The sequence below is a fragment of the Aythya ferina genome (genome assembly GCF_964211825.1).
Source record: "Aythya ferina genome assembly, chromosome: 10".
In the NCBI taxonomy this organism is placed as follows: Eukaryota; Metazoa; Chordata; class Aves; order Anseriformes; family Anatidae; genus Aythya; species Aythya ferina.
This window is the reverse complement of record NC_140306.1, coordinates 23,027,003-23,315,360: the sequence shown is the minus strand read 5'-3', so window position 1 is coordinate 23,315,360 and position 288,358 is coordinate 23,027,003. Positions and strand designations below refer to the sequence as shown.

Below are 288,358 nucleotides of genomic sequence, written 5' to 3'. Positions count from 1 at the left end.
TAATACTTACGCATACATTTTCCTGACTTTAACCCTAAAACTAACCCTAACCATTACCCTAACACTTAACCTTACCCTAACCATAACCCTTACTCTTACCATTACCCTGACCCTTACCCTTACACTTACCCTAATTCTTACCCATACCATAACTCATACCCTAACACATATTTGTACCCTTAACCTTACCGTTACCCTTAACCTTACCCTTACCCTTACTCTATCCCTTACCCTTACGCTTACCCTTAACATAAACCTTACCCTTGAGGGTAAGCGTAAGGGTAACGGATAGAGTAAGGGTAAGGGTAACGGTAAGGTTAAGGGTACAAATATGTGTTAGGGTATGGGTTATGGTATGGGTAAGAGTTAGGGTAATGTAAGGGTAAGGGTGAGTGTAAGGGTATGGGTGAGGGTAAGGGTTAGAATAATGGTTAGGGTTAATTTTAGGGTTAGGGTGAGGGAAACGTAAGGGTAAGTATTCAGTTCAAGTAAGGGTAAGTGTAAGATTTAGATTTAGGCTAATGGTAAGTGTAGCAGAAAGGGTAAGGTTTACGATAAGGGTAAGTGTTAGGGTAAGGGTAAGGTTTAGGGTAAGAGTAAGTGTAAGTGTATGTGTAAGGGTATGGGTCATTGTAAGGGTTAGAGTAAGGGTTAGGGTAAGGGTGTTAGGGTAATGGTTAGGGTAAATTTTAGGCTTATGGTGAGGGAAACGTAAGGGTAAGGATTAGGTTAAGGTTACGGGTAAGGTTAAGGTTAAGAGTAAGGTTTAGGATAAGGGTTAGGGTTAATGTAAGGGTCAGGGTAAGGTTTCAGGTAAGGTTTAGGTGTAGAGTTAGGTTAAGGGTAAGTGTTAGGGTAAGGGTAAGTTGTATGGACAAGGATAATTGTAAGGGATAGGGTAAGGTTAAGGTTAATGATAACGGTAAAAGGAAGAGTAAGGATATGGGTAATGGTAAGGGTGAGGGAAAGGGTAAGGGTAAGTGTAAGGTTTAGATTTAGGCTAAGGGTAAGTGTAGCAGAAAGGTGTAGGATTAGGGTAAGGGTGTTAGGATAAGGGTTAGGTTAATGGTAATGGTAAGGGTAAGGGTAAGGGTAAGGGTATCGGTAATGGTAAGGGAAAGGGTTAGGGTAAGTGTAAGGGTAAGGGTAAGTGTAAGGGTACAGGTCAGGGTAAGGGTTAGAGTAAGGGTTAGGGTTAGGTAAGGATAAGTGTTAGGGTAATGGGTACTGTTAAAATTAGGGTTATGGTGAGGGAAATGTACGGGTATGTATTAGTTTAAGGGTAAGGTTAAGGTTAAGAGTAAGTGTAAGGTTTAGGTTAAGGGTTAGGGTTAATGTAAGGGTTAGGGTAAGGGTTGGGGTAAGGTTTAGGGTAAGGAGAAGAGTAAGGGTATGGTTAATGGTAAGGGTGAGGGTTAGGGTAAGGATAAGGGTAAGTGTAAGGTTTAGGGTAAGGGTAATGGTATGGAGAAGGGTAAGGGTAAGGGTAAGTGTAAGGGTAAGGGTAGGAGTCATTGAACGAGTAATTCCTAGGGTAACTGTAAGCGTAAGTGTACATTTAAGTGTTGTTGTATGGCTTATTGTAAGGGTAAGGTTAAGTGTTAGCGTAATGGTTATGGCTAATTATAGGGTTAGGGTGAGAAAAACGTAAGGTTAAGTATTAGCTAAAGGTTAAGGGTAAGGTTAATGTTAAGAGTAAGTGTAAGGTTTAGGGTAAGGGTTAGGGTTAATGTAAGGGTTGGGGTAAGGTTTAGGGTAAGGGTTAGGTTCAGGATAAGTGTTAGGGTAAGTGTAAGGTTAATGGTAACAGTCAGTGTAAAGGTAAGGGTTAGGGTAAGGATAAGGGTATGGGTAATGGTAAGGGTGAGGGTAACAGTAAGGGTAAGTGTAAGGTTTAGATTTAGGCTAAGGGTAAGTGTAGCAGAAAGGGTAAGGTTTACGGTAAGGTTTGAGGTTTAGGCTTAGGTTAAGGGTAAAGGTAAGGGTAAGGTTTAGGTTTAGGAAAAGGGTAAGTGTAGCAGAAAGGTTAAGGGTTAGGGTAAGTGTTAGGGTAAGGGTAAGGTTAAGGGTAAGGGTAATGGTATGAATAAGGGTAAGGGTAAGGGAAATGGTACGGGTCAGGGTAAGGGTTAGAGTAAGGGTTTGAGTAAGGGTAAGGGTTAGGATAAGTGTAAGGGTGCAAGCAAGGATTAGGGCAAGAGTAAGTGTAAGGGTAATAGAAAGGGTTAGGGTAAGTGTAAGGGTAAGGGAAAGTGTTAGGATATGTTTTAGGGGAAGCAGAAGGGTAAGGGTTAGGTTAAGTGTAAGGGGAAGGGGAAGGTAAGGGGAAGGGTTGGAGTAAGGTATAGGGTAAGGGTAAGGTTATGGTTAAAGGAAAGAGTAAGGGTAAGGAAAAAGTAAAGGTAAGGATTTGGGTAATGGTAAGGGTGAGAAGGGTTAGGGTAAGGGTTACGGTAAGGGTTAGGTAACGCAGTGTACAACCTGGGACGTCACATGCAGAGCTGCCTCTGGCAAGGTGAGTGAGGAACAGATGTAGCAGTTGTGTTGTAGGTCTCACTGTTCCTCTAAGCATCCCCTCTTTGTCTTTTAGAGGTGTTGTAGCTGTTTGAAGAGGGTAGATTGAAGCATCTGCCTCGGGGGCTGGTAAGCGGCAGAGGTAAGGGAGCAGATGAGAGTAACTTACCTAGTTGTGCTGTGTCTTTGGATGCTGCATCGGCCTATGCGTTTCTTTTTCTTTCACAGGTGTCTCGCACAGGCTCCAAGGAGCAAACTGCACTCTGAAGAGCTGTGTAAGAAGAGGGGCTGGTCATGAGCTGGGTTGGAGCAGAACGACCAAGTAGCACAAGGTGACTATGAAAGGTGTCCGTCTTGCTTTGCAGGTGCCGTGGCAGGCTCTCCACAGAAGTGGATAAGGATATGAGATAAGGCCAGAGAGCGACAAGGAGCGGCATGTGCAGGGATGGTTTTGAAGCGCTGCGGTGGCTTACTCTTCTGTTCATCAGGTGCCACAGGCAAGGTGGGTTGTAACATCAGTCGTTATATTTGCATGAAAGCAGTTCACTTGAATGCCACAGTGCATCTGAGTAGGGTGTTCTAGCAAAACAAGCTTGTCTGGCACAGCGGTGCCTGATGGCAGTGTGTTTCCTCAGGTGAAGAGGTGCCTGAAGCCCCATCCTATCTAGCCTTGATTCAAAGATCGAAGCCGAAATTCCTTTAAGTGGTATATTCTTTATTGCAGCGCTGGATGCACGGGGGATCTCTCCACCTATCGTGCATACCCAAAGCAGAAAGCAGTCTTGAATTTATACAATCAATCTATCAATTTTCTACAAGCACCTATACATATGCATTACCTATCCCCGCCTTCCCTCGCTTCTCATGCTAATTAGCCTTTTGGCACCTTGCGCCTGCGCAGAGCCTTCCAAGAATTGTGGGCAGGGGTCTTCGGGACGTGGGGTCTTTGGGAGGAAGACCCCGAGTCTTCCTCACAGTGTACTTTTCACCTTTGGTCAGGAATCTGCTGAATTGGCATGTTTCTTAATTGCAAGAGCTGGTTGTTGCCAATTCTCCCGTTTGTTGTATCTTTATAATGAATTCCAATGTCCAGTTTCGAGAGTTATAGTCCTTACATTCGTTTCTCTGTCCGCCTGCCGCTTCCTTATCATGAGTTCCAGTGTCTTGTTTCGAGATATACAGTCCTTGTCTGGGGATTGTCCTTGCCTCCCCAATACCTCCTTAATCAATCCCCCCTTTTCTTTTCCCATGCAAATTCTTTTGCATCAGATACTTTCTTTATTTACAGTAACACAACAAAGCAGGCATCTAAACAACATGCACACAAATATTCCTAACACTACTAATACGATTAGAGCAATGAATACTTGTTTCAACCATTGGAAATTGGGCAACCAGGAGGTTAACTTATTCCATAGTTCACTAAAACTCCATGAAAGATCATCTTTACTGATCTCATGTAGGATCCTGGTCTGCTTCCATATTTCTTCCAGGTCGGTAGAGATCCTTCCACTCTGATCTACATACATACAACAACTTGTGTTTATTACTGTACAGACTCCCCCTTGAGTGGCCAGTAACAAGTCTAGGGCCATCCGATTTTGTAACACTACCTGTGATAAACTAGATATCTCTTCTTGTTGAGCCTTTATAGCATCCAGAATTTTGTTTTCTAACTTCTCTATAATTGCAGAAATATTAACTATTGCCTTTTCCAATTCACTCACTCCTAACCATGGGATAAACCATCGCACAAAACTATGAAAAGGGGTGTGTCTCTCTACCAACGGATTGTTAATTTTTCATCTGATTCTCCGGATATGATTTCTCAAGTAACCTCGAGGCACTACATCATGTACTGTCATATTGGGGACTACCACTCCAAGAGTGCAAGTTCCCTTCCAATTCTCAGGCAAGACCTTACGGGCTGTATCATTGCATAGCCAATACCACCCTTTTCCTTCTGGAACCGTCCAGCTGGTTGAATTTGCCCAGCCGCTAGTCGTACTAATATCAATTGTTCAATTACAAGATGTCTGATTTCCCACATAAGTAGTATCCGTATTTATACAATGCTGTTTTCCTATACCCTTAGGCGGGTTACACCTTTGTACACATACATAATAGGATTCTAACGGCATGAAGCTACTCGCTTCTAGTTCCAAAACTGCTTAATATTTTCGACCCCAAGACGTGTTTTCCCACAAATTAGTCCAAGATAAGTTTGCAGGCAAGGGAATCCCAATTAACGATACACCCTTATTCCCATGCTGTGGCAGATGGGTGCATACCCAACAGTTCGTCTTATTAGTTACTTGAGAAATTGTTTGTATTAAGGTCAGGTGTAAGTTCTCATCCCAAGTTGCCCACCCCAAATCCGAGAACCGCACCCCTGCAATCATTAGGATCTGGAAAACCGTAATTTTGTTGGTCCAATTGGAGTGGTGGTCCATATCCTCGCCGGGGCCTTCTTCACCCTTGAATTGTGGATCCAAGCTGCTTGCTTCTTAATCTTAATGGCGGTGTGTGTTGTCAGTAATACTTGGTATGCTCCCATCCACTTTCCTTCCATTTTTCCTGCACGGGTTGTCCTGAAAAAGTCTTTATATATATATAATCCCCGAGCTTAAAGGGGTGGATTGGTTGATCCAACCCTCTAGCCCTGGTCCCTAAAACAAATGTATGTACTTTATTTAATTGTTTCTGAAGTTCAGTTATATAAGCATATAAATATTCTGATCCTAACTGCGTTAGGTCCTCTCCACTAAATAGAAATTGCTATGGCCTTCCATATAAGATTTTGAAGGGACTCAAATTTCCTCAAATTTCCTCAAATTTCCTAGGTTTAACTCTAATTCCAAGTAATGCTAAAGGGAGGGATTGAGGCCATGACAAATTAGTTTCTTATCCAATTTTAGCTATTTATTGTTTAATTAAATGGTTCATTTTTTCTACCTGTCCACTTGCCTGTGGTCTATAAGGAGTATGCAGTTGCCAATCTATCTTTAGAATCTTACTTATCTGTTCTACCACTTGTGCACAAAAATGTGAAACTCTATCAGAAGACATTGCTACTAGAATCCCAAAGCATGGTATTATTTCATTTAACAAGACTTTAACCACTTCTCTTGCTTTGTTTGTTCGACAGGGAAAGGCTTCAGGCCTTCCTGAAAACGTGTCAGTCAGAACCAGTAAATAATGATACCCCCCTTTTCTAGGGAGTTCTGAAAAATCAATTTGCCACTGTTGCCCCGAATAATTTCCTTTACCGATTATTCCAAATTTTATTCTATCCTTGGTATTGGGGTTATTGTGTAAGCAAATGCTACATTGTTGAGTTACTTGTTTTATCATATCGTCCCACTAATGTCTGACTCAGGCTCTTATGCAGTGTGCCAGCTCCCCAATGCGTTTTATTGTGTTCTGTAAGAACTATGGGCCATGTCAAACTAGAGGGTATTACTGTGGGGTTATCTTTTAAATATACTCATCCATCTGGTTTCATTTTACCTTTCAAATCTTCAATTAATTTTAAGTCTTCTTTTGTATAATTTGGATATAGTTTGGATTTTACCGTCTGGTATCAAAGACAATGCCTTCACCTCAGTTATTTCAGCTGCCTGCTTAGCCTCTGCCAATCGATTTTCCAATTTCAAAATCGCTGTTCCCCTTTTGGTGTCCCTGACAATGCATGATAGCTACCTTTTCTGGTTGTTTTACAGCCTCTAACAATTTTAAAATTTCTTCAGCATACTTTGTGTTTTCACTGAGCGGTCAGCAATCCATGTTCTTTCCAAATTGCTCCATGAGCATGTACCACGCCGAATGTATATTTAGAATCTGTCCAAATATTTACCCTTTTTCCCGCTGCCAGTTCCAATGCTCTCGTGAGAGCAACTATCTCCGCCTTTTGAGCTGATGTTCCAGGGGGTAAAGGCTTAGACTCGATTACCTGCTGAGTAGTTGTTATAGCATATCCAGCTTTACGTTGTCTTTGCGTAACAAAACTGCTCCCATCCGTGAACCAAGTGTCTTCCGCATCTTCCATGGGCTCCTCCTTAAGGTCTGGTCGGCTGGAATACACAGTCTCTAGAGTTTCTAAACAATCGTGAATCACAGCTTGTGCCGGAGCATCACTAAGAAAAGAGGCTAGATTCACAATATGAATTATCACAATTTCCACGTCGTCCTGTTCTACCAATATTGCTTGATATTTCAAAATCATCAATTCTTGTTTAAGTTGTTTAAAGACTTTTTGTGCTTCTCCAGTCCAGACTAACTTTGACTGGTTAATCTTTATCAATTCACATAGAGGCTTTACCAATAGTCCATAATTATAAATCCAAAGGCAACACCAACCTGTCATTCCTAAAAAGGTTTGTAGCTCCTTTACCATTTGAGGTTCTGGAGTCCGGCAAATGACTTCCTTATGTTCAGTTCCTAGTTCTCGTTGTCCTTCCGAAATGTCAAATCCCAGATAGGTCACACTTTGTTGAGCCAGCTGGACTTTCTGTCAAGAGACTTGATATCCATTTAAACCCAGAAAATTAAGACGACTTATAGTCCATTGAATACAACTCCCTTTAGTCTCGGTAGCTATTAAGAGATCATCTACATATTGTAACAAAGCACCTTCAGTGTCCGGAGGTATCCATGTTTCGAGTTCCCTTGCTAATTGGTTTCCAAAAATAGTGGGGCTATTCTTGAATCCTTGAGGTAGTAATGTCCACGTAAGCTGCGTCTTTCTGCCTGAATCGGGATTTTCCCATTCAAAGGCGAATAGGTTTTGGCTTTCTGTGGCTAAGCCTAGGCAGAAGAAGGCATCTTTTAAATCCAGTACGGTAAAGCAGACTTGACTATTCTTTAATTTAGTCAGCAAAGTATAAGGGTTTGCCACTACTGGATGTATATCCTCAGTGATTTTATTTATGGCCCTCAAATCCTGAACTAGCCTATAGCTTTTTCATCTGCCTTTTTAATTGGCAATATGGGTGCATTGGATTCTGATTCGCATTCAATCAATAATCCATACTGTAAAAATTGATCAATTATCTCTTTAATTCCTTTCCTATCTTCTATCCTCAAAGGATATTACTTAACCTTAACGGGTTTCTCTCCTGGCTTTAATTTAATAATTAGTAAGGTCACATTTTTAGCTCTTCCAGGGACTTCGGTAGCCCAAACTCCTGGACATACTTGATCTGTGATCTCTAAAGGTATTTCACTTTTAGGGTCAGTTTGTATTAGTGCCAAGCTTAACACATTTATTAGTTGTTCTTCTCCTGTTCTTAATTCCATTTTCCCTTTTTCAAAGACAATTTCTGCTCCTACTTGCTCTAATAAATCTCTACCTAAGAGTGCCCATGAGGAGCTAGGCATAGATAAAAATCTGTGTATGCCCCATTGTTTCCCTAACTTGTACTTCAAAGGTTCACAAAAATAAGCCTTTTCGGTTACACCTTGTCCTGGTTTCAGTTAGAACAGAGTTAATTTTCTTCCTAGTAGCTGGGAGAATGCTATGTTTTGGCTTAGGGTGAGAAGAGTGCTGGTAACACCCCAATGTTTTAATTGTTGCAGAGCAATGCTTATAGCAAGCCAAGGACATCTCAGCTTCTTGCTCTGTCCTGCCAACAGGCAGGCTGGGGGTGCAGTAAGAGCTGGGAGGGGACAGACCCAGGACAGGTGACCCAAACTAGCCAAAGGGGTATTCCATAGCATCTGACGTCAGGCTAAACAATACATAGGAGTGGCTAGCCAGGGGGAGGGGGCCGGACTGCTCGGGGTTAGGCTGGGCATCGGTCAGCGGGTGGTGAGCAATTGCATTGTGCATCACTTGTTTGTACACATTATTAGTAGTGGTACTATTATCATCATTGTATTATTATTATTATTATTATTATTATTATTATTATTATTATTATTATTATTATTATTATTTTGTCTTATTAAACTGTCTTTATCTCAACTCACAGGCTTCACTTTCCATTTCTCTCCCCCGTCCCAGAGAGGGAGGGGGAGGGGGAGCGAACAGCTGCGTGGTGTTTAGCTGCCGGCCGGGTTAAACCACGACACACCTTTTACCCTAACATAATAATTCTGTGAAGGCATTAATGCTTGATTTAGAACTGAATACGTTGCCCCATAGCAATAAGAAATTTCACTTCCATTCCTCCCCTAGCTTCATTATAACCAGTGGAGGATCCGCTAGGGTAGATTCCCCAGGTCCCCGTTATTCCTGTTGAAATCAGGGGTTGATTACCCTAGGAAAAGGCTAGTCAATTTGTCCTCCAAAGCCAGGTCCAAACCGTTTTGTTTTATTTATTTATGTATTTATTTATTTTCATTACATTTCAGAGTTGGTCCAAAAATTCCATAGGGCTTTCTTTTAGACCTTGTTGGAAGCATATTCTCAATTCCCAATTCATCCAGGTTTTAGTATTTACTTAACCGCTCATAATTTTCAGGATGATTCGGGTCTTAGTGGGGGTCGGTCAGGGGAATGCAATTGTCCACAGTTCCCTGAACGGTCCCATCAGCAATCTGAGCTCGCACATGAACTCAGGTTGTTTTAGAGTTGACTGCTTTTCTGTTTCTGTGACAACTCTCTCGGACCGATCATGGTCCCTTTGCCCTAAAGGGCTAACACCCATGATTTTAAGATCTCTGCCTCGGGCAGAGGCAGAACTATTAACATTCCTACATCCTCTTTCCCTGCTCATTCAACTTCAAACACCTTTAACACTTTCAACAACCCTTTTAACACTTCCTTTATCTTTCTCCAGCCTGTACTTCTCTAATGCCAACATCAAAGGTTCAGTCAGGGGCCAACTTAATTCCCTACCTTTTCCCACCAAGATGCTGAAACATCAGTATACAACATTTCATCCTGTTCTGCTTCTCAAAAAACAACATTAACTGTAGCAAAATATTATAGTTTAAAGTTCCATTTAGGGGCCACTTTTCTCCACATTCCAGCTTATAAAGCGGCCACCACTGATTACGATATTTTATCAATGTTTTCCTGTTCACACTTCCACCGGCAGATCCTCCAATATCCTTCCAGTGACTTAAAACACATCCTAACACACTTTTCTTTAAAATTTCACTGCTTGTTTGCCCCCCCAGTTTCCAGTTTACACTTTCAGAATACACACGTTACTTACAAAAGCGTATCACAAAACGTATCACTCACAAAAATACGAGCACGCAATATCTTTCAGTAGCGATGCCACAAAACTACTATTACCAGCAATATTGCCAAAATCACAGTAACAATAGTCAGAGTCAAATTCCACATGCGATAAGTCAGAAAACCGAACTGTGTAACACCGTAACGATATCTTTCTTATAACAATGCCACGAACCTACTATTACCACCAGGAAAATAGCCAAAATCGCAGTAACAATAACCAGAGTTAAATACCATACTCCATGAGTCAGAAAACCGAAATAGACAACACAATTCCAGATGGACCTTAAAGCGAGCTCCTTCCTTAAGGTCCCCAAACATGTACTTATGGTGCTAACCACAAAGTATATACCAAACACTGCCTCGCAGAAGATCACCTTCTGACTTACAGACAGTTCCAGATGACCGGTCTACCAGAAAAACAAACCAGAAAAAAGAATATACTCACTTACAATGATGGGGTCCTTGTCTGCCTCCGCAGTGATCCGGTGAGTCGAGGAGTCCCTCCGGGAAATCCCAGGGGTACCCTAGGGAGTCCTGTTCCCAGCGGGTCCTGCAGTCCGGCAGAGAGGTTGTCCCATCTGGGTCGCCAAATTGATTCAAAGATCGAAGCCGAAATTCCTTTAAGTGGTATATTCTTTATTGCAGCGCTGGATGCACGGGGGATCTCTCCACCTATCGTGCATACCCAAAGCAGAAAGCAGTCTTGAATTTATACAAACAATCTATCAATATTCTACAAGCACCTATACATATGCATTACCTATCCCCGCCTTCCCTCGCTTCTCATGCTAATTAGCCTTTTGGCACCTTGCGCCTGCGCAGAGCCTTCCAAGAATTGTGGGCAGGGGTCTTCGGGACGTGGGCAGGGGTCTTTGGGAGGAAGACCCCGAGTCTTCCTCACAGTGTACTTTTCACCTTTGGTCAGGAATCTGCTGAATTGGCATGTTTCTTAATTGCAAGAGCTGGTTGTTGCCAATTCTCCCGTTTGTTGTATCTTTATAATGAATTCCAATGTCCAGTTTCGAGAGTTATAGTCCTTACATTCGTTTCTCTGTCCGCCTGCCGCTTCCTTATCATGAGTTCCAGTGTCTTGTTTCGAGATATACAGTCCTTGTCTGGGGATTGTCCTTGCCTCCCCAATACCTCCTTAATCAATCCCCCCTTTTCTTTTCCCATGCAAATTCTTTTGCATCAGATACTTTCTTTATTTACAGTAACACAACAAAGCAGGCATCTAAACAACATGCACACAAATATTCCTAACACTACTAATACGATTAGAGCAATGAATACTTGTTTCAACCATTGGAAATTGGGCAACCAGGAGGTTAACTTATTCCATAGTTCACTAAAACTCCATGAAAGATCATCTTTACTGATCTCATGTAGGATCCTGGTCTGCTTCCATATTTCTTCCAGGTCGGTAGAGATCCTTCCACTCTGATCTACATACATACAACAACTTGTGTTTATTACTGTACAGACTCCCCCTTGAGTGGCCAGTAACAAGTCTAGGGCCATCCGATTTTGTAACACTACCTGTGATAAACTAGATATCTCTTCTTGTTGAGCCTTTATAGCATCCAGAATTTTGTTTTCTAACTTCTCTATAATTGCAGAAATATTAACTATTGCCTTTTCCAATTCACTCACTCCTAACCATGGGATAAACCATCGCACAAAACTATGAAAAGGGGTGTGTCTCTCTACCAACGGATTGTTAATTTTTCATCTGATTCTCCGGATATGATTTCTCAAGTAACCTCGAGGCACTACATCATGTACTGTCATATTGGGGACTACCGCTCCAAGAGTGCAAGTTCCCTTCCAATTCTCAGGCAAGACCTTACGGGCTGTATCATTGCATAGCCAATACCACCCTTTTCCTTCTGGAACCGTCCAGCTGGTTGAATTTGCCCAGCCGCTAGTCGTACTAATATCAATTGTTCAATTACAAGATGTCTGATTTCCCACATAAGTAGTATCCGTATTTATACAATGCTGTTTTCCTATACCCTTAGGCGGGTTACACCTTTGTACACATACATAATAGGATTCTAACGGCATGAAGCTACTCGCTTCTAGTTCCAAAACTGCTTAATATTTTTGACCCCAAGACGTGTTTTCCCACAAATTAGTCCAAGATAAGTTTGCAGGCAAGGGAATCCCAATTAACGATACACCCTTATTCCCATGCTGTGGCAGATGGGTGCATACCCAACAGTTCGTCTTATTAGTTACTTGAGAAATTGTTTGTATTAAGGTCAGGTGTAAGTTCTCATCCCAAGTTGCCCACCCCAAATCCGAGAACCGCACCCCTGCAATCATTAGGATCTGGAAAACCGTAATTTTGTTGGTCCAATTGGAGTGGTGGTCCATATCCTCGCCGGGGCCTTCTTCACCCTTGAATTGTGGATCCAAGCTGCTTGCTTCTTAATCTTAATGGCGGTGTGTGTTGTCAGTAATACTTGGTATGCTCCCATCCACTTTCCTTCCATTTTTCCTGCACGGGTTGTCCTGAAAAAGTCTTTATATATATATAATCCCCGAGCTTAAAGGGGTGGATTGGTTGATCCAACCCTCTAGCCCTGGTCCCTAAAACAAATGTATGTACTTTATTTAATTGTTTCTGAAGTTCAGTTATATAAGCATATAAATATTCTGATCCTAACTGCGTTAGGTCCTCTCCACTAAATAGAAATTGCTATGGCCTTCCATATAAGATTTTGAAGGGACTCAAATTTCCTTTTATTCTAGGTTTAACTCTAATTCCAAGTAATGCTAAAGGGAGGGATTGAGGCCATGACAAATTAGTTTCTTATCCAATTTTAGCTATTTATTGTTTAATTAAATGGTTCATTTTTTCTACCTGTCCACTTGCCTGTGGTCTATAAGGAGTATGCAGTTGCCAATCTATCTTTAGAATCTTACTTATCTGTTCTACCACTTGTGCACAAAAATGTGAAACTCTATCAGAAGACATTGCTACTAGAATCCCAAAGCATGGTATTATTTCATTTAACAAGACTTTAACCACTTCTCTTGCTTTGTTTGTTCGACAGGGAAAGGCTTCAGGCCTTCCTGAAAACGTGTCAGTCAGAACCAGTAAATAATGATACCCCCCTTTTCTAGGGAGTTCTGAAAAATCAATTTGCCACTGTTGCCCCGAATAATTTCCTTTACCGATTATTCCAAATTTTATTCTATCCTTGGTATTGGGGTTATTGTGTAAGCAAATGCTACATTGTTGAGTTACTTGTTTTATCATATCGTCCCACTAATGTCTGACTCAGGCTCTTATGCAGTGTGCCAGCTCCCCAATGCGTTTTATTGTGTTCTGTAAGAACTATGGGCCATGTCAAACTAGAGGGTATTACTGTGGGGTTATCTTTTAAATATACTCATCCATCTGGTTTCATTTTACCTTTCAAATCTTCAATTAATTTTAAGTCTTCTTTTGTATAATTTGGATATAGTTTGGATTTTACCGTCTGGTATCAAAGACAATGCCTTCACCTCAGTTATTTCAGCTGCCTGCTTAGCCTCTGCCAATCGATTTTCCAATTTCAAAATCGCTGTTCCCCTTTTGGTGTCCCTGACAATGCATGATAGCTACCTTTTCTGGTTGTTTTACAGCCTCTAACAATTTTAAAATTTCTTCAGCATACTTTGTGTTTTCACTGAGCGGTCAGCAATCCATGTTCTTTCCAAATTGCTCCATGAGCATGTACCACGCCGAATGTATATTTAGAATCTGTCCAAATATTTACCCTTTTTCCCGCTGCCAGTTCCAATGCTCTCGTGAGAGCAACTATCTCCGCCTTTTGAGCTGATGTTCCAGGGGGTAAAGGCTTAGACTCGATTACCTGCTGAGTAGTTGTTATAGCATATCCAGCTTTACGTTGTCTTTGCGTAACAAAACTGCTCCCATCCGTGAACCAAGTGTCTTCCGCATCTTCCATGGGCTCCTCCTTAAGGTCTGGTCGGCTGGAATACACAGTCTCTAGAGTTTCTAAACAATCGTGAATCACAGCTTGTGCCGGAGCATCACTAAGAAAAGAGGCTAGATTCACAATATGAATTATCACAATTTCCACGTCGTCCTGTTCTACCAATATTGCTTGATATTTCAAAATCATCAATTCTTGTTTAAGTTGTTTAAAGACTTTTTGTGCTTCTCCAGTCCAGACTAACTTTGACTGGTTAATCTTTATCAATTCACATAGAGGCTTTACCAATAGTCCATAATTATAAATCCAAAGGCAACACCAACCTGTCATTCCTAAAAAGGTTTGTAGCTCCTTTACCATTTGAGGTTCTGGAGTCCGGCAAATGACTTCCTTATGTTCAGTTCCTAGTTCTCGTTGTCCTTCCGAAATGTCAAATCCCAGATAGGTCACACTTTGTTGAGCCAGCTGGACTTTCTGTCAAGAGACTTGATATCCATTTAAACCCAGAAAATTAAGACGACTTATAGTCCATTGAATACAACTCCCTTTAGTCTCGGTAGCTATTAAGAGATCATCTACATATTGTAACAAAGCACCTTCAGTGTCTGGAGGTATCCATGTTTCGAGTTCCCTTGCTAATTGGTTTCCAAAAATAGTGGGGCTATTCTTGAATCCTTGAGGTAGTAATGTCCACGTAAGCTGCGTCTTTCTGCCTGAATCGGGATTTTCCCATTCAAAGGCGAATAGGTTTTGGCTTTCTGTGGCTAAGCCTAGGCAGAAGAAGGCATCTTTTAAATCCAGTACGGTAAAGCAGACTTGACTATTCTTTAATTTAGTCAGCAAAGTATAAGGGTTTGCCACTACTGGATGTATATCCTCAGTGATTTTATTTATGGCCCTCAAATCCTGAACTAGCCTATAGCTTTTTCATCTGCCTTTTTAATTGGCAATATGGGTGCATTGGATTCTGATTCGCATTCAATCAATAATCCATACTGTAAAAATTGATCAATTATCTCTTTAATTCCTTTCCTATCTTCTATCCTCAAAGGATATTACTTAACCTTAACGGGTTTCTCTCCTGGCTTTAATTTAATAATTAGTAAGGTCACATTTTTAGCTCTTCCAGGGACTTCGGTAGCCCAAACTCCTGGACATACTTGATCTGTGATCTCTAAAGGTATTTCACTTTTAGGGTCAGTTTGTATTAGTGCCAAGCTTAACACATTTATTAGTTGTTCTTCTCCTGTTCTTAATTCCATTTTCCCTTTTTCAAAGACAATTTCTGCTCCTACTTGCTCTAATAAATCTCTACCTAAGAGTGCCCATGAGGAGCTAGGCATAGATAAAAATCTGTGTATGCCCCATTGTTTCCCTAACTTGTACTTCAAAGGTTCACAAAAATAAGCCTTTTCGGTTACACCTTGTCCTGGTTTCAGTTAGAACAGAGTTAATTTTCTTCCTAGTAGCTGGGAGAATGCTATGTTTTGGCTTAGGGTGAGAAGAGTGCTGGTAACACCCCAATGTTTTAATTGTTGCAGAGCAATGCTTATAGCAAGCCAAGGACATCTCAGCTTCTTGCTCTGTCCTGCCAACAGGCAGGCTGGGGGTGCAGTAAGAGCTGGGAGGGGACAGACCCAGGACAGGTGACCCAAACTAGCCAAAGGGGTATTCCATAGCATCTGACGTCAGGCTAAACAATACATAGGGGTGGCTAGCCAGGGGGAGGGGGCCGGACTGCTCGGGGTTAGGCTGGGCATCGGTCAGCGGGTGGTGAGCAATTGCATTGTGCATCACTTGTTTGTACACATTATTAGTAGTGGTACTATTATCATCATTGTATTATTATTATTATTATTGTTATTATTATTATTTTGTCTTATTAAACTGTCTTTATCTCAACTCACAGGCTTCACTTTCCATTTCTCTCCCCCGTCCCAGAGAGGGAGGGGGAGGGTGAGCGAACAGCTGCGTGGTGTTTAGCTGCCGGCCGGGTTAAACCACGACACACCTTTTACCCTAACATAATAATTCTGTGAAGGCATTAATGCTTGATTTAGAACTGAATACGTTGCCCCATAGCAATAAGAAATTTCACTTCCATTCCTCCCCTAGCTTCATTATAACCAGTGGAGGATCCGCTAGGGTAGATTCCCCAGGTCCCCGTTATTCCTGTTGAAATCAGGGGTTGATTACCCTAGGAAAAGGCTAGTCAATTTGTCCTCCAAAGCCAGGTCCAAACCGTTTTGTTTTATTTATTTATGTATTTATTTATTTTCATTACATTTCAGAGTTGGTCCAAAAATTCCATAGGGCTTTCTTTTAGACCTTGTTGGAAGCATATTCTCAATTCCCAATTCATCCAGGTTTTAGTATTTACTTAACCGCTCATAATTTTCAGGATGATTCGGGTCTTAGTGGGGGTCGGTCAGGGGAATGCAATTGTCCACAGTTCCCTGAACGGTCCCATCAGCAATCTGAGCTTGCACATGAACTCAGGTTGTTTTAGAGTTGACTGCTTTTCTGTTTCTGTGACAACTCTCTCGGACCGATCATGGTCCCTTTGCCCTAAAGGGCTAACACCCATGATTTTAAGATCTCTGCCTCGGGCAGAGGCAGAACTATTAACATTCCTACATCCTCTTTCCCTGCTCATTCAACTTCAAACACCTTTAACACTTTCAACAACCCTTTTAACACTTCCTTTATCTTTCTCCAGCCTGTACTTCTCTAATGCCAACATCAAAGGTTCAGTCAGGGGCCAACTTAATTCCCTACCTTTTCCCACCAAGATGCTGAAACATCAGTATACAACATTTCATCCTGTTCTGCTTCTCAAAAAACAACATTAACTGTAGCAAAATATTATAGTTTAAAGTTCCATTTAGGGGCCACTTTTCTCCACATTCCAGCTTATAAAGCGGCCACCACTGATTACGATATTTTATCAATGTTTTCCTGTTCACACTTCCACCGGCAGATCCTCCAATATCCTTCCAGTGACTTAAAACACATCCTAACACACTTTTCTTTAAAATTTCACTGCTTGTTTGCCCCCCCAGTTTCCAGTTTACACTTTCAGAATACACACGTTACTTACAAAAGCGTATCACAAAACGTATCACTCACAAAAATACGGGCACGCAATATCTTTCAGTAGCGATGCCACAAAACTACTATTACCAGCAATATTGCCAAAATCACAGTAACAATAGTCAGAGTCAAATTCCACATGCGATAAGTCAGAAAACCGAACTGTGTAACACCGTAACGATATCTTTCTTATAACAATGCCACGAACCTACTATTACCACCAGGAAAATAGCCAAAATCGCAGTAACAATAACCAGAGTTAAATACCATACTCCATGAGTCAGAAAACCGAAATAGACAACACAATTCCAGATGGACCTTAAAGCGAGCTCCTTCCTTAAGGTCCCCAAACATGTACTTATGGTGCTAACCACAAAGTATATACCAAACACTGCCTCGCAGAAGATCACCTTCTGACTTACAGACAGTTCCAGATGACCGGTCTACCAGAAAAACAAACCAGAAAAAAGAATATACTCACTTACAATGATGGGGTCCTTGTCTGCCTCCGCAGTGATCCGGTGAGTCGAGGAGTCCCTCCGGGAAATCCCAGGGGTACCCTAGGGAGTCCTGTTCCCAGCGGGTCCTGCAGTCCGGCAGAGAGGTTGTCCCATCTGGGTCGCCAAATTGATTCAAAGATCGAAGCCGAAATTCCTTTAAGTGGTATATTCTTTATTGCAGCGCTGGATGCACGGGGGATCTCTCCACCTATCGTGCATACCCAAAGCAGAAAGCAGTCTTGAATTTATACAAACAATCTATCAATATTCTACAAGCACCTATACATATGCATTACCTATCCCCGCCTTCCCTCGCTTCTCATGCTAATTAGCCTTTTGGCACCTTGCGCCTGCGCAGAGCCTTCCAAGAATTGTGGGCAGGGGTCTTTGGGACGTGGGCAGGGGTCTTTGGGAGGAAGACCCCGAGTCTTCCTCACAGTGTACTTTTCACCTTTGGTCAGGAATCTGCTGAATTGGCATGTTTCTTAATTGCAAGAGCTGGTTGTTGCCAATTCTCCCGTTTGTTGTATCTTTATAATGAATTCCAATGTCCAGTTTCGAGAGTTATAGTCCTTACATTCGTTTCTCTGTCCGCCTGCCGCTTCCTTATCATGAGTTCCAGTGTCTTGTTTCGAGATATACAGTCCTTGTCTGGGGATTGTCCTTGCCTCCCCAATACCTCCTTAATCAATCCCCCCTTTTCTTTTCCCATGCAAATTCTTTTGCATCAGATACTTTCTTTATTTACAGTAACACAACAAAGCAGGCATCTAAACAACATGCACACAAATATTCCTAACACTACTAATACGATTAGAGCAATGAATACTTGTTTCAACCATTGGAAATTGGGCAACCAGGAGGTTAACTTATTCCATAGTTCACTAAAACTCCATGAAAGATCATCTTTACTGATCTCATGTAGGATCCTGGTCTGCTTCCATATTTCTTCCAGGTCGGTAGAGATCCTTCCACTCTGATCTACATACATACAACAACTTGTGTTTATTACTGTACAGACTCCCCCTTGAGTGGCCAGTAACAAGTCTAGGGCCATCCGATTTTGTAACACTACCTGTGATAAACTAGATATCTCTTCTTGTTGAGCCTTTATAGCATCCAGAATTTTGTTTTCTAACTTCTCTATAATTGCAGAAATATTAACTATTGCCTTTTCCAATTCACTCACTCCTAACCATGGGATAAACCATCGCACAAAACTATGAAAAGGGGTGTGTCTCTCTACCAACGGATTGTTAATTTTTCATCTGATTCTCCGGATATGATTTCTCAAGTAACCTCGAGGCACTACATCATGTACTGTCATATTGGGGACTACCGCTCCAAGAGTGCAAGTTCCCTTCCAATTCTCAGGCAAGACCTTACGGGCTGTATCATTGCATAGCCAATACCACCCTTTTCCTTCTGGAACCGTCCAGCTGGTTGAATTTGCCCAGCCGCTAGTCGTACTAATATCAATTGTTCAATTACAAGATGTCTGATTTCCCACATAAGTAGTATCCGTATTTATACAATGCTGTTTTCCTATACCCTTAGGCGGGTTACACCTTTGTACACATACATAATAGGATTCTAACGGCATGAAGCTACTCGCTTCTAGTTCCAAAACTGCTTAATATTTTCGACCCCAAGACGTGTTTTCCCACAAATTAGTCCAAGATAAGTTTGCAGGCAAGGGAATCCCAATTAACGATACACCCTTATTCCCATGCTGTGGCAGATGGGTGCATACCCAACAGTTCGTCTTATTAGTTACTTGAGAAATTGTTTGTATTAAGGTCAGGTGTAAGTTCTCATCCCAAGTTGCCCACCCCAAATCCGAGAACCGCACCCCTGCAATCATTAGGATCTGGAAAACCGTAATTTTGTTGGTCCAATTGGAGTGGTGGTCCATATCCTCGCCGGGGCCTTCTTCACCCTTGAATTGTGGATCCAAGCTGCTTGCTTCTTAATCTTAATGGCGGTGTGTGTTGTCAGTAATACTTGGTATGCTCCCATCCACTTTCCTTCCATTTTTCCTGCACGGGTTGTCCTGAAAAAGTCTTTATATATATATAATCCCCGAGCTTAAAGGGGTGGATTGGTTGATCCAACCCTCTAGCCCTGGTCCCTAAAACAAATGTATGTACTTTATTTAATTGTTTCTGAAGTTCAGTTATATAAGCATATAAATATTCTGATCCTAACTGCGTTAGGTCCTCTCCACTAAATAGAAATTGCTATGGCCTTCCATATAAGATTTTGAAGGGACTCAAATTTCCTTTTATTCTAGGTTTAACTCTAATTCCAAGTAATGCTAAAGGGAGGGATTGAGGCCATGACAAATTAGTTTCTTATCCAATTTTAGCTATTTATTGTTTAATTAAATGGTTCATTTTTTCTACCTGTCCACTTGCCTGTGGTCTATAAGGAGTATGCAGTTGCCAATCTATCTTTAGAATCTTACTTATCTGTTCTACCACTTGTGCACAAAAATGTGAACCTCTATCAGAAGACATTGCTACTAGAATCCCAAAGCATGGTATTATTTCATTTAACAAGACTTTAACCACTTCTCTTGCTTTGTTTGTTCGACAGGGAAAGGCTTCAGGCCTTCCTGAAAACGTGTCAGTCAGAACCAGTAAATAATGATACCCCCCTTTTCTAGGGAGTTCTGAAAAATCAATTTGCCACTGTTGCCCCGAATAATTTCCTTTACCGATTATTCCAAATTTTATTCTATCCTTGGTATTGGGGTTATTGTGTAAGCAAATGCTACATTGTTGAGTTACTTGTTTTATCATATCGTCCCACTAATGTCTGACTCAGGCTCTTATGCAGTGTGCCAGCTCCCCAGTGCGTTTTATTGTGTTCTGTAAGAACTATGGGCCATGTCAAACTAGAGGGTATTACTATGGGGTTATCTTTTAAATATACTCATCCATCTGGTTTCATTTTACCTTTCAAATCTTCAATTAATTTTAAGTCTTCTTTTGTATAATTTGGATATAGTTTGGATTTTACCGTCTGGTATCAAAGACAATGCCTTCACCTCAGTTATTTCAGCTGCCTGCTTAGCCTCTGCCAATCGATTTTCCAATTTCAAAATCGCTGTTCCCCTTTTGGTGTCCCTGACAATGCATGATAGCTACCTTTTCTGGTTGTTTTACAGCCTCTAACAATTTTAAAATTTCTTCAGCATACTTTGTGTTTTCACTGAGCGGTCAGCAATCCATGTTCTTTCCAAATTGCTCCATGAGCATGTACCACGCCGAATGTATATTTAGAATCTGTCCAAATATTTACCCTTTTTCCCGCTGCCAGTTCCAATGCTCTCGTGAGAGCAACTATCTCCGCCTTTTGAGCTGATGTTCCAGGGGGTAAAGACTTAGACTCGATTACCTGCTGAGTAGTTGTTATAGCATATCCAGCTTTACGTTGTCTTTGCGTAACAAAACTGCTCCCATCCGTGAACCAAGTGTCTTCTGCATCTTCCATGGGCTCCTCCTTAAGGTCTGGTCGGCTGGAATACACAGTCTCTAGAGTTTCTAAACAATCGTGAATCACAGCTTGTGCCGGAGCATCACTAAGAAAAGAGGCTAGATTCACAATATGAATTATCACAATTTCCACGTCGTCCTGTTCTACCAATATTGCTTGATATTTCAAAATCATCAATTCTTGTTTAAGTTGTTTAAAGACTTTTTGTGCTTCTCCAGTCCAGACTAACTTTGACTGGTTAATCTTTATCAATTCACATAGAGGCTTTACCAATAGTCCATAATTATAAATCCAAAGGCAACACCAACCTGTCATTCCTAAAAAGGTTTGTAGCTCCTTTACCATTTGAGGTTCTGGAGTCCGGCAAATGACTTCCTTATGTTCAGTTCCTAGTTCTCGTTGTCCTTCCGAAATGTCAAATCCCAGATAGGTCACACTTTGTTGAGCCAGCTGGACTTTCTGTCAAGAGACTTGATATCCATTTAAACCCAGAAAATTAAGACGACTTATAGTCCATTGAATACAACCCCCTTTAGTCTCGGTAGCTATTAAGAGATCATCTACATATTGTAACAAAGCACCTTCAGTGTCCGGAGGTATCCATGTTTCGAGTTCCCTTGCTAATTGGTTTCCAAAAATAGTGGGGCTATTCTTGAATCCTTGAGGTAGTAATGTCCACGTAAGCTGCGTCTTTCTGCCTGAATCGGGATTTTCCCATTCAAAGGCGAATAGGTTTTGGCTTTCTGTGGCTAAGCCTAGGCAGAAGAAGGCATCTTTTAAATCCAGTACGGTAAAGCAGACTTGACTATTCTTTAATTTAGTCAGCAAAGTATAAGGGTTTGCCACTACTGGATGTATATCCTCAGTGATTTTATTTATGGCCCTCAAATCCTGAACTAGCCTATAGCTTTTTCATCTGCCTTTTTAATTGGCAATATGGGTGCATTGGATTCTGATTCGCATTCAATCAATAATCCATACTGTAAAAATTGATCAATTATCTCTTTAATTCCTTTCCTATCTTCTATCCTCAAAGGATATTACTTAACCTTAACGGGTTTCTCTCCTGGCTTTAATTTAATAATTAGTAAGGTCACATTTTTAGCTCTTCCAGGGACTTCGGTAGCCCAAACTCCTGGACATACTTGATCTGTGATCTCTAAAGGTATTTCACTTTTAGGGTCAGTTTGTATTAGTGCCAAGCTTAACACATTTATTAGTTGTTCTTCTCCTGTTCTTAATTCCATTTTCCCTTTTTCAAAGACAATTTCTGCTCCTACTTGCTCTAATAAATCTCTACCTAAGAGTGCCCATGAGGAGCTAGGCATAGATAAAAATCTGTGTATGCCCCATTGTTTCCCTAACTTGTACTTCAAAGGTTCACAAAAATAAGCCTTTTCGGTTACACCTTGTCCTGGTTTCAGTTAGAACAGAGTTAATTTTCTTCCTAGTAGCTGGGAGAATGCTATGTTTTGGCTTAGGATGGGAAGAGTGCTGATAACACCCCGATGTTTCAATTGTTGCAGAGCAATGCTTATACCAAGCCAAGGACATCTCAGCTTCTTGCTCTGTCCTGCCAACAGGCAGGCTGGGGGTGCAGTAAGAGCTGGGAGGGGACAGACCCAGGACAGGTGACCCAAACTAGCCAAAGGGGTATTCCATAGCATCTGACGTCAGGCTAAACAATACATAGGGGTGGCTAGCCAGGGGGAGGGGGCCGGACTGCTCGGGGTTAGGCTGGGCATCGGTCAGCGGGTGGTGAGCAATTGCATTGTGCATCACTTGTTTGTACACATTATTAGTAGTGGTACTATTATCATCATTGTATTATTATTATTATTATTATTATTATTATTATTTTGTCTTATTAAACTGTCTTTATCTCAACTCACAGGCTTCACTTTCCATTTCTCTCCCCTGTCCCAGAGAGGGAGGGGGAGGGTGAGCGAACAGCTGCGTGGTGTTTAGCTGCCGGCCGGATTAAACCACGACACACCTTTTACCCTAACATAATAATTCTGTGAAGGCATTAATGCTTGATTTAGAACTGAATACGTTGCCCCATAGCAATAAGAAATTTCACTTCCATTCCTCCCCTAGCTTCATTATAACCAGTGGAGGATCCGCTAGGGTAGATTCCCCAGGTCCCCGTTATTCCTGTTGAAATCAGGGGTTGATTACCCTAGGAAAAGGCTAGTCAATTTGTCCTCCAAAGCCAGGTCCAAACCGTTTTGTTTTATTTATTTATGTATTTATTTATTTTCATTACATTTCAGAGTTGGTCCAAAAATTCCATAGGGCTTTCTTTTAGACCTTGTTGGAAGCATATTCTCAATTCCCAATTCATCCAGGTTTTAGTATTTACTTAACCGCTCATAATTTTCAGGATGATTCGGGTCTTAGTGGGGGTCGGTCAGGGGAATGCAATTGTCCACAGTTCCCTGAACGGTCCCATCAGCAATCTGAGCTCGCACATGAACTCAGGTTGTTTTAGAGTTGACTGCTTTTCTGTTTCTGTGACAACTCTCTCGGACCGATCATGGTCCCTTTGCCCTAAAGGGCTAACACCCATGATTTTAAGATCTCTGCCTCGGGCAGAGGCAGAACTATTAACATTCCTACATCCTCTTTCCCTGCTCATTCAACTTCAAACACCTTTAACACTTTCAACAACCCTTTTAACACTTCCTTTATCTTTCTCCAGCCTGTACTTCTCTAATGCCAACATCAAAGGTTCAGTCAGGGGCCAACTTAATTCCCTACCTTTTCCCACCAAGATGCTGAAACATCAGTATACAACATTTCATCCTGTTCTGCTTCTCAAAAAACAACATTAACTGTAGCAAAATATTATAGTTTAAAGTTCCATTTAGGGGCCACTTTTCTCCACATTCCAGCTTATAAAGCGGCCACCACTGATTACGATATTTTATCAATGTTTTCCTGTTCACACTTCCACCGGCAGATCCTCCAATATCCTTCCAGTGACTTAAAACACATCCTAACACACTTTTCTTTAAAATTTCACTGCTTGTTTGCCCCCCCAGTTTCCAGTTTACACTTTCAGAATACACACGTTACTTACAAAAGCGTATCACAAAACGTATCACTCACAAAAATACGAGCACGCAATATCTTTCAGTAGCGATGCCACAAAACTATTACCAGCAATATTGCCAAAATCACAGTAACAATAGTCAGAGTCAAATTCCACATGCGATAAGTCAGAAAACCGAACTGTGTAACACCGTAACGATATCTTTCTTATAACAATGCCACGAACCTACTATTACCACCAGGAAAATAGCCAAAATCGCAGTAACAATAACCAGAGTTAAATACCATACTCCATGAGTCAGAAAACCGAAATAGACAACACAATTCCAGATGGACCTTAAAGCGAGCTCCTTCCTTAAGGTCCCCAAACATGTACTTATGGTGCTAACCACAAAGTATATACCAAACACTGCCTCGCAGAAGATCACCTTCTGACTTACAGACAGTTCCAGATGACCGGTCTACCAGAAAAACAAACCAGAAAAAAGAATATACTCACTTACAATGATGGGGTCCTTGTCTGCCTCCGCAGTGATCCGGTGAGTCGAGGAGTCCCTCCGGGAAATCCCAGGGGTACCCTAGGGAGTCCTGTTCCCAGCGGGTCCTGCAGTCCGGCAGAGAGGTTGTCCCATCTGGGTCGCCAAATTGATTCAAAGATCGAAGCCGAAATTCCTTTAAGTGGTATATTCTTTATTGCAGCGCTGGATGCACGGGGGATCTCTCCACCTATCGTGCATACCCAAAGCAGAAAGCAGTCTTGAATTTATACAAACAATCTATCAATATTCTACAAGCACCTATACATATGCATTACCTATCCCCGCCTTCCCTCGCTTCTCATGCTAATTAGCCTTTTGGCACCTTGCGCCTGCGCAGAGCCTTCCAAGAATTGTGGGAAGGGGTCTTTGGGACGTGGGCAGGGGTCTTTGGGAGGAAGACCCCGAGTCTTCCTCACAGTGTACTTTTCACCTTTGGTCAGGAATCTGCTGAATTGGCATGTTTCTTAATTGCAAGAGCTGGTTGTTGCCAATTCTCCCGTTTGTTGTATCTTTATAATGAATTCCAATGTCCAGTTTCGAGATTTATAGTCCTTACATTCGTTTCTCTGTCTGCCTGCCGCTTCCTTATCATGAGTTCCAGTGTCTTGTTTCGAGATATACAGTTCTTGTCTGGGGATTGTCCTTGCCTCCCCAATAGCTCCTTAATCAGCCTGCACACAATTATCTGAGAATTAAAGCTGCTTTCCAGTAATTCAGAAAGCCAAGTTACGTCTCAGCCTTGAGCATCTCGGGCTTTTGGGCCTGTCTGTAACATTTGGCACCAGCACTAATACTTTTTTTGGCATATGTTTAGCGTTTGGGGCCTGTGTCTAGGATTTGGGCCCTGTCTCAAACCACTGGGGCTTTGTCCTGGGTTTTGGAGCCTGCCTCTAGAATTCAGGGCCTGTGATTAGGCTTTTGGGGTCTGTGTCTGGGGGCCGGTATCTGGGGGCAAGGGGGGAGCTGCTTGTAGACCCTAGGGGCCAGCATTCAGGGGGTTGGGAGCTGACTCTACACCTTTGGGGCCTGCTTCTGGGGGCAGGGGGGGTTTGACACCTGCATCTGGGGGAGGGGTGGGAGCTCTTTGTATTCCTTTGGAGCCTGTGTCGGGGGGGGGGGAAGGGGAGGGTTGGTTGGGAGGTGCTTGTACACTGTTGGAGCCTGGGTTGAGGGAGGAGGTTTGGAGCTGCTTCTACACCTTTGGGCCTGGCATCGGGGGTAGGAGGTTGGGTGCTGGTTGTAGGGGCCTGTGTTTGGGGGGGTGGCTTGGGACCTGCGTCTGGGGGAGGGGTGGGAGCTGCTTGTACACCTTTGGGGCCTGCATGTGTGGGGGGTCAGGGCCTGTGTCTAGCGGGCTGGGAACTGCTTGTACAATGTAGGAATCTGTTTCTGCAGGGTGGCTGGGAGCTGTTTGTACAACTTTGGGGCCAGCATCTGGGGGCGGCTGGGAGCTGCCTGTACACTGTAGGGGCCTGTGTTTGTGGGGGGCTTGGGGGCCTCCCTCGGGGGGGGGGGGGAGGGTTGGGAGCTGCTTGTATAGGGTAGGGGGCGTGCCTGGCAGGGGTTGGGAGCTGCTTGTAGAATTTGGGGCCCTGTGTCTGGGGGGGGGTTGGGGCCTGTGTCTCAGGGGTGTTGGGAACTGGTTGTACACCTTTGGGTCCTGTCTCTGGGGGGGAGCTATTTGTACCCTTACCATAAGCCGTACTCTAACACATACTTCTACCAGTACCCTTACCCTTACCGTAACCCTTACCTTTACCCTTACTCTTACCCTTACCAAAGCATTACCCTTACCCTTAACGTAAGCCTAAACCTTAACCTTATCCTTACACTTACACTTACCGTAAACCTTACCCTTTCTGCTACACTTACCCTTAGCCTAAATCTAAACCTTACACTTACCCTAACCCTAACACTTACCCTTACCATTACCCATATACTTACTCTTACCCTAACCCTAAATCTTACCCAAACACTTACCCTGACCCTTACATTAACCCTAAACCGTACCCTAAAACTTACACTTACTCTTAACCTTAACCTTACGCTTAACCTTAACCTACTACTTACCCTTTCTTATCCGTCACCATACACCTAAAATTAACCCTAACCATTACCCTAACACTTACCCTTACCCTAAAACTTACACTTACTCTTAACCTTAACCTTACCCTTAACCTTAACCTAATACTTACCCTTCCATTTCCCTCACCCTAACCCTAAAATTAACCCTAACCATTACCCTAACACCTACCCTTACCCTAACCCTTACTCTAACCCTTACAATGACCCGTACCCTTACACATACACTTACACTTACTCTTACCCTAAACCTTACCCTTACCATAAGCCATATTCTAACAAATTCTACCCGTACCCTTACCCTTACCGTAATCCTTACCCTTTATGTTACCCTAAACCTTACCCTTACCCTAACACTTACCCTTATCGTAAACCTTACCCTTTCTGCTACGTTTACCATTAGCCTAAATCTAAACCTTACACTTACCCTTACCTTAACCCAATACTTACCCTTACGTTTCCCTCACCCTAACCCTAAAATTAACCCTAACCATTATTCTAACACATACCCTTACCCTAACCCTAACCCTTACTCTAACCCTTACCCTGATCCATACCCTTACACTCACCCTTACCCTTACATTACCCTAACTCTTACCCATACCATAACCCATACCCTAACACATATTTGTACCCTTAACCTTACCATTACCCTTACCCTTACTCTATCCGTTACCCTTACGCTTACCCTTAACATAAACCTTACCATTAATCTTACCCTTACGCTAACCCTTACCCTTACCCTATCCCTTACACTTATCCTTATCCATACCCTTAACCTTACCCCAACCCTTACCCTTAAGCTGAACCTAACCCTAAACCTTACCCCAAGCCTTTCCCTGAACCTTACATTAACCCTAACCCTTAACCTAAACCTTACACTTACTCTTAAACTTAACCTTACCCTTAACCTTAAGCTAGTACTTAACCTTACATTTTTCTCACCCTAATCCTAAAATTAACCCTAACCATTACCCTAACACTTAACCGTTACACTTACCCTTATTCTATCCATTACTCTTACACTTTCCCTTAACAGGGAAAGTGTAAGAGTAACGGATAGAATAAGTTCTATCCGTTATCTAACAGATAGAATAAGTTCCCTTAAGTGTTAGGATAACGTTAACCTTAAGGGTGACCCTTAAGCTTATCCTTAATGTTTATGGTTAGGTTAAGGGTAATTGTACGAGTAATTGCTAGGGTAAGTGCAAGCATAAGTGTACATGTAAGTGTTGTTGTAGGGCTTATGGTAAGGGTAAGGTCAAGGGTAAGGTTTATGTTAAGGGTAAGCGTAAGGGTAACGGATAGAGTAAGGGTAAGGGTAAGGTTAAGGGTAAGGGTAAGGTTAAGGGTACAAATATGTGTTAGGGTATGGGTTATGGTATGGGTAAGAATTAGGGTAAGTATAAGGGTAAGGGTAAGTGTAAGGGTACAGGTCAGGGTAAGGGTTAGAGTAAGGGTTAGGGTTAGGGTAAGGTTAAGTGTTAGGGTAATGGTTAGGGTTAGTTTTAGGGTTAAAGTCAGGAAAACGTATGCGTAAGTATTAGGTGAATGTTAAGGGTAAGGTTAAGGTTAAGAGTAAGGGTAAGGTTTAGGGTAAGGGTTAGGGTTAATGTAAGGGTCAGGGTAAGGGTTGGGGTAAGGTTTAGGGTAAGGGTTAGGTTCAGGATAAGTGTTAGGGTAAGGGTAAGGTTAATGGTAACCGTAAGTGTAAAGGTAAGGGTTAGGGTAAGGGTAAGAATAAGGGTATGGGTAACGGTAAGGGCGAGGGTTAGGCTAAGGGTAAGTGTAAGGTTTAGATTTAGGCTAAGGGTAAGTGTAGCAGAAAGGGTAAGGTTTACGGTAAGGGTAAGTGTTAGGATAAGGGTAAGGTTTAGGGTTAGGTTAAGGGTAATGGTAAGGGTAAGGGTAACGGTAAGGGTAAGGGTAAGGGTAACGGTAAGGGTAAGGGTAACGATAAGTGTAAGGGTAAGGGTTACGGTAAGGGTACGGGTACGGGTAGAAGTATGTGTTAGAGTATGGGTTATGGTAAGGGTAAGGGTTAGAGTAAGGGTTAGGGTAAGGGTAATGGTTAGGGTTAATTTTAGGGTTAGGGTGAGGGAAAAGTAAGGGTAAGTATTAGGTTAAGGTTAAGCGTAAGGTTAAGGTTAAGTTTTAGGGTTAGGGTTAATGTAAGGGTCAGGGTAAGGGTTCAGGTAAGGTTTAGGGTTAGGGTTAGGTTAAGGTTAAGTGTTAGGGTAAGGGTAAGGTAAATGGTAACCGTAAGTGTAAGGGTAAGGGTTAGGGTAAGGGGAAGAGTAAGGGGAAGGGGAAGGGGAAGTCTAAGGGTCCGGGTCCGGGTAAAAGTTAGAGTAAGGGTTAGGGTTAGGTAAGGATAAGTGTTCAGGTAATGGTTACGGTTAATTTTAGGGTTATGGTGAGGGAAAGGTAAGGGTATGTATTAGTTTAAGGGTAAGGTTAAAGGTAAGATTAAGTGTAAGGTTTAGGTTAAGGGTTAGGATTAGAGTTAGGGTTAGGGTAAGGGTTAGGGTTAATGTAAGGGTCAGGGTAAGGGTTGGGGTAAGGTTTAGGTCAAGGGTAAAAGTAAGTATAATGGTAAGGGTAAGGGTGAGGGTTAGGGTAAGGTTTAGAATTAGGCAAAGGGTAAGTGTAGCAAAAAGGGTAAGGTTTAGGATAAGGGTAAGTGTTAGGATAAGGGTAAGGTTTAGGGTTAGCTTAATAGTAAGGTTAAGGGTAATTGTACGAGTAATTGCTAGGGTAAGTGCAAGCGTAAGTGTACATGTAACTGTTGTTGTATGGCTTATGATAAGGGTGTGAGGAATGTTTTAACAATTCGTGTCCATAAAGAACAATTCTGTTTGAATCCTGTCTGCCTCTGGGCCCTGCACTGGCAATTTAATTCTTGATCCTCAGCTGCAGTGTGTCCCAGTCTCCCCCTCATTCTAGTCAATTTATCACTCCTTAAATTTATGAACCTGTTTGCTTTTGTTATTCCGGACTTCTATTTCTAACACTGCTATAGATGTGTCTGTGAATGGCTGGGGAAGAATGTTTTAATTACTCGTGAAGCTGTTTGTGTTTGATGTCTGGGAGTTTCAGAACAACTGATAACAACTAGTGACTGTTATGGGATACTATGCGGATCTTTGGTATCTGGTTAGGGGGGCCGAGAGATTAAGAGGAAGGAAAAAGAAGCTGAAGGACGGCTGGGAGACAAGTCTTGAAGAGAATGTTCTATAAACTTGGTATGGTGCCAAGTAAGTACAAAGGGGGAGAGGAAGACTACGAGCCTTCAGCATGAAAGACCCCTAGAGACCCCCAGAAGAGACTCCAGAGGAGACTGCGCATGCTCCAGTAGGAGAGACTGCACCCCGGAAGCTAATTTTAATAATCTATTTTTTTTAGAAGTAGTAATGAATACGTATTAGTCTAGGAGCATAAAAATCAGCTGCTTGATGTAACTGGTGTGCGTCCTGGTGGAGCGGAGACTCCCGGTGCACCCAGCGCTGTTTGCTTACCTCTATTCCTTTATATTCTTTCAATAAATCCTATTTTTTTATTTAATCCTAATTTGAATCCTGAGCCATTTATAACAAGGGTTAGGTTAACTTTAAGGTTTATGTTAAGTGTAAGTGTAAGGGTAACGGAGACAGTAAAGGTAAGGGTAAGGGGAATGGTAAAGTTAAGGCTACAAGTACGTGTTAGGATATGGGTTATGGTAAGGGTAAGTGTTAGGGTAATGGTTAGGGTTAATTTTAGGGTTAGGGTGAGGGAAACATAAGGGTAAGTGTTAGGGTAATAGTTAAGGGTAAGGTTAAGGTTAAGAGTAAGTGTAAGTTTTAGGGTAAGGGTTAGGGTTAATGTAAGGGTCAGGGTAAGGGCTGGGGTAAGGTTTAGGGTTAGGGTTAGGTTAAGGGTAAGGATTAGGGTAAGGGTAAGGGTATGGATAAGGATAAGTGTAAGTGTTAGGGTAAGGGTAATGTTAAAGGTAAAAGTAAGTGTAAGGAGAAAGGTTAGGGTAAGGGTAAGAGGTATTGGCAACAGTAACGGTGAGGGTAACAGTAAGGGTAAGTGTAAGGTTTAGATTTAGGCTAAGGGTAAGTGTAGCAGAAAGGGTAAGGTTTACTGTAAGGTTTAAGGTTTCGGCTTAGGTTAAGGGTAAGGGTAAGGGTAAGGGTAATTGTACGAGTAATTGCTAGGGTAAGTGTAAGCGTAAGTGTACATGTAAGTGTTGTTGTAGGGCTTATGGTAAGGGTAAGGTCAAGGGTAAGGTTTATGTTAAGGGTAAGCGTAAGGGTAACGGATAGAGTAAGGGTAAGGGTAAGGTTAAGGGTACAAATATGTGTTAGGGTATGGGTTATGGTATGGGTAAGAATTAGGGTAAGTATAAGGGTAAGGGTAAGTGTAAGGGTACAGGTCAGGGTAAGGGTTAGAGTAAGGGTTAGGGTTAGGGTAAGTGTAAGGGTTAGGGTAAGGGTTAGTTTTAGGGTTAAAGTCAGGAAAATGTATGCGTAAGTATTAGGTGAATGTTAAGGGTAAGGTTAAGGTTAAAAGTAAGTGTAAGGTTTAGGGTAGAGGTTAGGGTTAATGTAAGGGTCAGGGTAAGGGTTGGGGTAAGGTTTAGGGTAAGGGTTAGGTTCAGGATAAGTGTTAGGGTAAGGGTAAGGTTAATGGTAACCGTAGGGTTACGGTAAGGGTAAGAATAAAGGTATGGGTAATGGTAAGGGCGAGGGTTAGGCTAAGGGTAAGTGTAAGGTTTAGATTTAGGCTAAGGGTAAGTGTAGCAGAAAGGGTAAGGTTTACGGTAAGGGTAAGTGTTAGGATAAGGGTAAGGTTTAGGGTTAGGTTAAGGGTAAGGGATAGGGTAAGGGTAAGGGTTACGGTAACGGTAAGGGTAAGGGTTACGGTAAGGGTACGGGTACGGGTAGAAGTATGTGTTAGAGTATGGGTTATGGTAAGGGTAAGGGTTAGGGTAAGGGTAAGTGTTGGGGTAATGGTTAGGGTTAATTTTAGGGTTAGGGTGAGGGAAAAGTAAGGGTAAGTATTAGGTTAAGGTTAAGGGTAAGGTTAAGGTTAAATTTTAGGGTTAGGGTTAATGTAAGGGTCAGGGTAAGGGTTCAGGTAAGGTTTAGGGTTAGGGTTAGGTTAAGGTTAAGTGTTAGGGTAAGCGGAAGTTGTATGGATAAGGATTAGTGTAAGGGATAGGGTAAGGGTAAGTGTTCGGGTAAGGGTAAGGTTAATGGTAACCGTAAGTGTAAGGGTAAGGGTTAGGGTAAGGGGAAGAGTAAGGGTAAGGGTAGGGGAAGTCTAAGGTTATGGGTCAGGGTTAAAAGTTAGAGTAAGGGTTAGGGTTAGGGTTAGGTAAGGATAAGTGTTAGGGTAATGGTTACGGTTAATTTTAGGGTTATGTTGAGGGAACATAGCAACAGTGCGCACAGTCGCAGAATATACCAGGATGTGCTGAGTAATCCCAGAATTAGTAAGGTATAAAAAGGGACCCTGGCAGGGGTGAGGTGCGTGCCGTTGGCGGAGCTGAGACTCCCCGGCTGCCCAGTGCTGTTTTGCTTGATGTTTGCTTACTCAATAAATTCCTTTCTATGATTAATACAATGCTCTCTGAAAATTAATTAAGGGGGCAACTTATAACACTTTGGACGCTCAAAACCCAAACCCAAAAACTTTGGACGCTCAAAACCCTATCCCGAAAACAGGACGCTCAAAGCCCTAACCCAAAATCATTAGGATGCTCCAAGCCCTAACCCAAAAACATTCGGACGCTCAAAACCCAAACCCAAAACATTAAGATGCTCCAAACCCTATCCGGAAAACATTAGGAAGCTCAAAGACCTATCCCAAATACTTAGGACGCTCAAAACCCTATCCTGGAAACACTGAGATGCTCAGAACCCTATCCTCAAAATTTAGGACGCTCCAAACCCTAACCCAAAAACATTAGGACGCTCAAAGCCCCAACCCAAAACATTAGGACGCTCCAAACCCTATCCTGGAAACATTAAGATGCTCAAAACCCTATCCTGAAAACTGAGGATGCTCATTACCCAGACCCAAAATATTAAGATGCTCAAAACCCTAACCCAACTACTTAGGATGCTTGAAAGCCGATCCCAAAAAATTAGGGCACACAAAAGCCTAACCCCAAAAATTAAGATGCTCAAAATCCAAACCCCCAAAATTAGGATACTCAAAACCCTGGCCCTGGAGAAACTAACCTGAAAAAAACAAAAAAAAAAAAGATCTTAAAACCCTAACCGTAAATAACTGACCAAAAATAAAACCTTAAGACTCTAACCCTAAAAAACATATCAACACTACAACCCAAAAAACTCTAATACCCTAACACGCTAACCCTGAAACCCTTAAAACCCTAACCCCCAAATCCTTAAAACCCTAACCGTTAAAACTCCAACCCTAAAAACCTTAAAATCCTAAACATAAACCCTGAAACCCCTTACCCTGAAACCCAACCCTAGTGCCCAATCCCTGAAACCTTAAAACCCTGAATCAATCTGTAGCAAATAGCATAGGCTGAGTCGAGGATCTCAGTACAGTAGCATTATTATTCGAGATTACAATGGCGGGTGTCCCACAAGCAGGAGGGTGCCTACTAATTCCATACACAGTTTATACACTTTTTTTTTCTGCCGAGGACCGGGACCCTCCCCTGTTTCCCCTTTAACTGTGCTATTCAAGGTTCATAATCTAGCTGGTGCTTCACAGAAAATACACAGCTGCTGGCCTGTTACAAGTCACATTTCTTTTGAGGTTTTTACTCTTTGAGGTGGTAATGTTTCTTACGCCGTGATTTCTACCTAATTGCTGTAAGGATTCTGGTTGTCTGCGTTTTACAAGGTTGTCTGTTATAATAAATAAAAGTCCCAAATAGGATTACAATCAAAGTTTACAATTCACTGAATGAATAGAGGTAAGCAAACAGTGCTGGGTACGCCGGGAGTCTCTGTTCCACCAAGACGCGCACCAGTTATACACCAGTTACCTCCCTTAAGGGATATAGAGAAGCCCTCTCAGATACATCCGTCCTACTTCTCCTGCATGCGGCCGGAGGTCGGTCTAATTCTGGTGCTGTTGGTGGTGGAAGCTGGGGCAACGGTGGTACTGGTGGCGATACCACAGCCACTGGAGGGGGAGCCGCCGGGGGTGGATTGTTAGGATATGGAGGTGGTAGCTTATCCAACGGCTCACGTTTATCTTCTTTTTCTTTTTCATGTTCTTCTTGTTCTTCAAATTTCTTACCTGCTTTTAGTGTAAATATTGAGGCTGGAAAAGGACCTGAAGTCTTCCTGATCCATAATCCTGCATAATCACTTTCTTCCTGGCTAAAAGCTTCCTTTGAATTAACATGGATATTTAAGGCCTGGCAAATCCAGTCTTCGAAGGATCCAAAAACAGGCCAAAAGACATGTAGTCTTAAAGGCTCCTTTGGCCATTCTGTCACACAATACTGGACCATTTTTAATTTACTTTTTCCTTTTCTGGGGTCCCTATCATTCCAATTTCGAATCGTTATTCCTAATGGACTTTCTGGTGGTATGACTGGTAATTTGCTCCCTTTCTTCTGGTCTCTGGTCTTCGATTTTGTCTGACCCATCTAGGAATTTTACTCTGGCAATTCCCACAGCCCTTGGTTACCTTAGTAAGAGTGTCTTGCAGGGGGTCGAGGACCTATCACACACCCACAAATCCTATAGGAATCCCTTCGGTCCTTCGCCGGCCAAGTCCCTCGCAGGAGATTGGAACCGCGGTTAGAAGACCTCCACAATCGCTTCGGAACTAAGTTCCATCTCAGTCACACTCTTACACACACAGGCAACCGAACCCCACCCAACCAAACGGTATACGCTTTAAATGCTTACGACTCCGTCATCTTCGTTCGGATCTTCACACACACAATTACGGGCAAAATATAGTGCTGCAGCTGGCAAGGGAGCTGAAAAAAAGAATCAGAAACTTTGCTTACCTTTATTCAGGTTCAAGATGCCATGAGTTCCGACCTGACTCAAACAGCAGCCACCAAATGGTGGGGGTGCCTCTCCTAGATCAAACCAGAAATCAGGAACCAAAGCCCTCCCGGACGAGCGCCCACTTGTAATAAATGACTGGGTCCCAAATAGGATTGCAATTGAAATTTACAATTTATTAAATGAATAGAGGTAAGCAAGCAGCGCTGGGTGCGCCAGGAGTCTCTGCTCCACCAAGACGCACACAAGTTACATTAGGCGGCTGGTTTTTATGCTGCTAGGCTAATACATATTCATTACTACTTCTACAAAAGGCAGGGTTATTCTAATTAGTTCCCAGAATCCAAACCCTCCCACTGGTGCAGGCGTTATCAGTCTCCGGTGGTCCCTCTGGGGGCCGCTCGTACTGAAGGCTCGTAGTCTTCCTCCCAGGCTTTTCTCTTGTCCATCTCCTTTGTCCATCTTGGCTGTATGGCAGACACTTGCATAGTGTCCCATCAAGAGTTGTAAAAGTTAGCAGTTTTTCTGAAACCCCTTTGTTCTCTTATCCCCTATTGACCCGAATTGCTGGACCATTCCTTTGCAAGATACAAGAACTATATACATTAACCACTCCGGTTTTCTCAGACTTTTCATCATATCATGCGGCCCTAGCATTGTTCCATATTGACACGAATCAGATGAACTCATTTCACACTGTTAAGCTGTCTTATCACTGCAAGCATATCTCAATACCACCTTCCTTCCCTCTACAGGATGTAACTGCGCAAAAACAACATTTTTATTCCCACAACCTTGATCCCCTTACCCTGAAATCCTTATTCCCCTTAAACCTAACAACTCTAACCACAACCCTAACCCTTATTATCAACCCCCTAACGCTAATGACACTGACCTTAATCCAAACCCCAAACTGCCCCTAACCCCAGACAACCAACAACGAAACACACACACACAAAGACGGAAACTACAAAAAAGGCAAAACCCACGATACAGGCCCCAAATCACAAATACGCAACCAAAATGCTACAGAAAAGCCCCAGATGCAGGCCCCAAATGCTACTGCTAGGCCTCAAAAGCTCAAGATGCATCCCAAAGCAAAAATGCAGGCCCCAAACGTTACAGAAAAGCCCCCAAACCCAGGCTGCACAAGTCTACAAGCAGGCCCCAAACTGCCAACAGAAGCAGGCACCAACCACACCCAGATGCAGACCCCAACTGCCCACAAGCAGCTCCTACCCCACCACCCCCTCCCAAGAACTGGATTCCACCCAGACACTGGCCCAAGACCCGGACCCGACCCCCGCCAACCCCCCTACACTCCCCCCGACACAGGTGTACAAGCAGCTCACAACCCGCCCCTTCAGAGACCGGTCCCACTCCCCCCACCCCCCCCAAGACACGGGATGCGGAGGTGTACAACCAACTCCCAACTCCCTCCCCCTCAAAGGGAGGCCCCAAAGACCCCCAAATGGAGGCTCCTAGAGTGAACAAACAGCTCCCAACTTCCCCAGGCACAGGCCCACACCCCCCCCCCCCCAAACACAGGCCACAAAGGTGTATAAACAGCCCAGACCCCCCTCCAAGACCATGGCCCCTATAGTGTACAAGCAGCTCCCAACCACCCACAGATGCAGGCCCCAACCCTTCTCAAAAGGGAGGCACCTAGAATGCATGAGCAACTCCCAACCAGCCTAAACATAGGTCCAAAAGTGCACAAGCAGCTCCCAACCCCCCTCAAATACAGACCCCAAAAGTGTACAAGTAGCTCCCCCCCTGAGACAGGACCCAAAGGTGTACAACCAGTTCCCAACACCCCTGAGACACAGGCCCCAACCGCCCCCCCAGACACAGCGACCCAAATTCTACAAGCAGCTCCCAACCCCTGCCAGGCACGCCCCCTACCCTATACAAGCAGCTCCCAACCCTCCCCCCCCCCCCCCGAGGGAGGCCCCCAAGGCCCCCACAAACACAGGCCCCTACAGTGTACAGGCAGCTCCCAGCCACCCCCAGATGCTGGCCCCAAAGTTGTACAAACAGCTCCCAGCCACCCTGCAGAAACAGATTCCTACATTGTACAAGCAGTTCCCAGCCCGCTAGACACAGGCCCTGACCCCCCACACATGCAGGCCCCAAAGGTGTACAAGCAGCTCCCACCCCTCCCCCAGATGCAGGTCCCAAGCCCCCCCCCCCCAAACACAGGCCCCTACAACCAGCACCCAACCCCCTACCCCCGATGCCAGGCCCAAAGGTGTAGAAGCAGCTCCAAACCTCCTCCCTCAACCCAGGCTCCAACAGTGTACAAGCACCTCCCAACCAACCCTCCCCTTCCCCCCCCCCCCCCCCGCCCCCCGACACAGGCTCCAAAGGAATACAAAGAGCTCCCACCCCTCCCCCAGATGCTGGTCTCAACCCCACCCCGCCCCCAGAAGCAGGCCCCAAAGGTGTAGAGTCAGCTCCCAACCCCCTCAATGCCGGCCCCAAGGGTCTACAAGCAGCTCCCCCCTTGCCCCCAGATACCGGCCCCCAGACACAGACCCCAAAAGCCTAATCACAGGCCCTGAACTCTAGAGGCAGGCTCCAAAACCCAGGACAAAGCCCCACTGGTTCGAGACAGGGCCCAAATCCCAGACACAGGCCCCAAACGCTAAACATATGCCAAAAAAAGTATTAGTGCTGGTGCCAAATGTTACAGACAGGCCCCAAAGCCCGAGATGCTCAAGGCTGAGACGTAACTTGGCTTTCTGAATTACTGGAAAGCAGCTTTCATTCTCAGATAATTGTGTGCAGGCTAGATAGGATGGGGCTTCAGGCACCTCTTCACCTGAGGAAACACACTGCCATCAGGCACCGCTGTGCCAGACAAGCTTGTTCTGCTAGAACACCCTACTCAGATGCACTGTGGCATTCAAGTGAACTGCTTTCATGCAAATATAACGACTGATGTTACAACCCACCTTGCCTGTGGCACCTGATGAACAGAAGAGTAAGCCACCGCAGCGCTTCAAAACCATCCCTGCACGTGCCGCTCCTTGTCGCTCTCTGGCCTTATCTCATATCCTTATCCACTTCTGTGGAGAGCCTGCCACGGCACCTGCAAAGCAAGACGGACACCTTTCATAGTCACCTTGTGCTACTTGGTCGTTCTGCTCCAACCCAGCTCATGACCAGCCCCTCTTCTTACACAGCTCTTCAGAGTGCAGTTTGCTCCTTGGAGCCTGTGCGAGACACCTGTGAAAGAAAAAGAAACGCATAGGCCGATGCAGCATCCAAAGACACAGCACAACTAGGTAAGTTACTCTCATCTGCTCCCTTACCTCTGCCGCTTACCAGCCCCCGAGGCAGATGCTTCAATCTACCCTCTTCAAACAGCTACAACATCTCTAAAAGACAAAGAGGGGATGCTTAGAGGAACAGTGAGACCTACAACACAACAACTGCTACATCTGTTCCTCACTCACCTTGCCAGAGGCAGCTCTGCGTGTGACGTCCCAGGTTGTACACTGCGTTACCTAACCCTTACCGTAACCCTTACCCTAACCCTTCTCACCCTTACCATTACCCAAATCCTTACCTTTACTTTTTCCTTACCCTTACTCTTTCCTTTAACCATAACCTTACCCTTACCCTATACCTTACTCCAACCCTTCCCCTTACCTTCCCCTTCCCCTTACACTTAACCTAACCCTTACCCTTCTGCTTCCCCTAAAACATATCCTAACACATTCCCTTACCCTTACACTTACCCTAACCCTTTCTATTACCCTTACACTTACTCTTGCCCTAATCCTTGCTTGCACCCTTACACTTATCCTAACCCTTACCCTTACCCATACTCAAACCCTTACTCTAACCCTTACCCTGACCCGTACCCTTACCCTTACCCTTAACCTAAGCCTAAACCTTAAACCTTACTTTAAAGCTTACCCTTTCTGCTACACTTACCCTTAGCCGAAATCTAAACCTTACACATACCCTTAGCCTAACCCTCACCCTTACCATTACCCATACCCTTATTCTTACCCTTACCCTAACCCTTACCTTTACACTTACGGTTACCATTAACCTTACCCTTACCCTAACATTTATCCTTAACCTAACCCTTACCCTAAACCTTACCCCAACCCTTACCCTGACCCTTACATTAACCCTAACCCTTACCCTAAAACTTACTCTTAACCTTAACCTTACCCTTAACATTCACCTAATACTTACGCATACGTTTTCCTGACTTTAACCCTAAAACTAACCCTAACCATTACCCTAACATTTAACCTTACCCTAACCCTAACCCTTACTCTAACCCTTACCCTGACCTGTACCCTTACACTTACCCTTACCCTTACCCTTACCCTTACCCTAATTCTTACCCATACCCTAACACATATTTGTACCCTTAACCTTACCGTTACCCTTAACCTTACCCTTACCCTTACTCTATCCGTTACCCTTACGCTTACCCTTAACATAAACCTTACCCTTGACCTTACCCTTACCATAAGCCATACAACAACACTTACATGTACACTTACGCTTGCACTTACCCTAGCAATTACTCGTACAATTACCCTTAACCTTACTATTAAGCTAACCCTAAACCTTACCCTTATCCTAACACTTACCCTTATCCTAAACCTTACCCTTTCTGCTACAATTACCCTTTGCCTAATTCTAAACCTTACCCGAACCCTCACCCTTACCTAAATCTAACTAAAATCTAACCATTACCCTAACCCCTCACCCTTACAATATACATATTTTTACCCTTTACCTAAACCTTTACCCCAACCCTTACCTTGACCCTTACATTAACCCTAATCCTTACACTATAACCTTACACTTACTCTTAACCTTAACCTTAGCTGTAACCTAATACTTACTCTTACGTTTCCCTCACCCTAACCCTAAAATTAACCCTAACCATTACCCTAACACTTACCCTTACCCTAACCCTTACTCTAACCCTTACAATGACCCGTACTTTTACACATACCCTTACACTTACCCTTACTCTTAAACTTACACTAACCCTTACCCTTAACTAAATCTAACCCTTACACTAAACATCATCCTTACCCTTACCATTATCCCTTCTCTTACCCTTATCCTAAACATTTCCCAAACCCTTACCCTTACATTAAACCTAACCCTTACCATAACTCTTAACCTTATCCTTAAACTTAACCTAATACTTACCCTTCCATTTCCCTCACCCTAAACCTAAAATTAGCCTAACCATTACCCTAACACTTACCCTTACTCTAACCCTTACCATGAACTTAAGTGTAAGTGTTAGGATAACGTTAACCTTAAGGGTGACCCTTAAGCTGATCCTTAATGTTTATGGTTAGGTTAAGAGTAATTGTATGAGTAATTACTAGGATAAGTGTAAGCGTAAGTGTACATGTAAGTGTTGATGTATGGCTTATGGTAAGGGTAAGGTAAAGGGTAAGGTTTATGTTAAGGGAAAGTGTAAGAGTAACGGATAGAATAAGGGTAAGTGTAACGGTTAAGTGTTAGGGTAATGGTTAGGGTTAATTTTAGGATTAGGGTGAGAAAAATGTAAGGTTAAGTACTAGCTTAAGGTTAAGGGTAATGTTAAGGTTAAGAGTAAGTGTAAGGTTTAGGTTAAGGGTTATGGTTAATGTAAGGTTCAGGGAAAGGTTTGGGGTAAGGTTTAGGGTTAGGTTCAGCTTAAGGGTAAGGGTTGGGGTAAGGTTAAGGGTATGGATAAGGATAAGTGTAAGGGATAGGGTAAGGGTAAGGGTTAGCGTAAGGGTAAGATTAATGGTAAGGTTTATGTTAAGGGTAAGCGTAAGGGTAACGGATAGAGTAAGGGTAAGGGTAACAGTAAGGTTAAGGGTACAAATATGTGTTAGGGTATGGGTTATGGTATGGGTAAGAGTTAGGGTAATGTAAGGGTAAGGGTGAGTGTAAGGGTATGGGTCAGGGTAAGGGTTAGAGTAAGGGTTAGGGTTAGGGTAAGGGTAAGTGTTAGAATAATGGTTAGGGTTAATTTTAGGGTTAGGGTGAGGGAAACGTAAGGGTAAGTATTGGGTTAAGGTAAGGGTAAGTGTAAGGTTTAGATTTAGGCTAATGGTAAATGTAGCAGAAAGGGTAAGGTTTACGATAAGGGTAAGTGTTAGGGTAAGGGTAACATAAAGGGTAAGGATTACGGTAAGGGTAAGGGTACGGGTAGAATTTGTTAGAATATGGCTTATGGTAAGGGTAAGGTTTAGGGTAAGAGTAAGTGTAAGTGTATGTGTAAGGGTACGGGTCATTGTAAGGGTTAGAGTAAGGGTTAGGGTAAGGGTAGGTGTTAGGGTAATAGTTAGGGTTAATTTTAGGGTTAGGGTGAGGGAAACGGAAGGGTAAGTATTAGGTTAAGGTTAAGGGTAAGGTTAAGGTTAAGAGTAAGTGTAAGTTTTAGGGTAAGGGTAAGGGGTTAATGTAAGGGTCAGGGTAAGGGTTAAGGTAAGGTTTAGGGTTAGAGTTAGGTTAAGGTTAAGTTTTAGGGTAAGGGTAAGTTATATGTATAAGGATAAGTGTAAGGGTAAGTGTTAGGGTAAGTGTAAGGATAAGGATAAGTGTACAAGTCAGGGTAAGGTTTAGAGTTAGGATTAGGGTTTGGGTTAGGGTAAGGGTAAGTGTTAGGGTAATGGTTAGGGTTAATTTTAGGTGTATGGTGACGGATAAGAAAGGGTAAGTAGTAGGTTAAGGTTAAGCGTAAGGTTAAGGTTAAGAGTAAGTGTAAGTTTTAGGGTACGGTTTAGGGTTAATGTAAGGGTCAGGGTAAGTGTTTGAGTAAGATTTAGGGTTAGGGTAAGAGTAAGTATATGGGTAATGGTAAGGGTAAGTGTTAGGGTTAGGGTAAGTGTAAGGTTTAGATTTAGGCTAAGGGTAAGTGTAGCAGAAAGGGTAAGGGTTACGGTAAGTGTAAGTGTAAGGATAAGGTTAAGGTTTAGGCTTACGTTAAGGGTAAGGGTAATGCTTTGGTAAGGGTAAGAGTAAGGGTAAAGGTAAGGGTTACGGTAAGGGTAAGGGTACTGGTAGAAGTATGTGTTAGAGTACGGCTTATGGTAAGGGTACAAGTAGCTCCCCCCCCAGAGACAGGACCCAAAGGTGTACAACCAGTTCCCAACACCCCTGAGACACAGGCCCCAACCGCCCCCCCAGACACAGCGACCCAAATTCTACAAGCAGCTCCCAACCCCTGCCAGGCACGCCCCCTACCCTATACAAGCAGCTCCCAACCCTCCCCCCCCCCCCCCCGAGGGAGGCCCCCAAGGCCCCCACAAACACAGGCCCCTACAGTGTACAGGCAGCTCCCAGCCACCCTGCAGAAACAGATTCCTACATTGTACAAGCAGTTCCCAGCCCGCTAGACACAGGCCCTGACCCCCCACACATGCAGGCCCCAAAGGTGTACAAGCAGCTCCCACCCCTCCCCCAGACGCAGGTCCCAAGCCCCCCCCCCAAACACAGGCCCCAACAACCAGCACCCAACCCCCTACCCCCGATGCCAGGCCCAAAGGTGTAGAAGCAGCTCCAAACCTCCTCCCTCAACCCAGGCTCCAACAGTGTACAAGCACCTCCCAACCAACCCTCCCCTTTTCCCCCGCCCCCCGACACAGGCTCCAAAGGAATACAAAGAGCTCCCACCCCTCCCCCAGATGCAGGTCTCAACCCCCCCCCCCCCCCCCAGAAGCAGGCCCCAAAGGTGTAGAGTCAGCTCCCAACCCCCTCAATGCTGGCCCCTAGGGTCTACAAGCAGCTCCCCCCTTGCCCCCAGATACCGGCCCCCAGACACAGACCCCAAAAGCCTAATCACCGGCCCTGAACTCTAGAGGCAGGCTCCAAAACCCAGGACAAAGCCCCAGTGGTTCGAGACAGGGCCCAAATCCCAGACACAGGCCCCAAACGCTAAACATGCCAAAAAAAGTATTAGTGCTGGTGCCAAATGTTACAGACAGGCCCCAAAGCCCGAGATGCTCAAGGCTGAGACGCAACTTGGCTTTCTGAATTACTGGAAAGCAGCTTTCATTCTCAGATAATTGTGTGCAGGCTGATTAAGGAGCTATTGGGGAGGCAAGGACAATCCCCAGACAAGGACTGTATATCTCGAAACAAGACACTGGAACTCATGATAAGGAAGCGGCAGGCGGACAGAGAAACGAATGTAAGGACTATAACTCTCGAAACTGGACATTGGAATTCATTATAAAGATACAACAAATGGGAGAATTGGCAACAACCAGCTCTTGCAATTAAGAAACATGCCAATTCAGCAGATTCCTGACCAAAGGTGAAAAGTACACTGTGAGGAAGACTCGGGGTCTTCCTCCCAAAGACCCCTGCCCACGTCCCAAAGACCCCTGCCCACAATTCTTGGAAGGCTCTGCGCAGGCGCAAGGTGCCAAAAGGCTAATTAGCATGAGAAGCGAGGGAAGGTGGGGATAGGTAATGCATATGTATAGGTGCTTGTAGAATATTGATAGATTGTTTGTATAAATTCAAGACTGCTTTCTGCTTTGGGTATGCACGATAGGTGGAGAGATCCCCCGTGCATCCAGCGCTGCAATAAAGAATATACCACTTAAAGGAATTTCGGCTTCGATCTTTGAATCAATTTGGCGACCCAGATGGGACAACCTCTCTGCTGGACTGCAGGACCTGCTGGGAACAGGACTCCCTAGGGTACCCCCGGGATTTCCCGGAGGGACTCCTCGACTCACCGGATCACTGCGGAGGCAGACAAGGACCCCATCATTGTAAGTGAGTATATTCTTTATTCTGGTTTGTTTTTCTGGTAGACCGGTCATCTGGAACTGTCTGTAAGTCAGAAGGTGATCTTCTGCGAGGCAGTGTTTGGTATATACTTTGTGGTTAGCACCATAAGTACATGTTTGGGGACCTTAAGGAAGGAGCTCGCTTTAAGGTCCATCTGGAATTGTGTTGTCTATTTCGGTTTTCTGACTCATGGAGTATGGTATTTAACTCTGGTTATTGTTACTGCGATTTTGGCTATTTTCCTGGTGGTAATAGTAGGTTCGTGGCATTGTTATAAGAAAGATATCGTTACGGTGTTACACAGTTCGGTTTTCTGACTTATCGCATGTGGAATTTGACTCTGACTATTGTTACTGTGATTTTGGCAATATTGCTGGTAATAGTAGTTTTGTGGCATCGCTACTGAAAGATATTGCGTGCCCGTATTTTTGTGAGTGATACGTTTTGTGATACGCTTTTGTAAGTAACGTGTGTATTCTGAAAGTGTAAACTGGAAACTGGGGGGGCAAACAAGCAGTGAAATTTTAAAGAAAAGTGTGTTAGGATGTGTTTTAAGTCACTGGAAGGATATTGGAGGATCTGCCAGTGGAAGTGTGAACAGGAAAACATTGATAAAATATCGTAATCAGTGGTGGCCGCTTTATAAGCTGGAATGTGGAGAAAAGTGGCCCCTAAATGGAACTTTAAACTATAATATTTTGCTACAGTTAATGTTGTTTTTTGAGAAGCAGAACAGGATGAAATGTTGTATACTGATGTTTCAGCATCTTGGTGGGAAAAGGTAGGGAATTAAGTTGGCCCCTGACTGAACCTTTGATGTTGGCATTAGAGAAGTACAGGCTGGAGAAAGATAAAGGAAGTGTTAAAAGGGTTGTTGAAAGTGTTAAAGGTGTTTGAAGTTGAATGAGCAGGGAAAGAGGATGTAGGAATGTTAATAGTTCTGCCTCTGCCCGAGGCAGAGATCTTAAAATCATGGGTGTTAGCCCTTTAGGGCAAAGGGACCATGATCGGTCCGAGAGAGTTGTCACAGAAACAGAAAAGCAGTCAACTCTAAAACAACCTGAGTTCATGTGCGAGCTCAGATTGCTGATGGGACCGTTCAGGGAACTGTGGACAATTGCATTCCCCTGACCGACCCCCACTAAGACCCGAATCATCCTGAAAATTATGAGCGGTTAAGTAAATACTAAAACCTGGATGAATTGGGAATTGAGAATATGCTTCCAACAAGGTCTAAAAGAAAGCCCTATGGAATTTTTGGACCAACTCTGAAATGTAATGAAAATAAATAAATACATAAATAAATAAAACAAAACGGTTTGGACCTGGCTTTGGAGGACAAATTGACTAGCCTTTTCCTAGGGTAATCAACCCCTGATTTCAACAGGAATAACGGGGACCTGGGGAATCTACCCTAGCGGATCCTCCACTGGTTATAATGAAGCTAGGGGAGGAATGGAAGTGAAATTTCTTATTGCTATGGGGCAACGTATTCAGTTCTAAATCAAGCATTAATGCCTTCACAGAATTATTATGTTAGGGTAAAAGGTGTGTCGTGGTTTAATCCGGCCGGCAGCTAAACACCACGCAGCTGTTCGCTCACCCTCCCCCTCCCTCTCTGGGACACGGGAGAGAAATGGAAAGTGAAGCCTGTGAGTTGAGATAAAGACAGTTTAATAAGACAAAATAATAATAATAATAATAATAATAATAATAATAATAATAATAATAATAATACAATGATGATAATAGTACCACTACTAATTATGTGTACAAACAAGTGATGCACAATGCAATTGCTCACCACCCGCTGACCGATGCCCAGCCTAACCCCGAGCAGTCCGGCCCCCTCCTCCTGGCTAGCCACCCCTATGTATTGTTTAGCCTGACGTCAGATGCTATGGAATACCCCTTTGGCTAGTTTGGGTCACCTGTCCTGGGTCTGTCCCCTCCCAGCTCTTACTGCACCCCCAGCCTGCCTGTTGGCAGGACAGAGCAAGAAGCTGAGATGTCCTTGGCTTGGTATAAGCATTGCTCTGCAACAATTAAAACATCGGGGTGTTATCAGCACTCTTCTCATCCTAAGCCAAAACATAGCATTCTCCCAGCTACTAGGAAGAAAATTAACTCTGTTCTAACTGAAACCAGGACAAGGTGTAACCGAAAAGGCTTATTTTTGTGAACCTTTGAAGTACAAGTTAGGGAAACAATGGGGCATACACAGATTTTTATCTATGCCTAGCTCCTCATGGGCACTCTTAGGTAGAGATTTATTAGAGCAAGTAGGAGCAGAAATTGTCTTTGAAAAGGGGAAAATGGAATTAAGAACAGGAGAAGAACAACTAATAAATGTGTTAAGCTTGGCACTAATACAAACTGACCCTAAAAGTGAAATACCTTTAGAGATCACAGATCAAGTATGTCCAGGAGTTTGGGCTACCGAAGTCCCTGGAAGAGCTAAAAATGTGACCTTACTAATTATTAAATTAAAGCCAGGAGAGAAACCCGTTAAGGTTAAGTAATATCCTTTGAGGATAGAAGATAGGAAAGGAATTAAAGAGATAATTGATCAATTTTTACAGTATGGATTATTGATTGAATGCGAATCAGAATCCAATGCACCCATATTGCCAATTAAAAAGGCAGATGAAAAAGCTATAGGCTAGTTCAGGATTTGAGGGCCATAAATAAAATCACTGAGGATATACATCCAGTAGTGGCAAACCCTTATACTTTGCTGACTAAATTAAAGAATAGTCAAGTCTGCTTTACCGTACTGGATTTAAAAGATGCCTTCTTCTGCCTAGGCTTAGCCACAGAAAGCCAAAACCTATTCGCCTTTGAATGGGAAAATCCCGATTCAGGCAGAAAGACGCAGCTTACGTGGACATTACTACCTCAAGGATTCAAGAATAGCCCCACTATTTTTGGAAACCAATTAGCAAGGGAACTCGAAACATGGATACCTCCGGACACTGAAGGTGCTTTGTTACAATATGTAGTATGTAGATGATCTCTTAATAGCTACCGAGACTAAAGGGAGTTGTATTCAATGGACTATAAGTCGTCTTAATTTTCTGGGTTTAAATGGATATCAAGTCTCTTGACAGAAAGTCCAGCTGGCTCAACAAAGTGTGACCTATCTGGGATTTGACATTTCGGAAGGACAACGAGAACTAGGAACTGAACATAAGGAAGTCATTTGCCGGACTCCAGAACCTCAAATGGTAAAGGAGCTACAAAGCTTTTTAGGAATGACAGGTTGGTGTCGCCTTTGGATTTATAATTATGGACTATTGGTAAAGCCTCTATGTGAATTGATAAAGATTAACCAGTCAAAGTTAGTCTGGACTGGAGAAGCACAAAAAGTCTTTAAACAACTTAAACAAGAATTGATGATTTTGAAATATCAAGCAATATTGGTAGAACAGGACGACGTGGAAATTGTGATAATTCATATTGTGAATCTAGCCTCTTTTCTTAGTGATGCTCCGGCACAAGCTGTGATTCACGATTGTTTAGAAACTCTAGAGACTGTGTATTCCAGCCGACCAGACCTTAAGGAGGAGCCCATGGAAGATGCGGAAGAAACTTGGTTCACGGATGGGAGCAGTTTTGTTACGCAAAGACAACGTAAAGCTGGATATGCTATAACAACTACTCAGCAGGTAATCGAGTCTAAGCCTTTACCCCCTGGAACATCAGCTCAAAAGGCGGAGATAGTTGCTCTCACGAGAGCATTGGAACTGGCAGCGGGAAAAAGGGTAAATATTTGGACAGATTCTAAATATACATTCGGCGTGGTACATGCTCATGGAGCAATTTGGAAAGAACATGGATTGCTGACCGCTCAGTGAAAACACAAAGTATGCTGAAGAAATTTTAAAATTGTTAGAGGCTGTAAAACAACCAGAAAAGGTAGCTATCATGCATTGTCAGGGACACCAAAAGGGGAACAGCGATTTTGAAATTGGAAAATCGATTGGCAGAGGCTAAGCAGGCAGCTGAAATAACTGAGGTGAAGGCATTGTCTTTGATACCAGACGGTAAAATCCAAACTATATCCAAATTATACAAAAGAAGACTTAAAATTAATTGAAGATTTGAAAGGTAAAATGAAACCAGATGGATGAGTATATTTAAAAGATAACCCCATAGTAATACCCTCTAGTTTGACATGGCCCATAGTTCTTACAGAACACAATAAAACGCACTGGGGAGCTGGCACACTGCATAAGAGCCTGAGTCAGACATTAGTGGGACGATATGATAAAACAAGTAACTCAACAATGTAGCATTTGCTTACACAATAACCCCAATACCAAGGATAGAATAAAATTTGGAATAATCGGTAAAGGAAATTATTCGGGGCAACAGTGGCAAATTGATTTTTCAGAACTCCCTAGAAAAGGGGGGTATCATTATTTACTGGTTCTGACTGACACGTTTTCAGGAAGGCCTGAAGCCTTTCCCTGTCGAACAAACAAAGCAAGAGAAGTGGTTAAAGTCTTGTTAAATGAAATAATACCATGCTTTGGGATTCTAGTAGCAATGTCTTCTGATAGAGTTTCACATCTTTGTGCACAAGTGGTAGAACAGATAAGTAAGATTCTAAAGATAGATTGGCAACTGCATACTCCTTATAGACCACAGGCAAGTGGACAGGTAGAAAAAATGAACCATTTAATTAAACAATAAATAGCTAAAATTGGATAAGAAGCTAATTTGTCATGGCCTCAATCCCTCCCTTTAGCATTACTTGGAATTAGAGTTAAACCTAGAATAAAAGGAAATTTGAGTCCCTTCAAAATCTTATATGGAAGGACATAGCAATTTCTATTTAGTGGAGAGGACCTAACGCAGTTAGGATCAGAATATTTATATGCTTATATAACTGAACTTCAGAAACAATTAAATAAAGTACATACATTTGTTTTAGGGACCAGGGCTAGAGGGTTGGATCAACCAATCCACCCCTTTAAGCTCGGGGATTATATATATATAAAGACTTTTTCAGGACAACCCGTGCAGGAAAAATGGAAGGAAAGTGGATGGGAGCATACCAAGTATTACTGACAACACACACCGCCATTAAGATTAAGAAGCAAGCAGTTTGGATCCACAATTCAAGGGTGAAGAAGGCCCCGGCGAGGATATGGACCACCACTCCAATTGGACCAACAAAATTACGGTTTTCCAGATCCTAATGATCGCAGGGGTGCGGTTCTCGGATTTGGGGTGGGCAACTTGGGATGAGAACTTACACCTGACCTTAATACAAACAATTTCTCAAGTAACTAATAAGACAAACTGTTGGGTATGCACCCATCTGCCACAGCATGGGAATAAGGGTGTATCGTTAATTGGGATTCCCTTGCCTGCAAACTTATCTTGGACTAATTTGTGGGAAAACACGTCTTGGGGTCGAAAATATTAAGCAGTTTTGGAACTAGAAGCGAGTAGCTTCATGCCGTTAGAATCCTATTATGTATGTGTACAAAGGTGTAACCCGCCTAAGGGTATAGGAAAACAGCATTGTATAAATACGGATACTACTTATGTGGGAAATCAGACATCTTGTAATTGAACAATTGATATTAGTACGACTAGCGGCTGGGCAAATTCAACCAGCTGGACGGTTCCAGAAGGAAAAGGGTGGTATTGGCTATGCAATGATACAGCCCGTAAGGTCTTGCCTGAGAATTGGAAGGGAACTTGCACTCTTGGAGCGGTAGTCCCCAATATGACAGTACATGATGTAGTGCCTCGAGGTTACTTGAGAAATCATATCCGGAGAATCAGATGAAAAATTAACAATCCATTGGTAGAGAGACACACCCCTTTTCATAGTTTTGTGCGATGGTTTATCCCATGGTTAGGAGTGAGTGAATTGGAAAAGGCAATAGTTAATATTTCTGCAATTATAGAGAAGTTAGAAAACAAAATTCTGGATGCTATAAAGGCTCAACAAGAAGAGATATCTAGTTTATCACAGGTAGTGTTACAAAATCGGATGGCCCTAGACTTGTTACTGGCCACTCAAGGGGGAGTCTGTACAGTAATAAACACAAGTTGTTGTATGTATGTAGATCAGAGTGGAAGGATCTCTACCGACCTGGAAGAAATATGGAAGCAGACCAGGATCCTACATGAGATCAGTAAAGATGATCTTTCATGGAGTTTTAGTGAACTATGGAATAAGTTAACCTCCTGGTTGCCCAATTTCCAATGGTTGAAACAAGTATTCATTGCTCTAATCGTATTAGTAGTGTTAGGAATATTTGTGTGCATGTTGTTTAGATGCCTGCTTTGTTGTGTTACTGTAAATAAAGAAAGTATCTGATGCAAAAGAATTTGCATGGGAAAAGAAAAGGGGGGATTGATTAAGGAGGTATTGGGGAGGCAAGGACAATCCCCAGACAAGGACTGTATATCTCGAAACAAGACACTGGAACTCATGATAAGGAAGCGGCAGGCGGACAGAGAAACGAATGTAAGGACTATAAGTCTCGAAACTGGACATTGGAATTCATTATAAAGATACAACAAACGGGAGAATTGGCAACAACCAGCTCTTGCAATTAAGAAACATGCCAATTCAGCAGATTCCTGACCAAAGGTGAAAAGTACACTGTGAGGAAGACTCGGGGTCTTCCTCCCAAAGACCCCTGCCCACGTCCCAAAGACCCCTGCCCACAATTCTTGGAAGGCTCTGCGCAGGCGCAAGGTGCCAAAAGGCTAATTAGCATGAGAAGCGAGGGAAGGTGGGGATAGGTAATGCATATGTATAGGTGCTTGTAGAATATTGATAGATTGATTGTATAAATTCAAGACTGCTTTCTGCTTTGGGTATGCACGATAGGTGGAGAGATCCCCCGTGCATCCAGCGCTGCAATAAAGAATATACCACTTAAAGGAATTTTGGCTTCGATCTTTGAATCAAGGCTAGATAGGATGGGGCTTCAGGCACCTCTTCACCTGAGGAAACACACTGCCATCAGGCACCGCTGTGCCAGACAAGCTTGTTCTGCTAGAACACCCTACTCAGATGCACTGTGGCATTCAAGTGAACTGCTTTCATGCAAATATAACGACTGATGTTACAACCCACCTTGCCTGTGGCACCTGATGAACAGAAGAGTAAGCCACCGCAGCGCTTCAAAACCATCCCTGCACGTGCCGCTCCTTGTCGCTCTCTGGCCTTATCTCATATCCTTATCCACTTCTGTGGAGAGCCTGCCACGGCACCTGCAAAGCAAGACGGACACCTTTCATAGTCACCTTGTGCTACTTGGTCGTTCTGCTCCAACCCAGCTCATGACCAGCCCCTCTTCTTACACAGCTCTTCAGAGTGCAGTTTGCTCCTTGGAGCCTGTGCGAGACACCTGTGAAAGAAAAAGAAACGCATAGGCCGATGCAGCATCCAAAGACACAGCACAACTAGGTAAGTTACTCTCATCTGCTCCCTTACCTCTGCCGCTTACCAGCCCCCGAGGCAGATGCTTCAATCTACCCTCTTCAAACAGCTACAACATCTCTAAAAGACAAAGAGGGGATGCTTAGAGGAACAGTGAGACCTACAACACAACAACTGCTACATCTGTTCCTCACTCACCTTGCCAGAGGCAGCTCTGCGTGTGACGTCCCAGGTTGTACACTGCGTTACCTAACCCTTACCGTAACCCTTACCCTAACCCTTCTCACCCTTACCATTACCCAAATCCTTACCTTTACTTTTTCCTTACCCTTACTCTTTCCTTTAACCATAACCTTACCCTTACCCTATACCTTACTCCAACCCTTCCCCTTACCTTCCCCTTCCCCTTACACTTAACCTAACCCTTACCCTTCTGCTTCCCCTAAAACATATCCTAACACATTCCCTTACCCTTACACTTACCCTAACCCTTTCTATTACCCTTACACTTACTCTTGCCCTAATCCTTGCTTGCACCCTTACACTTATCCTAACCCTTACCCTTACCCTTACTCAAACCCTTACTCTAACCCTTACCCTGACCCGTACCATTTCCCTTACCCTTACCCTTATTCATACCATTACCCTTACCCTTAACCTTACCCTTACATTAACACTTACCCTAACCCTTAACCTTTCTGCTACACTTACCCTTTTCCTAAACCTAAACCTTACCCTTACCCTTACCCTTAACCTAAGCCTAAACCTCAAACCTTACCGTAAACCTTACCCTTTCTGCTACACTTACCCTTAGCCTAAATCTAAACCTTACACTTACTCTTAGCATAACCCTCACCCTTACCATTACCCATACCCTTATCCTTACCCTAACCCTTACCTTTACACTGACTGTTACCATTAACCTTACACTTACCCTAACACTTATCCTGAACCTAACCCTTACCCTAAACCTTACGCCAATCCTTACATTAACCCTAACCCTTACCCTAAACCTTACACTTACTCTTAACATTAACCTTACCCTTAACCTTTAGCTAATACTTAACCTTACGTTTTTCTCACCCTAACCCTATAATTAACCATAACCATTACGCTAACACTTAACCTTAACCTTACAATAAGCCATACAACAACACGTAAATGTACACTTATGCTTACAGTTACCCTAGGAATTACTCGTTCAATGACTCCTACCCTTACCCTTACACTTACCCTTACCCTTACCCTTCTCCATACCATTACCCTTACCCTAAACCTTACACTTACCCTTATCCTTACCCTAACCCTCACCCTTACCATTAACCATACCCTTACTCTTCTCCTTACCCTAAACCTTACCCCAACCCTTACCCTAACCCTTACATTAACCCTAACCCTTAACCTAAACCTTACACTTACTCTTAACCTTAACCTTACCCTTAAACTAATACATACCCGTACATTTCCCTCACCATAACCCTAATTTTAACAGTACCCATTACCCTAACACTTATCCTTACCTAACCCTAACCCTTACTCTAACCCTTACCCTGTCCTGTACCCTTACACTTACCCTTACCCTTACACTTACCCTAACCCTTTCCCTTACCATTACCGATACCCTTACCCTTACCCTTACCCTTACCCTTACCCTTACCCTTATCCTTACCATTACCCTTACCCTTAACCTAACCTTTATCCTAACACCCTTACCCTAATCCTACACCTTTCTGCTACACTTACCCTTAGCCTAAATCTAAACCTTACACTTACCCTTACCCTTTCCCTCACCCTTACCATTACCCATATCCTTACTCTTCCTTTTACCGTTATCATTAACCTTAACCTTACCCTATCCCTTACAATTATCCTTGTCCATACAACTTACCCTTACCCTAACACTTACCCTTAACCTAACTCTACACCTAAACCTTACCTGAAACCTTACCCTGACCCTTACATTAACCCTAACCCTTATCCTAAACCTTACTCTTAACCTTAACCTTACCCGTAACCTTAACCTAATCCTTACCCTTACGTTTCCCTCACCATAAGCCTAAAATTTACCCTAACCATTACCCTAACACCCTTACCCTAACCCTTACTCTAACCCTTACAATGACCCATACCCTTACACATACACTTACACTTACTCTTACCCTAAACCTTACCCTTACCCTAACACTTACCCTTATCGTAAACCTTACCCTTTCTGCTACACTTACCATTAGCCTAAATCTAAATCTTACACTTACCCTTACTTGAACCGAATACTTACCCTTACATTTCCCTCACCCTAACCCTAAAATTAACCCTAACCATTATTCTAACCCTTACCCTCACCCATACCCTTACACTCACCCTTACCCTTACATTACCCTAACTCTTACCCATACCATAACCCATACCCTAACACATATTTGTACCCTTAACCTTACCGTTACTCTTACCCTTACCCTTACTCTATCCGTTACCCTTACGCTTACCCTTAACATAAACATTACCATTAATCTTACCCTTACGCTAACCCTTACCCTATCCCTTACACTTTTCCTTATCCATACCCTTAACCTTACCCCAACCCTTACCCTTAAGCTGAACCTAACCCTAAACCTTACCCCAAACCTTTCCCTGAACCTTACATTAACACTAACCCTTAACCTAAACCTTACACTTACTCTTAACCTTAACCTTACCCTTAACCTTACCCTTAACCTTAAGCTAGTACTTAACCTTACATTTTTCTCACCCTAATCCTAAAATTAACCCTAACCATTACCCTAACACTTAACCGTTACACTTACCCTTATTCTATCCGTTACCCTTACGCTTTCCCTTAACATAAACCTTACCCTTGACCTTACCCTTACCATAAGCCATACAGCAACACTTACATGTACACTTACGCTTACACTTACCCTAGCAATTACTCGTACAATTACCCTTACCCTTAACCTAAGCCGAAACTTTAAACCTTACAGTAAACCTTACCCTTTCTGCTACACTTCCCCTTAGCCTAAATCTAAACCTTACACTTACCCTTACTGTAACCCTCACCCTTATCATTACCAATACCCTTACTCTTACCCTTACCCTAACCCTTACTCTAACCCTTACAATTACCCGTACTTTTACACATACCCTTACACTTACCCTTACTCTTAAACTTACACTAACCCTTACCCTTAACTAAATCTAACCCTTACACTAAACATCATCCTTACACTTACCATTATCCCTTCTCTTACCCTTATCCTAAACGTTTCCCAAACCCTTATCCTTACATTAAACCTAACCCTTACCATAACTCTTAACCTTATCCTTAAACTTAACCTAATACTTACCCTTATGTTTCCCTCACCCTAAACCTAAAATTAGCCTAACCATTACCCTAACACTTACCCTTACTCTAACGCTTACCCTGAACTGTACCCTTACACTTCCACTTACCCACTTAAGTGTAAGAGTTAGGATAACGTTAACCTTAAGGGTGACCCTTTAGCTTATCCTTAATGTTTATGGTTAGGTTAAGAAAAAGGGTAATGGTTTGGTAAGGGTAAGGTTAAGGGTAATTGTACGAGTAATTGCTAGGGTAAGTGTAAGCGTAAGTGTACATGTAAGTGTTGTTGTATGGCTTATGGTAAGGGTAAGGTCAAGGGTAAGGTTTATGTTAAGGGTAAGCGTAAGGGTAACGGATAGAGTAAGGGTAAGGGTAAGGTTAAGGGTAACGGTAAGGTTAAGGGTACAAATATGTGTTAGGGTATGGGTTATGGTATGGGTAAGAATAAGGGTAAGTGTAAGGGTAAGGGTCAGGGTAATGGTAAGAGTAAGGGTTAGGGTTAGGGTAAGGTTAAGTGTTAGGGTAATGGTTAGGGTTAGTTTTAGGGTTAAAGTCAGGAAAACGTATGCGTAAGTATTAGGTGAATGTTAAGGGTAAGGTTAAGGTTAAGAGTAAGTGTAAGGTTTAGGGTAAGGGTTAGGGTTAATGTAAGGGTCAGGGTAAGGGTTGGGGTAAGGTTTAGGGTAAGGGTTAGGTTACGAATAAGTGTTAGGGTAAGGGTAAGGTTAATGGTAACCGTAAGTGTAAGGGTAAGGGTTAGGGTAAGGGGAAGAGTAAGGGGAAGGGGAAGTCTAAGGGTCCGGGACAGGGTAAAAGTTAGAGTAAGGGTTAGGGTTAGGGTTCGGTAAGGATAAGTGTTAGGGTAATGGTTACGGTTAATTTTAGGGTTATGGTGAGGGAAACGTAAGGGTATGTATTAGTTTAAGGGTAAGGTTAAAGTTAAGATTAAGTGTAAGGTTTAGGTTAAGGGTTAGGGTTAGAGTAAGGGTTAGGGTTAGGGTTAGGTTAAGGGTTAGGGATAATGTAAGGGTCAGGGTAAGGGTTGGGGTAAGGTTTAGTTTAAGGGTAAAAGTAAGTATAATGGTAAGGGTAAGAGTGAAGGTTAGGGTAATGGTTAGATTTAGGTAAGGGTGAGGGTTCGGGTAAGGTTTAGAATTAGGCAAACGGTAAGTGCAGCAGAAAGGGTAAGGTTTAGGATAAGGGTAAGTGTTAGGATAAGGGTAAGGTTTAGGGTTAGCTTAATAGTAAGGTTAAGGGTAATTGTACGAGTAATTGCTAGGGTAAGTGCAAGCGTAAGTGTACATGTAAGTGTTGTTGTATGGCTTATGGTAAGGTTTAGGTTAAGGTTAAGGTTTATGTTAAGTGTAAGTGTAAGGGTAACGGAGACAGTAAAGGTAAGGGTAAGGGGAACGGTAAGGTTAAGGCTACAAGTACGTGTTAGGGTATGGGTTATGGTAAGGGTAAGGGTTAGGGTAAGGGTAAGTGTAAGGGTACGGGTCAGGGTAAGGGTTAGAGTAAGGGTTAGAGTTACGGTTAGGGTTAGGGTAAGGGTAAGTGTTGGGGTAATGGTTAGGGTTAATTTTAGGGTTAGGGTGAGGGAAACGTAAGGGTAAGTGTTAGTGTAATGGTTAAGGTTAAGGTTAAGAGTAAGTGTAAGTTTTAGGGTAAGGGTTAGGGTTAATGTAAGGGTCAGGGTAAGGGTTGGGGTAAGGTTTAGGGTTAGGGTTAGGTTAAGGGTAAAGATTAGGGCAAGGGTAAGGGCATGGATAAGGATAAGTGTAAGTGTTAGGGTAAGGGTAATGTTAAAGGTAACAGTAAGTGTAAGGAGAAGGGTTAGGGTAAGGGTAAGGGTAAGAGTATTGGTAATGATAAGGGTGAGGGTTACAGTAGGGGTAAATGCAAGGTTTAGATTTCGGCTAAGGGTAAGTGTAGCAGAAAGGGTAAGGTTTACTGTAAGGTTTCGGCTTAGGTTAAGGGTAAGGGTAAGGGTAATTGTACGAGTAATTTTAGGGTTAGGGTAAGGTCAAGTGTTAGGGTAATGTTTAGGGTTAATTTTAGGGTTAGGGTGAGGGAAACGTAAGGTTAAGTATTAGGTTACAGCTAAGGTTAAGGTTAAGAGTAAGTGTAAGGTTTAGGGTAAGGGTTAGGGTTAATTTAAGGGTCAGGGTAAGGGTTGGGGTAAGGTTTAGGGTAAGGGTTAGGGTTAATTTAAGGGTCAGGGTAAGGGTTGGGGTAAGGTTTAGGGTAAGGGTTAGGTTAAGGGTAAGTGTTAGGGTAAGAGTAAGGTTAATGGTAACCGTAAGTGTAAAGGTAAGGGTTAGGGTAAGGGTAAGAATAAGGGTATGGGTAATGGTAAGGGTGAGGGTAACAGTAAGGGTAAGTGTAAGGTTTAGATTTAGGCTAAGGGTAAGTGTAGCAGAAAGGGTAAGGTTTACGGTAAGGGTAAGTGTTAGGATAAGGGTAAGGTTTAGGGTTAGGTTAAGGGTAAGGGATAGGGTAAGGGATAGGGTAAGGGATAGGGATAGGGTAAGGTAAGGGTAAGGGTTAGGGTAACCGTAAGGGTAAGGGTACGGGTAGAAGTATGTGTTAGAGTAGGGGTTATGGTAAGGGTAAGGGTAAGGGTTAGGGTAAGAGTAAGTGTAAGGGTATGTGTAAGTGTACGGGTCACTGTAAGTGTTAGAGTAAGGGTTATGTTAGGGGTAACTGTTAGGGTAATGGTTAGGGTTAATTTTAGGGTTAGTGTGAGGAAAACGAAAAGGTAAGTATTAGGTTAAGGTTAAGAGCAAGTGTAAGGTTTAGGTTAAGGGTAAGGGTTAATGTAAGCGTCCTGGAAAGGGTTCAGGTAAGGTTTAGGGTTAGAGTTAGGTTAGGGTTAAGTGTTAGGAAAAGGGTAAGTTGTATGTATAAGAATAAGTGTGAGAGTAAGGGTATTGGTAATGATAAGGGTGAGGGTTAAGGATAAGGTATAAGGATAAGAGTATTTTAATTTTTTAATTCAATTAATTTTAAATTAAAATTTTTTAATTTAATTAATTAATATTTTAATTGTACGAGTAATTGTTAGGGTAAGTTTAAGCGTTGTTGTATGGCTTAAGGGTAAGGTTAAGTGTTAGCGTAATGGTTATGGTTAATTATAGGGTTAGGGTGAGAAAAACGTAAGGTTAAGTATTAGCTTAAGGTTAAGGGTAAGGTTAATGTTAAGAGTAAGTGTAAGGTTTAGGGTAAGGGTTAGGGTTAATGTAAGGGTCAGGGTAAGGGTTGGGGTAAGGTTTAGGGTAAGGGTTAGGTTCAGGATAAGTGTTAGGGTAAGTGTAAGGTTAATGGTAACCGTAAGTGTAAAGGTAAGGGTTAGGGTAAGGATAAGGGTATGGGTAATGGTAAGGGTGAGGGTTATGCTAAGAGTAAGTGTAAGGTTTAGATTTAGGCTAAGGGTAAGTGTAGCAGAAAGGGTAAGGTTTACGGTAAGGTTTGAGGTTTAGGCTTAGGTTAAGGGTAAGGGTAAGGGTAAGGGTAAGGTTTAGGTTTAGGAAAAGGGTAAGTGTAGCAGAAAGGTTAAGGGTTAGGGTAAGTGTTAGGGTAAGGGTAAGGTTAAGGGTAAGGGTAATGGTATGAATAAGGGTAAGGGTAAGGGAAATGGTACGGGTCAGGGTAAGGGTTAGAGTAAGGGTTTGAGTAAGGGTAAGGGTAAGGGTTAGGATAAGTGTAAGGGTGCAAGCAAGGATTAGGGCAAGAGTAAGTGTAAGGGTAATAGAAAGGGTTAGGGTAAGTTTAAGGGTAAGGGAAAGTGTTAGGATATGTTTTAGGGGAAGCAGAAGGGTAAGGGTTAGGTTAAGTGTAAGGGGAAGGGGAAGGTAAGGGGAAGGGTTGGAGTAAGGTATAGGGTAAGGGTAAGGTTATGGTTAAAGGAAAGAGTAAGGGTAAGGAAAAAGTAAAGGTAAGGATTTGGGTAATGGTAAGGGTGAGAAGGGTTAGGGTAAGGGTTACGGTAAGGGTTAGGTAACGCAGTGTACAACCTGGGACGTCACACGCAGAGCTGCCTCTGGCAAGGTGAGTGAGGAACAGATGTAGCAGTTGTTGTGTTGTAGGTCTCACTGTTCCTCTAAGCATCCCCTCTGTCTTTTAGAGGTGTTGTAGCTGTTTGAAGAGGGTAGATTGAAGCATCTGCCTCGGGGGCTGGTAAGCGGCAGAGGTAAGGGAGCAGATGAGAGTAACTTACCTAGTTGTGCTGTGTCTTTGGATGCTGCATCGGCCTATGCGTTTCTTTTTCTTTCACAGGTGTCTCGCACAGGCTCAAAGGAGCAAACTGCACTCTGAAGAGCTGTGTAAGAAGAGGGGCTGGTCATGAGCTGGGTTGGAGCAGAACGACCAAGTAGCACAAGGTGACTATGAAAGGTGTCCGTCTTGCTTTGCAGGTGCCGTGGCAGGCTCTCCACAGAAGTGGATAAGGATATGAGATAAGGCCAGAGAGCGACAAGGAGCGGCACGTGCAGGGATGGTTTTGAAGCGCTGCGGTGGCTTACTCTTCTGTTCATCAGGTGCCACAGGCAAGGTGGGTTGTAACATCAGTCGTTATATTTGCATGAAAGCAGTTCACTTGAATGCCACAGTGCATCTGAGTAGGGTGTTCTAGCAGAACAAGCTTGTCTGGCACAGCGGTGCCTGATGGCAGTGTGTTTCCTCAGGTGAAGAGGTGCCTGAAGCCCCATCCTATCTAGCCTGCACACAATTATCTGAGAATGAAAGCTGCTTTCCAGTAATTCAGAAAGCCAAGTTACGTCTCAGCCTTGAGCATCTCGGGCTTTGGGGCCTGTCTGTAACATTTGGCACCAGCACTAATACTTTTTTTGGCATATGTTTAGCGTTTGGTGCCTGTGTCTGGGATTTGGGCCCTGTCTCGAACCAGTGGGGCTTTGTCCTGGGTTTTGGAGCCTGCCTCTAGAGTTCAGGGCCTGTGATTAGGCTTTTGGGGTCTGTGTCTGGGGGCCGGTATCTGGGGGCAAGGGGGGAGCTGCTTGTAGACCCTTGGGGCCGGCATTGAGGGGGTTGGGAGCTGACTCTACACCTTTGGGGCCTGCTTCTGGGGGCGGGGTGGGGTTGAGACCAGCATCTGGGGGAGGGGTGGGAGCTCTTTGTATTCCTTTGGAGCCTGTGTCGGGGGGCGGGGGGGGGGGGGGGAAGGGGAGGGTTGGTTGGGAGGTGCTTGTACACTGTTGGAGCCTGGGTTGAGGGAGGAGGTTTGGAGCTGCTTCTACACCTTTGGGCCTGGCATCGGGGGTAGGGGGTTGGGTGCTGGTTGTAGGGGCCTGTGTTTGGGGGGGGGGGGCTTGGGACCTGCGTCTGGGGGAGGGGTGGGAGCTGCTTGTACACCTTTGGGGCCTGCATGTGTGGGGGGTCAGGGCCTGTGTCTAGCGGGCTGGGAACTGCTTGTACAATGTAGGAATCTGTTTCTGCAGGGTGGCTGGGAGCTGTTTGTACAACTTTGGGGCCAGCATCTGGGGGTGGCTGGGAGCTGCCTGTACACTGTAGGGGCCTGTGTTTGTGGGGGCCTTGGGGGCCTCCCTCGGGGGGGGGGGGGGGAGGGTTGGGAGCTGCTTGTATAGGGTAGGGGGCGTGCCTGGCAGGGGTTGGGAGCTGCTTGTAGAATTTGGGTCGCTGTGTCTGGGGGGTCGGTTGGGGCCTGTGTCTCAGGGGTGTTGGGAACTGGTTGTACACCTTTGGGTCCTGTCTCAGGGGGGGAGCTACTTGTACACTTTTGGGGTCTGTATTTGAGGGGGGTTGGGAGCTGCTTGTGCACTTTTGGACCTATGTTTAGGCTGGTTGGGAGTTGCTCATGCATTCTAGGTGCCTCCCTTTTGAGAAGGGTTGGGGCCTGCATCTGTGGGTGGTTGGGAGCTGCTTGTACACTATAGGGGCCATGGTCTTGGAGGGGGGTCTGGGCTGTTTATACACCTTTGTGGCCTGTGTTTGGGGGGGGGGGGGTGGGCCTGTGCCTGGGGAAGTTGGGAGCTGTTTGTTCACTCTAGGAGCCTCCATTTGGGGGTCTTTGGGGCCTCCCTTTGAGGGGGAGGGAGTTGGGAGTTGGTTGTACACCTCCGCATCCCGTGTCTTGGGGGGGGTGGGGGGAGTGGGACCGGTCTCTGAAGGGGCGGGTTGTGAGCTGCTTGTACACCTGTGTCGGGGGGAGTGTAGGGGGGTTGGCGGGGGTCGGGTCCGGGTCTTGGGCCAGTGTCTGGGTGGAGTCCAGTTCTTGGGAGGGGGTGGTGGGGTAGGAGCTGCTTGTGGGCAGTTGGGGTCTGCATCTGGGTGTGGTTGGTGCCTGCTTCTGTTGGCAGTTTGGGGCCTGCTTGTAGACTTGTGCAGCCTGGGTTTGGGGGCTTTTCTGTAACGTTTGGGGCCTGCATTTTTGCTTTGGGATGCATCTTGAGCTTTTGAGGCCTAGCAGTAGCATTTGGGGCCTGCATCTGGGGCTTTTCTGTAGCATTTTGGTTGCGTATTTGTGATTTGGGGCCTGTATCGTGGGTTTTGCCTTTTTTGTAGTTTCCATCTTTGTGTGTGTGTGTTTCGTTGTTGGTTGTCTGGGGTTAGGGGCAGTTTGGGGTTTGGATTAAGGTCAGTGTCATTAGCGTTAGGGGGTTGATAATAAGGGTTAGGGTTGTGGTTAGAGTTGTTAGGTTTAAGGGGAATAAGGATTTCAGGGTAAGGGGATCAAGGTTGTGGGAATAAAAATGTTGTTTTTGCGCAGTTACATCCTGTAGAGGGAAGGAAGGTGGTATTGAGATATGCTTGCAGTGATAAGACAGCTTAACAGTGTGAAATGAGTTCATCTGATTCGTGTCAATATGGAACAATGCTAGGGCCGCATGATATGATGAAAAGTCTGAGAAAACCGGAGTGGTTAATGTATATAGTTCTTGTATCTTGCAAAGGAATGGTCCAGCAATTCGGGTCAATAGGGGATAAGAGAACAAAGGGGTTTCAGAAAAACTGCTAACTTTTACAACTCTTGATGGGACACTATGCAAGTGTCTGCCATCCAGCCAAGATGGACAAAGGAGATGGACAAGAGAAAAGCCTGGGAGGAAGACTACGAGCCTTCAGTACGAGCGGCCCCCAGAGGGACCACCGGAGACTGATAACGCCTGCACCAGTGGGAGGGTTTGGATTCTGGGAACTAATTAGAATAACCCTGCCTTTTGTAGAAGTAGTAATGAATATGTATTAGCCTAGCAGCATAAAAACCAGCCACCTAATGTAACTTGTGTGCGTCTTGGTGGAGCAGAGACTCCTGGCGCACCCAGCGCTGCTTGCTTACCTCTATTCATTTAATAAATTGTAAATTTCAATTGCAATCCTATTTGGGACCCAGTCATTTATTACAAGTGGGCGCTCGTCCGGGAGGGCTTTGGTTCCTGATTTCTGGTTTGATCTAGGAGAGGCACCCCCACCATTTGGTGGCTGCTGTTTGAGTCAGGTCGGAACTCATGGCATCTTGAACCTGAATAAAGGTAAGCAAAGTTTCTGATTCTTTTTTTCAGCTCCCTTGCCAGCTGCAGCACTATATTTTGCCCGTAATTGTGCGTGTGAAGATCCGAACGAAGATGACGGAGTCGTAAGCATTTAAAGCGTATACCGTTTGGTTGGGTGGGGTTCGGTTGCCTGTGTGTGTAAGAGTGTGACTGAGATGGAACTTAGTTCCGAAGCGATTGTGGAGGTCTTCTAACCGCGGTTCCAATCTCCTGCGAGGGACTTGGCCGGCGAAGGACCGAAGGGATTCCTATAGGATTTGTGGGTGTGTGATAGGTCCTCGACCCCCTGCAAGACACTCTTACTAAGGTAACCAAGGGCTGTGGGAATTGCCAGAGTAAAATTCCTAGATGGGTCAGACAAAATCGAAGACCAGAGACCAGAAGAAAGGGAGCAAATTACCAGTCATACCACCAGAAAGTCCATTAGGAATAACGATTCGAAATTGGAATGATAGGGACCCCAGAAAAGGAAAAAGTAAATTAAAAATGGTCCAGTATTGTGTGACAGAATGGCCAAAGGAGCCTTTAAGACTACATGTCTTTTGGCCTGTTTTTGGATCCTTCGAAGACTGGATTTGCCAGGCCTTAAATATCCATGTTAATTCAAAGGAAGCTTTTAGCCAGGAAGAAAGTGATTATGCAGGATTATGGATCAGGAAGACTTCAGGTCCTTTTCCAGCCTCAATATTTACACTAAAAGCAGGTAAGAAATTTGAAGAACAAGAAGAACATGAAAAAGAAAAAGAAGATAAACGTGAGCCGTTGGATAAGCTACCACCTCCATATCCTAACAATCCACCCCCGGCGGCTCCCCCTCCGGTGGCTGTGGTATCGCCACCAGTACCACCGTTGCCCCAGCTTCCACCACCAACAGCACCAGAATTAGACCGACCTCCGGCCGCATGCAGGAGAAGTAGGACGGATGTATCTGAGAGGGCTTCTCTATATCCCTTAAGGGAGGTAACTGGTGTATAACTGGTGCGCGTCTTGGTGGAACAGAGACTCCCGGCGTACCCAGCACTGTTTGCTTACCTCTATTCATTCAGTGAATTGTAAACTTTGATTGTAATCCTATTTGGGACTTTTATTTATTATAACAGACAACCTTGTAAAACGCAGACAACCAGAATCCTTACAGCAATTAGGTGGAAATCACGGCGTAAGAAACATTACCACCTCAAAGAGTAAAAACCTCAAAAGAAATGTGACTTGTAACAGGCCAGCAGCTGTGTATTTTCTGTGAAGCACCAGCTAGATTATGAACCTTGAATAGCACAGTTAAAGGGGAAACAGGGGAGGGTCCCGGTCCTCGGCAGAAAAAAAAAGTGTATAAACTGTGTATGGAATTAGTAGGCACCCTCCTGCTTGTGGGACACCCGCCATTGTAATCTCGAATAATAATGCTACTGTACTGAGATCCTCGACTCAGCCTATGCTATTTGCTACAGATTGATTCAGGGTTTTAAGGTTTCAGGGATTGGGCACTAGGGTTGGGTTTCAGGGTAAGGGGTTTCAGGGTTTATGTTTAGGATTTTAAGGTTTTTAGGGTTGGAGTTTTAACGGTTAGGGTTTTAAGGATTTGGGGGTTAGGGTTTTAAGGGTTTCAGGGTTAGCGTGTTAGGGTATTAGAGTTTTTTGGGTTGTAGTGTTGATATGTTTTTTAGGGTTAGAGTCTTAAGGTTTTATTTTTGGTCAGTTATTTACGGTTAGGGTTTTAAGATCTTTTTTTTTTTTTTTTTTTTTTTCAGGTTAGTTTCTCCAGGGCCAGGGTTTTGAGTATCCTAATTTTGGGGGTTTGGATTTTGAGCATCTTAATTTTTGGGGTTAGGCTTTTGTGTGCCCTAATTTTTTGGGATCGGCTTTCAAGCATCCTAAGTAGTTGGGTTAGGGTTTTGAGCATCTTAATATTTTGGGTCTGGGTAATGAGCATCCTCAGTTTTCAGGATAGGGTTTTGAGCATCTTAATGTTTCCAGGATAGGGTTTGGAGCGTCCTAATGTTTTGGGTTGGGGCTTTGAGCGTCCTAATGTTTTTGGGTTAGGGTTTGGAGCGTCCTAAATTTTGAGGATAGGGTTCTGAGCATCTCAGTGTTTCCAGGATAGGGTTTTGAGCGTCCTAAGTATTTGGGATAGGTCTTTGAGCTTCCTAATGTTTTCCGGATAGGGTTTGGAGCATCTTAATGTTTTGGGTTTGGGTTTTGAGCGTCCGAATGTTTTTGGGTTAGGGCTTGGAGCATCCTAATGATTTTGGGTTAGGGCTTTGAGCGTCCTGTTTTCGGGATAGGGTTTTGAGCGTCCAAAGTTTTTGGGTTTGGGTTTTGAGCGTCCAAAGTGTTATAAGTTGCCCCCTTAATTAATTTTCAGAGAGCATTGTATTAATCATAGAAAGGAATTTATTGAGTAAGCAAACATCAAGCAAAACAGCACTGGGCAGCCGGGGAGTCTCAGCTCCGCCAACGGCACGCACCTCACCCCTGCCAGGGTCCCTTTTTATACCTTGCTAATTCTGGGATTACTCAGCACATCCTGGTATATTCTGCGACTGCGCGCACTGTTGCTATGTTCCCTCAACATAACCCTAAAATTAACCGTAACCATTACCCTAACACTTATCCTTACCTAACCCTAACCCTAACCCTTACTCTAACTTTTAACCCTGACCCATAACCTTAGACTTCCCCTACCCTTACCCTTACTCTTCCCCTTACCCTAACCCTTACCCTTACACTTACGGTTACCATTAACCTTACCCTTACACGAACACTTACCCTTACCCTATCCCTTACACTAATCCTTATCCATACAACTTCCGCTTACCCTAACACTTAACCTTAACCTAACCCTAACCCTAAACCTTACCTGAACCCTTACCCTGACCCTTACATTAACCCTAACCCTAAAATTTAACCTTAACCTTACCCTTAACTTTAACCTAATACTTACCCTTACTTTTCCCTCACCCTAACCCTAAAATTAACCCTAACCATTACCCCAACACTTACCCTTACCCTAACCCTTACCCTTACCATAACCCATACTCTAACACATACTTCTACCCGTACCCGTACCCTTACCGTAACCCTTACCCTTACCGTTACCATAACCCTTACCCTTACCCTATCCCTTACCCTTAACCTAACCCTAAACCTTACCCTTATCCTAACACTTACCCTTACCGTAAACCTTACCCTTTCTGCTACACTTACCCTTAGCCTAAATCTAAACCTTACACTTACCCTTAGCCTAACCCTCGCCCTTACCATTACCCATACCTTTATTCTTACCCTTACCGTAACCCTACGGTTACCATTAACCTTACCCTTACCCTAACACTTATCCTGAACCTAACCCTTACCCTAAACCTTACCCCAACCCTTACCCTGACCCTTACATTAACCCTAACCTCTACCCTAAACCTTACACTTACTTTTAACCTTAACCTTACCCTTAACATTCACCTAATACTTACGCATACATTTTCCTGACTTTAACCCTAAAACTAACCCTTACCCTAACCCTTACACTTACCCTAACCCTAACCCTTACTCTAACCCTTACCCTGACCTGTACCCTTACACTTACCCTTACCCTTATACTTACCCTAATTCTTACCCATACCATAACCCATACCCTAACACATATTTGTACCCTTAACCTTACCCTTACCCTTAACCTTACCCTTACCCTTACTCTATCCGTTACCCTTACGCTTACCCTTAACATAAACCTTACCCTTGACCTTACCCTTACCATAAGCCCTACAACAACACTTACATGTACACTTATGCTTGCACTTACCCTAGCAATTACTCGTACAATTACCCTTAACCTAACCATAAACATTAAGGATAAGCTTAAGGGTCACCCTTAAGGTTAACGTTATCCTAACACTTAAGGGAACTTATTCTATCTGTTAGATAACGGATAGAACTTATTCTATCCGTTACTCTTACACTTTCCCTGTTAAGGGAAAGTGTAAGAGTAATGGATAGAATAAGGGTAAGTGTAACGGTTAAGTGTTAGGGTAATGGTTAGGGTTAATTTTAGGATTAGGGTGAGAAAAATGTAAGGTTAAGTACTAGCTTAAGGTTAAGGGTAAGGTTAAGTTTAAGAGTAAGTGTAAGGTTTAGGTTAAGGGTTAGGGTTAATGTAAGGTTCAGGGAAAGGTTTGGGGTAAGGTTTAGGGTTAGGTTCAGCTTAAGGGTAAGGGTTGGGGTAAGGTTAAGGGTATGGATAAGGATAAGTGTAAGGGATAGGGTAAGGGTAAGGGTTAGCGTAAGGGTAAGATTAATGGTAAGGTTTATGTTAAGGGTAAGCGTAAGGGTAACGGATAGAGTAAGGGTAAGGGTAATGGTAAGGTTAAGGGTACAAATATGTGTTAGGGTATGGGTTATGGTATGGGTAAGAGTTAGGGTAATGTAAGGGTAAGGGTGAGTGTAAGGGTATGGATCAGGGTAAGGGTTAGAGTAAGGGTTAGGGTAAGGGTATGTGTTAGAATAATGGTTAGGGTTAATTTTAGGGTTAGGGTGAGGGAAACGTAAGGGTAAGTATTGGGTTAAGGTAAGGGTAAGTGTAAGGTTTAGATTTAGGCTAATGGTAAACGTAGCAGAAAGGGTAAGGTTTACGATAAGGGTAAGTGTTAGGGTAAGGGTAAGGTTTAGGGTAACATAAAGGGTAAGGATTACGGTAAGGGTAAGGGTACGGGTAGAATTTGTTAGAATATGGCTTATGGTAAGGGTAAGGTTTAGGGTAAGAGTAAGTGTAAGTGTATGTGTAAGGGTACGGGTCATTGTAAGGGTTAGAGTAAGGGTTAGGGTAAGGGTAGGTGTTAGGGTAATGGTTAGGGTTAATTTTAGGGTTAGGGTGAGGGAAATGGAAGGGTAAGTATTAGGTTAAGGTTAAGGGTAAGGTTAAGGTTAAGAGTAAGTGTAAGTTTTAGGGTAAGGGTAAGTGTTAGGGTAATGGTTAGGGTTAATTTTAGGTGTATGGTGACGGATAAGAAAGGGTAAGTAGTAGGTTAAGGTTAAGCGTAAGGTTAAGGTTAAGAGTAAGTGTAAGTTTTAGGGTACGGTTTAGGGTTAATGTAAGGGTCAGGGTAAGTGTTTGGGTAAGATTTAGGGTTAGGGTAAGAGTAAGTATATGGGTAATGGTAAGGGTAAGTGTTAGGGTTAGGGTAAGTGTAAGGTTTAGATTTAGGCTAAGGGTAAGTGTAGCAGAAAGGGTAAGGTTTACGGTAAGTGTAAGTGTAAGGATAAGGTTAAGGTTTAGGCTTACGTTAAGGGTAAGGGTAATGCTTTGGTAAGGGTAAGAGTAAGGGTAAAGGTAAGGGTTACGGTAAGGGTAAGGGTACTGGTAGAAGTATGTGTTAGAGTACGGCTTATGGTAAGGGTACAAATAGCTCCCCCCCAGAGACAGGACCCAAAGGTGTACAACCAGTTCCCAACACCCCTGAGACACAGGCCCCAACCCCCCCCCCAGACACAGGGCCCCAAATTCTACAAGCAGCTCCCAACCCCTGCCAGGCACGCCCCCTACCCTATACAAGCAGCTCCCAACCCTCCCCCCCCCCCCGAGGGAGGCCCCCAAGCCCCCCACAAACACAGGCCCCTACAGTGTACAGGCAGCTCCCAGCCGCCCCCAGATGCTGGCCCCAAAGTTGTACAAACAGCTCCCAGCCACCCTGCAGAAACAGATTCCTACATTGTACAAGCAGTTCCCAGCCCGCTAGACACAGGCCCTGACCCCCCACACATGCAGGCCCCAAAGGTGTACAAGCAGCTCCCACCCCTCCCCCAGACGCAGGTCCCAAGCCCCCCCCCCCAAACACAGGCCCCTACAACCAGCACCCAACCTCCTACCCCCGATGCCAGGCCCAAAGGTGTAGAAGCAGCTCCAAACCTCCTCCCTCAACCCAGGCTCCAACAGTGTACAAGCACCTCCCAACCAACCCTCCCCTTCCCCCCCCCCCGACACAGGCTCCAAAGGAATACAAAGAGCTCCCACCCTTCCCCCAGATGCAGGTCTCAAACCCCCCCTGCCCCCAGAAGCAGGCCCCAAAGGTGTAGAGTCAGCTCCCAACCCCCTGAATGCTGGCCCCTAGGGTCTACAAGCAGCTCCCCCCTTGCCCCCAGATACCGGCCCCCAGACACAGACCCCAAAAGCCTAATCACAGGCCCTGAACTCTAGAGGCAGGCTCCAAAACCCAGGACAAAGCCCCAGTGGTTTGAGACAGGGCCCAAATCCTAGACACAGGCCCCAAACGCTAAACATATGCCAAAAAAAGTATTAGTGCTGGTGCCAAATGTTACAGACAGGCCCAAAAGCCCGAGATGCTCAAGGCTGAGACGTAACTTGGCTTTCTGAATTACTGGAAAGCAGCTTTAATTCTCAGATAATTGTGTGCAGGCTGATTAAGGAGCTATTGGGGAGGCAAGGACAATCCCCAGACAAGAACTGTATATCTCGAAACAAGACACTGGAACTCATGATAAGGAAGCGGCAGGCAGACAGAGAAACGAATGTAAGGACTATAAATCTCGAAACTGGACATTGGAATTCATTATAAAGATACAACAAACGGGAGAATTGGCAACAACCAGCTCTTGCAATTAAGAAACATGCCAATTCAGCAGATTCCTGACCAAAGGTGAAAAGTACACTGTGAGGAAGACTCGGGGTCTTCCTCCCAAAGACCCCTGCCCACGTCCCAAAGACCCCTGCCCACAATTCTTGGAAGGCTCTGCGCAGGCGCAAGGTGCCAAAAGGCTAATTAGCATGAGAAGCGAGGGAAGGCGGGGATAGGTAATGCATATGTATAGGTGCTTGTAGAATATTGATAGACTGATTGTATAAATTCAAGACTGCTTTCTGCTTTGGGTATGCACGATAGGTGGAGAGATCCCCCGTGCATCCAGCGCTGCAATAAAGAATATACCACTTAAAGGAATTTTGGCTTCGATCTTTGAATCTAGGCTAGATAGGATGGGGCTCCAGGCACCTCTTCACCTGAGGAAACACACTGCCATCAGGCACCGCTGTGCCAGACAAGCTTGTTCTGCTAGAACACCCTACTCAGATGCACTGTGGCATTCAAGTGAACTGCTTTCATGCAAATATAACGACTGATGTTACAACCCACCTTGCCTGTGGCACCTGATGAACAGAAGAGTAAGCCACCGCAGCGCTTCAAAACCATCCCTGCACGTGCCGCTCCTTGTCGCTCTCTGGCCTTATCTCATATCCTTATCCACTTCTGTGGAGAGCCTGCCACGGCACCTGCAAAGCAAGACGGACACCTTTCATAGTCACCTTGTGCTACTTGGTCGTTCTGCTCCAACCCAGCTCATGACCAGCCCCTCTTCTTACACAGCTCTTCAGAGTGCAGTTTGCTCCTTTGAGCCTGTGCGAGACACCTGTGAAAGAAAAAGAAACGCATAGGCCGATGCAGCATCCAAAGACACAGCACAACTAGGTAAGTTACTCTCATCTGCTCCCTTACCTCTGCCGCTTACCAGCCCCCGAGGCAGATGCTTCAATCTACCCTCTTCAAACAGCTACAACACCTCTAAAAGACAAAGAGGGGATGCTTAGAGGAACAGTGAGACCTACAACACAACAACTGCTACATCTGTTCCTCACTCACCTTGCCAGAGGCAGCTCTGCGTGTGACGTCCCAGGTTGTACACTGCGTTACCTAACCCTTACCGTAACCCTTACCCTAACCCTTCTCACCCTTACCATTACCCAAATCCTTACCTTTACTTTTTCCTTACCCTTACTCTTTCCTTTAACCATAACCTTACCCTTACCCTATACCTTACTCCAACCCTTCCCCTTACCTTCCCCTTCCCCTTACACTTAACCTAACCCTTACCCTTCTGCTTCCCCTAAAACATATCCTAACACTTTCCCTTACCCTTAAACTTACCCTAACCCTTACTATTACCCGTACAATTACTCTTGCCCTAATCCTTGCTTGCACCCTTACACTTATCCTAACCCTTACCCTTACTCAAACCCTTACTCTAACCCTTACCCTGACCCGTACCATTTCCCTTACCCTTACCCTTATTCATACCATTACCCTTACCCTTAACCTTACTCTTACCCTAACACTTACCCTAACCCTTAACCTTTCTGCTACACTTACCCTTTTCCTAAACCTAAACCTTACCCTTACCCTTACCCTTAACCTAAGCCTAAACCTCAAACCTTACCGTAAACCTTACCCTTTCTGCTACACTTACCCTTAGCCTAAATCTAAACCTTACACTTACCCTTACTGTTACCCTCACCCTTACCATTACCCATACCCTTATCCTTACCCTAACCCTTACCTTTACACTGACTGTTACCATTAACCTTACACTTACCCTAACACTTATCCTGAACCTAACCCTTACCCTAAACCTTACCCCAACCCTTACATTAACCCTAACCCTTACCCTAAACCTTACACTTACTCTTAACATTAACCTTACCCTTAACCTTTAGCTAATACTTAACCTTACGTTTTTCTCACCCTAACCCTATAATTAGCCATAACCATTACGCTAACACTTAACCTTACCCTTACAATAAGCCATACAACAACACTTAAATGTACACTTACGCTTACAGTTACCCTAGGAATTACTCGTTCAATGACTCCTACCCTTACCCTTACACTTACCCTTACCCTTACCCTTCTCCATACCATTACCCTTACCCTAAACCTTACACTTACCCTTATCCTTACCCTAACCCTCACCCTTACCATTAACCATACCCTTACTCTTCTCCTTACCCTAAACCTTACCCCAACCCTTACCCTAACCCTTACATTAACCCTAACCCTTAACCTAAACCTTACACTTACTCTTAACCTTAACCTTACCCTTAAACTAATACATACCCGTACATTTCCCTCACCATAACCCTAATTTTAACAGTACCCATTACCCTAACACTTATCCTTACCTAACCCTAACCCTTACTCTAACCCTTACCCTGACCTGTACCCTTACACTTACCCTTACCCTTACACTTACCCTAACCCTTTCCCTTACCATTACCGATACCCTTACCCTTACCCTTACCCTTACCCTTACCATTACCATTAACCTAACCCTTATCCTAACACCCTTACCCTAATCCTACACCTTTCTGCTACACTTACCCTTAGCCTAAATCTAAACCTTACACTTACCCTTACCCTTTCCCTCACCCTTACCATTACCCATATCCTTACTCTTCCTTTTACCGTTATCATTAACCTTAACCTTACCCTATCCCTTACAATTATCCTTGTCCATACAACTTACCCTTACCCTAACACTTACCCTTAACCTAACTCTACACCTAAACCTTACCTGAAACCTTACCCTGACCCTTACATTAACCCTAACCCTTATCCTAAACCTTACTCTTAACCTTAACCTTACCCGTAACCTTAACCTAATCCTTACCCTTACGTTTCCCTCACCATAAGCCTAAAATTTACCCTAACCATTACCCTAACACCCTTACCCTAACCCTTACTCTAACCCTTACAATGACCCATACCCTTACACATACACTTACACTTACTCTTACCCTAAACCTTACCCTTACCCTAACACTTACCCTTATCGTAAACCTTACCCTTTCTGCTACACTTACCATTAGCCTAAATCTAAATCTTACACTTACCCTTACTTGAACCGAATACTTACCCTTACGTTTCCCTCACCCTAACCCTAAAATTAACCCTAACCATTATTCTAACCCTTACCCTCACCCATACCCTTACACTCACCCTTACCCTTACATTACCCTAACTCTTACCCATACCATAACCCATACCCTAACACATATTTGTACCCTTAACCTTACCGTTACCCTTACCCTTACTCTATCCGTTACCCTTACGCTTACCCTCAAGGGTAAGGTTTATGTTAAGGGTAAGCGTAAGGGTAAGGGATAGAGTAAGGGTAAGGGTAAGGTTAAGGGTAACGGTAAGGTTAAGGGTACAAATATGTGTTAGGGTATGAGTTATGGTATGGGTAAGAATTAGGGTAAGTGTAAGGGTAAGGGTCAGGGTAATGGTAAGAGTAAGGGTTAGGGTTAGGGTAAGGTTAAGTGTTAGGGTAATGGTTAGGGTTAGTTTTAGGGTTAAAGTCAGGAAAATGTATGCGTAAGTATTAGGTGAATGTTAAGGGTAAGGTTAAGGTTAAGAGTAAGTGTAAGGTTTAGGGTAAGGGTTAGGGTTAATGTAAGGGTCAGGGTAAGGGTTGGGGTAAGGTTTAGGGTAAGGGTTAGGTTACGAATAAGTGTTAGGGTAAGGGTAAGGTTAATGGTAACCGTAAGTGTAAGGGTAAGGTTTAGGGTAAGGGGAAGAGTAAGGGGAAGGGGAAGTCTAAGGGTCCGGGTCAGGGTAAAAGTTAGAGTAAGGGTTAGGGTTAAGGTTCGGTAAGGATAAGTGTTAGGGTAATGGTTACGGTTAATTTTAGGGTTATGGTGAGGGAAACGTAAGGGTATGTATTAGTTTAAGGGTAAGGTTAAAGTTAAGATTAAGTGTAAGGTTTAGGTTAAGGGTTAGGGTTAGAGTAAGGGTTAGGGTTAGGGATAGGGTTAGGGTTAGGGTTAATGTAAGGGTCAGGGTAAGGGTTGGGGTAAGGTTTAGTTTAAGGGTAAAAGTATAATGGTAAGGGTAAGAGTGAAGGTTAGGGTAATGGTTAGATTTAGGTAAGGGTGAGGGTTAGGGTAAGGTTTAGAATTAGGCAAAGGGTAAGTGTAGCAGAAAGGGTAAGGTTTAGGATACGAGTAAGTGTTAGGATAAGGGTAAGGTTTAGGGTTAGCTTAATAGTAAGGTTAAGAGTAATTGTACGAGTAATTGCTAGGGTAAGTGCAAGCGTAAGTGTACATGTAAGTGTTGTTGTATGGCTTATGGTAAGGGTAAGGTCAAGGGTAAGGTTTATGTTAAGGGTAACCGTAAGGGTAAGGGATAGAGTAAGGGTAAGGGTAGGGTTAAGGGTAACGGTAAGGTTAAGGGTACAAATATGTGTTAGGATATGGGTTATGGTATGGGTAAGAATTAGGGTAAGTATAAGGGTAAGGGTAAGTGTAAGGGTACAGGTCAGGGTAAGGGTTAGAGTAAGGGTTAGGGTTAGGGTTAGGGTAAGGTTAAGTGTTACGGTAATGGTTAGGGTTAGTTTTAGGGTTAAAGTCAGGAAAACGTATGCGTAAGTATTAGGTGAATGTTAAGGGTAAGGTTAAGGTTAAGAGTAAGGGTAAGGTTTAGGGTAAGGGTTAGGGTTAATGTAAGGGTCAGGGTAAGGGTTGGGGTAAGGTTTAGGGTAAGGGTTAGGTTCAGGATAAGTGTTAGGGTAAGGGTAAGGTTAATGGTAACCGTAAGTGTAAAGGTAAGGGTTACGGTAAGGGTAAGAATAAGGGTATGGGTAATGGTAAGGGTGAGGGTTAGGCTAAGGGTAAGTGTAAGGTTTAGATTTAGGCTAAGGGTAAGTGTAGCAGAAAGGGTAAGGTTTACGGTAAGGGTAAGTGTTAGGATAAGGGTAAGGTTTAGGGTTAGGTTAAGGGTATGGGATCGGGTAAGGGTAAGGGTAAGGGTAAGGGTAAGGGTAAGGGTAAGGGTAAGGGTAAGGGTAAGGGTAAGGGTTATGGTAAGGGTACGGGTACGGGTAGAAGTATGTGTTAGAGTATGGGTTATGGTAAAGGTAAGGGTTAGGGTAAGGGTAAGTGTTGGGGTAATGGTTAGGGTTAATTTTAGGGTTAGGGTGAGGGAAAAGTAAGGGCAAGTATTAGGTTAAGGTTAAGGGTAAGGTTAAGGTTAAGTGTAAGTTTTAGGGTAAGGGTTAATGTAAGGGTCAGGGTAAGGGTTCAGGTAAGGTTTAGGGTTAGGGTTAGGTTAAGGTTAAGTGTTAGAGTAAGCGTAAGTAGTATGGATAAGGATAAGTGTCAGGGATAGGGTAAGGGTAAGTGTTCGGGTAAGGGTAAGGTTAATGGTAACCGTAAGTGTAAGGGTAAGGGTTAGGGTAAGGGGAAGAGTAAGAGGAAGGGGAAGGGGAAGTCTAAGGGTCCGGGTCAGGGTAAAAGTTAGAGTAAGGGTTAGGGTTAGGGTTCGGTAAGGATAAGTGTTAGGGTAATGGTTACGGTTAATTTTAGGGTTATGGTGAGGGAAACGTAAGGGTATGTATTAGTTTAAGGGTAAGGTTAAAGTTAAGATTAAGTGTAAGGTTTAGGTTAAGGGTTAGGGTTAGAGTAAGGGTTAGGGTTAGGGTTAGGGATAGGGTTAGGGTTAGGGTTAATGTAAGGGTCAGGGTAAGGGTTGGGGTAAGGTTTAGTTTAAGGGTAAAAGTATAATGGTAAGGGTAAGAGTGAAGGTTAGGGTAATGGTTAGATTTAGGTAAGGGTGAGGGTTAGGGTAAGGTTTAGAATTAGGCAAAGGGTAAGTGTAGCAGAAAGGGTAAGGTTTAGGATAAGGGTAAGTGTTAGGATAAGGGTAAGGTTTAGGGTTAGCTTAATAGTAAGGTTAAGAGTAATTGAATGAGTAATTGCTAGGGTAAGTGCAAGCGTAAGTGTACATGTAAGTGTTGTTGTATGGTTTATGATAAGGTTTAGGTTAAGGTTAAGGTTTATGTTAAGTGTAAGTGTAAGGGTAACGGAGACAGTAAAGGTAAGGGTAAGGGGAACGGTAAGGTTAAGGCTACAAGTACGTGTTAGGGTATGGGTTATGGTAAGGGTAAGGGTTAGGGTAAGGGTAAGTGTAAGGGTACGGGTCAGGGTAAGGGTTAGAGTAAGGGTTAGAGTTACGGTTAGGGTTAGGGTAAGGGTAAGTGTTGGGGTAATGGTTAGGGTTAATTTTAGGGTTAGGGTGAGGGAAACGTAAGGGTAAGTATTAGGTTACAGCTAAGGTTAAGGTTAAGAGTAAGTGTAAGGTTTAGGGTAAGGGTTAGGGTTAATTTAAGGGTCAGGGTAAGGGTTGGGGTAAGGTTTAGGGTAAGGGTTAGGTTAAGGGTAAGTGTTAGGGTAAGAGTAAGGTTAATGGTAACCGTAAGTGTAAAGGTAAGGGTTAGGGTAAGGGTAAGAATAAGGGTATGGGTAATGGTAAGGGTGAGGGTAACAGTAAGGGTAAGTGTAAGGTTTAGATTTAGGCTAAGGGTAAGTGTAGCAGAAAGGGTAAGGTTTACGGTAAGGGTAAGTGTTAGGATAAGGGTAAGGTTTAGGGTTAGGTTAAGGGTAAGGGATAGGGTAAGGGATAGGGTAAGGGATAGGGATAGGGTAAGGTAAGGGTAAGGGTTAGGGTAACAGTAAGGGTAAGGGTACGGGTAGAAGTATGTGTTAGAGTAGGGGTTATGGTAAGGGTAAGGGTAAGGGTAAGGGTTAGGGTAAGAGTAAGTGTAAGGGTATGTGTAAGTGTACGGGTCACTGTAAGTGTTAGAGTAAGGGTTATGTTAGGGGTAACTGTTAGGGTAATGGTTAGGGTTAATTTTAGGGTTAGTGTGAGGAAAACGAAAAGGTAAGTATTAGGTTAAGGTTAAGAGCAAGTGTAAGGTTTAGGTTAAGGGTAAGGGTTAATGTAAGCGTCCTGGAAAGGGTTCAGGTAAGGTTTAGGGTTAGAGTTAGGTTAGGGTTAAGTGTTAGGAAAAGGGTAAGTTGTATGTATAAGAATAAGTGTGAGAGTAAGGGTATTGGTAATGATAAGGGTGAGGGTTAAGGATAAGGTATAAGGATAAGAGTATTTTAATTTTTTAATTCAATTAATTTTAAATTAAAATTTTTTAATTTAATTAATTAATATTTTAATTGTACGAGTAATTGTTAGGGTAAGTTTAAGCGTTGTTGTATGGCTTAAGGGTAAGGTTAAGTGTTAGCGTAATGGTTATGGTTAATTATAGGGTTAGGGTGAGAAAAACGTAAGGTTAAGTATTAGCTTAAGGTTAAGGGTAAGGTTAATGTTAAGAGTAAGTGTAAGGTTTAGGGTAAGGGTTAGGGTTAATGTAAGGGTCAGGGTAAGGGTTGGGGTAAGGTTTAGGGTAAGGGTTAGGTTCAGGATAAGTGTTAGGGTAAGTGTAAGGTTAATGGTAACCGTAAGTGTAAAGGTAAGGGTTAGGGTAAGGATAAGGGTATGGGTAATGGTAAGGGTGAGGGTTATGCTAAGAGTAAGTGTAAGGTTTAGATTTAGGCTAAGGGTAAGTGTAGCAGAAAGGGTAAGGTTTACGGTAAGGTTTGAGGTTTAGGCTTAGGTTAAGGGTAAGGGTAAGGGTAAGGGTAAGGTTTAGGTTTAGGAAAAGGGTAAGTGTAGCAGAAAGGTTAAGGGTTAGGGTAAGTGTTAGGGTAAGGGTAAGGTTAAGGGTAAGGGTAATGGTATGAATAAGGGTAAGGGTAAGGGAAATGGTACGGGTCAGGGTAAGGGTTAGAGTAAGGGTTTGAGTAAGGGTAAGGGTAAGGGTTAGGATAAGTGTAAGGGTGCAAGCAAGGATTAGGGCAAGAGTAAGTGTAAGGGTAATAGAAAGGGTTAGGGTAAGTTTAAGGGTAAGGGAAAGTGTTAGGATATGTTTTAGGGGAAGCAGAAGGGTAAGGGTTAGGTTAAGTGTAAGGGGAAGGGGAAGGTAAGGGGAAGGGTTGGAGTAAGGTATAGGGTAAGGGTAAGGTTATGGTTAAAGGAAAGAGTAAGGGTAAGGAAAAAGTAAAGGTAAGGATTTGGGTAATGGTAAGGGTGAGAAGGGTTAGGGTAAGGGTTACGGTAAGGGTTAGGTAACGCAGTGTACAACCTGGGACGTCACACGCAGAGCTGCCTCTGGCAAGGTGAGTGAGGAACAGATGTAGCAGTTGTTGTGTTGTAGGTCTCACTGTTCCTCTAAGCATCCCCTCTGTCTTTTAGAGGTGTTGTAGCTGTTTGAAGAGGGTAGATTGAAGCATCTGCCTCGGGGGCTGGTAAGCGGCAGAGGTAAGGGAGCAGATGAGAGTAACTTACCTAGTTGTGCTGTGTCTTTGGATGCTGCATCGGCCTATGCGTTTCTTTTTCTTTCACAGGTGTCTCGCACAGGCTCAAAGGAGCAAACTGCACTCTGAAGAGCTGTGTAAGAAGAGGGGCTGGTCATGAGCTGGGTTGGAGCAGAACGACCAAGTAGCACAAGGTGACTATGAAAGGTGTCCGTCTTGCTTTGCAGGTGCCGTGGCAGGCTCTCCACAGAAGTGGATAAGGATATGAGATAAGGCCAGAGAGCGACAAGGAGCGGCACGTGCAGGGATGGTTTTGAAGCGCTGCGGTGGCTTACTCTTCTGTTCATCAGGTGCCACAGGCAAGGTGGGTTGTAACATCAGTCGTTATATTTGCATGAAAGCAGTTCACTTGAATGCCACAGTGCATCTGAGTAGGGTGTTCTAGCAGAACAAGCTTGTCTGGCACAGCGGTGCCTGATGGCAGTGTGTTTCCTCAGGTGAAGAGGTGCCTGAAGCCCCATCCTATCTAGCCTGCACACAATTATCTGAGAATGAAAGCTGCTTTCCAGTAATTCAGAAAGCCAAGTTACATCTCAGCCTTGAGCATCTCGGGCTTTGGGGCCTGTCTGTAACATTTGGCACCAGCACTAATACTTTTTTTGGCATATGTTTAGCGTTTGGTGCCTGTGTCTGGGATTTGGGCCCTGTCTCGAACCAGTGGGGCTTTGTCCTGGGTTTTGGAGCCTGCCTCTAGAGTTCAGGGCCTGTGATTAGGCTTTTGGGGTCTGTGTCTGGGGGCCGGTATCTGGGGGCAAGGGGGGAGCTGCTTGTAGACCCTTGGGGCCGGCATTGAGGGGGTTGGGAGCTGACTCTACACCTTTGGGGCCTGCTTCTGGGGGCGGGGTGGGGTTGAGACCAGCATCTGGGGGAGGGGTGGGAGCTCTTTGTATTCCTTTGGAGCCTGTGTCGGGGGGCGGGGGGGGGGGGGGGAAGGGGAGGGTTGGTTGGGAGGTGCTTGTACACTGTTGGAGCCTGGGTTGAGGGAGGAGGTTTGGAGCTGCTTCTACACCTTTGGGCCTGGCATCGGGGGTAGGGGGTTGGGTGCTGGTTGTAGGGGCCTGTGTTTGGGGGGGGGGGGCTTGGGACCTGCGTCTGGGGGAGGGGTGGGAGCTGCTTGTACACCTTTGGGGCCTGCATGTGTGGGGGGTCAGGGCCTGTGTCTAGCGGGCTGGGAACTGCTTGTACAATGTAGGAATCTGTTTCTGCAGGGTGGCTGGGAGCTGTTTGTACAACTTTGGGGCCAGCATCTGGGGGTGGCTGGGAGCTGCCTGTACACTGTAGGGGCCTGTGTTTGTGGGGGCCTTGGGGGCCTCCCTCGGGGGGGGGGGGGGGAGGGTTGGGAGCTGCTTGTATAGGGTAGGGGGCGTGCCTGGCAGGGGTTGGGAGCTGCTTGTAGAATTTGGGTCGCTGTGTCTGGGGGGTCGGTTGGGGCCTGTGTCTCAGGGGTGTTGGGAACTGGTTGTACACCTTTGGGTCCTGTCTCAGGGGGGGAGCTACTTGTACACTTTTGGGGTCTGTATTTGAGGGGGGTTGGGAGCTGCTTGTGCACTTTTGGACCTATGTTTAGGCTGGTTGGGAGTTGCTCATGCATTCTAGGTGCCTCCCTTTTGAGAAGGGTTGGGGCCTGCATCTGTGGGTGGTTGGGAGCTGCTTGTACACTATAGGGGCCATGGTCTTGGAGGGGGGTCTGGGCTGTTTATACACCTTTGTGGCCTGTGTTTGGGGGGGGGGGGGTGGGCCTGTGCCTGGGGAAGTTGGGAGCTGTTTGTTCACTCTAGGAGCCTCCATTTGGGGGTCTTTGGGGCCTCCCTTTGAGGGGGAGGGAGTTGGGAGTTGGTTGTACACCTCCGCATCCCGTGTCTTGGGGGGGGTGGGGGGAGTGGGACCGGTCTCTGAAGGGGCGGGTTGTGAGCTGCTTGTACACCTGTGTCGGGGGGAGTGTAGGGGGGTTGGCGGGGGTCGGGTCCGGGTCTTGGGCCAGTGTCTGGGTGGAGTCCAGTTCTTGGGAGGGGGTGGTGGGGTAGGAGCTGCTTGTGGGCAGTTGGGGTCTGCATCTGGGTGTGGTTGGTGCCTGCTTCTGTTGGCAGTTTGGGGCCTGCTTGTAGACTTGTGCAGCCTGGGTTTGGGGGCTTTTCTGTAACGTTTGGGGCCTGCATTTTTGCTTTGGGATGCATCTTGAGCTTTTGAGGCCTAGCAGTAGCATTTGGGGCCTGCATCTGGGGCTTTTCTGTAGCATTTTGGTTGCGTATTTGTGATTTGGGGCCTGTATCGTGGGTTTTGCCTTTTTTGTAGTTTCCATCTTTGTGTGTGTGTGTTTCGTTGTTGGTTGTCTGGGGTTAGGGGCAGTTTGGGGTTTGGATTAAGGTCAGTGTCATTAGCGTTAGGGGGTTGATAATAAGGGTTAGGGTTGTGGTTAGAGTTGTTAGGTTTAAGGGGAATAAGGATTTCAGGGTAAGGGGATCAAGGTTGTGGGAATAAAAATGTTGTTTTTGCGCAGTTACATCCTGTAGAGGGAAGGAAGGTGGTATTGAGATATGCTTGCAGTGATAAGACAGCTTAACAGTGTGAAATGAGTTCATCTGATTCGTGTCAATATGGAACAATGCTAGGGCCGCATGATATGATGAAAAGTCTGAGAAAACCGGAGTGGTTAATGTATATAGTTCTTGTATCTTGCAAAGGAATGGTCCAGCAATTCGGGTCAATAGGGGATAAGAGAACAAAGGGGTTTCAGAAAAACTGCTAACTTTTACAACTCTTGATGGGACACTATGCAAGTGTCTGCCATCCAGCCAAGATGGACAAAGGAGATGGACAAGAGAAAAGCCTGGGAGGAAGACTACGAGCCTTCAGTACGAGCGGCCCCCAGAGGGACCACCGGAGACTGATAACGCCTGCACCAGTGGGAGGGTTTGGATTCTGGGAACTAATTAGAATAACCCTGCCTTTTGTAGAAGTAGTAATGAATATGTATTAGCCTAGCAGCATAAAAACCAGCCGCCTAATGTAACTTGTGTGCGTCTTGGTGGAGCAGAGACTCCTGGCACACCCAGCGCTGCTTGCTTACCTCTATTCATTTAATAAATTGTAAATTTCAATTGCAATCCTATTTGGGACCCAGTCATTTATTACAAGTGGGCGCTCGTCCGGGAGGGCTTTGGTTCCTGATTTCTGGTTTGATCTAGGAGAGGCACCCCCACCATTTGGTGGCTGCTGTTTGAGTCAGGTCGGAACTCATGGCATCTTGAACCTGAATAAAGGTAAGCAAAGTTTCTGATTCTTTTTTTCAGCTCCCTTGCCAGCTGCAGCACTATATTTTGCCCGTAATTGTGCGTGTGAAGATCCGAACGAAGATGACGGAGTCGTAAGCATTTAAAGCGTATACCGTTTGGTTGGGTGGGGTTCGGTTGCCTGTGTGTGTAAGAGTGTGACTGAGATGGAACTTAGTTCCGAAGCGATTGTGGAGGTCTTCTAACCGCGGTTCCAATCTCCTGCGAGGGACTTGGCCGGCGAAGGACCGAAGGGATTCCTATAGGATTTGTGGGTGTGTGATAGGTCCTCGACCCCCTGCAAGACACTCTTACTAAGGTAACCAAGGGCTGTGGGAATTGCCAGAGTAAAATTCCTAGATGGGTCAGACAAAATCGAAGACCAGAGACCAGAAGAAAGGGAGCAAATTACCAGTCATACCACCAGAAAGTCCATTAGGAATAACGATTCGAAATTGGAATGATAGGGACCCCAGAAAAGGAAAAAGTAAATTAAAAATGGTCCAGTATTGTGTGACAGAATGGCCAAAGGAGCCTTTAAGACTACATGTCTTTTGGCCTGTTTTTGGATCCTTCGAAGACTGGATTTGCCAGGCCTTAAATATCCATGTTAATTCAAAGGAAGCTTTTAGCCAGGAAGAAAGTGATTATGCAGGATTATGGATCAGGAAGACTTCAGGTCCTTTTCCAGCCTCAATATTTACACTAAAAGCAGGTAAGAAATTTGAAGAACAAGAAGAACATGAAAAAGAAAAAGAAGATAAACGTGAGCCGTTGGATAAGCTACCACCTCCATATCCTAACAATCCACCCCCGGCGGCTCCCCCTCCGGTGGCTGTGGTATCGCCACCAGTACCACCGTTGCCCCAGCTTCCACCACCAACAGCACCAGAATTAGACCGACCTCCGGCCGCATGCAGGAGAAGTAGGACGGATGTATCTGAGAGGGCTTCTCTATATCCCTTAAGGGAGGTAACTGGTGTATAACTGGTGCGCGTCTTGGTGGAACAGAGACTCCCGGCGTACCCAGCACTGTTTGCTTACCTCTATTCATTCAGTGAATTGTAAACTTTGATTGTAATCCTATTTGGGACTTTTATTTATTATAACAGACAACCTTGTAAAACGCAGACAACCAGAATCCTTACAGCAATTAGGTGGAAATCACGGCGTAAGAAACATTACCACCTCAAAGAGTAAAAACCTCAAAAGAAATGTGACTTGTAACAGGCCAGCAGCTGTGTATTTTCTGTGAAGCACCAGCTAGATTATGAACCTTGAATAGCACAGTTAAAGGGGAAACAGGGGAGGGTCCCGGTCCTCGGCAGAAAAAAAAAGTGTATAAACTGTGTATGGAATTAGTAGGCACCCTCCTGCTTGTGGGACACCCGCCATTGTAATCTCGAATAATAATGCTACTGTACTGAGATCCTCGACTCAGCCTATGCTATTTGCTACAGATTGATTCAGGGTTTTAAGGTTTCAGGGATTGGGCACTAGGGTTGGGTTTCAGGGTAAGGGGTTTCAGGGTTTATGTTTAGGATTTTAAGGTTTTTAGGGTTGGAGTTTTAACGGTTAGGGTTTTAAGGATTTGGGGGTTAGGGTTTTAAGGGTTTCAGGGTTAGCGTGTTAGGGTATTAGAGTTTTTTGGGTTGTAGTGTTGATATGTTTTTTAGGGTTAGAGTCTTAAGGTTTTATTTTTGGTCAGTTATTTACGGTTAGGGTTTTAAGATCTTTTTTTTTTTTGTTTTTTTCAGGTTAGTTTCTCCAGGGCCAGGGTTTTGAGTATCCTAATTTTGGGGGTTTGGATTTTGAGCATCTTAATTTTTGGGGTTAGGCTTTTGTGTGCCCTAATTTTTTGGGATCGGCTTTCAAGCATCCTAAGTAGTTGGGTTAGGGTTTTGAGCATCTTAATATTTTGGGTCTGGGTAATGAGCATCCTCAGTTTTCAGGATAGGGTTTTGAGCATCTTAATGTTTCCAGGATAGGGTTTGGAGTGTCCTAATGTTTTGGGTTGGGGCTTTGAGCGTCCTAATGTTTTTGGGTTAGGGTTTGGAGCGTCCTAAATTTTGAGGATAGGGTTCTGAGCATCTCAGTGTTTCCAGGATAGGGTTTTGAGCGTCCTAAGTATTTGGGATAGGTCTTTGAGCTTCCTAATGTTTTCCGGATAGGGTTTGGAGCATCTTAATGTTTTGGGTTTGGGTTTTGAGCGTCCGAATGTTTTTGGGTTAGGGCTTGGAGCATCCTAATGATTTTGGGTTAGGGCTTTGAGCGTCCTGTTTTCGGGATAGGGTTTTGAGCGTCCAAAGTTTTTGGGTTTGGGTTTTGAGCGTCCAAAGTGTTATAAGTTGCCCCCTTAATTAATTTTCAGAGAGCATTGTATTAATCATAGAAAGGAATTTATTGAGTAAGCAAACATCAAGCAAAACAGCACTGGGCAGCCGGGGAGTCTCAGCTCCGCCAACGGCACGCACCTCACCCCTGCCAGGGTCCCTTTTTATACCTTACTAATTCTGGGATTACTCAGCACATCCTGGTATATTCTGCGACTGCGCGCACTGTTGCTATGTTCCCTCAACATAACCCTAAAATTAACCGTAACCATTACCCTAACACTTATCCTTACCTAACCCTAACCCTAACCCTTACTCTAACTTTTAACCCTGACCCATAACCTTAGACTTCCCCTACCCTTACCCTTACTCTTCCCCTTACCCTAACCCTTACCCTTACACTTACGGTTACCATTAACCTTACCCTTACCCGAACACTTACCCTTACCCTATCCCTTACACTAATCCTTATCCATACAACTTCCGCTTACCCTAACACTTAACCTTAACCTAACCCTAACCCTAAACCTTACCTGAACCCTTACCCTGACCCTTACATTAACCCTAACCCTAAAATTTAACCTTAACCTTACCCTTAACCTTAACCTAATACTTACCCTTACTTTTCCCTCACCCTAACCCTAAAATTAACCCTAACCATTACCCCAACACTTACCCTTACCCTAACCCTTACCCTTACCATAATCCATACTCTAACACATACTTCTACCCGTACCCGTACCCTTACCGTAACCCTTACCCTTACCGTTACCGTAACCCTTACCCTTACCCTATCCCTTACCCTTAACCTAACCCTAAACCTTACCCTTATCCTAACACTTACCCTTACCGTAAACCTTACCCTTTCTGCTACACTTACCCTTAGCCTAAATCTAAACCTTACACTTACCCTTAGCCTAACCCTCGCCCTTACCATTACCCATACCCTTATTCTTACCCTTACCGTAACCCTACGGTTACCATTAACCTTACCCTTACCCTAACACTTATCCTGAACCTAACCCTTACCCTAAACCTTACCCCAACCCTTACCCTGACCCTTACATTAACCCTAACCCTTACCCTAAACCTTACACTTACTTTTAACCTTAACCTTACCCTTAACATTAACCTAATACTTACGCATACATTTTCCTGACTTTAACCCTAAAACTAACCCTTACCCTAACCCTTACACTTACCCTAACCCTAACCCTTACTCTAACCCTTACCCTGACCTGTACCCTTACACTTACCCTTACCCTTATACTTACCCTAATTCTTACCCATACCATAACCCATACCCTAACACATATTTGTACCCTTAACCTTACCCTTACCCTTACTCTATCCGTTACCCTTACGCTTACCCTTAACATAAACCTTACCCTTGACCTTACCCTTACCATAAGCCCTACAACAACACTTACATGTACACTTACGCTTACACTTACCCTAGCAATTACTCGTACAATTACCCTTACCCTTACCCTTACCCTTAACCTAAGCCGAAACCTTAAACCTTACAGTAAACCTTACCCTTTCTGCTACACTTACCCTTAGCCTAAATCTAAACCTTACACTTACCCTTACTGTTACCCTCACCGTTACTGTTGCCAATACCCTTACTCTTACCCTTACCCTAACCCTTCTCCTTACACTTACTGTTACCTTTAACATTACCCTTACCCTAACACTTACACTTATCCTTATCCATACCCTTACCCTTACCCTAATCCTTACCCTTAACCTAACCCTAACCCTAAACCTTACCCCAGCCCTTACCCTGACCCTTACATTAACCCTAACCCTTACCCTAAAACTTACACTTACTCTTAACCTTAACCTTACCCGTAACTATTACCCTAACACTTACCCTTATGTTTCCCTCACCCTAACCCTAAAATTAACCCTAACCATTACCCTAACACTTACCCTTACCATAACCCATATCCTAACACGTACTTGTAGCCTTAACTTTACCATTCCCCTTACCCTTACCTTTACTGTCTCCGTTACCCTTACACTTACACTTAACATAAACCTTAAAGTTAACCTAACCCTTGTTATAAATGGCTCAGGATTCAAATTAGGATTAAAATAAAAATAGGATTTATTGAAAGAATATAAAGGAATAGAGGTAAGCAAACAGCGCTGGGTGCACCGGGAGTCTCCGCTCCGCCAGGACGCACACCAGTTACATCAAGCAGCTGATTTTTATGCTCCTAGACTAATACATATTCATTACTACTTCTAAAAAAAATAGATTATTAAAATTAGCTTCCGGGGTGCAGTCCCTCCTACTGGAGCATGCGCAGTCTCCTCTGGGGTCTCTTCTGGGGGTCTCTAGGGGTCTTTCATGCTGAAGGCTCGTAGTCTTCCTCTCCCCCTTTGTACTTACTTGGCACCATACCAAGTTTATAGAACATTCTCTTCAAGACTTGTCTCCCAGCCGTCCTTCAGCTTCTTTTTCCTTCCTCTTAATCTCTCGGCCCCCCTAACCAGATACCAAAGATCCGCATAGTATCCCATAACAGTCACTAGTTGTTATCAGTTGTTCTGAAACTCCCAGACATCAAACACAAACAGCTTCACGAGTAATTAAAACATTCTTCCCCAGCCATTCACAGACACATCTATAGCAGTGTTAGAAATAGAAGTCCGGAATAACAAAAGCAAACAGGTTCATAAATTTAAGGAGTGATAAATTGACTAGAATGAGGGGGAGACTGGGACACACTGCAGCTGAGGTTCAAGAATTAAATTGCCAGTGCAGGGCCCAGAGGCAGACAGGATTCAAACAGAATTGTTCTTTATGGACACGAATTGTTAAAACATTCCTCACACCCTTATCATAAGCCATACAACAACACTTACATGTACACTTACGCTTGCACTTACCCTAGCAATTACTCGTACAATTACCCTTAACCTTACTATTAAGCTAACCCTAAACCTTACCCTTATCCTAACACTTACCCTTATCCTAAACCTTACCCTTTTTGCTACACTTACCCTTTGCCTAATTCTAAACCTTACCCTAACCCTCACCCTTACCCTTACCATTATACTTACTTTTACCCTTGACCTAAACCTTACCCCAACCCTTACCCTGACCCTTATATTAACCCTAACCCTTACCCTAACCCTAACTCTAATCCTAACCCTTAACCTAAACCTTACACTTAATCTTACCTTTAACCTTACCCTTAAACTAATACATACCCTTACCTTTCCCTCACCATAACCCTAAAATTAACCGTAACCATTACCTGAACACTTATCCTTACCTAACCCTAACCCTTACTCTAACTTTTACCCGAACCCGGACCCTTAGACTTCCCCTTCCCCTTCCCCTTACTCTTCCCCTTACCCTAACCCTTACCCTTACACTTACGGTTACCATTTACCTTACCCTTACCCTAACACTTAACCTTAACCTAACCCTAACCCTAAACCTTACCTGAACCCTTACCCTGACCCTTACATTAACCCTAACCCTAAAACTTAACCTTAACCTTACCCTTAACCTTAACCTAATACTTACCCTTACTTTTCCCTCACCCTAACCCTAAAATTAACCCTAACCATTACCCTTACCCTAACCCTTACTCTAACCCTTACCCTTACCATAACCCATACTCTAACACATACTTCTACCCGTAACCGTACCCTTACCGTAACCCTTACCCTTACCATTACCGTTACCCTTACCCTTACCGTTACCGTTACCCTTACCCTTACCATTACCCTTAACCTAACCCTAAACCTTACCCTTATCCTAACACTTACCCTTACCGTAAACCTTACCCTTTCTGCTACACTTACCCTTAGCCTAAATCTAAACCTTACACTTACCCTTAGCCTAACCCTCGCCCTTACCGTTACCCATACCCTTATTCTTACCCTTACCCTAACCCTTACCTTTACACTTACGGTTACCATTAACCTTACCCTTACCCTAACACTTATCCTGAACCTAACCCTTACCCTAAACCTTACCCCAACCCTTACCCTGACCCTTACATTAACCCTAACCCTTACCCTAAACCTTACCCTTACTCTTAACCTTAACCTTACCCTTAACATTCACCTAATACTTACGCATACGTTTTCCTGACTTTAACCCTAAAACTAACCCTAACCATTACCCTAACACTTAACCTTACCCTAACCCTAACCCTTACTCTAACCCTTACCCTGACCTGTACCCTTACACTTACCCTTACCCTTATAGTTACCCTAATTCTTACCCATACCATAACCCATACCCTAACACATATTTGTACCCTTAACCTTACCCTTACCCTTACTCTATCCGTTACCCTTACGCTTACCCTTAACATAAACCTTATCCTTGACCTTACCCTTACCATAAGCCCTACAACAACACTTACATGTACACTTACGCTTGCACTTACCCTAGCAATTACTCGTACAATTACCCTTAACCTAACCATAAACATTAAGGATAAGCTTAAGGGTCACCCTTAAGCTTAACGTTATCCTAACACTTAAGGGAACTTATTCTATCTGTTAGATAACGGATAGAATAAGGGTAAGTGTAACGGTTAAGTGTTAGGGTAATGGTTAGGGTTAATTTTAGGATTAGGGTGAGAAAAATGTAAGGTTAAGTACTAGCTTAAGGTTAAGGGTAAGGTTAAGTTTAAGAGTAAGTGTAAGGTTTAGGTTAAGGGTTAGGGTTAATGTAAGGTTCAGGGAAAGGCTTGGGGTAAGGTTTAGGGTTAGGTTCAGCTTAAGGGTAAGGGTTGGGGTAAGGTTAAGGGTATGGATAAGGATAAGTGTAAGGGATAGGGTAAGGGTAAGGGTTAGCGTAAGGGTAAGATTAATGGTAAGGTTTATGTTAAGGGTAAGCGTAAGGGTAACGGATAGAGTAAGGGTAAGGGTAACGGTAAGGTTAAGGGTACAAATATGTGTTAGGGTATGGGTTATGGTATGGGTAAGAGTTAGGGTAATGTAAGGGTAAGGGTGAGTGTAAGGGTATGGATCAGGGTAAGGGTTAGAGTAAGGGTTAGGGTTAGGGTAAGGGTAAGTGTTAGAATAATGGTTAGGGTTAATTTTAGGGTTAGGGTGAGGGAAACGTAAGGGTAAGTATTGGGTTAAGGTAAGGGTAAGTGTAAGGTTTAGATTTAGGCTAATGGTAAATGTAGCAGAAAGGGTAAGGTTTACGATAAGGGTAAGTGTTAGGGTAAGGGTAAGGTTTAGGGTAACATAAAGGGTAAGGATTACGGTAAGGGTAAGGGTACGGGTAGAATTTGTTAGAATATGGCTTATGGTAAGGGTAAGGTTTAGGGTAAGAGTAAGTGTAAGTGTATGTGTAAGGGTACGGGTCATTCTAAGGGTTAGAGTAAGGGTTAGGGTAAGGGTAGGTGTTAGGGTAATGGTTAGGGTTAATTTTAGGGTTAGGGTGAGGGAAACGGAAGGGTAAGTATTAGGTTAAGGTTAAGGGTAAGGTTAAGGTTAAGAGTAAGTGTAAGTTTTAGGGTAAGGGTAAGTGTTAGGGTAATGGTTAGTGTTAATTTTAGGTGTATGGTGACGGATAAGAAAGGGTAAGTAGTAGGTTAAGGTTAAGCGTAAGGTTAAGGTTAAGAGTAAGTGTAAGTTTTAGGGTACGGTTTAGGGTTAATGTAAGGGTCAGGGTAAGTGTTTGGGTAAGATTTAGGGTTAGGGTAAGAGTAAGTATATGGGTAATGGTAAGGGTAAGTGTTAGGGTTAGGGTAAGTGTAAGGTTTAGATTTAGGCTAAGGGTAAGTGTAGCAGAAAGGGTAAGGGTTACGGTAAGTGTAAGTGTAAGGATACGGTTAAGGTTTAGGCTTACGTTAAGGGTAAGGGTAATGCTTTGGTAAGGGTAAGAGTAAGGGTAAAGGTAAGGGTTACGGTAAGGGTAAGGGTACTGGTAGAAGTATGTGTTAGAGTACGGCTAATGGTAAGGGTACAAATAGCTCCCCCCCGGGAGACAGGACCCAAAGGTGTACAACCAGTTCCCAACACCCCTGAGACACAGGCCCCAACCCCCCCCCCCAGACACAGGGCCCCAAATTCTACAAGCAGCTCCCAACCCCTGCCAGGCACGCCCCCTACCCTATACAAGCAGCTCCCAACCCTCCCCCCCCCCCGAGGGAGGCCCCCAAGCCCCCCACAAACACAGGCCCCTACAGTGTACAGGCAGCTCCCAGCCACCCCCAGATGCTGGCCCCAAAGTTGTACAAACAGCTCCCAGCCACCCTGCAGAAACAGATTCCTACATTGTACAAGCAGTTCCCAGCCCGCTAGACACAGGCCCTGACCCCCCACACATGCAGGCCCCAAAGGTATAAAAGCAGCTCCCACCCCTCCCCCAGACGCAGGTCCCAAGCACCCCCCCCCAAACACAGGCCCCTACAACCAGCACCCAACCCCCTACCCCCGATGCCAGGCCCAAAGGTGTAGAAGCAGCTCCAAACCTCCTCCCTCAACCCAGGCTCCAACAGTGTACAAGCACCTCCCAACCAACCCTCCCCTTCCCCCCCCCCCCCGACACAGGCTCCAAAGGAATACAAAGAGCTCCCACCCTTCCCCCAGATGCTGGTCTCAAACCCCCCCTGCCCCCAGAAGCAGGCCCCAAAGGTGTAGAGTCAGCTCCCAACCCCCTCAATGCTGGCCCCTAGGGTCTACAAGCAGCTCCCCCCTTGCCCCCAGATACCGGCCCCCAGACACAGACCCCAAAAGCCTAATCACAGGCCCTGAACTCTAGAGGCAGGCTCCAAAACCCAGGACAAAGCCCCAGTGGTTTGAGACAGGGCCCAAATCCTAGACACAGGCCCCAAACGCTAAACATATGCCAAAAAAAGTATTAGTGCTGGTGCCAAATGTTACAGACAGGCCCAAAAGCCCGAGATGCTCAAGGCTGAGACGTAACTTGGCTTTCTGAATTACTGGAAAGCAGCTTTAATTCTCAGATAATTGTGTGCAGGCTGATTAAGGAGCTATTGGGGAGGCAAGGACAATCCCCAGACAAGGACTGTATATCTCGAAACAAGACACTGGAACTCATGATAAGGAGACGGCAGGCGGACAGAGAAACGAATGTAAGGACTATAACTCTCGAAACTGGACATTGGAATTCATTATAAAGATACAACAAACGGGAGAATTGGCAACAACCAGCTCTTGCAATTAAGAAACATGCCAATTCAGTAGATTCCTGACCAAAGGTGAAAAGTACACTGTGAGGAAGACTCGGGGTCTTCCTCCCAAAGACCCCTGCCCACGTCCCAAAGACCCCTGCCCACAATTCTTGGAAGGCTCTGCGCAGGCGCAAGGTGCCAAAAGGCTAATTAGCATGAGAAGCGAGGGAAGGCGGGGATAGGTAATGCATATGCATAGGTGCTTGTAGAATATTGATAGATTGATTGTATAAATTCAAGACTGCTTTCTGCTTTGGGTATGCACGATAGGTGGAGAGATCCCCCGTGCATCCAGCGCTGCAATAAAGAATATACCACTTAAAGGAATTTCGGCTTCGATCTTTGAATCAATTTGGCGACCCAGATGGGACAACCTCTCTGCCGGACTGCAGGACCCGCTGGGAACAGGACTCCCTAGGGTACCCCCGGGATTTCCCGGAGGGACTCCTCGACTCACCGGATCACTGCGGAGGCAGACAAGGACCCCATCATTGTAAGTGAGTATATTCTTTATTCTGGTTTGGTTTTCTGGTAGACCGGTCATCTGGAACTGTCTGTAAGTCAGAAGGTGATCTTCTGCGAGGCAGTGTTTGGTATATACTTTGTGGTTAGCACCATAAGTACATGTTTGGGGACCTTAAGGAAGGAGCTCGCTTTAAGGTCCATCTGGAATTGTGTTGTCTATTTCGGTTTTCTGACTCATGGAGTATGGTATTTAACTCTGGTTATTGTTACTGCGATTTTGGCTATTTTCCTGGTGGTAATAGTAGGTTCGTGGCATTGTTATAAGAAAGATATCGTTACGGTGTTACACAGTTCGGTTTTCTGACTTATCGCATGTGGAATTTGACTCTGACTATTGTTACTGTGATTTTGGCAATATTGCTGGTAATAGTAGTTTTGTGGCATCGCTACTGAAAGATATTGCGTGCCCGTATTTTTGTGAGTGATACGTTTTGTGATACGCTTTTGTAAATAACATGTGTATTCTGAAAGTGTAAACTGGAAACTGGGGGGGCAAACAAGCAGTGAAATTTTAAAGAAAAGTGTGTTAGGATGTGTTTTAAGTCACTGGAAGGATATTGGAGGATCTGCCGGTGGAAGTGTGAACAGGAAAACATTGATAAAATATCGTAATCAGTGGTGGCCGCTTTATAAGCTGGAATGTGGAGAAAAGTGGCCCCTAAATGGAACTTTAAACTATAATATTTTGCTACAGTTAATGTTGTTTTTTGAGAAGCAGAACAGGATGAAATGTTGTATACTGATGTTTCAGCATCTTGGTGGGAAAAGGTAGGGAATTAAGTTGGCCCCTGACTGAACCTTTGATGTTGGCATTAGAGAAGTACAGGCTGGAGAAAGATAAAGGAAGTGTTAAAAGGGTTGTTGAAAGTGTTAAAGGTGTTTGAAGTTGAATGAGCAGGGAAAGAGGATGTAGGAATGTTAATAGTTCTGCCTCTGCCCGAGGCAGAGATCTTAAAATCATGGGTGTTAGCCCTTTAGGGCAAAGGGACCATGATCGGTCCGAGAGAGTTGTCACAGAAACAGAAAAGCAGTCAACTCTAAAACAACCTGAGTTCATGTGCGAGCTCAGATTGCTGATGGGACCGTTCAGGGAACTGTGGACAATTGCATTCCCCTGACCGACCCCCACTAAGACCCGAATCATCCTGAAAATTATGAGCGGTTAAGTAAATACTAAAACCTGGATGAATTGGGAATTGAGAATATGCTTCCAACAAGGTCTAAAAGAAAGCCCTATGGAATTTTTGGACCAACTCTGAAATGTAATGAAAATAAATAAATACATAAATAAATAAAACAAAACGGTTTGGACCTGGCTTTGGAGGACAAATTGACTAGCCTTTTCCTAGGGTAATCAACCCCTGATTTCAACAGGAATAACGGGGACCTGGGGAATCTACCCTAGCGGATCCTCCACTGGTTATAATGAAGCTAGGGGAGGAATGGAAGTGAAATTTCTTATTGCTATGGGGCAACGTATTCAGTTCTAAATCAAGCATTAATGCCTTCACAGAATTATTATGTTAGGGTAAAAGGTGTGTCGTGGTTTAACCCAGCCGGCAGCTAAACACCACGCAGCTGTTCGCTCCCCCTCCCCCTCCCTCTCTGGGACGGGGGAGAGAAATGGAAAGTGAAGCCTGTGAGTTGAGATAAAGACAGTTTAATAAGACAAAATAATAATAATAATAATAATAATAATAATAATAATAATAATAATAATAATAATAATAATACAATGATGATAATAGTACCACTACTAATAATGTGTACAAACAAGTGATGCACAATGCAATTGCTCACCACCCGCTGACCGATGCCCAGCCTAACCCCGAGCAGTCCGGCCCCCTCCCCCTGGCTAGCCACCCCTATGTATTGTTTAGCCTGACGTCAGATGCTTTGGCTAGTTTGGGTCACCTGTCCTGGGTCTGTCCCCTCCCAGCTCTTACTGCACCCCCAGCCTGCCTGTTGGCAGGACAGAGCAAGAAGCTGAGATGTCCTTGGCTTGGTATAAGCATTGCTCTGCAACAATTGAAACATCGGGGTGTTATCAGCACTCTTCTCATCCTAAGCCAAAACATAGCATTCTCCCAGCTACTAGGAAGAAAATTAACTCTGTTCTAACTGAAACCAGGACAAGGTGTAACCGAAAAGGCTTATTTTTGTGAACCTTTGAAGTACAAGTTAGGGAAACAATGGGGCATACACAGATTTTTATCTATGCCTAGCTCCTCATGGGCACTCTTAGGTAGAGATTTATTAGAGCAAGTAGGAGCAGAAATTGTCTTTGAAAAGGGGAAAATGGAATTAAGAACAGGAGAAGAACAACTAATAAATGTGTTAAGCTTGGCACTAATACAAACTGACCCTAAAAGTGAAATACCTTTAGAGATCACAGATCAAGTATGTCCAGGAGTTTGGGCTACCGAAGTCCCTGGAAGAGCTAAAAATGTGACCTTACTAATTATTAAATTAAAGCCAGGAGAGAAACCCGTTAAGGTTAAGTAATATCCTTTGAGGATAGAAGATAGGAAAGGAATTAAAGAGATAATTGATCAATTTTTACAGTATGGATTATTGATTGAATGCGAATCAGAATCCAATGCACCCATATTGCCAATTAAAAAGGCAGATGAAAAAGCTATAGGCTAGTTCAGGATTTGAGGGCCATAAATAAAATCACTGAGGATATACATCCAGTAGTGGCAAACCCTTATACTTTGCTGACTAAATTAAAGAATAGTCAAGTCTGCTTTACCGTACTGGATTTAAAAGATGCCTTCTTCTGCCTAGGCTTAGCCACAGAAAGCCAAAACCTATTCGCCTTTGAATGGGAAAATCCCGATTCAGGCAGAAAGACGCAGCTTACGTGGACATTACTACCTCAAGGATTCAAGAATAGCCCCACTATTTTTGGAAACCAATTAGCAAGGGAACTCGAAACATGGATACCTCCGGACACTGAAGGTGCTTTGTTACAATATGTAGTATGTAGATGATCTCTTAATAGCTACCGAGACTAAAGGGAGTTGTATTCAATGGACTATAAGTCGTCTTAATTTTCTGGGTTTAAATGGATATCAAGTCTCTTGACAGAAAGTCCAGCTGGCTCAACAAAGTGTGACCTATCTGGGATTTGACATTTCGGAAGGACAACGAGAACTAGGAACTGAACATAAGGAAGTCATTTGCCGGACTCCAGAACCTCAAATGGTAAAGGAGCTACAAAGCTTTTTAGGAATGACAGGTTGGTGTCGCCTTTGGATTTATAATTATGGACTATTGGTAAAGCCTCTATGTGAATTGATAAAGATTAACCAGTCAAAGTTAGTCTGGACTGGAGAAGCACAAAAAGTCTTTAAACAACTTAAACAAGAATTGATGATTTTGAAATATCAAGCAATATTGGTAGAACAGGACGACGTGGAAATTGTGATAATTCATATTGTGAATCTAGCCTCTTTTCTTAGTGATGCTCCGGCACAAGCTGTGATTCACGATCGTTTAGAAACTCTAGAGACTGTGTATTCCAGCCGACCAGACCTTAAGGAGGAGCCCATGGAAGATGCGGAAGACACTTGGTTCACGGATGGGAGCAGTTTTGTTACGCAAAGACAACGTAAAGCTGGATATGCTATAACAACTACTCAGCAGGTAATTGAGTCTAAGTCTTTACCCCCTGGAACATCAGCTCAAAAGGCGGAGATAGTTGCTCTCACGAGAGCATTGGAACTGGCAGCGGGAAAAAGGGTAAACATTTGGACAGATTCTAAATATACATTCGGCGTGGTATGTGCTCATGGAGCAATTTGGAAAGAACATGGATTGCTGACCGCTCAGTGAAAACACAAAGTATGCTGAAGAAATTTTAAAATTGTTAGAGGCTGTAAAACAACCAGAAAAGGTAGCTATCATGCATTGTCAGGGACACCAAAAGGGGAACAGCGATTTTGAAATTGGAAAATCGATTGGCAGAGGCTAAGCAGGCAGCTGAAATAACTGAGGTGAAGGCATTGTCTTTGATACCAGACGGTAAAATCCAAACTATATCCAAATTATACAAAAGAAGACTTAAAATTAATTGAAGATTTGAAAGGTAAAATGAAACCAGATGGATGAGTATATTTAAAAGATAACCCCATAGTAATACCCTCTAGTTTGACATGGCCCATAGTTCTTACAGAACACAATAAAACGCATTGGGGAGCTGGCACACTGCATAAGAGCCTGAGTCAGACATTAGTGGGACGATATGATAAAACAAGTAACTCAACAATGTAGCATTTGCTTACACAATAACCCCAATACCAAGGATAGAATAAAATTTGGAATAATCGGTAAAGGAAATTATTCGGGGCAACAGTGGCAAATTGATTTTTCAGAACTCCCTAGAAAAGGGGGGTATCATTATTTACTGGTTCTGACTGACACGTTTTCAGGAAGGCCTAAAGCCTTTCCCTGTCGAACAAACAAAGCAAGAGAAGTGGTTAAAGTCTTGTTAAATGAAATAATACCATGCTTTGGGATTCTAGTAGCAATGTCTTCTGATAGAGTTTCACATTTTTGTGCACAAGTGGTAGAACAGATAAGTAAGATTCTAAAGATAGATTGGCAACTGCATACTCCTTATAGACCACAGGCAAGTGGACAGGTAGAAAAAATGAACCATTTAATTAAACAATAAATAGCTAAAATTGGATAAGAAGCTAATTTGTCATGGCCTCAATCCCTCCCTTTAGCATTACTTGGAATTAGAGTTAAACCTAGAATAAAAGGAAATTTGAGTCCCTTCAAAATCTTATATGGAAGGACATAGCAATTTCTATTTAGTGGAGAGGACCTAACGCAGTTAGGATCAGAATATTTATATGCTTATATAACTGAACTTCAGAAACAATTAAATAAAGTACATACATTTGTTTTAGGGACCAGGGCTAGAGGGTTGGATCAACCAATCCACCCCTTTAAGCTCGGGGATAATATATATATAAAGACTTTTTCAGGACAACCCGTGCAGGAAAAATGGAAGGAAAGTGGATGGGAGCATACCAAGTATTACTGACAACACACACCGCCATTAAGATTAAGAAGCAAGCAGCTTGGATCCACAATTCAAGGGTGAAGAAGGCCCCGGCGAGGATATGGACCACCACTCCAATTGGACCAACAAAATTACGGTTTTCCAGATCCTAATGATTGCAGGGGTGCGGTTCTCGGATTTGGGGTGGGCAACTTGGGATGAGAACTTACACCTGACCTTAATACAAACAATTTCTCAAGTAACTAATAAGACAAACTGTTGGGTATGCACCCATCTGCCACAGCATGGGAATAAGGGTGTATCGTTAATTGGGATTCCCTTGCCTGCAAACTTATCTTGGACTAATTTGTGGGAAAACACGTCTTGGGGTCGAAAATATTAAGCAGTTTTGGAACTAGAAGCGAGTAGCTTCATGCCGTTAGAATCCTATTATGTATGTGTACAAAGGTGTAACCCGCCTAAGGGTATAGGAAAACAGCATTGTATAAATACGGATACTACTTATGTGGGAAATCAGACATCTTGTAATTGAACAATTGATATTAGTACGACTAGCGGCTGGGCAAATTCAACCAGCTGGACGGTTCCAGAAGGAAAAGGGTGGTATTGGCTATGCAACGATACAGCCCGTAAGGTCTTGCCTGAGAATTGGAAGGGAACTTGCACTCTTGGAGCGGTAATCCCCAATATGACAGTACATGATGTAGTGCCTCGAGGTTACTTGAGAAATCATATCCGGAGAATCAGATGAAAAATTAACAATCCATTGGTAGAGAGACACACCCCTTTTCATAGTTTTGTGCGATGGTTTATCCCATGGTTAGGAGTGAGTGAATTGGAAAAGGCAATAGTTAATATTTCTGCAATTATAGAGAAGTTAGAAAACAAAATTCTGGATGCTATAAAGGCTCAACAAGAAGAGATATCTAGTTTATCACAGGTAGTGTTACAAAATCGGATGGCCCTAGACTTGTTACTGGCCACTCAAGGGGGAGTCTGTACAGTAATAAACACAAGTTGTTGTATGTATGTAGATCAGAGTGGAAGGATCTCTACCGACCTGGAAGAAATATGGAAGCAGACCAGGATCCTACATGAGATCAGTAAAGATGATCTTTCATGGAGTTTTAGTGAACTATGGAATAAGTTAACCTCCTGGTTGCCCAATTTCCAATGGTTGAAACAAGTATTCATTGCTCTAATCGTATTAGTAGTGTTAGGAATATTTGTGTGCATGTTGTTTAGATGCCTGCTTTGTTGTGTTACTGTAAATAAAGAAAGTATCTGATGCAAAAGAATTTGCATGGGAAAAGAAAAGGGGGGATTGATTAAGGAGGTATTGGGGAGGCAAGGACAATCCCCAGACAAGGACTGTATATCTCGAAACAAGACACTGGAACTCATGATAAGGAAGCGGCAGGCGGACAGAGAAACGAATGTAAGGACTATAACTCTCGAAACTGGACATTGGAATTCATTATAAAGATACAACAAACGGGAGAATTGGCAACAACCAGCTCTTGCAATTAAGAAACATGCCAATTCAGCAGATTCCTGACCAAAGGTGAAAAGTACACTGTGAGGAAGACTCGGGGTCTTCCTCCCAAAGACCCCTGCCCACGTCCCAAAGACCCCTGCCCACAATTCTTGGAAGGCTCTGCGCAGGCGCAAGGTGCCAAAAGGCTAATTAGCATGAGAAGCGAGGGAAGGCGGGGATAGGTAATGCATATGTATAGGTGCTTGTAGAATATTGATAGATTGATTGTATAAATTCAAGACTGCTTTCTGCTTTGGGTATGCACGATAGGTGGAGAGATCCCCCGTGCATCCAGCGCTGCAATAAAGAATATACCACTTAAAGGAATTTCGGCTTCGATCTTTGAATCAAGGCTAGATAGGATGGGGCTTCAGGCACCTCTTCACCTGAGGAAACACACTGCCATCAGGCACCGCTGTGCCAGACAAGCTTGTTTTGCTAGAACACCCTACTCAGATGCACTGTGGCATTCAAGTGAACTGCTTTCATGCAAATATAACGACTGATGTTACAACCCACCTTGCCTGTGGCACCTGATGAACAGAAGAGTAAGCCACCGCAGCGCTTCAAAACCATCCCTGCACGTGCCGCTCCTTGTCGCTCTCTGGCCTTATCTCATATCCTTATCCACTTCTGTGGAGAGCCTGCCACGGCACCTGCAAAGCAAGACGGACACCTTTCATAGTCACCTTGTGCTACTTGGTCGTTCTGCTCCAACCCAGCTCATGACCAGCCCCTCTTCTTACACAGCTCTTCAGAGTGCAGTTTGCTCCTTTGAGCCTGTGCGAGACACCTGTGAAAGAAAAAGAAACGCATAGGCCGATGCAGCATCCAAAGACACAGCACAACTAGGTAAGTTACTCTCATCTGCTCCCTTACCTCTGACGCTTACCAGCCCCCGAGGCAGATGCTTCAATCTACCCTCTTCAAACAGCTACAACACCTCTAAAAGACAAAGAGGGGATGCTTAGAGGAACAGTGAGACCTACAACACAACAACTGCTACATCTGTTCCTCACTCACCTTGCCAGAGGCAGCTCTGCGTGTGACGTCCCAGGTTGTACACTGCGTTACCTAACCCTTACCGTAACCCTTACCCTAACCCTTCTCACCCTTACCATTACCCAAATCCTTACCTTTACTTTTTCCTTACCCTTACTCTTTCCTTTAACCATAACCTTACCCTTACCCTATACCTTACTCCAACCCTTCCCCTTACCTTCCCCTTCCCCTTACACTTAACCTAACCCTTACCCTTCTGCTTCCCCTAAAACATATCCTAACACTTTCCCTTACCCTTAAACTTACCCTAACCCTTTCTATTACCCTTACACTTACTCTTGCCCTAATCCTTGCTTGCACCCTTACACTTATCCTAACCCTTACCCTTACCCATACTCAAACCCTTACTCTAACCCTTACCCTGACCCGTACCCTTACCCTTACCCTTAACCTAACCCTAAACCTTAAACCTTACCGTAAACCTTACCCTTTCTGCTACACTTACCCTTAGCCGAAATCTAAACCTTACACTTACTCTTAGCATAACCCTCACCCTTACCATTACCCATACCCTTATCCTTACCCTAACCCTTACCTTTACACTTACAGTTACCATTAACCTTACACTTACCCTAACACTTATCCTGAACCTAACCCTTACCCTAAACCTTACCCCAACCCTTACCCTGACCCTTACATTAACCCTAACCCTTACCCTAAACCTTACACTTACTCTTAACATTAACCTTACCCTTAACCTTAAGCTAATACTTAACCTTACGTTTTTCTCACCCTAACCCTATAATTAACCATAACCATTACGCTAACACTTAACCTTACCCTTAAAATAAGCCATACAACAACGCTTAAACTTACCCTAACAATTACTCGTACAATTAAAATATTAATTAATTAAATTAAAAAATTTTAATTTAAAATTAATTGAATTAAAAAATTAAAATACTCTTATCCTTATACCTTATCCTTAACCCTCACCCTTATCATTACCAATACCCTTACTCTCACACTTATTCTTATACATACAACTTACCCTTTTCCTAACACTTAACCCTAACCTAACTCTAACCCTAAACCTTACCTGAACCCTTTCCAGGACGCTTACATTAACCCTTACCCTTAACCTAAACCTTACACTTGCTATTAACCTTAACCTAATACTTACCTTTTCGTTTTCCTCACACTAACCCTAAAATTAACCCTAACCATTACCCTAACAGTTACCCCTAACATAACCCTTACTCTAACACTTACAGTGACCCGTACACTTACACATACCCTTACACTTACTCTTACCCTAACCCTTACCCTTACCCTTACCCTTACCATAACCCCTACTCTAACACATACTTCTACCCGTACCCTTACCCTTACTGTTACCCTAACCCTTACCCTTACCTTACCCTATCCCTATCCCTTACCCTATCCCTTACCCTATCCCTTACCCTTAACCTAACCCTAAACCTTACCCTTATCCTAACACTTACCCTTACCGTAAACCTTACCCTTTCTGCTACACTTACCCTTAGCCTAAATCTAAACCTTACACTTACCCTTACTGTTACCCTCACCCTTACCATTACCCATACCCTTATTCTTACCCTTACCCTAACCCTTACCTTTACACTTACGGTTACCATTAACCTTACTCTTACCCTAACACTTACCCTTAACCTAACCCTTACCCTAAACCTTACCCCAACCCTTACCCTGACCCTTAAATTAACCCTAACCCTTACCCTAAACCTTACACTTACTCTTAACCTTAACCTTAGCTGTAACCTAATACTTACCCTTACGTTTCCCTCACCCTAACCCTAAAATTAACCCTAAACATTACCCTAACACTTGACCTTACCCTAACCCTAAAATTACTCGTACAATTACCCTTACCCTTACCCTTAACCTTAACCTAAGCCGAAACCTTACAGTAAACCTTACCCTTTCTGCTACACTTACCCTTAGCCAAAATCTAAACCTTGCATTTACCCCTACTGTAACCCTCACCCTTATCATTACCAATACTCTTACACTTACCCTTACCCTAACCCTTCTCCTTACACTTACTGTTACCTTTAACATTACCCTTACCCTAACACTTACACTTATCCTTATCCATGCCCTTACCCTTGCCCTAATCTTTACCCTTAACCTAACCCTAACCCTAAACCTTACCCCAACCCTTACCCTGACCCTTACATTAACCCTAACCCTTACCCTAAAGCTTACACTTACTCTTAACCTTAACCTTACCCTTAACCATTACCCTAACACTTACCCTTACGTTTCCCTCACCCTAACCCTAAAATTAACCCTAACCATTACCCCAACACTTACCCTTACCCTAACCCTAACCGTAACTCTAACCCTTACTCTAACCCTTACCCTGACCCGTACCCTTACACTTACCCTTACCCTAACCCTTACCCTTACCATAACCCATACCCTAACACGTACTTGTAGCCTTAACCTTACCGTTCCCCTTACCCTTACCTTTACTGTCTCCGTTACCCTTACACTTACACTTAACATAAACCTTAACCTTAACCTAAACCTTATCATAAACCATACAACAACACTTACATGTACACTTACGCTTGTACTTACCCTAGCAATTACTCGTTCAATTACTCTTAACCTTACTATTAAGCTAACCCTAAACCTTACCCTTATCCTAACACTTACTCGTATCCTAAACCTTACCCTTTCTGCTACACTTACCCTTTGCCTAATTCTAAACCTTACCCTAACCCTCACCCTTACCTAAATCTAACCATTACCCTAACCTTCACTCTTACCCTTACCATTATACTTTTACCCTTAAACTAAACCTTACCCCAACCCTTACCCTGACCCTTACATTATCCCTAACCCTTACCCTAACCCTAACCCTAACCCTAACCCTTACTCTAACCCTAACCCTTAACCTAAACCTTACACTTAATCTTAACTTTAACCTTACCCTTAAACTAATACATACCCTTACGTTTCCCTCACCATAACCCTAAAATTAACCGTAACCATTACCCTAACACTTATCCTTACCGAACCCTAACCCTAACCCTTACTCTAACTTTTACCCTGACCCGGACCCTTAGACTTCCCCTTCCCCTTACTCTTCCCCTTACCCTAACCCTTACCCTTACACTTACGGTTACCATTAACCTTACCCTTACCCTAACACTTATTCGTAACCTAACCCTTACCCTAAACCTTACCCCAACCCTTACCCTGACCCTTACATTAACCCTAACCCTTACCCTAAACCTTACACTTACTCTTAACCTTAACCTTACCCTTACCATTCACCTAATACTTACGCATACATTTTCCTGACTTTAACCCTAACACTAACCCTAACCATTACCCTAACACTTAACCTTACCCTAACCCTAACCCTTACTCTTACCATTACCCTGACCCTTACCCTTACACTTACCCTAATTCTTACCCATACCATAACCCATACCCTAACACATATTTGTACCCTTAACCTTACCGTTACCCTTAACCTTACCCTTACCCTTACTCTATCCCTTACCCTTACGCTTACCCTTAACATAAACCTGACCCTTGACCTTACCCTTACCATAAGCCATACAACAACACTTACATGTACACTTACGCTTACACTTACCCTAGCAATTACTCGTACAATTACCCTTAACCTTACCCTTACCAAACCATTACCCTTTTTCTTAACCTAACCATAAACATTAAGGATAAGCTAAAGGGTCACCCTTAAGGTTAACGTTATCCTAACTCTTACACTTAAGTGGGTAAGTGGAAGTGTAAGGGTACAGTTCAGGGTAAGCGTTAGAGTAAGGGTAAGTGTTAGGGTAATGGTTAGGCTAATTTTAAGTTTAGGGTGAGGGAAACATAAGGGTAAGTATTAGGTTAAGTTTAAGGATAAGGTTAAGAGTTATGGTAAGGGTTAGGTTTAATGTAAGGATAAGGGTTTGGGAAACGTTTAGGATAAGGGTAAGAGAAGGGATAATGGTAAGGGTAAGGATGATGTTTAGTGTAAGGGTTAGATTTAGTTAAGGGTAAGGGTTAGTGTAAGTTTAAGAGTAAGGGTAAGTGTAAGGGTATGTGTAAAAGTACGGGTAATTGTAAGGGTTAGAGTAAGGGTTAGGGTAAGGGTAAGAGTAAGGGTATTGGTAATGATAAGGGTGAGGGTTACAGTAAGGGTAAGTGTAAGGTTTAGATTTAGGCTAAGGGGAAGTGTAGCAGAAAGGGTAAGGTTTACTGTAAGGTTTAAGGTTTCGGCTTAGGTTAAGGGTAAGGGTAATTGTACGAGTAATTACTAGGGTAAGTGTAAGCGTAAGTGTACATGTAAGTGTTGTTGTATGGCTTATGGTAAGGGTAAGGTCAAGGGTAAGGTTTATGTTAAGGGAAAGCGTAAGGGTAACGGATAGAATAAGGGTAAGTGTAACGGTTAAGTGTTAGGGTAATGGTTAGGGTTAATTTTAGGATTAGGGTGAGAAAAATGTAAGGTTAAGTACTAGCTTAAGGTTAAGGGTAAGGTTAAGGTTAAGAGTAAGTGTAAGGTTTAGGTTAAGGGTTAGTGTTAATGTAAGGTTCAGGGAAAGGTTTGGGGTAAGGTTTAGGGTTAGGTTCAGCTTAAGGGTAAGGGTTGGGGTAAGGTTAAGGGTATGGATAAGGAAAAGTGTAAGGGATAGGGTAAGGGTAAGGGTTAGCATAAGGGTAAGATTAATGGTAATGTTTATGTTAAGGGTAAGCGTAAGGGTAACGGATAGAGTAAGGGTAAGGGTAAGGGTAACGGTAAGGTTAAGGGTACAAATATGTGTTAGGGTATGGGTTATGGTATGGGTAAGAGTTAGGGTAATGTAAGGGTAAGGGTGAGTGTAAGGGTATGGGTGAGGGTAAGGGTTAGAATAATGGTTAGGGTTAATTTTAGGGTTAGGGTGAGGGAAACGTAAGGGTAAGTATTCGGTTCAAGTAAGGGTAAGTGTAAGATTTAGATTTAGGCTAATGGTAAGTGTAGCAGAAAGGGTAAGGTTTACGATAAGGGTAAGTGTTAGGGTAAGGGTAAGGTTTAGGGTAAGAGTAAGTGTAAGTGTATGTGTAAGGGTATGGGTCATTGTAAGGGTTAGAGTAAGGGTTAGGGTAAGGGTGTTAGGGTAATGGTTAGGGTAAATTTTAGGCTTATGGTGAGGGAAACGTAAGGGTAAGGATTAGGTTAAGGTTACGGGTAAGGTTAAGGTTAAGAGTAAGGTTTAGGATAAGGGTTAGGGTTAATGTAAGGGTAAGGGTAAGGTTTCAGGTAAGGTTTAGGTGTAGAGTTAGGTTAAGGGTAAGTGTTAGGGTAAGGGTAAGTTGTATGGACAAGGATAATTGTAAGGGATAGGGTAAGGTTAAGGTTAATGATAACGGTAAAAGGAAGAGTAAGGATATGGGTAATGGTAAGGGTGAGGGAAAGGGTAAGGGTAAGTGTAAGGTTTAGATTTAGGCTAAGGGTAAGTGTAGCAGAAAGGTGTAGGATTAGGGTAAGGGTGTTAGGATAAGGGTTAGGTTAATGGTAATGGTAAGGGTAAGGGTAAGGGTAAGGGTAAGGGTATCGGTAATGGTAAGGGAAAGGGTTAGGGTAAGTGTAAGTGTAAGGGTAAGTATAAGGGTACAGGTCAGGGTAAGGGTTAGAGTAAGGGTTAGGGTTAGGTAAGGATAAGTGTTAGGGTAATGGGTACTGTTAAAATTAGGGTTATGGTGAGGGAAATGTACGGGTATGTATTAGTTTAAGGGTAAGGTTAAGGTTAAGAGTAAGTGTAAGGTTTAGGTTAAGGGTTAGGGTTAATGTAAGGGTTAGGGTAAGGGTTGGGGTAAGGTTTAGGGTAAGGAGAAGAGTAAGGGTATGGTTAATGGTAAGGGTGAGGGTTAGGGTAAGGATAAGGGTAAGTGTAAGGTTTAGGGTAAGGGTAATGGTATGGAGAAGGGTAAGGGTAAGGGTAAGTGTAAGGGTAAGGGTAGGAGTCATTGAACGAGTAATTCCTAGGGTAACTGTAAGCGTAAGTGTACATTTAAGTGTTGTTGTATGGCTTATTGTAAGGGTAAGGTTAAGTGTTAGCGTAATGGTTATGGTTAATTATAGAGTTAGGGTGAGAAAAACGTAAGGTTAAGTATTAGCTAAAGGTTAAGGGTAAGGTTAATGTTAAGAGTAAGTGTAAGGTTTAGGGTAAGGGTTAGGGTTAATGTAAGGGTTGGCGTAAGGTTTAGGGTAAGGGTTAGGTTCAGGATAAGTGTTAGGGTAAGTGTAAGGTTAATGGTAACCGTAAGTGTAAAGGTAAGGGTTAGGGTAAGGATAAGGGTATGGGTAATGGTAAGGGTGAGGGTTAGGCTAAGGGTAATTGTAAGGTTTAGATTTAGGCTAAGGGTAAGTGTAGCAGAAAGGGTAAGGTTTACAGTAAGGTTTGAGGTTTAGGCTTAGGTTAAGGGTAAGGGTAAGGGTAAGGTTTAGGTTTAGGAAAAGGGTAAGTGTAGCAGAAAGGTTAAGGGTTAGGGTAAGTGTTAGGGTAAGGGTAAGGTTAAGGGTAAGGGTAATGGTATGAATAAGGGTAAGGGTACGGGAAATGGTACGGGTCAGGGTAAGGGTTAGAGTAGGAGTTTGAGTAAGGGTAAGGGTTAGGATAAGTGTAAGGGTGCAAGCAAGGATTAGGGCAAGAGTAAGTGTAAGGGTAATAGAAAGGGTTAGGGTAAGTTTAAGGGTAAGGGAAAGTGTTAGGATATGTTTTAGGGGAAGCAGAAGGGTAAGGGTTAGGTTAAGTGTAAGGGGAAGGGGAAGGTAAGGGGAAGGGTTGGAGTAAGGTATAGGGTAAGGGTAAGGTTATGGTTAAAGGAAAGAGTAAGGGTAAGGAAAAAGTAAAGGTAAGGATTTGGGTAATGGTAAGGGTGAGAAGGGTTAGGGTAAGGGTTACGGTAAGGGTTAGGTAACGCAGTGTACAACCTGGGACGTCACACGCAGAGCTGCCTCTGGCAAGGTGAGTGAGGAACAGATGTAGCAGTTGTTGTGTTGTAGGTCTCACTGTTCCTCTAAGCATCCCCTCTGTCTTTTAGAGGTGTTGTAGCTGTTTGAAGAGGGTAGATTGAAGCATCTGCCTCGGGGGCTGGTAAGCAGCAGAGGTAAGGGAGCAGATGAGAGTAACTTACCTAGTTGTGCTGTGTCTTTGGATGCTGCATCGGCCTATGCGTTTCTTTTTCTTTCACAGGTGTCTCGCACAGGCTCAAAGGAGCAAACTGCACTCTGAAGAGCTGTGTAAGAAGAGGGGCTGGTCATGAGCTGGGTTGGAGCAGAACGACCAAGTAGCACAAGGTGACTATGAAAGGTGTCCGTCTTGCTTTGCAGGTGCCGTGGCAGGCTCTCCACAGAAGTGGATAAGGATATGAGATAAGGCCAGAGAGCGACAAGGAGCGGCACGTGCAGGGATGGTTTTGAAGCGCTGCGGTGGCTTACTCTTCTGTTCATCAGGTGCCACAGGCAAGGTGGGTTGTAACATCAGTCGTTATATTTGCATGAAAGCAGTTCACTTGAATGCCACAGTGCATCTGAGTAGGGTGTTCTAGCAAAACAAGCTTGTCTGGCACAGCGGTGCCTGATGGCAGTGTGTTTCCTCAGGTGAAGAGGTGCCTGAAGCCCCATCCTATCTAGCCTTGATTCAAAGATCGAAGCCGAAATTCCTTTAAGTGGTATATTCTTTATTGCAGCGCTGGATGCACGGGGGATCTCTCCACCTATCGTGCATACCCAAAGCAGAAAGCAGTCTTGAATTTATACAATCAATCTATCAATATTCTACAAGCACCTATACATACGCATTACCTATCCCCGCCTTCCCTCGCTTCTCATGCTAATTAGCCTTTTGGCACCTTGCACCTGCGCAGAGCCTTCCAAGAATTGTGGGCAGGGGTCTTTGGGACGTGGGCAGGGGTCTTTGGGAGGAAGACCCCGAGTCTTCCTCACAGTGTACTTTTCACCTTTGGTCAGGAATCTGCTGAATTGGCATGTTTCTTAATTGCAAGAGCTGGTTGTTGCCAATTCTCCCGTTTGTTGTATCTTTATAATGAATTCCAATGTCCAGTTTCGAGAGTTATAGTCCTTACATTCGTTTCTCTGTCCGCCTGCCGCTTCCTTATCATGAGTTCCAGTGTCTTGTTTCGAGATATACAGTCCTTGTCTGGGGATTGTCCTTGCCTCCCCAATACCTCCTTAATCAATCCCCCCTTTTCTTTTCCCATGCAAATTCTTTTGCATCAGATACTTTCTTTATTTACAGTAACACAACAAAGCAGGCATCTAAACAACATGCACACAAATATTCCTAACACTACTAATACGATTAGAGCAATGAATACTTGTTTCAACCATTGGAAATTGGGCAACCAGGAGGTTAACTTATTCCATAGTTCACTAAAACTCCATGAAAGATCATCTTTACTGATCTCATGTAGGATCCTGGTCTGCTTCCATATTTCTTCCAGGTCGGTAGAGATCCTTCCACTCTGATCTACATACATACAACAACTTGTGTTTATTACTGTACAGACTCCCCCTTGAGTGGCCAGTAACAAGTCTAGGGCCATCCGATTTTGTAACACTACCTGTGATAAACTAGATATCTCTTCTTGTTGAGCCTTTATAGCATCCAGAATTTTGTTTTCTAACTTCTCTATAATTGCAGAAATATTAACTATTGCCTTTTCCAATTCACTCACTCCTAACCATGGGATAAACCATCGCACAAAACTATGAAAAGGGGTGTGTCTCTCTACCAATGGATTGTTAATTTTTCATCTGATTCTCCGGATATGATTTCTCAAGTAACCTCGAGGCACTACATCATGTACTGTCATATTGGGGATTACCGCTCCAAGAGTGCAAGTTCCCTTCCAATTCTCAGGCAAGACCTTACGGGCTGTATCGTTGCATAGCCAATACCACCCTTTTCCTTCTGGAACCGTCCAGCTGGTTGAATTTGCCCAGCCGCTAGTCGTACTAATATCAATTGTTCAATTACAAGATGTCTGATTTCCCACATAAGTAGTATCCGTATTTATACAATGCTGTTTTCCTATACCCTTAGGCGGGTTACACCTTTGTACACATACATAATAGGATTCTAACGGCATGAAGCTACTCGCTTCTAGTTCCAAAACTGCTTAATATTTTCGACCCCAAGACGTGTTTTCCCACAAATTAGTCCAAGATAAGTTTGCAGGCAAGGGAATCCCAATTAACGATACACCCTTATTCCCATGCTGTGGCAGATGGGTGCATACCCAACAGTTTGTCTTATTAGTTACTTGAGAAATTGTTTGTATTAAGGTCAGGTGTAAGTTCTCATCCCAAGTTGCCCACCCCAAATCCGAGAACCGCACCCCTGCAATCATTAGGATCTGGAAAACCGTAATTTTGTTGGTCCAATTGGAGTGGTGGTCCATATCCTCGCCGGGGCCTTCTTCACCCTTGAATTGTGGATCCAAGCTGCTTGCTTCTTAATCTTAATGGCGGTGTGTGTTGTCAGTAATACTTGGTATGCTCCCATCCACTTTCCTTCCATTTTTCCTGCACGGGTTGTCCTGAAAAAGTCTTTATATATATATTATCCCCGAGCTTAAAGGGGTGGATTGGTTGATCCAACCCTCTAGCCCTGGTCCCTAAAACAAATGTATGTACTTTATTTAATTGTTTCTGAAGTTCAGTTATATAAGCATATAAATATTCTGATCCTAACTGCGTTAGGTCCTCTCCACTAAATAGAAATTGCTATGTCCTTCCATATAAGATTTTGAAGGGACTCAAATTTCCTTTTATTCTAGGTTTAACTCTAATTCCAAGTAATGCTAAAGGGAGGGATTGAGGCCATGACAAATTAGCTTCTTATCCAATTTTAGCTATTTATTGTTTAATTAAATGGTTCATTTTTTCTACCTGTCCACTTGCCTGTGGTCTATAAGGAGTATGCAGTTGCCAATCTATCTTTAGAATCTTACTTATCTGTTCTACCACTTGTGCACAAAGATGTGAAACTCTATCAGAAGACATTGCTACTAGAATCCCAAAGCATGGTATTATTTCATTTAACAAGACTTTAACCACTTCTCTTGCTTTGTTTGTTCGACAGGGAAAGGCTTCAGGCCTTCCTGAAAACGTGTCAGTCAGAACCAGTAAATAATGATACCCCCCTTTTCTAGGGAGTTCTGAAAAATCAATTTGCCACTGTTGCCCCGAATAATTTCCTTTACCGATTATTCCAAATTTTATTCTATCCTTGGTATTGGGGTTATTGTGTAAGCAAATGCTACATTGTTGAGTTACTTGTTTTATCATATCGTCCCACTAATGTCTGACTCAGGCTCTTATGCAGTGTGCCAGCTCCCCAGTGCGTTTTATTGTGTTCTGTAAGAACTATGGGCCATGTCAAACTAGAGGGTATTACTATGGGGTTATCTTTTAAATATACTCATCCATCTGGTTTCATTTTACCTTTCAAATCTTCAATTAATTTTAAGTCTTCTTTTGTATAATTTGGATATAGTTTGGATTTTACCGTCTGGTATCAAAGACAATGCCTTCACCTCAGTTATTTCAGCTGCCTGCTTAGCCTCTGCCAATCGATTTTCCAATTTCAAAATCGCTGTTCCCCTTTTGGTGTCCCTGACAATGCATGATAGCTACCTTTTCTGGTTGTTTTACAGCCTCTAACAATTTTAAAATTTCTTCAGCATACTTTGTGTTTTCACTGAGCGGTCAGCAATCCATGTTCTTTCCAAATTGCTCCATGAGCACATACCACGCCGAATGTATATTTAGAATCTGTCCAAATGTTTACCCTTTTTCCCGCTGCCAGTTCCAATGCTCTCGTGAGAGCAACTATCTCCGCCTTTTGAGCTGATGTTCCAGGGGGTAAAGACTTAGACTCGATTACCTGCTGAGTAGTTGTTATAGCATATCCAGCTTTACGTTGTCTTTGCGTAACAAAACTGCTCCCATCCGTGAACCAAGTGTCTTCCGCATCTTCCATGGGCTCCTCCTTAAGGTCTGGTCGGCTGGAATACACAGTCTCTAGAGTTTCTAAACAATCGTGAATCACAGCTTGTGCCGGAGCATCACTAAGAAAAGAGGCTAGATTCACAATATGAATTATCACAATTTCCACGTCGTCCTGTTCTACCAATATTGCTTGATATTTCAAAATCATCAATTCTTGTTTAAGTTGTTTAAAGACTTTTTGTGCTTCTCCAGTCCAGACTAACTTTGACTGGTTAATCTTTATCAATTCACATAGAGGCTTTACCAATAGTCCATAATTATAAATCCAAAGGCGACACCAACCTGTCATTCCTAAAAAGCTTTGTAGCTCCTTTACCATTTGAGGTTCTGGAGTCCGGCAAATGACTTCCTTATGTTCAGTTCCTAGTTCTCGTTGTCCTTCCGAAATGTCAAATCCCAGATAGGTCACACTTTGTTGAGCCAGCTGGACTTTCTGTCAAGAGACTTGATATCCATTTAAACCCAGAAAATTAAGACGACTTATAGTCCATTGAATACAACCCCCTTTAGTCTCGGTAGCTATTAAGAGATCATCTACATACTACATATTGTAACAAAGCACCTTCAGTGTCCGGAGGTATCCATGTTTCGAGTTCCCTTGCTAATTGGTTTCCAAAAATAGTGGGGCTATTCTTGAATCCTTGAGGTAGTAATGTCCACGTAAGCTGCGTCTTTCTGCCTGAATCGGGATTTTCCCATTCAAAGGCGAATAGGTTTTGGCTTTCTGTGGCTAAGCCTAGGCAGAAGAAGGCATCTTTTAAATCCAGTACGGTAAAGCAGACTTGACTATTCTTTAATTTAGTCAGCAAAGTATAAGGGTTTGCCACTACTGGATGTATATCCTCAGTGATTTTATTTATGGCCCTCAAATCCTGAACTAGCCTATAGCTTTTTCATCTGCCTTTTTAATTGGCAATATGGGTGCATTGGATTCTGATTCGCATTCAATCAATAATCCATACTGTAAAAATTGATCAATTATCTCTTTAATTCCTTTCCTATCTTCTATCCTCAAAGGATATTACTTAACCTTAACGGGTTTCTCTCCTGGCTTTAATTTAATAATTAGTAAGGTCACATTTTTAGCTCTTCCAGGGACTTCGGTAGCCCAAACTCCTGGACATACTTGATCTGTGATCTCTAAAGGTATTTCACTTTTAGGGTCAGTTTGTATTAGTGCCAAGCTTAACACATTTATTAGTTGTTCTTCTCCTGTTCTTAATTCCATTTTCCCCTTTTCAAAGACAATTTCTGCTCCTACTTGCTCTAATAAATCTCTACCTAAGAGTGCCCATGAGGAGCTAGGCATAGATAAAAATCTGTGTATGCCCCATTGTTTCCCTAACTTGTACTTCAAAGGTTCACAAAAATAAGCCTTTTCGGTTACACCTTGTCCTGGTTTCAGTTAGAACAGAGTTAATTTTCTTCCTAGTAGCTGGGAGAATGCTATGTTTTGGCTTAGGATGAGAAGAGTGCTGATAACACCCCGATGTTTCAATTGTTGCAGAGCAATGCTTATACCAAGCCAAGGACATCTCAGCTTCTTGCTCTGTCCTGCCAACAGGCAGGCTGGGGGTGCAGTAAGAGCTGGGAGGGGACAGACCCAGGACAGGTGACCCAAACTAGCCAAAGCATCTGACGTCAGGCTAAACAATACATAGGGGTGGCTAGCCAGGGGGAGGGGGCCGGACTGCTCGGGGTTAGGCTGGGCATCGGTCAGCGGGTGGTGAGCAATTGCATTGTGCATCACTTGTTTGTACACATTATTAGTAGTGGTACTATTATCATCATTGTATTATTATTATTATTATTATTATTATTATTATTATTTTGTCTTATTAAACTGTCTTTATCTCAACTCACAGGCTTCACTTTCCATTTCTCTCCCCCGTCCCAGAGAGGGAGGGGGAGGGGGAGCGAACAGCTGCGTGGTGTTTAGCTGCCGGCTGGGTTAAACCACGACACACCTTTTACCCTAACATAATAATTCTGTGAAGGCATTAATGCTTGATTTAGAACTGAATACGTTGCCCCATAGCAATAAGAAATTTCACTTCCATTCCTCCCCTAGCTTCATTATAACCAGTGGAGGATCCGCTAGGGTAGATTCCCCAGGTCCCCGTTATTCCTGTTGAAATCAGGGGTTGATTACCCTAGGAAAAGGCTAGTCAATTTGTCCTCCAAAGCCAGGTCCAAACCGTTTTGTTTTATTTATTTATGTATTTATTTATTTTCATTACATTTCAGAGTTGGTCCAAAAATTCCATAGGGCTTTCTTTTAGACCTTGTTGGAAGCATATTCTCAATTCCCAATTCATCCAGGTTTTAGTATTTACTTAACCGCTCATAATTTTCAGGATGATTCGGGTCTTAGTGGGGGTCGGTCAGGGGAATGCAATTGTCCACAGTTCCCTGAACGGTCCCATCAGCAATCTGAGCTCGCACATGAACTCAGGTTGTTTTAGAGTTGACTGCTTTTCTGTTTCTGTGACAACTCTCTCGGACCGATCATGGTCCCTTTGCCCTAAAGGGCTAACACCCATGATTTTAAGATCTCTGCCTCGGGCAGAGGCAGAACTATTAACATTCCTACATCCTCTTTCCCTGCTCATTCAACTTCAAACACCTTTAACACTTTCAACAACCCTTTTAACACTTCCTTTATCTTTCTCCAGCCTGTACTTCTCTAATGCCAACATCAAAGGTTCAGTCAGGGGCCAACTTAATTCCCTACCTTTTCCCACCAAGATGCTGAAACATCAGTATACAACATTTCATCCTGTTCTGCTTCTCAAAAAACAACATTAACTGTAGCAAAATATTATAGTTTAAAGTTCCATTTAGGGGCCACTTTTCTCCACATTCCAGCTTATAAAGCGGCCACCACTGATTACGATATTTTATCAATGTTTTCCTGTTCACACTTCCACCGGCAGATCCTCCAATATCCTTCCAGTGACTTAAAACACATCCTAACACACTTTTCTTTAAAATTTCACTGCTTGTTTGCCCCCCCAGTTTCCAGTTTACACTTTCAGAATACACATGTTACTTACAAAAGCGTATCACAAAACGTATCACTCACAAAAATACGGGCACGCAATATCTTTCAGTAGCGATGCCACAAAACTACTATTACCAGCAATATTGCCAAAATCACAGTAACAATAGTCAGAGTCAAATTCCACATGCGATAAGTCAGAAAACCGAACTGTGTAACACCGTAACGATATCTTTCTTATAACAATGCCACGAACCTACTATTACCACCAGGAAAATAGCCAAAATCGCAGTAACAATAACCAGAGTTAAATACCATACTCCATGAGTCAGAAAACCGAAATAGACAACACAATTCCAGATGGACCTTAAAGCGAGCTCCTTCCTTAAGGTCCCCAAACATGTACTTATGGTGCTAACCACAAAGTATATACCAAACACTGCCTCGCAGAAGATCACCTTCTGACTTACAGACAGTTCCAGATGACCGGTCTACCAGAAAACCAAACCAGAATAAAGAATATACTCACTTACAATGATGGGGTCCTTGTCTGCCTCCGCAGTGATCCGGTGAGTCGAGGAGTCCCTCCGGGAAATCCCGGGGGTACCCTAGGGAGTCCTGTTCCCAGGAGGTCCTGCAGTCCGGCAGAGAGGTTGTCCCATCTGGGTCGCCAAATTGATTCAAAGATCGAAGCCGAAATTCCTTTAAGTGGTATATTCTTTATTGCAGCGCTGGATGCACGGGGGATCTCTCCACCTATCGTGCATACCCAAAGCAGAAAGCAGTCTTGAATTTATACAAACAATCTATCAATATTCTACAAGCACCTATACATATGCATTACCTATCCCCACCTTCCCTCGCTTCTCATGCTAATTAGCCTTTTGGCACCTTGCGCCTGCGCAGAGCCTTCCAAGAATTGTGGGCAGGGGTCTTTGGGACGTGGGCAGGGGTCTTTGGGAGGAAGACCCCGAGTCTTCCTCACAGTGTACTTTTCACCTTTGGTCAGGAATCTGCTGAATTGGCATGTTTCTTAATTGCAAGAGCTGGTTGTTGCCAATTCTCCCGTTTGTTGTATCTTTATAATGAATTCCAATGTCCAGTTTCGAGAGTTATAGTCCTTACATTCGTTTCTCTGTCCGCCTGCCGCTTCCTTATCATGAGTTCCAGTGTCTTGTTTCGAGATATACAGTCCTTGTCTGGGGATTGTCCTTGCCTCCCCAATAGCTCCTTAATCAGCCTGCACACAATTATCTGAGAATGAAAGCTGCTTTCCAGTAATTCAGAAAGCCAAGTTGCGTCTCAGCCTTGAGCATCTCGGGCTTTGGGGCCTGTCTGTAACATTTGGCACCAGCACTAATACTTTTTTTGACATGTTTAGCGTTTGGGGCCTGTGTCTGGGATTTGGGCCCTGTCTCGAACCACTGGGGCTTTGTCCTGGGTTTTGGAGCCTGCCTCTAGAGTTCAGGGCCGGTGATTAGGCTTTTGGGGTCTGTGTCTGGGGGCCGGTATCTGGGGGCAAGGGGGGAGCTGCTTGTAGACCCTAGGGGCCAGCATTGAGGGGGTTGGGAGCTGACTCTACACCTTTGGGGCCTGCTTCTGGGGGGGGGGGGGGGGGTTGAGACCTGCATCTGGGGGAGGGGTGGGAGCTCTTTGTATTCCTTTGGAGCCTGTGTCGGGGGGCGGGGGAAAAGGGGAGGGTTGGTTGGGAGGTGCTTGTACACTGTTGGAGCCTGGGTTGAGGGAGGAGGTTTGGAGCTGCTTCTACACCTTTGGGCCTGGCATCGGGGGTAGGGGGTTGGGTGCTGGTTGTTGGGGCCTGTGTTTGGGGGGGGGGCTTGGGACCTGCGTCTGGGGGAGGGGTGGGAGCTGCTTGTACACCTTTGGGGCCTGCATGTGTGGGGGGTCAGGGCCTGTGTCTAGCGGGCTGGGAACTGCTTGTACAATGTAGGAATCTGTTTCTGCAGGGTGGCTGGGAGCTGCCTGTACACTGTAGGGGCCTGTGTTTGTGGGGGCCTTGGGGGCCTCCCTCGGGGGGGGGGGGGGGAGGGTTGGGAGCTGCTTGTATAGGGTAGGGGGCGTGCCTGGCAGGGGTTGGGAGCTGCTTGTAGAATTTGGGTCGCTGTGTCTGGGGGGGCGGTTGGGGCCTGTGTCTCAGGGGTGTTGGGAACTGGTTGTACACCTTTGGGTCCTGTCTCTGGGGGGGGAGCTACTTGTACCCTTACCATAAGCCGTACTCTAACACATACTTCTACCAGTACCCTTACCCTTACCGTAACCCTTACCTTTACCCTTACTCTTACCCTTACCAAAGCATTACCCTTACCCTTAACGTAAGCCTAAACCTTAACCTTATCCTTACACTTACACTTACCGTAACCCTTACCCTTTCTGCTACACTTACCCTTAGCCTAAATCTAAACCTTACACTTACCCTAACCCTAACACTTACCCTTACCATTACCCATATACTTACTCTTACCCTAACCCTAAATCTTACTCAAACACTTACCCTGACCCTTACATTAACCCTAAACCGTACCCTAAAACTTACACTTACTCTTAACCTTAACCTTACGCTTAACCTTAACCTACTACTTACCCTTTCTTATCCGTCACCATACACCTAAAATTAACCCTAACCATTACCCTAACACTTACCCTTACCCTAACCCAAACCCTAATCCTAACTCTAAACCTTACCCTGACTTGTACACTTATCCTTATCCTTACACTTACCCTAACACTTACCCTTACACTTATCCTTATACATATAACTTACCCTTACCCTAAAACTTAACCTTAACCTAACTCTAACCCTAAACCTTACCTTAACCCTTACCCTGACCCTTACATTAACCCCTTACCCTTACCCTAAAACTTACACTTACTCTTAACCTTAACCTTACCCTTAACCTTAACCTAATACTTACCCTTCCGTTTCCCTCACCCTAACCCTAAAATTAACCCTAACTATTACCCTAACACCTACCCTTACCCTAACCCTTACTCTAACCCTTACAATGACCCGTACCCTTACACATACACTTACACTTACTCTTACCCTAAACCTTACCCTTACCATAAGCCATATTCTAACAAATTCTACCCGTACCCTTACCCTTACCGTAATCCTTACCCTTTATGTTACCCTTACCCTAACACTTACCCTTATCGTAAACCTTACCCTTTCTGCTACATTTACCATTAGCCTAAATCTAAACCTTACACTTACCCTTACCTTAACCCAATACTTACCCTTACGTTTCCCTCACCCTAACCCTAAAATTAACCCTAACCATTATTCTAACACTTACCCTTACCCTAACCCTAACCCTTACTCTAACCCTTACCCTGACCCATACCCTTACACTCACCCTTACCCTTACATTACCCTAACTCTTACCCATACCATAACCCATACCCTAACACATATTTGTACCCTTAACCTTACTGTTACCCTTACCCTTACTCTATCCGTTACCCTTACGCTTACCCTTAACATAAACCTTACCATTAATCTTACCCTTACGCTAACCCTTACCCTTACCCTATCCCTTACACTTATCCTTATCCATACCCTTAACCTTACCCCAACCCTTACCCTTAAGCTGAACCTAACCCTAAACCTTACCCCAAACCTTTCCCTGAACCTTACATTAACCATAACCCTTAACCTAAACCTTACACTTACTCTTAACCTTAACATTACCCTTAACCTTAAGCTAGTACTTAACCTTACATTTTTCTCACCCTAATCCTAAAATTAACCCTAACCATTACCCTAACACTTAACCGTTACACTTACCCTTATTCTATCCGTTACTCTTACACTTTCCCTTAACATAAACCTTACCCTTTACCTTACCCTTACCATAAGCCATACATCAACACTTACATGTACACTTACGCTTACACTTATCCTAGTAATTACTCATACAATTACTCTTAACCTAACCATAAACATTAAGGATCAGCTTAAGGGTCACCCTTAAGGTTAACGTTATCCTAACACTTACACTTAAGTTCATGGTAAGGGTTAGAGTAAGGGTAAGTGTTAGGGTAATGGTTAGGCTAATTTTAGGTTTAGGGTGAGGGAAATGGAAGGGTAAGTATTAGGTTAAGTTTAAGGATAAGGTTAAGAGTTATGGTAAGGGTTAGGTTTAATGTAAGGGTAAGGGTTTGGGAAATGTTTAGGATAAGGGTAAGAGAAGGGATAATGGTAAGGATGATGTTTAGTGTAAGGGTTAGATTTAGTTAAGGGTAAGGGTTAGTGTAAGTTTAAGAGTAAGGGTAAGTGTAAGGGTATGTGTAAAAGTACGGGTCATTGTAAGGGTTAGAGTAAGGGTTAGGGTAAGGGTAAGTGTTAGGGTAATGGTTAGGGTTAATTTTAGGGTTAGGGTGAGGGAAACGTAAGAGTAAGTATTAGGTTACAGCTAAGGTTAAGGTTAAGAGTAAGTGTAAGGTTATAGTGTAAGGATTAGGGTTAATGTAAGGGTCAAGGTAAGGGTTGGGGTAAAGGTTTAGGTAAAGGGTAAAAATATGTATATTGTAAGGGTGAGGGGTTAGGGTAATGGTTAGATTTTAGTTAGATTTAGGTAAGGGTGAGGGTTCGGGTAAGGTTTAGAATTAGGCAAAGGGTAATTGTAGCAGAAAGGGTAAGGTTTAGGATAAGGGTAAGTGTTAGGATAAGGGTAAGGTTTAGGGTTAGCTTAATAGTAAGGTTAAGGGTAATTGTACGAGTAATTGCTAGGGTAAGTGCAAGCGTAAGTGTACATGTAAGTGTTGTTGTATGGCTTATGGTAAGGGTAAGGTCAAGGGTAAGGTTTATGTTAAGGGTAAGCGTAAGGGTAACGGATAGAGTAAGGGTAAGGGTAAGGTTAAGGGTAACGGTAAGGTTAAGGGTACAAATATGTGTTAGGGTATGGGTAAGAATTAGGGTAAGGGTAAGGGTAAGGGTAAGTGTAAGGGTACAGGTCAGGGTAAGGGTAAGAGTAAGGGTTAGGGTTAGGGTAAGGTTAAATGTTAGGGTAATGGTTAGGGTTAGTTTTAGGGTTAAAGTCAGGAAAACGTATGCGTAAGTATTAGGTGAATGTTAAGGGTAAGGTTAAGGTTAAGAGTAAGTTTTAGGGTAAGGGTTAGGGTTAATGTAAGGGTCAGGGTAAGGGTTGGGGTAAGGTTTAGGGTAAGGGTTAGGTTAAGGATAAATGTTAGGGTAAGGGTAAGGTTAATGGTAACCGTAAGTGTAAAGGTAAGGGTTAGGGTAAGGGTAAGAATAAGGGTATGGGTAATGGTAAGGGTGAGGGTTAGGCTAAGGGTATGTGTAAGGTTTAGATTTCGGCTAAGGGTAAGTGTAGCAGAAAGGGTAAGCTTTAAAGTAAGGTTTAAGGTTTAGGCTTAGGTTAAGGGTAAGGGTAAGGGTACGGGTCAGGGTAAGGGTTAGAGTAAGGGTTTGAGTATGGGTAAGGGTAAGGGTTAGGATAAGTGTAAGGGTGCAAGCAAGGATTAGGGCAAGAGTAAGTGTAAGGGTAATAGAAAGGGTTAGGGTAAGTGTAAGGGTAAGGGAATGTGTTAGGATATGTTTTAGGGGAAGCAGAAGGGTAAGGGTTAGGTTAAGTGTAAGGGGAAGGGGAAGGTAAGGGGAAGGGTTGGAGTAAGGTATAGGGTAAGGGTAAGGTTATGGTTAAAGGAAAGAGTAAGGGTAAGGAAAAAGTAAAGGTAAGGATTTGGGTAATGGTAAGGGTGAGAAGGTTTAGGGTAAGGGTTACGGTAAGGGTTAGGTAACGCAGTGTACAACCTGGGATGTCACACGCAGAGCTGCCTCTGGCAAGGTGAGTGAGGAACAGATGTAGCAGTTGTTGTGTTGTAGGTCTCACTGTTCCTCTAAGCATCCCCTCTTTGTCTTTTAGAGGTGTTGTAGCTGTTTGAAGAGGGTAGATTGAAGCATCTGCCTCGGGGGCTGGTAAGCGGCAGAGGTAAGGGAGCAGATGAGAGTAACTTACCTAGTTGTGCTGTGTCTTTGGATGCTGCATCGGCCTATGCGTTTCTTTTTCTTTCACAGGTGTCTCGCACAGGCTCAAAGGAGCAAACTGCACTCTGAAGAGCTGTGTGAGAAGAGGGGCTGGTCATGAGCTGGGTTGGAGCAGAACGACCAAGTAGCACAAGGTGACTATGAAAGGTGTCCGTCTTGCTTTGCAGGTGCCGTGGCAGGCTCTCCACAGAAGTGGATAAGGATATGAGATAAGGCCAGAGAGCGACAAGGAGCGGCACGTGCAGGGATGGTTTTGAAGCGCTGCGGTGGCTTACTCTTCTGTTCATCAGGTGCCACAGGCAAGGTGGGTTGTAACATCAGTCGTTATATTTGCATGAAAGCAGTTCACTTGAATGCCACAGTGCATCTGAGTAGGGTGTTCTAGCAGAACAAGCTTGTCTGGCACAGCGGTGCCTGATGGCAGTGTGTTTCCTCAGGTGAAGAGGTGCCTGAAGCCCCATCCTATCTAGCCTGCACACAATTATCTGAGAATGAAAGCTGCTTTCCAGTAATTCAGAAAGCCAAGTTACGTCTCAGCCTTGAGCATCTCGGGCTTTGGGGCCTGTCTGTAACATTTGGCACCAGCACTAATACTTTTTTTGGCATATGTTTAGCGTTTGGGGCCTGTGTCTGGGATTTGGGCCCTGTCTCGAACCAGTGGGGCTTTGTCCTGGGTTTTGGAGCCTGCCTCTAGAGTTCAGGGCCTGTGATTAGGCTTTTGGGGTCTGTGTCTGGGGGCCGGTATCTGGGGGCAAGGGGGGAGCTGCTTGTAGACCCTTGGGGCCGGCATTGAGGGGGTTGGGAGCTGACTCTACACCTTTGGGGCCTGCTTCTGGGGGCGGGGTGGGGTTGAGACCAGCATCTGGGGGAGGGGTGGGAGCTCTTTGTATTCCTTTGGAGCCTGTGTCGGGGGGCGGGGGGGGGGGGGGGGGGGGGGAAGGGGAGGGTTGGTTGGGAGGTGCTTGTACACTGTTGGAGCCTGGGTTGAGGGAGGAGGTTTGGAGCTGCTTCTACACCTTTGGGCCTGGCATCGGGGGTAGGGGGTTGGGTGCTGGTTGTAGGGGCCTGTGTTTGGGGGGGGGGGGCTTGGGACCTGCATCTGGGGGAGGGGTGGGAGCTGCTTGTACACCTTTGGGGCCTGCATGTGTGGGGGGTCAGGGCCTGTGTCTAGCGGGCTGGGAACTGCTTGTACAATGTAGGAATCTGTTTCTGCAGGGTGGCTGGGAGCTGTTTGTACAACTTTGGGGCCAGCATCTGGGGGTGGCTGGGAGCTGCCTGTACACTGTAGGGGCCTGTGTTTGTGGGGGCCTTGGGGGCCTCCCTCGGGGGGGGGGGGGAGGGTTGGGAGCTGCTTGTATAGGGTAGGGGGCGTGCCTGGCAGGGGTTGGGAGCTGCTTGTAGAATTTGGGTCGCTGTGTCTGGGGGGGCGGTTGGGGCCTGTGTCTCAGGGGTGTTGGGAACTGGTTGTACACCTTTGGGTCCTGTCTCAGGGGGGGAGCTACTTGTACACTTTTGGGGTCTGTATTTGAGGGGGGTTGGGAGCTGCTTGTGCACTTTTGGACCTATGTTTAGGCTGGTTGGGAGTTGCTCATGCATTCTAGGTGCCTCCCTTTTGAGAAGGGTTGGGGCCTGCATCTGTGGGTGGTTGGGAGCTGCTTGTACACTATAGGGGCCATGGTCTTGGAGGGGGGTCTGGGCTGTTTATACACCTTTGTGGCCTGTGTTTGGGGGGGGGGGCGGTGGGCCTGTGCCTGGGGAAGTTGGGAGCTGTTTGTTCACTCTAGGAGCCTCCATTTGGGGGTCTTTGGGGCCTCCCTTTGAGGGGGAGGGAGTTGGGAGTTGGTTGTACACCTCCGCATCCCGTGTCTTGGGGGGGGTGGGGGGAGTGGGACCGGTCTCTGAAGGGGCGGGTTGTGAGCTGCTTGTACACCTGTGTCGGGGGGAGTGTAGGGGGGTTGGCGGGGGTCGGGTCCGGGTCTTGGGCCAGTGTCTGGGTGGAATCCAGTTCTTGGGAGGGGGTGGTGGGGTAGGAGCTGCTTGTGGGCAGTTGGGGTCTGCATCTGGGTGTGGTTGGTGCCTGCTTCTGTTGGCAGTTTGGGGCCTGCTTGTAGACTTGTGCAGCCTGGGTTTGGGGGCTTTTCTGTAACGTTTGGGGCCTGCATTTTTGCTTTGAGATGCATCTTGAGCTTTTGAGGCCTAGCAGTAGCATTTGGGGCCTGCATCTGGGGCTTTTCTGTAGCATTTTGGTTGCGTATTTGTGATTTGGGGCCTGTATCGTGGGTTTTGCCTTTTTTGTAGTTTCCGTCTTTGTGTGTGTGTGTTTCGTTGTTGGTTGTCTGGGGTTAGGGGCAGTTTGGGGTTTGGATTAAGGTCAGTGTCATTAGCGTTAGGGGGTTGATAATAAGGGTTAGGGTTGTGGTTAGAGTTGTTAGGTTTAAGGGGAATAAGGATTTCAGGGTAAGGGGATCAAGGTTGTGGGAATAAAAATGTTGTTTTTGCGCAGTTACATCCTGTAGAGGGAAGGAAGGTGGTATTGAGATATGCTTGCAGTGATAAGACAGCTTAACAGTGTGAAATGAGTTCATCTGATTCGTGTCAATATGGAACAATGCTAGGGCCGCATGATATGATGAAAAGTCTGAGAAAACCGGAGTGGTTAATGTATATAGTTCTTGTATCTTGCAAAGGAATGGTCCAGCAATTCGGGTCAATAGGGGATAAGAGAACAAAGGGGTTTCAGAAAAACTGCTAACTTTTACAACTCTTGATGGGACACTATGCAAGTGTCTGCCATCCAGCCAAGATGGACAAAGGAGATGGACAAGAGAAAAGCCTGGGAGGAAGACTACGAGCCTTCAGTACGAGCGGCCCCCAGAGGGACCACCGGAGACTGATAACGCCTGCACCAGTGGGAGGGTTTGGATTCTGGGAACTAATTAGAATAACCCTGCCTTTTGTAGAAGTAGTAATGAATATGTATTAGCCTAGCAGCATAAAAACCAGCCGCCTAATGTAACTTGTGTGCGTCTTGGTGGAGCAGAGACTCCTGGCGCACCCAGCGCTGCTTGCTTACCTCTATTCATTTAATAAATTGTAAATTTCAATTGCAATCCTATTTGGGACCCAGTCATTTATTACAAGTGGGCGCTCGTCCGGGAGGGCTTTGGTTCCTGATTTCTGGTTTGATCTAGGAGAGGCACCCCCACCATTTGGTGGCTGCTGTTTGAGTCAGGTCGGAACTCATGGCATCTTGAACCTGAATAAAGGTAAGCAAAGTTTCTGATTCTTTTTTTCAGCTCCCTTGCCAGCTGCAGCACTATATTTTGCCCGTAATTGTGTGTGTGAAGATCCGAACGAAGATGACGGAGTCGTAAGCATTTAAAGCGTATACCGTTTGGTTGGGTGGGGTTCGGTTGCCTGTGTGTGTAAGAGTGTGACTGAGATGGAACTTAGTTCCGAAGCGATTGTGGAGGTCTTCTAACCGCGGTTCCAATCTCCTGCGAGGGACTTGGCCGGCGAAGGACCGAAGGGATTCCTATAGGATTTGTGGGTGTGTGATAGGTCCTCGACCCCCTGCAAGACACTCTTACTAAGGTAACCAAGGGCTGTGGGAATTGCCAGAGTAAAATTCCTAGATGGGTCAGACAAAATCGAAGACCAGAGACCAGAAGAAAGGGAGCAAATTACCAGTCATACCACCAGAAAGTCCATTAGGAATAACGATTCGAAATTGGAATGATAGGGACCCCAGAAAAGGAAAAAGTAAATTAAAAATGGTCCAGTATTGTGTGACAGAATGGCCAAAGGAACCTTTAAGACTACATGTCTTTTGGCCTGTTTTTGGATCCTTCGAAGACTGGATTTGCCAGGCCTTAAATATCCATGTTAATTCAAAGGAAGCTTTTAGCCAGGAAGAAAGTGATTATGCAGGATTATGGATCAGGAAGACTTCAGGTCCTTTTCCAGCCTCAATATTTACACTAAAAGCAGGTAAGAAATTTGAAGAACAAGAAGAACATGAAAAAGAAAAAGAAGATAAACGTGAGCCGTTGGATAAGCTACCACCTCCATATCCTAACAATCCACCCCCGGCGGCTCCCCCTCCGGTGGCTGTGGTATCGCCACCAGTACCACCGTTGCCCCAGCTTCCACCACCAACAGCACCAGAATTAGACCGACCTCCGGCCGCATGCAGGAGAAGTAGGACGGATGTATCTGAGAGGGCTTCTCTATATCCCTTAAGGGAGGTAACTGGTGTATAACTGGTGCGCGTCTTGGTGGAACAGAGACTCCCGGCGTACCCAGCACTGTTTGCTTACCTCTATTCATTCAGTGAATTGTAAACTTTGATTGTAATCCTATTTGGGACTTTTATTTATTATAACAGACAACCTTGTAAAACGCAGACAACCAGAATCCTTACAGCAATTAGGTGGAAATCACGGCGTAAGAAACATTACCACCTCAAAGAGTAAAAACCTCAAAAGAAATGTGACTTGTAACAGGCCAGCAGCTGTGTATTTTCTGTGAAGCACCAGCTAGATTATGAACCTTGAATAGCACAGTTAAAGGGGAAACAGGGGAGGGTCCCGGTCCTCGGCAGAAAAAAAAAGTGTATAAACTGTGTATGGAATTAGTAGGCACCCTCCTGCTTGTGGGACACCCGCCATTGTAATCTCGAATAATAATGCTACTGTACTGAGATCCTCGACTCAGCCTATGCTATTTGCTACAGATTGATTCAGGGTTTTAAGGTTTCAGGGATTGGGCACTAGGGTTGGGTTTCAGGGTAAGGGGTTTCAGGGTTTATGTTTAGGATTTTAAGGTTTTTAGGGTTGGAGTTTTAACGGTTAGGGTTTTAAGGATTTGGGGGTTAGGGTTTTAAGGGTTTCAGGGTTAGCGTGTTAGGGTATTAGAGTTTTTTGGGTTGTAGTGTTGATATGTTTTTTAGGGTTAGAGTCTTAAGGTTTTATTTTTGGTCAGTTATTTACGGTTAGGGTTTTAAGATCTTTTTTTTTTTTGTTTTTTTCAGGTTAGTTTCTCCAGGGCCAGGGTTTTGAGTATCCTAATTTTGGGGGTTTGGATTTTGAGCATCTTAATTTTTGGGGTTAGGCTTTTGTGTGCCCTAATTTTTTGGGATCGGCTTTCAAGCATCCTAAGTAGTTGGGTTAGGGTTTTGAGCATCTTAATATTTTGGGTCTGGGTAATGAGCATCCTCAGTTTTCAGGATAGGGTTTTGAGCATCTTAATGTTTCCAGGATAGGGTTTGGAGCGTCCTAATGTTTTGGGTTGGGGCTTTGAGCGTCCTAATGTTTTTGGGTTAGGGTTTGGAGCGTCCTAAATTTTGAGGATAGGGTTCTGAGCATCTCAGTGTTTCCAGGATAGGGTTTTGAGCGTCCTAAGTATTTGGGATAGGTCTTTGAGCTTCCTAATGTTTTCCGGATAGGGTTTGGAGCATCTTAATGTTTTGGGTTTGGGTTTTGAGCGTCCGAATGTTTTTGGGTTAGGGCTTGGAGCATCCTAATGATTTTGGGTTAGGGCTTTGAGCGTCCTGTTTTCGGGATAGGGTTTTGAGCGTCCAAAGTTTTTGGGTTTGGGTTTTGAGCGTCCAAAGTGTTATAAGTTGCCCCCTTAATTAATTTTCAGAGAGCATTGTATTAATCATAGAAAGGAATTTATTGAGTAAGCAAACATCAAGCAAAACAGCACTGGGCAGCCGGGGAGTCTCAGCTCCGCCAACGGCACGCACCTCACCCCTGCCAGGGTCCCTTTTTATACCTTGCTAATTCTGGGATTACTCAGCACATCCTGGTATATTCTGCGACTGCGCGCACTGTTGCTATGTTCCCTCAACATAACCCTAAAATTAACCGTAACCATTACCCTAACACTTATCCTTACCTAACCCTAACCCTAACCCTTACTCTAACTTTTAACCCTGACCCATAACCTTAGACTTCCCCTACCCTTACCCTTACTCTTCCCCTTACCCTAACCCTTACCCTTACACTTACGGTTACCATTAACCTTACCCTTACACGAACACTTACCCTTACCCTATCCCTTACACTAATCCTTATCCATACAACTTCCGCTTACCCTAACACTTAACCTTAACCTAACCCTAACCCTAAACCTTACCTGAACCCTTACCCTGACCCTTACATTAACCCTAACCCTAAAATTTAACCTTAACCTTACCCTTAACTTTAACCTAATACTTACCCTTACTTTTCCCTCACCCTAACCCTAAAATTAACCCTAACCATTACCCCAACACTTACCCTTACCCTAACCCTTACCCTTACCATAACCCATACTCTAACACATACTTCTACCCGTACCCGTACCCTTACCGTAACCCTTACCCTTACCGTTACCATAACCCTTACCCTTACCCTATCCCTTACCCTTAACCTAACCCTAAACCTTACCCTTATCCTAACACTTACCCTTACCGTAAACCTTACCCTTTCTGCTACACTTACCCTTAGCCTAAATCTAAACCTTACACTTACCCTTAGCCTAACCCTCGCCCTTACCATTACCCATACCTTTATTCTTACCCTTACCGTAACCCTACGGTTACCATTAACCTTACCCTTACCCTAACACTTATCCTGAACCTAACCCTTACCCTAAACCTTACCCCAACCCTTACCCTGACCCTTACATTAACCCTAACCTCTACCCTAAACCTTACACTTACTTTTAACCTTAACCTTACCCTTAACATTAACCTAATACTTACGCATACATTTTCCTGACTTTAACCCTAAAACTAACCCTTACCCTAACCCTTACACTTACCCTAACCCTAACCCTTACTCTAACCCTTACCCTGACCTGTACCCTTACACTTACCCTTACCCTTATACTTACCCTAATTCTTACCCATACCATAACCCATACCCTAACACATATTTGTACCCTTAACCTTACCCTTACCCTTACTCTATCCGTTACCCTTACGCTTACCCTTAACATAAACCTTACCCTTGACCTTACCCTTACCATAAGCCCTACAACAACACTTACATGTACACTTACGCTTACACTTACCCTAGCAATTACTCGTACAATTACCCTTACCCTTACCCTTACCCTTAACCTAAGCCGAAACCTTAAACCTTACAGTAAACCTTACCCTTTCTGCTACACTTACCCTTAGCCTAAATCTAAACCTTACACTTACCCTTACTGTTACCCTCACCGTTACTGTTGCCAATACCCTTACTCTTACCCTTACCCTAACCTTTCTCCTTACACTTACTTTTACCTTTAACATTACCCTTACCCTAACACTTACACTTATCCTTATCCATACCCTTACCCTTACCCTAATCCTTACCCTTAACCTAACCCTAACCCTAAACCTTACCCCAGCCCTTACCCTGACCCTTACATTAACCCTAACCCTTACCCTAAAACTTACACTTACTCTTAACCTTAACCTTACCCTTAACTATTACCCTAACACTTACCCTTATGTTTCCCTCACCCTAACCCTAAAATTAACCCTAACCATTACCCTAACACTTACCCTTACCATAACCCATATCCTAACACGTACTTGTAGCCTTAACTTTACCATTCCCCTTACCCTTACCTTTACTGTCTCCGTTACCCTTACACTTACACTTAACATAAACCTTAAAGTTAACCTAACCCTTGTTATAAATGGCTCAGGATTCAAATTAGGATTAAATAAAAAAATAGGATTCATTGAAAGAATATAAAGGAATAGAGGTAAGCAAACAGCGCTGGGTGCACCGGGAGTCTCCGCTCCACCAGGACGCACACCAGTTACATCAAGCAGCTGATTTTTATGCTCCTAGACTAATACGTATTCATTACTACTTCTAAAAAAAATAGATTATTAAAATTAGCTTCCGGGGTGCAGTCTCTCCTACTGGAGCATGCGCAGTCTCCTCTGGAGTCTCTTCTGGGGGTCTCTAGGGGTCTTTCATGCTGAAGGCTCGTAGTCTTCCTCTCCCCCTTTGTACTTACTTGGCACCATACCAAGTTTATAGAACATTCTCTTCAAGACTTGTCTCCCAGCCGTCCTTCAGCTTCTTTTTCCTTCCTCTTAATCTCTCGGCCCCCCTAACCAGATACCAAAGATCCGCATAGTATCCCATAACAGTCACTAGTTGTTATCAGTTGTTCTGAAACTCCCAGACATCAAACACAAACAGCTTCACGAGTAATTAAAACATTCTTCCCCAGCCATTCACAGACACATCTATAGCAGTGTTAGAAATAGAAGTCCGGAATAACAAAAGCAAACAGGTTCATAAATTTAAGGAGTGATAAATTGACTAGAATGAGGGGGAGACTGGGACACACTGCAGCTGAGGATCAAGAATTAAATTGCCAGTGCAGGGCCCAGAGGCAGACAGGATTCAAACAGAATTGTTCCTTATGGACACGAATTGTTAAAACATTCCTCACACCCTTATCATAAGCCATACAACAACAGTTACATGTACACTTACGCTTGCACTTACCCTAGCAATTACTCGTACAATTACCCTTAACCTTACTATTAAGCTAACCCTAAACCTTACCCTTATCCTAACACTTACCCTTATCCTAAACCTTACCCTTTTTGCTACACTTACCCTTTGCCTAATTCTAAACCTTACCCTAACCCTCACCCTTACCCTTACCATTATACTTACTTTTACCCTTGACCTAAACCTTACCCCAACCCTTACCCTGACCCTTACATTAACCCTAACCCTTACCCTAACCCTAACTCTAATCCTAACCCTTAACCTAAACCTTACACTTAATCTTACCTTTAACCTTACCCTTAAACTAATACATACCCTTACCTTTCCCTCACCATAACCCTAAAATTAACCGTAACCATTACCTGAACACTTATCCTTACCTAACCCTAACCCTTACTCTAACTTTTACCCGGACCCGGACCCTTAGACTTCCCCTTCCCCTTCCCCTTACTCTTCCCCTTACCCTAACCCTTACCCTTACACTTACGGTTACCATTTACCTTACCCTTACCCTAACACTTAACCTTAACCTAACCCTAACCCTAAACCTTACCTGAACCCTTACCCTGACCCTTACATTAACCCTAACCCTAAAACTTAACCTTAACCTTACGCTTAACCTTAACCTAATACTTACCCTTACTTTTCCCTCACCCTAACCCTAAAATTAACCCTAACCATTACCCTTACCCTAACCCTTACTCTAACCCTTACCCTTACCATAACCCATACTCTAACACATACTTCTACCCGTACCCGTACCCTTACCGTAACCCTTACCCTTACACTTATCGTTACCCTTACCCTTACCGTTACCGTTACCCTTACCCTTACCGTTACCCTTACCCTTACCATTACCCTTAACCTAACCCTAAACCTTACCCTTATCCTAACACTTACCCTTACCGTAAACCTTACCCTTTCTGCTACACTTACCCTTAGCCTAAATCTAAACCTTACACTTACCCTTAGCCTAACCCTCGCCCTTACCGTTACCCATACCCTTATTCTTACCCTTACCCTAACCCTTACCTTTACACTTACGGTTACCATTAACCTTACCCTTACCCTAACACTTATCCTGAACCTAACCCTTACCCTAAACCTTACCCCAACCCTTACCCTGACCCTTACATTAACCCTAACCCTTACCCTAAACCTTACCCTTACTCTTAACCTTAACCTTACCCTTAACATTCACCTAATACTTACGCATACGTTTTCCTGACTTTAACCCTAAAACTAACCCTAACCATTACCCTAACACTTAACCTTACCCTAACCCTAACCCTTACTCTAACCCTTACCCTGACCTGTACCCTTACACTTACCCTTACCCTTATACTTACCCTAATTCTTACCCATACCATAACCCATACCCTAACACATATTTGTACCCTTAACCTTACCGTTACCCTTAACCTTACCCTTACCCTTACTCTATCCGTTACCCTTACGCTTACCCTTAACATAAACCTTACCCTTGACCTTACCCTTACCATAAGCCCTACAACAACACTTACATGTACACTTATGCTTGCACTTACCCTAGCAATTACTCGTACAATTACCCTTAACCTAACCATAAACATTAAGGATAAGCTTAAGGGTCACCCTTAAGGTTAACGTTATCCTAACACTTAAGGGAACTTATTCTATCTGTTAGATAACGGATAGAACTTATTCTATCCGTTACTCTTACACTTTCCCTGTTAAGGGAAAGTGTAAGAGTAATGGATAGAATAAGGGTAAGTGTAACGGTTAAGTGTTAGGGTAATGGTTAGGGTTAATTTTAGGATTAGGGTGAGAAAAATGTAAGGTTAAGTACTAGCTTAAGGTTAAGGGTAAGGTTAAGTTTAAGAGTAAGTGTAAGGTTTAGGTTAAGGGTTAGGGTTAATGTAAGGTTCAGGGAAAGGTTTGGGGTAAGGTTTAGGGTTAGGTTCAGCTTAAGGGTAAGGGTTGGGGTAAGGTTAAGGGTATGGATAAGGATAAGTGTAAGGGATAGGGTAAGGGTAAGGGTTAGCGTAAGGGTAAGATTAATGGTAAGGTTTATGTTAAGGGTAAGCGTAAGGGTAACGGATAGAGTAAGGGTAAGGGTAATGGTAAGGTTAAGGGTACAAATATGTGTTAGGGTATGGGTTATGGTATGGGTAAGAGTTAGGGTAATGTAAGGGTAAGGGTGAGTGTAAGGGTATGGATCAGGGTAAGGGTTAGAGTAAGGGTTAGGGTTAGGGTAAGGGTATGTGTTAGAATAATGGTTAGGGTTAATTTTAGGGTTAGGGTGAGGGAAACGTAAGGGTAAGTATTGGGTTAAGGTAAGGGTAAGTGTAAGGTTTAGATTTAGGCTAATGGTAAACGTAGCAGAAAGGGTAAGGTTTACGATAAGGGTAAGTGTTAGGGTAAGGGTAAGGTTTAGGGTAACATAAAGGGTAAGGATTACGGTAAGGGTAAGGGTACGGGTAGAATTTGTTAGAATATGGCTTATGGTAAGGGTAAGGTTTAGGGTAAGAGTAAGTGTAAGTGTATGTGTAAGGGTACGGGTCATTGTAAGGGTTAGAGTAAGGGTTAGGGTAAGGGTAGGTGTTAGGGTAATGGTTAGGGTTAATTTTAGGGTTAGGGTGAGGGAAATGGAAGGGTAAGTATTAGGTTAAGGTTAAGGGTAAGGTTAAGGTTAAGAGTAAGTGTAAGTTTTAGGGTAAGGGTAAGTGTTAGGGTAATGGTTAGGGTTAATTTTAGGTGTATGGTGACGGATAAGAAAGGGTAAGTAGTAGGTTAAGGTTAAGCGTAAGGTTAAGGTTAAGAGTAAGTGTAAGTTTTAGGGTACGGTTTAGGGTTAATGTAAGGGTCAGGGTAAGTGTTTGGGTAAGATTTAGGGTTAGGGTAAGAGTAAGTATATGGGTAATGGTAAGGGTAAGTGTTAGGGTTAGGGTAAGTGTAAGGTTTAGATTTAGGCTAAGGGTAAGTGTAGCAGAAAGGGTAAGGTTTACGGTAAGTGTAAGTGTAAGGATAAGGTTAAGGTTTAGGCTTACGTTAAGGGTAAGGGTAATGCTTTGGTAAGGGTAAGAGTAAGGGTAAAGGTAAGGGTTACGGTAAGGGTAAGGGTACTGGTAGAAGTATGTGTTAGAGTACGGCTTATGGTAAGGGTACAAATAGCTCCCCCCCAGAGACAGGACCCAAAGGTGTACAACCAGTTCCCAACACCCCTGAGACACAGGCCCCAACCCCCCCCCCAGACACAGGGCCCCAAATTCTACAAGCAGCTCCCAACCCCTGCCAGGCACGCCCCCTACCCTATACAAGCAGCTCCCAACCCTCCCCCCCCCCCCCGAGGGAGGCCCCCAAGCCCCCCACAAACACAGGCCCCTACAGTGTACAGGCAGCTCCCAGCCGCCCCCAGATGCTGGCCCCAAAGTTGTACAAACAGCTCCCAGCCACCCTGCAGAAACAGATTCCTACATTGTACAAGCAGTTCCCAGCCCGCTAGACACAGGCCCTGACCCCCCACACATGCAGGCCCCAAAGGTGTACAAGCAGCTCCCACCCCTCCCCCAGACGCAGGTCCCAAGCCCCCCCCCCCAAACACAGGCCCCTACAACCAGCACCCAACCCCCTACCCCCGATGCCAGGCCCAAAGGTGTAGAAGCAGCTCCAAACCTCCTCCCTCAACCCAGGCTCCAACAGTGTACAAGCACCTCCCAACCAACCCTCCCCTTCCCCCCCCCCGACACAGGCTCCAAAGGAATACAAAGAGCTCCCACCCTTCCCCCAGATGCAGGTCTCAAACCCCCCCTGCCCCCAGAAGCAGGCCCCAAAGGTGTAGAGTCAGCTCCCAACCCCCTGAATGCTGGCCCCTAGGGTCTACAAGCAGCTCCCCCCTTGCCCCCAGATACCGGCCCCCAGACACAGACCCCAAAAGCCTAATCACCGGCCCTGAACTCTAGAGGCAGGCTCCAAAACCCAGGACAAAGCCCCAGTGGTTTGAGACAGGGCCCAAATCCTAGACACAGGCCCCAAACGCTAAACATATGCCAAAAAAAGTATTAGTGCTGGTGCCAAATGTTACAGACAGGCCCCAAAGCCCGAGATGCTCAAGGCTGAGACGTAACTTGGCTTTCTGAATTACTGGAAAGCAGCTTTAATTCTCAGATAATTGTGTGCAGGCTGATTAAGGAGCTATTGGGGAGGCAAGGACAATCCCCAGACAAGAACTGTATATCTCGAAACAAGATACTGGAACTCATGATAAGGAAGCGGCAGGCAGACAGAGAAACGAATGTAAGGACTATAAATCTCGAAACTGGACATTGGAATTCATTATAAAGATACAACAAACGGGAGAATTGGCAACAACCAGCTCTTGCAATTAAGAAACATGCCAATTCAGCAGATTCCTGACCAAAGGTGAAAAGTACACTGTGAGGAAGACTCGGGGTCTTCCTCCCAAAGACCCCTGCCCACGTCCCAAAGACCCCTGCCCACAATTCTTGGAAGGCTCTGCGCAGGCGCAAGGTGCCAAAAGGCTAATTAGCATGAGAAGCGAGGGAAGGCGGGGATAGGTAATGCATATGTATAGGTGCTTGTAGAATATTGATAGACTGATTGTATAAATTCAAGACTGCTTTCTGCTTTGGGTATGCACGATAGGTGGAGAGATCCCCCGTGCATCCAGCGCTGCAATAAAGAATATACCACTTAAAGGAATTTCGGCTTCGATCTTTGAATCAATTTGGCGACCCAGATGGGACAACCTCTCTGCCGGACTGCAGGACCTGCTGGGAACAGGACTCCCTAGGGTACCCCCGGGATTTCCCGGAGGGACTCCTCGACTCACCGGATCACTGCGGAGGCAGACAAGGACCCCATCATTGTAAGTGAGTATATTCTTTATTCTGGTTTGTTTTTCTGGTAGACCGGTCATCTGGAACTGTCTGTAAGTCAGAAGGTGATCTTCTGCGAGGCAGTGTTTGGTATACACTTTGTGGTTATCACCATAAGTACATGTTTGGGGACCTTAAGGAAGGAGCTCGCTTTAAGGTCCATCTGGAATTGTGTTGTCTATTTCGGTTTTCTGACTCATGGAGTATGGTATTTAACTCTGGTTATTGTTACTGCGATTTTGGCTATTTTCCTGGTGGTAATAGTAGGTTCGTGGCATTGTTATAAGAAAGATATCGTTACGGTGTTACACAGTTCGGTTTTCTGACTTATCGCATGTGGAATTTGACTCTGACTATTGTTACTGTGATTTTGGCAATATTGCTGGTAATAGTAGTTTTGTGGCATCGCTACTGAAAGATATTGCGTGCCCGTATTTTTGTGAGTGATACGTTTTGTGATACGCTTTTGTAAGTAACGTGTGTATTCTGAAAGTGTAAACTGGAAACTGGGGGGGCAAACAAGCAGTGAAATTTTAAAGAAAAGTGTGTTAGGATGTGTTTTAAGTCACTGGAAGGATATTGGAGGATCTGCCGGTGGAAGTGTGAACAGGAAAACATTGATAAAATATCGTAATCAGTGGTGGCCGCTTTATAAGCTGGAATGTGGAGAAAAGTGGCCCCTAAATGGAACTTTAAACTATAATATTTTGCTACAGTTAATGCTGTTTTTTGAGAAGCAGAACAGGATGAAATGTTGTATACTGATGTTTCAGCATCTTGGTGGGAAAAGGTAGGGAATTAAGTTGGCCCCTGACTGAACCTTTGATGTTGGCATTAGAGAAGTACAGGCTGGAGAAAGATAAAGGAAGTGTTAAAAGGGTTGTTGAAAGTGTTAAAGGTGTTTGAAGTTGAATGAGCAGGGAAAGAGGATGTAGGAATGTTAATAGTTCTGCCTCTGCCCGAGGCAGAGATCTTAAAATCATGGGTGTTAGCCCTTTAGGGCAAAGAGACCATGATCGGTCCGAGAGAGTTGTCACAGAAACAGAAAAGCAGTCAACTCTAAAACAACCTGAGTTCATGTGCGAGCTCAGATTGCTGATGGGACCGTTCAGGGAACTGTGGACAATTGCATTCCCCTGACCGACCCCCACTAAGACCCGAATCATCCTGAAAATTATGAGCGGTTAAGTAAATACTAAAACCTGGATGAATTGGGAATTGAGAATATGCTTCCAACAAGGTCTAAAAGAAAGCCCTATGGAATTTTTGGACCAACTCTGAAATGTAATGAAAATAAATAAATAAATAAATAAATAAATAAAACAAAACGGTTTGGACCTGGCTTTGGAGGACAAATTGACCAGCCTTTTCCTAGGGTAATCAACCCCTGATTTCAACAGGAATAACGGGGACCTGGGGAATCTACCCTAGCAGATCCTCCACTGGTTATAATGAAGCTAGGGGAGGAATGGAAGTGAAATTTCTTATTGCTATGGGGCAACGTATTCAGTTCTAAATCAAGCATTAATGCCTTCACAGAATTATTATGTTAGGGTAAAAGGTGTGTCGTGGTTTAACCCGGCCGGCAGCTAAACACCACGCAGCTGTTCGCTCACCCTCCCCCTCCCTCTTTGGGACGGGGGAGAGAAATGGAAAGTGAAGCCTGTGAGTTGAGATAAAGACAGTTTAATAAGACAAAATAATAATAATAATAATAATAATAATAATAATAATAATAATAATAATAATAATAATAATAATAATACAATGATGATAATAGTACCACTACTAATAATGTGTACAAACAAGTGATGCACAATGCAATTGCTCACCACCCGCTGACCGATGCCCAGCCTAACCCCGAGCAGTCCGGCCCCCTCCCCCTGGCTAGCCACCCCTATGTATTGTTTAGCCTGACGTCAGATGCTATGGAATACCCCTTTGGCTAGTTTGGGTCACCTGTCCTGGGTCTGTCCCCTCCCAGCTCTTACTGCACCCCCAGCCTGCCTCTTGGCAGGACAGAGCAAGAAGCTGAGATGTCCTTGGCTTGGTATAAGCATTGCTCTGCAACAATTGAAACATCGGGGTGTTATCAGCACTCTCCTCATCCTAAGCCAAAACATAGCATTCTCCCAGCTACTAGGAAGAAAATTAACTCTGTTCTAACTGAAACCAGGACAAGGTGTAACCGAAAAGGCTTATTTTTGTGAACCTTTGAAGTACAAGTTAGGGAAACAATGGGGCATACACAGATTTTTATATATGCCTAGCTCCTCATGGGCACTCTTAGGTAGAGATTTATTAGAGCAAGTAGGAGCAGAAATTGTCTTTGAAAAGGGGAAAATGGAATTAAGAACAGGAGAAGAACAACTAATAAATGTGTTAAGCTTGGCACTAATACAAACTGACCCTAAAAGTGAAATACCTTTAGAGATCACAGATCAAGTATGTCCAGGAGTTTGGGCTACCGAAGTCCCTGGAAGAGCTAAAAATGTGACCTTAATAATTATTAAATTAAAGCCAGGAGAGAAACCCGTTAAGGTTAAGTAATATCCTTTGAGGATAGAAGATAGGAAAGGAATTAAAGAGATAATTGATCAATTTTTACAGTATGGATTATTGATTGAATGCGAATCAGAATCCAATGCACCCATATTGCCAATTAAAAAGGCAGATGAAAAAGCTATAGGCTAGTTCAGGATTTGAGGGCCATAAATAAAATCACTGAGGATATACATCCAGTAGTGGCAAACCCTTATACTTTGCTGACTAAATTAAAGAATAGTCAAGTCTGCTTTACCGTACTGGATTTAAAAGATGCCTTCTTCTGCCTAGGCTTAGCCACAGAAAGCCAAAACCTATTCGCCTTTGAATGGGAAAATCCCGATTCAGGCAGAAAGACGCAGCTTACGTGGACATTACTACCTCAAGGATTCAAGAATAGCCCCACTATTTTTGGAAACCAATTAGCAAGGGAACTCGAAACATGGATACCTCCGGACACTGAAGGTGCTTTGTTACAATATGTAGATGATCTCTTAATAGCTACCGAGACTAAAGGGAGTTGTATTCAATGGACTATAAGTCGTCTTAATTTTCTGGGTTTAAATGGATATCAAGTCTCTTGACAGAAAGTCCAGCTGGCTCAACAAAGTGTGACCTATCTGGGATTTGACATTTCGGAAGGACAACGAGAACTAGGAACTGAACATAAGGAAGTCATTTGCCGGACTCCAGAACCTCAAATGGTAAAGGAGCTACAAAGCTTTTTAGGAATGACAGGTTGGTGTCGCCTTTGGATTTATAATTATGGACTATTGGTAAAGCCTCTATGTGAATTGATAAAGATTAACCAGTCAAAGTTAGTCTGGACTGGAGAAGCACAAAAAGTCTTTAAACAACTTAAACAAGAATTGATTATTTTGAAATATCAAGCAATATTGGTAGAACAGGACGACGTGGAAATTACAGAACAGAACAGAATCACAGAACTTTCTAGGTTGGAAGAGACCTCAAGGTCATCGAGTCCAACCTCCAACCTAACGCTAACAGCCCTCCACTAAACCATATCCCTAAGCTCTACATCTAAACTTCTTTTGAAGACTTCCAAGGATGGTTGTGATAATTCATATTGTGAATCTAGCCTCTTTTCTTAGTGATGCTCCGGCACAAGCTGTGATTCACGATTGTTTAGAAACTCTAGAGACTGTGTATTCCAGCCGACCAGACCTTAAGGAGGAGCCCATGGAAGATGCGGAAGACACTTGGTTCACGGATGGGAGCAGTTTTGTTACGCAAAGACAACGTAAAGCTGGATATGCTATAACAACTACTCAGCAGGTAATCGAGTCTAAGTCTTTACCCCCTGGAACATCAGCTCAAAAGGCGGAGATAGTTGCTCTCACGAGAGCATTGGAACTGGCAGCGGGAAAAAGGGTAAACATTTGGACAGATTCTAAATATACATTCGACGTGGTACGTGCTCATGGAGCAATTTGGAAAGAACATGGATTGCTGACCGCTCAGTGAAAACACAAAGTATGCTGAAGAAATTTTAAAATTGTTAGAGGCTGTAAAACAACCAGAAAAGGTAGCTATCATGCATTGTCAGGGACACCAAAAGGGGAACAGCGATTTTGAAATTGGAAAATCGATTGGCAGAGGCTAAGCAGGCAGCTGAAATAACTGAGGTGAAGGCATTGTCTTTGATACCAGACGGTAAAATCCAAACTATATCCAAATTATACAAAAGAAGACTTAAAATTAATTGAAGATTTGAAAGGTAAAATGAAACCAGATGGATGAGTATATTTAAAAGATAACCCCATAGTAATACCCTCTAGTTTGACATGGCCCATAGTTCTTACAGAACACAATAAAACGCACTGGGGAGCTGGCACACTGCATAAGAGCCTGAGTCAGACATTAGTGGGACGATATGATAAAACAAGTAACTCAACAATGTAGCATTTGCTTACACAATAACCCCAATACCAAGGATAGAATAAAATTTGGAATAATCGGTAAAGGAAATTATTCGGGGCAACAGTGGCAAATTGATTTTTCAGAACTCCCTAGAAAAGGGGGGTATCGTTATTTACTGGTTCTGACTGACACGTTTTCAGGAAGGCCTGAAGCCTTTCCCTGTCGAACAAACAAAGCAAGAGAAGTGGTTAAAGTCTTGTTAAATGAAATAATACCATGCTTTGGGATTCTAGTAGCAATGTCTTCTGATAGAGTTTCACATTTTTGTGCACAAGTGGTAGAACAGATAAGTAAGATTCTAAAGATAGACTGGCAACTGCATACTCCTTATAGACCACAGGCAAGTGGACAGGTAGAAAAAATGAACCATTTAATTAAACAATAAATAGCTAAAATTGGATAAGAAGCTAATTTGTCATGGCCTCAATCCCTCCCTTTAGCATTACTTGGAATTAGAGTTAAACCTAGAATAAAAGGAAATTTGAGTCCCTTCAAAATCTTATATGGAAGGCCATAGCAATTTCTATTTAGTGGAGAGGACCTAACGCAGTTAGGATCAGAATATTTATATGCTTATATAACTGAACTTCAGAAACAATTAAATAAAGTACATACATTTGTTTTAGGGACCAGGGCTAGAGGGTTGGATCAACCAATCCACCCCTTTATGCTCAGGGATTATATATATATAAAGACTTTTTCAGGACAACCCGTGCAGGAAAAATGGAAGGAAAGTGGATGGGAGCATACCAAGTATTACTGACAACACACACCGCCATTAAGATTAAGAAGCAAGCAGCTTGGATCCACAATTCAAGGGTGAAGAAGGCCCCGGCGAGGATATGGACCACCACTCCAATTGGACCAACAAAATTACGGTTTTCCAGATCCTAATGATTGCAGGGGTGCGGTTCTCGGATTTGGGGTGGGCAACTTGGGATGAGAACTTACACCTGACCTTAATACAAACAATTTCTCAAGTAACTAATAAGACGAACTGTTGGGTATGCACCCATCTGCCACAGCATGGGAATAAGGGTGTATCGTTAATTGGGATTCCCTTGCCTGCAAACTTATCTTGGACTAATTTGTGGGAAAACACGTCTTGGGGTCGAAAATATTAAGCAGTTTTGGAACTAGAAGCGAGTAGCTTCATGCCGTTAGAATCCTATTATGTATGTGTACAAAGGTGTAACCCGCCTAAGGGTATAGGAAAACAGCATTGTATAAATACGGATACTACTTATGTGGGAAATCAGACATCTTGTAATTGAACAATTGATATTAGTACGACTAGCGGCTGGGCAAATTCAACCAGCTGGACGGTTCCAGAAGGAAAAGGGTGGTATTGGCTATGCAATGATACAGCCCGTAAGGTCTTGCCTGAGAATTGGAAGGGAACTTGCACTCTTGGAGCGGTAGTCCCCAATATGACAGTACATGATGTAGTGCCTCGAGGTTACTTGAGAAATCATATCCGGAGAATCAGATGAAAAATTAACAACCGTTGGTAGAGAGACACACCCCTTTTCATAGTTTTGTGCGATGGTTTATCCCATGGTTAGGAGTGAGTGAATTGGAAAAGGCAATAGTTAATATTTCTGCAATTATAGAGAAGTTAGAAAACAAAATTCTGGATGCTATAAAGGCTCAACAAGAAGAGATATCTAGTTTATCACAGGTAGTGTTACAAAATCGGATGGCCCTAGACTTGTTACTGGCCACTCAAGGGGGAGTCTGTACAGTAATAAACACAAGTTGTTGTATGTATGTAGATCAGAGTGGAAGGATCTCTACCGACCTGGAAGAAATATGGAAGCAGACCAGGATCCTACATGAGATCAGTAAAGATGATCTTTCATGGAGTTTTAGTGAACTATGGAATAAGTTAACCTCCTGGTTGCCCAATTTCCAATGGTTGAAACAAGTATTCATTGCTCTAATCGTATTAGTAGTGTTAGGAATATTTGTGTGCATGTTGTTTAGATGCCTGCTTTGTTGTGTTACTGTAAATAAAGAAAGTATCTGATGCAAAAGAATTTGCATGGGAAAAGAAAAGGGGGGATTGATTAAGGAGGTATTGGGGAGGCAAGGACAATCCCCAGACAAGGACTGTATATCTCGAAACAAGACACTGGAACTCATGATAAGGAAGCGGCAGGCGGACAGAGAAACGAATGTAAGCACTATAAGTCTCGAAACTGGACATTGGAATTCATTATAAAGATACAACAAACGGGAGAATTGGCAACAACCAGCTCTTGCAATTAAGAAACATGCCAATTCAGCAGATTCCTGACCAAAGGTGAAAAGTACACTGTGAGGAAGACTCGGGGTCTTCCTCCCAAAGACCCCTGCCCACGTCCCAAAGACCCCTGCCCACAATTCTTGGAAGGCTCTGCGCAGGCGCAAGGTGCCAAAAGGCTAATTAGCATGAGAAGCGAGGGAAGGCGGGGATAGGTAATGCATATGTATAGGTGCTTGTAGAATATTGATAGACTGATTGTATAAATTCAAGACTGCTTTCTGCTTTGGGTATGCACGATAGGTGGAGAGATCCCCCGTGCATCCAGCGCTGCAATAAAGAATATACCACTTAAAGGAATTTTGGCTTCGATCTTTGAATCTAGGCTAGATAGGATGGGGCTCCAGGCACCTCTTCACCTGAGGAAACACACTGCCATCAGGCACCGCTGTGCCAGACAAGCTTGTTCTGCTAGAACACCCTACTCAGATGCACTGTGGCATTCAAGTGAACTGCTTTCATGCAAATATAACGACTGATGTTACAACCCACCTTGCCTGTGGCACCTGATGAACAGAAGAGTAAGCCACCGCAGCGCTTCAAAACCATCCCTGCACGTGCCGCTCCTTGTCGCTCTCTGGCCTTATCTCATATCCTTATCCACTTCTGTGGAGAGCCTGCCACGGCACCTGCAAAGCAAGACGGACACCTTTCATAGTCACCTTGTGCTACTTGGTCGTTCTGCTCCAACCCAGCTCATGACCAGCCCCTCTTCTTACACAGCTCTTCAGAGTGCAGTTTGCTCCTTTGAGCCTGTGCGAGACACCTGTGAAAGAAAAAGAAACGCATAGGCCGATGCAGCATCCAAAGACACAGCACAACTAGGTAAGTTACTCTCATCTGCTCCCTTACCTCTGCCGCTTACCAGCCCCCGAGGCAGATGCTTCAATCTACCCTCTTCAAACAGCTACAACACCTCTAAAAGACAAAGAGGGGATGCTTAGAGGAACAGTGAGACCTACAACACAACAACTGCTACATCTGTTCCTCACTCACCTTGCCAGAGGCAGCTCTGCGTGTGACGTCCCAGGTTGTACACTGCGTTACCTAACCCTTACCGTAACCCTTACCCTAACCCTTCTCACCCTTACCATTACCCAAATCCTTACCTTTACTTTTTCCTTACCCTTACTCTTTCCTTTAACCATAACCTTACCCTTACCCTATACCTTACTCCAACCCTTCCCCTTACCTTCCCCTTCCCCTTACACTTAACCTAACCCTTACCCTTCTGCTTCCCCTAAAACATATCCTAACACTTTCCCTTACCCTTAAACTTACCCTAACCCTTTCTATTACCCTTACACTTACTCTTGCCCTAATCCTTGCTTGCACCCTTACACTTATCCTAACCCTTACCCTTACCCTTACTCAAACCCTTACTCTAACCCTTACCCTGACCCGTACCATTTCCCTTACCCTTACCCTTATTCATACCATTACCCTTACCCTTAACCTTACCCTTACCCTAACACTTACCCTAACCCTTAACCTTTCTGCTACACTTACCCTTTTCCTAAACCTAAACCTTACCCTTACCCTTACCCTTAACCTAAGCCTAAACCTCAAACCTTACCGTAAACCTTACCCTTTCTGCTACACTTACCCTTAGCCTAAATCTAAACCTTACACTTACCCTTACTGTTACCCTCACCCTTACCATTACCCATACCCTTATCCTTACCCTAACCCTTACCTTTACACTGACTGTTACCATTAACCTTACACTTACCCTAACACTTATCCTGAACCTAACCCTTACCCTAAACCTTACCCCAACCCTTACATTAACCCTAACCCTTACCCTAAACCTTACACTTACTCTTAACATTAACCTTACCCTTAACCTTTAGCTAATACTTAACCTTACGTTTTTCTCACCCTAACCCTATAATTAGCCATAACCATTACGCTAACACTTAACCTTACCCTTACAATAAGCCATACAACAACACTTAAATGTACACTTACGCTTACAGTTACCCTAGGAATTACTCGTTCAATGACTCCTACCCTTACCCTTACACTTACCCTTACCCTTACCCTTCTCCATACCATTACCCTTACCCTAAACCTTACACTTACCCTTATCCTTACCCTAACCCTCACCCTTACCATTAACCATACCCTTACTCTTCTCCTTACCCTAAACCTTACCCCAACCCTTACCCTAACCCTTACATTAACCCTAACCCTTAACCTAAACCTTACACTTACTCTTAACCTTAACCTTACCCTTAAACTAATACATACCCGTACATTTCCCTCACCATAACCCTAATTTTAACAGTACCCATTACCCTAACACTTATCCTTACCTAACCCTAACCCTTACTCTAACCCTTACCCTGACCTGTACCCTTACACTTACCCTTACCCTTACACTTACCCTAACCCTTTCCCTTACCATTACCGATACCCTTACCCTTACCCTTACCCTTACCATTACCATTAACCTAACCCTTATCCTAACACCCTTACCCTAATCCTACACCTTTCTGCTACACTTACCCTTAGCCTAAATCTAAACCTTACACTTACCCTTACCCTTTCCCTCACCCTTACCATTACCCATATCCTTACTCTTCCTTTTACCGTTATCATTAACCTTAACCTTACCCTATCCCTTACAATTATCCTTGTCCATACAACTTACCCTTACCCTAACACTTACCCTTAACCTAACTCTACACCTAAACCTTACCTGAAACCTTACCCTGACCCTTACATTAACCCTAACCCTTATCCTAAACCTTACTCTTAACCTTAACCTTACCTGTAACCTTAACCTAATCCTTACCCTTACGTTTCCCTCACCATAAGCCTAAAATTTACCCTAACCATTACCCTAACACCCTTACCCTAACCCTTACTCTAACCCTTACAATGACCCATACCCTTACACATACACTTACACTTACTCTTACCCTAAACCTTACCCTTACCCTAACACTTACCCTTATCGTAAACCTTACCCTTTCTGCTACACTTACCATTAGCCTAAATCTAAATCTTACACTTACCCTTACTTGAACCGAATACTTACCCTTACGTTTCCCTCACCCTAACCCTAAAATTAACCCTAACCATTATTCTAACCCTTACCCTCACCCATACCCTTACACTCACCCTTACCCTTACATTACCCTAACTCTTACCCATACCATAACCCATACCCTAACACATATTTGTACCCTTAACCTTACCGTTACCCTTACCCTTACTCTATCCGTTACCCTTACGCTTACCCTCAAGGGTAAGGTTTATGTTAAGGGTAAGCGTAAGGGTAAGGGATAGAGTAAGGGTAAGGGTAAGGTTAAGGGTAACGGTAAGGTTAAGGGTACAAATATGTGTTAGGGTATGAGTTATGGTATGGGTAAGAATTAGGGTAAGTGTAAGGGTAAGGGTCAGGGTAATGGTAAGAGTAAGGGTTAGGGTTAGGGTAAGGTTAAGTGTTAGGGTAATGGTTAGGGTTAGTTTTAGGGTTAAAGTCAGGAAAATGTATGCGTAAGTATTAGGTGAATGTTAAGGGTAAGGTTAAGGTTAAGAGTAAGTGTAAGGTTTAGGGTAAGGGTTAGGGTTAATGTAAGGGTCAGGGTAAGGGTTGGGGTAAGGTTTAGGGTAAGGGTTAGGTTACGAATAAGTGTTAGGGTAAGGGTAAGGTTAATGGTAACCGTAAGTGTAAGGGTAAGGTTTAGGGTAAGGGGAAGAGTAAGGGGAAGGGGAAGTCTAAGGGTCCGGGTCAGGGTAAAAGTTAGAGTAAGGGTTAGGGTTAAGGTTCGGTAAGGATAAGTGTTAGGGTAATGGTTACGGTTAATTTTAGGGTTATGGTGAGGGAAACGTAAGGGTATGTATTAGTTTAAGGGTAAGGTTAAAGTTAAGATTAAGTGTAAGGTTTAGGTTAAGGGTTAGGGTTAGAGTAAGGGTTAGGGTTAGGGATAGGGTTAGGGTTAGGGTTAATGTAAGGGTCAGGGTAAGGGTTGGGGTAAGGTTTAGTTTAAGGGTAAAAGTATAATGGTAAGGGTAAGAGTGAAGGTTAGGGTAATGGTTAGATTTAGGTAAGGGTGAGGGTTAGGGTAAGGTTTAGAATTAGGCAAAGGGTAAGTGTAGCAGAAAGGGTAAGGTTTAGGATACGAGTAAGTGTTAGGATAAGGGTAAGGTTTAGGGTTAGCTTAATAGTAAGGTTAAGGGTAATTGTACGAGTAATTGCTAGGGTAAGTGCAAGCGTAAGTGTACATGTAAGTGTTGTTGTATGGCTTATGGTAAGGGTAAGGTCAAGGGTAAGGTTTATGTTAAGGGTAACCGTAAGGGTAAGGGATAGAGTAAGGGTAAGGGTAGGGTTAAGGGTAACGGTAAGGTTAAGGGTACAAATATGTGTTAGGATATGGGTTATGGTATGGGTAAGAATTAGGGTAAGTATAAGGGTAAGGGTAAGTGTAAGGGTACAGGTCAGGGTAAGGGTTAGAGTAAGGGTTAGGGTTAGGGTTAGGGTAAGGTTAAGTGTTACGGTAATGGTTAGGGTTAGTTTTAGGGTTAAAGTCAGGAAAACGTATGCGTAAGTATTAGGTGAATGTTAAGGGTAAGGTTAAGGTTAAGAGTAAGGGTAAGGTTTAGGGTAAGGGTTAGGGTTAATGTAAGGGTCAGGGTAAGGGTTGGGGTAAGGTTTAGGGTAAGGGTTAGGTTCAGGATAAGTGTTAGGGTAAGGGTAAGGTTAATGGTAACCGTAAGTGTAAAGGTAAGGGTTACGGTAAGGGTAAGAATAAGGGTATGGGTAATGGTAAGGGTGAGGGTTAGGCTAAGGGTAAGTGTAAGGTTTAGATTTAGGCTAAGGGTAAGTGTAGCAGAAAGGGTAAGGTTTACGGTAAGGGTAAGTGTTAGGATAAGGGTAAGGTTTAGGGTTAGGTTAAGGGTATGGGATCGGGTAAGGGTAAGGGTAAGGGTAAGGGTAAGGGTAAGGGTAAGGGTAAGGGTAAGGGTAAGGGTAAGGGTAAGGGTTATGGTAAGGGTACGGGTACGGGTAGAAGTATGTGTTAGAGTATGGGTTATGGTAAAGGTAAGGGTTAGGGTAAGGGTAAGTGTTGGGGTAATGGTTAGGGTTAATTTTAGGGTTAGGGTGAGGGAAAAGTAAGGGCAAGTATTAGGTTAAGGTTAAGGGTAAGGTTAAGGTTAAGTGTAAGTTTTAGGGTAAGGGTTAATGTAAGGGTCAGGGTAAGGGTTCAGGTAAGGTTTAGGGTTAGGGTTAGGTTAAGGTTAAGTGTTAGAGTAAGCGTAAGTAGTATGGATAAGGATAAGTGTAAGGGATAGGGTAAGGGTAAGTGTTCGGGTAAGGGTAAGGTTAATGGTAACCGTAAGTGTAAGGGTAAGGGTTAGGGTAAGGGGAAGAGTAAGAGGAAGGGGAAGGGGAAGTCTAAGGGTCCGGGTCAGGGTAAAAGTTAGAGTAAGGGTTAGGGTTAGGGTTCGGTAAGGATAAGTGTTAGGGTAATGGTTACGGTTAATTTTAGGGTTATGGTGAGGGAAACGTAAGGGTATGTATTAGTTTAAGGGTAAGGTTAAAGTTAAGATTAAGTGTAAGGTTTAGGTTAAGGGTTAGGGTTAGAGTAAGGGTTAGGGTTAGGGTTAGGGATAGGGTTAGGGTTAGGGTTAATGTAAGGGTCAGGGTAAGGGTTGGGGTAAGGTTTAGTTTAAGGGTAAAAGTATAATGGTAAGGGTAAGAGTGAAGGTTAGGGTAATGGTTAGATTTAGGTAAGGGTGAGGGTTAGGGTAAGGTTTAGAATTAGGCAAAGGGTAAGTGTAGCAGAAAGGGTAAGGTTTAGGATAAGGGTAAGTGTTAGGATAAGGGTAAGGTTTAGGGTTAGCTTAATAGTAAGGTTAAGAGTAATTGAATGAGTAATTGCTAGGGTAAGTGCAAGCGTAAGTGTACATGTAAGTGTTGTTGTATGGTTTATGATAAGGTTTAGGTTAAGGTTAAGGTTTATGTTAAGTGTAAGTGTAAGGGTAACGGAGACAGTAAAGGTAAGGGTAAGGGGAACGGTAAGGTTAAGGCTACAAGTACGTGTTAGGGTATGGGTTATGGTAAGGGTAAGGGTTAGGGTAAGGGTAAGTGTAAGGGTACGGGTCAGGGTAAGGGTTAGAGTAAGGGTTAGAGTTACGGTTAGGGTTAGGGTAAGGGTAAGTGTTGGGGTAATGGTTAGGGTTAATTTTAGGGTTAGGGTGAGGGAAACGTAAGGGTAAGTGTTAGGCTAATGGTTAAGGGTAAGGTTAAGAGTAAGTGTAAGTGTAAGTTTTAGGGTAAGGGTTAGGGTTAATGTAAGGTTCAGGTTAAGGGTTGGGGTAAGGTTTAGGGTTAGGGTTAGGTTAAGGGTAAAGATTAGGGCAAGGGTAAGGGCATGGATAAGGATAAGTGTAAGTGTTAGGGTAAGGGTAATGTTAAAGGTAACAGTAAGTGTAAGGAGAAGGGTTAGGGTAAGGGTAAGTGTAAGAGTATTGGTAATGATAAGGGTGAGGGTTACAGTAGGGGTAAATGCAAGGTTTAGATTTTGGCTAAGGGTAAGTGTAGCAGAAAGGGTAAGGTTTACTGTAAGGTTTCGGCTTAGGTTAAGGTTAAGGGTAAGGGTAAGGGTAATTGTACGAGTAATTTTAGGGTTAGGGTAAGGTCAAGTGTTAGGGTAATGTTTAGGGTTAATTTTAGGGTTAGGGTGAGGGAAACGTAAGGGTAAGTATTAGGTTACAGCTAAGGTTAAGGTTAAGAGTAAGTGTAAGGTTTAGGGTAAGGGTTAGGGTTAATTTAAGGGTCAGGGTAAGGGTTGGGGTAAGGTTTAGGGTAAGGGTTAGGTTAAGGGTAAGTGTTAGGGTAAGAGTAAGGTTAATGGTAACCGTAAGTGTAAAGGTAAGGGTTACGGTAAGGGTAAGAATAAGGGTATGGGTAATGGTAAGGGTGAGGGTAACAGTAAGGGTAAGTGTAAGGTTTAGATTTAGGCTAAGGGTAAGTGTAGCAGAAAGGGTAAGGTTTACGGTAAGGGTAAGTGTTAGGATAAGGGTAAGGTTTAGGGTTAGGTTAAGGGTAAGGGATAGGGTAAGGGATAGGGTAAGGGATAGGGATAGGGTAAGGTAAGGGTAAGGGTTAGGGTAACAGTAAGGGTAAGGGTACGGGTAGAAGTATGTGTTAGAGTAGGGGTTATGGTAAGGGTAAGGGTAAGGGTAAGGGTTAGGGTAAGAGTAAGTGTAAGGGTATGTGTAAGTGTACGGGTCACTGTAAGTGTTAGAGTAAGGGTTATGTTAGGGGTAACTGTTAGGGTAATGGTTAGGGTTAATTTTAGGGTTAGTGTGAGGAAAACGAAAAGGTAAGTATTAGGTTAAGGTTAAGAGCAAGTGTAAGGTTTAGGTTAAGGGTAAGGGTTAATGTAAGCGTCCTGGAAAGGGTTCAGGTAAGGTTTAGGGTTAGAGTTAGGTTAGGGTTAAGTGTTAGGAAAAGGGTAAGTTGTATGTATAAGAATAAGTGTGAGAGTAAGGGTATTGGTAATGATAAGGGTGAGGGTTAAGGATAAGGTATAAGGATAAGAGTATTTTAATTTTTTAATTCAATTAATTTTAAATTAAAATTTTTTAATTTAATTAATTAATATTTTAATTGTACGAGTAATTGTTAGGGTAAGTTTAAGCGTTGTTGTATGGCTTATTTTAAGGGTAAGGTTAAGTGTTAGCGTAATGGTTATGGTTAATTATAGGGTTAGGGTGAGAAAAACGTAAGGTTAAGTATTAGCTTAAGGTTAAGGGTAAGGTTAATGTTAAGAGTAAGTGTAAGGTTTAGGGTAAGGGTTAGGGTTAATGTAAGGGTCAGGGTAAGGGTTGGGGTAAGGTTTAGGGTAAGGGTTAGGTTTAGGATAAGTGTTAGGGTAAGTGTAAGGTTAATGGTAACTGTAAGTGTAAAGGTAAGGGTTAGGGTAAGGATAAGGGTATGGGTAATGGTAAGGGTGAGGGTTATGCTAAGAGTAAGTGTAAGGTTTAGATTTCGGCTAAGGGTAAGTGTAGCAGAAAGGGTAAGCTTTAAAGTAAGGTTTAAGGTTTAGGGTTAGGTTAAGGGTAAGGGTAAGGGTACGGGTCAGGGTAAGGGTTAGAGTAAGGGTTTGAGTAAGGGTAAGGGTAAGGGTTAGGATAAGTGTAAGGGTGCAAGCAAGGATTAGGGCAAGAGTAAGTGTAAGGGTAATAGAAAGGGTTAGGGTAAGTTTAAGGGTAAGGGAAAGTGTTAGGATATGTTTTAGGGGAAGCAGAAGGGTAAGGGTTAGGTTAAGTGTAAGGGGAAGGGGAAGGTAAGGGGAAGGGTTGGAGTAAGGTATAGGGTAAGGGTAAGGTTATGGTTAAAGGAAAGAGTAAGGGTAAGGAAAAAGTAAAGGTAAGGATTTGGGTAATGGTAAGGGTGAGAAGGGTTAGGGTAAGGGTTACGGTAAGGGTTAGGTAACGCAGTGTACAACCTGGGACGTCACACGCAGAGCTGCCTCTGGCAAGGTGAGTGAGGAACAGATGTAGCAGTTGTTGTGTTGTAGGTCTCACTGTTCCTCTAAGCATCCCCTCTTTGTCTTTTAGAGGTGTTGTAGCTGTTTGAAGAGGGTAGATTGAAGCATCTGCCTCGGGGGCTGGTAAGCGTCAGAGGTAAGGGAGCAGATGAGAGTAACTTACCTAGTTGTGCTGTGTCTTTGGATGCTGCATCGGCCTATGCGTTTCTTTTTCTTTCACAGGTGTCTCGCACAGGCTCAAAGGAGCAAACTGCACTCTGAAGAGCTGTGTAAGAAGAGGGGCTGGTCATGAGCTGGGTTGGAGCAGAACGACCAAGTAGCACAAGGTGACTATGAAAGGTGTCCGTCTTGCTTTGCAGGTGCCGTGGCAGGCTCTCCACAGAAGTGGATAAGGATATGAGATAAGGCCAGAGAGCGACAAGGAGCGGCACGTGCAGGGATGGTTTTGAAGCGCTGCGGTGGCTTACTCTTCTGTTCATCAGGTGCCACAGGCAAGGTGGGTTGTAACATCAGTCGTTATATTTGCATGAAAGCAGTTCACTTGAATGCCACAGTGCATCTGAGTAGGGTGTTCTAGCAGAACAAGCTTGTCTGGCACAGCGGTGCCTGATGGCAGTGTGTTTCCTCAGGTGAAGAGGTGCCTGAAGCCCCATCCTATCTAGCCTGCACACAATTATCTGAGAATGAAAGCTGCTTTCCAGTAATTCAGAAAGCCAAGTTACGTCTCAGCCTTGAGCATCTCGGGCTTTTGGGCCTGTCTGTAACATTTGGCACCAGCACTAATATTTTTTTTGGCATATGTTTAGCGTTTGGGGCCTGTGTCTGGGATTTGGGCCCTGTCTCGAACCAGTGGGGCTTTGTCCTGGGTTTTGGAGCCTGCCTCTAGAGTTCAGGGCCTGTGATTAGGCTTTTGGGGTCTGTGTCTGGGGGCCGGTATCTGGGGGCAAGGGGGGAGCTGCTTGTAGACCCTTGGGGCCGGCATTGAGGGGGTTGGGAGCTGACTCTACACCTTTGGGGCCTGCTTCTGGGGGCGGGGTGGGGTTGAGACCAGCATCTGGGGGAGGGGTGGGAGCTCTTTGTATTCCTTTGGAGCCTGTGTCGGGGGGCGGGGGGGGGGGGGGGGGGGGGGAAGGGGAGGGTTGGTTGGGAGGTGCTTGTACACTGTTGGAGCCTGGGTTGAGGGAGGAGGTTTGGAGCTGCTTCTACACCTTTGGGCCTGGCATCGGGGGTAGGGGGTTGGGTGCTGGTTGTAGGGGCCTGTGTTTGGGGGGGGGGGGCTTGGGACCTGCGTCTGGGGGAGGGGTGGGAGCTGCTTGTACACCTTTGGGGCCTGCATGTGTGGGGGGTCAGGGCCTGTGTCTAGCGGGCTGGGAACTGCTTGTACAATGTAGGAATCTGTTTCTGCAGGGTGGCTGGGAGCTGTTTGTACAACTTTGGGGCCAGCATCTGGGGGTGGCTGGGAGCTGCCTGTACACTGTAGGGGCCTGTGTTTGTGGGGGCCTTGGGGGCCTCCCTCGGGGGGGGGGGGGGAGGGTTGGGAGCTGCTTGTATAGGGTAGGGGGCGTGCCTGGCAGGGGTTGGGAGCTGCTTGTAGAATTTGGGTCGCTGTGTCTGGGGGGGCGGTTGGGGCCTGTGTCTCAGGGGTGTTGGGAACTGGTTGTACACCTTTGGGTCCTGTCTCAGGGGGGGAGCTACTTGTACACTTTTGGGGTCTGTATTTGAGGGGGGTTGGGAGCTGCTTGTGCACTTTTGGACCTATGTTTAGGCTGGTTGGGAGTTGCTCATGCATTCTAGGTGCCTCCCTTTTGAGAAGGGTTGGGGCCTGCATCTGTGGGTGGTTGGGAGCTGCTTGTACACTATAGGGGCCATGGTCTTGGAGGGGGGTCTGGGCTGTTTATACACCTTTGTGGCCTGTGTTTGGGGGGGGGGGGGTGTGGGCCTGTGCCTGGGGAAGTTGGGAGCTGTTTGTTCACTCTAGGAGCCTCCATTTGGGGGTCTTTGGGGCCTCCCTTTGAGGGGGAGGGAGTTGGGAGTTGGTTGTACACCTCCGCATCCCATGTCTTGGGGGGGGTGGGGGGAGTGGGACCGGTCTCTGAAGGGGCGGGTTGTGAGCTGCTTGTACACCTGTGTCGGGGGGAGTGTAGGGGGGATGGCGGGGGTCGGGTCCGGGTCTTGGGCCAGTGTCTGGGTGGAATCCAGTTCTTGGGAGGGGGTGGTGGGGTAGGAGCTGCTTGTGGGCAGTTGGGGTCTGCATCTGGGTGTGGTTGGTGCCTGCTTCTGTTGGCAGTTTGGGGCCTGCTTGTAGACTTGTGCAGCCTGGGTTTGGGGGCTTTTCTGTAACGTTTGGGGCCTGCATTTTTGCTTTGAGATGCATCTTGAGCTTTTGAGGCCTAGCAGTAGCATTTGGGGCCTGCATCTGGGGCTTTTCTGTAGCATTTTGGTTGCGTATTTGTGATTTGGGGCCTGTATCGTGGGTTTTGCCTTTTTTGTAGTTTCCATCTTTGTGTGTGTGTGTTTCGTTGTTGGTTGTCTGGGGTTAGGGGCAGTTTGGGGTTTGGATTAAGGTCAGTGTCATTAGCGTTAGGGGGTTGATAATAAGGGTTAGGGTTGTGGTTAGAGTTGTTAGGTTTAAGGGGAATAAGGATTTCAGGGTAAGGGGATCAAGGTTGTGGGAATAAAAATGTTGTTTTTGCGCAGTTACATCCTGTAGAGGGAAGGAAGGTGGTATTGAGATATGCTTGCAGTGATAAGACAGCTTAACAGTGTGAAATGAGTTCATCTGATTCGTGTCAATATGGAACAATGCTAGGGCCGCATGATATGATGAAAAGTCTGAGAAAACCAGAGTGGTTAATATATATAGTTCTTGTATCTTGCAAAGGAATGGTCCATCAATTCGGGTCAATAGGGGATAAGAGAACAAAGGGGTTTCAGAATAACTGCTAACTATTACAACTGTTGCATGGGACACTATGCAAGTGTCTGCCATCCAGCCAAGATGGACAAAGGAGATGGACAAGAGAAAAGCCTGGGAGGAAGACTACGAGCCTTCAGTACGAGCGGCCCCCAGAGGGACCACCGGAGACTGATAACGCCTGCACCAGTGGGAGGGTTTGGATTCTGGGAACTAATTAGAATAACCCTGCCTTTTGTAGAAGTAGTAATGAATATGTATTAGCCTAGCAGCATAAAAACCAGCCGCCTGATGTAACTTGTGTGCGTCTTGGTGGAGCAGAGACTCCTGGCGCACCCAGCGCTGCTTGCTTACCTCTATTCATTTAATAAATTGTAAATTTCAATTGCAATCCTATTTGGGACCCAGTCATTTATTACAAGTGGGCGCTCGTCCGGGAGGGCTTTGGTTCCTGATTTCTGGTTTGATCTAGGAGAGGCACCCCCACCATTTGGTGGCTGCTGTTTGAGTCAGGTCGGAACTAATGGCATCTTGAACCTGAATAAAGGTAAGCAAAGTTTCTGATTCTTTTTTTCAGCTCCCTTGCCAGCTGCAGCACTATATTTTGCCCGTAATTGTGTGTGTGAAGATCCGAACGAAGATGACGGAGTCGTAAGCATTTAAAGCATATACCGTTCGGTTGGGTGGGGTTCGGTTGCCTGTGTGTGTAAGAGTGTGACTGAGATGGAACTTAGTTCCGAAGCGATTGTGAAGGTCTTCTAACCGCGTTTTCAATCTCCCACGAGGGACGTGGCCGGTGAAGGACCGAAGGGATTCCTATAGGATTTGTGGGTGTGTGATAGGTCCTCGACCCCCTGCAAGACACTCTTACTAAGGTAACCAAGGGCTGTGGGAATTGCCAGAGTAAAATTCCTAGATGGGTCAGACAAAATCGAAGACCAGAGACCAGAAGAAAGGGAGCAAATTACCAGTCATACCACCAGAAAGTCCATTAGGAATAACGATTCGAAATTGGAATGATAGGGACCCCAGAAAAGGAAAAAGTAAATTAAAAATGGTCCAGTATTGTGTGACAGAATGGCCAAAGGAGCCTTTAAGACTACATGTCTTTTGGCCTGTTTTTGGATCCTTCAAAGACTGGATTTGCCAGGCCTTAAATATCCATGTTAATTCAAAGGAAGCTTTTAGCCAGGAAGAAAGTGATTATGCAGGATTATGGATCAGGAGGACTTCAGGTCCTTTTCCAGCCTCAATATTTACACTAAAAGCAGGTAAGAAATTTGAAGAACAAGAAGAACATGAAAAAGAAAAAGAAGATAAACGTGAGCCGTTGGATAAGCTACCACCTCCATATCCTAACAATCCACCCCCGGCGGCTCCCCCTCCGGTGGCTGTGGTATCGCCACCAGTACCACCGTTGCCCCAGCTTCCACCACCAACAGCACCAGAATTAGACTGACCTCCGGCCGCATGCAGGAGAAGTAGGACGGATGTATCTGAGAGGGCTTCTCTATATCCCTTAAGGGAGGTAACTGGTATATAACTGGTGCGCGTCTTGGTGGAACAGAGACTCCCGGCGTACCCAGCACTGTTTGCTTACCTCTATTCATTCAGTGAATTGTAAACTTTGATTGTAATCCTATTTGGGACTTTTATTTATTATAACAGACAACCTTGTAAAACGCAGACAACCAGAATCCTTACAGCAATTAGGTGGAAATCACGGCGTAAGAAACATTACCACCTCAAAGAGTAAAAACCTCAAAAGAAATGTGACTTGTAACAGGCCAGCAGCTGTGTATTTTCTGTGAAGCACCAGCTAGATTATGAACCTTGAATAGCACAGTTAAAGGGGAAACAGGGGAGGGTCCCGGTCCTCGGCAGAAAAAAAAAGTGTATAAACTGTGTATGGAATTAGTAGGCACCCTCCTGCTTGTGGGACACCCGCCATTGTAATCTCGAATAATAATGCTACTGTACTGAGATCCTCGACTCAGCCTATGCTATTTGCTACAGATAAGACAATGAACAAACATTTATGGTGTATTACCCTAAGTTTTTGGGTTAGGGTTTTTTGCGTCTTAATGTTTTGGGGTTAGGGTTTGGAGCGCCCTAAGTTTTTGGGCTAGGGCTTTGAGCATTCCTAACGTTTTGGGTTGGGTTTGGGTTTTGAGCATCCTAAGATTTTGTTAGGGGTTTTAGGCATAGGTCTTCAGGGTTTTAGTGTGGTAAATAGTTTGGGTTAGATCTGTAGGGGTTTCGAGGTTTTTTGGATGTTAGGGCTTGAGGCCTTTTTTGTAAGGGCTGTGAGGGTTCCAGTGAGTGCTGGTAAATGCAGTTCTCGAGCTCTCAGTCTGTGATTGGCCATGCTGGCTGTGCGGGGAATGCTGGTAGGTGTAGTTTTCCGGCACTGGGAGGCCATGTTGTGTGCCCAGAGCATGCCGGGAGATGTAGTTCTCGGGACTCCGGACTTCCGGGAGGCCATGTTGCGTTCCCAGAGTATGCCGGGAAATGTAGTTTTCGGATTCGGGACTTCCGGGAGGCCATGTTGAATGCCCAGAGCATACCGGGAGATGTAGTTCTCGGGAACTAGGGTTAGGGTTAGGGGCTAGGGCTGGGGCTAGAGTTAGGGTTTCGGGTGAGGGTTGGGGTTGGGGGTTATTGTTAGGGTTAGTGGTTTAGGGTTAGGCTTAGAGGGTTATGGTTAGGGATAGGTTAGGGGTAGGTTTAGAGGGTTAGGGTAAGGGTTAGGGGTTAGGGGTTGGGACTGTGGTTAGGCTTAGGGTAAGGGTTAGGGTGAGAGTATTAGGGTTAGGGTTCGGGTTCAGATTAGGGTAAGGTTAAGGGTTAGGGCAAAGGTAAGTGTTAGGGTAAGGCTAAGGGTAAGGCTTAGGGTGAGGATAAGGTTTAGGGAAAGGGTTAGGTTTAGGGTAAGGGTAGGGTAAGGATTAGGGTAAGGGTAAGGATTAGGGTTAGGTTTAGGGTAAGAATAAGGGTAAGCTAATGGTTAGGATAAGGGTAAGGGTTAGGGTAAAGGTTTTCATTTGTTAAAGCTGAAACGCAGTATGCAATCTGGGACGTCACAGCCAGAGCTGCCTATGGCAAGGTGAGAGAGGAAAAGATGGAGCAGATGTTCTACTCCTAGTTTTTTCTTTATACGTAAATAAAAGTTTGAGCTAATTCCAGTTGGAAGAGTTCCAATTACTTGCTTGGTCATAATGTCTTTTAATATTGAAAGCTGCAGCAAAAGCATGGGGATTTTTGCTTCTAGAAACACCCTAGATCTCTTGTCTGCACTATGCATGCTTTTGAGCTAAAACTGATTAAAAAATAAAAAGAAAAATCACACACGCACACAAAAAAAAAAAAAGCCGCCACAGCTGCTGCTGCTGCTCTCTTCCTACTTCCTTGTGCTTTGCCCCTACCCTTCCCAGGTGATTGGATTTGGGTGCTAGTCGGGGCCAAATGGTATGTGAGTCCCAGGCATCCCCTCAGAGAGCTCATTCTGCTTGGGCTGCTCTTTGGGGTGTTTGTTTTTCCTTCGGTCAGTTGCAGGCTTCTTCAGGTGGATGAGAGTTTATGGACTGATGCGTTTCCAAGTAGCGAGGGGTACGCACATCTTTTTGAGGTAACAGCTAGTAGGATCTGTTAGAATAAACTAATGTAGTATTGATGCCTTTATTGCATGCAGTTCTTTATCAGGTGAATAACTGTTGCGAGTAACTGAAGTCAATGTTACTTGGTGTGTTTGCTATGCAGTGCCTGTGCGGACTATTGCACGAGACACAGCTTTCTGACATCTGGCCCAGCAACTACTAAATAAGGGGAGGGGAGAAGCTGAAGAACGACCAAAGGACAAAGCCTGGGAGGAAGACTACGAGCCTTCAGTACGAGCGGCCCCCAGAGGGACCACCGGAGACTGATAACGCCTGCACCAGTGGGAGGGTTTGGATTCTGGGAACTAATTAGAATAACCCTGCCTTTTGTAGAAGTAGTAATGAATATGTATTAGCCTAGCAGCATAAAAACCAGCCGCCTGATGTAACTTGTGTGCGTCTTGGTGGAGCAGAGACTCCTGGCGCACCCAGCGCTGCTTGCTTACCTCTATTCCTTTAATAAATCATAAACATTAATTGTAAGCCTATTTGGGACTCGGTCATTTATTACAAGTGGGACCTCCCGATGGGTGGAAGCTGTCGGGATAGCTCGGGATGCTGAGGCGTGGTGCTGCAAGGAGGTTGGTGGTCGGTGGCGCCCTGGGGCAGGCCGAATTGGGAGGGGGCGAGGCGGCGGGTGGTCGGTGGCTTCTGTGGAAAAGGCGCTTGTATGGGGGGCTGCGCATTCAGAGGAACCTTGACAGGCTGCAGATAGGGGCAGGCAGGAACCTTTTGAAGTTCAGGAGAGGGAAATGCCAAGCCCTACCCCTAGGGAGAAACACCTCTGTTTACCAGCACTGGCTAGCTCGATACTGAATAAGCATTTCTTCATGGAAGGGGTGCTTTGCTATTAGAACAGGCTGCCCGGGGAAGTGGTAAGAGACCGGATCCTTGAAAGTATTGAAGAGCCATGTGGACATAGCCCGGGAGTCCGGCCTCCGGCAGGGCGGGAGCTGGCTCTTCCGAGCCCCTGTGCTCCGGTCTTGTGCGACGCGTTTGCAAGCAGCACCGGGTGCCGGGTCCGACATCGGACGGTTCGGGGACGGCGATTCCGGGGCCGTCGGCTAGCGGGGGCCGGCTATGTCGTGTCCCGGGGATCCGACTTCAGGGGGCGTGGGGGCCGGCCGTGCAGTGAAGCGGGGGGCTGGCGTCCGCCGGCTTTCCAGAGAGCGGGCTTTCGGTGCCGTGCGGTTCGGTGGCCGGCCGTCCCGAAACGCTGGGCACCGGTCTTGTGCTAGACTCAGCGGGCTCCGGGGCCGAACTCGGCTTCTCGGGGCCGGCGGTCGCGGTGTCCAGGTGTCCCGCCTCGGGCGGCGCGGGGCCGGCTGTCCCTAGCAGCTGGGTTCCCAAGAGCTTCTGGGCTCCCAAGCGTCGCCCAAGACCGGATCCCAGAGAATCGGGACGGCCGGCCACACCGCTGCGACTAGCACAAGCGTCTCCCGACAACGGAGCCCAGGGGCTTGCGAGGGTCAGATTCCGCGCCCCGGGATAGAGAAACGGGGAGCGCGGGTCGGCCGGCCGCAGCTTCGCACGGGACCGAACCCCGTCTCCGGCACGGCCAGACCCCGAGCCGGCAGACAGCAGCCTCCCGCTTCACGGCACAGTCGGCCCCCAACCCGCCCGAGTTCTGATCGCCGGGACACGGGACAGCCGGCCGCGCCGCCCGAGGCCGGACACCTGGAGCCCGGGACCGCCGTCCCTGACAAAGCCAAAGTCGGACCCGGCCCCCGCTGCGGCTAGCACACGCGTCGCCCAGGACCGCAGCCTAGGACCTCGGGACGGTCGCATCCCGCGCCTCCGGCAGGAGCTACCCGGGAGGGCAGGACGGCCTGCCGCAGCTCCGCAAGAGACCGAACCTGCTGGATTCCGGGACGGCCAGAGTCCGAGCCGGTGGGCAGCAGCCTCCCGCTTCACGGCTCGGCAGGCACCCACGTCGCCCGACTTCGGACCCACGGGACAGCCGGCACCCGCGCCGCCGGAGACCGGACACACGGGCCTCGGGATCGCCGTCCCCGAACCGCACGAAGTCACACACGGTCTCCGGTGCGTCCAGCACACGCATCGCAAAGACCGGAGCCCAGATTATAGTATCAGCCAGCCCCGCGCCGCCCGAGGAAGGACCGGGAACCCGGTGCGCTTGGCACATGCGTCGCCCAAGAACGGCGCCCAGGGCCGCGGGATGGTCGTGCGTCACGCAGCCCGAGTTCGGACCCCCGGAACACAGGACAACTGGCACCCGCGCCACCGGAGGACAGAATCCCGTGCCCCGGGATTGTGTTGTATTTTCTCCCCCTCCCTCTTTGAGGAGAGGGGGAGTGAGGGAGCGGTTGTGGTGGAGCTCGGCTGCCCACCTGAGTAAAACCACCACTGTCCTTTTTGGCGCCCAACGTGGGGCTCGAGGGTTGAGATAACAGTAGTATTGATTGAAGTATTTACAACTAACATATTGGTTGTCATAATGCTCGGTTTTCTGGTAATACTTTTCTCTGTGGATATGTTGTATGTAGCCCACTCTCTGTTTTCTTTTTTCCTTTACATCCGATCGGAGAAAATGTTGAAGTCTGTGCTTGTTTTTTTAACATGTTGTGCTGTAACATACTGGCCTTCAGTTTGGTTTGGTATTCAAGCCCGGCATTGTTATCCTCCTGGTCTCCTGGAGGATAACAATGGTATCTTATCTCCTGGTATCTTATTGACAATATTAAGAATTACAGTGCCTTCTTTTTTGCCCCCAGCAGTCAATCAGTGAATAATATCGAGTGTGGTGTCTTCTACTTTTCTCCCTGTGGGCTAATTACAGCAGCCTTTCAGTATCTTGGATACCCCTGGTGAGATATTATCCTCCTCTTACTAGGTGTAGTGTTTGTCTTCTTCCCCAAGGCAAAACAGTTTATTAAGAATATTATCCAAGGACCTGTCCCCAGACAAAGTTGTGGGTGGCAAGGTGTGTGGGGGGATTTGGGCAGGTACCTATCACGGTTTTCTCCTCCAATGGTTCTAAATTTCACCCCTGAACAAGTACAAAATCCAAGAAAGCTGGTAGAAAGATGTATGCCCTGACCCTGGCAATACTAGAGAACTCCGCCAGCTGGCTGCACTCTGCTGGGGTCTGGCTTACGCCTATCAGATGTCAATTAACATTGCCCAGCACCCTCAAGGGGATAGGGAGGTTCTTGAATTTGATGATGAGACAGCACACACTGTGATCACCCCAGAGGACCGACCATCTTTGGTATCAGTCGCCCCCGTAGTAAAGACAAAACAGTGGAAACGGAGATCAGGTCGTTTAGTAAGGGAAGGAGCGCCTCCTATGGATGAGGGAGAAGAGGAAAAGGCAAGCGGCTCTAAAGCAGCGTTATCACGGCAACATCACGAAGAAGAGACTGAAATCATAGATGAATCAGAAACTACTCGGTCTCTATCCTTGAGTGAGCTGCGAGAAATACGAAAAGCCTTTAGTCGCCGTCCAGGTGAGCACATCCTCAGTTGGCTGCTTTGACACTGGGATAGTGGGGCCAATACCCAACAGCTAGAAGGCAACGAAGCCAAGCAGCTGGGATCCCACAAGCCTTTGGGAAGATTGAGAGGTACAATGGACTGTTAAAAACTATGCTGCGAGCATTGGGTGCTGCGACATGGAAACATTAGGATATAAACCTACCAGAGGCCACTTGGTTAGTTAACAACAGGGGGTCTGAAAGCCGTGCTGGTCCTGCTGAAACAAAACCCCTACACACTGTGGGAGAAGCTAAAGTCATTGTAGTGCATGTGGGGAAGTGGATGGGGAAGGCGGTGTGGGTTGCCCCTGCCATGAGAAAAGGCAAACCCACTCGTGGGATTGGTTTTGCCCAAGGTCCAGGGTATACCTAGTGGGTGATGCAGAAAGATGGGGATATCAAGTGTGTGCCTCAAGGAGATTTAACACTGGGAGAAAATTAATCTGTCATCCAAGTTATGTGTTGTAGGAGGACACTGCAGAACCAATGAAAGGTCAACTTTGCAAGGAACCAGGCAAGTGCAACAGTGATGTGAGCTAAGCTGGTGCTGGTGTGAAGAAAACCAACTTCGCCTGCCCTGAGTGACCACTTTGACAGATGATGGTGAAACCATCAACAGTTTTTATGAGCATTTTGGGAAAAGACCTATAGAATAAAGAGAAGTACAGACATAAAAATGCTTCAATGGACAGAAAACTATGGTGATGAGACCATCTATATACTAAACTGTACCTGATTGTGACACAAATGTTATGGAATAAGGGGTGGAAGTTGTGTTGCGTCTGTCTGAGCTGGAGTCACCGTTTCCCTGCAGCAGCCCGCACAGTGCTGTACTCTGCACTCGTAGCTGGAACAACACTGAAATCACTCCAGTGTTGTGCCTATTGCTGCATAGTGCTGGCACAGCATCAGGACTCTTTCCAAGTCCCTAAGAGCCAGGCACGGGTGCCGGCTGTCCCGTGTTCCGGGGGTCCGAACTCGGGCTGCGTGACGCACGACCATCCCGCGGCCCTGGGCGCCGTTCTTGGGCGACGCATGTGCCAAGCGCACCGGGTTCCCGGTCCTTCCTCGGGCGGCGCGGGGCTGGCTGATCCTATAATCTGGGCTCCGGTCTTTGCGATGCGTGTGCTGGACGCACCGGAGACCGACCGTGTGTGACTTCGTGCGGTTCGGGGACGGCGATCCCGAGGCCCGTGTGTCCGGCCTCCGGCGGCGCGGGTGCCGGCTGTCCCGTGGGTCCGAAGTCGGGCGACGTGGGTGCCTGCCGAGCCGTGAAGCGGGAGGCTGCTGCCCACCGGCTCGGGCTCTGGCCGTCCCGGAATCCAGCAGGTTCGGTCTCTTGCGGAGCTGCGGCAGGCCGTCCTGCCCTCCCGGGTAGCTCCTGCCGGAGGCGCGGGATGCGACCGTCCCGAGGTCCTAGGCTGCGGTCCTGGGCGACGCGTGTGCTAGCCGCAGCGGGGTCCGGGTCCGACTTTGGCTTTGTCAGGGACGGCGGTCCCGGGCTCCAGGTGTCCGGCCTCGGGCGGCGCGGCCGGCTGTCCCGTGTCCCGGCGATCAGAACTCGGGCGGGTTGGGGGCCGACTGTGCCGTGAAGCGGGAGGCTGCTGTCTGCCGGCTCGGGGTCTGGCCGTGCCGGAGACAGGGGGTTCGGTCCCGTGCGAAGCTGCGGCCGGCCGACCCGCGCTCCCCGTTTCTCTATCCCGGGGCGCGGAATCTGACCCTCGCAAGCCCCTGGGCTCCGTTGTCGGGAGACGCTTGTGCTAGTCGCAGCGGTGTGGCCGGCCGTCCCGATTCTCTGGGATCCGGTCTTGGGCGACGCTTGGGAGCCCAGAAGCTCTTGGGAACCCAGCTGCTAGGGACAGCCGGCCCCGCGCCGCCCGAGGCGGGACACCTGGACACCGCGACCGCCGGCCCCGAGAAGCCGAGTTCGGCCCCGGAGCCCGCTGAGTCTAGCACAAGACCGGTGCCCAGCGTTTCGGGACGGCCGGCCACCGAACCGCACGGCACCGAAAGCCCGCTCTCTGGAAAGCCGGCGGACGCCAGCCCCCCGCTTCACTGCACGGCCGGCCCCCACGCCCCCTGAAGTCGGATCCCCGGGACACGACATAGCCGGCCCCCGCTAGCCGACGGCCCCGGAATCGCCGTCCCCGAACCGTCCGATGTCGGACCCGGCACCCGGTGCTGCTTGCAAACGCGTCGCACAAGACCGGAGCACAGGGGCTCGGAAGAGCCAGCTCCCGCCCTGCCGGAGGCCGGACTCCCGGGCTATGTCCACATGGCTCTTCAATACTTTCAAGGATCCGGTCTCTTACCACTTCCCCGGGCAGCCTGTTCTAATAGCAAAGCACCCCTTCCATGAAGAAATGCTTATTCAGTATCGAGCTAGCCAGTGCTGGTAAACAGAGGTGTTTCTCCCTAGGGGTAGGGCTTGGCATTTCCCTCTCCTGAACTTCAAAAGGTTCCTGCCTGCCCCTATCTGCAGCCTGTCAAGGTTCCTCTGAATGCGCAGCCCCCCATACAAGCGCCTTTTCCACAGAAGCCACCGACCACCCGCCGCCTCGCCCCCTCCCAATTCGGCCTGCCCCAGGGCGCCACCGACCACCAACCTCCTTGCAGCACCACGCCTCAGCATCCCGAGCTATCCCGACAGCTTCCACCCATCGGGAGGTCCCACTTGTAATAAATGACCGAGTCCCAAATAGGCTTACAATTAATGTTTATGATTTATTAAAGGAATAGAGGTAAGCAAGCAGCGCTGGGTGCGCCAGGAGTCTCTGCTCCACCAAGACGCACACAAGTTACATCAGGCGGCTGGTTTTTATGCTGCTAGGCTAATACATATTCATTACTACTTCTACAAAAGGCAGGGTTATTCTAATTAGTTCCCAGAATCCAAACCCTCCCACTGGTGCAGGCGTTATCAGTCTCCGGTGGTCCCTCTGGGGGCCGCTCGTACTGAAGGCTCGTAGTCTTCCTCCCAGGCTTTGTCCTTTGGTCGTTCTTCAGCTTCTCCCCTCCCCTTATTTAGTAGTTGCTGGGCCAGATGTCAGAAAGCTGTGTCTCGTGCAATAGTCCGCACAGGCACTGCATAGCAAACACACCAAGTAACATTGACTTCAGTTACTCGCAACAGTTATTCACCTGATAAAGAACTGCATGCAATAAAGGCATCAATACTACATTAGTTTATTCTAACAGATCCTACTAGCTGTTACCTCAAAAAGATGTGCGTACCCCTCGCTACTTGGAAACGCATCAGTCCATAAACTCTCATCCACCTGAAGAAGCCTGCAACTGACCGAAGGAAAAACAAACACCCCAAAGAGCAGCCCAAGCAGAATGAGCTCTCTGAGGGGATGCCTGGGACTCACATACCATTTGGCCCCGACTAGCACCCAAATCCAATCACCTGGGAAGGGTAGGGGCAAAGCACAAGGAAGTAGGAAGAGAGCAGCAGCAGCAGCTGTGGCGGCTTTTTTTTTTTTTGTGTGCGTGTGTGATTTTTCTTTTTATTTTTTAATCAGTTTTAGCTCAAAAGCATGCATAGTGCAGACAAGAGATCTAGGGTGTTTCTAGAAGCAAAAATCCCCATGCTTTTGCTGCAGCTTTCAATATTAAAAGACATTATGACCAAGCAAGTAATTGGAACTCTTCCAACTGGAATTAGCTCAAACTTTTATTTACGTATAAAGAAAAAACTAGGAGTAGAACATCTGCTCCATCTTTTCCTCTCTCACCTTGCCATAGGCAGCTCTGGCTGTGACGTCCCAGATTGCATACTGCGTTTCAGCTTTAACAAATGAAAACCTTTACCCTAACCCTTACCCTTATCCTAACCATTAGCTTACCCTTATTCTTACCCTAAACCTAACCCTAATCCTTACCCTTACCCTAATCCTTACCCTACCCTTACCCTAAACCTAACCCTTTCCCTAAACCTTATCCTCACCCTAAGCCTTACCCTTAGCCTTACCCTAACACTTACCTTTGCCCTAACCCTTAACCTTACCCTAATCTGAACCCGAACCCTAACCCTAATACTCTCACCCTAACCCTTACCCTAAGCCTAACCACAGTCCCAACCCCTAACCCCTAACCCTCTAAACCTACCCCTAACCTATCCCTAACCATAACCCTCTAAGCCTAACCCTAAACCACTAACCCTAACAATAACCCCCAACCCCAACCCTCACCCGAAACCCTAACCCTAGCCCCAGCCCTAGCCCCTAACCCTAGTTCCCGAGAACTAAATCTCCCGGTATGCTCTGGGCATTCAACATGGCCTCCCGGAAGTCCCGAATCCGAAAACTACATTTCCCGGCATACTCTGGGAACGCAACATGGCCTCCCGGAAGTCCGGAGTCCCGAGAACTACATCTCCCGGCATGCTCTGGGCACACAACATGGCCTCCCAGTGCTGGAAAACTACACCTACCAGCATTCCCCGCACAGCCAGCATGGCCAATCACAGGCCGAGTGCTCGAGAACTGCATTTACCAGCACTCACTGGAACCCTCACCGCCCTTACAAAAAAAGCCTCAAGCCCTAACATCCAAAAAAATCTCGAAACCCCTACAGACCTAACCCAAACTATTTACCACACTAAACCTCTGAAGATCTATGCCTAAAACCCCCAACCCAAAATCTTAGGATGCTCAAAACCCAAACCCAACCCAAAACGTTAGGAATGCTCAAAGCCCTAGCCCAAAAACTTAGGGCGCTCCAAACCCTAACCCCAAAACATTAAGACGCAAAAAACCCTAACCCAAAAACTTAGGGTAATACACCATAAATGTTTGTTCATTGTCTTTTGTATTATAAAAACAAGGAGTTCTGTTTGAGGAGCGGGAGTTGCGAAAGCTCCCTGCAGAAGTAAGGAGCTGCATAATGCTTGCCTAGACCCTATGAAAATTCTTTTGCTTAATTTTCTTTAAACCGTTGGGTTTCATTGGGTTTTCCGTGGTCATCATGGTGGAAAAGTGTAAATTGTGGGTTTTGGAGAACATCAGGTAGGTTTAGGGGGACTTTTGGGGTGGATTCATGGTATTTGTTTTTTTTTTCTGTTTTTTTTGGGGTGATCCCGTTCTTTTTTGGGGTGTTTTTGATGTGTTTTTGGGTCTCCGTTAGGTTTTGTTGGGTTCTTGTTGGTCATCATGTTGGAAAAGTGTAAATTGTGGGTTTTGGAGAATATCAGGTGTTTTTAAGTTTTTTTGGGTGGTATATCTATGGTTTTGGGGGAATTCTTCTGTTTTTTTTTAGCGTTTTCTTCTGTTTTTGGGGTGGTCCCGTTCTTTTTTGGGGTGTTTTGGACGTGTTTTGGGTTCTCCGTTGGGTTTCGTTGGGTTTTCCATGGTCATCATGGTGGAAAAGTGTAAATTGTGGGGTTTGGAGAACATCAGGTAGATTTAGGGTGTTTTTGGGGTGGATCTATGGTTTTGGGGGATTTTGTTCCAGTTTTGGGGTGATCGAATTCATTTTTGGGGTGTTTCTGACGTGTTTTGGGTTCTTCGTTGGGTTTCATTGGGTTTTCCGTTGTCATCATGGTGGAAAAGTGTAAATTGTGGGTTTTGGAGAACATCAGGTAGGTTTAGGGGGACTTTTGGGGTGGATTCATGATATATGGGGTTTTCTTCTGTTTTTGTTTTTTTTTTTTTTTTTTTTTTTTTTTGGGGGGGGGTGATCCAATTCATTTTGGGGGTGTTTTTGACGTGTTTTGGGGTCTCCATTGGGTTTCGTTGCGTTTTCCGTGGTCATCATGGTGGAAAAGGGTAAATTGTTGGTTTTGGAGAACATCAGGTAGGTTTAGGTTGGTTTTGGGATTGGATCTATGGTTTTGGGGGATTTTCTTTTGTTTTTGGGGGTGATCCCGTTCTTTTTTGGGGTGTTTTTGACGTGTTTTGGGGTCTCCGTTGGTATTCCTTGGGTTTTCCGTGGTCATGGTGGTGGAAAATCGTAAATTGTGGGTTTTGGAGAACTTCAGGTAGGTTTAGGGGAATTTTGGGGTGGATTCATGGTATTTGGTCTTTTCTTCTGTTTTTTTTTGGGTGATCCTGTTCTTTTTTGGGGTGTTTATGACGTGTTTTGGGGTCTCCGTTGGGTTTTAGTTGGGTTCTTGTTGGTCATCATGGTGAAAAAGTGTAAATTGTGGCTTTTGGAGAACATCAGGTAGGTTTAGGGGGACTTTTGGGGCAGAGTCATGTTTTTTGGTGTTTTCTTCTGTTTCTTGGGGTGGTCCCGTTCTTTTTGGGGAAATTTTTGAGGTGTTTGGGGGTCTCCATTGGGTTTTGTTTTGTACTCGTTGGTCATCGTGGTGGAAAATGGTAAATTGTGGGTTTTGGAGAACATCAGGTAGGTTTAGGGTGGTTTTGGGATTGGATCCGTGCTTTTTGGGGATTTTCTTCCAGTTTATGGGTGATCCCTTTATTTTTGGGGTGTTCTTGACATGTTTTGGTGTCTCGTTTTGGGTTTTCGTTTGGTTCATGTTGGTCATCCTGGTGAAAAAGTGTAAATTGTGGGTTTTGGAGAACATCAGGTAGGTTTAGGGGGACTTTTGGTGTGGATCTATGGCTTTTGGGGTTTTCTTTCGTTTTTAGGGTTTATCCCGTTCTTGTTTTGGGTGTTTTTGACTTCTTTTGGGGTCTCCGTTGGGTTTTGTTGGGTTTTCCATGGTCATCATGTTGGAAAATTGTAAATTGTGGGTTTTGGAGATCATCAGGTAGGTTTAGGGTGGTTTTGGGGTGGATCTATGATTTTGAAGGATTTTCTTCCAATTTTGGGGGTGATCCCTTTCTTTTTTTTTTTTTTTTTTTTTTTTTTTTGACATGTTTTGTGGTCTCCGTTGTGTTTCGTTGGGTTTTCCATGGTCATCAATGTGGAAAAGTGTAAATTGTGGGTTTTGGAGAACTTCAGGTTGGTTTAGGGGGATTTTTGGTGTGGATCTATGTCTTTTGGGGTTTTCTTTCGTTGTTGGGGTTGAACCAGTTCTTTTTTGGGGTGTTTTTGACTTGTTTTGGGGTCTCCGTTGGGTTTTGTTGGGTTCTCGTTGGTCATTAAGCTAAATGGGAGTGGATTGTGGGTTTTGAAGAAGATCAGGTGAGTTTAGGGTGATTTGGGAGGGAAATGCATAGTTTTTTTTTTTTTTTCTTCTGATCCAGTTCTTTTTTGGGGTGTTTTTGACGTGTTTTGGGGTTTCCGTTGCGTTTTGTTGAGTTCCTAATGGGTTTTATGGTGGGTGGGAGTGGATTTTGGGATTTGGAGAAGATCAGGTAGGTTTAAGGGTTTTCTTGGGGTTAAATCACGTATTTTCTTCTGATCCGGTTTGCTTTTGGGGTGTTTTTGAGGTGTTTTGGGGTTTCTGTTGCGTTTTGTTGAGTTCCTAATGGGTTTTATGGTGGTTGGGAGTGGACTTTGGGATTTGGAGAAGATCAGGTAGGTTTAGGGTGGTTTTGGGATTGGATCCATGCTTTTGGGGGATTTTCTTCCAGTTTTGGGGGTTATCCCGTTCTTTTTTGGGGTGTTTTTGACATGTTTTGATGTCTCTGTTGGGTTTTGTTGGGTTTTCTGTTGGCATCTTGGTGGAAAAGGGTAAATTGTGGGTTTTGGAGAACTTCAGGTAGGTTTAGGGGGACTTTTGGGGTGGATTCATGGTATTTGGGGTTTTCTTCTTTTTTTTTTTGGGGAGATCCTGTTCTTTTTTTTTTTTTTTTTTTTTTTTTTTTTTTTTTTTGACATGTTTTTTGTCTCCATTGGGTTTCGTTGGGTTTTCCATGGTCATCATGGTGGAAAAGGGTAAATTTGTGGGTTTTGGAGAACATCAGGTAGGTTTAGGCTGGTTTTGGGATTGGATCTGTGCTTTTTGGGGATTTTCTTCCAGTTTATGGGTGATCCCTTTCTTTTTTGGGGTGTTTTTGACGTGTTTTGGTGTCTCCTTTTGGGTTTTCGTTTGGTTCATGTTGGTCATCATGGTGAAAATTGTAAATTTGTTGGGGGGGGAATTTTCTTCCAGTTTTGGGGGTGATCCCGTTCTTTTTTGGGGTGTTTTTGACATGTTTTGGGGTCTCTGTTGGGTTTTGTTGGGTTCTTGTTTTTCATCATGTTGGAAAAGTTTAACTTGCATGTTTTGGAGAACATCAGGTAGGTTTAGTGTCGTTTTGGGGTGGATCTATGTTTTTTGGGGATTTTCTTCCAGTTTTGGGGGTGATTCCGTTCTTGTTTGGGGTGTTTTTGACTTGTTTTGGGGTCTCCGTTGGGTTTTAGTTGGATTCTCGTTGGTCCTTAAGGGAAATGGGAGTGGATTGTGGGTTTTGAAGAAGATCAGGTGAGTTTAGGGTGGTTTTGCGGGGAAATTCATAGTTTTTGGTGTTTTTTCTTCTGATTCAGTTCTTTTTTGGGGTGTTTTGGGGTTTCTGTTGGGTTTCGTTGAGTTCCTAATGGGTTTTATGGTGGTTGGGAGTGGACATTTGGATTTGGAGAACATCAGGTACGTTTAGAGTGGTTTTGGGATTGGATCCGTGCTTTTTGGGGTTTTCTTTGGTTTTGGGGGTGATCCTGTTCTTGTTTGGGGTGTTTTTGACGTGTTTTGGGTTCTCCGTTGGGTTTCGTTGGGTTTTCCGTGGTCATCATGGTGGAAAAGTGTAAATTGTGGGTTTTGGAGAACATCAGGTAGGTTTATGAGGACTTTTGGGGCAGATTCATGGTTTTTAGGGTTTTCTTCTGTTTTTTCTAGTGATCCAGTTGGTTTTCGGCGTGTTTTTGACGTGTTTTGGGTTCTTCGTTGGGTTTCGTTGGGTTTTCCGTGGTCATCATGGTGGAAAAGTGTAAATTGTGGGTTTTGGAGAACATCAGGTAGGTTTAGGGGGACTTTTGGGGTGGATTCATGATATATGGGATTTTCTTCTGTTTTTTTTTTTTTTTTTTTTTTTTTGGGGGGGGGTGATCCAATTCATTTTGGGGGTGTTTTTGACGTGTTTTGGGGTCTCCATTGGGTTTCGTTGCGTTTTCCGTGGTCATCATGGTGGAAAAGGGTAAATTGTTGGTTTTGGAGAACATCAGGTAGGTTTAGGTTGGTTTTGGGATTGGATCTATGGTTTTGGGGGATTTTCTTTTGTTTTTGGGGGTGATCCCGTTCTTTTTTGGGGTGTTTTTGACGTGTTTTGGGGTCTCCGTTGGTATTCCTTGGGTTTTCCGTGGTCATGGTGGTGGAAAATCGTAAATTGTGGGTTTTGGAGAGCTTCAGGTAGGTTTAGGGGAATTTTGGGGTGGATTCATGGTATTTAGGCTTTTCTTCTGTTTTTTTTTGGGTGATCCTGTTCTTTTTTGGGGTGTTTATGACGTGTTTTGGGGTCTCCGTTGGGTTTTAGTTGGGTTCTTGTTGGTCATCATGGTGAAAAAGTGTAAATTGTGGGTTTTGGAGAACATCAGGTAGGTTTAGGGGGACTTTTGGGGCAGAGTCATGTTTTTTGGTGTTTTCTTCTGTTTCTTGGGGTGGTCCCGTTCTTTTTTGGGAAATTTTTGAGGTGTTTGGGGGTCTCCGTTGGGTTTTGTTTTGTACTCGTTGGTCATCGTGGTGGAAAATGGTAAATTGTGGGTTTTGGAGAACATCGGGTAGGTTTAGGGTGGTTTTGGGATTGGATCCGTGCTTTTTGGGGATTTTCTTCCAGTTTATGGGTGATCCCTTTATTTTTGGGGTGTTCTTGACGTGTTTTGGTGTCTCGTTTTGGGTTTTCGTTTGGTTCATGTTGGTCATCCTGGTGAAAAAGTGTAAATTGTGGGTTTTGGAGAACATCAGGTAGGTTTAGGGGGACTTTTGGTGTGGATCTATGGCTTTTGGGGTTTTCTTTCGTTTTTAGGGTTTATCCCGTTCTTGTTTTGGGTGTTTTTGACTTCTTTTGGGGTCTCCGTTGGGTTTTGTTGGGTTTTCCATGGTCATCATGTTGGAAAATTGTAAATTGTGGGTTTTGGAGATCATCAGGTAGGTTTAGGGTGGTTTTGGGGTGGATCTATGATTTTGAAGGATTTTCTTCCAATTTTGGGGGTGATCCCACACTTGTGCCTGCAGTCCGGCAGAGAGGTTGTCCCATCTGGGTCGCCAAATTGATTCAAAGTTCGAAGCCGAAATTCCTTTAAGTGGTATATTCTTTATTGCAGCGCTGGATGCACGGGGGATCTCTCCACCTATCGTGCATACCCAAAGCAGAAAGCAGTCTTGAATTTATAGACTCATGTTTAAGTTGTTTAAAGACTTTTTGTGCTTCTCCAGTCCAGACTAACTTTGACTGGTTAATCTTTATCAATTCACATAGAGGCTTTACCAATAGTCCATAATTATAAATCCAAAGGCGACACCAACCTGTCATTCCTAAAAAGGTTTGTAGCTCCTTTACCATTTGAGGTTCTGGAGTCCGGCAAATGACTTCCTGATGTTCAGTTCCTAGTTCTCGTTGTCCTTCCGAAATGTCAAATCCCAGATAGGTCACACTTTGTTGAGCCAGCTGGACTTTCTGTCAAGAGACTTGATATCCATTTAAACCCAGAAAATTAAGACGACTTATAGTCCATTGAATACAACTCCCTTTAGTCTCGGTAGCTATTAAGAGATCATCTACATATTGTAACAAAGCACCTTCAGTGTCCGGACGTATCCATGTTTCGAGTTCCCTTGCTAATTGGTTTCCAAAAATAGTGGGGCTATTCTTGAATCCTTGAGGTAGTAACGTCCACGTAAGCTGCGTCTTTCTGCCCGAATCGGGATTTTCCCATTCAAAGGCGAATAGGTTTTGGCTTTCTGTGGCTAAGCCTAGGCAGAAGAAGGCATCTTTTAAATCCAGTACGGTAAACCAGACTTGACTATTCTTTAATTTAGTCAGCAAAGTATAAGGGTTTGCCACTACTGGATGTATATCCTCAGTGATTTTATTTATGGCCCTCAAATCCTGAACTAGCCTATAGCTTTTTCATCTGCCTTTTTAATTGGCAATATGGGTGCATTGGATTCTGATTCGCATTCAATCAATAATCCATACTGTAAAAATTGATCAATTATCTCTTTAATTCCTTTCCTATCTTCTATCCTCAAAGGATATTACTTAACCTTAAGGGGTTTCTCTCCTGGCTTTAATTTAATAATTATTAAGGTCACATTTTTAGCTCTTCCAGGGACTTCGGTAGCCCAAACTCCTGGACATACTTGATCTGTGATCTCTAAAGGTATTTCACTTTTAGGGTCAGTTTGTATTAGTGCCAAGCTTAACACATTTATTAGTTGTTCTTCTCCTGTTCTTAATTCCATTTTCCCTTTTTCAAAGACAATTTCTGCTCCTACTTGCTCTAATAAATCTCTACCTAAGAGTGCCCATGAGGAGCTAGGCATAGATAAAAATCTGTGTATGCCCCATTGTTTCCCTAACTTGTACTTCAAAGGTTCACAAAAATAAGCCTTTTCGGTTACACCTTGTCCTGGTTTCAGTTAGAACAGAGTTAATTTTCTTCCTAGTAGCTGGGAGAATGCTATGTTTTGGCTTAGGATGAGAAGAGTGCTGATAACACCCCGATGTTTCAATTGTTGCAGAGCAATGCTTATACCAAGCCAAGGACATCTCAGCTTCTTGCTCTGTCCTGCCAACAGGCAGGCTGGGGGTGCAGTAAGAGCTGGGAGGGGACAGACCCAGGACAGGTGACCCAAACTAGCCAAAGGGGTATTCCATAGCATCTGACGTCAGGCTAAACAATACATAGGGGTGGCTAGCCAGGGGGAGGGGGCCGGACTGCTCGGGGTTAGGCTGGGCATCGGTCAGCGGGTGGTGAGCAATTGCATTGTGCATCACTTGTTTGTACACATTATTAGTAGTGGTACTATTATCATCATTGTATTATTATTATTATTATTATTGTTATTATTATTATTTTGTCTTATTAAACTGTCTTTATCTCAACTCACAGGCTTCACTTTCCATTTCTCTTCCCCGTCCCAGAGAGGGAGGGGGAGGGGGAGCGAACAGCTGCGTGGTGTTTAGCTGCCGGCCGGGTTAAACCACGACACACCTTTTACCCTAACATAATAATTCTGTGAAGGCATTAATGCTTGATTTAGAACTGAATACGTTGCCCCATAGCAATAAGAAATTTCACTTCCATTCCTCCCCTAGCTTCATTATAACCAGTGGAGGATCCGCTAGGGTAGATTCCCCAGGTCCCCGTTATTCCTGTTGAAATCAGGGGTTGATTACCCTAGGAAAAGGCTAGTCAATTTGTCCTCCAAAGCCAGGTCCAAACCGTTTTGTTTTATTTATTTATTTATTTATTATTTTTCATTACATTTCAGAGTTGGTCCAAAAATTCCATAGGGCTTTCTTTTAGACCTTGTTGGAAGCATATTCTCAATTCCCAATTCATCCAGGTTTTAGTATTTACTTAACCGTTCATGATTTTCAGGATGATTCGGGTCTTAGTGGGGGTCGGTCAGGGGAATGCAATTGTCCACAGTTCCCTGAACGGTCCCATCAGCAATCTGAGCTCGCACATGAACTCAGGTTGTTTTAAGAGTTGACCTCTTTTCTGTTTCTGTGACAACTCTCTCGGACCGATCATGGTCCCTTTGCCCTAAAGGGCTAACACCCATGATTTTAAGATCTCTGCCTCGGGCAGAGGCAGAACTATTAACATTCCTACATCCTCTTTCCCTGCTCATTCAACTTCAAACACCTTTAACACTTTCAACAACCCTTTTAACACTTCCTTTATCTTTCTCCAGCCTGTACTTCTCTAATGCCAACATCAAAGGTTCAGTCAGGGGCCAACTTAATTCCCTACCTTTTCCCACCAAGATGCTGAAACATCAGTATACAACATTTCATCCTGTTCTGCTTCTCAAAAAACAACATTAACTGTAGCAAAATATTATAGTTTAAAGTTCCATTTAGGGGCCACTTTTCTCCACATTCCAGCTTATAAAGCGGCCGCCACTGATTACGATATTTTATCAATGTTTTCCTGTTCACACTTCCACCGGCAGATCCTCCAATATCCTTCCAGTGACTTAAAACACATCCTAACACACTTTTCTTTAAAATTTCACTGCTTGTTTGCCCCCCCAGTTTCCAGTTTACACTTTCAGAATACACACGTTACTTACAAAAGCGTATCACAAAACGTATCACTCACAAAAATACGGGCACGCAATATCTTTCAGTAGCGATGTCACAAAACTACTATTACCAGCAATATTGCCAAAATCACAGTAACAATAGTCAGAGTCAAATTCCACATGCGATAAGTCAGAAAACCGAACTGTGTAACACCGTAACGATATCTTTCTTATAACAATGCCACGAACCTACTATTACCACCAGGAAAATAGCCAAAATCGCAGTAACAATAACCAGAGTTAAATACCATACTCCATGAGTCAGAAAACCGAAATAGACAACACAATTCCAGATGGACCTTAAAGCGAGCTCCTTCCTTAAGGTCCCCAAACATGTACTTATGGTGCTAACCACAAAGTATATACCAAACACTGCCTCGCAGAAGATCACCTTCTGACTTACAGACAGTTCCAGATGACCGGTCTACCAGAAAAACAAACCAGAATAGAGAATATACTCACTTACAATGATGGGGTCCTTGTCTGCCTCCGCAGTGATCCGGTGAGTCGAGGAGTCCCTCCGGGAAATCCCGGGGGTACCCTAGGGAGTCCTGTTCCCAGCAGGTCCTGCAGTCCGGCAGAGAGGTTGTCCCATCTGGGTCGCCAAATTGATTCAAAGATCGAAGCCGAAATTCCTTTAAGTGGTATATTCTTTATTGCAGCGCTGGATGCACGGGGGATCTCTCCACCTATCGTGCATACCCAAAGCAGAAAGCAGTCTTGAATTTATACAATCAATCTATCAATATTCTACAAGCACCTATACATACGCATTACCTATCCCCGCCTTCCCTCGCTTCTCATGCTAATTAGCCTTTTGGCACCTTGCGCCTGCGCAGAGCCTTCCAAGAATTGTGGGCAGGGGTCTTTGGGACGTGGGCAGGGGTCTTTGGGAGGAAGACCCCGAGTCTTCCTCACAGTGTACTTTTCACCTTTGGTCAGGAATCTGCTGAATTGGCATGTTTCTTAATTGCAAGAGCTGGTTGTTGCCAATTCTCCCGTTTGTTGTATCTTTATAATGAATTCCAATGTCCAGTTTCGAGAGTTATAGTACTTACATTCGTTTCTCTGTCCGCCTGCCGCTTCCTTATCATGAGTTCCAGTGTCTTGTTTCGAGATATACAGTCCTTGTCTGGGGATTGTCCTTGCCTCCCCAATACCTCCTTAATCAATCCCCCCTTTTCTTTTCCCATGCAAATTCTTTTGCATCAGATACTTTCTTTATTTACAGTAACACAACAAAGCAGGCATCTAAACAACATGCACACAAATATTCCTAACACTACTAATACGATTAGAGCAATGAATACTTGTTTCAACCATTGGAAATTGGGCAACCAGGAGGTTAACTTATTCCATAGTTCACTAAAACTCCATGAAAGATCATCTTTACTGATCTCATGTAGGATCCTGGTCTGCTTCCATATTTCTTCCAGGTCGGTAGAGATCCTTCCACTCTGATCTACATACATACAACAACTTGTGTTTATTACTGTACAGACTCCCCCTTGAGTGGCCAGTAACAAGTCTAGGGCCATCCGATTTTGTAACACTACCTGTGATAAACTAGATATCTCTTCTTGTTGAGCCTTTATAGCATCCAGAATTTTGTTTTCTAACTTCTCTATAATTGCAGAAATATTAACTATTGCCTTTTCCAATTCACTCACTCCTAACCATGGGATAAACCATCGCACAAAACTATGAAAAGGGGTGTGTCTCTCTACCAATGGATTGTTAATTTTTCATCTGATTCTCCGGATATGATTTCTCAAGTAACCTCGAGGCACTACATCATGTACTGTCATACTGGGGACTACCGCTCCAAGAGTGCAAGTTCCCTTCCAATTCTCAGGCAAGACCTTACGGGCTGTATCATTGCATAGCCAATACCACCCTTTTCCTTCTGGAACCGTCCAGCTGGTTGAATTTGCCCAGCCGCTAGTCGTACTAATATCAATTGTTCAATTACAAGATGTCTGATTTCCCACATAAGTAGTATCCGTATTTATACAATGCTGTTTTCCTATACCCTTAGGCGGGTTACACCTTTGTACACATACATAATAGGAATCTAACGGCATGAAGCTACTCACTTCTAGTTCCAAAACTGCTTAATATTTTCGACCCCAAGACGTCTTTTCCCACAAATTAGTCCAAGATAAGTTTGCAGGCAAGGGAATCCCAATTAACGATACACCCTTATTCCCATGCTGTGGCAGATGGGTGCATACCCAACAGTTCGTCTTATTAGTTACTTGAGAAATTGTTTGTATTAAGGTCAGGTGTAAGTTCTCATCCCAAGTTGCCCACCCCAAATCCGAGAACCGCACCCCTGCAATCATTAGGATCTGGAAAACCGTAATTTTGTTGGTCCAATTGGAGTGGTGGTCCATATCCTCGCCGGGGCCTTCTTCACCCTTGAATTGTGGATCCAAGCTGCTTGCTTCTTAATCTTAATGGCGGTGTGTGTTGTCAGTAATACTTGGTATGCTCCCATCCACTTTCCTTCCATTTTTCCTGCACGGGTTGTCCTGAAAAAGTCTTTATATATATATAATCCCCGAGCTTAAAGGGGTGGATTGGTTGATCCAACCCTCTAGCCCTGGTCCCTAAAACAAATGTAAGTACTTTATTTAATTGTTTCTGAAGTTCAGTTATATAAGCATATAAATATTCTGATCCTAACTGCGTTAGGTCCTCTCCACTAAATAGAAATTGCTATGGCCTTCCATATAAGATTTTGAAGGGACTCAAATTTCCTTTTATTCTAGGTTTAACTCTAATTCCAAGTAATGCTAAAGGGAGGGATTGAGGCCATGACAAATTAGCTTCTTATCCAATTTTAGCTATTTATTGTTTAATTAAATGGTTCATTTTTTCTACCTGTCCACTTGCCTGTGGTCTATAAGGAGTATGCAGTTGCCAATCTATCTTTAGAATCTTACTTATCTGTTCTACCACTTGTGCACAAAAATGTGAACCTCTATCAGAAGACATTGCTACTAGAATCCCAAAGCATGGTATTATTTCATTTAACAAGACTTTAACCACTTCTCTTGCTTTGTTTGTTCGACAGGGAAAGGCTTCAGGCCTTCCTGAAAACGTGTCAGTCAGAACCAGTAAATAATGATACCCCCCTTTTCTAGGGAGTTCTGAAAAATCAATTTGCCACTGTTGCCCCGAATAATTTCCTTTACCGATTATTCCAAATTTTATTCTATCCTTGGTATTGGGGTTATTGTGTAAGCAAATGCTACATTGTTGAGTTACTTGTTTTATCATATCGTCCCACTAATGTCTGACTCAGGCTCTTATGCAGTGTGCCAGCTCCCCAATGCGTTTTATTGTGTTCTGTAAGAACTATGGGCCATGTCAAACTAGAGGGTATTACTATGGGGTTATCTTTTAAATATACTCATCCATCTGGTTTCATTTTACCTTTCAAATCTTCAATTAATTTTAAGTCTTCTTTTGTATAATTTGGATATAGTTTGGATTTTACCGTCTGGTATCAAAGACAATGCCTTCACCTCAGTTATTTCAGCTGCCTGCTTAGCCTCTGCCAATCGATTTTCCAATTTCAAAATCGCTGTTCCCCTTTTGGTGTCCCTGACAATGCATGATAGCTACCTTTTCTGGTTGTTTTACAGCCTCTAACAATTTTAAAATTTCTTCAGCATACTTTGTGTTTTCACTGAGCGGTCAGCAATCCATGTTCTTTCCAAATTGCTCCATGAGCATGTACCACGCCGAATGTATATTTAGAATCTGTCCAAATATTTACCCTTTTTCCCGCTGCCAGTTCCAATGCTCTCGTGAGAGCAACTCTCTCCGCCTTTTGAGCTGATGTTCCAGGGGGTAAAGGCTTAGACTCGGTTACCTGCTGAGTAGTTGTTATAGCATATCCAGCTTTACGTTGTCTTTGCGTAACAAAACTGCTCCCATCCGTGAACCAAGTTTCTTCCGCATCTTCCATGGGCTCCTCCTTAAGGTCTGGTCGGCTGGAATACACAGTCTCTAGAGTTTCTAAACAATCGTGAATCACAGCTTGTGCCGGAGCATCACTAAGAAAAGAGGCTAGATTCACAATATGAATTATCACAATTTCCACGTCGTCCTGTTCTACCAATATTGCTTGATATTTCAAAATCATCAATTCTTGTTTAAGTTGTTTAAAGACTTTTTGTGCTTCTCCAGTCCAGACTAACTTTGACTGGTTAATCTTTATCAATTCACATAGAGGCTTTACCAATAGTCCATAATTATAAATCCAAAGGCGACACCAACCTGTCATTCCTAAAAAGGTTTGTAGCTCCTTTACCATTTGAGGTTCTGGAGTCCGGCAAATGACTTCCTGATGTTCAGTTCCTAGTTCTCGTTGTCCTTCCGAAATGTCAAATCCCAGATAGGTCACACTTTGTTGAGCCAGCTGGACTTTCTGTCAAGAGACTTGATATCCATTTAAACCCAGAAAATTAAGACGACTTATAGTCCATTGAATACAACTCCCTTTAGTCTCGGTAGCTATTAAGAGATCATCTACATATTGTAACAAAGCACCTTCAGTGTCCGGACGTATCCATGTTTCGAGTTCCCTTGCTAATTGGTTTCCAAAAATAGTGGGGCTATTCTTGAATCCTTGAGGTAGTAATGTCCACGTAAGCTGCGTCTTTCTGCCCGAATCGGGATTTTCCCATTCAAAGGCGAATAGGTTTTGGCTTTCTGTGGCTAAGCCTAGGCAGAAGAAGGCGTCTTTTAAATCCAGTACGGTAAACCAGACTTGACTATTCTTTAATTTAGTCAGCAAAGTATAAGGGTTTGCCACTACTGGATGTATATCCTCAGTGATTTTATTTATGGCCCTCAAATCCTGAACTAGCCTATAGCTTTTTCATCTGCCTTTTTAATTGGCAATATGGGTGCATTGGATTCTGATTCGCATTCAATCAATAATCCATACTGTAAAAATTGATCAATTATCTCTTTAATTCCTTTCCTATCTTCTATCCTCAAAGGATATTACTTAACCTTAAGGGGTTTCTCTCCTGGCTTTAATTTAATAATTATTAAGGTCACATTTTTAGCTCTTCCAGGGACTTCGGTAGCCCAAACTCCTGGACATACTTGATCTGTGATCTCTAAAGGTATTTCACTTTTAGGGTCAGTTTGTATTAGTGCCAAGCTTAACACATTTATTAGTTGTTCTTCTCCTGTTCTTAATTCCATTTTCCCCTTTTCAAAGACAATTTCTGCTCCTACTTGCTCTAATAAATCTCTACCTAAGAGTGCCCATGAGGAGCTAGGCATAGATAAAAATCTGTGTATGCCCCATTGTTTCCCTAACTTGTACTTCAAAGGTTCACAAAAATAAGCCTTTTCGGTTACACCTTGTCCTGGTTTCAGTTAGAACAGAGTTAATTTTCTTCCTAGTAGCTGGGAGAATGCTATGTTTTGGCTTAGGATGAGAAGAGTGCTGATAACACCCCGATGTTTCAATTGTTGCAGAGCAATGCTTATACCAAGCCAAGGACATCTCAGCTTCTTGCTCTGTCCTGCCAACAGGCAGGCTGGGGGTGCAGTAAGAGCTGGGAGGGGACAGACCCAGGACAGGTGACCCAAACTAGCCAAAGGGGTATTCCATAGCATCTGACGTCAGGCTAAACAATACATAGGGGTGGCTAGCCAGGGGGAGGGGGCCGGACTGCTCGGGGTTAGGCTGGGCATCGGTCAGCGGGTGGTGAGCAATTGCATTGTGCATCACTTGTTTGTACACATCATTAGTAGTGGTACTATTATCATCATTGTATTATTATTATTATTATTATTATTATTATTATTATTATTAATTATTATTATTATTTTGTCTTATTAAACTGTCTTTATCTCAACTCACAGGCTTCACTTTCCATTTCTCTTCCCCGTCCCAGAGAGGGAGGGGGAGGGGGAGCGAACAGCTGCGTGGTGTTTAGCTGCCGGCCGGGTTAAACCACGACACACCTTTTACCCTAACATAATAATTCTGTGAAGGCATTAATGCTTGATTTAGAACTGAATACGTTGCCCCATAGCAATAAGAAATTTCACTTCCATTCCTCCCCTAGCTTCATTATAACCAGTGGAGGATCCGCTAGGGTAGATTCCCCAGGTCCCCGTTATTCCTGTTGAAATCAGGGGTTGATTACCCTAGGAAAAGGCTAGTCAATTTGTCCTCCAAAGCCAGGTCCAAACCGTTTTGTTTTATTTATTTATTTATTTATTTATTTATTTATTTATTTATTTATTTATTTTCATTACATTTCAGAGTTGGTCCAAAAATTCCATAGGGCTTTCTTTTAGACCTTGTTGGAAGCATATTCTCAATTCCCAATTCATCCAGGTTTTAGTATTTACTTAACCGTTCATGATTTTCAGGATGATTCGGGTCTTAGTGGGGGTCGGTCAGGGGAATGCAATTGTCCACAGTTCCCTGAACGGTCCCATCAGCAATCTGAGCTCGCACATGAACTCAGGTTGTTTTAAGAGTTGACCTCTTTTCTGTTTCTGTGACAACTCTCTCGGACCGATCATGGTCCCTTTGCCCTAAAGGGCTAACACCCATGATTTTAAGATCTCTGCCTCGGGCAGAGGCAGAACTATTAACATTCCTACATCCTCTTTCCCTGCTCATTCAACTTCAAACACCTTTAACACTTTCAACAACCCTTTTAACACTTCCTTTATCTTTCTCCAGCCTGTACTTCTCTAATGCCAACATCAAAGGTTCAGTCAGGGGCCAACTTAATTCCCTACCTTTTCCCACCAAGATGCTGAAACATCAGTATACAACATTTCATCCTGTTCTGCTTCTCAAAAAACAACATTAACTGTAGCAAAATATTATAGTTTAAAGTTCCATTTAGGGGCCACTTTTCTCCACATTCCAGCTTATAAAGCGGCCACCACTGATTACGATATTTTATCAATGTTTTCCTGTTCACACTTCCACCGGCAGATCCTCCAATATCCTTCCAGTGACTTAAAACACATCCTAACACACTTTTCTTTAAAATTTCACTGCTTGTTTGCCCCCCCAGTTTCCAGTTTACACTTTCAGAATACACACGTTACTTACAAAAGCGTATCACAAAACGTATCACTCACAAAAATACGGGCACGCAATATCTTTCAGTAGCGATGTCACAAAACTACTATTACCAGCAATATTGCCAAAATCACAGTAACAATAGTCAGAGTCAAATTCCACATGCGATAAGTCAGAAAACCGAACTGTGTAACACCGTAACGATATCTTTCTTATAACAATGCCACGAACCTACTATTACCACCAGGAAAATAGCCAAAATCGCAGTAACAATAACCAGAGTTAAATACCATACTCCATGAGTCAGAAAACCGAAATAGACAACACAATTCCAGATGGACCTTAAAGCGAGCTCCTTCCTTAAGGTCCCCAAACATGTACTTATGGTGCTAACCACAAAGTATATACCAAACACTGCCTCGCAGAAGATCACCTTCTGACTTACAGACAGTTCCAGATGACCGGTCTACCAGAAAAACAAACCAGAATAAAGAATATACTCACTTACAATGATGGGGTCCTTGTCTGCCTCCGCAGTGATCCGGTGAGTCGAGGAGTCCCTCCGGGAAATCCCGGGGGTACCCTAGGGAGTCCTGTTCCCAGCAGGTCCTGCAGTCCGGCAGAGAGGTTGTCCCATCTGGGTCGCCAAATTGATTCAAAGATCGAAGCCGAAATTCCTTTAAGTGGTATATTCTTTATTGCAGCGCTGGATGCACGGGGGATCTCTCCACCTATCGTGCATACCCAAAGCAGAAAGCAGTCTTGAATTTATACAATCAATCTATCAATATTCTACAAGCACCTATACATACGCATTACCTATCCCCGCCTTCCCTCGCTTCTCATGCTAATTAGCCTTTTGGCACCTTGCGCCTGCGCAGAGCCTTCCAAGAATTGTGGGCAGGGGTCTTTGGGACGTGGGCAGGGGTCTTTGGGAGGAAGACCCCGAGTCTTCCTCACAGTGTACTTTTCACCTTTGGTCAGGAATCTGCTGAATTGGCATGTTTCTTAATTGCAAGAGCTGGTTGTTGCCAATTCTCCCGTTTGTTGTATCTTTATAATGAATTCCAATGTCCAGTTTCGAGAGTTATAGTACTTACATTCGTTTCTCTGTCCGCCTGCCGCTTCCTTATCATGAGTTCCAGTGTCTTGTTTCGAGATATACAGTCCTTGTCTGGGGATTGTCCTTGCCTCCCCAATACCTCCTTAATCAATCCCCCCTTTTCTTTTCCCATGCAAATTCTTTTGCATCAGATACTTTCTTTATTTACAGTAACACAACAAAGCAGGCATCTAAACAACATGCACACAAATATTCCTAACACTACTAATACGATTAGAGCAATGAATACTTGTTTCAACCATTGGAAATTGGGCAACCAGGAGGTTAACTTATTCCATAGTTCACTAAAACTCCATGAAAGATCATCTTTACTGATCTCATGTAGGATCCTGGTCTGCTTCCATATTTCTTCCAGGTCGGTAGAGATCCTTCCACTCTGATCTACATACATACAACAACTTGTGTTTATTACTGTACAGACTCCCCCTTGAGTGGCCAGTAACAAGTCTAGGGCCATCCGATTTTGTAACACTACCTGTGATAAACTAGATATCTCTTCTTGTTGAGCCTTTATAGCATCCAGAATTTTGTTTTCTAACTTCTCTATAATTGCAGAAATATTAACTATTGCCTTTTCCAATTCACTCACTCCTAACCATGGGATAAACCATCGCACAAAACTATGAAAAGGGGTGTGTCTCTCTACCAATGGATTGTTAATTTTTCATCTGATTCTCCGGATATGATTTCTCAAGTAACCTCGAGGCACTACATCATGTACTGTCATACTGGGGACTACCGCTCCAAGAGTGCAAGTTCCCTTCCAATTCTCAGGCAAGACCTTACGGGCTGTATCATTGCATAGCCAATACCACCCTTTTCCTTCTGGAACCGTCCAGCTGGTTGAATTTGCCCAGCCGCTAGTCGTACTAATATCAATTGTTCAATTACAAGATGTCTGATTTCCCACATAAGTAGTATCCGTATTTATACAATGCTGTTTTCCTATACCCTTAGGCGGGTTACACCTTTGTACACATACATAATAGGAATCTAACGGCATGAAGCTACTCACTTCTAGTTCCAAAACTGCTTAATATTTTCGACCCCAAGACGTCTTTTCCCACAAATTAGTCCAAGATAAGTTTGCAGGCAAGGGAATCCCAATTAACGATACACCCTTATTCCCATGCTGTGGCAGATGGGTGCATACCCAACAGTTCGTCTTATTAGTTACTTGAGAAATTGTTTGTATTAAGGTCAGGTGTAAGTTCTCATCCCAAGTTGCCCACCCCAAATCCGAGAACCGCACCCCTGCAATCATTAGGATCTGGAAAACCGTAATTTTGTTGGTCCAATTGGAGTGGTGGTCCATATCCTCGCCGGGGCCTTCTTCACCCTTGAATTGTGGATCCAAGCTGCTTGCTTCTTAATCTTAATGGCGGTGTGTGTTGTCAGTAATACTTGGTATGCTCCCATCCACTTTCCTTCCATTTTTCCTGCACGGGTTGTCCTGAAAAAGTCTTTATATATATATAATCCCCGAGCTTAAAGGGGTGGATTGGTTGATCCAACCCTCTAGCCCTGGTCCCTAAAACAAATGTATGTACTTTATTTAATTGTTTCTGAAGTTCAGTTATATAAGCATATAAATATTCTGATCCTAACTGCGTTAGGTCCTCTCCACTAAATAGAAATTGCTATGGCCTTCCATATAAGATTTTGAAGGGACTCAAATTTCCTTTTATTCTAGGTTTAACTCTAATTCCAAGTAATGCTAAAGGGAGGGATTGAGGCCATGACAAATTAGCTTCTTATCCAATTTTAGCTATTTATTGTTTAATTAAATGGTTCATTTTTTCTACCTGTCCACTTGCCTGTGGTCTATAAGGAGTATGCAGTTGCCAATCTATCTTTAGAATCTTACTTATCTGTTCTACCACTTGTGCACAAAAATGTGAACCTCTATCAGAAGACATTGCTACTAGAATCCCAAAGCATGGTATTATTTCATTTAACAAGACTTTAACCACTTCTCTTGCTTTGTTTGTTCGACAGGGAAAGGCTTCAGGCCTTCCTGAAAACGTGTCAGTCAGAACCAGTAAATAATGATACCCCCCTTTTCTAGGGAGTTCTGAAAAATCAATTTGCCACTGTTGCCCCGAATAATTTCCTTTACCGATTATTCCAAATTTTATTCTATCCTTGGTATTGGGGTTATTGTGTAAGCAAATGCTACATTGTTGAGTTACTTGTTTTATCATATCGTCCCACTAATGTCTGACTCAGGCTCTTATGCAGTGTGCCAGCTCCCCAATGCGTTTTATTGTGTTCTGTAAGAACTATGGGCCATGTCAAACTAGAGGGTATTACTATGGGGTTATCTTTTAAATATACTCATCCATCTGGTTTCATTTTACCTTTCAAATCTTCAATTAATTTTAAGTCTTCTTTTGTATAATTTGGATATAGTTTGGATTTTACCGTCTGGTATCAAAGACAATGCCTTCACCTCAGTTATTTCAGCTGCCTGCTTAGCCTCTGCCAATCGATTTTCCAATTTCAAAATCGCTGTTCCCCTTTTGGTGTCCCTGACAATGCATGATAGCTACCTTTTCTGGTTGTTTTACAGCCTCTAACAATTTTAAAATTTCTTCAGCATACTTTGTGTTTTCACTGAGCGGTCAGCAATCCATGTTCTTTCCAAATTGCTCCATGAGCATGTACCACGCCGAATGTATATTTAGAATCTGTCCAAATATTTACCCTTTTTCCCGCTGCCAGTTCCAATGCTCTCGTGAGAGCAACTCTCTCCGCCTTTTGAGCTGATGTTCCAGGGGGTAAAGGCTTAGACTCGGTTACCTGCTGAGTAGTTGTTATAGCATATCCAGCTTTACGTTGTCTTTGCGTAACAAAACTGCTCCCATCCGTGAACCAAGTTTCTTCCGCATCTTCCATGGGCTCCTCCTTAAGGTCTGGTCGGCTGGAATACACAGTCTCTAGAGTTTCTAAACAATCGTGAATCACAGCTTGTGCCGGAGCATCACTAAGAAAAGAGGCTAGATTCACAATATGAATTATCACAATTTCCACGTCGTCCTGTTCTACCAATATTGCTTGATATTTCAAAATCATCAATTCTTGTTTAAGTTGTTTAAAGACTTTTTGTGCTTCTCCAGTCCAGACTAACTTTGACTGGTTAATCTTTATCAATTCACATAGAGGCTTTACCAATAGTCCATAATTATAAATCCAAAGGCGACACCAACCTGTCATTCCTAAAAAGGTTTGTAGCTCCTTTACCATTTGAGGTTCTGGAGTCCGGCAAATGACTTCCTGATGTTCAGTTCCTAGTTCTCGTTGTCCTTCCGAAATGTCAAATCCCAGATAGGTCACACTTTGTTGAGCCAGCTGGACTTTCTGTCAAGAGACTTGATATCCATTTAAACCCAGAAAATTAAGACGACTTATAGTCCATTGAATACAACTCCCTTTAGTCTCGGTAGCTATTAAGAGATCATCTACATATTGTAACAAAGCACCTTCAGTGTCCGGACGTATCCATGTTTCGAGTTCCCTTGCTAATTGGTTTCCAAAAATAGTGGGGCTATTCTTGAATCCTTGAGGTAGTAATGTCCACGTAAGCTGCGTCTTTCTGCCCGAATCGGGATTTTCCCATTCAAAGGCGAATAGGTTTTGGCTTTCTGTGGCTAAGCCTAGGCAGAAGAAGGCGTCTTTTAAATCCAGTACGGTAAACCAGACTTGACTATTCTTTAATTTAGTCAGCAAAGTATAAGGGTTTGCCACTACTGGATGTATATCCTCAGTGATTTTATTTATGGCCCTCAAATCCTGAACTAGCCTATAGCTTTTTCATCTGCCTTTTTAATTGGCAATATGGGTGCATTGGATTCTGATTCGCATTCAATCAATAATCCATACTGTAAAAATTGATCAATTATCTCTTTAATTCCTTTCCTATCTTCTATCCTCAAAGGATATTACTTAACCTTAACGGGTTTCTCTCCTGGCTTTAATTTAATAATCATTAAGGTCACATTTTTAGCTCTTCCAGGGACTTCGGTAGCCCAAACTCCTGGACATACTTGATCTGTGATCTCTAAAGGTATTTCACTTTTAGGGTCAGTTTGTATTAGTGCCAAGCTTAACACATTTATTAGTTGTTCTTCTCCTGTTCTTAATTCCATTTTCCCTTTTTCAAAGACAATTTCTGCTCCTACTTGCTCTAATAAATCTCTACCTAAGAGTGCCCATGAGGAGCTAGGCATAGATAAAAATCTGTGTATGCCCCATTGTTTCCCTAACTTGTACTTCAAAGGTTCACAAAAATAAGCCTTTTCGGTTACACCTTGTCCTGGTTTCAGTTAGAACAGAGTTAATTTTCTTCCTAGTAGCTGGGAGAATGCTATGTTTTGGCTTAGGATGAGAAGAGTGCTGATAACACCCCGATGTTTCAATTGTTGCAGAGCAATGCTTATACCAAGCCAAGGACATCTCAGCTTCTTGCTCTGTCCTGCCAACAGGCAGGCTGGGGGTGCAGTAAGAGCTGGGAGGGGACAGACCCAGGACAGGTGACCCAAACTAGCCAAAGGGGTATTCCATAGCATCTGACGTCAGGCTAAACAATACATAGGGGTGGCTAGCCAGGGGGAGGGGGCCGGACTGCTCGGGGTTAGGCTGGGCATCGGTCAGCGGGTGGTGAGCAATTGCATTGTGCATCACTTGTTTGTACACATCATTAGTAGTGGTACTATTATCATCATTGTATTATTATTATTATTATTATTATTATTATTATTATTATTATTATTAATTATTATTATTATTTTGTCTTATTAAACTGTCTTTATCTCAACTCACAGGCTTCACTTTCCATTTCTCTCCCCCGTCCCAGAGAGGGAGGGGGAGGGGGAGCGAACAGCTGCGTGGTGTTTAGCTGCCGGCCGGGTTAAACCACGACACACCTTTTACCCTAACATAATAATTCTGTGAAGGCATTAATGCTTGATTTAGAACTGAATACGTTGCCCCATAGCAATAAGAAATTTCACTTCCATTCCTCCCCTAGCTTCATTATAACCAGTGGAGGATCCGCTAGGGTAGATTCCCCAGGTCCCCGTTATTCCTGTTGAAATCAGGGGTTGATTACCCTAGGAAAAGGCTAGTCAATTTGTCCTCCAAAGCCAGGTCCAAACCGTTTTGTTTTATTTATTTATTTATTTATTTATTTATTTATTTATTTATTTATTTATTTTCATTACATTTCAGAGTTGGTCCAAAAATTCCATAGGGCTTTCTTTTAGACCTTGTTGGAAGCATATTCTCAATTCCCAATTCATCCAGGTTTTAGTATTTACTTAACCGTTCATGATTTTCAGGATGATTCGGGTCTTAGTGGGGGTCGGTCAGGGGAATGCAATTGTCCACAGTTCCCTGAACGGTCCCATCAGCAATCTGAGCTCGCACATGAACTCAGGTTGTTTTAAGAGTTGACCTCTTTTCTGTTTCTGTGACAACTCTCTCGGACCGATCATGGTCCCTTTGCCCTAAAGGGCTAACACCCATGATTTTAAGATCTCTGCCTCGGGCAGAGGCAGAACTATTAACATTCCTACATCCTCTTTCCCTGCTCATTCAACTTCAAACACCTTTAACACTTTCAACAACCCTTTTAACACTTCCTTTATCTTTCTCCAGCCTGTACTTCTCTAATGCCAACATCAAAGGTTCAGTCAGGGGCCAACTTAATTCCCTACCTTTTCCCACCAAGATGCTGAAACATCAGTATACAACATTTCATCCTGTTCTGCTTCTCAAAAAACAACATTAACTGTAGCAAAATATTATAGTTTAAAGTTCCATTTAGGGGCCACTTTTCTCCACATTCCAGCTTATAAAGCGGCCACCACTGATTACGATATTTTATCAATGTTTTCCTGTTCACACTTCCACCGGCAGATCCTCCAATATCCTTCCAGTGACTTAAAACACATCCTAACACACTTTTCTTTAAAATTTCACTGCTTGTTTGCCCCCCCAGTTTCCAGTTTACACTTTCAGAATACACACGTTACTTACAAAAGCGTATCACAAAACGTATCACTCACAAAAATACGGGCACGCAATATCTTTCAGTAGCGATGTCACAAAACTACTATTACCAGCAATATTGCCAAAATCACAGTAACAATAGTCAGAGTCAAATTCCACATGCGATAAGTCAGAAAACCGAACTGTGTAACACCGTAACGATATCTTTCTTATAACAATGCCACGAACCTACTATTACCACCAGGAAAATAGCCAAAATCGCAGTAACAATAACCAGAGTTAAATACCATACTCCATGAGTCAGAAAACCGAAATAGACAACACAATTCCAGATGGACCTTAAAGCGAGCTCCTTCCTTAAGGTCCCCAAACATGTACTTATGGTGCTAACCACAAAGTATATACCAAACACTGCCTCGCAGAAGATCACCTTCTGACTTACAGACAGTTCCAGATGACCGGTCTACCAGAAAAACAAACCAGAATAAAGAATATACTCACTTACAATGATGGGGTCCTTGTCTGCCTCCGCAGTGATCCGGTGAGTCGAGGAGTCCCTCCGGGAAATCCCGGGGGTACCCTAGGGAGTCCTGTTCCCAGCAGGTCCTGCAGTCCGGCAGAGAGGTTGTCCCATCTGGGTCGCCAAATTGATTCAAAGATCGAAGCCGAAATTCCTTTAAGTGGTATATTCTTTATTGCAGCGCTGGATGCACGGGGGATCTCTCCACCTATCGTGCATACCCAAAGCAGAAAGCAGTCTTGAATTTATACAATCAATCTATCAATATTCTACAAGCACCTATACATACGCATTACCTATCCCCGCCTTCCCTCGCTTCTCATGCTAATTAGCCTTTTGGCACCTTGCGCCTGCGCAGAGCCTTCCAAGAATTGTGGGCAGGGGTCTTTGGGACGTGGGCAGGGGTCTTTGGGAGGAAGACCCCGAGTCTTCCTCACAGTGTACTTTTCACCTTTGGTCAGGAATCTGCTGAATTGGCATGTTTCTTAATTGCAAGAGCTGGTTGTTGCCAATTCTCCCGTTTGTTGTATCTTTATAATGAATTCCAATGTCCAGTTTCGAGAGTTATAGTACTTACATTCGTTTCTCTGTCCGCCTGCCGCTTCCTTATCATGAGTTCCAGTGTCTTGTTTCGAGATATACAGTCCTTGTCTGGGGATTGTCCTTGCCTCCCCAATACCTCCTTAATCAATCCCCCCTTTTCTTTTCCCATGCAAATTCTTTTGCATCAGATACTTTCTTTATTTACAGTAACACAACAAAGCAGGCATCTAAACAACATGCACACAAATATTCCTAACACTACTAATACGATTAGAGCAATGAATACTTGTTTCAACCATTGGAAATTGGGCAACCAGGAGGTTAACTTATTCCATAGTTCACTAAAACTCCATGAAAGATCATCTTTACTGATCTCATGTAGGATCCTGGTCTGCTTCCATATTTCTTCCAGGTCGGTAGAGATCCTTCCACTCTGATCTACATACATACAACAACTTGTGTTTATTACTGTACAGACTCCCCCTTGAGTGGCCAGTAACAAGTCTAGGGCCATCCGATTTTGTAACACTACCTGTGATAAACTAGATATCTCTTCTTGTTGAGCCTTTATAGCATCCAGAATTTTGTTTTCTAACTTCTCTATAATTGCAGAAATATTAACTATTGCCTTTTCCAATTCACTCACTCCTAACCATGGGATAAACCATCGCACAAAACTATGAAAAGGGGTGTGTCTCTCTACCAATGGATTGTTAATTTTTCATCTGATTCTCCGGATATGATTTCTCAAGTAACCTCGAGGCACTACATCATGTACTGTCATACTGGGGACTACCGCTCCAAGAGTGCAAGTTCCCTTCCAATTCTCAGGCAAGACCTTACGGGCTGTATCATTGCATAGCCAATACCACCCTTTTCCTTCTGGAACCGTCCAGCTGGTTGAATTTGCCCAGCCGCTAGTCGTACTAATATCAATTGTTCAATTACAAGATGTCTGATTTCCCACATAAGTAGTATCCGTATTTATACAATGCTGTTTTCCTATACCCTTAGGCGGGTTACACCTTTGTACACATACATAATAGGAATCTAACGGCATGAAGCTACTCACTTCTAGTTCCAAAACTGCTTAATATTTTCGACCCCAAGACGTCTTTTCCCACAAATTAGTCCAAGATAAGTTTGCAGGCAAGGGAATCCCAATTAACGATACACCCTTATTCCCATGCTGTGGCAGATGGGTGCATACCCAACAGTTCGTCTTATTAGTTACTTGAGAAATTGTTTGTATTAAGGTCAGGTGTAAGTTCTCATCCCAAGTTGCCCACCCCAAATCCGAGAACCGCACCCCTGCAATCATTAGGATCTGGAAAACCGTAATTTTGTTGGTCCAATTGGAGTGGTGGTCCATATCCTCGCCGGGGCCTTCTTCACCCTTGAATTGTGGATCCAAGCTGCTTGCTTCTTAATCTTAATGGCGGTGTGTGTTGTCAGTAATACTTGGTATGCTCCCATCCACTTTCCTTCCATTTTTCCTGCACGGGTTGTCCTGAAAAAGTCTTTATATATATATAATCCCCGAGCTTAAAGGGGTGGATTGGTTGATCCAACCCTCTAGCCCTGGTCCCTAAAACAAATGTATGTACTTTATTTAATTGTTTCTGAAGTTCAGTTATATAAGCATATAAATATTCTGATCCTAACTGCGTTAGGTCCTCTCCACTAAATAGAAATTGCTATGGCCTTCCATATAAGATTTTGAAGGGACTCAAATTTCCTTTTATTCTAGGTTTAACTCTAATTCCAAGTAATGCTAAAGGGAGGGATTGAGGCCATGACAAATTAGCTTCTTATCCAATTTTAGCTATTTATTGTTTAATTAAATGGTTCATTTTTTCTACCTGTCCACTTGCCTGTGGTCTATAAGGAGTATGCAGTTGCCAATCTATCTTTAGAATCTTACTTATCTGTTCTACCACTTGTGCACAAAAATGTGAACCTCTATCAGAAGACATTGCTACTAGAATCCCAAAGCATGGTATTATTTCATTTAACAAGACTTTAACCACTTCTCTTGCTTTGTTTGTTCGACAGGGAAAGGCTTCAGGCCTTCCTGAAAACGTGTCAGTCAGAACCAGTAAATAATGATACCCCCCTTTTCTAGGGAGTTCTGAAAAATCAATTTGCCACTGTTGCCCCGAATAATTTCCTTTACCGATTATTCCAAATTTTATTCTATCCTTGGTATTGGGGTTATTGTGTAAGCAAATGCTACATTGTTGAGTTACTTGTTTTATCATATCGTCCCACTAATGTCTGACTCAGGCTCTTATGCAGTGTGCCAGCTCCCCAATGCGTTTTATTGTGTTCTGTAAGAACTATGGGCCATGTCAAACTAGAGGGTATTACTATGGGGTTATCTTTTAAATATACTCATCCATCTGGTTTCATTTTACCTTTCAAATCTTCAATTAATTTTAAGTCTTCTTTTGTATAATTTGGATATAGTTTGGATTTTACCGTCTGGTATCAAAGACAATGCCTTCACCTCAGTTATTTCAGCTGCCTGCTTAGCCTCTGCCAATCGATTTTCCAATTTCAAAATCGGTGTTCCCCTTTTGGTGTCCCTGACAATGCATGATAGCTACCTTTTCTGGTTGTTTTACAGCCTCTAACAATTTTAAAATTTCTTCAGCATACTTTGTGTTTTCACTGAGCGGTCAGCAATCCATGTTCTTTCCAAATTGCTCCATGAGCATGTACCACGCCGAATGTATATTTAGAATCTGTCCAAATATTTACCCTTTTTCCCGCTGCCAGTTCCAATGCTCTCGTGAGAGCAACTCTCTCCGCCTTTTGAGCTGATGTTCCAGGGGGTAAAGGCTTAGACTCGGTTACCTGCTGAGTAGTTGTTATAGCATATCCAGCTTTACGTTGTCTTTGCGTAACAAAACTGCTCCCATCCGTGAACCAAGTTTCTTCCGCATCTTCCATGGGCTCCTCCTTAAGGTCTGGTCGGCTGGAATACACAGTCTCTAGAGTTTCTAAACAATCGTGAATCACAGCTTGTGCCGGAGCATCACTAAGAAAAGAGGCTAGATTCACAATATGAATTATCACAATTTCCACGTCGTCCTGTTCTACCAATATTGCTTGATATTTCAAAATCATCAATTCTTGTTTAAGTTGTTTAAAGACTTTTTGTGCTTCTCCAGTCCAGACTAACTTTGACTGGTTAATCTTTATCAATTCACATAGAGGCTTTACCAATAGTCCATAATTATAAATCCAAAGGCGACACCAACCTGTCATTCCTAAAAAGGTTTGTAGCTCCTTTACCATTTGAGGTTCTGGAGTCCGGCAAATGACTTCCTGATGTTCAGTTCCTAGTTCTCGTTGTCCTTCCGAAATGTCAAATCCCAGATAGGTCACACTTTGTTGAGCCAGCTGGACTTTCTGTCAAGAGACTTGATATCCATTTAAACCCAGAAAATTAAGACGACTTATAGTCCATTGAATACAACTCCCTTTAGTCTCGGTAGCTATTAAGAGATCATCTACATATTGTAACAAAGCACCTTCAGTGTCCGGAGGTATCCATGTTTCGAGTTCCCTTGCTAATTGGTTTCCAAAAATAGTGGGGCTATTCTTGAATCCTTGAGGTAGTAATGTCCACGTAAGCTGCGTCTTTCTGCCCGAATCAGGATTTTCCCATTCAAAGGCGAATAGGTTTTGGCTTTCTGTGGCTAAGCCTAGGCAGAAGAAGGCGTCTTTTAAATCCAGTACGGTAAACCAGACTTGACTATTCTTTAATTTAGTCAGCAAAGTATAAGGGTTTGCCACTACTGGATGTATATCCTCAGTGATTTTATTTATGGCCCTCAAATCCTGAACTAGCCTATAGCTTTTTCATCTGCCTTTTTAATTGGCAATATGGGTGCATTGGATTCTGATTCGCATTCAATCAATAATCCATACTGTAAAAATTGATCAATTATCTCTTTAATTCCTTTCCTATCTTCTATCCTCAAAGGATATTACTTAACCTTAAGGGGTTTCTCTCCTGGCTTTAATTTAATAATTATTAAGGTCACATTTTTAGCTCTTCCAGGGACTTCGGTAGCCCAAACTCCTGGACATACTTGATCTGTGATCTCTAAAGGTATTTCACTTTTAGGGTCAGTTTGTATTAGTGCCAAGCTTAACACATTTATTAGTTGTTCTTCTCCTGTTCTTAATTCCATTTTCCCTTTTTCAAAGACAATTTCTGCTCCTACTTGCTCTAATAAATCTCTACCTAAGAGTGCCCATGAGGAGCTAGGCATAGATAAAAATCTGTGTATGCCCCATTGTTTCCCTAACTTGTACTTCAAAGGTTCACAAAAATAAGCCTTTTCGGTTACACCTTGTCCTGGTTTCAGTTAGAACAGAGTTAATTTTCTTCCTAGTAGCTGGGAGAATGCTATGTTTTGGCTTAGGGTGAGAAGAGTGCTGGTAACACCCCAATGTTTTAATTGTTGCAGAGCAATGCTTATACCAAGCCAAGGACATCTCAGCTTCTTGCTCTGTCCTGCCAACAGGCAGGCTGGGGGTGCAGTAAGAGCTGGGAGGGGACAGACCCAGGACAGGTGACCCAAACTAGCCAAAGGGGTATTCCATAGCATCTGACGTCAGGCTAAACAATACATAGGGGTGGCTAGCCAGGGGGAGGGGGCCGGACTGCTCGGGGTTAGGCTGGGCATCGGTCAGCGGGTGGTGAGCAATTGCATTGTGCATCACTTGTTTGTACACATCATTAGTAGTGGTACTATTATCATCATTGTATTATTATTATTATTATTATTATTATTATTATTATTAATTATTATTATTATTTTGTCTTATTAAACTGTCTTTATCTCAACTCACAGGCTTCACTTTCCATTTCTCTCCCCCGTCCCAGAGAGGGAGGGGGAGGGTGAGCGAACAGCTGCGTGGTGTTTAGCTGCCGGCCGGGTTAAACCACGACACACCTTTTACCCTAACATAATAATTCTGTGAAGGCATTAATGCTTGATTTAGAACTGAATACGTTGCCCCATAGCAATAAGAAATTTCACTTCCATTCCTCCCCTAGCTTCATTATAACCAGTGGAGGATCCGCTAGGGTAGATTCCCCAGGTCCCCGTTATTCCTGTTGAAATCAGGGGTTGATTGCCCTAGGAAAAGGCTAGTCAATTTGTCCTCCAAAGCCAGGTCCAAACCGTTTTGTTTTATTTATTTATTTATTTATTATTTTTCATTACATTTCAGAGTTGGTCCAAAAATTCCATAGGGCTTTCTTTTAGACCTTGTTGGAAGCATATTCTCAATTCCCAATTCATCCAGGTTTTAGTATTTACTTAACCGTTCATGATTTTCAGGATGATTCGGGTCTTAGTGGGGGTCGGTTAGGGGAATGCAATTGTCCACAGTTCCCTGAACGGTCCCATCAGCAATCTGAGCTCGCACATGAACTCAGGTTGTTTTAAGAGTTGACCTCTTTTCTGTTTCTGTGACAACTCTCTCGGACCGATCATGGTCCCTTTGCCCTAAAGGGCTAACACCCATGATTTTAAGATCTCTGCCTCGGGCAGAGGCAGAACTATTAACATTCCTACATCCTCTTTCCCTGCTCATTCAACTTCAAACACCTTTAACACTTTCAACAACCCTTTTAACACTTCCTTTATCTTTCTCCAGCCTGTACTTCTCTAATGCCAACATCAAAGGTTCAGTCAGGGGCCAACTTAATTCCCTACCTTTTCCCACCAAGATGCTGAAACATCAGTATACAACATTTCATCCTGTTCTGCTTCTCAAAAAACAACATTAACTGTAGCAAAATATTATAGTTTAAAGTTCCATTTAGGGGCCACTTTTCTCCACATTCCAGCTTATAAAGCGGCCACCACTGATTACGATATTTTATCAATGTTTTCCTGTTCACACTTCCACCGGCAGATCCTCCAATATCCTTCCAGTGACTTAAAACACATCCTAACACACTTTTCTTTAAAATTTCACTGCTTGTTTGCTCCCCCAGTTTCCAGTTTACACTTTCAGAATACACATGTTACTTACAAAAGCGTATCACAAAACGTATCACTCACAAAAATACGGGCACGCAATATCTTTCAGTAGCGATGTCACAAAACTACTATTACCAGCAATATTGCCAAAATCACAGTAACAATAGTCAGAGTCAAATTCCACATGCGATAAGTCAGAAAACCGAACTGTGTAACACCGTAACGATATCTTTCTTATAACAATGCCACGAACCTACTATTACCACCAGGAAAATAGCCAAAATCGCAGTAACAATAACCAGAGTTAAATACCATACTCCATGAGTCAGAAAACCGAAATAGACAACACAATTCCAGACGGACCTTAAAGCGAGCTCCTTCCTTAAGGTCCCCAAACATGTACTTATGGTGCTAACCACAAAGTATATACCAAACACTGCCTCGCAGAAGATCACCTTCTGACTTACAGACAGTTCCAGATGACCGGTCTACCAGAAAACCAAACCAGAATAGAGAATATACTCACTTACAATGATGGGGTCCTTGTCTGCCTCCGCAGTGATCCGGTGAGTCGAGGAGTCCCTCCGGGAAATCCCGGGGGTACCCTAGGGAGTCCTGTTCCCAGCGGGTCCTGCAGTCCGGCAGAGAGGTTGTCCCATCTGGGTCGCCAAATTGATTCAAAGATCGAAGCCAAAATTCCTTTAAGTGGTATATTCTTTATTGCAGCGCTGGATGCACGGGGGATCTCTCCACCTATCGTGCATACCCAAAGCAGAAAGCAGTCTTGAATTTATACAATCAATCTATCAATATTCTACAAGCACCTATACATATGCATTACCTATCCCCGCCTTCCCTCGCTTCTCATGCTAATTAGCCTTTTGGCACCTTGCGCCTGCGCAGAGCCTTCCAAGAATTGTGGGCAGGGGTCTTTGGGACGTGGGCAGGGGTCTTTGGGAGGAAGACCCGAGTCTTCCTCACAGTGTACTTTTCACCTTTGGTCAGGAATCTGCTGAATCGGCATGTTTCTTAATTGCAAGAGCTGGTTGTTGCCAATTCTCCCGTTTGTTGTATCTTTATAATGAATTCCAATGTCCAGTTTCGAGAGTTATAGTCCTTACATTCGTTTCTCTGTCCGCCTGCCGCTTCCTTATCATGAGTTCCAGTGTCTTGTTTCGAGATATACAGTCCTTGTCTGGGGATTGTCCTTGCCTCCCCAATACCTCCTTAATCAATCCCCCCTTTTCTTTTCCCATGCAAATTCTTTTGCATCAGATACTTTCTTTATTTACAGTAACACAACAAAGCAGGCATCTAAACAACATGCACACAAATATTCTTAACACTACTAATACGATTAGAGCAATGAATACTTGTTTCAACCATTGGAAATTGGGCAACCAGGAGGTTAACTTATTCCATAGTTCACTAAAACTCCATGAAAGATCATCTTTACTGATCTCATGTAGGATCCTGGTCTGCTTCCATATTTCTTCCAGGTCGGTAGAGATCCTTCCACTCTGATCTACATACATACAACAACTTGTGTTTATTACTGTACAGACTCCCCCTTGAGTGGCCAGTAACAAGTCTAGGGCCATCCGATTTTGTAACACTACCTGTGATAAACTAGATATCTCTTCTTGTTGAGCCTTTATAGCATCCAGAATTTTGTTTTCTAACTTCTCTATAATTGCAGAAATATTAACTATTGCCTTTTCCAATTCACTCACTCCTAACCATGGGATAAACCATCGCACAAAACTATGAAAAGGGGTGTGTCTCTCTACCAATGGATTGTTAATTTTTCATCTGATTCTCCGGATATGATTTCTCAAGTAACCTCGAGGCACTACATCATGTACTGTCATATTGGGGACTACCGCTCCAAGAGTGCAAGTTCCCTTCCAATTCTCAGGCAAGACCTTACGGGCTGTATCATTGCATAGCCAATACCACCCTTTTCCTTCTGGAACCGTCCAGCTGGTTGAATTTGCCCAGCCGCTAGTCGTACTAATATCAATTGTTCAATTACAAGATGTCTGATTTCCCACATAAGTAGTATCCGTATTTATACAATGCTGTTTTCCTATACCCTTAGGCGGGTTACACCTTTGTACACATACATAATAGGAATCTAACGGCATGAAGCTACTCACTTCTAGTTCCAAAACTGCTTAATATTTTCGACCCCAAGACGTCTTTTCCCACAAATTAGTCCAAGATAAGTTTGCAGGCAAGGGAATCCCAATTAACGATACACCCTTATTCCCATGCTGTGGCAGATGGGTGCATACCCAACAGTTCGTCTTATTAGTTACTTGAGAAATTGTTTGTATTAAGGTCAGGTGTAAGTTCTCATCCCAAGTTGCCCACCCCAAATCCGAGAACCGCACCCCTGCAATCATTAGGATCTGGAAAACCGTAATTTTGTTGGTCCAATTGGAGTGGTGGTCCATATCCTCGCCGGGGCCTTCTTCACCCTTGAATTGTGGATCCAAGCTGCTTGCTTCTTAATCTTAATGGCGGTGTGTGTTGTCAGTAATACTTGGTATGCTCCCATCCACTTTCCTTCCATTTTTCCTGCACGGGTTGTCCTGAAAAAGTCTTTATATATATATAATCCCCGAGCTTAAAGGGGTGGATTGGTTGATCCAACCCTCTAGCCCTGGTCCCTAAAACAAATGTATGTACTTTATTTAATTGTTTCTGAAGTTCAGTTATATAAGCATATAAATATTCTGATCCTAACTGCGTTAGGTCCTCTCCACTAAATAGAAATTGCTATGGCCTTCCATATAAGATTTTGAAGGGACTCAAATTTCCTTTTATTCTAGGTTTAACTCTAATTCCAAGTAATGCTAAAGGGAGGGATTGAGGCCATGACAAATTAGCTTCTTATCCAATTTTAGCTATTTATTGTTTAATTAAATGGTTCATTTTTTCTACCTGTCCACTTGCCTGTGGTCTATAAGGAGTATGCAGTTGCCAATCTATCTTTAGAATCTTACTTATCTGTTCTACCACTTGTGCACAAAAATGTGAACCTCTATCAGAAGACATTGCTACTAGAATCCCAAAGCATGGTATTATTTCATTTAACAAGACTTTAACCACTTCTCTTGCTTTGTTTGTTCGACAGGGAAAGGCTTCAGGCCTTCCTGAAAACGTGTCAGTCAGAACCAGTAAATAATGATACCCCCCTTTTCTAGGGAGTTCTGAAAAATCAATTTGCCACTGTTGCCCCGAATAATTTCCTTTACCGATTATTCCAAATTTTATTCTATCCTTGGTATTGGGGTTATTGTGTAAGCAAATGCTACATTGTTGAGTTACTTGTTTTATCATATCGTCCCACTAATGTCTGACTCAGGCTCTTATGCAGTGTGCCAGCTCCCCAATGCGTTTTATTGTGTTCTGTAAGAACTATGGGCCATGTCAAACTAGAGGGTATTACTATGGGGTTATCTTTTAAATATACTCATCCATCTGGTTTCATTTTACCTTTCAAATCTTCAATTAATTTTAAGTCTTCTTTTGTATAATTTGGATATAGTTTGGATTTTACCGTCTGGTATCAAAGACAATGCCTTCACCTCAGTTATTTCAGCTGCCTGCTTAGCCTCTGCCAATCGATTTTCCAATTTCAAAATCGCTGTTCCCCTTTTGGTGTCCCTGACAATGCATGATAGCTACCTTTTCTGGTTGTTTTACAGCCTCTAACAATTTTAAAATTTCTTCAGCATACTTTGTGTTTTCACTGAGCGGTCAGCAATCCATGTTCTTTCCAAATTGCTCCATGAGCATGTACCACGCCGAATGTATATTTAGAATCTGTCCAAATATTTACCCTTTTTCCCGCTGCCAGTTCCAATGCTCTCGTGAGAGCAACTATCTCCGCCTTTTGAGCTGATGTTCCAGGGGGTAAAGGCTTAGACTCGATTACCTGCTGAGTAGTTGTTATAGCATATCCAGCTTTACGTTGTCTTTGCGTAACAAAACTGCTCCCATCCGTGAACCAAGTTTCTTCCGCATCTTCCATGGGCTCCTCCTTAAGGTCTGGTCGGCTGGAATACACAGTCTCTAGAGTTTCTAAACAATCGTGAATCGCAGCTTGTGCCGGAGCATCACTAAGAAAAGAGGCTAGATTCACAATATGAATTATCACAATTTCCACGTCGTCCTGTTCTACCAATATTGCTTGATATTTCAAAATCATCAATTCTTGTTTAAGTTGTTTAAAGACTTTTTGTGCTTCTCCAGTCCAGACTAACTTTGACTGGTTAATCTTTATCAATTCACATAGAGGCTTTACCAATAGTCCATAATTATAAATCCAAAGGCGACACCAACCTGTCATTCCTAAAAAGCTTTGTAGCTCCTTTACCATTTGAGGTTCTGGAGTCCGGCAAATGACTTCCTGATGTTCAGTTCCTAGTTCTCGTTGTCCTTCCGAAATGTCAAATCCCAGATAGGTCACACTTTGTTGAGCCAGCTGGACTTTCTGTCAAGAGACTTGATATCCATTTAAACCCAGAAAATTAAGACGACTTATAGTCCATTGAATACAACTCCCTTTAGTCTCGGTAGCTATTAAGAGATCATCTACATATTGTAACAAAGCACCTTCAGTGTCCGGAGGTATCCATGTTTCGAGTTCCCTTGCTAATTGGTTTCCAAAAATAGTGGGGCTATTCTTGAATCCTTGAGGTAGTCATGTCCACGTAAGCTGCGTCTTTCTGCCTGAATCGGGATTTTCCCATTCAAAGGCGAATAGGTTTTGGCTTTCTGTGGCCAAGCCTAGGCAGAAGAAGGCGTCTTTTAAATCCAGTACGGTAAACCAGACTTGACTATTCTTTAATTTAGTCAGCAAAGTATAAGGGTTTGCCACTACTGGATGTATATCCTCAGTGATTTTATTTATGGCCCTCAAATCCTGAACTAGCCTATAGCTTTTTCATCTGCCTTTTTAATTGGCAATATGGGTGCATTGGATTCTGATTCGCATTCAATCAATAATCCATACTGTAAAAACTGATCAATTATCTCTTTAATTCCTTTCCTATCTTCTATCCTCAAAGGATATTACTTAACCTTAAGGGGTTTCTCTCCTGGCTTTAATTTAATAATTATTAAGGTCACATTTTTAGCTCTTCCAGGGACTTCGGTAGCCCAAACTCCTGGACATACTTGATCTGTGATCTCTAAAGGTATTTCACTTTTAGGGTCAGTTTGTATTAGTGCCAAGCTTAACACATTTATTAGTTGTTCTTCTCCTGTTCTTAATTCCATTTTCCCCTTTTCAAAGACAATTTCTGCTCCTACTTGCTCTAATAAATCTCTACCTAAGAGTGCCCATGAGGAGCTAGGCATAGATAAAAATCTGTGTATGCCCCATTGTTTCCCTAACTTGTACTTCAAAGGTTCACAAAAATAAGCCTTTTCGGTTACACCTTGTCCTGGTTTCAGTTAGAACAGAGTTAATTTTCTTCCTAGTAGCTGGGAGAATGCTATGTTTTGGCTTAGGATGAGAAGAGTGCTGATAACACCCCGATGTTTCAATTGTTGCAGAGCAATGCTTATACCAAGCCAAGGACATCTCAGCTTCTTGCTCTGTCCTGCCAACAGGCAGGCTGGGGGTGCAGTAAGAGCTGGGAGGGGACAGACCCAGGACAGGTGACCCAAACTAGCCAAAGGGGTATTCCATAGCATCTGACGTCAGGCTAAACAATACATAGGGGTGGCTAGCCAGGGGGAGGGGGCCGGACTGCTCGGGGTTAGGCTGGGCATCGGTCAGCGGGTGGTGAGCAATTGCATTGTGCATCACTTGTTTGTACACATCATTAGTAGTGGTACTATTATCATCATTGTATTATTATTATTATTATTATTATTATTATTATTAATTATTATTATTATTTTGTCTTATTAAACTGTCTTTATCTCAACTCACAGGCTTCACTTTCCATTTCTCTCCCCCGTCCCAGAGAGGGAGGGGGAGGGGGAGCGAACAGCTGCGTGGTGTTTAGCTGCCGGCCGGGTTAAACCACGACACACCTTTTACCCTAACATAATAATTCTGTGAAGGCATTAATGCTTGATTTAGAACTGAATACGTTGCCCCATAGCAATAAGAAATTTCACTTCCATTCCTCCCCTAGCTTCATTATAACCAGTGGAGGATCCGCTAGGGTAGATTCCCCAGGTCCCCGTTATTCCTGTTGAAATCAGGGGTTGATTGCCCTAGGAAAAGGCTAGTCAATTTGTCCTCCAAAGCCAGGTCCAAACCGTTTTGTTTTATTTATTTATTTATTTATTATTTTTCATTACATTTCAGAGTTGGTCCAAAAATTCCATAGGGCTTTCTTTTAGACCTTGTTGGAAGCATATTCTCAATTCCCAATTCATCCAGGTTTTAGTATTTACTTAACCGTTCATGATTTTCAGGATGATTCGGGTCTTAGTGGGGGTCGGTCAAGGGAATGCAATTGTCCACAGTTCCCTGAACGGTCCCATCAGCAATCTGAGCTCGCACATGAACTCAGGTTGTTTTAAGAGTTGACCTCTTTTCTGTTTCTGTGACAACTCTCTCGGACCGATCATGGTCCCTTTGCCCTAAAGGGCTAACACCCATGATTTTAAGATCTCTGCCTCGGGCAGAGGCAGAACTATTAACATTCCTACATCCTCTTTCCCTGCTCATTCAACTTCAAACACCTTTAACACTTTCAACAACCCTTTTAACACTTCCTTTATCTTTCTCCAGCCTGTACTTCTCTAATGCCAACATCAAAGGTTCAGTCAGGGGCCAACTTAATTCCCTACCTTTTCCCACCAAGATGCTGAAACATCAGTATACAACATTTCATCCTGTTCTGCTTCTCAAAAAACAACATTAACTGTAGCAAAATATTATAGTTTAAAGTTCCATTTAGGGGCCACTTTTCTCCACATTCCAGCTTATAAAGCGGCCACCACTGATTACGATATTTTATCAATGTTTTCCTGTTCACACTTCCACCGGCAGATCCTCCAATATCCTTCCAGTGACTTAAAACACATCCTAACACACTTTTCTTTAAAATTTCACTGCTTGTTTGCTCCCCCAGTTTCCAGTTTACACTTTCAGAATACACATGTTACTTACAAAAGCGTATCACAAAACGTATCACTCACAAAAATACGGGCACGCAATATCTTTCAGTAGCGATGTCACAAAACTACTATTACCAGCAATATTGCCAAAATCACAGTAACAATAGTCAGAGTCAAATTCCACATGCGATAAGTCAGAAAACCGAACTGTGTAACACCGTAACGATATCTTTCTTATAACAATGCCACGAACCTACTATTACCACCAGGAAAATAGCCAAAATCGCAGTAACAATAACCAGAGTTAAATACCATACTCCATGAGTCAGAAAACCGAAATAGACAACACAATTCCAGACGGACCTTAAAGCGAGCTCCTTCCTTAAGGTCCCCAAACATGTACTTATGGTGCTAACCACAAAGTATATACCAAACACTGCCTCGCAGAAGATCACCTTCTGACTTACAGACAGTTCCAGATGACCGGTCTACCAGAAAACCAAACCAGAATAGAGAATATACTCACTTACAATGATGGGGTCCTTGTCTGCCTCCGCAGTGATCCGGTGAGTCGAGGAGTCCCTCCGGGAAATCCCGGGGGTACCCTAGGGAGTCCTGTTCCCAGCGGGTCCTGCAGTCCGGCAGAGAGGTTGTCCCATCTGGGTCGCCAAATTGATTCAAAGATCGAAGCCAAAATTCCTTTAAGTGGTATATTCTTTATTGCAGCGCTGGATGCACGGGGGATCTCTCCACCTATCGTGCATACCCAAAGCAGAAAGCAGTCTTGAATTTATACAATCAATCTATCAATATTCTACAAGCACCTATACATATGCATTACCTATCCCCGCCTTCCCTCGCTTCTCATGCTAATTAGCCTTTTGGCACCTTGCGCCTGCGCAGAGCCTTCCAAGAATTGTGGGCAGGGGTCTTTGGGACGTGGGCAGGGGTCTTTGGGAGGAAGACCCGAGTCTTCCTCACAGTGTACTTTTCACCTTTGGTCAGGAATCTGCTGAATCGGCATGTTTCTTAATTGCAAGAGCTGGTTGTTGCCAATTCTCCCGTTTGTTGTATCTTTATAATGAATTCCAATGTCCAGTTTCGAGAGTTATAGTACTTACATTCGTTTCTCTGTCCGCCTGCCGCTTCCTTATCATGAGTTCCAGTGTCTTGTTTCGAGATATACAGTCCTTGTCTGGGGATTGTCCTTGCCTCCCCAATACCTCCTTAATCAATCCCCCCTTTTCTTTTCCCATGCAAATTCTTTTGCATCAGATACTTTCTTTATTTACAGTAACACAACAAAGCAGGCATCTAAACAACATGCACACAAATATTCTTAACACTACTAATACGATTAGAGCAATGAATACTTGTTTCAACCATTGGAAATTGGGCAACCAGGAGGTTAACTTATTCCATAGTTCACTAAAACTCCATGAAAGATCATCTTTACTGATCTCATGTAGGATCCTGGTCTGCTTCCATATTTCTTCCAGGTCGGTAGAGATCCTTCCACTCTGATCTACATACATACAACAACTTGTGTTTATTACTGTACAGACTCCCCCTTGAGTGGCCAGTAACAAGTCTAGGGCCATCCGATTTTGTAACACTACCTGTGATAAACTAGATATCTCTTCTTGTTGAGCCTTTATAGCATCCAGAATTTTGTTTTCTAACTTCTCTATAATTGCAGAAATATTAACTATTGCCTTTTCCAATTCACTCACTCCTAACCATGGGATAAACCATCGCACAAAACTATGAAAAGGGGTGTGTCTCTCTACCAATGGATTGTTAATTTTTCATCTGATTCTCCGGATATGATTTCTCAAGTAACCTCGAGGCACTACATCATGTACTGTCATATTGGGGACTACCGCTCCAAGAGTGCAAGTTCCCTTCCAATTCTCAGGCAAGACCTTACGGGCTGTATCATTGCATAGCCAATACCACCCTTTTCCTTCTGGAACCGTCCAGCTGGTTGAATTTGCCCAGCCGCTAGTCGTACTAATATCAATTGTTCAATTACAAGATGTCTGATTTCCCACATAAGTAGTATCCGTATTTATACAATGCTGTTTTCCTATACCCTTAGGCGGGTTACACCTTTGTACACATACATAATAGGAATCTAACGGCATGAAGCTACTCACTTCTAGTTCCAAAACTGCTTAATATTTTCGACCCCAAGACGTCTTTTCCCACAAATTAGTCCAAGATAAGTTTGCAGGCAAGGGAATCCCAATTAACGATACACCCTTATTCCCATGCTGTGGCAGATGGGTGCATACCCAACAGTTCGTCTTATTAGTTACTTGAGAAATTGTTTGTATTAAGGTCAGGTGTAAGTTCTCATCCCAAGTTGCCCACCCCAAATCCGAGAACCGCACCCCTGCAATCATTAGGATCTGGAAAACCGTAATTTTGTTGGTCCAATTGGAGTGGTGGTCCATATCCTCGCCGGGGCCTTCTTCACCCTTGAATTGTGGATCCAAGCTGCTTGCTTCTTAATCTTAATGGCGGTGTGTGTTGTCAGTAATACTTGGTATGCTCCCATCCACTTTCCTTCCATTTTTCCTGCACGGGTTGTCCTGAAAAAGTCTTTATATATATATAATCCCCGAGCTTAAAGGGGTGGATTGGTTGATCCAACCCTCTAGCCCTGGTCCCTAAAACAAATGTATGTACTTTATTTAATTGTTTCTGAAGTTCAGTTATATAAGCATATAAATATTCTGATCCTAACTGCGTTAGGTCCTCTCCACTAAATAGAAATTGCTATGGCCTTCCATATAAGATTTTGAAGGGACTCAAATTTCCTTTTATTCTAGGTTTAACTCTAATTCCAAGTAATGCTAAAGGGAGGGATTGAGGCCATGACAAATTAGCTTCTTATCCAATTTTAGCTATTTATTGTTTAATTAAATGGTTCATTTTTTCTACCTGTCCACTTGCCTGTGGTCTATAAGGAGTATGCAGTTGCCAATCTATCTTTAGAATCTTACTTATCTGTTCTACCACTTGTGCACAAAAATGTGAACCTCTATCAGAAGACATTGCTACTAGAATCCCAAAGCATGGTATTATTTCATTTAACAAGACTTTAACCACTTCTCTTGCTTTGTTTGTTCGACAGGGAAAGGCTTCAGGCCTTCCTGAAAACGTGTCAGTCAGAACCAGTAAATAATGATACCCCCCTTTTCTAGGGAGTTCTGAAAAATCAATTTGCCACTGTTGCCCCGAATAATTTCCTTTACCGATTATTCCAAATTTTATTCTATCCTTGGTATTGGGGTTATTGTGTAAGCAAATGCTACATTGTTGAGTTACTTGTTTTATCATATCGTCCCACTAATGTCTGACTCAGGCTCTTATGCAGTGTGCCAGCTCCCCAATGCGTTTTATTGTGTTCTGTAAGAACTATGGGCCATGTCAAACTAGAGGGTATTACTATGGGGTTATCTTTTAAATATACTCATCCATCTGGTTTCATTTTACCTTTCAAATCTTCAATTAATTTTAAGTCTTCTTTTGTATAATTTGGATATAGTTTGGATTTTACCGTCTGGTATCAAAGACAATGCCTTCACCTCAGTTATTTCAGCTGCCTGCTTAGCCTCTGCCAATCGATTTTCCAATTTCAAAATCGCTGTTCCCCTTTTGGTGTCCCTGACAATGCATGATAGCTACCTTTTCTGGTTGTTTTACAGCCTCTAACAATTTTAAAATTTCTTCAGCATACTTTGTGTTTTCACTGAGCGGTCAGCAATCCATGTTCTTTCCAAATTGCTCCATGAGCATGTACCACGCCGAATGTATATTTAGAATCTGTCCAAATATTTACCCTTTTTCCCGCTGCCAGTTCCAATGCTCTCGTGAGAGCAACTATCTCCGCCTTTTGAGCTGATGTTCCAGGGGGTAAAGGCTTAGACTCGATTACCTGCTGAGTAGTTGTTATAGCATATCCAGCTTTACGTTGTCTTTGCGTAACAAAACTGCTCCCATCCGTGAACCAAGTTTCTTCCGCATCTTCCATGGGCTCCTCCTTAAGGTCTGGTCGGCTGGAATACACAGTCTCTAGAGTTTCTAAACAATCGTGAATCGCAGCTTGTGCCGGAGCATCACTAAGAAAAGAGGCTAGATTCACAATATGAATTATCACAATTTCCACGTCGTCCTGTTCTACCAATATTGCTTGATATTTCAAAATCATCAATTCTTGTTTAAGTTGTTTAAAGACTTTTTGTGCTTCTCCAGTCCAGACTAACTTTGACTGGTTAATCTTTATCAATTCACATAGAGGCTTTACCAATAGTCCATAATTATAAATCCAAAGGCGACACCAACCTGTCATTCCTAAAAAGCTTTGTAGCTCCTTTACCATTTGAGGTTCTGGAGTCCGGCAAATGACTTCCTGATGTTCAGTTCCTAGTTCTCGTTGTCCTTCCGAAATGTCAAATCCCAGATAGGTCACACTTTGTTGAGCCAGCTGGACTTTCTGTCAAGAGACTTGATATCCATTTAAACCCAGAAAATTAAGACGACTTATAGTCCATTGAATACAACTCCCTTTAGTCTCGGTAGCTATTAAGAGATCATCTACATATTGTAACAAAGCACCTTCAGTGTCCGGAGGTATCCATGTTTCGAGTTCCCTTGCTAATTGGTTTCCAAAAATAGTGGGGCTATTCTTGAATCCTTGAGGTAGTCATGTCCACGTAAGCTGCGTCTTTCTGCCTGAATCGGGATTTTCCCATTCAAAGGCGAATAGGTTTTGGCTTTCTGTGGCCAAGCCTAGGCAGAAGAAGGCGTCTTTTAAATCCAGTACGGTAAACCAGACTTGACTATTCTTTAATTTAGTCAGCAAAGTATAAGGGTTTGCCACTACTGGATGTATATCCTCAGTGATTTTATTTATGGCCCTCAAATCCTGAACTAGCCTATAGCTTTTTCATCTGCCTTTTTAATTGGCAATATGGGTGCATTGTATTCTGATTCGCATTCAATCAATAATCCATACTGTAAAAACTGATCAATTATCTCTTTAATTCCTTTCCTATCTTCTATCCTCAAAGGATATTACTTAACCTTAAGGGGTTTCTCTCCTGGCTTTAATTTAATAATTATTAAGGTCACATTTTTAGCTCTTCCAGGGACTTCGGTAGCCCAAACTCCTGGACATACTTGATCTGTGATCTCTAAAGGTATTTCACTTTTAGGGTCAGTTTGTATTAGTGCCAAGCTTAACACATTTATTAGTTGTTCTTCTCCTGTTCTTAATTCCATTTTCCCCTTTTCAAAGACAATTTCTGCTCCTACTTGCTCTAATAAATCTCTACCTAAGAGTGCCCATGAGGAGCTAGGCATAGATAAAAATCTGTGTATGCCCCATTGTTTCCCTAACTTGTACTTCAAAGGTTCACAAAAATAAGCCTTTTCGGTTACACCTTGTCCTGGTTTCAGTTAGAACAGAGTTAATTTTCTTCCTAGTAGCTGGGAGAATGCTATGTTTTGGCTTAGGATGAGAAGAGTGCTGATAACACCCCGATGTTTCAATTGTTGCAGAGCAATGCTTATACCAAGCCAAGGACATCTCAGCTTCTTGCTCTGTCCTGCCAACAGGCAGGCTGGGGGTGCAGTAAGAGCTGGGAGGGGACAGACCCAGGACAGGTGACCCAAACTAGCCAAAGGGGTATTCCATAGCATCTGACGTCAGGCTAAACAATACATAGGGGTGGCTAGCCAGGGGGAGGGGGCCGGACTGCTCGGGGTTAGGCTGGGCATCGGTCAGCGGGTGGTGAGCAATTGCATTGTGCATCACTTGTTTGTACACATCATTAGTAGTGGTACTATTATCATCATTGTATTATTATTATTATTATTATTATTATTATTATTTTGTCTTATTAAACTGTCTTTATCTCAACTCACAGGCTTCACTTTCCATTTCTCTCCCCCGTCCCAGAGAGGGAGGGGGAGGGGGAGCGAACAGCTGCGTGGTGTTTAGCTGCCGGCCGGGTTAAACCACGACACACCTTTTACCCTAACATAATAATTCTGTGAAGGCATTAATGCTTGATTTAGAACTGAATACGTTGCCCCATAGCAATAAGAAATTTCACTTCCATTCCTCCCCTAGCTTCATTATAACCAGTGGAGGATCCGCTAGGGTAGATTCCCCAGGTCCCCGTTATTCCTGTTGAAATCAGGGGTTGATTACCCTAGGAAAAGGCTAGTCAATTTGTCCTCCAAAGCCAGGTCCAAACCGTTTTGTTTTATTTATTTATTTATTTATTATTTTTCATTACATTTCAGAGTTGGTCCAAAAATTCCATAGGGCTTTCTTTTAGACCTTGTTGGAAGCATATTCTCAATTCCCAATTCATCCAGGTTTTAGTATTTACTTAACCGTTCATGATTTTCAGGATGATTCGGGTCTTAGTGGGGGTCGGTCAGGGGAATGCAATTGTCCACAGTTCCCTGAACGGTCCCATCAGCAATCTGAGCTCGCACATGAACTCAGGTTGTTTTAAGAGTTGACCTCTTTTCTGTTTCTGTGACAACTCTCTCGGACCGATCATGGTCCCTTTGCCCTAAAGGGCTAACACCCATGATTTTAAGATCTCTGCCTCGGGCAGAGGCAGAACTATTAACATTCCTACATCCTCTTTCCCTGCTCATTCAACTTCAAACACCTTTAACACTTTCAACAACCCTTTTAACACTTCCTTTATCTTTCTCCAGCCTGTACTTCTCTAATGCCAACATCAAAGGTTCAGTCAGGGGCCAACTTAATTCCCTACCTTTTCCCACCAAGATGCTGAAACATCAGTATACAACATTTCATCCTGTTCTGCTTCTCAAAAAACAACATTAACTGTAGCAAAATATTATAGTTTAAAGTTCCATTTAGGGGCCACTTTTCTCCACATTCCAGCTTATAAAGCGGCCACCACTGATTACGATATTTTATCAATGTTTTCCTGTTCACACTTCCACCGGCAGATCCTCCAATATCCTTCCAGTGACTTAAAACACATCCTAACACACTTTTCTTTAAAATTTCACTGCTTGTTTGCCCCCCCAGTTTCCAGTTTACACTTTCAGAATACACATGTTACTTACAAAAGCGTATCACAAAACGTATCACTCACAAAAATACGGGCACGCAATATCTTTCAGTAGCGATGCCACAAAACTACTATTACCAGCAATATTGCCAAAATCACAGTAACAATAGTCAGAGTCAAATTCCACATGCGATAAGTCAGAAAACCGAACTGTGTAACACCGTAACGATATCTTTCTTATAACAATGCCACGAACCTACTATTACCACCAGGAAAATAGCCAAAATCGCAGTAACAATAACCAGAGTTAAATACCATACTCCATGAGTCAGAAAACCGAAATAGACAACACAATTCCAGACGGACCTTAAAGCGAGCTCCTTCCTTAAGGTCCCCAAACATGTACTTATGGTGCTAACCACAAAGTATATACCAAACACTGCCTCGCAGAAGATCACCTTCTGACTTACAGACAGTTCCAGATGACCGGTCTACCAGAAAACCAAACCAGAATAGAGAATATACTCACTTACAATGATGGGGTCCTTGTCTGCCTCCGCAGTGATCCGGTGAGTCGAGGAGTCCCTCCGGGAAATCCCGGGGGTACCCTAGGGAGTCCTGTTCCCAGCGGGTCCTGCAGTCCGGCAGAGAGGTTGTCCCATCTGGGTCGCCAAATTGATTCAAAGATCGAAGCCGAAATTCCTTTAAGTGGTATATTCTTTATTGCAGCGCTGGATGCACGGGGGATCTCTCCACCTATCGTGCATACCCAAAGCAGAAAGCAGTCTTGAATTTATACAATCAATCTATCAATATTCTACAAGCACCTATACATATGCATTACCTATCCCCGCCTTCCCTCGCTTCTCATGCTAATTAGCCTTTTGGCACCTTGCGCCTGCGCAGAGCCTTCCAAGAATTGTGGGCAGGGGTCTTTGGGACGTGGGCAGGGGTCTTTGGGAGGAAGACCCCGAGTCTTCCTCACAGTGTACTTTTCACCTTTGGTCAGGAATCTGCTGAATTGGCATGTTTCTTAATTGCAAGAGCTGGTTGTTGCCAATTCTCCCGTTTGTTGTATCTTTATAATGAATTCCAATGTCCAGTTTCGAGAGTTATAGTCCTTACATTCGTTTCTCCGTCCGCCTGCCGCTTCCTTATCATGAGTTCCAGTGTCTTGTTTCGAGAAATACAGTCCTTGTCTGGGGATTGTCCTTGCCTCCCCAATACCTCCTTAATCAATCCCCCCTTTTCTTTTCCCATGCAAATTCTTTTGCATCAGATACTTTCTTTATTTACAGTAACACAACAAAGCAGGCATCTAAACAACATGCACACAAATATTCCTAACACTACTAATACGATTAGAGCAATGAATACTTGTTTCAACCATTGGAAATTGGGCAACCAGGAGGTTAACTTATTCCATAGTTCACTAAAACTCCATGAAAGATCATCTTTACTGATCTCATGTAGGATCCTGGTCTGCTTCCATATTTCTTCCAGGTCGGTAGAGATCCTTCCACTCTGATCTACATACATACAACAACTTGTGTTTATTACTGTACAGACTCCCCCTTGAGTGGCCAGTAACAAGTCTAGGGCCATCCGATTTTGTAACACTACCTGTGATAAACTAGATATCTCTTCTTGTTGAGCCTTTATAGCATCCAGAATTTTGTTTTCTAACTTCTCTATAATTGCAGAAATATTAACTATTGCCTTTTCCAATTCACTCACTCCTAACCATGGGATAAACCATCGCACAAAACTATGAAAAGGGGTGTGTCTCTCTACCAATGGATTGTTAATTTTTCATCTGATTCTCCGGATATGATTTCTCAAGTAACCTCGAGGCACTACATCATGTACTGTCATATTGGGGACTACCGCTCCAAGAGTGCAAGTTCCCTTCCAATTCTCAGGCAAGACCTTACGGGCTGTATCATTGCATAGCCAATACCACCCTTTTCCTTCTGGAACCGTCCAGCTGGTTGAATTTGCCCAGCCGCTAGTCGTACTAATATCAATTGTTCAATTACAAGATGTCTGATTTCCCACATAAGTAGTATCCGTATTTATACAATGCTGTTTTCCTATACCCTTAGGCGGGTTACACCTTTGTACACATACATAATAGGATTCTGACGGCATGAAGCTACTCACTTCTAGTTCCAAAACTGCTTAATATTTTCGACCCCAAGACGTCTTTTCCCACAAATTAGTCCAAGATAAGTTTGCAGGCAAGGGAATCCCAATTAACGATACACCCTTATTCCCATGCTGTGGCAGATGGGTGCATACCCAACAGTTCGTCTTATTAGTTACTTGAGAAATTGTTTGTATTAAGGTCAGGTGTAAGTTCTCATCCCAAGTTGCCCACCCCAAATCCGAGAACCGCACCCCTGCAATCATTAGGATCTGGAAAACCGTAATTTTGTTGGTCCAATTGGAGTGGTGGTCCATATCCTCGCCGGGGCCTTCTTCACCCTTGAATTGTGGATCCAAGCTGCTTGCTTCTTAATCTTAATGGCGGTGTGTGTTGTCAGTAATACTTGGTATGCTCCCATCCACTTTCCTTCCATTTTTCCTGCACGGGTTGTCCTGAAAAAGTCTTTATATATATATAATCCCCGAGCTTAAAGGGGTGGATTGGTTGATCCAACCCTCTAGCCCTGGTCCCTAAAACAAATGTATGTACTTTATTTAATTGTTTCTGAAGTTCAGTTATATAAGCATATAAATATTCTGATCCTAACTGCGTTAGGTCCTCTCCACTAAATAGAAATTGCTATGGCCTTCCATATAAGATTTTGAAGGGACTCAAATTTCCTTTTATTCTAGGTTTAACTCTAATTCCAAGTAATGCTAAAGGGAGGGATTGAGGCCATGACAAATTAGCTTCTTATCCAATTTTAGCTATTTATTGTTTAATTAAATGGTTCATTTTTTCTACCTGTCCACTTGCCTGTGGTCTATAAGGAGTATGCAGTTGCCAATCTATCTTTAGAATCTTACTTATCTGTTCTACCACTTGTGCATCTGTTCTACCACTTGTGCACAAAAATGTGAAACTCTATCAGAAGACATTGCTACTAGAATCCCAAAGCATGGTATTATTTCATTTAACAAGACTTTAACCACTTCTCTTGCTTTGTTTGTTCGACAGGGAAAGGCTTCAGGCCTTCCTGAAAACGTGTCAGTCAGAACCAGTAAATAATGATACCCCCCTTTTCTAGGGAGTTCTGAAAAATCAATTTGCCACTGTTGCCCCGAATAATTTCCTTTACCGATTATTCCAAATTTTATTCTATCCTTGGTATTGTGTAAGCAAATGCTACATTGTTGAGTTACTTGTTTTATCATATCGTCCCACTAATGTCTGACTCAGGCTCTTATGCAGTGTGCCAGCTCCCCAATGCGTTTTATTGTGTTCTGTAAGAACTATGGGCCATGTCAAACTAGAGGGTATTACTATGGGGTTATCTTTTAAATATACTCATCCATCTGGTTTCATTTTACCTTTCAAATCTTCAATTAATTTTAAGTCTTCTTTTGTATAATTTGGATATAGTTTGGATTTTACCGTCTGGTATCAAAGACAATGCCTTCACCTCAGTTATTTCAGCTGCCTGCTTAGCCTCTGCCAATCGATTTTCCAATTTCAAAATCGCTGTTCCCCTTTTGGTGTCCCTGACAATGCATGATAGCTACCTTTTCTGGTTGTTTTACAGCCTCTAACAATTTTAAAATTTCTTCAGCATACTTTGTGTTTTCACTGAGCGGTCAGCAATCCATGTTCTTTCCAAATTGCTCCATGAGCATGTACCACGCCGAATGTATATTTAGAATCTGTCCAAATATTTACCCTTTTTCCCGCTGCCAGTTCCAATGCTCTCGTGAGAGCAACTCTCTCCGCCTTTTGAGCTGATGTTCCAGGGGGTAAAGACTTAGACTCGATTACCTGCTGAGTAGTTGTTATAGCATATCCAGCTTTACGTTGTCTTTGCGTAACAAAACTGCTCCCATCCGTGAACCAAGTTTCTTCCGCATCTTCCATGGGCTCCTCCTTAAGGTCTGGTCGGCTGGAATACACAGTCTCTAGAGTTTCTAAACAATCGTGAATCACAGCTTGTGCCGGAGCATCACTAAGAAAAGAGGCTAGATTCACAATATGAATTATCACAATTTCCACGTCGTCCTGTTCTACCAATATTGCTTGATATTTCAAAATCATCAATTCTTGTTTAAGTTGTTTAAAGACTTTTTGTGCTTCTCCAGTCCAGACTAACTTTGACTGGTTAATCTTTATCAATTCACATAGAGGCTTTACCAATAGTCCATAATTATAAATCCAAAGGCGACACCAACCTGTCATTCCTAAAAAGCTTTGTAGCTCCTTTACCATTTGAGGTTCTGGAGTCCGGCAAATGACTTCCTGATGTTCAGTTCCTAGTTCTCGTTGTCCTTCCGAAATGTCAAATCCCAGATAGGTCACACTTTGTTGAGCCAGCTGGACTTTCTGTCAAGAGACTTGATATCCATTTAAACCCAGAAAATTAAGACGACTTATAGTCCATTGAATACAACTCCCTTTAGTCTCGGTAGCTATTAAGAGATCATCTACATACTACATATTGTAACAAAGCACCTTCAGTGTCCGGAGGTATCCATGTTTCGAGTTCCCTTGCTAATTGGTTTCCAAAAATAGTGGGGCTATTCTTGAATCCTTGAGGTAGTAATGTCCACGTAAGCTGCGTCTTTCTGCCTGAATCGGGATTTTCCCATTCAAAGGCGAATAGGTTTTGGCTTTCTGTGGCTAAGCCTAGGCAGAAGAAGGCGTCTTTTAAATCCAGTACGGTAAACCAGACTTGACTATTCTTTAATTTAGTCAGCAAAGTATAAGGGTTTGCCACTACTGGATGTATATCCTCAGTGATTTTATTTATGGCCCTCAAATCCTGAACTAGCCTATAGCTTTTTCATCTGCCTTTTTAATTGGCAATATGGGTGCATTGGATTCTGATTCGCATTCAATCAATAATCCTTACTGTAAAAACTGATCAATTATCTCTTTAATTCCTTTCCTATCTTCTATCCTCAAAGGATATTACTTAACCTTAAGGGGTTTCTCTCCTGGCTTTAATTTAATAATTATTAAGGTCACATTTTTAGCTCTTCCAGGGACTTCGGTAGCCCAAACTCCTGGACATACTTGATCTGTGATCTCTAAAGGTATTTCACTTTTAGGGTCAGTTTGTATTAGTGCCAAGCTTAACACATTTATTAGTTGTTCTTCTCCTGTTCTTAATTCCATTTTCCCCTTTTCAAAGACAATTTCTGCTCCTACTTGCTCTAATAAATCTCTACCTAAGAGTGCCCATGAGGAGCTAGGCATAGATAAAAATCTGTGTATGCCCCATTGTTTCCCTAACTTGTACTTCAAAGGTTCACAAAAATAAGCCTTTTCGGTTACACCTTGTCCTGGTTTCAGTTAGAACAGAGTTAATTTTCTTCCTAGTAGCTGGGAGAATGCTATGTTTTGGCTTAGGATGAGAAGAGTGCTGATAACACCCCGATGTTTCAATTGTTGCAGAGCAATGCTTATACCAAGCCAAGGACATCTCAGCTTCTTGCTCTGTCCTGCCAACAGGCAGGCTGGGGGTGCAGTAAGAGCTGGGAGGGGACAGACCCAGGACAGGTGACCCAAACTAGCCAAAGGGGTATTCCATAGCATCTGACGTCAGGCTAAACAATACATAGGGGTGGCTAGCCAGGGGGAGGGGGCCGGACTGCTCGGGGTTAGGCTGGGCATCGGTCAGCGGGTGGTGAGCAATTGCATTGTGCATCACTTGTTTGTACACATTATTAGTAGTGGTACTATTATCATCATTGTATTATTATTATTGTTATTATTGTTGTTGTGGTTGTTATTATTATTATTATTATTATTATTATTATTATTATTATTATTATTGTTATTATTATTTTGTCTTATTAAACTGTCTTTATCTCAACTCACAGGCTTCACTTTCCATTTCTCTCCCCCGTCCCAGAGAGGGAGGGGGAGGGGGAGCGAACAGCTGCGTGGTGTTTAGCTGCCGGCCGGGTTAAACCACGACACACCTTTTACCCTAACATAATAATTCTGTGAAGGCATTAATGCTTGATTTAGAACTGAATACGTTGCCCCATAGCAATAAGAAATTTCACTTCCATTCCTCCCCTAGCTTCATTATAACCAGTGGAGGATCCGCTAGGGTAGATTCCCCAGGTCCCCGTTATTCCTGTTGAAATCAGGGGTTGATTACCCTAGGAAAAGGCTAGTCAATTTGTCCTCCAAAGCCAGGTCCAAACCGTTTTGTTTTATTTATTTATTTATTTATTTATTTATTTATTTATTATTTTTCATTACATTTCAGAGTTGGTCCAAAAATTCCATAGGGCTTTCTTTTAGACCTTGTTGGAAGCATATTCTCAATTCCCAATTCATCCAGGTTTTAGTATTTACTTAACCGTTCATGATTTTCAGGATGATTCGGGTCTTAGTGGGGGTCGGTTAGGGGAATGCAATTGTCCACAGTTCCCTGAACGGTCCCATCAGCAATCTGAGCTCGCACATGAACTCAGGTTGTTTTAAGAGTTGACCTCTTTTCTGTTTCTGTGACAACTCTCTCGGACCGATCATGGTCCCTTTGCCCTAAAGGGCTAACACCCATGATTTTAAGATCTCTGCCTCGGGCAGAGGCAGAACTATTAACATTCCTACATCCTCTTTCCCTGCTCATTCAACTTCAAACACCTTTAACACTTTCAACAACCCTTTTAACACTTCCTTTATCTTTCTCCAGCCTGTACTTCTCTAATGCCAACATCAAAGGTTCAGTCAGGGGCCAACTTAATTCCCTACCTTTTCCCACCAAGATGCTGAAACATCAGTATACAACATTTCATCCTGTTCTGCTTCTCAAAAAACAACATTAACTGTAGCAAAATATTATAGTTTAAAGTTCCATTTAGGGGCCACTTTTCTCCACATTCCAGCTTATAAAGCGGCCACCACTGATTACGATATTTTATCAATGTTTTCCTGTTCACACTTCCACCGGCAGATCCTCCAATATCCTTCCAGTGACTTAAAACACATCCTAACACACTTTTCTTTAAAATTTCACTGCTTGTTTGCCCCCCCAGTTTCCAGTTTACACTTTCAGAATACACATGTTACTTACAAAAGCGTATCACAAAACGTATCACTCACAAAAATACGGGCACGCAATATCTTTCAGTAGCGATGCCACAAAACTACTATTACCAGCAATATTGCCAAAATCACAGTAACAATAGTCAGAGTCAAATTCCACATGCGATAAGTCAGAAAACCGAACTGTGTAACACCGTAACGATATCTTTCTTATAACAATGCCACGAACCTACTATTACCACCAGGAAAATAGCCAAAATCGCAGTAACAATAACCAGAGTTAAATACCATACTCCATGAGTCAGAAAACCGAAATAGACAACACAATTCCAGACGGACCTTAAAGCGAGCTCCTTCCTTAAGGTCCCCAAACATGTACTTATGGTGCTAACCACAAAGTATATACCAAACACTGCCTCGCAGAAGATCACCTTCTAACTTACAGACAGTTCCAGATGACCGGTCTACCAGAAAACCAAACCAGAATAGAGAATATACTCACTTACAATGATGGGGTCCTTGTCTGCCTCCGCAGTGATCCGGTGAGTCGAGGAGTCCCTCCGGGAAATCCCGGGGGTACCCTAGGGAGTCCTGTCCCCAGCGGGTCCTGCGGTCCGGCAGAGAGGTCGTCCCATCTGGGGTGCCAGATTGATTCAAAGATCGAAGCCGTAATTCCTTTAAGTGGTATATTCTTTATTGCAGCGCTGGATGCACGGGGGATCTCTCCACCTATCGTGCATACCTAAAGCGGAAAGCAGTCTTGAATTTATACAATCAATCTATCAATATTCTACAAGCACCTATACATATGCATTACCTATCCCCGCCTTCCCTCGCTTCTTATGCTAATTAGCCTTTTGGCACCTTGCGCCTGCGTAGAGCCTTCCAAGAATTGTGGGCAGGGGTCTTTGGGACGTGGGCAGGGGTCTTTGGGAGGAAGACCCCGAGTCTTCCTCACAGTGTACTTTTCACCTTTGGTCAGGAATCTGCTGAATTGGCATGTTTCTTAATTGCAAGAGCTGGTTGTTGCCAATTCTCCCGTTTGTTGTATCTTTATAATGAATTCCAATGTCCAGTTTCGAGAGTTATAGTCATTACATTCGTTTCTCTGTCTGCCTGCCGCTTCCTTATCATGAGTTCCAGTATCTTGTTTCGAGATATACAGTCCTTGTCTGGGGATTGTCCTTGCCTCCCCAATAGCTCCTTAATCAGCCTGCACACAATTATCTGAGAATGAAAGCTGCTTTCCAGTAATTCAGAAAGCCAAGTTACGTCTCAGCCTTGAGCATCTCGGGCTTTGGGGCCTGTCTGTAACATTTGGCACCAGCACTAATACTTTTTTTGGCATATGTTTAGCGTTTGGGGCCTGTGTCTGGGATTTGGGCCCTGTCTCGAACCAGTGGGGCTTTGTCCTGGGTTTTGGAGCCTGCCTCTAGAGTTCAGGGCCTGTGATTAGGCTTTTGGGGTCTGTGTCTGGGGGCCGGTATCTGAGGGCAAGGGGGGAGCTGCTTGTAGACCCTTGGGGCCGGCATTGAGGGGGTTGGGAGCTGACTCTACACCTTTGGGGCCTGCTTCTGGGGGGGGGGGGGGTTGAGACCTGCATCTGGGGGAGGGGTGGGAGCTCTTTGTATTCCTTTGGAGCCTGTGTCGGGGGGCGGGGGGGGGGGGGGGGGGGGAAGGGGAGGGTTGGTTGGGAGGTGCTTGTACACTGTTGGAGCCTGGGTTGAGGGAGGAGGTTTGGAGCTGCTTCTACACCTTTGGGCCTGGCATCGGGGGTAGGGGGTTGGGTGCTGGTTGTAGGGGCCTGTGTTTGGGGGGGGGGGGTTTGGGACCTGCGTCTGGGGGAGGGGTGGGAGCTGCTTGTACACCTTTGGGGCCTGCATGTGTGGGGGGTCAGGGCCTGTGTCTAGCAGGCTGGGAACTGCTTGTACAATGTAGGAATCTGTTTCTGCAGGGTGGCTGGGAGCTGTTTGTACAACTTTGGGGCCAGCATCTGGGAGTGGCTGGGAGCTGCCTGTACACTGTAGGGGCCTGTGTTTGTGGGGGCCTTGGGGGCCTCCCTCGGGGGGTGGGGGAAGGTTGGGAGCTGCTTGTATAGGGTAGGGGGCCTGCCTGGCAGGGGTTGGGAGCTGCTTGTAGAATTTAAGGCCCTGTGTCTGGGGGGGGGGGTTGTGATTCAAAGATCGAAGCCGTAATTCCTTTAAGTGGTATATTCTTTATTGCAGCGCTGGATGCACGGGGGATCTCTCCACCTATCGTGCATACCTAAAGCGGAAAGCAGTCTTGAATTTATACAATCAATCTATCAATATTCTACAAGCACCTATACATATGCATTACCTATCCCCGCCTTCCCTCGCTTCTTATGCTAATTAGCCTTTTGGCACCTTGCGCCTGCGTAGAGCCTTCCAAGAATTGTGGGCAGGGGTCTTTGGGACGTGGGCAGGGGTCTTTGGGAGGAAGACCCCGAGTCTTCCTCACAGTGTACTTTTCACCTTTGGTCAGGAATTTGCTGAATTGGCAGGTTTCTTAATTGCAAGAGCTGGTTGTTGCCAATTCTTCCGTTTGTTGTATCTTTATAATGAATTCCAATGTCCAGTTTTGAGATTTATAGTCCTTACGTTTGTTTCTCTGTCCGTCTGCCGCTTCCTTATCATGAGTTTCAGTGTCTTGTTTCGAGATATACAGTCCATGTCTGGGGATTGTCCTTGCCTCCCCAATGCCTCCCCAATACCTCCTTAATCAATCCCCCCTTTTCTTTTCCCATGCAAATTCTTTTGCATCAGATACTTTCATTATTTACAGTAACACAACAAAGCAGGCATCTAAACAACATGCACACAAATATTCCTAACACTACTAATGCGATTAGAGCAATGAACACTTGTTTCAACCATTGAAAATTGGGCAACCAGGAGGTTAACTTAGTCCATAGTTCACTAAAACTCCACGAAAGATCATCTTTACTGATATCATGTAGGACCCTTGTCTGCTTCCATATTTCTTCCAGGTCGGTAGAGATCCTTCCACTCTGATCTACATACACACAACAACTTGTGTTTATTACTGTACAGACTCCCCCTTGAGCGGCCAGTAACAAGTCTAGGGCCATCCGATTTTGTAATACTACCTGTGATGAACTAGATATCTCTTCTTGTTGAGCCTTTATAGCATCCAGAGTTTTGTTTTCTAACTTCTCTATAATTGCAGAAATATTAACTATTGCCTTTTCCAATTCACTCACTCCTAACCATGGGATAAACCATCAAACAAAACTATGAAAAGCGGTGTGTCTCTCTATCAATGGATTGTTAATTTTTCGTCTGATTCTCCGCATATGATTTCTCAAGTAGGCTCGAGGCACTACATCGGGTACTGCCATATTGGGGACTACCGCTCCTAGAGTGCAAGTTCCCTTCCAATTCTCGGGCAAGACCTTACAGGCTGTATCATTGCATAGCCAATACCACCCTTTTCCTTCTGGTACTGGCCAGCTGGTTGAATTTGCCCAACTGCTAGTTGTACTAATATCAATTTTTCGATTACAAGATGTCTGATTCCCCACATAAGTAGTACCTGTATTTATACAATCCTGTTTTCCCATACCCTTAGGCGGGTTACACCTTTGTACACATACATAGTAAGATTCCAACGGCACGAAGCTACTAACTTCTAGTTCCAAAACTTCTTCATATTTTCGACCCCAAGATGTGTTTTCCCACAAATTAGTCCAAGATAAGTTTGCAGGCAAGGGAATCCCGATTAACGATACACCCTTATTCCCATGCTGTGGCAGATGGGTGCATACCCAACAGTTCGTCTTATTAGTTACTTGAGAAATTGTTTGTATTAAGGTCAGGTGTAAGTTCTCATCCCAAGTTGCCCACCCCGAATCCGAGAACCGCACCCCTGCAATCATTAGGATCTGGAAAACCGTAATTTTGTTGGTCCAATTGGAGTGGTGGTCCATATCCTCGCCGGGACCTTCTTCACCCTTGAATTGTGGATCCAAGCTGCTTGCTTCTTAATCTTAATGGCGGTGTGTGTTGTCAGTAATACTTGGTATGGTCCCATCCACTTTCCTTCCATTTTTCCTGTAGGGGTTGTCCTGAAAAAGTCTTTATATATATATAATTCCCGAGCTTAAAGGGGTGGATTGGTTGATCCAACCCTCTAGCCCTGGTCCCTAAAACAAATGTATGTACTTTATTTAATTGTTTCTGAAGTTCAGTTATATAAGCATATAAATATTCTGATCCTAACTGCGTTAGGTCCTCTCCACTAAATAGAAATTGCTATGGCCTTCCACATAAGATTTTGAAGGGACTCAAATTCCCTTTTATTCTAGGTTTAACTCTAATTCCAAGTAATGCTAAAGGGAGGGATTGAGGCCATGACAAATTAGCTTCTTATCCAATTTTAGCTATTTATTGTTTAATTAAATGGTTCATTTTTTCTACCTGTCCACTTGCCTGTGGTCTATAAGGAGTATGCAGTTGCCAATCTATCTTTAGAATCTTACTTATCTGTTCTACCACTTGTGCACAAAAATGTGAAACTCTATCAGAAGACATTGCTACTAGAATCCCAAAGCATGGTATTATTTCATTTAACAAGACTTTAACCACTTCTCTTGCTTTGTTTGTTCGACAGGGAAAGGCTTCAGGCCTTCCTGAAAACGTGTCAGTCAGAACCAGTAAATAATGATACCCCCCTTTTCTAGGGAGTTCTGAAAAATCAATTTGCCACTGTTGCCCCAAATAATTTCCTTTACCGATTATTCCAAATTTTATTCTATTCTTAGTATTGGGGTTATTGTGTAAGCAAATGCTACATTGTTGAGTTACTTGTTTTATCATATCGTCCCACTAATGTCTGACTCAGGCTCTTATGCAGTGTGCCAGCTCCCCAATGCGTTTTATTGTGTTCTGTAAGAACTATGGGCCATGTCAAACTAGAGGGTATTACTATGTGGTTATCTTTACTCATCCATCTGGTTTCATTTTACCTTTCAAATCTTCAATTAATTTTAAGTCTTCTTTTGTATAATTTGGATATAGTTTGGATTTTACCGTCTGGTATCAAAGACAATGCCTTCACCTCAGTTATTTCAGCTGCCTGCTTAGCCTCTGCCAATTGATTTCCAATTTCAAAATCGGTGTTCCCCTTTTGGTGTCCCTGACAATGCATGATAGCTACCTTTTCTGGTTGTTTTACAGCCTCTAACAATTTTAAAATTTCTTCAGCATACTTTGTGTTTTCACTGAGCGGTCAGCAATCCATGTTCTTTCCAAATTGCTCCATGAGCATGTACCACGCCGAATGTATATTTAGAATCTGTCCAAATATTTACCCTTTTTCCCGCTGCCAGTTCCAATGCTCTCGTGAGAGCAACTATCTCCGCCTTTTGAGCTGATGTTCCGGGGGGTAAAGGCTTAGACTCGATTACCTGCTGAGTAGTTGTTATAGCATATCCAGCTTTACGTTGTCTTTGCATAACAAAACTGCTCCCATCCGTGAACCAAGTTTCTTCCGCATCTTCCATGGGCTCCTCCTTAAGGTCTGGTCAGCTGGAATACACAGTCTCTATAGTTTCTAAACAATCGTGAATCACAGGCTGTGCCGGAGCATCACTAAGAAAAGAGGCTAGATTCACAATATTAGTTATCACAATTTCCACGTTGTCCTGTTCTACCAATATTGCTTGATATTTCAAAATCATCAATTCTTGTTTAAGTTGTTTAAAGACTTTTTGTGCTTCTCCAGTCCAGACTAACTTTGACTGGTTAATCTTTATCAATTCACATAGAGGCTTTACCAATAGTCCATAATTATAAATCCAAAGGCGACACCAACCTGTCATTCCTAAAAAGGTTTGTAGCTCCTTTACCATTTGAGGTTCTGGAGTCTGGCAAACGACTTCCTTATGTTCAGTTCCTAGTTCTCGTTGTCCTTCCGAAATTTCAAATCCCAGATAGGTCACACTTTGTTGAGCCAGCTGGACTTTCTGTCAAGAGACTTGATATCCATTTAAACCCAGAAAATTAAGACGACTTATAGTCCATTGAATACAACTCCCTTTAGTCTCAGTAGCTATTAAGAGATCATCTACATATTGTAACAAAGCACCTTCAGTGTCCGGAGGCATCCATGTTTCGAGTTCCCTTGCTAATTGGTTTCCAAAAATAGTGGGGCTATTCTTGAATCCTTGAGGTAGTAATGTCCACGTAAGCTGCGTCTTTCTGCCTGAATCGGGATTTTCCCATTCAAAGGCAAATAGGTTTTGGCTTTCTGTGGCTAAGCCTAGGCAGAAGAAGGCGTCTTTTAAATCCAGTACGGTAAACCAGACTTGACTATTCTTTAATTTAGTCAGCAAAGTATAAGGGTTTGCCATTACTGGATGTATATCCTCAGTGATTTTATTTATGGCCCTCAAATCCTGAACTAGCCTATAGCTTTTTCATCTGCCTTTTTAATTGGCGATATGGGTGTATTGTATTCTGATTCGCATTCAATCAATAATCCATACTGTAAAAATTTATTATCTCTCTAATTCCTTTCCTATCTTCTATCCTCAAAGGATATTACTTAACCTTAACGGGTTTCTCTCCTGGCTTTAATTTAATAATTATTAAGGTCACATTTTTAGCTCTTTCAGGGGTTTCAGTAGCCCAAACTCCTGGACATACTTGATCTGTGATCTCTAAAGGTATTTCACTTTTAGGGTCAGTTTGTATTAGTGCCAAGCTTAACACATTTGTTAGTTGTTCTTCTCCTATACTTAATTCCATTTTCCCTTTTTCAAAGACAATTTCTGCTCCTACTTGCTCTAATAAATCTCTACCTAAGAGTGCCCATGAGGAGCTAGGCATATATAAAAATCTGTGTATGCCCCATTGTTTCCCTAACTTGTACTTCAAAGGTTCACAAAAATAAGCCTTTTCGGTTACACCTTGTCCTGGTTTCAGTTAGAAGAGTTAATTTTCTTCCTAGTAGCTGGTGGAATGCTGTGTTTTGACTTAGGATGAGAAGAGTGCTGATAACACCCTGATGTTTTAATTGTTAAAGAGCAGTGCCCATACCAAGCCAAGGACACCTCAGCCCCCCCCCCCGCCCCGTCCTGCCAACAGGCAGGCTGGGGGCGCAGCAAGAGCCGGGAGGGGACAGACCCAGGACAGGCGACCCAAACCAGCCAGAGGGGCATTCCATACCATCCGACGCCAGGCCAAACAATATATAGGGGTGGCTAGCTGGGGGGAGGGGGCCGGACCGCTCGGGGCCAGGCCGGGCATCGGTCAGCGGGCGGCGAGCAACCGCACCGTGCATCACTTGTTTGTACACATTATTAGTAGTGGTACTATTATCATCATTGTATTATTATTATTATTATTATTATTATTATTATTATTATTATTATTATTATTATTATTTTGTCTTATTAAACTGTCTTTATCTCAACTCATGGGCTTCACTTTCCATTTCTCTCCCCCGTCCCAGAGAGCGAGGGGGAGGGTGAGCAAACGGCTGTGTGGTGTTTAGCTGCCGGCCGGGTTAAACCACGACACATCTTTTACCCTAACATAATAATTCTGTGAAGGCATTAATGCTTGATTTAGAACTGAATATGTTGCCCTATATCAATAAGAAATTTCACTTCCATTCCTCCCCTAGCTTCATTATAACCAGTGGAGGATCCGCTAGGGTAGATTCCCCAAGTCCCCATTATTCCTGTTGAAATCAGGGGTCGATTACCCTAGGAAAAGGCTAGTCAATTTGTCCTCCAAAGCCAGGTCCAAACCGTTTTGTTTTATTTATTTATTTATTTATTTATTTATTTTCATTACATTTCAGAGTTGGTCCAAAAATTCCATAGGGGTTTCTTTTAGACCTTGTTGGAAGCATATTCTCAATTCCCAATTCATCCAGGTTTTAGTATTTACTTAACCGTTCATAATTTTCAGGATGATTCGGGTCTTAGTGGGGGTCGGTCAGGGGAATGCAATTGTCCACAGTTCCCTGAGCGGTCCCATCGGCAATCTGAGCTCGCACATGAACTCAGGTTGTTTTAAGAGTTAACTGGTTTTCTGTTTCTGTGACAACTCTCTCGGACCCATCATGGTCCCTTTGCCCCAAAGGGCTAACACCCATGATTTTAAGATCTCTGCCTCGGGCAGAGGCAGAACTATTATCATTCCTACATCCTCTTTCCCTGCTCATTCAACTTCAAACACCTTTAACACTTTCAACAACCCTTTTAACACTTCCTTTATCTTTCTCCAGCCTGTACTTCTCTAATGCCATCATCAAAGGCTCAGTCAGGGGCCAACTTAATTCTGTACCTTTTCCCACCAAGATGCTGAAACATCAGTATACAACATTTCATCCTGTTCTGCTTCTCAAAAAAACAACATTAACTGTAACAAAATATTATAGTTTAAAGTTCCATTTAGGGGCCACTTTTCTCCACATTCCAGCTTATAAAGCGGCCACCACTGATTACGATATTTTATCAATGTTTTCCTGTTCACACTTCCACCGGCAGATCCTCCAATATCCTTCCAGTGACTTAAAACACATCCTAACACACTTTTCTTTAAAATTTCACTGCTTGTTTGCCCCCCCATTTTCCAGTTTACACTTTCAGAATACACATGTTACTTACAAAAGCATATCACAAAACGTATCACTCACAAAAATACGGGCACGCAATATCTTTCAGTAGCGATGTCACAAAACTACTATTACCAGCAATTTTGCCAAAATCACAATAACAATAGTCAGAGTCAAATTCCACATGCGATAAGTCAGAAAACCGAACTGTGTAACACCGTAACGATATCTCTCTTATAACAATGCCACGAACCTACTATTACCACCAGAAAAATAGCCAAAATCACAGTAACAATAACCAAAGTTAAATACCATACTCCATGAGTCAGAAAACCGAAATAGACAACACAATTCCAGATGGACCTTAAAGCGAGCTCTTTCCTTAAGGTCCCCAAATATACTTTTGGTGCTTACCACAAAGTATATACCAAACACTGCCTCGCAGAAGATCACCTTCTGACTTACAGACAGTTCCAGATACAGATGGACCCCAAGGTCCCCAGATATACTTGTGGTACTAACCACAAAGTATATACCAAATACTGTCCTGCAGAAGTCACCTTCCGACTTACTGGACAGTCCCAGATGACCGGTCTACCAGAAAACCAAACCAGAATAAAGAATATACTCACTTACAATGATGAGGTCCTTGTCTGCCTCCGCAGTGATCCGGTGAGTCGAGGAGTCCCTCCGGGAAATCCCGGGGGTACCCTAGGGAGTCCTGTCCCCAGCGGGTCCTGCGGTCCGGCAGAGAGGTCATCCCATCTGGGGTGCCAGATTGATTCAAAGATCGAAGCCGTAATTCCTTTAAGTGGTATATTCTTTATTGCAGCGCTGGATGCACGGGGGATCTCTCCACCTATCGTGCATACCTAAAGCGGAAAGCAGTCTTGAATTTATACAATCAATCTATCAATATTCTACAAGCACCTATACATATGCATTACCTATCCCCGCCTTCCCTCGCTTCTTATGCTAATTAGCCTTTTGGCACCTTGCGCCTGCGTAGAGCCTTCCAAGAATTGTGGGCAGGGGTCTTTGGGACGTGGGCAGGGGTCTTTGGGAGGAAGACCCCGAGTCTTCCTCACAGTGTACTTTTCACCTTTGGTCAGGAATTTGCTGAATTGGCAGGTTTCTTAATTGCAAGAGCTGGTTGTTGCCAATTCTTCCGTTTGTTGTATCTTTATAATGAATTCCAATGTCCAGTTTTGAGATTTATAGTCCTTACGTTTGTTTCTCTGTCCGTCTGCCGCTTCCTTATCATGAGTTTCAGTGTCTTGTTTCGAGATATACAGTCCATGTCTGGGGATTGTCCTTGCCTCCCCAATGCCTCCCCAATACCTCCTTAATCAGTTGGGGCCTGTGTCTCAGGGGTGTTGGGAACTGGTTGTACACCTTTGGGTCCTGTCTCTGGGGGGGGAGCTACTTGTACCCTTACCATAAGCCGTACTCTAACACATACTTCTACCAGTACCCTTACCCTTACCGTAACCCTTACCTTTACCCTTACTCTTACCCTTACCAAAGCATTACCCTTACCCTTAACGTAAGCCTAAACCTTAACCTTATCCTTACACTTACACTTACCGTAAACCTTACCCTTTCTGCTACACTTACCCTTAGCCTAAATCTAAACCTTACACTTACCCTAACCCTAACACTTACCCTTACCATTACCCATATACTTACTCTTACCCTAACCCTAAATCTTACCCAAACACTTACCCTGACCCTTACATTAACCCTAAACCGTACCCTAAAACTTACACTTACTCTTAACCTTAACCTTATGCTTAACCTTAACCTACTACTTACCCTTTCTTATCCGTCACCCTACACCTAAAATTAACCCTAACCATTACCCTAACACTTACCCTTACCCTAACCCAAACCCTAATCCTAACTCTAAACCTTACCCTGACTTGTACACTTATCCTTATCCTTACACTTACCCTAACACTTACCCTTACACTTATCCTTATACATATAACTTACCCTTACCCTAAAACTTAACCTTAACCTAACTCTAACCCTAAACCTTACCTTAACCCTTACTCTGACCCTTACATTAACCCTTACCCTTACCCTAAAACTTACTCTTAACCTTAACCTTACCCTTAACCATAACCTAATACTTACCCTTCCGTTTCCCTCACCCTAACCCTAAAATTAACCCTAACCATTACCCTAACACCTACCCTTACCCTAACCCTTACTCTAACCCTTACAATGACCCGTACCCTTACACATACACTTACCCTTACTCTTACCCTAAACCTTACCCTTACCATAAGCCATATTCTAACAAATTCTACCCGTACCCTTACCCTTACCGTAATCCTTACCCTTTATGTTACCCTAAACCTTACCCTTACCCTAACACTTACCCTTATCGTAAACCTTACCCTTTCTGCTACATTTACCATTAGCCTAAATCTAAACCTTACACTTACCCTTACCTTAACCCAATACTTACCCTTACGTTTCCCTCACCCTAACCCTAAAATTAACCCTAACGATTATTCTAACACTTACCCTTACCCTAACCCTAACCCTTACTCTAACCCTTACCCTGACCCATACCCTTACACTCACCCTTACCCTTACATTACCCTAACTCTTACCCATACCATAACCCATACCCTAACACATATTTTTACCCTTAACCTTACCGTTACCCTTACCCTTACTCTATCCGTTACCCTTACGCTTACCCTTAACATAAACCTTACCATTAATCTTACCCTTACGCTAACCCTTACCCTTACCCTATCCCTTACACTTATCCTTATCCATACCCTTAACCTTACCCCAACCCTTACCCTTAAGCTGAACCTAACCCTAAACCTTACCCCAAACCTTTCCCTGAACCTTACATTAACCATAACCCTTAACCTAAACCTTACACTTACTCTTAACCTTAACCTTACCCTTAACCTTAAGCTAGTACTTAACCTTACATTTTTCTCACCCTAATCCTAAAATTAACCCTAACCATTACCCTAACACTTAACCGTTACACTTACCCTTATTCTATCCGTTACTCTTACACTTTCCCTTAACATAAACCTTACCCTTTACCTTACCCTTACCATAAGCCATACATCAACACTTACATGTACAATTACGCTTACACTTATCCTAGTAATTACTCGTACAATTACCCTTAACCTAACCATAAACATTAAGGATCAGCTTAAGGGTCACCCTTAAGGTTAACGTTATCCTAACACTTACACTTAAGTTCAGGGTAAGGGTTAGAGTAAGGGTAAGTGTTAGGGTAATGGTTAGGCTAATTTTAGGTTTAGGGTGAGGGAAACGTAAGAGTAAGTATTAGGTTACAGCTAAGGTTAAGGTTAAGAGTAAGTGTAAGGTTTAGTGTAAGGATTAGGGTTAATGTAAGGGTCAAGGTAAGGGTTGGGGTAAAGGTTTAGGTAAAGGGTAAAAATATGTATATTGTAAGGGTGAGGGGTTAGGGTAATGGTTAGATTTTAGTTAGATTTAGGTAAGGGTGAGGGTTCGGGTAAGGTTTAGAATTAGGCAAAGGGTAAGTGTAGCAGAAAGGGTAAGGTTTAGGATAAGGGTAAGTGTTAGGATAAGGGTAAGGTTTAGGGTTAGCTTAATAGTAAGGTTAAGGGTAATTGTACGAGTAATTGCTAGGGTAAGTGCAAGCGTAAGTGTACATGTAAGTGTTGTTGTATGGCTTATGGTAAGGGTAAGGTCAAGGGAAAGGTTTATGTTAAGGGTAAGCGTAAGGGTAAGGGTAAGGGATAGAGTAAGGGTAAGGGTAAGGTTAAGGGTAACGGTAAGGTTAAGGGTACAAATATGTGTTAGGGTATGGGTTATGGTATGGGTAAGAATTAGGGTAAGTATAAGGGTAAGGGTAAGTGTAAGGGTACAGGTCAGGGTAAGGGTTAGAGTAAGGGTTAGGGTTGGGGTAAGGTTAAGTGTTAGGGTAATGGTTAGGGTTAGTTTTAGGGTTAAAGTCAGGAAAATGTATGCGTAAGTATTAGGTGAATGTTAAGGGTAAGGTTAAGGTTAAGAGTAAGGGTAAGGTTTAGGGTAAGGGTTAGGGTTAATGTAAGGGTCAGGGTAAGGGTTGGGGTAAGGTTTAGGGTAAGGGTTAGGTTAAGGTTAAGTGTTAGGGTAAGGGTAAGGTAAATGGTAACCGTAAGTGTAAGGGTAAGGGTTAGGGTAAGGGGAAGAGTAAGGGGAAGGGGAAGGGGAAGTCTAAGGGTCCGGGTCCGGGTAAAAGTTAGAGTAAGGGTTAGGGTTAGGTAAGGATAAGTGTTCAGGTAATGGTTACGGTTAATTTTAGGGTTATGGTGAGGGAAAGGTAAGGGTATGTATTAGTTTAAGGGTAAGGTTAAAGGTAAGATTAAGTGTAAGGTTTAGGTTAAGGGTTAGGATTAGAGTTAGGGTTAGGGTAAGGGTTAGGGTTAATATAAGGGTCAGGGTAAGGGTTGGGGTAAGGTTTAGGTCAAGGGTAAAAGTAAGTATAATGGTAAGGGTAAGGGTGAGGGTTAGGGTAAGGTTTAGAATTAGGTAAAGGGTAAGTGTAGCAAAAAGGGTAAGGTTTAGGATAAGGGTAAGTGTTAGGATAAGGGTAAGGTTTAGGGTTAGCTTAATAGTAAGGTTAAGGGTAATTGTACGAGTAATTGCTAGGGTAAGTGCAAGCGTAAGTGTACATGTAACTGTTGTTGTATGGCTTATGATAAGGGTGTGAGGAATGTTTTAACAATTCGTGTCCATAAAGAACAATTCTGTTTGAATCCTGTCTGCCTCTGGGCCCTGCACTGGCAATTTAATTCTTGAACCTCAGCTGCAGTGTGTCCCAGTCTCCCCCTCATTCTAGTCAATTTATCACTCCTTAAATTTATGAACCTGTTTGCTTTTGTTATTCCGGACTTCTATTTCTAACACTGCTATAGATGTGTCTGTGAATGGCTGGGGAAGAATGTTTTAATTACTCGTGAAGCTGTTTGTGTTTGATGTCTGGGAGTTTCAGAACAACTGATAACAACTAGTGACTGTTATGGGATACTATGCGGATCTTTGGTATCTGGTTAGGGGGGCCGAGAGATTAAGAGGAAGGAAAAAGAAGCTGAAGGACGGCTGGGAGACAAGTCTTGAAGAGAATGTTCTATAAACTTGGTATGGTGCCAAGTAAGTACAAAGGGGGAGAGGAAGACTACGAGCCTTCAGCATGAAAGACCCCTAGAGACCCCCAGAAGAGACCCCAGAGGAGACTGCGCATGCTCCAGTAGGAGGGACTGCACCCCGGAAGCTAATTTTAATAATCTATTTTTTTTAGAAGTAGTAATGAATACGTATTAGTCTAGGAGCATAAAAATCAGCTGCTTGATGTAACTGGTGTGCGTCCTGGTGGAGCGGAGACTCCTGGTGCACCCAGCGCTGTTTGCTTACCTCTATTCCTTTATATTCTTTCATAGAAGACAGCAGAGATGCTTGTGGATACCGTCCAGTTGGATTCTGGATGAATTCGACTGATTCGTAAGATACCGTCCGGTTGGGTAAAGGTGCGGTTGCTAGTGTTTGTGTGTGAGAGTGTAACTGAGACTTCTAAAGTCCGTGTGGAGGTCTTTTTGTTTTCTCACCAGTTCTAATCTCCTGTCGGGGGTGCTGGGCTGGTGAAGAGAGGGATACGTGGGTGGGTGATAGGTCCTAAACCCCCTGCAAGACACTCTCACTAGGGGCAACCAAGGACTGTGGGAATTGCCACTAGTAAAATTCCCGGATGGGTCAGATAAAATCGAAGACCAAGGACCAGAAAGGGAGCAAATTACCAGATATATGACCAAAAAGTCCATTACGAATAATGATTAGAAATTGGAACAATAGGGGCCCCAGAAAATTAAAGAGTAAATTAAAAATGATCCTGTATTATATGATAGAATGACCAAAAGAACTCTTAAGACCTCATGTATTTTGATCCAAGGAGGACGGGGTCTGTCAGGCTTTGAACATTAATAGTAGAATACCCATGGATCCAGAAAAGAGCAAGCTGAAACATTGGAATTAGAAATTTGAGAGCAATTGATTAAGAATGAATATGTGCTACATTTGTGCCTGTGCTGCACTTATACCACCAGATAACAGGAGCCTCTCGGACCCCGAGAACCAGATCAAAAACAACCTCATGGTTCGGACTTTAATCAAGGGGTCTGAGATAAGGAGGACTGCTCACAAAGGGACAGCTTAGGAATATGTATATGTATAGGAATGTTCATGTATATGTAACTCTTTACTAGAGCAATTTGCCACGTTAGGCGTGCACGACTTTGGTGGGACTACCCGCCCCGTGCTGCATGGAACTGAGTAAACATACCTACTTTACAATCTTACTGATTGTGGAGTCAGCTTTCTGTGAGTCATTTTGGTGAGCCAGGCAGGAGACACTCTGCTCGGCTGCGGGATCGGCTGCAGCGCAGACGCCCCTAGGTGCACCCTGAGCGTTTTTGCTCGGAGGGGACTCCACTCTCAGCTGCTCACCGCAGGAGCAAAGATCTCCTGAAACTGCAGACAAACGGTATGTTTTCAGCTGCTGGAGGGATACTAACTGGAGTGTTAATAATTGTATGTGTTTTTATGTATGTATTTTGTGTTGACATTTTGTATATTGTAATATTTGCATATTGTATGTATTTTGTGTTGAAAGTATTTGTGTAAATGTAAGGGTTTGAAACAAAGTGTTACAAGTCACTTCACGAAGAACACAGTCAGAGACAATACTTGTTTGGTTGGTTATCATTCTAAATTATATTCCTGTGGTATGAATGAGATGTGCTGGAGGCCTCCGTGTGCGATTGTGCTGTGTGAGTGAGACGCAGCGTTGCTGCAAAGCGAGTGCAGAGTTCCGATCCGTTGTTCCGTACTCTCCACAAGGGGAGTGGGCAGAGACGAACGAAGTGCTTGACAGACTGAAAAGAAGTGCTGTTTTATCCAAGTTTTGAGTGGTGGTGCCCAGTGTATCTTGTGTATCTTGTGTATCCTATTTTTGCTCTTAAATGTTTTGACTGTGACAAGAAAAAGGCAGGAGCATGATATGACATGCTTTCTGCAACATATGAGGCCTGCACAGGCCGAGACCTGGACTCGCTGAGACCTGAACAGGCCGAGAGACCGTAGCGGTGCCGAGAGACTGGAGTGGCGCTGGGAGACCCGAGACACTACGGAGGGACTACCACTGGACGGAGAGAGCCCTGAGAGACGCTGCAGAGCCACGGACGGCTCTGAGACACAGAATAGACCGGACAGAAGCCGGAAAACGCGGGGAATTGAAGTAATTGCGGGACATCCAAGATCGAGTTGCTACGGGAGACCAGAGGCGTCAGTGGACACCGGTAGCCGACCCTCACCGTGTGGCCAGTCGGCACAGAGCAGAGGGGCGGACATCAGGACCCTGCAGCCTGTCTGACGTAACCATGGAGGCAGTGGCAGCAGCGGCTGTGCTGCTTCACTCTAGCATTCTTTTTATAAAAGGTTTATCTTGCAATGCAAAAAAGACTATTAGTCCCCAGATCGGTGTTATAACTGTTACTAATGACGACTAAGCTCTATTGCAGGGCAGGAGTGCAGAGACGCAGATTACACTGCCAAATGACCACCAGCAGGCTCTTTCACAAACCTAAGGTTGCAGCTGGCACTGCCTGCAGCCATATAGCAGACGTTACACTCTCTTTCCTAACTAGTAATCATGTGTCTCATCCATTTGTGGTGAATGGTCAGTGGCAAAAAGAAAAGGAGGATGCCACTGACACTAACAGCATGGGTAATAGGAGTAGTATAAGTGACACAGGTGACGGTGCGAGGCGAGGCGCTCTGCCTGCTGCTCGCCTTCGCCTGACTGTGCACTGCTGCCGACGGTGCTAGAGTAAAATGTGAAGACTGCTCAGATGGCAGTGATGAGAGTGTTTGTGTGAAGAAGATGTGTGAAGAAGATGTGTGCTGAATCTGACTTTGTGTGCAACGGTGGTCAGTGTGTGCCAAACAGATGGCAGTGTGATGGGGATCTGGATTGTGAAGATGGGTCTGATGAAAGTGCTGAGCTGTGTCATATGAGAACAGTGTCATGGAAATGTGATGGTGAAAAAGACTGTGACAGTGGAGAAGATGAAGAGAATTGTGGCGATGTGATAGAGATCCTTACTGTAAGGATGGAAGAGATGAAATTAACTGCCCTTCCTGGACCTGTAGGCCAGACCAGTTCAGATGTGAACTGTGTCCATGGGAGTAGGCAGTGCAGTGGTGTGAGAGACTGTCTGGATGGCACTGATGAAGCAAACTGTAACAATGTTATTCAGTGCTCTGGACCTGGCAAATTCAAGTGCAGAAGTGGAGAATGCATAGATATCAATAAAGTGTGTAACCAGCAGAGAGACTGCAAGGACTGGGGTGATGAGCCCCTGAAGGAATGCAACATAAATGAATGTGACTGTCCAGCTGTGAAACTGTGGAGATAGTGATGAATGCCAAAACCCTGTAGTCAAATCTGTATCAACCTGAAAGGCTATCAGATGAATCCTGCTACAGGAACCTGGAAAGGGCCATACGGCAAAGCAAATTAAATAACTGTTATTTAACTTGTCAGAAGATAAAAAATAAAGTGTTTCAACAAGCAGCCACGGGAGGGAAGAATCACTGAACCCTCGATGTGAGGGACTGTACCTTGTTTTACTGACTACTGAAACAGCTGTGAGAACTGCAGAAAGGGACCCACGCATCCAGAATAAAAGGACCAGTAACTACTGAAACTTGGAGGGTTGAGTCCGCTCCTGGGAAACTGAAACTCAAGCTAAGGGAGAACTAATATTCTGGCAACGAGGCTCTGCATGAATTAAGGATGCCAAATAAAAAGGACAAGCCTAAAGGGAGAAAAGGGAGAAGGCAAGACTGGGGCAGGACCCTCCACTGTGGTGTGTATGGTCTACCGAGGGAGGCAACCCCTATCGGTATTGACTGCCGAATGAGAGGGCCTCGACCGGACTTCTCCCACACTAAGATCAGGTTGTCCCGAGAAAATAACATAAAAAACCTCTTTTTTAAACCTATATAAAATTGTGATTCGTTTTACAGGAGCTGGATCACCCTGACAGGCCGAACGGTAACACAAGCCTGAATCGACCCTGAAGGCGTTTGCCTATTATGATCCAGCTACATGGGCAGAAGACAGATCCTGGGGCTATAGGACCTCAGTATATATACTTAATAGAATAATTAGGTTATTAGCTGTAATAGAAATAGTTATAAATGATGAGAACTGATCTAAATGAGTTATAAAGATGAGAACTGCTTTGTATCAAAATTGCCTAGCTTTGGATTGTTTGCTAGCACAAGAAGGAGAAGTCTGTGGAAAATTTAACTTTAGTAATTACTGTTTAAAGATTGATGAAAAGGTGTTTCTTCCTAGTAACTGATAGAATGTTATGTTCTGGTTTAGGATGAGAAGAATGTTAATAATATGCTGATGTTTTAATTGTTTTTAATTGTTACAGAGCAGTGCTTACACCAAGCCAAGGACCAAGCCAAATTCAGCTTCTCACTGTCCTGCCAGCAGGCAGGCTGGGAGGAGGGCCGGACTGCTCGGGGTTAGGTTGGGCATCGGACAGCAGGTGGTGAGCAATTGCATTGTGCATCACTTGTTTCGTACACATTATTACTAGTAGTACTATTATCATCATTATTGTTATTATCTTCTTGTTTTTATCTCAACTCACAGGCTTCACTTTCCCATTTCTCTCTCCCATCCCAGAGAAGGAGGGGGGAGGTGAGCGAGCAAACACAAACCTGGAAGGATATGGAATGGGATTTATTTTCATGGCTGCCTGGTGGACCATGGGTCAAAAGAGTGTTATTTTTATTGTTATGTGGTGTAATTACGTTATTATTTGTACCTTGTATGATACCTTGTCTTACATTATTAATACACCGGGTGATAAATAGTACATTTGTAATAACTTCATTAAAAAAAGAAGGGAATATGTCAATTATGATGCTTAAGAATTGGACCCTCCAAGAACAAACTGATGAAATCCAATTATTAATAACAGAAGAGACACGAATTGGGGATGTTAAAAAGAAGATAAGGGATTGTGAGGAATGTTTTAACAATTCGTGTCCATAAAGAACAATTCTGTTTGAATCCTGTCTGCCTCTGGGCCCTGCACTGGCAATTTAATTCTTGAACCTCAGCTGCAGTGTGTCCCAGTCTCCCCCTCATTCTAGTCAATTTATCACTCCTTAAATTTATGAACCTGTTTGCTTTTGTTATTCCGGACTTCTATTTCTAACACTGCTATAGATGTGTCTGTGAATGGCTGGGGAAGAATGTTTTAATTACTCGTGAAGCTGTTTGTGTTTGATGTCTGGGAGTTTCAGAACAACTGATAACAACTAGTGACTGTTATGGGATACTATGCGGATCTTTGGTATCTGGTTAGGGGGGCCGAGAGATTAAGAGGAAGGAAAAAGAAGCTGAAGGACGGCTGGGAGACAAGTCTTGAAGAGAATGTTCTATAAACTTGGTATGGTGCCAAGTAAGTACAAAGGGGGAGAGGAAGACTACGAGCCTTCAGCATGAAAGACCCCTAGAGACCCCCAGAAGAGACCCCAGAGGAGACTGCGCATGCTCCAGTAGGAGGGACTGCACCCCGGAAGCTAATTTTAATAATCTATTTTTTTTAGAAGTAGTAATGAATATGTATTAGTCTAGGAGCATAAAAATCAGCTGCTTGATGTAACTGGTGTGCGTCCTGGTGGAGCGGAGACTCCCGGTGCACCCAGTGCTGTTTGCTTACCTCTATTCCTTTATATTCTTTCAATAAATCCTATTTTTTTATTTAATCCTAATTTGAATCCTGAGCCATTTATAACAAGGGTTAGGTTAACTTTAAGGTTTATGTTAAGTGTAAGTGTAAGGGTAACGGAGACAGTAAAGGTAAGGGTAAGGGGAATGGTAAAGTTAAGGCTACAAGTACGTGTTAGGATATGGGTTATGGTAAGGGTAAGGGTTAGGGTAAGGGTAAGTGTTAGGGTAATGGTTAGGGTTAATTTTAGGGTTAGGGTGAGGGAAACATAAGGGTAAGTGTTAGGGTAATAGTTAAGGGTAAGGTTAAGGTTAAGAGTAAGTGTAACTTTTAGGGTAAGGGTTAGGGTTAATGTAAGGGTCAGGGTAAGGGCTGGGGTAAGGTTTAGGGTTAGGGTTAGGTTAAGGGTAAGGATTAGGGTAAGGGTAAGGGTATGGATAAGGATAAGTGTAAGTGTTAGGGTAAGGGTAATGTTAAAGGTAACAGTAAGTGTAAGGAGAAGGGTTAGGGTAAGGGTAAGAGTAAGGGTATTGGCAACAGTAAGGGTGAGGGTTACAGTAAGGGTAAGTGTAAGGTTTAGATTTAGGCTAAGGGTAAGTGTAGCAGAAAGGGTAAGGTTTACTGTAAGGTTTAAGGTTTCGGCTTCGGTTAAGGGTAAGGGTAAGGGTAAGGGTAATTGTACGAGTAATTGCTAGGGTAAGTGTAAGCGTAAGTGTACATGTAAGTGTTGTTGTAGGGCTTATGGTAAGGGTAAGGTCAAGGGTAAGGTTTATGTTAAGGGTAAGCGTAAGGGTAACGGATAGAGTAAGGGTAAGGGTAAGGTTAAGGGTACAAATATGTGTTAGGGTATGGGTTATGGTATGGGTAAGAATTAGGGTAAGTATAAGGGTAAGGGTAAGTGTAAGGGTACAGGTCAGGGTAAGGGTTAGAGTAAGGGTTAGGGTTAGGGTTAGGGTTAGGGTAAGTGTAAGGGTTAGGGTAAGGGTTAGTTTTAGGGTTAAAGTCAGGAAAACGTATGCGTAAGTATTAAGTTAATGTTAAGGGTAAGGTTAAGGTTAAAAGTAAGTGTAAGGTTTAGGGTAGAGGTTAGGGTTAATGTAAGGGTCAGGGTAAGGGTTGGGGTAAGGTTTAGGGTAAGGGTTAGGTTAAGGATAAGTGTTAGGGTAAGGGTAAGGTTAATGGTAACCGTAGGGTTACGGTAAGGGTAAGAATAAGGGTATGGGTAATGGTAAGGGCGAGGGTTAGGCTAAGGGTAAGTGTAAGGTTTAGATTTAGGCTAAGGGTAAGTGTAGCAGAAAGGGTAAGGTTTACGGTAAGGGTAAGTGTTAGGATAAGGGTAAGGTTTAGGGTTAGGTTAAGGGTAAGGGATAGGGTAAGGGTAAGGGTTACGGTAACGGTAAGGGTAAGGGTTACGGTAAGGGTACGGGTACGGGTAGAAGTATGTGTTAGAGTATGGGTTATGGTAAGGGTAAGGGTTAGGGTAAGGGTAAGTGTTGGGGTAATGGTTAGGGTTAATTTTAGGGTTAGGGTGAGGGAAAAGTAAGGGTAAGTATTAGGTTAAGGTTAAGGGTAAGGTTAAGGTTAAGTTTTAGGGTTAGGGTTAATGTAAGGGTCAGGGTAAGGGTTCAGGTAAGGTTTAGGGTTAGGGTTAGGTTAAGGTTAAGTATTAGGGTAAGCGGAAGTTGTATGGATAAGGATTAGTGTAAGGGATAGGGTAAGGGTAAGTGTTCGGGTAAGGGTAAGATTAATGGTAACCGTAAGTGTAAGGGTAAGGGTTAGGGTAAGGGGAAGGGGAAGGGTAAGGGTAGGGGAAGTCTAAGGTTATGGGTCAGGGTTAAAAGTTAGAGTAAGGGTTAGGGTTAGGGTTAGGTAAGGATAAGTGTTAGGGTAATGGTTACGGTTAATTTTAGGGTTATGTTGAGGGAACATAGCAACAGTGCGCGCAGTCGCAGAATATACCAGGATGTGCTGAGTAATCCCAGAATTAGCAAGGTATAAAAAGGGACCCTGGCAGGGGTGAGGTGCGTGCCGTTGGCGGAGCTGAGACTCCCCGGCTGCCCAGTGCTGTTTTGCTTGATGTTTGCTTACTCAATAAATTCCTTTCTATGATTAATACAATGCTCTCTGAAAATTAATTAAGGGGGCAACTTATAACACTTTGGACGCTCAAAACCCAAACCCAAAAACTTTGGACGCTCAAAACCCTATCCCGAAAACAGGACGCTCAAAGCCCTAACCCAAAAACATTAGGATGCTCCAAGCCCTAACCCAAAAACATTCGGACGCTCAAAACCCAAACCCAAAACATTAAGATGCTCCAAACCCTATCCGATAAACATTAGGAAGCTCAAAGACCTATCCCAAATACTTAGGACGCTCAAAACCCTATCCTGGAAACACTGAGATGCTCAGAACCCTATCCTCAAAATTTAGGACGCTCCAAACCCTAACCCAAAAACATTAGGACGCTCAAAGCCCCAACCCAAAACATTAGGACGCTCCAAACCCTATCCTGGAAACATTAAGATGCTCAAAACCCTATCCTGAAAACTGAGGATGCTCATTACCCAGACCCAAAATATTAAGATGCTCAAAACCCTAACCCAACTACTTAGGATGCTTGAAAGCCGATCCCAAAAAATTAGGGCACACAAAAGCCAAACCCCAAAAATTAAGATGCTCAAAATCCAAACCCCCAAAATTAGGATACTCAAAACCCTGGACCTGGAGAAACTAACCTGAAAAAAACAAAACAAAACAAAACAAAAAAAAGATCTTAAAACCCTAACCGTAAATAACTGACCAAAAATAAAACCTTAAGACTCTAACCCTAAAAAACATATCAACACTACAACCCAAAAAACTCTAATACCCTAACACGCTAACCCTGAAACCCTTAAAACCCTAACCCCCAAATCCTTAAAACCCTAACCGTTAAAACTCCAACCCTAAAAACCTTAAAATCCTAAACATAAACCCTGAAACCCCTTACCCTGAAACCCAACCCTAGTGCCCAATCCCTGAAACCTTAAAACCCTGAATCAATCTGTAGCAAATAGCATAGGCTGAGTCGAGGATCTCAGTACAGTAGCATTATTATTCGAGATTACAATGGCGGGTGTCCCACAAGCAGGAGGGTGCCTACTAATTCCATACACAGTTTATACACTTTTTTTTTCTGCCGAGGACCGGGACCCTCCCCTGTTTCCCCTTTAACTGTGCTATTCAAGGTTCATAATCTAGCTGGTGCTTCACAGAAAATACACAGCTGCTGGCCTGTTACAAGTCACATTTCTTTTGAGGTTTTTACTCTTTGAGGTGGTAATGTTTCTTACGCCGTGATTTCCACCTAATTGCTGTAAGGATTCTGGTTGTCTGCGTTTTACAAGGTTGTCTGTTATAATAAATAAAAGTCCCAAATAGGATTACAATCAAAGTTTACAATTCACTGAATGAATAGAGGTAAGCAAACAGTGCTGGGTACGCCGGGAGTCTCTGTTCCACCAAGACGCGCACCAGTTATACACCAGTTACCTCCCTTAAGGGATATAGAGAAGCCCTCTCAGATACATCCGTCCTACTTCTCCTGCATGCGGCCGGAGGTCGGTCTAATTCTGGTGCTGTTGGTGGTGGAAGCTAGGGCAACGGTGGTACTGGTGGCGATACCACAGCCACCGGAGGGGGAGCCGCCGGGAGTGGATTGTTAGGATATGGAGGTGGTAGCTTATCCAACGGCTCACGTTTATCTTCTTTTTCTTTTTCATGTTCTTCTTGTTCTTCAAATTTCTTACCTGCTTTTAGTGTAAATATTGAGGCTGGAAAAGGACGTGAAGTCCTCCTGATCCATAATCCTGCATAATCACTTTCTTCCTGGCTAAAAGCTTCCTTTGAATTAACATGGATATTTAAGGCCTGGCAAATCCAGTCTTTGAAGGATCCAAAAACAGGCCAAAAGACATGTAGTCTTAAAGGCTCCTTTGGCCATTCTGTCACATAATACTGGACCATTTTTAATTTACTTTTTCCTTTTCTGGGGTCCCTATCATTCCAATTTCGAATCGTTATTCCTAATGGACTTTCTGGTGGTATGACTGGTAATTTGCTCCCTTTCTTCCGGTCTCTGGTCTTCGATTTTGTCTGACCCATCTAGGAATTTCACTCTGGCAATTCCCACAGCCCTTGGTTACCTTAGTAAGAGTGTCTTGCAGGGGGTCGAGGACCTATCACACACCCACAAATCCTATAGGAATCCCTTCGGTCCTTCACCGGCCAAGTCCCTCACGGGAGATTGGAACCGCGGTTAGAAGACCTCCACAATCGCTTCGGAACTAAGTTCCATCTCAGTCACACTCTTACACACACAGGCAACCGAACCCCACCCAACCGAACAGTATACGCTTTAAATGCTTACGACTCCGTCATCTTCGTTCGGATCTTCACACACACAATTATGGGCAAAATATAGTGCTGCAGCTGGCAAGGGAGCTGAAAAAAAGAATCAGAAACTTTGCTTACCTTTATTCAGGTTCAAGATGCCATTAGTTCCGACCTGACTCAAACAGCAGCCACCAAATGGTGGGGGTGCCTCTCCTAGATCAAACCAGAAATCAGGAACCAAAGCCCTCCCGGACGAGCGCCCGCTTGTAATAAATGACTGGGTCCCAAATAGGATTGCAATTGAAATTTACAATTTATTAATTGAATAGAGGTAAGCAAGCAGCGCTGGGTGCGCCAGGAGTCTCTGCTCCACCAAGACGCACACAATTTACATCAGGCGGCTGGTTTTTATGCTGCTAGGCTAATACATATTCATTACTACTTCTACAAAAGGCAGGGTTATTCTAATTAGTTCCCAGAATCCAAACCCTCCCACTGGTGCAGGCGTTATCAGTCTCCGGTGGTCCCTCTGGGGGCCGCTCGTACTGAAGGCTCGTAGTCTTCCTCCCAGGCTTTTCTCTTGTCCATCTCCTTTGTCCATCTTGGCTGGATGGCAGACACTTGCATAGTGTCCCATGCAACAGTTGTAATAGTTAGCAGTTATTCTGAAACCCCTTTGTTCTCTTATCCCCTATTGACCCGAATTGATGGACCATTCCTTTGCAAGATACAAGAACTATATATATTAACCACTCTGGTTTTCTCAGACTTTTCATCATATCATGCGGCCCTAGCATTGTTCCATATTGACACGAATCAGATGAACTCATTTCACACTGTTAAGCTGTCTTATCACTGCAAGCATATCTCAATACCACCTTCCTTCCCTCTACAGGATGTAACTGCGCAAAAACAACATTTTTATTCCCACAACCTTGATCCCCTTACCCTGAAATCCTTATTCCCCTTAAACCTAACAACTCTAAAACTCTAAACCTAACCACAACCCTAACCCTTATTATCAACCCCCTAACGCTAATGACACTGACCTTAATCCAAACCCCAAACTGCCCCTAACCCCAGACAACCAACAACGAAACACACACACACAAAGATGGAAACTACAAAAAAGGCAAAACCCACGATACAGGCCCCAAATCACAAATACACAACCAAAATGCTACAGAAAAGCCCCAGATGCAGGCCCCAAATGCTACTGCTAGGCCTCAAAAGCTCAAGATGCATCCCAAAGCAAAAATGCAGGCCCCAAACGTTACAGAAAAGCCCCCAAACCCAGGCTGCACAAGTCTACAAGCAGGCCCCAAACTGCCAACAGAAGCAGGCACCAACCACACCCAGATGCAGACCCCAACTGCCCACAAGCAGCTCCTACCCCACCACCCCCTCCCAAGAACTGGACTCCACCCAGACACTGGCCCAAGACCCGGACCCGACCCCCGCCAACCCCCCTACCCTCCCCCCGACACAGGTGTACAAGCAGCTCACAACCCGCCCCTTCAGAGACCGGCCCCACTCCCCCCACCCCCCCCAAGACACGGGATGCGGAGGTGTACAACCAACTCCCAACTCCCTCCCCCTCAAAGGGAGGCCCCAAAGACCCCCAAATGGAGGCTCCTAGAGTGAACAAACAGCTCCCAACTTCCCCAGGCACAGGCCCCCCCCCCCCCCCCCCCCCAAACACAGGCCACAAAGGTGTATAAACAGCCCAGACCCCCCTCCAAGACCATGGCCCCTATAGTGTACAAGCAGCTCCCAACCACCCACAGATGCAGGCCCCAACCCTTCTCAAAAGGGAGGCACCTAGAATGCATGAGCAACTCCCAACCAGCCTAAACATAGGTCCAAAAGTGCACAAGCAGCTCCCAACCCCCCTCAAATACAGACCCCAAACCAGTTCCCAACACCCCTGAGACACAGGCCCCAACCGCCCCCCCAGACACAGCGACCCAAATTCTACAAGCAGCTCCCAACCCCTGCCAGGCAGGCCCCCTACCCTATACAAGCAGCTCCCAACCCTCCCCCCCCCCCCCCGAGGGAGGCCCCCAAGGCCCCCACAAACACAGGCCCCTACAGTGTACAGGCAGCTCCCAGCCACCCCCAGATGCTGGCCCCAAAGTTGTACAAACAGCTCCCAGCCACCCTGCAGAAACAGATTCCTACATTGTACAAGCAGTTCCCAGCCCGCTAGACACAGGCCCTGACCCCCCACACATGCAGGCCCCAAAGGTGTACAAGCAGCTCCCACCCCTCCCCCAGACGCAGGTCCCAAGCCCCCCCCCCAAACACAGGCCCCTGCAACCAGCACCCAACCCCCTACCCCCGATGCCAGGCCCAAAGGTGTAGAAGCAGCTCCAAACCTCCTCCCTCAACCCAGGCTCCAACAGTGTACAAGCACCTCCCAACCAACCCTCCCCTTCCCCCCCCCCCCCCCCGCCCCCCGACACAGGCTCCAAAGGAATACAAAGAGCTCCCACCCCTCCCCCAGATGCTGGTCTCAACCCCACCCCGCCCCCAGAAGCAGGCCCCAAAGGTGTAGAGTCAGCTCCCAACCCCCTCAATGCCGGCCCCAAGGGTCTACAAGCAGCTCCCCCCTTGCCCCCAGATACCGGCCCCCAGACACAGACCCCAAAAGCCTAATCACAGGCCCTGAACTCTAGAGGCAGGCTCCAAAACCCAGGACAAAGCCCCACTGGTTCGAGACAGGGCCCAAATCCCAGACACAGGCCCCAAACGCTAAACATATGCCAAAAAAAGTATTAGTGCTGGTGCCAAATGTTACAGACAGGCCCCAGAGCCCGAGATGCTAAAGGCTGAGATGTAACTTGGCTTTCTGAATTACTGGAAAGCAGCTTTCATTCTCAGATAATTGTGTGCAGGCTAGATAGGATGGGGCTTCAGGCACCTCTTCACCTGAGGAAACACACTGCCATCAGGCACCGCTGTGCCAGACAAGCTTGTTCTGCTAGAACACCCTACTCAGATGCACTGTGGCATTCAAGTGAACTGCTTTCATGCAAATATAAGGACTGATGTTACAACCCACCTTGCCTGTGGCACCTGATGAACAGAAGAGTAAGCCACCGCAGCGCTTCAAAACCATCCCTGCACATGCCGCTCCTTGTCGCTCTCTGGCCTTATCTCATATCCTTATCCACTTCTGTGGAGAGCCTGCCACGGCACCTGCAAAGCAAGACGGACACCTTTCATAGTCACCTTGTGCTACTTGGTCGTTCTGCTCCAACCCAGCTCATGACCAGCCCCTCTTCTTACACAGCTCTTCAGAGTGCAGTTTGCTCCTTTGAGCCTGTGCGAGACACCTGTGAAAGAAAAAGAAATGCATAGGCCGATGCAGCATCCAAAGACACAGCACAACTAGGTAAGTTACTCTCATCTGCTCCCTTACCTCTGCCGCTTACCAGCCCCCGAGGCAGATGCTTCAATCTACCCTCTTCAAACAGCTACAACACCTCTAAAAGACAAAGAGGGGATGCTTAGAGGAACAGTGAGACCTACAACACAACAACTGCTACATCTGTTCCTCACTCACCTTGCCAGAGGCAGCTCTGCGTGTGACATCCCAGGTTGTACACTGCGTTACCTAACCCTTACTGTAACCCTTACCCTAAACCTTCTCACCCTTACCATTACCCAAATCCTTACCTTTACTTTTTCCTTACCCTTACTCTTTCCTTTAACCATAACCTTACCCTTACCCTATACCTTACTCCAACCCTTCCCCTTACCTTCCCCTTCCCCTTACACTTAACCTAACCCTTACCCTTCTGCTTCCCCTAAAACATATCCTAACACATTCCCTTACCCTTAAACTTAACCCTAACCCTTTCTATTACCCTTACACTTACTCTTGCCCTAATCCTTGCTTGCACCCTTACACTTATCCTAACCCTTACCCTTACCCATACTCAAACCCTTACTCTAACCCTTACCCTGACCCGTACCCTTACCCTTACCCTTAACCTAACCCTAAACCTTAAACCTTACTTTAAAGCTTACCCTTTCTGCTACACTTACCCTTAGCCTAAATCTAAACCTTACACTTACCCTTAGCCTAACCCTCACCCTTACCATTACCCATACCCTTATTCTTACCCTTACCGTAACCCTTACCTTTACACTTATGGTTACCATTAACCTTACCCTTACCCTAACATTTATCCTTAACCTAACCCTTACCCTAAACCTTACCCTTACTCTTAACCTTAACCTTACCCTTAACATTCACCTAATACTTACGCATATGTTTTCCTGACTTTAACCCTAAAACTAACCCTAACCATTACCCTAACATTTAACCTTACCCTAACCCTAACCCTTACTCTAAACCTTACCCTGACCTGTACCCTTACACTTACCCTTACCCTTATCCTCACCCTAATTCTTACCCATACCATAACCCATAACCTAACACATATTTGTACCCTTAACCTTACCGTTACCCTTAACCTTACCCTTACTCTTACTCTATCCGTTACCCTTACGCTTACCCTTAACATAAACCTTACCCTTGACCTTACCCTTACCATAAGCCATACAACAACACTTACATGTACACTTACGCTTGCACTTACCCTAGCAATTACTCGTACAATTACCCTTAACCTTACTATTAAGCTAACCCTAAACCTTACCCTTATCCTAACACTTACCCTTATCCTAAACCTTACCCTTTCTGCTACACTTACCCTTTGCCTAATTCTAAACCTTACCCGAACCCTCACCCTTACCTAAATCTAACTAAAATCTAACCATTACCCTAACCCCTCACCCTTACAATATACATATTTTTACCCTTTACCTAAACCTTTACCCCAACCCTTACCTTGACCCTTACATTAACCCTAATCCTTACACTAAACCTTACACTTACTCTTAACCTTAACCTTAGCTGTAACCTAATACTTACTCTTACGTTTCCCTCACCCTAACCCTAAAATTAACCCTAACCATTACCCTAACACTTACCCTTACCCTAACCCTTACTCTAACCCTTACAATGACCCGTACTTTTACACATACCCTTACACTTACCCTTACTCTTAAACTTACACTAACCCTTACCCTTAACTAAATCTAACCCTTACACTAAACATCATCCTTACCCTTACCATTATCCCTTCTCTTACCCTTATCCTAAACATTTCCCAAACCCTTACCCTTACATTAAACCTAACCCTTACCATAACTCTTAACCTTATCCTTAAACTTAACCTAATACTTACCCTTCCGTTTCCCTCACCCTTAATCTAAAATTAGCCTAACCATTACCCTAACACTTACCCTTACTCTAACCCTTACCCTGAACTTAAGTGTAAGTGTTAGGATAACGTTAACCTTAAGGGTGACCCTTAAGCTGATCCTTAATGTTTATGGTTAGGTTAAGGGTAATTGTACGAGTAATTACTAGGATAAGTGTAAGCGTAATTGTACATGTAAGTGTTGATGCATGGCTTATGGTAAGGGTAAGGTAAAGGGTAAGGTTTATGTTAAGGGAAAGTGTAAGAGTAACGGATAGAATAAGGGTAAGTGTAACGGTTAAGTGTTAGGGTAATGGTTAGGGTTAATTTTAGGATTAGGGTGAGAAAAATGTAAGGTTAAGTACTAGCTTAAGGTTAAGGGTAAGGTTAAGGTTAAGAGTAAGTGTAAGGTTTAGGTTAAGGGTTATGGTTAATGTAAGGTTCAGGGAAAGGTTTGGGGTAAGGTTTAGGGTTAGGTTCAGCTTAAGGGTAAGGGTTGGGGTAAGGTTAAGGGTATGGATAAGGATAAGTGTAAGGGATAGGGTAAGGGTAAGGGTTAGCGTAAGGGTAAGATTAATGGTAAGGTTTATGTTAAGGGTAAGCGTAAGGGTAACGGATAGAGTAAGGGTAAGGGTAACGGTAAGGTTAAGGGTAAAAATATGTGTTAGGGTATGGGTTATGGTATGGGTAAGAGTTAGGGTAATGTAAGGGTAAGGGTGAGTGTAAGGGTATGGGTCAGGGTAAGGGTTAGAGTAAGGGTTAGGGTTAGGGTAAGGGTAAGTGTTAGAATAATCGTTAGGGTTAATTTTAGGGTTAGGGTGAGGGAAACGTAAGGGTAAGTATTGGGTTAAGGTAAGGGTAAGTGTAAGGTTTAGATTTAGGCTAATGGTAAATGTAGCAGAAAGGGTAAGGTTTACGATAAGGGTAAGTGTTAGGGTAAGGGTAAGGTTTAGGGTAACATAAAGGGTAAGGATTACGGTAAGGGTAAGGGTACGGGTAGAATTTGTTAGAATATGGCTTATGGTAAGGGTAAGGTTTAGGGTAAGAGTAAGGGTAAGTGTATGTGTAAGGGTACGGGTCATTGTAAGGGTTAGAGTAAGGGTTAGGGTAAGGGTAGGTGTTAGGGTAATAGTTAGGGTTAATTTTAGGGTTAGGTTGAGGGAAACGGAAGGGTAAGTATTAGGTTAAGGTTAAGGGTAAGGTTAAGGTTAAGAGTAAGTGTAAGTTTTAGGGTAAGGGTAAGGGTTAATGTAAGGGTCAGGGTAAGGGTTAAGGTAAGGTTTAGGGTTAGAGTTAGGTTAAGGTTAAGTTTTAGGGTAAGGGTAAGTTATATGTATAAGGATAAGTGTAAGGGTAAGTGTTAGGGTAAGTGTAAGGATAAGGATAAGTGTACAAGTCAGGGTAAGGTTTAGAGTTAGGATTAGGGTTTGGGTTAGGGTAAGGGTAAGTGTTAGGGTAATGGTTAGGGTTAATTTTAGGTGTATGGTGACGGATAAGAAAGGGTAAGTAGCAGGTTAAGGTTAAGCGTAAGGTTAAGGTTAAGAGTAAGTGTAAGTTTTAGGGTACGGTTTAGGGTTAATGTAAGGGTCAGGGTAAGTGTTTGAGTAAGATTTAGGGTTAGGGTAAGAGTAAGTATATGGGTAATGGTAAGGGTAAGTGTTAGGGTTAGGGTAAGTGTAAGGTTTAGATTTAGGCTAAGGGTAAGTGTAGCAGAAAGGGTAAGGTTTACGGTAAGTGTAAGTGTAAGGATAAGGTTAAGGTTTAGGCTTACGTTAAGGGTAAGGGTAATGCTTTGGTAAGGGTAAGAGTAAGGGTAAAGGTAAGGGTTACGGTAAGGGTAAGGGTACTGGTAGAAGTATGTGTTAGAGTACGGCTTATGGTAAGGGTACAAGAAGCTCCCCCCCCAGAGACAGGACCCAAAGGTGTACAACCAGTTCCCAACACCCCTGAGACACAGGCCCCAACCCCCCCCCCAGACACAGCGACCCAAATTCTACAAGCAGCTCCCAACCCCTGCCAGGCAGGCCCCCTACCCTATACAAGCAGCTCCCAACCCTCCCCCCCCCCCCCCCCGAGGGAGGCCCCCAAGGCCCCCACAAACACAGGCCCCTACAGTGTACAGGCAGCTCCCAGCCACCCCCAGATGCTGGCCCCAAAGTTGTACAAACAGCTCCCAGCCACCCTGCAGAAACAGATTCCTACATTGTACAAGCAGTTCCCAGCCCGCTAGACACAGGCCCTGACCCCCCACACATGCAGGCCCCAAAGGTGTACAAGCAGCTCCCACCCCTCCCCCAGACGCAGGTCCCAAGCCCCCCCCCCCCAAACACAGGCCCCTGCAACCAGCACCCAACCCCCTACCCCCGATGCCAGGCCCAAAGGTGTAGAAGCAGCTCCAAACCTCCTCCCTCAACCCAGGCTCCAACAGTGTACAAGCACCTCCCAACCAACCCTCCCCTTCCCCCCCCCCCCCCCCGCCCCCCGACACAGGCTCCAAAGGAATACAAAGAGCTCCCACCCCTCCCCCAGATGCTGGTCTCAACCCCACCCCGCCCCCAGAAGCAGGCCCCAAAGGTGTAGAGTCAGCTCCCAACCCCCTCAATGCCGGCCCCAAGGGTCTACAAGCAGCTCCCCCCTTGCCCCCAGATACCGGCCCCCAGACACAGACCCCAAAAGCCTAATCACAGGCCCTGAACTCTAGAGGCAGGCTCCAAAACCCAGGACAAAGCCCCACTGGTTCGAGACAGGGCCCAAATCCCAGACACAGGCCCCAAACGCTAAACATATGCCAAAAAAAGTATTAGTGCTGGTGCCAAATGTTACAGACAGGCCCCAGAGCCCGAGATGCTAAAGGCTGAGATGTAACTTGGCTTTCTGAATTACTGGAAAGCAGCTTTCATTCTCAGATAATTGTGTGCAGGCTAGATAGGATGGGGCTTCAGGCACCTCTTCACCTGAGGAAACACACTGCCATCAGGCACCGCTGTGCCAGACAAGCTTGTTCTGCTAGAACACCCTACTCAGATGCACTGTGGCATTCAAGTGAACTGCTTTCATGCAAATATAAGGACTGATGTTACAACCCACCTTGCCTGTGGCACCTGATGAACAGAAGAGTAAGCCACCGCAGCACTTCAAAACCATCCCTGCACATGCCGCTCCTTGTCGCTCTCTGGCCTTATCTCATATCCTTATCCACTTCTGTGGAGAGCCTGCCACGGCACCTGCAAAGCAAGACGGACACCTTTCATAGTCACCTTGTGCTACTTGGTCGTTCTGCTCCAACCCAGCTCATGACCAGCCCCTCTTCTTACACAGCTCTTCAGAGTGCAGTTTGCTCCTTTGAGCCTGTGCGAGACACCTGTGAAAGAAAAAGAAATGCATAGGCCGATTGTCCTGGTTTCAGTTAGCACAGAATTAATTTTCTTCCTAGTAGCTGGTGGAATGCTGTGTTTTGGCTTAGAATGAGAAGAGTGCTGATAACACCCCGATGCTTTAATTGTTGCAGAGCAGTGCTTATACTAAGCCAAGGACATCTCAGCCTTTGCTCTGTCCTGCCAACGGGCAGGCTGGGGGGTGCAGTAAGAGCTGGGAGGGGACAGACCCAGGACAGGTGACCCAAACTAGCCAAAGGGGTATTCCATACCATCTGACGTCATGCTAAACAATATATAGGGGTGGCTAGCCGGGGGGAGGGGGCCGGACTGCTCGGGGTTAGGCTGGGCATCGGTCAGCGGGTGGTGAGCAATTGCATTGTGCATCACTTGTTTGTACATACTATTATTACTTTCGTATTATCACCATTGTATCATCATTATTATTATTGTTATTATTATTTTGTTATTTTTTTTTTCCCTGTCTTATTAAACTGTCTTTATCTCAACTCACGGGCTTCACTTTCCATTTCTCTCCCCCGTCCCAGAGAGGGAGGGGGGAGGGTGAGCGAACGGCTGCGTGGTGTTTAGCTGCCGGTCGGGTTAAACCACGACAGTCTTTTTGGCGCCCAACGTGGGGCTCGAACCCACGACCCTGAGATTAAGAGTCTCATGCTCTACCGACTGAGCGTCGAAAGCCCGCGGCGCAATGAAGGTGAGGGCCGGCGCGCGCCGGCTGAGGTGGGATCCCGGGGCGCTCGCGTCAGCGCCGGGCCCCGGGCGCACCACCGGCCCGTCTCGCCCGCGCCGTCGGGGAGGTGGAGCGTGAGCGCGCGTGCTAGGACCCGAAAGATGGTGAACTATGCCTGGGCAGGGTTCCAAAAAGACTGTCGTGGTTTAACCCGACCGGCAGCTAAACACCACGCAGCCGTTCGCTCACCCTCCCCCCTCCCTCTCTGGGACGGGGGAGAGAAATGGAAAGTGAAGCCCGTGAGTTGAGATAAAGACAGTTTAATAAGACAGGGAAAAAAAAAATAACAAAATAATAATAACAATAATAATAATGATGATACAATGGTGATAATACGAAAGTAATAATAGTATGTACAAACAAGTGATGCACAATGCAATTGCTCACCACCCGCTGACCGATGCCCAGCCTAACCCCGAGCAGTCCGGCCCCCTCCCCCCGGCTAGCCACCCCTATATATTGTTTAGCATGACGTCAGATGGTATGGAATACCCCTTTGGCTAGTTTGGGTCACCTGTCCTGGGTCTGTCCCCTCCCAGCTCTTACTGCACCCCCCAGCCTGCCCGTTGGCAGGACAGAGCAAAGGCTGAGATGTCCTTGGCTTAGTATAAGCACTGCTCTGCAACAATTAAAGCATCGGGGTGTTATCAGCACTCTTCTCATTCTAAGCCAAAACACAGCATTCCACCAGCTACTAGGAAGAAAATTAATTCTGTGCTAACTGAAACCAGGACACCGATGCAGCATCCAAAGACACAGCACAACTAGGTAAGTTACTCTCATCTGCTCCCTTACCTCTGACGCTTACCAGCCCCCGAGGCAGATGCTTCAATCTACCCTCTTCAAACAGCTACAACACCTCTAAAAGACAAAGAGGGGATGCTTAGAGGAACAGTGAGACCTACAACACAACAACTGCTACATCTGTTCCTCACTCACCTTGCCAGAGGCAGCTCTGCGTGTGACATCCCAGGTTGTACACTGCGTTACCTAACCCTTACTGTAACCCTTACCCTAAACCTTCTCACCCTTACCATTACCCAAATCCTTACCTTTACTTTTTCCTTACCCTTACTCTTTCCTTTAACCATAACCTTACCCTTACCCTATACCTTACTCCAACCCTTCCCCTTACCTTCCCCTTCCCCTTACACTTAACCTAACCCTTACCCTTCTGCTTCCCCTAAAACATATCCTAACACATTCCCTTACCCTTAAACTTAACCCTAACCCTTTCTATTACCCTTACACTTACTCTTGCCCTAATCCTTGCTTGCACCCTTACACTTATCCTAACCCTTACCCTTACCCATACTCAAACCCTTACTCTAACCCTTACCCTGACCCGTACCCTTACCCTTACCCTTAACCTAACCCTAAACCTTAAACCTTACTTTAAAGCTTACCCTTTCTGCTACACTTACCCTTAGCCTAAATCTAAACCTTACACTTACCCTTAGCCTAACCCTCACCCTTACCATTACCCATACCCTTATTCTTACCCTTACCGTAACCCTTACCTTTACACTTATGGTTACCATTAACCTTACCCTTACCCTAACATTTATCCTTAACCTAACCCTTACCCTAAACCTTACCCTTACTCTTAACCTTAACCTTACCCTTAACATTCACCTAATACTTACGCATACGTTTTCCTGACTTTAACCCTAAAACTAACCCTAACCATTACCCTAACATTTAACCTTACCCTAACCCTAACCCTTACTCTAAACCTTACCCTGACCTGTACCCTTACACTTACCCTTACCCTTATCCTCACCCTAATTCTTACCCATACCATAACCCATAACCTAACACATATTTGTACCCTTAACCTTACCGTTACCCTTAACCTTACCCTTACTCTTACTCTATCCGTTACCCTTACGCTTACCCTTAACATAAACCTTACCCTTGACCTTACCCTTACCATAAGCCATACAACAACACTTACATGTACACTTACGCTTGCACTTACCCTAGCAATTACTCGTACAATTACCCTTAACCTTACTATTAAGCTAACCCTAAACCTTACCCTTATCCTAACACTTACCCTTATCCTAAACCTTACCCTTTCTGCTACACTTACCCTTTGCCTAATTCTAAACCTTACCCGAACCCTCACCCTTACCTAAATCTAACTAAAATCTAACCATTACCCTAACCCCTCACCCTTACAATATACATATTTTTACCCTTTACCTAAACCTTTACCCCAACCCTTACCTTGACCCTTACATTAACCCTAATCCTTACACTAAACCTTACACTTACTCTTAACCTTAACCTTAGCTGTAACCTAATACTTACTCTTACGTTTCCCTCACCCTAACCCTAAAATTAACCCTAACCATTACCCTAACACTTACCCTTACCCTAACCCTTACTCTAACCCTTACAATGACCCGTACTTTTACACATACCCTTACACTTACCCTTACTCTTAAACTTACACTAACCCTTACCCTTAACTAAATCTAACCCTTACACTAAACATCATCCTTACCCTTACCATTATCCCTTCTCTTACCCTTATCCTAAACGTTTCCCAAACCCTTACCCTTACATTAAACCTAACCCTTACCATAACTCTTAACCTTATCCTTAAACTTAACCTAATACTTACCCTTCCGTTTCCCTCACCCTTAATCTAAAATTAGCCTAACCATTACCCTAACACTTACCCTTACTCTAACCCTTACCCTGAACTTAAGTGTAAGTGTTAGGATAACGTTAACCTTAAGGGTGACCCTTAAGCTGATCCTTAATGTTTATGGTTAGGTTAAGGGTAATTGTACGAGTAATTACTAGGATAAGTGTAAGCGTAATTGTACATGTAAGTGTTGATGTATGGCTTATGGTAAGGGTAAGGTAAAGGGTAAGGTTTATGTTAAGGGAAAGTGTAAGAGTAACGGATAGAATAAGGGTAAGTGTAACGGTTAAGTGTTAGGGTAATGGTTAGGGTTAATTTTAGGATTAGGGTGAGAAAAATGTAAGGTTAAGTACTAGCTTAAGGTTAAGGGTAAGGTTAAGGTTAAGAGTAAGTGTAAGGTTTAGGTTAAGGGTTATGGTTAATGTAAGGTTCAGGGAAAGGTTTGGGGTAAGGTTTAGGGTTAGGTTCAGCTTAAGGGTAAGGGTTGGGGTAAGGTTAAGGGTATGGATAAGGATAAGTGTAAGGGATAGGGTAAGGGTAAGGGTTAGCGTAAGGGTAAGATTAATGGTAAGGTTTATGTTAAGGGTAAGCGTAAGGGTAACGGATAGAGTAAGGGTAAGGGTAACGGTAAGGTTAAGGGTAAAAATATGTGTTAGGGTATGGGTTATGGTATGGGTAAGAGTTAGGGTAATGTAAGGGTAAGGGTGAGTGTAAGGGTATGGGTCAGGGTAAGGGTTAGAGTAAGGGTTAGGGTTAGGGTAAGGGTAAGTGTTAGAATAATCGTTAGGGTTAATTTTAGGGTTAGGGTGAGGGAAACGTAAGGGTAAGTATTAGGTTAAGGTTAAGGGTAAGGTTAAGGTTAAGAGTAAGTGTAAGGTTTAGGTTAAGGGTTATGGTTAATGTAAGGTTCAGGGAAAGGTTTGGGGTAAGGTTTAGGGTTAGGTTCAGCTTAAGGGTAAGGGTTGGGGTAAGGTTAAGGGTATGGATAAGGATAAGTGTAAGGGATAGGGTAAGGGTAAGGGTTAGCGTAAGGGTAAGATTAATGGTAAGGTTTATGTTAAGGGTAAGCGTAAGGGTAACGGATAGAGTAAGGGTAAGGGTAACGGTAAGGTTAAGGGTAAAAATATGTGTTAGGGTATGGGTTATGGTATGGGTAAGAGTTAGGGTAATGTAAGGGTAAGGGTGAGTGTAAGGGTATGGGTCAGGGTAAGGGTTAGAGTAAGGGTTAGGGTTAGGGTAAGGGTAAGTGTTAGAATAATCGTTAGGGTTAATTTTAGGGTTAGGGTGAGGGAAACGTAAGGGTAAGTATTGGGTTAAGGTAAGGGTAAGTGTAAGGTTTAGATTTAGGCTAATGGTAAATGTAGCAGAAAGGGTAAGGTTTACGATAAGGGTAAGTGTTAGGGTAAGGGTAAGGTTTAGGGTAACATAAAGGGTAAGGATTACGGTAAGGGTAAGGGTACGGGTAGAATTTGTTAGAATATGGCTTATGGTAAGGGTAAGGTTTAGGGTAAGAGTAAGGGTAAGTGTATGTGTAAGGGTACGGGTCATTGTAAGGGTTAGAGTAAGGGTTAGGGTAAGGGTAGGTGTTAGGGTAATAGTTAGGGTTAATTTTAGGGTTAGGTTGAGGGAAACGGAAGGGTAAGTATTAGGTTAAGGTTAAGGGTAAGGTTAAGGTTAAGAGTAAGTGTAAGTTTTAGGGTAAGGGTAAGGGTTAATGTAAGGGTCAGGGTAAGGGTTAAGGTAAGGTTTAGGGTTAGAGTTAGGTTAAGGTTAAGTTTTAGGGTAAGGGTAAGTTATATGTATAAGGATAAGTGTAAGGGTAAGTGTTAGGGTAAGTGTAAGGATAAGGATAAGTGTACAAGTCAGGGTAAGGTTTAGAGTTAGGATTAGGGTTTGGGTTAGGGTAAGGGTAAGTGTTAGGGTAATGGTTAGGGTTAATTTTAGGTGTATGGTGACGGATAAGAAAGGGTAAGTAGCAGGTTAAGGTTAAGCGTAAGGTTAAGGTTAAGAGTAAGTGTAAGTTTTAGGGTACGGTTTAGGGTTAATGTAAGGGTCAGGGTAAGTGTTTGAGTAAGATTTAGGGTTAGGGTAAGAGTAAGTATATGGGTAATGGTAAGGGTAAGTGTTAGGGTTAGGGTAAGTGTAAGGTTTAGATTTAGGCTAAGGGTAAGTGTAGCAGAAAGGGTAAGGTTTACGGTAAGTGTAAGTGTAAGGATAAGGTTAAGGTTTAGGCTTACGTTAAGGGTAAGGGTAATGCTTTGGTAAGGGTAAGAGTAAGGGTAAAGGTAAGGGTTACGGTAAGGGTAAGGGTACTGGTAGAAGTATGTGTTAGAGTACGGCTTATGGTAAGGGTACAAGAAGCTCCCCCCCCAGAGACAGGACCCAAAGGTGTACAACCAGTTCCCAACACCCCTGAGACACAGGCCCCAACCCCCCCCCCAGACACAGCGACCCAAATTCTACAAGCAGCTCCCAACCCCTGCCAGGCAGGCCCCCTACCCTATACAAGCAGCTCCCAACCCTCCCCCCCCCCCCCCCGAGGGAGGCCCCCAAGGCCCCCACAAACACAGGCCCCTACAGTGTACAGGCAGCTCCCAGCCACCCCCAGATGCTGGCCCCAAAGTTGTACAAACAGCTCCCAGCCACCCTGCAGAAACAGATTCCTACATTGTACAAGCAGTTCCCAGCCCGCTAGACACAGGCCCTGACCCCCCACACATGCAGGCCCCAAAGGTGTACAAGCAGCTCCCACCCCTCCCCCAGACGCAGGTCCCAAGCCCCCCCCCCAAACACAGGCCCCTGCAACCAGCACCCAACCCCCTACCCCCGATGCCAGGCCCAAAGGTGTAAAAGCAGCTCCAAACCTCCTCCCTCAACCCAGGCTCCAACAGTGTACAAGCACCTCCCAACCAACCCTCCCCTTCCCCCCCCCACCCCCCCGCCCCCCGACACAGGCTCCAAAGGAATACAAAGAGCTCCCACCCCTCCCCCAGATGCTGGTCTCAACCCCACCCCGCCCCCAGAAGCAGGCCCCAAAGGTGTAGAGTCAGCTCCCAACCCCCTCAATGCCGGCCCCAAGGGTCTACAAGCAGCTCCCCCCTTGCCCCCAGATACCGGCCCCCAGACACAGACCCCAAAAGCCTAATCACAGGCCCTGAACTCTAGAGGCAGGCTCCAAAACCCAGGACAAAGCCCCACTGGTTCGAGACAGGGCCCAAATCCCAGACACAGGCCCCAGACGCTAAACATATGCCAAAAAAAGTATTAGTGCTGGTGCCAAATGTTACAGACAGGCCCCAGAGCCCGAGATGCTAAAGGCTGAGATGTAACTTGGCTTTCTGAATTACTGGAAAGCAGCTTTCATTCTCAGATAATTGTGTGCAGGCTAGATAGGATGGGGCTTCAGGCACCTCTTCACCTGAGGAAACACACTGCCATCAGGCACCGCTGTGCCAGACAAGCTTGTTCTGCTAGAACACCCTACTCAGATGCACTGTGGCATTCAAGTGAACTGCTTTCATGCAAATATAACGACTGATGTTACAACCCACCTTGCCTGTGGCACCTGATGAACAGAAGAGTAAGCCACCGCAGCGCTTCAAAACCATCCCTGCACATGCCGCTCCTTGTCGCTCTCTGGCCTTATCTCATATCCTTATCCACTTCTGTGGAGAGCCTGCCACGGCACCTGCAAAGCAAGACGGACACCTTTCATAGTCACCTTGTGCTACTTGGTCGTTCTGCTCCAACCCAGCTCATGACCAGCCCCTCTTCTTACACAGCTCTTCAGAGTGCAGTTTGCTCCTTTGAGCCTGTGCGAGACACCTGTGAAAGAAAAAGAAACGCATAGGCCGATGCAGCATCCAAAGACACAGCACAACTAGGTAAGTTACTCTCATCTGCTCCCTTACCTCTGCCGCTTACCAGCCCCCGAGGCAGATGCTTCAATCTACCCTCTTCAAACAGCTACAACACCTCTAAAAGACAAAGAGGGGATGCTTAGAGGAACAGTGAGACCTACAACACAACAACTGCTACATCTGTTCCTCACTCACCTTGCCAGAGGCAGCTCTGCGTGTGACATCCCAGGTTGTACACTGCGTTACCTAACCCTTACTGTAACCCTTACCCTAAACCTTCTCACCCTTACCATTACCCAAATCCTTACCTTTACTTTTTCCTTACCCTTACTCTTTCCTTTAACCATAACCTTACCCTTACCCTATACCTTACTCCAACCCTTCCCCTTACCTTCCCCTTCCCCTTACACTTAACCTAACCCTTACCCTTCTGCTTCCCCTAAAACATATCCTAACACATTCCCTTACCCTTAAACTTAACCCTAACCCTTTCTATTACCCTTACACTTACTCTTGCCCTAATCCTTGCTTGCACCCTTACACTTATCCTAACCCTTACCCTTACCCATACTCAAACCCTTACTCTAACCCTTACCCTGACCCGTACCCTTACCCTTACCCTTAACCTAACCCTAAACCTTAAACCTTACTTTAAAGCTTACCCTTTCTGCTACACTTACCCTTAGCCTAAATCTAAACCTTACACTTACCCTTAGCCTAACCCTCACCCTTACCATTACCCATACCCTTATTCTTACCCTTACCGTAACCCTTACCTTTACACTTATGGTTACCATTAACCTTACCCTTACCCTAACATTTATCCTTAACCTAACCCTTACCCTAAACCTTACCCTTACTCTTAACCTTAACCTTACCCTTAACATTCACCTAATACTTACGCATACGTTTTCCTGACTTTAACCCTAAAACTAACCCTAACCATTACCCTAACATTTAACCTTACCCTAACCCTAACCCTTACTCTAAACCTTACCCTGACCTGTACCCTTACACTTACCCTTACCCTTATCCTCACCCTAATTCTTACCCATACCATAACCCATAACCTAACACATATTTGTACCCTTAACCTTACCGTTACCCTTAACCTTACCCTTACTCTTACTCTATCCGTTACCCTTACGCTTACCCTTAACATAAACCTTACCCTTGACCTTACCCTTACCATAAGCCATACAACAACACTTACATGTACACTTACGCTTGCACTTACCCTAGCAATTACTCGTACAATTACCCTTAACCTTACTATTAAGCTAACCCTAAACCTTACCCTTATCCTAACACTTACCCTTATCCTAAACCTTACCCTTTCTGCTACACTTACCCTTTGCCTAATTCTAAACCTTACCCGAACCCTCACCCTTACCTAAATCTAACTAAAATCTAACCATTACCCTAACCCCTCACCCTTACAATATACATATTTTTACCCTTTACCTAAACCTTTACCCCAACCCTTACCTTGACCCTTACATTAACCCTAATCCTTACACTAAACCTTACACTTACTCTTAACCTTAACCTTAGCTGTAACCTAATACTTACTCTTACGTTTCCCTCACCCTAACCCTAAAATTAACCCTAACCATTACCCTAACACTTACCCTTACCCTAACCCTTACTCTAACCCTTACAATGACCCGTACTTTTACACATACCCTTACACTTACCCTTACTCTTAAACTTACACTAACCCTTACCCTTAACTAAATCTAACCCTTACACTAAACATCATCCTTACCCTTACCATTATCCCTTCTCTTACCCTTATCCTAAACGTTTCCCAAACCCTTACCCTTACATTAAACCTAACCCTTACCATAACTCTTAACCTTATCCTTAAACTTAACCTAATACTTACCCTTCCGTTTCCCTCACCCTTAATCTAAAATTAGCCTAACCATTACCCTAACACTTACCCTTACTCTAACCCTTACCCTGAACTTAAGTGTAAGTGTTAGGATAACGTTAACCTTAAGGGTGACCCTTAAGCTGATCCTTAATGTTTATGGTTAGGTTAAGGGTAATTGTACGAGTAATTACTAGGATAAGTGTAAGCGTAATTGTACATGTAAGTGTTGATGTATGGCTTATGGTAAGGGTAAGGTAAAGGGTAAGGTTTATGTTAAGGGAAAGTGTAAGAGTAACGGATAGAATAAGGGTAAGTGTAACGGTTAAGTGTTAGGGTAATGGTTAGGGTTAATTTTAGGATTAGGGTGAGAAAAATGTAAGGTTAAGTACTAGCTTAAGGTTAAGGGTAAGGTTAAGGTTAAGAGTAAGTGTAAGGTTTAGGTTAAGGGTTATGGTTAATGTAAGGTTCAGGGAAAGGTTTGGGGTAAGGTTTAGGGTTAGGTTCAGCTTAAGGGTAAGGGTTGGGGTAAGGTTAAGGGTATGGATAAGGATAAGTGTAAGGGATAGGGTAAGGGTAAGGGTTAGCGTAAGGGTAAGATTAATGGTAAGGTTTATGTTAAGGGTAAGCGTAAGGGTAACGGATAGAGTAAGGGTAAGGGTAACGGTAAGGTTAAGGGTAAAAATATGTGTTAGGGTATGGGTTATGGTATGGGTAAGAGTTAGGGTAATGTAAGGGTAAGGGTGAGTGTAAGGGTATGGGTCAGGGTAAGGGTTAGAGTAAGGGTTAGGGTTAGGGTAAGGGTAAGTGTTAGAATAATCGTTAGGGTTAATTTTAGGGTTAGGGTGAGGGAAACGTAAGGGTAAGTATTGGGTTAAGGTAAGGGTAAGTGTAAGGTTTAGATTTAGGCTAATGGTAAATGTAGCAGAAAGGGTAAGGTTTACGATAAGGGTAAGTGTTAGGGTAAGGGTAAGGTTTAGGGTAACATAAAGGGTAAGGATTACGGTAAGGGTAAGGGTACGGGTAGAATTTGTTAGAATATGGCTTATGGTAAGGGTAAGGTTTAGGGTAAGAGTAAGGGTAAGTGTATGTGTAAGGGTACGGGTCATTGTAAGGGTTAGAGTAAGGGTTAGGGTAAGGGTAGGTGTTAGGGTAATAGTTAGGGTTAATTTTAGGGTTAGGTTGAGGGAAACGGAAGGGTAAGTATTAGGTTAAGGTTAAGGGTAAGGTTAAGGTTAAGAGTAAGTGTAAGTTTTAGGGTAAGGGTAAGGGTTAATGTAAGGGTCAGGGTAAGGGTTAAGGTAAGGTTTAGGGTTAGAGTTAGGTTAAGGTTAAGTTTTAGGGTAAGGGTAAGTTATATGTATAAGGATAAGTGTAAGGGTAAGTGTTAGGGTAAGTGTAAGGATAAGGATAAGTGTACAAGTCAGGGTAAGGTTTAGAGTTAGGATTAGGGTTTGGGTTAGGGTAAGGGTAAGTGTTAGGGTAATGGTTAGGGTTAATTTTAGGTGTATGGTGACGGATAAGAAAGGGTAAGTAGCAGGTTAAGGTTAAGCGTAAAGTTAAGGTTAAGAGTAAGTGTAAGTTTTAGGGTACGGTTTAGGGTTAATGTAAGGGTCAGGGTAAGTGTTTGAGTAAGATTTAGGGTTAGGGTAAGAGTAAGTATATGGGTAATGGTAAGGGTAAGTGTTAGGGTTAGGGTAAGTGTAAGGTTTAGATTTAGGCTAAGGGTAAGTGTAGCAGAAAGGGTAAGGTTTACGGTAAGTGTAAGTGTAAGGATAAGGTTAAGGTTTAGGCTTACGTTAAGGGTAAGGGTAATGCTTTGGTAAGGGTAAGAGTAAGGGTAAAGGTAAGGGTTATGGTAAGGGTAAGGGTACTGGTAGAAGTATGTGTTAGAGTACGGCTTATGGTAAGGGTACAAGAAGCTCCCCCCCCAGAGACAGGACCCAAAGGTGTACAACCAGTTCCCAACACCCCTGAGACACAGGCCCCAACCCCCCCCCCAGACACAGCGACCCAAATTCTACAAGCAGCTCCCAACCCCTGCCAGGCAGGCCCCCTACCCTATACAAGCAGCTCCCAACCCTCCCCCCCCCCCCCCGAGGGAGGCCCCCAAGGCCCCCACAAACACAGGCCCCTACAGTGTACAGGCAGCTCCCAGCCACCCCCAGATGCTGGCCCCAAAGTTGTACAAACAGCTCCCAGCCACCCTGCAGAAACAGATTCCTACATTGTACAAGCAGTTCCCAGCCCGCTAGACACAGGCCCTGACCCCCCACACATGCAGGCCCCAAAGGTGTACAAGCAGCTCCCACCCCTCCCCCAGACGCAGGTCCCAAGCCCCCCCCCCAAACACAGGCCCCTGCAACCAGCACCCAACCCCCTACCCCCGATGCCAGGCCCAAAGGTGTAAAAGCAGCTCCAAACCTCCTCCCTCAACCCAGGCTCCAACAGTGTACAAGCACCTCCCAACCAACCCTCCCCTTCCCCCCCCCCCCCCCCCCCCCGCCCCCCGACACAGGCTCCAAAGGAATACAAAGAGCTCCCACCCCTCCCCCAGATGCAGGTCTCAAACCCCCCCCCGCCCCCAGAAGCAGGCACCAAAGGTGTAGAGTCAGCTCCCAACCCCCTCAATGCCGGCCCCAAGGGTCTACAAGCAGCTCCCCCCTTGCCCCCAGATACCGGCCCCCAGACACAGACCCCAAAAGCCTAATCACAGGCCCTGAACTCTAGAAACAGGCTCCAAAACCCAGGACAAAGCCCCACTGGTTCGAGACAGGGCCCAAATCCCAGACACAGGCCCCAAACGCTAAACATATGCCAAAAAAAGTATTAGTGCTGGTGCCAAATGTTACAGACAGGCCCAAAAGCCCGAGATGCTAAAGGCTGAGACGTAACTTGACTTTCTGAATTACTGGAAAGCAGCTTTCATTCTCAGATAATTGTGTGCAGGCTGATTAAGGAGGTATTGGGGAGGCAAGGACAATCCCCAGACAAGGACTGTATATCTCGAAACAAGACACTGGAACTCATGATAAGGAAGCGGCAGGCGGACTGAGAAACGAATGTAAGGACTATAACTCTCGAAACTGGACATTGGAATTCATTATAAAGATACAACAAACGGGAGAATTGGCAACAACCAGCTCTTGCAATTAAGAAACATGCCAATTCAGCAGATTCCTGACCAAAGGTGAAAAGTACACTGTGAGGAAGACTCGGGGTCTTCCTCCCAAAGACCCCTGCCCACGTCCCAAAGACCCCTGCCCACAATTCTTGGAAGGCTCTGCGCAGGCGCAAGGTGCCAAAAGGCTAATTAGCATGAGAAGCGAGGGAAGGCGGGGATAGGTAATGCGTATGTATAGGTGCTTGTAGAATATTGATAGATTGATTGTATAAATTCAAGACTGCTTTCTGCTTTGGGTATGCACGATAGGTGGAGAGATCCCCCGTGCATCCAGCGCTGCAATAAAGAATATACCACTTAAAGGAATTTCGGCTTCGATCTTTGAATCAATTTGGCGACCCAGATGGGACAACCTCTCTGCCGGACTGCAGGACCTGCTGGGAACAGGACTCCCTAGGGTACCCCCGGGATTTCCCGGAGGGACTCCTCGACTCACCGGATCACTGCGGAGGCAGACAAGGACCCCATCATTGTAAGTGAGTATATTCTCTATTCTGGTTTGTTTTTCTGGTAGACCGGTCATCTGGAACTGTCTGTAAGTCAGAAGGTGATCTTCTGCGAGGCAGTGTTTGGTATATACTTTGTGGTTAGCACCATAAGTACATGTTTGGGGACCTTAAGGAAGGAGCTCGCTTTAAGGTCCGTCTGGAATTGTGTTGTCTATTTCGGTTTTCTGACTCATGGAGTATGGTATTTAACTCTGGTTATTGTTACTGCGATTTTGGCTATTTTCCTGGTGGTAATAGTAGGTTCGTGGCATTGTTATAAGAAAGATATCGTTACGGTGTTACACAGTTCGGTTTTCTGACTTATCGCATGTGGAATTTGACTCTGACTATTGTTACTGTGATTTTGGCAATATTGCTGGTAATAGTAGTTTTGTGGCATCGCTACTGAAAGATATTGCGTGCCCGTATTTTTGTGAGTGATACGTTTTGTGATACGCTTTTGTAAGTAACATGTGTATTCTGAAAGTGTAAACTGGAAACTGGGGGGGCAAACAAGCAGTGAAATTTTAAAGAAAAGTGTGTTAGGATGTGTTTTAAGTCACTGGAAGGATATTGGAGGATCTGCCGGTGGAAGTGTGAACAGGAAAACATTGATAAAATATCGTAATCAGTGGTGGCCGCTTTATAAGCTGGAATGTGGAGAAAAGTGGCCCCTAAATGGAACTTTAAACTATAATATTTTGCTACAGTTAATGTTGTTTTTTGAGAAGCAGAACAGGATGAAATGTTGTATACTGATGTTTCAGCATCTTGGTGGGAAAAGGTAGGGAATTAAGTTGGCCCCTGACTGAACCTTTGATGTTGGCATTAGAGAAGTACAGGCTGGAGAAAGATAAAGGAAGTGTTAAAAGGGTTGTTGAAAGTGTTAAAGGTGTTTGAAGTTGAATGAGCAGGGAAAGAGGATGTAGGAATGTTAATAGTTCTGCCTCTGCCCGAGGCAGAGATCTTAAAATCATGGGTGTTAGCCCTTTAGGGCAAAGGGACCATGATCGGTCCGAGAGAGTTGTCACAGAAACAGAAAAGAGGTCAACTCTTAAAACAACCTGAGTTCATGTGCGAGCTCAGATTGCTGATGGGACCGTTCAGGGAACTGTGGACAATTGCATTCCCCTGACCGACCCCCACTAAGACCCGAATCATCCTGAAAATCATGAACGGTTAAGTAAATACTAAAACCTGGATGAATTGGGAATTGAGAATATGCTTCCAACAAGGTCTAAAAGAAACCCCTATGGAATTTTTGGACCAACTCTGAAATGTAATGAAAATAAATAAATAAATAAATAAATAAATAAATAAATAAATAAATAAAACAAAACGGTTTGGACCTGGCTTTGGAGGACAAATTGACTAGCCTTTTCCTAGGGTAATCAACCCCTGATTTCAACAGGAATAACGGGGACCTGGGGAATCTACCCTAGCGGATCCTCCACTGGTTATAATGAAGCTAGGGGAGGAATGGAAGTGAAATTTCTTATTGCTATGGGGCAACGTATTCAGTTCTAAATCAAGCATTAATGCCTTCACAGAATTATTATGTTAGGGTAAAAGGTGTGTCGTGGTTTAACCCGGCCGGCAGCTAAACACCACGCAGCTGTTCGCTCCCCCTCCCCCTCCCTCTCTGGGACGGGGGAGAGAAATGGAAAGTGAAGCCTGTGAGTTGAGATAAAGACAGTTTAATAAGACAAAATAATAATAATAATAATAATAATAATAATAATACAATGATGATAATAGTACCACTACTAATGATGTGTACAAACAAGTGATGCACAATGCAATTGCTCACCACCCGCTGACCGATGCCCAGCCTAACCCCGAGCAGTCCGGCCCCCTCCCCCTGGCTAGCCACCCCTATGTATTGTTTAGCCTGACGTCAGATGCTATGGAATACCCCTTTGGCTAGTTTGGGTCACCTGTCCTGGGTCTGTCCCCTCCCAGCTCTTACTGCACCCCCAGCCTGCCTGTTGGCAGGACAGAGCAAGAAGCTGAGATGTCCTTGGCTTGGTATAAGCATTGCTCTGCAACAATTGAAACATCGGGGTGTTATCAGCACTCTTCTCATCCTAAGCCAAAACATAGCATTCTCCCAGCTACTAGGAAGAAAATTAACTCTGTTCTAACTGAAACCAGGACAAGGTGTAACCGAAAAGGCTTATTTTTGTGAACCTTTGAAGTACAAGTTAGGGAAACAATGGGGCATACACAGATTTTTATCTATGCCTAGCTCCTCATGGGCACTCTTAGGTAGAGATTTATTAGAGCAAGTAGGAGCAGAAATTGTCTTTGAAAAGGGGAAAATGGAATTAAGAACAGGAGAAGAACAACTAATAAATGTGTTAAGCTTGGCACTAATACAAACTGACCCTAAAAGTGAAATACCTTTAGAGATCACAGATCAAGTATGTCCAGGAGTTTGGGCTACCGAAGTCCCTGGAAGAGCTAAAAATGTGACCTTAATAATTATTAAATTAAAGCCAGGAGAGAAACCCGTTAAGGTTAAGTAATATCCTTTGAGGATAGAAGATAGGAAAGGAATTAAAGAGATAATTGATCAATTTTTACAGTATGGATTATTGATTGAATGCGAATCAGAATCCAATGCACCCATATTGCCAATTAAAACGGCAGATGAAAAAGCTATAGGCTAGTTCAGGATTTGAGGGCCATAAATAAAATCACTGAGGATATACATCCAGTAGTGGCAAACCCTTATACTTTGCTGACTAAATTAAAGAATAGTCAAGTCTGGTTTACCGTACTGGATTTAAAAGACGCCTTCTTCTGCCTAGGCTTAGCCACAGAAAGCCAAAACCTATTCGCCTTTGAATGGGAAAATCCCGATTCGGGCAGAAAGACGCAGCTTACGTGGACATTACTACCTCAAGGATTCAAGAATAGCCCCACTATTTTTGGAAACCAATTAGCAAGGGAACTCGAAACATGGATACCTCCGGACACTGAAGGTGCTTTGTTACAATATGTAGTATGTAGATGATCTCTTAATAGCTACCGAGACTAAAGGGAGTTGTATTCAATGGACTATAAGTCGTCTTAATTTTCTGGGTTTAAATGGATATCAAGTCTCTTGACAGAAAGTCCAGCTGGCTCAACAAAGTGTGACCTATCTGGGATTTGACATTTCGGAAGGACAACGAGAACTAGGAACTGAACATCAGGAAGTCATTTGCCGGACTCCAGAACCTCAAATGGTAAAGGAGCTACAAACCTTTTTAGGAATGACAGGTTGGTGTCGCCTTTGGATTTATAATTATGGACTATTGGTAAAGCCTCTATGTGAATTGATAAAGATTAACCAGTCAAAATTAGTCTGGACTGGAGAAGCACAAAAAGTCTTTAAACAACTTAAACAAGAATTGATGATTTTGAAATATCAAGCAATATTGGTAGAACAGGACGACGTGGAAATTGTGATAATTCATATTGTGAATCTAGCCTCTTTTCTTAGTGATGCTCCGGCACAAGCTGTGATTCACGATTGTTTAGAAACTCTAGAGACTGTGTATTCCAGCCGACCAGACCTTAAGGAGGAGCCCATGGAAGATGCGGAAGAAACTTGGTTCACGGATGGGAGCAGTTTTGTTACGCAAAGACAACGTAAAGCTGGATATGCTATAACAACTACTCAGCAGGTAATCGAGTCTAAGCCTTTACCCCCTGGAACATCAGCTCAAAAGGTGGAGAGAGTTGCTCTCACGAGAGCATTGGAACTGGCAGTGGGAAAAAGGGTAAATATTTGGACAGATTCTAAATATACATTCGGCGTGGTACATGCTCATGGAGCAATTTGGAAAGAACATGGATTGCTGACCGCTCAGTGAAAACACAAAGTATGCTGAAGAAATTTTAAAATTGTTAGAGGCTGTAAAACAACCAGAAAAGGTAGCTATCATGCATTGTCAGGGACACCAAAAGGGGAACACTGATTTTGAAATTGGAAAATCGATTGGCAGAGGCTAAGCAGGCAGCTGAAATAACTGAGGTGAAGGCATTGTCTTTGATACCAGACGGTAAAATCCAAACTATATCCAAATTATACAAAAGAAGACTTAAAATTAATTGAAGATTTGAAAGGTAAAATGAAACCAGATGGATGAGTATATTTAAAAGATAACCACATAGTAATACCCTCTAGTTTGACATGGCCCATAGTTCTTACAGAACACAATAAAACGCACTGGGGAGCTGGCACACTGCATAAGAGCCTGAGTCAGACATTAGTGGGACGATATGATAAAACAAGTAACTCAACAATGTAGCATTTGCTTACACAATAACCCCAATACCAAGGATAGAATAAAATTTGGAATAATCGGTAAAGGAAATTATTCGGGGCAACAGTGGCAAATTGATTTTTCAGAACTCCCTAGAAAAGGGGGGTATCATTATTTACTGGTTCTGACTGACACGTTTTCAGGAAGGCCTGAAGCCTTTCCCTGTCGAACAAACAAAGCAAGAGAAGTGGTTAAAGTCTTGTTAAATGAAATAATACCATGCTTTGGGATTCTAGTAGCAATGTCTTCTGATAGAGGTTCACATTTTTGTGCACAAGTGGTAGAACAGATAAGTAAGATTCTAAAGATAGATTGGCAACTGCATACTCCTTATAGACCACAGGCAAGTGGACAGGTAGAAAAAATGAACCATTTAATTAAACAATAAATAGCTAAAATTGGATAAGAAGCTAATTTGTCATGGCCTCAATCCCTCCCTTTAGCATTACTTGGAATTAGAGTTAAACCTAGAATAAAAGGAAATTTGAGTCCCTTCAAAATCTTATATGGAAGGCCATAGCAATTTCTATTTAGTGGAGAGGACCTAACGCAGTTAGGATCAGAATATTTATATGCTTATATAACTGAACTTCAGAAACAATTAAATAAAGTACATACATTTGTTTTAGGGACCAGGGCTAGAGGGTTGGATCAACCAATCCACCCCTTTAAGCTCGGGGATTATATATATATAAAGACTTTTTCAGGACAACCCGTGCAGGAAAAATGGAAGGAAAGTGGATGGGAGCATACCAAGTATTACTGACAACACACACCGCCATTAAGATTAAGAAGCAAGCAGCTTGGATCCACAATTCAAGGGTGAAGAAGGCCCCGGCGAGGATATGGACCACCACTCCAATTGGACCAACAAAATTACGGTTTTCCAGATCCTAATGATTGCAGGGGTGCGGTTCTCGGATTTGGGGTGGGCAACTTGGGATGAGAACTTACACCTGACCTTAATACAAACAATTTCTCAAGTAACTAATAAGACGAACTGTTGGGTATGCACCCATCTGCCACAGCATGGGAATAAGGGTGTATCGTTAATTGGGATTCCCTTGCCTGCAAACTTATCTTGGACTAATTTGTGGGAAAAGACGTCTTGGGGTCGAAAATATTAAGCAGTTTTGGAACTAGAAGTGAGTAGCTTCATGCCGTTAGATTCCTATTATGTATGTGTACAAAGGTGTAACCCGCCTAAGGGTATAGGAAAACAGCATTGTATAAATACGGATACTACTTATGTGGGAAATCAGACATCTTGTAATTGAACAATTGATATTAGTACGACTAGCGGCTGGGCAAATTCAACCAGCTGGACGGTTCCAGAAGGAAAAGGGTGGTATTGGCTATGCAATGATACAGCCCGTAAGGTCTTGCCTGAGAATTGGAAGGGAACTTGCACTCTTGGAGCGGTAGTCCCCAATATGACAGTACATGATGTAGTGCCTCGAGGTTACTTGAGAAATCATATCCGGAGAATCAGATGAAAAATTAACAATCCATTGGTAGAGAGACACACCCCTTTTCATAGTTTTGTGCGATGGTTTATCCCATGGTTAGGAGTGAGTGAATTGGAAAAGGCAATAGTTAATATTTCTGCAATTATAGAGAAGTTAGAAAACAAAATTCTGGATGCTATAAAGGCTCAACAAGAAGAGATATCTAGTTTATCACAGGTAGTGTTACAAAATCGGATGGCCCTAGACTTGTTACTGGCCACTCAAGGGGGAGTCTGTACAGTAATAAACACAAGTTGTTGTATGTATGTAGATCAGAGTGGAAGGATCTCTACCGACCTGGAAGAAATATGGAAGCAGACCAGGATCCTACATGAGATCAGTAAAGATGATCTTTCATGGAGTTTTAGTGAACTATGGAATAAGTTAACCTCCTGGTTGCCCAATTTCCAATGGTTGAAACAAGTATTCATTGCTCTAATCGTATTAGTAGTGTTAGGAATATTTGTGTGCATGTTGTTTAGATGCCTGCTTTGTTGTGTTACTGTAAATAAAGAAAGTATCTGATGCAAAAGAATTTGCATGGGAAAAGAAAAGGGGGGATTGATTAAGGAGGTATTGGGGAGGCAAGGACAATCCCCAGACAAGGACTGTATTTCTCGAAACAAGACACTGGAACTCATGATAAGGAAGCGGCAGGCGGACGGAGAAACGAATGTAAGGACTATAACTCTCGAAACTGGACATTGGAATTCATTATAAAGATACAACAAATGGGAGAATTGGCAACAACCAGCTCTTGCAATTAAGAAACATGCCAATTCAGCAGATTCCTGACCAAAGGTGAAAAGTACACTGTGAGGAAGACTCGGGGTCTTCCTCCCAAAGACCCCTGCCCACGTCCCAAAGACCCCTGCCCACAATTCTTGGAAGGCTCTGCGCAGGCGCAAGGTGCCAAAAGGCTAATTAGCATGAGAAGCGAGGGAAGGCGGGGATAGGTAATGCATATGTATAGGTGCTTGTAGAATATTGATAGATTGATTGTATAAATTCAAGACTGCTTTCTGCTTTGGGTATGCACGATAGGTGGAGAGATCCCCCGTGCATCCAGCGCTGCAATAAAGAATATACCACTTAAAGGAATTTCGGCTTCGATCTTTGAATCAATTTGGCGACCCAGATGGGACAACCTCTCTGCCGGACTGCAGGACCCGCTGGGAACAGGACTCCCTAGGGTACCCCCGGGATTTCCCGGAGGGACTCCTCGACTCACCGGATCACTGCGGAGGCAGACAAGGACCCCATCATTGTAAGTGAGTATATTCTCTATTCTGGTTTGGTTTTCTGGTAGACCGGTCATCTGGAACTGTCTGTAAGTCAGAAGGTGATCTTCTGCGAGGCAGTGTTTGGTATATACTTTGTGGTTAGCACCATAAGTACATGTTTGGGGACCTTAAGGAAGGAGCTCGCTTTAAGGTCCGTCTGGAATTGTGTTGTCTATTTCGGTTTTCTGACTCATGGAGTATGGTATTTAACTCTGGTTATTGTTACTGCGATTTTGGCTATTTTCCTGGTGGTAATAGTAGGTTCGTGGCATTGTTATAAGAAAGATATCGTTACGGTGTTACACAGTTCGGTTTTCTGACTTATCACATGTGGAATTTGACTCTGACTATTGTTACTGTGATTTTGGCAATATTGCTGGTAATAGTAGTTTTGTGGCATCGCTACTGAAAGATATTGCGTGCCCGTATTTTTGTGAGTGATACGTTTTGTGATACGCTTTTGTAAGTAACATGTGTATTCTGAAAGTGTAAACTGGAAACTGGGGGGGCAAACAAGCAGTGAAATTTTAAAGAAAAGTGTGTTAGGATGTGTTTTAAGTCACTGGAAGGATATTGGAGGATCTGCCGGTGGAAGTGTGAACAGGAAAACATTGATAAAATATCGTAATCAGTGGTGGCCGCTTTATAAGCTGGAATGTGGAGAAAAGTGGCCCCTAAATGGAACTTTAAACTATAATATTTTGCTACAGTTAATGTTGTTTTTTGAGAAGCAGAACAGGATGAAATGTTGTATACTGATGTTTCAGCATCTTGGTGGGAAAAGGTAGGGAATTAAGTTGGCCCCTGACTGAACCTTTGATGTTGGCATTAGAGAAGTACAGGCTGGAGAAAGATAAAGGAAGTGTTAAAAGGGTTGTTGAAAGTGTTAAAGGTGTTTGAAGTTGAATGAGCAGGGAAAGAGGATGTAGGAATGTTAATAGTTCTGCCTCTGCCCGAGGCAGAGATCTTAAAATCATGGGTGTTAGCCCTTTAGGGCAAAGGGACCATGATCGGTCCGAGAGAGTTGTCACAGAAACAGAAAAGAGGTCAACTCTTAAAACAACCTGAGTTCATGTGCGAGCTCAGATTGCTGATGGGACCGTTCAGGGAACTGTGGACAATTGCATTCCCCTGACCGACCCCCACTAAGACCCGAATCATCCTGAAAATCATGAACGGTTAAGTAAATACTAAAACCTGGATGAATTGGGAATTGAGAATATGCTTCCAACAAGGTCTAAAAGAAAGCCCTATGGAATTTTTGGACCAACTCTGAAATGTAATGAAAAATAATAAATAAATAAATAAATAAAACAAAACTGTTTGGACCTGGCTTTGGAGGACAAATTGACTAGCCTTTTCCTAGGGTAATCAACCCCTGATTTCAACAGGAATAACGGGGACCTGGGGAATCTACCCTAGCGGATCCTCCACTGGTTATAATGAAGCTAGGGGAGGAATGGAAGTGAAATTTCTTATTGCTATGGGGCAACGTATTCAGTTCTAAATCAAGCATTAATGCCTTCACAGAATTATTATGTTAGGGTAAAAGGTGTGTCGTGGTTTAACCCGGCCGGCAGCTAAACACCACGCAGCTGTTCGCTCCCCCTCCCCCTCCCTCTCTGGGACGGGGGAGAGAAATGGAAAGTGAAGCCTGTGAGTTGAGATAAAGACAGTTTAATAAGACAAAATAATAATAATAATAATAATAATAATAATAATACAATGATGATAATAGTACCACTACTAATGATGTGTACAAACAAGTGATGCACAATGCAATTGCTCACCACCCGCTGACCGATGCCCAGCCTAACCCCGAGCAGTCCGGCCCCCTCCCCCTGGCTAGCCACCCCTATGTATTGTTTAGCCTGACGTCAGATGCTATGGAATACCCCTTTGGCTAGTTTGGGTCACCTGTCCTGGGTCTGTCCCCTCCCAGCTCTTACTGCACCCCCAGCCTGCCTGTTGGCAGGACAGAGCAAGAAGCTGAGATGTCCTTGGCTTGGTATAAGCATTGCTCTGCAACAATTGAAACATCGGGGTGTTATCAGCACTCTTCTCATCCTAAGCCAAAACATAGCATTCTCCCAGCTACTAGGAAGAAAATTAACTCTGTTCTAACTGAAACCAGGACAAGGTGTAACCGAAAAGGCTTATTTTTGTGAACCTTTGAAGTACAAGTTAGGGAAACAATGGGGCATACACAGATTTTTATCTATGCCTAGCTCCTCATGGGCACTCTTAGGTAGAGATTTATTAGAGCAAGTAGGAGCAGAAATTGTGTTTGAAAAAGGGAAAATGGAATTAAGAACAGGAGAAGAACAACTAATAAATGTGTTAAGCTTGGCACTAATACAAACTGACCCTAAAAGTGAAATACCTTTAGAGATCACAGATCAAGTATGTCCAGGAGTTTGGGCTACCGAAGTCCCTGGAAGAGCTAAAAATGTGACCTTAATAATTATTAAATTAAAGCCAGGAGAGAAACCCGTTAAGGTTAAGTAATATCCTTTGAGGATAGAAGATAGGAAAGGAATTAAAGAGATAATTGATCAGTTTTTACAGTATGGATTATTGATTGAATGCGAATCAGAATCCAATGCACCCATATTGCCAATCAAAAAGGCAGATGAAAAAGCTATAGGCTAGTTCAGGATTTGAGGGCCATAAATAAAATCACTGAGGATATACATCCAGTAGTGGCAAACCCTTATACTTTGCTGACTAAATTAAAGAATAGTCAAGTCTGGTTTACCGTACTGGATTTAAAAGACGCCTTCTTCTGCCTAGGCTTAGCCACAGAAAGCCAAAACCTATTCGCCTTTGAATGGGAAAATCCCGATTCGGGCAGAAAGACGCAGCTTACGTGGACATTACTACCTCAAGGATTCAAGAATAGCCCCACTATTTTTGGAAACCAATTAGCAAGGGAACTCGAAACATGGATACCTCCGGACACTGAAGGTGCTTTGTTACAATATGTAGTATGTAGATGATCTCTTAATAGCTACCGAGACTAAAGGGAGTTGTATTCAATGGACTATAAGTCGTCTTAATTTTCTGGGTTTAAATGGATATCAAGTCTCTTGACAGAAAGTCCAGCTGGCTCAACAAAGTGTGACCTATCTGGGATTTGACATTTCGGAAGGACAACGAGAACTAGGAACTGAACATCAGGAAGTCATTTGCCGGACTCCAGAACCTCAAATGGTAAAGGAGCTACAAACCTTTTTAGGAATGACAGGTTGGTGTCGCCTTTGGATTTATAATTATGGACTATTGGTAAAGCCTCTATGTGAATTGATAAAGATTAACCAGTCAAAGTTAGTCTGGACTGGAGAAGCACAAAAAGTCTTTAAACAACTTAAACAAGAATTGATGATTTTGAAATATCAAGCAATATTGGTAGAACAGGACGACGTGGAAATTGTGATAATTCATATTGTGAATCTAGCCTCTTTTCTTAGTGATGCTCCGGCACAAGCTGTGATTCACGATTGTTTAGAAACTCTAGAGACTGTGTATTCCAGCCGACCAGACCTTAAGGAGGAGCCCATGGAAGATGCGGAAGAAACTTGGTTCACGGATGGGAGCAGTTTTGTTACGCAAAGACAACGTAAAGCTGGATATGCTATAACAACTACTCAGCAGGTAATCGAGTCTAAGCCTTTACCCCCTGGAACATCAGCTCAAAAGGCGGAGATAGTTGCTCTCACGAGAGCATTGGAACTGGCAGCGGGAAAAAGGGTAAATATTTGGACAGATTCTAAATATACATTCGGCGTGGTACATGCTCATGGAGCAATTTGGAAAGAACATGGATTGCTGACCGCTCAGTGAAAACACAAAGTATGCTGAAGAAATTTTAAAATTGTTAGAGGCTGTAAAACAACCAGAAAAGGTAGCTATCATGCATTGTCAGGGACACCAAAAGGGGAACACCGATTTTGAAATTGGAAAATCGATTGGCAGAGGCTAAGCAGGCAGCTGAAATAACTGAGGTGAAGGCATTGTCTTTGATACCAGACGGTAAAATCCAAACTATATCCAAATTATACAAAAGAAGACTTAAAATTAATTGAAGATTTGAAAGGTAAAATGAAACCAGATGGATGAGTATATTTAAAAGATAACCACATAGTAATACCCTCTAGTTTGACATGGCCCATAGTTCTTACAGAACACAATAAAACGCACTGGGGAGCTGGCACACTGCATAAGAGCCTGAGTCAGACATTAGTGGGACGATATGATAAAACAAGTAACTCAACAATGTAGCATTTGCTTACACAATAACCCCAATACCAAGGATAGAATAAAATTTGGAATAATCGGTAAAGGAAATTATTCGGGGCAACAGTGGCAAATTGATTTTTCAGAACTCCCTAGAAAAGGGGGGTATCATTATTTACTGGTTCTGACTGACACGTTTTCAGGAAGGCCTGAAGCCTTTCCCTGTCGAACAAACAAAGCAAGAGAAGTGGTTAAAGTCTTGTTAAATGAAATAATACCATGCTTTGGGATTCTAGTAGCAATGTCTTCTGATAGAGGTTCACATTTTTGTGCACAAGTGGTAGAACAGATAAGTAAGATTCTAAAGATAGATTGGCAACTGCATACTCCTTATAGACCACAGGCAAGTGGACAGGTAGAAAAAATGAACCATTTAATTAAACAATAAATAGCTAAAATTGGATAAGAAGCTAATTTGTCATGGCCTCAATCCCTCCCTTTAGCATTACTTGGAATTAGAGTTAAACCTAGAATAAAAGGAAATTTGAGTCCCTTCAAAATCTTATATGGAAGGCCATAGCAATTTCTATTTAGTGGAGAGGACCTAACGCAGTTAGGATCAGAATATTTATATGCTTATATAACTGAACTTCAGAAACAATTAAATAAAGTACTTACATTTGTTTTAGGGACCAGGGCTAGAGGGTTGGATCAACCAATCCACCCCTTTAAGCTCGGGGATTATATATATATAAAGACTTTTTCAGGACAACCCGTGCAGGAAAAATGGAAGGAAAGTGGATGGGAGCATACCAAGTATTACTGACAACACACACCGCCATTAAGATTAAGAAGCAAGCAGCTTGGATCCACAATTCAAGGGTGAAGAAGGCCCCGGCGAGGATATGGACCACCACTCCAATTGGACCAACAAAATTACGGTTTTCCAGATCCTAATGATTGCAGGGGTGCGGTTCTCGGATTTGGGGTGGGCAACTTGGGATGAGAACTTACACCTGACCTTAATACAAACAATTTCTCAAGTAACTAATAAGACGAACTGTTGGGTATGCACCCATCTGCCACAGCATGGGAATAAGGGTGTATCGTTAATTGGGATTCCCTTGCCTGCAAACTTATCTTGGACTAATTTGTGGGAAAAGACGTCTTGGGGTCGAAAATATTAAGCAGTTTTGGAACTAGAAGTGAGTAGCTTCATGCCGTTAGATTCCTATTATGTATGTGTACAAAGGTGTAACCCGCCTAAGGGTATAGGAAAACAGCATTGTATAAATACGGATACTACTTATGTGGGAAATCAGACATCTTGTAATTGAACAATTGATATTAGTACGACTAGCGGCTGGGCAAATTCAACCAGCTGGACGGTTCCAGAAGGAAAAGGGTGGTATTGGCTATGCAATGATACAGCCCGTAAGGTCTTGCCTGAGAATTGGAAGGGAACTTGCACTCTTGGAGCGGTAGTCCCCAATATGACAGTACATGATGTAGTGCCTCGAGGTTACTTGAGAAATCATATCCGGAGAATCAGATGAAAAATTAACAATCCATTGGTAGAGAGACACACCCCTTTTCATAGTTTTGTGCGATGGTTTATCCCATGGTTAGGAGTGAGTGAATTGGAAAAGGCAATAGTTAATATTTCTGCAATTATAGAGAAGTTAGAAAACAAAATTCTGGATGCTATAAAGGCTCAACAAGAAGAGATATCTAGTTTATCACAGGTAGTGTTACAAAATCGGATGGCCCTAGACTTGTTACTGGCCACTCAAGGGGGAGTCTGTACAGTAATAAACACAAGTTGTTGTATGTATGTAGATCAGAGTGGAAGGATCTCTACCGACCTGGAAGAAATATGGAAGCAGACCAGGATCCTACATGAGATCAGTAAAGATGATCTTTCATGGAGTTTTAGTGAACTATGGACTAAGTTAACCTCCTGGTTGCCCAATTTCCAATGGTTGAAACAAGTATTCATTGCTCTAATCGTATTAGTAGTGTTAGGAATATTTGTGTGCATGTTGTTTAGATGCCTGCTTTGTTGTGTTACTGTAAATAAAGAAAGTATCTGATGCAAAAGAATTTGCATGGGAAAAGAAAAGGGGGGATTGATTAAGGAGGTATTGGGGAGGCAAGGACAATCCCCAGACAAGGACTGTATTTCTCGAAACAAGACACTGGAACTCATGATAAGGAAGCGGCAGGCGGACGGAGAAACGAATGTAAGGACTATAACTCTCGAAACTGGACATTGGAATTCATTATAAAGATACAACAAACGGGAGAATTGGCAACAACCAGCTCTTGCAATTAAGAAACATGCCAATTCAGCAGATTCCTGACCAAAGGTGAAAAGTACACTGTGAGGAAGACTCGGGGTCTTCCTCCCAAAGACCCCTGCCCACGTCCCAAAGACCCCTGCCCACAATTCTTGGAAGGCTCTGCGCAGGCGCAAGGTGCCAAAAGGCTAATTAGCATGAGAAGCGAGGGAAGGCGGGGATAGGTAATGCGTATGTATAGGTGCTTGTAGAATATTGATAGATTGATTGTATAAATTCAAGACTGCTTTCTGCTTTGGGTATGCACGATAGGTGGAGAGATCCCCCGTGCATCCAGCGCTGCAATAAAGAATATACCACTTAAAGGAATTTCGGCTTCGATCTTTGAATCAATTTGGCGACCCAGATGGGACAACCTCTCTGCCGGACTGCAGGACCTGCTGGGAACAGGACTCCCTAGGGTACCCCCGGGATTTCCCGGAGGGACTCCTCGACTCACCGGATCACTGCAGAGGCAGACAAGGACCCCATCATTGTAAGTGAGTATATTCTCTATTCTGGTTTGGTTTTCTGGTAGACCGGTCATCTGGAACTGTCTGTAAGTCAGAAGGTGATCTTCTGCGAGGCAGTGTTTGGTATATACTTTGTGGTTAGCACCATAAGTACATGTTTGGGGACCTTAAGGAAGGAGCTCGCTTTAAGGTCCATCTGGAATTGTGTTGTCTATTTCGGTTTTCTGACTCATGGAGTATGGTATTTAACTCTGGTTATTGTTACTGCGATTTTGGCTATTTTCCTGGTGGTAATAGTAGGTTCGTGGCATTGTTATAAGAAAGATATCGTTACGGTGTTACACAGTTCGGTTTTCTGACTTATCGCATGTGGAATTTGACTCTGACTATTGTTACTGTGATTTTGGCAATATTGCTGGTAATAGTAGTTTTGTGACATCGCTACTGAAAGATATTGCGTGCCCGTATTTTTGTGAGTGATACGTTTTGTGATACGCTTTTGTAAGTAACATGTGTATTCTGAAAGTGTAAACTGGAAACTGGGGGGGCAAACAAGCAGTGAAATTTTAAAGAAAAGTGTGTTAGGATGTGTTTTAAGTCACTGGAAGGATATTGGAGGATCTGCCGGTGGAAGTGTGAACAGGAAAACATTGATAAAATATCGTAATCAGTGGTGGCCGCTTTATAAGCTGGAATGTGGAGAAAAGTGGCCCCTAAATGGAACTTTAAACTATAATATTTTGCTACAGTTAATGTTGTTTTTTGAGAAGCAGAACAGGATGAAATGTTGTATACTGATGTTTCAGCATCTTGGTGGGAAAAGGTAGGGAATTAAGTTGGCCCCTGACTGAACCTTTGATGTTGGCATTAGAGAAGTACAGGCTGGAGAAAGATAAAGGAAGTGTTAAAAGGGTTGTTGAAAGTGTTAAAGGTGTTTGAAGTTGAATGAGCAGGGAAAGAGGATGTAGGAATGTTAATAGTTCTGCCTCTGCCCGAGGCAGAGATCTTAAAATCATGGGTGTTAGCCCTTTAGGGCAAAGGGACCATGATCGGTCCGAGAGAGTTGTCACAGAAACAGAAAAGAGGTCAACTCTTAAAACAACCTGAGTTCATGTGCGAGCTCAGATTGCTGATGGGACCGTTCAGGGAACTGTGGACAATTGCATTCCCCTGACCGACCCCCACTAAGACCCGAATCATCCTGAAAATCATGAACGGTTAAGTAAATACTAAAACCTGGATGAATTGGGAATTGAGAATATGCTTCCAACAAGGTCTAAAAGAAAGCCCTATGGAATTTTTGGACCAACTCTGAAATGTAATGAAAATAAATAAATAAATAAATAAATAAAACAAAACGGTTTGGACCTGGCTTTGGAGGACAAATTGACTAGCCTTTTCCTAGGGCAATCAACCCCTGATTTCAACAGGAATAACGGGGACCTGGGGAATCTACCCTAGCGGATCCTCCACTGGTTATAATGAAGCTAGGGGAGGAATGGAAGTGAAATTTCTTATTGCTATGGGGCAACGTATTCAGTTCTAAATCAAGCATTAATGCCTTCACAGAATTATTATGTTAGGGTAAAAGGTGTGTCGTGGTTTAACCCGGCCGGCAGCTAAACACCACGCAGCTGTTCGCTCCCCCTCCCCCTCCCTCTCTGGGACGGGGGAGAGAAATGGAAAGTGAAGCCTGTGAGTTGAGATAAAGACAGTTTAATAAGACAAAATAATAATAATAACAATAATAATAATAATAATAATACAATGATGATAATAGTACCACTACTAATAATGTGTACAAACAAGTGATGCACAATGCAATTGCTCACCACCCGCTGACCGATGCCCAGCCTAACCCCGAGCAGTCCGGCCCCCTCCCCCTGGCTAGCCACCCCTATGTATTGTTTAGCCTGACGTCAGATGCTATGGAATACCCCTTTGGCTAGTTTGGGTCACCTGTCCTGGGTCTGTCCCCTCCCAGCTCTTACTGCACCCCCAGCCTGCCTGTTGGCAGGACAGAGCAAGAAGCTGAGATGTCCTTGGCTTGGTATAAGCATTGCTCTGCAACAATTGAAACATCGGGGTGTTATCAGCACTCTTCTCATCCTAAGCCAAAACATAGCATTCTCCCAGCTACTAGGAAGAAAATTAACTCTGTTCTAACTGAAACCAGGACAAGGTGTAACCGAAAAGGCTTATTTTTGTGAACCTTTGAAGTACAAGTTAGGGAAACAATGGGGCATACACAGATTTTTATCTATGCCTAGCTCCTCATGGGCACTCTTAGGTAGAGATTTATTAGAGCAAGTAGGAGCAGAAATTGTGTTTGAAAAAGGGAAAATGGAATTAAGAACAGGAGAAGAACAACTAATAAATGTGTTAAGCTTGGCACTAATACAAACTGACCCTAAAAGTGAAATACCTTTAGAGATCACAGATCAAGTATGTCCAGGAGTTTGGGCTACCGAAGTCCCTGGAAGAGCTAAAAATGTGACGTTAATAATTATTAAATTAAAGCCAGGAGAGAAACCCCTTAAGGTTAAGTAATATCCTTTGAGGATAGAAGATAGGAAAGGAATTAAAGAGATAATTGATCAATTTTTACAGTATGGATTATTGATTGAATGCGAATCAGAATACAATGCACCCATATTGCCAATTAAAAAGGCAGATGAAAAAGCTATAGGCTAGTTCAGGATTTGAGGGCCATAAATAAAATCACTGAGGATATACATCCAGTAGTGGCAAACCCTTATACTTTGCTGACTAAATTAAAGAATAGTCAAGTCTGGTTTACCGTACTGGATTTAAAAGATGCCTTCTTCTGCCTAGGCTTAGCCACAGAAAGCCAAAACCTATTTGCCTTTGAATGGGAAAATCCCGATTCGGGCAGAAAGACGCAGCTTACGTGGACGTTACTACCTCAAGGATTCAAGAATAGCCCCACTATTTTTGGAAACCAATTAGCAAAGGAACTCGAAACATGGATACCTCCGGACACTGAAGGTGCTTTGTTACAATATGTAGATGATCTCTTAATAGCTACCGAGACTAAAGGGAGTTGTATTCAATGGACTATAAGTCGTCTTAATTTTCTGGGTTTAAATGGATATCAAGTCTCTTGACAGAAAGTCCAGCTGGCTCAACAAAGTGTGACCTATCTGGGATTTGAAATTTCGGAAGGACAACGAGAACTAGGAACTGAACATCAGGAAGTCATTTGCCGGACTCCAGAACCTCAAATGGTAAAGGAGCTACAAACCTTTTTAGGAATGACAGGTTGGTGTCGCCTTTGGATTTATAATTATGGACTATTGGTAAAGCCTCTATGTGAATTGATAAAGATTAACCAGTCAAAGTTAGTCTGGACTGGAGAAGCACAAAAAGTCTTTAAACAACTTAAACAAGAATTGATGATTTTGAAATATCAAGCAATATTGGTAGAACAGGACGACGTGGAAATTGTGATAATTCATATTGTGAATCTAGCCTCTTTTCTTAGTGATGCTCCGGCACAAGCTGTGATTCACAATTGTTTAGAAACTCTAGAGACTGTGTATTCCAGCCGACCAGACCTTAAGGAGGAGCCCATGGAAGATGCGGAAGAAACTTGGTTCACGGATGGGAGCAGTTTTGTTACGCAAAGACAACGTAAAGCTGGATATGCTATAACAACTACTCAGCAGGTAACCGAGTCTAAGCCTTTACCCCCTGGAACATCAGCTCAAAAGGCGGAGAGAGTTGCTCTCACGAGAGCATTGGAACTGGCAGCGGGAAAAAGGGTAAATATTTGGACAGATTCTAAATATACATTCGGCGTGGTACATGCTCATGGAGCAATTTGGAAAGAACATGGATTGCTGACCGCTCAGTGAAAACACAAAGTATGCTGAAGAAATTTTAAAATTGTTAGAGGCTGTAAAACAACCAGAAAAGGTAGCTATCATGCATTGTCAGGGACACCAAAAGGGGAACACCGATTTTGAAATTGGAAAATCGATTGGCAGAGGCTAAGCAGGCAGCTGAAATAACTGAGGTGAAGGCATTGTCTTTGATACCAGACGGTAAAATCCAAACTATATCCAAATTATACAAAAGAAGACTTAAAATTAATTGAAGATTTGAAAGGTAAAATGAAACCAGATGGATGAGTATATTTAAAAGATAACCACATAGTAATACCCTCTAGTTTGACATGGCCCATAGTTCTTACAGAACACAATAAAACGCATTGGGGAGCTGGCACACTGCATAAGAGCCTGAGTCAGACATTAGTGGGACGATATGATAAAACAAGTAACTCAACAATGTAGCATTTGCTTACACAATACCAAGGATAGAATAAAATTTGGAATAATCGGTAAAGGAAATTATTCGGGGCAACAGTGGCAAATTGATTTTTCAGAACTCCCTAGAAAAGGGGGGTATCATTATTTACTGGTTCTGACTGACACGTTTTCAGGAAGGCCTGAAGCCTTTCCCTGTCGAACAAACAAAGCAAGAGAAGTGGTTAAAGTCTTGTTAAATGAAATAATACCATGCTTTGGGATTCTAGTAGCAATGTCTTCTGATAGAGTTTCACATTTTTGTGCACAAGTGGTAGAACAGATAAGTAAGATTCTAAAGATAGATTGGCAACTGCATACTCCTTATAGACCACAGGCAAGTGGACAGGTAGAAAAAATGAACCATTTAATTAAACAATAAATAGCTAAAATTGGATAAGAAGCTAATTTGTCATGGCCTCAATCCCTCCCTTTAGCATTACTTGGAATTAGAGTTAAACCTAGAATAAAAGGAAATTTGAGTCCCTTCAAAATCTTATATGGAAGGCCATAGCAATTTCTATTTAGTGGAGAGGACCTAACGCAGTTAGGATCAGAATATTTATATGCTTATATAACTGAACTTCAGAAACAATTAAATAAAGTACTTACATTTGTTTTAGGGACCAGGGCTAGAGGGTTGGATCAACCAATCCACCCCTTTAAGCTCGGGGATTATATATATATAAAGACTTTTTCAGGACAACCCGTGCAGGAAAAATGGAAGGAAAGTGGATGGGAGCATACCAAGTATTACTGACAACACACACCGCCATTAAGATTAAGAAGCAAGCAGCTTGGATCCACAATTCAAGGGTGAAGAAGGCCCCGGCGAGGATATGGACCACCACTCCAATTGGACCAACAAAATTACGGTTTTCCAGATCCTAATGATTGCAGGGGTGCGGTTCTCGGATTCGGGGTGGGCAACTTGGGATGAGAACTTACACCTGACCTTAATACAAACAATTTCTCAAGTAACTAATAAGACGAACTGTTGGGTATGCACCCATCTGCCACAGCATGGGAATAAGGGTGTATCGTTAATTGGGATTCCCTTGCCTGCAAACTTATCTTGGACTAATTTGTGGGAAAAGACGTCTTGGGGTCGAAAATATTAAGCAGTTTTGGAACTAGAAGTGAGTAGCTTCATGCCGTTAGATTCCTATTATGTATGTGTACAAAGGTGTAACCCGCCTAAGGGTATAGGAAAACAGCATTGTATAAATACGGATACTACTTATGTGGGAAATCAGACATCTTGTAATTGAACAATTGATATTAGTACGACTAGCGGCTGGGCAAATTCAACCAGCTGGACGGTTCCAGAAGGAAAAGGGTGGTATTGGCTATGCAATGATACAGCCCGTAAGGTCTTGCCTGAGAATTGGAAGGGAACTTGCACTCTTGGAGCGGTAGTCCCCAATATGACAGTACATGATGTAGTGCCTCGAGGTTACTTGAGAAATCATATCCGGAGAATCAGATGAAAAATTAACAATCCATTGGTAGAGAGACACACCCCTTTTCATAGTTTTGTGCGATGGTTTATCCCATGGTTAGGAGTGAGTGAATTGGAAAAGGCAATAGTTAATATTTCTGCAATTATAGAGAAGTTAGAAAACAAAATTCTGGATGCTATAAAGGCTCAACAAGAAGAGATATCTAGTTTATCACAGGTAGTGTTACAAAATCGGATGGCCCTAGACTTGTTACTGGCCACTCAAGGGGGAGTCTGTACAGTAATAAACACAAGTTGTTGTATGTATGTAGATCAGAGTGGAAGGATCTCTACCGACCTGGAAGAAATATGGAAGCAGACCAGGATATTACATGAGATCAGTAAAGATGATCTTTCATGGAGTTTTAGTGAACTATGGAATAAGTTAACCTCCTGGTTGCCCAATTTCCAATGGTTGAAACAAGTATTCATTGCTCTAATCGTATTAGTAGTGTTAGGAATATTTGTGTGCATGTTGTTTAGATGCCTGCTTTGTTGTGTTACTGTAAATAAAGAAAGTATCTGATGCAAAAGAATTTGCATGGGAAAAGAAAAGGGGGGATTGATTAAGGAGGTATTGGGGAGGCAAGGACAATCCCCAGACAAGGACTGTATTTCTCGAAACAAGACACTGGAACTCATGATAAGGAAGCGGCAGGCGGACAGAGAAACGAATGTAAGGACTATAACTCTCGAAACTGGACATTGGAATTCATTATAAAGATACAACAAACGGGAGAATTGGCAACAACCAGCTCTTGCAATTAAGAAACATGCCAATTCAGCAGATTCCTGACCAAAGGTGAAAAGTACACTGTGAGGAAGACTCGGGGTCTTCCTCCCAAAGACCCCTGCCCACGTCCCAAAGACCCCTGCCCACAATTCTTGGAAGGCTCTGCGCAGGCGCAAGGTGCCAAAAGGCTAATTAGCATGAGAAGCGAGGGAAGGCGGGGATAGGTAATGCGTATGTATAGGTGCTTGTAGAATATTGATAGATTGATTGTATAAATTCAAGACTGCTTTCTGCTTTGGGTATGCACGATAGGTGGAGAGATCCCCCGTGCATCCAGCGCTGCAATAAAGAATATACCACTTAAAGGAATTTCGGCTTCGATCTTTGAATCAATTTGGCGACCCAGATGGGACAACCTCTCTGCCGGACTGCAGGACCTGCTGGGAACAGGACTCCCTAGGGTACCCCCGGGATTTCCCGGAGGGACTCCTCGACTCACCGGATCACTGCGGAGGCAGACAAGGACCCCATCATTGTAAGTGAGTATATTCTCTATTCTGGTTTGGTTTTCTGGTAGACCGGTCATCTGGAACTGTCTGTAAGTCAGAAGGTGATCTTCTGCGAGGCAGTGTTTGGTATATACTTTGTGGTTAGCACCATAAGTACATGTTTGGGGACCTTAAGGAAGGAGCTCGCTTTAAGGTCCATCTGGAATTGTGTTGTCTATTTCGGTTTTCTGACTCATGGAGTATGGTATTTAACTCTGGTTATTGTTACTGCGATTTTGGCTATTTTCCTGGTGGTAATAGTAGGTTCGTGGCATTGTTATAAGAAAGATATCGTTACGGTGTTACACAGTTCGGTTTTCTGACTTATCGCATGTGGAATTTGACTCTGACTATTGTTACTGTGATTTTGGCAATATTGCTGGTAATAGTAGTTTTGTGACATCGCTACTGAAAGATATTGCGTGCCCGTATTTTTGTGAGTGATACGTTTTGTGATACGCTTTTGTAAGTAACATGTGTATTCTGAAAGTGTAAACTGGAAACTGGGGGGGCAAACAAGCAGTGAAATTTTAAAGAAAAGTGTGTTAGGATGTGTTTTAAGTCACTGGAAGGATATTGGAGGATCTGCCGGTGGAAGTGTGAACAGGAAAACATTGATAAAATATCGTAATCAGTGGTGGCCGCTTTATAAGCTGGAATGTGGAGAAAAGTGGCCCCTAAATGGAACTTTAAACTATAATATTTTGCTACAGTTAATGTTGTTTTTTGAGAAGCAGAACAGGATGAAATGTTGTATACTGATGTTTCAGCATCTTGGTGGGAAAAGGTAGGGAATTAAGTTGGCCCCTGACTGAACCTTTGATGTTGGCATTAGAGAAGTACAGGCTGGAGAAAGATAAAGGAAGTGTTAAAAGGGTTGTTGAAAGTGTTAAAGGTGTTTGAAGTTGAATGAGCAGGGAAAGAGGATGTAGGAATGTTAATAGTTCTGCCTCTGCCCGAGGCAGAGATCTTAAAATCATGGGTGTTAGCCCTTTAGGGCAAAGGGACCATGATCGGTCCGAGAGAGTTGTCACAGAAACAGAAAAGAGGTCAACTCTTAAAACAACCTGAGTTCATGTGCGAGCTCAGATTGCTGATGGGACCGTTCAGGGAACTGTGGACAATTGCATTCCCCTGACCGACCCCCACTAAGACCCGAATCATCCTGAAAATCATGAACGGTTAAGTAAATACTAAAACCTGGATGAATTGGGAATTGAGAATATGCTTCCAACAAGGTCTAAAAGAAAGCCCTATGGAATTTTTGGACCAACTCTGAAATGTAATGAAAATAAATAAATAAATAAATAAATAAAACAAAACGGTTTGGACCTGGCTTTGGAGGACAAATTGACTAGCCTTTTCCTAGGGCAATCAACCCCTGATTTCAACAGGAATAACGGGGACCTGGGGAATCTACCCTAGCGGATCCTCCACTGGTTATAATGAAGCTAGGGGAGGAATGGAAGTGAAATTTCTTATTGCTATGGGGCAACGTATTCAGTTCTAAATCAAGCATTAATGCCTTCACAGAATTATTATGTTAGGGTAAAAGGTGTGTCGTGGTTTAACCCGGCCGGCAGCTAAACACCACGCAGCTGTTCGCTCCCCCTCCCCCTCCCTCTCTGGGACGGGGGAGAGAAATGGAAAGTGAAGCCTGTGAGTTGAGATAAAGACAGTTTAATAAGACAAAATAATAATAATAACAATAATAATAATAATAATAATACAATGATGATAATAGTACCACTACTAATAATGTGTACAAACAAGTGATGCACAATGCAATTGCTCACCACCCGCTGACCGATGCCCAGCCTAACCCCGAGCAGTCCGGCCCCCTCCCCCTGGCTAGCCACCCCTATGTATTGTTTAGCCTGACGTCAGATGCTATGGAATACCCCTTTGGCTAGTTTGGGTCACCTGTCCTGGGTCTGTCCCCTCCCAGCTCTTACTGCACCCCCAGCCTGCCTGTTGGCAGGACAGAGCAAGAAGCTGAGATGTCCTTGGCTTGGTATAAGCATTGCTCTGCAACAATTGAAACATCGGGGTGTTATCAGCACTCTTCTCATCCTAAGCCAAAACATAGCATTCTCCCAGCTACTAGGAAGAAAATTAACTCTGTTCTAACTGAAACCAGGACAAGGTGTAACCGAAAAGGCTTATTTTTGTGAACCTTTGAAGTACAAGTTAGGGAAACAATGGGGCATACACAGATTTTTATCTATGCCTAGCTCCTCATGGGCACTCTTAGGTAGAGATTTATTAGAGCAAGTAGGAGCAGAAATTGTGTTTGAAAAAGGGAAAATGGAATTAAGAACAGGAGAAGAACAACTAATAAATGTGTTAAGCTTGGCACTAATACAAACTGACCCTAAAAGTGAAATACCTTTAGAGATCACAGATCAAGTATGTCCAGGAGTTTGGGCTACCGAAGTCCCTGGAAGAGCTAAAAATGTGACGTTAATAATTATTAAATTAAAGCCAGGAGAGAAACCCCTTAAGGTTAAGTAATATCCTTTGAGGATAGAAGATAGGAAAGGAATTAAAGAGATAATTGATCAATTTTTACAGTATGGATTATTGATTGAATGCGAATCAGAATACAATGCACCCATATTGCCAATTAAAAAGGCAGATGAAAAAGCTATAGGCTAGTTCAGGATTTGAGGGCCATAAATAAAATCACTGAGGATATACATCCAGTAGTGGCAAACCCTTATACTTTGCTGACTAAATTAAAGAATAGTCAAGTCTGGTTTACCGTACTGGATTTAAAAGATGCCTTCTTCTGCCTAGGCTTAGCCACAGAAAGCCAAAACCTATTTGCCTTTGAATGGGAAAATCCCGATTCGGGCAGAAAGACGCAGCTTACGTGGACGTTACTACCTCAAGGATTCAAGAATAGCCCCACTATTTTTGGAAACCAATTAGCAAAGGAACTCGAAACATGGATACCTCCGGACACTGAAGGTGCTTTGTTACAATATGTAGATGATCTCTTAATAGCTACCGAGACTAAAGGGAGTTGTATTCAATGGACTATAAGTCGTCTTAATTTTCTGGGTTTAAATGGATATCAAGTCTCTTGACAGAAAGTCCAGCTGGCTCAACAAAGTGTGACCTATCTGGGATTTGAAATTTCGGAAGGACAACGAGAACTAGGAACTGAACATCAGGAAGTCATTTGCCGGACTCCAGAACCTCAAATGGTAAAGGAGCTACAAACCTTTTTAGGAATGACAGGTTGGTGTCGCCTTTGGATTTATAATTATGGACTATTGGTAAAGCCTCTATGTGAATTGATAAAGATTAACCAGTCAAAGTTAGTCTGGACTGGAGAAGCACAAAAAGTCTTTAAACAACTTAAACAAGAATTGATGATTTTGAAATATCAAGCAATATTGGTAGAACAGGACGACGTGGAAATTGTGATAATTCATATTGTGAATCTAGCCTCTTTTCTTAGTGATGCTCCGGCACAAGCTGTGATTCACAATTGTTTAGAAACTCTAGAGACTGTGTATTCCAGCCGACCAGACCTTAAGGAGGAGCCCATGGAAGATGCGGAAGAAACTTGGTTCACGGATGGGAGCAGTTTTGTTACGCAAAGACAACGTAAAGCTGGATATGCTATAACAACTACTCAGCAGGTAACCGAGTCTAAGCCTTTACCCCCTGGAACATCAGCTCAAAAGGCGGAGAGAGTTGCTCTCACGAGAGCATTGGAACTGGCAGCGGGAAAAAGGGTAAATATTTGGACAGATTCTAAATATACATTCGGCGTGGTACATGCTCATGGAGCAATTTGGAAAGAACATGGATTGCTGACCGCTCAGTGAAAACACAAAGTATGCTGAAGAAATTTTAAAATTGTTAGAGGCTGTAAAACAACCAGAAAAGGTAGCTATCATGCATTGTCAGGGACACCAAAAGGGGAACACCGATTTTGAAATTGGAAAATCGATTGGCAGAGGCTAAGCAGGCAGCTGAAATAACTGAGGTGAAGGCATTGTCTTTGATACCAGACGGTAAAATCCAAACTATATCCAAATTATACAAAAGAAGACTTAAAATTAATTGAAGATTTGAAAGGTAAAATGAAACCAGATGGATGAGTATATTTAAAAGATAACCACATAGTAATACCCTCTAGTTTGACATGGCCCATAGTTCTTACAGAACACAATAAAACGCATTGGGGAGCTGGCACACTGCATAAGAGCCTGAGTCAGACATTAGTGGGACGATATGATAAAACAAGTAACTCAACAATGTAGCATTTGCTTACACAATACCAAGGATAGAATAAAATTTGGAATAATCGGTAAAGGAAATTATTCGGGGCAACAGTGGCAAATTGATTTTTCAGAACTCCCTAGAAAAGGGGGGTATCATTATTTACTGGTTCTGACTGACACGTTTTCAGGAAGGCCTGAAGCCTTTCCCTGTCGAACAAACAAAGCAAGAGAAGTGGTTAAAGTCTTGTTAAATGAAATAATACCATGCTTTGGGATTCTAGTAGCAATGTCTTCTGATAGAGTTTCACATTTTTGTGCACAAGTGGTAGAACAGATAAGTAAGATTCTAAAGATAGATTGGCAACTGCATACTCCTTATAGACCACAGGCAAGTGGACAGGTAGAAAAAATGAACCATTTAATTAAACAATAAATAGCTAAAATTGGATAAGAAGCTAATTTGTCATGGCCTCAATCCCTCCCTTTAGCATTACTTGGAATTAGAGTTAAACCTAGAATAAAAGGAAATTTGAGTCCCTTCAAAATCTTATATGGAAGGCCATAGCAATTTCTATTTAGTGGAGAGGACCTAACGCAGTTAGGATCAGAATATTTATATGCTTATATAACTGAACTTCAGAAACAATTAAATAAAGTACTTACATTTGTTTTAGGGACCAGGGCTAGAGGGTTGGATCAACCAATCCACCCCTTTAAGCTCGGGGATTATATATATATAAAGACTTTTTCAGGACAACCCGTGCAGGAAAAATGGAAGGAAAGTGGATGGGAGCATACCAAGTATTACTGACAACACACACCGCCATTAAGATTAAGAAGCAAGCAGCTTGGATCCACAATTCAAGGGTGAAGAAGGCCCCGGCGAGGATATGGACCACCACTCCAATTGGACCAACAAAATTACGGTTTTCCAGATCCTAATGATTGCAGGGGTGCGGTTCTCGGATTCGGGGTGGGCAACTTGGGATGAGAACTTACACCTGACCTTAATACAAACAATTTCTCAAGTAACTAATAAGACGAACTGTTGGGTATGCACCCATCTGCCACAGCATGGGAATAAGGGTGTATCGTTAATTGGGATTCCCTTGCCTGCAAACTTATCTTGGACTAATTTGTGGGAAAAGACGTCTTGGGGTCGAAAATATTAAGCAGTTTTGGAACTAGAAGTGAGTAGCTTCATGCCGTTAGATTCCTATTATGTATGTGTACAAAGGTGTAACCCGCCTAAGGGTATAGGAAAACAGCATTGTATAAATACGGATACTACTTATGTGGGAAATCAGACATCTTGTAATTGAACAATTGATATTAGTACGACTAGCGGCTGGGCAAATTCAACCAGCTGGACGGTTCCAGAAGGAAAAGGGTGGTATTGGCTATGCAATGATACAGCCCGTAAGGTCTTGCCTGAGAATTGGAAGGGAACTTGCACTCTTGGAGCGGTAGTCCCCAATATGACAGTACATGATGTAGTGCCTCGAGGTTACTTGAGAAATCATATCCGGAGAATCAGATGAAAAATTAACAATCCATTGGTAGAGAGACACACCCCTTTTCATAGTTTTGTGCGATGGTTTATCCCATGGTTAGGAGTGAGTGAATTGGAAAAGGCAATAGTTAATATTTCTGCAATTATAGAGAAGTTAGAAAACAAAATTCTGGATGCTATAAAGGCTCAACAAGAAGAGATATCTAGTTTATCACAGGTAGTGTTACAAAATCGGATGGCCCTAGACTTGTTACTGGCCACTCAAGGGGGAGTCTGTACAGTAATAAACACAAGTTGTTGTATGTATGTAGATCAGAGTGGAAGGATCTCTACCGACCTGGAAGAAATATGGAAGCAGACCAGGATATTACATGAGATCAGTAAAGATGATCTTTCATGGAGTTTTAGTGAACTATGGAATAAGTTAACCTCCTGGTTGCCCAATTTCCAATGGTTGAAACAAGTATTCATTGCTCTAATCGTATTAGTAGTGTTAGGAATATTTGTGTGCATGTTGTTTAGATGCCTGCTTTGTTGTGTTACTGTAAATAAAGAAAGTATCTGATGCAAAAGAATTTGCATGGGAAAAGAAAAGGGGGGATTGATTAAGGAGGTATTGGGGAGGCAAGGACAATCCCCAGACAAGGACTGTATTTCTCGAAACAAGACACTGGAACTCATGATAAGGAAGCGGCAGGCGGACAGAGAAACGAATGTAAGGACTATAACTCTCGAAACTGGACATTGGAATTCATTATAAAGATACAACAAACGGGAGAATTGGCAACAACCAGCTCTTGCAATTAAGAAACATGCCAATTCAGCAGATTCCTGACCAAAGGTGAAAAGTACACTGTGAGGAAGACTCGGGGTCTTCCTCCCAAAGACCCCTGCCCACGTCCCAAAGACCCCTGCCCACAATTCTTGGAAGGCTCTGCGCAGGCGCAAGGTGCCAAAAGGCTAATTAGCATGAGAAGCGAGGGAAGGCGGGGATAGGTAATGCATATGTATAGGTGCTTGTAGAATATTGATAGATTGATTGTATAAATTCAAGACTGCTTTCTGCTTTGGGTATGCACGATAGGTGGAGAGATCCCCCGTGCATCCAGCGCTGCAATAAAGAATATACCACTTAAAGGAATTTCGGCTTCGATCTTTGAATCAATTTGGCGACCCAGATGGGACAACCTCTCTGCCGGACTGCAGGACCTGCTGGGAACAGGACTCCCTAGGGTACCCCCGGGATTTCCCGGAGGGACTCCTCGACTCACCGGATCACTGCGGAGGCAGACAAGGACCCCATCATTGTAAGTGAGTATATTCTCTATTCTGGTTTGGTTTTCTGGTAGACCGGTCATCTGGAACTGTCTGTAAGTCAGAAGGTGATCTTCTGCGAGGCAGTGTTTGGTATATACTTTGTGGTTAGCACCATAAGTACATGTTTGGGGACCTTAAGGAAGGAGCTCGCTTTAAGGTCCATCTGGAATTGTGTTGTCTATTTCGGTTTTCTGACTCATGGAGTATGGTATTTAACTCTGGTTATTGTTACTGCGATTTTGGCTATTTTCCTGGTGGTAATAGTAGGTTCGTGGCATTGTTATAAGAAAGATATCGTTACGGTGTTACACAGTTCGGTTTTCTGACTTATCGCATGTGGAATTTGACTCTGACTATTGTTACTGTGATTTTGGCAATATTGCTGGTAATAGTAGTTTTGTGACATCGCTACTGAAAGATATTGCGTGCCCGTATTTTTGTGAGTGATACGTTTTGTGATACGCTTTTGTAAGTAACGTGTGTATTCTGAAAGTGTAAACTGGAAACTGGGGGGGCAAACAAGCAGTGAAATTTTAAAGAAAAGTGTGTTAGGATGTGTTTTAAGTCACTGGAAGGATATTGGAGGATCTGCCGGTGGAAGTGTGAACAGGAAAACATTGATAAAATATCGTAATCAGTGGTGGCCGCTTTATAAGCTGGAATGTGGAGAAAAGTGGCCCCTAAATGGAACTTTAAACTATAATATTTTGCTACAGTTAATGTTGTTTTTTGAGAAGCAGAACAGGATGAAATGTTGTATACTGATGTTTCAGCATCTTGGTGGGAAAAGGTAGGGAATTAAGTTGGCCCCTGACTGAACCTTTGATGTTGGCATTAGAGAAGTACAGGCTGGAGAAAGATAAAGGAAGTGTTAAAAGGGTTGTTGAAAGTGTTAAAGGTGTTTGAAGTTGAATGAGCAGGGAAAGAGGATGTAGGAATGTTAATAGTTCTGCCTCTGCCCGAGGCAGAGATCTTAAAATCATGGGTGTTAGCCCTTTAGGGCAAAGGGACCATGATCGGTCCGAGAGAGTTGTCACAGAAACAGAAAAGAGGTCAACTCTTAAAACAACCTGAGTTCATGTGCGAGCTCAGATTGCTGATGGGACCGTTCAGGGAACTGTGGACAATTGCATTCCCCTGACCGACCCCCACTAAGACCCGAATCATCCTGAAAATCATGAACGGTTAAGTAAATACTAAAACCTGGATGAATTGGGAATTGAGAATATGCTTCCAACAAGGTCTAAAAGAAAGCCCTATGGAATTTTTGGACCAACTCTGAAATGTAATGAAAAATAATAAATAAATAAATAAATAAAACAAAACGGTTTGGACCTGGCTTTGGAGGACAAATTGACTAGCCTTTTCCTAGGGCAATCAACCCCTGATTTCAACAGGAATAACGGGGACCTGGGGAATCTACCCTAGCGGATCCTCCACTGGTTATAATGAAGCTAGGGGAGGAATGGAAGTGAAATTTCTTATTGCTATGGGGCAACGTATTCAGTTCTAAATCAAGCATTAATGCCTTCACAGAATTATTATGTTAGGGTAAAAGGTGTGTCGTGGTTTAACCCGGCCGGCAGCTAAACACCACGCAGCTGTTCGCTCCCCCTCCCCCTCCCTCTCTGGGACGGGGGAGAGAAATGGAAAGTGAAGCCTGTGAGTTGAGATAAAGACAGTTTAATAAGACAAAATAATAATAATAACAATAATAATAATAATAATAATACAATGATGATAATAGTACCACTACTAATAATGTGTACAAACAAGTGATGCACAATGCAATTGCTCACCACCCGCTGACCGATGCCCAGCCTAACCCCGAGCAGTCCGGCCCCCTCCCCCTGGCTAGCCACCCCTATGTATTGTTTAGCCTGACGTCAGATGCTATGGAATACCCCTTTGGCTAGTTTGGGTCACCTGTCCTGGGTCTGTCCCCTCCCAGCTCTTACTGCACCCCCAGCCTGCCTGTTGGCAGGACAGAGCAAGAAGCTGAGATGTCCTTGGCTTGGTATAAGCATTGCTCTGCAACAATTGAAACATCGGGGTGTTATCAGCACTCTTCTCATCCTAAGCCAAAACATAGCATTCTCCCAGCTACTAGGAAGAAAATTAACTCTGTTCTAACTGAAACCAGGACAAGGTGTAACCGAAAAGGCTTATTTTTGTGAACCTTTGAAGTACAAGTTAGGGAAACAATGGGGCATACACAGATTTTTATCTATGCCTAGCTCCTCATGGGCACTCTTAGGTAGAGATTTATTAGAGCAAGTAGGAGCAGAAATTGTCTTTGAAAAAGGGAAAATGGAATTAAGAACAGGAGAAGAACAACTAATAAATGTGTTAAGCTTGGCACTAATACAAACTGACCCTAAAAGTGAAATACCTTTAGAGATCACAGATCAAGTATGTCCAGGAGTTTGGGCTACCGAAGTCCCTGGAAGAGCTAAAAATGTGACCTTAATGATTATTAAATTAAAGCCAGGAGAGAAACCCGTTAAGGTTAAGTAATATCCTTTGAGGATAGAAGATAGGAAAGGAATTAAAGAGATAATTGATCAATTTTTACAGTATGGATTATTGATTGAATGCGAATCAGAATCCAATGCACCCATATTGCCAATTAAAACGGCAGATGAAAAAGCTATAGGCTAGTTCAGGATTTGAGGGCCATAAATAAAA

The 288,358-nt window shown here is 43.7% G+C and overlaps 5 long non-coding RNA genes across 20 annotated transcripts; 3 read left to right on the top strand and 2 right to left on the bottom strand.

Moving 5' to 3' along the window:
- Window positions 1-34,245: 34,245 nt before the first annotated feature.
- Window positions 34,246-50,552, bottom strand: LOC311441860. The gene is made up of 3 exons (XR_014696292.1): window positions 50,327-50,552; window positions 37,383-37,519; window positions 34,246-34,394 (listed from the first exon to the last, which is right to left on the bottom strand). It is a non-coding gene; the product is annotated as an uncharacterized lncRNA (long non-coding RNA).
- Window positions 50,553-57,901: 7,349 nt separating this feature from the next.
- On the top strand, window positions 57,902-62,855 carry LOC311441852. 3 transcript variants are annotated; one of them, XR_014696274.1, is made up of 4 exons: window positions 57,902-58,019; window positions 58,096-58,294; window positions 58,385-58,521; window positions 61,508-62,855. It is a non-coding gene; the product is annotated as an uncharacterized lncRNA (long non-coding RNA). The 3 variants fall into 3 exon arrangements; XR_014696275.1 differs by lacking the exon at window positions 61,508-62,855 and adding an exon at window positions 60,996-61,188 and having other exon boundaries at window positions 57,905-58,019; XR_014696276.1 differs by lacking the exon at window positions 61,508-62,855 and adding an exon at window positions 61,010-61,188 and having other exon boundaries at window positions 57,907-58,019.
- A 13,410-nt stretch (window positions 62,856-76,265) lies between these two features.
- LOC311441849 lies at window positions 76,266-227,398 on the top strand. Of its 14 annotated transcripts, none has more exons than XR_014696258.1 (10): window positions 76,266-76,280; window positions 76,357-76,555; window positions 76,646-76,782; window positions 79,769-79,842; window positions 117,363-117,428; window positions 117,515-117,561; window positions 117,652-117,788; window positions 146,403-146,449; window positions 146,540-146,676; window positions 149,160-149,352. It is a non-coding gene; the product is annotated as an uncharacterized lncRNA (long non-coding RNA). The 14 variants fall into 14 exon arrangements; XR_014696259.1 differs by lacking the exons at window positions 76,266-76,280; window positions 76,357-76,555; window positions 76,646-76,782; window positions 79,769-79,842 and adding exons at window positions 104,255-104,382; window positions 104,459-104,524; window positions 104,611-104,657; window positions 104,748-104,884; XR_014696260.1 differs by lacking the exons at window positions 76,266-76,280; window positions 76,357-76,555; window positions 76,646-76,782; window positions 79,769-79,842 and adding an exon at window positions 104,299-104,382.
- On the top strand, window positions 152,574-153,238 carry LOC311442403. The gene is made up of 2 exons (XR_014696629.1): window positions 152,574-152,722; window positions 152,854-153,238. It is a non-coding gene; the product is annotated as an uncharacterized lncRNA (long non-coding RNA).
- LOC311441861 lies at window positions 158,947-240,069 on the bottom strand. Its single transcript, XR_014696293.1, has 6 exons — window positions 239,435-240,069; window positions 239,291-239,356; window positions 239,158-239,204; window positions 238,931-239,067; window positions 235,901-235,974; window positions 158,947-159,331 (listed from the first exon to the last, which is right to left on the bottom strand). It is a non-coding gene; the product is annotated as an uncharacterized lncRNA (long non-coding RNA).
- Window positions 240,070-288,358: the final 48,289 nt, after the last annotated feature.